General features: G+C 38.3%; 1 protein-coding gene across 1 annotated transcript; it reads left to right on the top strand.

Annotated features, from left to right (window-relative positions):
- The first annotated feature begins 37,811 nt into the window (after positions 1–37,811).
- Positions 37,812–211,357, top strand: SATB2 (SATB homeobox 2). Its single transcript, XM_045559955.1, has 11 exons — positions 37,812–37,881; positions 39,110–39,337; positions 61,103–61,279; positions 109,408–109,534; positions 110,724–110,847; positions 121,900–122,002; positions 139,509–139,981; positions 158,307–158,519; positions 162,565–162,720; positions 177,884–178,081; positions 210,636–211,357. The coding sequence occupies exons 2-11, from the start codon at positions 39,169–39,171 to the stop codon at positions 211,095–211,097; spliced, it is 2,202 nt and encodes a 733-aa protein (XP_045415911.1). The 5' UTR covers positions 37,812–37,881; positions 39,110–39,168; the 3' UTR covers positions 211,098–211,357.
- Positions 211,358–288,358: the final 77,001 nt, after the last annotated feature.

Genomic DNA, 288,358 nt, shown 5'->3' on the forward strand with positions numbered 1-288,358 from the left:
CTCTGGTCAGCATAACTGCTAAAAAGATAGTCACTTATTTTTCTAGACACTTTATTTAGAAATTTAAACCATGCCTTATTCCAAAAAGGGATTTGAAATTGCTTACATGCAAAAGTATAATGCAAGATAAAAAGCGTAAGTGAGGATCTTGTGGAAAAGAGAAAATTAGAGTAGCACAAATAAGATAAAACCACTGATAACATTATTACACAAAGGCATATAAAAACACCCATACAAGTTGTGAAATATGGGCTAGAATTTGACTGAGCTACCAAGCATCGAAAGCAAAGAGAATGAAACCTTTTCAAGAAATTTCATGAAAATTACAATCATTTCAGTTATAGAATTTTAAGAGAAATTTCTCCATTGAATAATCATAAAGAGAAGAATATACCATATAACATGGTTGACAAAACTCTCAGCAACATACATGCAGTGAAAATAAGCCCTCTGGGTAGGCAGCTAAAAGAAGTACCTGATATTTTTACACCCATTGGTTCTAATGCAAAAAGGACTGAAAATTTCTTCCTTTCTTGATTAGCAAATTCTATTAGATAAGGAAGGACAGATGTTCTGAATGTCCAGAACATGTAGTTCAAAATCCATGTGGTGATTTTTAGTTCCTTTGAATTCCTGTAGTCAAATGCCTGGTGTTTCAGGAGGGCTTAGAAAAGAATTTTGTGGCAAAAAGAGGACTTTCACATTTAACTCCATAAATCCTTGCTGGCTTTTTCTTCCTACCCAAAACAAACTGTTCTTTTTATATCTTCTCAGGGTACTTAATGAACAATATTTTATTGTAATGATGATTTGAACGTGTACTTAATGAACAGTATTTTATCATAATGATGATTTGAACAACATAGATGATTTGCTACCCACGTGCCTACTTTTCTCCTCTTCCTGTGAAGACTGGTTCTGTGAGTGTTTTCAAACAAATAGATTGAGCAATAAAGTAGCTTAGAGGGAAAGAGTTAATAGGAACAAAAGGGACAAGGCAGCACATGTTTTTACAGTTTCTTATTTGTGTCCTGGTACTCTTATAGACACAGAGTAGAGCAAACGCACACTTTATGGAACACAATCAGCCTGTGCAAAAGCTGTCGTGTACTGGAATTAGTTCTGAGGAGAGGTGTGTTTTTCATTATGCCACATTGGATTTTTGCATTCAAGAGTATAATTACCAAACCCAGCCCTGAAACCACTGCAAAAACATCACATGCTTCTTGTACACATTTTTTTCCCTTCGAACTGGCACTCAAGTGCCCACCAAGAGTCCCGGCCACAGTAGGGTTAGTTTAAAATTCTTTTCAAACACAGAAGTAATGTGGGTCTCATCCACAAAATAAGTATTATCAGCACTTAAATCATAGGATTATTCTTACATTACAGATAACTAGGTGCCTTTAATGTGTAATGACTATTAGATTAAAACCCTGAATCAGACTCTGCCTGTGTATAAAACACTCTCTAGGAGTCCCAGTGTCAGCAAGCTCCAGTATCTCTTTCAGGCCTAAAATGAACCAGTGTTACACATCTGAATTTCAGAAGGTCAATTCAGTTTAGAGTTCAGCTTCTGTTTAATTTAAAGTTTAGAAACAGGAGGGATCAGGCCAAGATGGTAAAGTAGATGCAGCCCACGCACACTGCTCTTAAGGAGAATATCAAAAGTTGCAAGTATATACCCACCTATGAATGGACCTTCTTGGAGAAAGCATTGTGAATCATCAGAGAAGCAATGGGAGACACCCAGAGTGAAGGAGACAGGGATGGGGTGATTGGGCAAGATCAGAAGGTACCTGGGGGAGGTGTCCACATGTGGGGAAGGACAAGAGGAGAGAATTCTAGGGCTCCACACTCCCCCCAAGGACATTGCTACTCAAGCAGCAGCAAGGGAGCCCCCACCATCATCACAGACCTCTGGACTGATTAGGGAGTTGCCTGGAGACTGTGCAGTGACATTGAACTAGAGATCAGGTACAGCAGGGACCCAGTGGCTTCTGTTCCCAGGTCACTATAACTCATGTCATTCTGAACTCTTGGGTCCAGAGTGCCCAGTCCACACAGGGGTCAGCTTTGCTGCAGCCACCTCCACATTGTCCCTGCCAGGCTGGCGAGGGAGCAGGGAGAGCAGATGCTTTCATGAGCCCTGTGACTGAGAGCCAAGTGCCCCTCCTTCCCATGGGGGATTCAAACAGAACAGGCACCACCACCACCACCTGAGAAACCCCATGGTGATTGCCTCAGCAGGACCTGCCACAGGGAGAGAGCCCCAGCAGCCCAGTAGCTCAGCCACACCCCCAAGGCTCCTGCGCCACCACTTGGCCCCATGGATACACCCCTAAGCCTCCCATCTGCTGCCTGGTGGGATCAGCCCTTGTGATCCAACATTATGCTATGGACCCACTAGCCACATACTGCCATTGCACCTGGACCCAGGTGGAGTGAACACCTGAAGCCGTGACACCCACAACCACCAACTACATAGCCTCACCCAACTGCCACTGCCACTGCTGTGGGGGACCCAGGCAGTGTGGTCTACCTCAATGCCAACTTCTGTGAAAAGGGACTTGCCCAGCCCCCCCAGCCCAAGCTTCCAACAGTGGCCTGGGGAACCACCCACCACTCTGCACAAAGATCATCCAGCTCCAGCTTAGATTGTGACAATCATAGGGGAGTGTAACAACACAGAAGAGCTGCATTACAGACTCTCAGTACATCTGTCCCTCTCTTGTTGGTCAATCTTACCAAGTAGGACACAAAAGTGCCAGGCATCTAGGGATCTCTCCTTCTTCTCACTAAGTAGGAGAGTTCCCAGCAAAGAAGAACAGGTGAATTGTAAAACTGTCTACACTGAGCTGAGAGAAGAGGTTTCAGATGAGAAGAAACAAGCAAAAGAATTCTGCCAACATGAAAAAACAAGCTAGTTTGACACCTCCAAAGGATAAGAATAGATCAAGAGCAATGGACCCCAACCAAAAGGAAATTGTCAAAATATCAGAAATAGAATTCAGAATATGATTCCTCTAACTGAATGACAAATGGGAGACAAGCTTTCAAAATCTATGGGATACAGAAAAAGCAGTGCTAAGGGGAAAATTCATACCTTTCAATGTCTACATCAAAAAGACAGAAAGATCTTTCCAACATAAAAGACAGAAACCACACACAAAAGAGAAAAAAAAAGAACTTGGAAAAAACGGGCAACAAGATAAGAAGATGAAAACAATCATGTAAATTATCATATTATTTTTAAAAAGAGAAGACATTGTGTTTGTGAGAAAAAAGTTCAAAGCTATTAAAAAGGAATAACACATGTGTAGATTCATATGTCTACTACCACATAAAGAAATAGAACAGTAACACCACACAGATCTTTTATGCTACCCTTTTATAGCCATAGCCATCTTTTTCACCTTGGCAATCACTTGTCTGTTATATATATTTATAATTTTGATATTTGAGAATGTTATATAAATGAAATCATATAATTTTGAGACTGACTTTTTTCACTTGGCATAATTTCCCTGAGAACAATTCAAGTTGTTGCACGTATCAACAGTGTATTCTTTTGTATTGCTGAGTAGTATTCTATGGTATGGATTTACCATAGTTTGTTTAACCAATCATGTGTTGAAGAACATTGGAATTTTGGAACATTCGTGTGTGAGTTTTTTGTGTGAATATAAGTTTTCACTTCTCTGAGATAAAATCTTAGCAGTGTGATTGCTGGTTTATATGATTAGAATATTTAAGTTTAAGAAAACACCATACTCTTTCCAGAGTGGGTGTACTATTTTACATTCACACCAGCAATATACAAGTGATCCAATTTCTCTATATTTTCACCAGCCCTTGGTGTTATTATCATTACTATTTTTTTATTTTAGCTAATCTGGTAAGTGTGTAGTGATATTATTGTGGTTTTAATTTGCATTTCCCTAATGGCTACTGATGTTGGATATCTTTTCATATGCTTATTTGCCACCTATATATCCATCCTTTCTTTTTTTAAGAAAGAAAAGGAATCAATCCAGGATCTCTAACCTCTTCTATTAGAAGTTCCACAAAGAGAGAACAGAAAAAACATTGAGGAGGAAATTTTTAAAAATATAATTGAAGAACATTTCCTAGAATTGAAAGATAGCTATGCACTTAAAAAAGAGCAATATAGAGTTTAGAACAATGAAAACCATGTGCATATCAACACACAACAATGTGAAATTTTAGAACACTTGGCATAAAGAGAGAAAATTTTGAGTTTCCAGAAAGAAAAAAAAGTCACATATAATGAATAGCGAATAAGAATGTTACCAGATTGGTTTAAATTTATTTTTCAATTTATATACACTAATATTCACTTTTTTTGGTGTACAGTTCAATGTGTCTTGAGAAATGCAGAGTCATGTAACCACCACTACCATCAAGATACAGAACAGTCATACCCACTGCAAGAAAAATAAATTCCCTTGTGCCGCCCCTTGTTGCAGTTATACCACTGAAAAGAATTTCCCGTGTTGCAGTCAAACCCTTCTTCAGTGATATCCTCTGAAAATCACTGGTCTGTACTCCATTACTGTAGCTTTGACTTTTCCAGAAGATCATGTAAATGGAATCATGCTGTATGTAGCCCTTTTGAGTCTGGCTTCTTTTACTTAACCTAAGGCATTTGAGATTCAGCCATGGTACTGCATGTATTAATACTGCATTCCTTTTAGTGGCTGAATAGTATTCCACTATGTAAATGTACCACAGTTTATTCATTTACCAGTTGAAGAACATCTAGGTTCTTTACAATTTTGACAATTATGAAGAAAGCTCACATATGGGCTTTTGTGAAAACATAAATTCTCGCTTCTCTTCAGTTAATACCTAGGAATGAGATTACTGGGTCATATGGTAAAGTAATTAATTGCTTATAAGAAACTGAAGAACTCTTTTCCTAAGCAGTATTGTGTGATATTCCCACTAGCAGTATAAGAGAGTTCCAGCTGTTTCTCATTATCTTCCATCACTTGGTGTTACCTCTTCATTTTTTTTTGTTAATTTAGTCATTTTAGTAGGTGTGTACTGGTATCTTGTGGTTTTAAGTTACATTTCCCTAATGACTAATGAGAATGGACATCTTTTCATGTGCTTATTTGCTGTCTATATGTCTTCTTTGATGAAGGTCTTTTCAAATATTTTATTTTATGTATTTTTTTATTTCAAAATATTATGGGGGTACAAATGTTTTTGGTTATGTGGATAGCTTTTGTAATGCTTGAGTCAGGGCTGTAAGTGTGCCCATCACCCAAATAGTGTTCATTGTACCTGTTGGGTAGGTTTTCACCCATCCCTTCCTCCCCGCTACCCCATGCCTGATTTCCACTGAGTTTTACTTCCCTCTGTGCACAGGTTAGCTCCAATTTCATAGTGAGTACACATGGTGTTTGTTTTTCCATTCTTTAGATACTTCACTTAGGATAATGGTCTACAGTTCCATTCAAACTGTTGCAAAAAGCATTAATTCATCCTTTCTTATGGCTGAGTAGTATTCCATGGTATACATATACCACATTTTGTTAATCCACTTTTGAATTGATGGGTATTTGGGTTGATATCACATCTTTACAATTGTGAATTGTGCTGTACTAAACATTCGAGTGCAGGTGTTTTTTTTGATAAAATGACTTCTTTTCCTCTGGGTAAGTACCCAGTAGTGGGATTGCTGGATCAAATGGTAGGTCTACTTGAGGAATCTCCACACTGTTTTCCATAGAAGTTGTACTGTTAATAATTTGCAGTCCCACCAACAGTGTATAAGTGTTCCTTTCCCTCTGCATCCACACCAGCGTCTATTGTTTTTGGACTTTTTAATAAAAGCCATTCTAACTGGGGTAAGATAATATCTCATTGTGGTTTTAATTTGCATTTCCCTAATGATTAGTGACATTGAGAATTTTTTCATATGTTTATTAGTCATTTGCCTATCTTCTTTTGAGCTTCTGTTCATGTCTTTTGCCCACTTTTTAATGAGGTTGTTTTTTTCTTGCTGATTTGCTTGAGTTCTTTGTAGATTCTGGTTATTAGCCCTTTGTCAGATGTATAGCTTGCAAGTATTTTCCCTCATCCTGTAGGCTGTCTATTTGCTCTGTTGATTATTTCCTTAGTTATACAGAAACTTTTTAATTTAATCAAGTTTGCCCATTTTTTTAACTGAGTTGTTTATTTATAGTTGAGTTTTAAGAGTCTTTTATATGCTCAGGGCACAATTTCTCCATCAGATGTGATTTGCAAATATGTTCTACAAGTCTAGGTGTTGTCTTTTCATTCTCTTGTTTATAATATGAAGTAAGAGTCCAAGTTTTTTTTGTTTTGTACGTGAATATTCAATAGTCTTCAGATTGTTTGCTACCAATATATAGAAATAGAGCAGATTTTTATGCTAATCTTACATGCAGTGACCTTGCTAATCTTGATTATTAGTTCCAATAGTTTTTTGTAGATTCCCTAGGATTTTCTACACAAAGTACCACATTGTAAACGAAGAAAAATTTACTTCTTTTTTTCCCTGTGTGCCTTTGACTTCTTTTTCTTACCTTATTAAACTGCCTAGAACCTCTAATACAATGTTGAACTGAAACTGTGATACTGGAAATTCCTGCCTTGTTCTTGCTATCATGGAAAGCAGTCAGCCTTTCACCATTAGATATAATGTTAACTGTAGGTTTTTCATAGATATCTTTTATCTGGTAGAGGAAGTTTTGTCCTATTCCTTTCCTTATTTGCCTATAATTAAGAGAGACCATCCTATCTGTGTGTGAGAACCCTTCACTCCCTCCTGGACCTCGCAGGATTTTTTCTTCCTGCTGTCATTTACCCAGCGACTCATGTTAATTTGACCTGAAATGCAGAATCCAAATAATCAGCGATGACATTCTTATTCTCTACACTGTGCACAATATAGGCTTCTAAATCAAGTACAATTTGTTCTTCTACAGCCTATGTTTCTTTAATAGCAATTAGTTCCTATTTTGTTGGTAACTGGGAAAGGAATGCTAATATAATGCAGAAGTTGTACTCACCTAAATATCATCTTTCCTAGCATTTTAACATTTTGTGTCAGCAAGTAACAGCAACTAAAAGTAAAGCACCTAAAACAGCTGAATGCCACAAGGCATGGGTGCAAATATAACCCCAGTTGCCCCACAGTCTTCTCCTTGGCTCAGTTTACCTAATTGGCTGCTGCTTCTCATCATTGTATATTTTGCATTTTTCCCCATAATTCAGCAACCTCCTTTCGGTTCCTCCTTTCAGCCCTGTTTCGTTTATCTATTGCTATATAACAAGCCACCCTGAAATTTAGTGGTTTAAAATATAAACATTTTATTTATTCATGTACTGGCAATTTTTGCAGGGACTGTTAGGGACATCTCTTTTCTGCTTCAAAGCGTCTGGGGCCTCAGCTAGGATGACTCCAGTGAATGAGGGCTGGGACCACTGGGGCTAGCTAGGTTTCTCTCTTTTCTCCTCTTTCTCTTCTCACTCCTCTTACCTCTCCCCTCCCTGCCATCCCTGAACCTCTATCTCTTTCTCTCTCCTCCCACCCCCATGTAGATAGCCCAGGCTTCCTCACAGCACGTTGATCTCAGTGTGGTTGAACTTCTTTTATATGGCAGCTGGCTTCTCCCAATGCCAGCATCCCCAGAGTCCATGGTGGAAGCTCTAAGCCTTCTTATGACCTGTTAGAAGTCCTAGAATATCACTATTGCTGCATTATATTCTAGGTCAAGGAAGTTATAAAGGCTAGCTGAGATTCAAAGAAAAGGGCACTAGAATCTACCTCTCAATGGGAGGAACAACAAAGGACTTGTAGCCATATTTTACCTACCTAAAGCCCCTTTCATCAAACTAATTTGAGTCTAAGTTTAAATACCATATTAATTATAGTACTTTTTATTTGTTAGGAATTTAGTTTAAATTGTGCCAGTATATTCAGTTTAAATTGTGCTAGCTGTTAGTAATTTAAGTAGTGCATTAATGATCAGTTTGATAGATCTTGAGTGGTTTGCCCAACTATATTTTCCCCATAAACCTTGTGGTTTTGAGTGTAAGATTTTATAGAACTCATTATTTTCAGGAATACATGTGTCATGTATATACCATTTCAGCTGCAATATCTGTAAATAGTATGTTTATAGTTCCAGCATTTTCGCTGACTGTTTCAGGCCTCTGCTTGGATCCAGAATTTCTTAGGAAGCCCCAATATCTTATTTTACTCCTTGGTCCCAATGCAGAAGTACATTGTTACATCAAACAGCACTCATTCATTAAACAGAAGCTGCCAGAAAGAGGCAGTAATAAAATCAATCTTCTGCGATGAAGATGGAGGTTCACTTCAAGGTGAATTTGAAAAAGTGATCTTTCAGATTATTGTTGTTCTTATTTTTTTAATTTGGCATATTGTTATACATGTGTCATCACAGAGAATTGCATGTAAGGTTGAGCTGGAGACATGTAAGGCATTTCAGCTGGCATCATGCCAGAGGTGTGTGTGTGTGTGTGTGTGTGTGTGTGTGTGTGTGTGGTGCTAATCTGTTATTCAGAGGCTCTGCTGAATTCTTTCCATGCTTTCTTGTGTCCTTCCCACCCCTTTGGTGAGCAGTTTTCAAAACACAGAAACACTGTAAAGAAACCAAATACCATGTGCATCTGAAGCTAAGACATTGACTTTTCTTCCAGTCATATTCTCTGTGGAAATAAAAACACATGCACACATGCACCCACACACAAACACAGCTTAACACTGAGAACTTGAGCCCCACCTCTGATGGATGGGTCCCAGTACCAGATTGCTGACTTAAAACTCCCTACAAGAGAAGAACATCCATAAAAATACTATCCAAGACTGGATAAATTAGTATCTCCATTGAGATGAAAGTTATGAAACCTTATAGTCACAGGCCAAATTTCAACAAAAATTTCTTGACAACATGCTCTGTACTAAGCACCATGTGAGGAGGATGTATGAAAAGAAATAAGACAATTCATTACCTAACACCTTGTTTCTTGGACCAAAAACCTAAATTGCCTTTTGGGTTCTCTCTCTTTCAGGCCCTAAGTCACTACTGTAGAATCTGCCATCCCAAAGAATGTCTGACCCAGACATTGTTCAGCACGTTGTTCAGCACCCACCTAGTCCAAATCACCACCATCTCTTTTACAGACCAGGGCAGGAGCCTCCTAATTATTCTTTCTTCTTCCACTCTTCACACTTCTACATCATACTGTCTATTTGCCACACGATGGCTGGGATGACCTTCTGAAAGTTACATTAGATTATTCCCCTCTGATAGCTTTCCATCAAGTTCCTTACTGTGCCTTCTGGCCCCTGCCTCTCTCTCCTACTTCGTCTTCTACTTTCTCCTCTCTGCTTACTGACTGAAGCCACACTGACCTGCTCACTGTACTTTGAACACACCTGGTTCATGCTCAGCTGAGGTCCTTTGCACTTGCTATTAGTCTGCTTGGATTCCTCCTTTTCTTTGCACCCCCACCCCCAATTCCTGCCTCCAGATATTTGCTAGATTTGGGTCTTTGTTCAAATGTTATTTCCTCAGAATGGCCCTTCCTGACCTAAAACATCATAGCTAAAATAGCAGAGATTCCCAACTCCTTCCTTTGTCCCCTCACCTTCTTCACAGCCCTTTTCAGTAACCAGAGTTGTGTTAAGTATTTATCTCTGTTTTCATTTTTCTTCCTCACTAAAAAGAAACTCTAAGAGGTGTATCTATCTTGTTAACTGTTATCATCTGAGCGCCTAGGACAGTGCCTGCCCCATAGTAAATACTTAATAAATATTTATTGAATCAATAAAAACCTATCCTGGAAGAGCTTATGATCTAAGTTGAGAGGCAAACTTGCAAACAATCATGGGCATACCATATGATTGTGTTGTGATAGATTATTGTTAAAGAGTTTAAGGAGCACAAGAGGGTAGAATCACTGGCAGAGTTTTTTCAGCTGGGTTTTGAAGGATGGGTAAGAGTTTACCAGATGGAGAAGTCTGCAGAGGACATTTCAAGCAGATGCAAAGGCCTAGATGTAAAAACATTAGGTCAGGGTAAAGCAAGTCATTTTGTTGTTCCTGGAGAGCAGGACATGCTCAGCTTAGGGCCAAAAGTGACTTTACAAGGAGTTTGAAAGAGCCATTGGATTTTAAGAAGGTAAAGTAATCTTCAATGTGTCAGAAAGATTTTGCTGGCAGCTGCATGGTGGATAGTTTGAGGCAGAAAGGTTTTGCTGTCCTCCTGGCCAGAAAGAAGTGGAAATGGAGAGAAAGTGATGGATGGGAGGTGCATTTTGAGAGCAGATTGAGAGGGCTTGGTGACCTATCTATGGGGGACAATGGAAAGGGAGGTAGAAGCCTGAAGATTTTTAGAATTGGGTGACTTAATGGCATTTATCCCAATAAGAATGGAGGGGAAAAAACCCATAAGTTTAGAAAGTAGAGAAAAGGAATAACGGTCCTCCTCATTTGCCCCATGTCCTTCTTCTCTGTGTCCCTGAGTATCCCTTTTCCTAAAAATCTCACAGGACTGGGCTCACACCTGCCCTTCCTTCCACCACTGAACCTTGGTTAGTGGCCACACATATGTGCTTGTGCCTCTCTTCCCTTGGGACAAAGCCTCTCCCAGGAAGCTCTCTGTTTGTCTCAAAAATAGATCCCTAGCAATTCTGCCCCACTAGACATGCTCAGACTCACCAGTCCCAGGGGAGACAAGAGTTAAGCTCAAGCCTAGACTTACTCCACCTACATGGATCATATGATCAGGTTTTTAGTCCTATTTGTAGGTAATTTTAAAATTATATAACTAATCTATAACTACTTTCTCATTACTTAAAAATATGCAAACAATATAGAAGTACATAAAGTAGACTTAAAAGGCTCTTTTCAAAATGCCTCTCCTTGAAAAATAAAAAATTCAACTTCTCCTGAGAGGAAGATGTATCTTTTTTCAGTCCTTTATTCTATACAGTTACAAATGTATGTAATATATTATAAAATATTATATATTATATGTTCATGTAGAAATTATATGTTTTTATCGATTATTATGTTTTAATTCAGAATATTTTGAAAACTTTTTTCACTTAAAAATACATCTTTAAAGATTTTTCACATCAGTAAATATAAATCTACTTCCTTTTCAAACTACTGAATAGTATTCTATGGCAGAGATGTATATTTGTCATTTAATCATTTCCCTTCTGGTGGATACTTGAGTTGCTTCCAAGTTTTCAAGATTATAAACAGTGAATACCCAGTTACACCTTTTTTGGTGTATGCTGCGAGTGTTTCTCTGGAACAGATCCCTGGAAGTAGAATTGGTGGGCAGGCCTAAAGGTATTCTGTTTTAGCTTTTCTGGAGGCTGCCAGTCTTCTATTCTCTCTTATTAGGTGCTTCTAGATGTTGGTTCTCAAACGCAAACATTTCCTGAAATTGTAAAGTCAGTTATTTCTTGATAGGATTCCTGCTAAGACTAATATGAATTCAAGAACAAGCCCAACAGTCCCTCTGATAATTTTACTGTATCCCAGAAAGCTAGGAATCCTTGGCCACAGGCACAATTCTTTATGCTTTCTATAGCTTTCTGGGGCCTGCTGAAAAGTTTGAGATCTGAAAAAATTGTTTACTTCAATAAATGAAAAGAAAACTGGAGAACACTGAAGTTCACACAGATTTATTAAATACCTATAAAATGTAGCATTGTGTCAACTTAATTAATACTAAATTTAGTGTTCATAAATGTTTTATTATGGCACAACCTCTGAATTCTCCTTAATTCCTTCCCTGACCTGCTCTGCTCCTTAGGTTGAGGGACCATCACCAACCCTTTTGGTTTCTCCTTCCCATATTCAGGGAAAAGATTCATCTAGGAAATAATTTAAGGGCTTTCATTTTCCCTTCCTGAGTTTGAGTGCCTTTCTAAGGGGGATTCCTTTCTGCGCCTCATTCAGGAAGGAGCCAAGTTTAACCAGGACAGCAGTTTGGGGACAGAGCTCCCTTCCCCAGGAGGGGGCAGTATTGGGGAGAGAACTGTATTTGTCCAATGGCAAACACTAGGGAGAAATTTTTCCTCAGTCTTCTGGGAGAGCCTAGAGAAGGCAGCAAGACCTGGAGCAGAACATACTCAAACCATCGGGGGATCAGTGGGGCAGGGTCTCTGGGCCACAGTCTCCCTGTTGTGGGGATGAGGTGGCAGGCAATGGATGGGCTCTGCCTCTCACTTCAGCTTTTATTCTGTGTGTCAAGCTCTTTTTCAATGTACTTGTTTTCCTCTAGTGTTTAATTCTTAGCAATGACATAGCATCTTACTATATTTCATCATGAAAGTATAATACTTCAGCAGCATGTTGAGTTAGGCAGCCCTTGCTGATTAGGCTGGGAGCCTAATCAACAACAGTGTTTCTATGGGAAAACGCATTCAAGGTTTCCAACAGTGGATTTGCAGATAAACCTTTGGAGCATAATCCCAGTCCTGATTGAGTACCCTCCACGTGGACCACATATGAGATGATCAGACCTTTGTGTTTTTCAGAGAAGTTTGTGATTCTCTGGGAAATGTCCCAGGCCATGGAATTTTTTGTTACAGGTTTCTCTGTAATATGTACTGTCTGGGATGCTTTATGGATTGGCCTGGCTAAATTATGTTGTTTTTCAATCTGGTGATTTTGTAGTTTACAAAGTGATACATGGGGTCTGGCAGCTTGCAAGTATTAAAAGCTTGAGATGCATTTCTAAGAGTACATATGTTCCCTTTGACCGCTCAGACCACAGAACTCTGCAGGTTTCCATGCACAGGGATTGTTAGAGATCTTCCTTTTCTCCACTCTGGAGCTCTGCCTGGGACCTTTAAAAATGAAGTGGACTAAACTGTTAAAATTCGATGAATTGCCTGACCATTTCCCACCCTTTTCCCTGTGAAAACTACCTAGCTGTAAAAATCTCTTTATAGACCTATTCAGGATTTGATAAGCTCAGTTTCCCCTTTTGTTAGACATCGGAGGTTTAGTTTTGTTCATCACCCTAGAGTTCTCCCACACATACACCCAGGGGAGCTCCAAGGTAGCACTAGAGGTTCAAGAGTGGATTTCAGTGTTTGAGAAAGTCTCTCACATATCATATGTTTACTTATCTGAAATAAAACTGCACAGAAAAATGAAAACATCAAATGTCTTTTGCTTTTGGCTGGAATTGTATAAACTCACCAGTTGAGACATTGGCCATACGGAGATAAGGAAGAGATGGTCCCTTTTTCCAGCGTTTTCACTGTCTAGCAGGATACTTGGTAAATACTCAACACATGCTTGTTGAATTAAATTCAGAGCCAAGAAACACTTGAGGTGATTACATTCACTAATTGTGTCATCCTTAAATGGCCAGAACCTTCAGTTATCCCTTGTCTTGGCCATTGCACTGGATAGGTCTTTCCCTACTCAGAAAGATGTAGGTAGCTGCCCACACTTTTTGTTTTGAGGAATCAGCTAGATTTTCCCATGTACCCAGCATATCTGCCACACTATCTCCCCACAACTTGATCTGAAATTCTCACCTCAATAACACTTTTTTTGAGTTAAGCCACTGTTCCTATTCAAATATAAGTTACTAGGAGGAGAGGGAGGAACCTGTGTGTTTCAAGTATGAGCGTATGGGGTGTGTTTGTGGTATTTGGTGGTTATTAAGGAGAAAAGAAGAGTAGAGAGGCTCAACACCTCTGATTCTCTCTTATTATCATGGAACCACGGTTTCTATCAGGTTGTCTCAATTCGTTGGAAGCCTTGGAAACTTGACTTTGAAGAGGTAGGAAACAAAGTGATACTGGGCTAAGATTCATGCACAGCAGTGACCCACTTTAATGCTACATTATTGAATCCAGCAGCCACCAGCCACATGTGGCTCTGGAGCCCTTGAAATTCAGCTAGTCCAAATTGAGATGTGCTGTAAATATAAAATACACACCAGTTTTCAAAGACTCAGTGTTGGGGGGAAGAACATGAAATATCTCAATAATTTTTTGTATTGATTACATGTTGGAAATATTTTGAATATATTGGAATAAATAAAATACATTATTAAAATTAATTCTACCTTTTTTATTTTTAAAAGATGGCTGCTAGAACATTTTACATCACGTACATGGCATTGTATTTAGATTGAACAGCACTGCTATAGTGGCCAGGAGGACAGACCCCACCCTAGAGGGCGCTGAAGTCCAGTGCATGGGCAGAGGCGCTGAGGAATGTCACTGATAAGGTAGAAAGAAATGTCACTAGGAGAAAAAGGTGGCCTCAGTGCAGAGGGAGTAATGAAAATTCCCCCCAGGTGTCTGGTTTGCAGCCTGGCTAAGCACACAGGGATTTCTGCCCTCTCTTCCCATCCCAAGCACTTCGGGTCAGTCGGATGGTTTCCTTCATGTGGACTACTGTCCCAGAGGAGTGGAGTGGGGATGAAGTTCAGATCCCGATGGCTGTATGTAGATTTGACTTGGGATTGGCTCCTGAGGTGACCGTTTCAGCTTGTGATCCCAGGTTTTACATGAGGAACCTACATTGTAGATTTCTGAAATGTTTGATATGAGCTCAACAGCCCAGGCAGTCTTGGAAAGGCTAATAATTCTTGTAGATTTAGTTGATATAAAAGTTTCAGATAATACATTTTCTGTATAAGAACTTCTTTTATTGGTTTCCTAAACTGACTTTGTGGATCAACGCATAGACATTGGTATCAAAGCAGGAATAACTGGATTTTGCATAGTAGTTTACAGTTTTCAATGTCCTTTTCAGCAAATTATCACTTTTTATTGTCACAACATCTTGTAAGGCAGGCAAGGCATGTATAGATTTTTATCCATATGTTATAGCTAAGAAACCAAAAAAAAAAAAAAGAGTTGCCTTGACCAGCCTTTGAAAGCTGTTAAGTGACAGAATTGGGGATGGATCATGCAAGATCTGATTGGTTAGCTGGGCTTCTGGTCTTTGGTGGCTTCTATGGGTGCATAGAGAGTCACTGAGGTGGGGCAGGAGGTGAGTGGTCCACAGCTACCTGAATTCAAGCAATTATGTTCCCTTAAAGATCAGGAAAGTAATTTATGGGGTTTTGATGTCAAGATTTGGAAAGCTGCCATGTGGGAATCTGGGGAAGGGGCCTAATTGGAACACTGCCTTCTACTCAGCAGGAATGTCTTTGGAGTCAGTGCCTGTTTAATTCCTTCAGCGACCTCCCTGGTAGCCCCCTGACAGGCCCAGCTGGTTCCTCCACAGGAAGAGGTTCTGAGATATAGGCCAGAGCCCAGCAGAGGGTGCTGGGAGCCAACTCCAGGATAGGACAGTGGTGAGAACTGCCTGTTTTGCAGAGATGAATCACTGGAAGAGGAGGAAACCTAAGGAAAGAATGGGTGTAAGAACTTTCCTATCAGTAGAGTGGTGCTGCTGCTGCCACTGATCACCATCACCACGACACTGATGACAGGAGACATAGGGGCCTGGATACACTGGTGGGTATGGTGTGATTTGGAAATGTTAGAGGGTCTAGAGCAAGTTTCCTTAGTTTCCACTATTCGTTTGAGTTGAGACAGTTAGTCCTGAGATGGCAGCCAAGGACAAGCAGGAAATGTGAGGCAGAGAAGTCAGGGAATCAGAAGGCCAGGGAAAATGGTGGCAATGATCTCTACATCAATGCCACAGATTGAGTTGGGGCCTTAGACACACTTTTGTGATGTCTTTAGACATTACTGTGATCACTGACATGCACATGTTGTAAAAATAGTTTCAGCTACTTGTCTAGATCCAAGGAAATCATTGCACAGCCAAACTTAGGACCACACGCATTCAACAGAGTCATAAAGGGGACCCAAGAGATGGTCCTGTCCATTTTATAAATAAGGAAAATGAGATCCAGAGATGAGAAAATACTTGCCAAAGCTCACATAGCTAGTAGTGACATAGGAGAAGAACTAGAGAGACTAAAGTGTCAACATCATGGTCAGGAATACAGGTTATGGAATCTGGCTTCAAATCTGGATTCTGACAATTATTTGTTCTGTGATTTTTGGACGAGTTATTTAATTTTTCTGATTTCAATTTCCTCATCTGTAAAATAGGGATTTAAAAAGTGTCTCCCTCAGTTTCCTCATCTGTAAAGTGGGGATTTAAAAAAGTTGTTGTATTAAGTGGGAAATAAGTGTGAAGTATTTACAAAATACCTACTTTATTTATTTATTTATTTATTTATTTATTTATTTAATTTATTATTTCAGTAGATTTAGGGGTACAAGTGGGTTTTGGTTACATGGATGCATTGTATAGTGGTGAAGTCTGGGCTTTTAGTGTCCCCATCACCTGAATAGTGTATGTTATACCCAAGAGATAATTTTGTACCCATTACACCTCTTCCAGCCTCCGCCTTCTGAGTCTCCAATGTCCATTATTCCACTCTGTATGACCCTGCGTACCAGTAGCTTAGCTCCCACTTGTAAGTGAGAACATACGGTGTTTGATTTTCTGTTCCTGAGTTACAAAGTACCTACTTTTAGTAAACATTCAATAAATGGTAACTGCTATTATTATTAGAACTCAGCTTTTCTGATTTCTAGGTCACATTTCAATTTTTAATCTGTGTGCCATCCCTCAGTCCTACTCAAATTTCTACATGCCTGTGCAGTTCCCTATTTATTAGTTCTGCTGTGATACCTTCATAGAAGATTATATGAATGATAGTAAGGAATTTGTTTAACTTCACAATTTCTCTCCATATAAAATATGGTAAAAACTAGTTGGCCTACAGAAAGACTCCTAAGAAGAGTGGCTTAAGCAGGATAAGAGCTTGTTTTTCTTTCATCTAATAGTCCAGAGGTAGGCAGTGCAGGGTTAGTAGGACAGTCTGCCATCCTCAACATTTGAGTCTCATCTCTAGGTTCAAAGTGGCTTCTTCAATCTTTATATTTTCTCAGGCAGATAAATGGGACCAGAGGGTGCATACCTGGTCCTTTTAAAATTAAGACCAGGAGTTGCACCCATCTCTTCTCACATTTGATTGGCCAAAACTTAGCCACATGAGCATGCCTCGCTGCAAGGGGAACTGGGAAATGTAGGCGTACCCTGGGAGGTCATATGACTGGATAAGGCAGTGAGAACAATATTACATGAGAACCTGAAGTCTGTCACAAGCTCCTTGCTGTTATAGTAATGAGAGTCACTGTTAATATAAGTGCTGATATTTCTGAAGATCTATCCACTCCACTTTCACAGAAAAGAAAAATAAAATTGCGTAGTATCTTCTTTTGAACCAGTTTGGTTCTTGGCTTGTGATTCAAAAGTAATTTAGAGTCAGGGAAGTTGCTGGTGGTTATGGGAAGAGTGATAAAGAATTACTACTGCAAAACAGAGCTGGAAAATGAGTGGGAGAACCATGAAGCAACTGAGGAAAGTGGTTTGCCAATGGAGAGGGAGAGAGAAAACATTGAAGTGCTGTGATGAATCATGAACTACAGGTGATGTTCTGACCATTTGGGGGTTAAATTCTCTTTCTTGAAGGAGATGCCCATTTGTCACACAGCTAACTCAGGAGCCCCTCTACACCTGCTTAGCTTGGAGAAGCTTCAGGAGGTCAGTCCAAGAGTCTGAATCTATGAAAATTGTTTTGAATAGCTGAAAAACAGTTTCCAGAATCTCCCTCACACAGACAGTAATTTCTAGAACTTTAGTGCCTTCTTGACATACTTTGGGGATATTTAACTGGGATCAGACCAGTTTCTGAGATACTAGGTAATTCAGGCTCTGGAAAAAAATGAGTGAAATAGGAAAATCCAGGTAAAGATTCTAGTAGCTCTGCCCAGGGGCTAGGACTCCAATAGGCTGGGAGGACTCTGCCATGCATTTATCAGAATGCCTGATGGTGACCTCCTCTGGAAGTTCTCTTACATCCAGCCTCTCCTCCCCACTCCTACTGCTCTGGGCCTGGCCTCAGGATTCTGTAACAGACTTATTGTCTTGCTACCCTGGTAACTTACCTTCTCACCTTTTGTTTCTCAAAGCTGTCCTGTGTATTGTTGCTGTAATAATTCTCCCAAATCCTTTTCATTATGAGCCTTCTGTACCTCAGAATGTACCAAGTGGAGTTATTAGGGTTGTTTGATACTTCCTTTTTCTTTTTCATTTTTAAAAGTGGATGTGAAATGTGGATGATAATAGTATCTATCTCATAGTATTGTTGTGGGGATTAAATGAGATAATGCATGTAAAGTGTCTAGTAGCATTCATAGCAATTATTTCTGTGGTTGTTTTCATTATTCCTTAAGGTAGAAGACAGTTGAGCAAGGACACAAATGAACCAATAGCTGCTCAGTATATTTGTTGAATGGAATTGGATCTGTGCCCCATGTTTTGAGGTCCCCAATGTCAGCAGAAGCCTGAAATTTTCCATCCACTCAGTTGAGAGGCTATTATCCAAAGCTATCCCTTTTTTCTTCTCTTTCCCCCTTCCCTGGGACTGAAAATATCCACAGAAGCAATAAAAAAAAAAAAAAAATGGCTGTTTTGCAGAAGGGGAGGGAAAGAGTGAGAAAGTTGCTGCCTTGGACTCCTTGGTTCCACTTTATAATAGCCAGTCAGCCCAAGTGGGACAAGGGTTCCCAGCGTGGCCTCTTCTCTTCAGCTGCCAAAGAGTATTGATTGCTAAAAAGCAATCAATTTGTGTTTGGTTTGTGGGAGTGAACACAGTCTGTAAGGTCATTGCAATTTTATTGTCTAAATGTTTCAAACATTTAATGTTTGAATGAGCAGAGCCCGCAAAGGACAAAACATTGAATAGAAGAGAAAACCAGACAGAGCCACCTTGAGTATTTCCCTTCTGATGTTCTCATCCTGTGCTTCACAACTCTTTGCATTTTAATAACCCACCTCTCAAGTCAAATGTAATGGTAGGCCAGGTGTATAAAGAGCCTGCTGACAGCTGACTCGGCTTAGTGTGTGGACTTTGAGAAATCCTTTGAAAAGAAACACACAGCCACAGCAAGCAATAGGTCTTTAGCTGTAACTCCTACAATCTGTTAAGCTTTTGCTAAAGGCTGGAGGAGAGCTCTTCGGAGGCTCCATGCAGAGCCCCCTGGTTTTGCATTTGGTCTTGCAGGTAAGTGGAATGAATAGCTCAGCACTGCTGCTCCTGGCCGGCTCTGCTTTCTCACTTCCCTCTCCTGGGGCTGCTCGTGCTGACCACAATGAGAACAGCATAGGAATTTATAAACTGGATGGAGAATATTGCTCAACCCAGCAAGATGTAACCATTTTCTTTCATAAAACCAGGTCATTGTACAGAGAAGAGAATGGCAATGTTTTGTTTCTTTGTCAACACCAAACTAAATAATACTGGCCACTGTGCAAGTTTAATTTAGAAGAGTGAGAGAGATGTTTCCCAGAATAAGCTTAGGATCCTCTCACCCATTTCGTATGACATCCTGTGCCCGTGTAGCCAGAATCAAACACCAGACGACACAGTCTCTGAGTCTCTTTTTCTCTACCCCGACCCCAATAATGTCATATTTCTGGGACTGTATGATGAAAAGTTCTACATGCCCAAGCATGACCTTCTTATGGAAGACTTTGAAATGGCTTCTCAGCATGTAGTGCTGGTAACCTTGGCCCACTTGGCCCAGCTGAAGAGCCTTTAGTGTAGGGGAAGACAGGGTGCAAAACAGTTGAGGAGAATTGTGCTAGCGAAATGCTTAATAAAGTTCAGAGAAAGTTCATTGCTGATGAAGTAATGGAGTTGTTTGAGTTATTTTGACTAAACAAAAATGGATCAAAGAGAACAGTGTGAGCCAATCTTCAACTCCTTGTTCAAATCCAGTAATTTGCAATATGAATTGAGAGAGTCAATTGGATCAGCAATTCCCACATCATAATAATATAGTGAACATCTTCTGACTTTTTACTATGTTCTGGGAACTGTTCTAAGCAAATCACATGTAGCATTTCATTTAATCCTCACAATTTTCTGAGATGGTTATTTGTATAATGCCCATTTGACAGATAAGAAAAATGAGGCTCAGAGAGGTAAGTTGACCTCCCCAAATTTATGCAGCTAGTAAGTGGGCAAAGATATAATTGCTTTACTCTGTAGGTTTAAAATCCTAAACCATAATTCTTCATTTACTTCAATATTTATAGAAATTTTAAGAATGTTTAATAATCATTGAAGGAAGATGGATACTATTGTTTAAATAAAGTTAATCTTTTAAAAAGAGAGTCATTTCCTGTACTAGCTCCAAACACACTGGCATAACCCCCTTAAAGGTGATCCCAGTTCTTCCCCTTCTGTCCCATTTCCCTACTCATCATCTTCTTCACCACCAGCCTTCCCTGGGTAGGTGGCGGGGAGGGGTGCAGGCAATGTTCCAGATTCTTGTTCCTGGGCATCCCCTATCCACTTTCTCCAGGAGAAAGAAGAACCTAGAATCTAGCCTCAAGAGGAGGCCCAACACTGGGGAAAAGTGAAGCACATGCTTTGGAAGCACACCCTTCACCTGGGGGGCAGGGGAGAGCCTCTCTTTACCACACCCTTCCCCCCTACTCCAGTGCACACAAGACAGAGAAGAGTGAAATGCCCTGGTGAGTAGGGATTTTCTGGACGATGGTGCTAAGCCTAGAGGATTGAGATACATGAATAGAAAACCTGGAAGGCAAAAATATTCAGTTCTTTTTGGAGTAGGGGAAAGGTGGGGGAACAAAGTAGCTGACAAACAGTTGTATTTAGGATGCATTATAGTAAATCTTCCCTGTTATTCAACACAGCTCACCCATTCAGAGTGCCAAGGGAGAGGAAGTTTGAGGTTTGTTTTTATTCATATATTTTGAGATTTCCTGTAGACACTGTTGTGTGTGGTAATTCCTAGGCAGATGTTACAATGTGGAGTCTCTCTGGGCGGTGTAGTTGGCATTTTTAACAGGACTCGAATTAAAAGTCTTTCTCCTCAAAAACCAGTCCAGTGATTGAGGCTGAAAGGAGCCTTGCTTTGAAATCCTCTCCTAAAAAACCAAGGACAATCAGAGCAGCGTTATTTTCTTTATTGGCACGAGTCTGCTGTGAACCATTACAGTTTAGGCCACAGGAAGCTCTCCAGACCCCCCAGGTGGAAAATCACACCAGCCCATGGACCATGGAGATCCCTTGTGAGATCTGCAGCAAGTGCCAGTCTTCAGGAATACTACCGAGCTTATAGGACTCTAGAGCAGGGTTTATGTTTGAAAGCAACAGTGTATATTCTGTTTCCTTCCCTGAGAGGCTCTTCTTTTCCTCCTATTTCCATCAGTATGCTAACTGAAAACTTGATGTTTTCTGATTTCTAAAAGGTTGAAATTGGAAGGGCAAATATTAATAAAATGATAGGGTGGAAGAAAGGCAGGTTGATCAGCTGATTGGCCTCAATATCATCCCATTATGAATTTCTGTAAGCAATACTTCTGAATCGTCAATTTTATCAGCCAAATGTAATTTTTTTTGTGTGTATGATAGAATAAGTATTGCACTTCTCAACCAACCTATGCTTTTCTTTCTTCTCCCCAATTCCCAAAGGACTTTGAAGAAGGGAAATCAATAAATCAATTGGTACTTTGTCCAATACCTGTTTCAATGACATCACAGCACCATTTGCTAAAGATTGGACATTAGCCACGGAAAGAGAAAGAGACATTATCATTTGATAATGTATCTCCTTGCCTTTGTGGACAAGAATACAAAAAGGAATAGTGAAGTGGTCTTGTAAATATTTTTGTGTTGACCTTACCAAAAAATAGAGGATAATTATAGAAAGGTCAATAAAATATCATTTATATCCCAGGGTTTATTGAAAAGCCAGTGGGTGGTGTTTTCTGGGTGTATCCTATAATATTTCATTCAAAAATTTCGCCTGTTATTGCTAAGTCAATTTTTTATAAATTTTTTTTTATTTTTATGAAATCTGATTTTAGAAATGCTTCATTCCTGTTGGTTCTTAAAAATGACACCAGAATTGAACACTTAAAAATCTATAAACAAACACTTAAGCATTAAGTTAGGTCTTATTTTTGGAGCAAAACTATACAACTTGGAAAAATTCCTTTATAATACAACAATCCCACTTTTTTGTTCTGTTTTGTTCATTCTCTCATTCCTATATTTTTATGTGTCCAATATTCTTAAATTGGGATAAAACAATGCAACTAATTTTGTTTAGTCTTTCCCCCAAATACTTCAATGTTATATATAACTTCATTTCTAAAATTTAGCCTCCCTTTGAATGTAATGTAATACTCTTTTGCTCTTAAAGATTTTCCAGATTTTGTTATTATTACAATAGTATCAAAGGAGTATGCCTTACCAAGAACCCTAAAATATGTAGAAACATAATAATAATCACAGGGTTAATGACTGCCCTGTGGTCAGACTGTAGTGGACTGAAGGTCGGAAGAGGAGAGTTCCAGTCTCAGCTCAGCACTCAGGGGCTTTCTCACCTGGAGTGTGATTCTTTGCCTCTACTCAGCTCTAGTTTCCCACCAGTAAACTACAACTGTTAGATTATATGGTCTTTAGGTTTCCTTCCAAGTCTGGAATTATTTGCTTTTAGTATTCTCTCTAAAGAGGCTTTGATGACTTGGCATTAGGAGCTAGTTCCTAATGAGTTGTGGGTTCCCAGCGAAAGGTGGATGTATGTGTAAGGAGAGCTTGCCGTCTTTTATCAGTGGGAGTATAGACCAGGAAGTCTCTGGTCCCTCAGCACAGGTGACTGCCACACTGGTACAGTGGACAGGTCTGTGGGTTCACAGTCCAGCTAACTGCTTTCTCCTTTTCCTTAGTTTAGTGTTTTTCTCTAAACATTGGTCATAACCTTAAAATGAAAGGCCTTAGTTAAGTCTGTGGTGCCAAAAAGAGAGAGAATCTGTTGCTGACATTATTGTAACAAAGCCAGCAGGTCTTATCTGAGCCCCTATTTTGTGCTAGGACCACCTAAAGCTCTTGGAAATAAATGACTTGGAAAATACAGTGAGAAGAGATTTGGTTACCTAAAATATTGAAAATAAGGCTCAAAACTTGCGGAACTAAAAGAAGTTCTCAACCACTGATATATACATATATATTCACATACATACACATATACATACACATAAATACATATATACACATATGGCATACTATATATGGGCATATATATATGGATATGGGCAAAGGAGGTGATCTCCTCACCTACAAATTTTCTGAACTATATTTGGACCTAAGAATATAATTAGCTTTCCCCTATCTTCTTTGCTGTGCAACAACCGAGAATTAGGAGCAGGCTTGATCCTGTGTTCCCTTCTCTGCTGGTGGCGCGCATCTGGAGGGCAGGTGAGGAGTCCGCTCGCGCCTGGTGTTCCGGGTTGACACCCTCAGCAGGGTCGGCCTGGACCCAAGCCGGCCTGGCGCCCGCGGCGGCTCCCCCTACCGGGAGTCCGGAGCAACGCCGGTGGCCGTGTCCAGGGTGACACAGCCGCCTCCCAGTTGCCAGCTCCTTCACGGCTTCGCGGGTGGGATCGGCGAGCTACCGCCGGCGGGGTCGGCCTGCGCAGGGCGGAAGCGCTCTGCCCGGGTAACTAGCATTTTCTAACATAAGCAATTAGTTGCAAATAAACATCTGAAGCGCTGGCTCTGTAAACCGAGGGCCAGCCACACGCTTCTAACGGGCGGGGCCGTGGTGGAGCGGTGGGAGGGGTGGGAAAGATGCTAGGCCGGGGAAGGAGCCGGAGGATGGGGGTGGGTGCAGGGAGGTGCCCCAACGCGCTCCCCGAGTTCAGAGGCTCTTCTTAAGTTACTAACAAAGTCAGAGCTGGTTTCAGTCCCGGTTACACCGAGTCCCTCTTCCCTGCCCGGCATCTGCGCGCGCCCTGAGTAGTCAGCACAACCCGCCCCAGCTCCGGATGCCCTCCGATACCTGCACCCGAGGAGCGAGCGCCTTTGGGCACAGACGCTTTGCACTCGCCGGTCCTGACACAACAGATAGTTATCTGGGGCCTTCGAAGTCAAGGACTGAGGTGAGCAGAGGAGTCCCCCAGCCCCTAGCCTTCACCTCCGGACTACTCTCCCGCATCTTGTGTCGGAGAAGCGCTCAAAGGCAAAGTCATTTGAGGTGAAAGACGCGGGTGCGAATTAGTTTCAAAGCGGGAGGATGCTTACACGTGCTCGGGGTCTCGAGCCCTTTTAGGGGTGCATGGTGTGGAAGCTCCCGCAAGGGTGCAATTTGGGAGCGCAGGTTAATGCAATATGCACTCCGCTGGGCCTGCGCATTCATCATTTCCGCCAAAGTGGGCGCTGCTCCCGGTACCCATGGGCGAAGTGGGTGAGTAGGAAGCAGAATACTGAAGAGCATCACCTGGGAAGCCGAAGTTGCAAAGTCTAGACCAATCCTCGGGGAATTTTCTGTAGAATAAGCGCCTGGAGTGTAGCAGTCTACACCTTACACAGATATGGGCATGAAAAAAAAAAGATAGAAAATAATGAGCTGAAGGTTTTGAGCCACCACGGTCAAACAGCAGGCCGAGGGCAGTTTGAATCCAGCGCAAGGCACAGTGCTGTCACCAGACCACTCCCCGGCTCTGCTGAGGTCGTGATGCCCCTAACCCAAGCAGAAACCCGCCAGCCTCAGCGCAGCCTGGGGCCTTTGTGCTCCACCTTGGCATCTACGCCAAGGCAGAGCCTAATGTGAGTGTCTGGGTGACTCAAACCGCAGACCATGCTCCCAGGAGTTGGGGGGTAAAGGAAGTCGGACGTTCTTGGCGTCTTCAGCTGCTTCCTGGGGATCCTCCGGCAGGGGCTGCGACCTGTGAGTGGAGGAGTCATCTCGGCCGCTTTTCCTGTGTGGGGCTCTCATGGGTCAAGGGCACCGTGGGTGACAGTAACGACCTTCTTGAGCCGCCCACACTTTCTTGCTCCACTGGGCTGAGTCTGAGTTCAGAGAGCTGGCGTTCTGCCAGTTGCACACTCTTGGTTCTTAGCCCCGTTGACCAGCCGGTCCTGGGAGTGCAGGGAGCCGGTAAGGGGAAGAGCGGGGAGGTATTCCTCTCCTGTCTGCTTCCGTCTTCTCTTGGCCTGAATTTGCGCCAGTGATTTGGCAGCTGGGCTGTTACAGAGACAGACTTTCTAAAACTACCCCCTCCCATTTTTCTTGAAGGTGTTTCATTCCCCGCCTCCTCCCACACCTTTCTCTCATCCTCTCCTCCTCCCACTTTCTCGGAAAATGTAATAGGTGTGAAAGGCTACTGAGCCCAGTGTCTGTAGCAGAGCCGCAAACTAAACGCATGGGGAAGGGGTTTCACTAGTTTTTAGTTTCTGAAGTTGCTGATTACCGGTTGCAAAGGACCTTGGCTTGTTGGCGAGTAATTCGCCGAGCCCGGGGCGCCCAGGCTGTGTGCACTTTGCGCGAACATGGTCTGGCCTCCGGGTCCCTCCGCTGTGGGCCCCTCGGCTCTGTTGGGGGCCAGGATCAAACTCCTGAAAAAACAGAAGAGTCAGACAAATGATCTCGCTCCATTATCCTCCGTGCCCCCACCATCACTTTTCTTTTTTTCTTTCGGTATATGGCCTATAAAGGCCAAATAGCCGGAAGCTGCAATGTTGGAGTGGTGAGCGATCCCGGGCTGACTCTCCTGGATTTAGAAACCGCCGGGGGGCGGAGGAGAGTCGAAGGGCATCCGATTCTTTTGAAGGAGGACGCGATTTACTTCCCGCAGACGGCGGGAGGGAAGAGCTCGGAGCTGAGGGCTCCCCGGGATGGCTCTTTGAGCAGGTAATTCTGCGGCGGGGTCGAGAGCTGGTGACTGACACTCTCGGTGATGGCGACCAGGCAAAAAGCGCCCTTTCCGGTTATCAAAATGATTAACCTCGGGCCTTGCCTGTAGTGGGATCTCGCCTCTTCTTTCAGCCTCCCTTTCTCCGGAATTAGGGGGTGCTCCTTTCAAAGAGAGACCCGAGGTTCTCGACCTGGACAAGACTTTCCTTGTCTCCGCGCGGTCTTTCCTCGGAGCGGGGCTGGGGGAACCAGGGGAGGCATGCAGACCTGTCCCTTCTAGACGCCCTCCTCGCAGAATCGAGTTCACCGGCCAGGTCCCCTGCGGTCCCCTGGGTCACCTCCCCCTTTCCCGCAACCACTTGTCTGAAACTTACCAGATTCCAACCTTAAGGCAGGAAAAAAAGTGTTTCATATACAAACCGATCAGGGTATTTGCAGATAATTGCGAATGTCAAATACTCGGGCGTGATGACAAAGTGCAGAGATTGCCAGGGCCGAGCTCGGCCTAAGGGGCGGGGGCTGCTGGCGGGGCTCCCGGGCCACCTCAAGCCTGCCCAGAGGCGGGCCTGCGGGGGAGGGAGAGCAGTCAGCCGCAGCTGCCCACAGCAGCCCATTTAACTAAGACAGCTATTTCTTCGACCCCTCTGCTGTGGAGCTCATTCAGGGATTCATTGACTGAGTCCAAGCTGGAATCCCGCTCAGGAAGGCGTGTGAGAACGGAGAGTGGATACTGCCCAGCTCTCTCTGCCCAGATGCACAAACACCCCAAGCATGATGCACACACAAGCGGGATTTATGGGCCTCAGTTGGACACTAAAGCCCAATGCAAAGGCCCTGCCAAGGTGCCCTCACAAAGCTAACCCCTTGTGGCCTGACACAGGCCACTTTGGGACTAATGGCTACACCCTCCTAATTGGTCCTCCACAGAAATAAAGATAGACATTTAAAAAAGAAAGAAAGAAGAAGAAACAAAACACTTGAGCCACCACACTTGACTCACCCATCGCAGTCCTCCTACCCTGGTTGTATGTAGGAGCCTGGGTGCACACAGCCCACCAGAGCCGTCCCTGCCAAGGTCTCAGCAACAGCAAAGGTGGCTGTTCTCAACAGGTTTCAGGACAACTCTTCTAAGACCCCAGTGGCATGCACGCTCAGAATATTTCAAGTGCCTCGAATTCTAAAAAAAAGAAAAGGGGAGAGTTACTCTTTTTTTGGGTTCCAGATCTACCGAAAACTGAGGGAATCAATTATAGGTGATACCATGAAGTTGGTGGCAGGTCTGCAGCTTCCCAGGGTCGGAATTAAGGGTGGTGATGATGGGGACGCCGGGACCAAGAGGAGCAGTCCAGGCGGGCACACCTCACACTGAGTTTTATAGCATGAACCACAGTCACCAAGGCCCTGGCCCCTGGGTTCTGGGTCCTAGACCAACGTGGTGGTGGTGTGGGGATGCGGGTCAGGGGAGGGATGCTGAGAGGCTGAGAGACCTTGACCGGACACCCCCTTTCCTTTCCTAGGGCCAAAGAATGTGGTGGGAATACTTCCGAACCCCGGGGGAAGGGAAGGGAAATACCGACAAGTGTTTGCACCAGTGCAGACTGGCTGCAGTAGGAGGAAAGTCCAACAGAGTCCCTCTCCCGCCCTCAGCCCTCTCCCCTTCCATTGAGTGCCTGAAGTCAGAGCATTCCTGGAAGCCCTTAAAGTTTTGCACTCCAATTTTCTGAGGTTTGCAATGATGACAAATTTGAAAAACACTTCAGCTGCACCCCAGCACCTAAGGCTGAGAATTGAGGGAAGGGGAGCCTGCTGGATACAAGCTGCTTGGAAAAAGAAGAGACTTGCCTCCCCCTTTTTGGTGGCCATTAAAGCTGCTGGATTGGGACAAGGGAGGGCGTGGGCTAAGGCCTTTCGGCTGGGGAGCGCTCCAGTAGCCAGAAAACCGGATCTGCAGAAGTCGGGCGCCTGGCTCCTTAGCCACTGGCCACCAGGAATGCTCTGGGCATCCAGACCTTCCTGCCCTCTTCAGAAAGACCTTGGTCAAGGTCTGACTTGAGGTCTCCCAGGTTGAGCAGGGTGGCCAGTTCTGCGGGCAACTCTCCTAGGTCCAGTGAGGACAGTGTAGAAGGACAAAACCATTGGTCCTCGGTGTGGGCAGCCAGCCGGGACCCCACATGTGTAAGATGTGATTCTATTTGACTTTCCAAATCAAAGTGCATTGATTGGGGCCCAGAGAGTTCACGGCATATAACTATCTTAATTAAACTTGCTATAAACAGACAAATCACTTCTTGCTCTTGTTGCACCTAGAGTTCAGGGAGATGGCACAGGGTCTGGCCAGAGCCAGACTTGGGGGACAAGCTTTAAAAATAAAAAAAAGAAGTGTGAACTAGGCAAAGACAAAAAAAAAAGAATAAATGGGGTTTCCACATCCTCAGAAAACAGCCGAACTGAAACCAAAATACAGGATAGCAGGGAAGTAATGGGGGGGACAATATCCTAGGTTTTCAGAACAGCTCTACTGGGGCTGACAGCCCAGGGTGGGACCTGTCTCAGAAAGGCAGGAAGAGACCCTAAGTTGTTTGGGGAGGTGAAGGTGCCCATTGCTAAGGCTCTGAGTTACTCTACTCAGCCCTGCATTTTCCTTCCCAACCTTTCCTTCTTTCCCTGCCACTGGTCTTGACTTCCTGGTACTCGGAGGACAGTGCTGGGAGGACAAGTCTTCCCTCAGCATGGCCAGCTTAGGGAACAAGGGGCAGCCAACAAGAGTGCCCTGAGCATGTGCACTGCACAGGCCACTAGGAGCCAGGAGATGGCCGTAACTGGGATCGATGGATGGTCATAGGAGCCTGGGCGGGAGCAGATGGGAAGGAAAGTTGTCTGTAACTCTCTGGGAAAGCAGAAAATGGGGGAGTACAAACCCACATCTCGAGATCCCCTTCCGCTGCAGCCAAGTGCCAACATGGGCTAGAGGTGATCTTGAGAAGGTTCAGGCACTCTAGTGCTCCCAGCCCCAGGTACAGAGGAGAGGTTAGGGGAGTGGTGGCGCTGAGAAGGATCGACCAGATGCCCTTTTCATCTTAACAATGTGCAAACCACAGGGTCTTTCTGAATAACACTAGGTCTCCGGAAGTTACCTGACAGAGACAACCGTCCACAGACGTTGGTTCTCACAGCTTAAAGCCAGATGAACTAAGGGGGCAGCTCATCAATTTCCTAGCTAAAAGCGGAAAGGAAAAGTTCCCCATATATGTAAACATGGGAGATATGAGTGCACAGGTTTGGGTGTGTTCTGGGTAACTTCAAGTGCTGACTTCTCCTCCCCTCCATCTTGGTCTGCAAACTTGAATTACCATTTCTTTTCATTGACTATTTAGTATCTGACCCCAACAATAATCTGATTCAGAAATACTCTTCATTTCGTTAGGCTGACATTTACAGACACCAATTTTGTTGTATTTGATAAGGAATTTGATTTCCGGTAAATTTTAGCACAACAATTTTCTAAAAAGTCCTTTTAAGTGTGTTTTTAACTTCCAACAACAAAAATAAAAAATTTATATTGCTATGGTTAGAGAGAAACATTCTTAGATTGCCTTTAGATTTCACAGATTTTGTATAGGTGCCAGCAACTCCGTAGACACTAACGAATGGGTTATTTGCAGTTATTGTTCATGAAAGGTCTTTTATATTTTTAAAGTGAGGCACAGTTCCCAGGTGGAAAAATTCCTTACAATTAAGAACTGCGTTCAAAAAGATTAGAAAATCGAAAAAAATTTAGAATGTATTATATAGTATAGAAGTCTTTACTGAAAAAATGGATATCGATATCATCCACGAGTTGAAGTAAGAATGTAGTGAAAGTTAATTAAAATGCAAACTATTAGGAAAACATTGCAGTTGTCTTTGTATTTCATCCAACGAGGACAATCTTTAGAAACTCCACCCTCCCTTATATTATACTTGTATAGTGACTTGAATTGTCAACATTTTTCTTTTCAGAAAAAACAACAGTTCACCTTTCAAAATTCTTTACTCACAGAGAGACAATGATGATTGTTCTTGAGACTAAGGACTTTTGAAACAAACAGCTTTCACTCATTCACGCTCACACTTGCACACCCCAAACGCACACGCAATTGCCGTTTTTTTAAAACGGTGCCTCTCAATGGGGAGGAGGGAGAGAGAGAGAGAGAGAGAGACTGAGAAACTCGAGCTTAGGTAACCAACAAACCCAATTACTAGGCTTTATTGATACTAAAAGGAAAAGTTCCCCTCATAAAATTTATCTGCGCTTATTAGTTATTTAAATCAGCCCCAGGGCTGGACTAGCGACGCCGCAGGCACCTTCTGTCAGCTCCGGAGGTGAGCAGCCGGCGTCCGCGCCCTGACCCGCCGCCCCTCGCTCGGTACCCGGCTCTGGGGGCGAAGGTGGGTGCAGCGAGCTGAGGTGAGCCATTTGGCAGGGGTGTCGGGCCTGGCACGTTTGGCGAAAGCTCCGCGTGGCCTAGGGTAGGACCCTGGGTATCAGAAATGAACAGGTCACAGCCAATAATGAGGGTGTAAGGGAGCAGGCCAAGCGGCCACTGAGCGCGGGAGCTCTGCCAGACGGTCACACGGCTCCACTTCGGGTGCCGTTGGTCACCCGCCCCTGCGACCCGGCCGGGAACGCGCATGTTGGGGCCGTGAGTCAGGCGTGGGACAGCTCGAGAGTGCAGGACTCGCTCCTGTTTTATGCGGGACTGGGAGCTTTACAATTGGGTGGCTGCCAGGTGAATTTACACTTTTCTGGGTCGTTGTCCCTTTGAATAATTGACAGTCCCACGGTGTGTGTGTGTGTGTGTGCGCGCGCGCGCGCGCTCGTGTGTGTGTGTGTGTGTGTGTGTGTGTGTGTGTGTGTATGTGTGTATGTGTATGCGCGCGCGGGTGGTTGGGGGTGGTGGAGAGCAGTTGAATTTATTTTAAATAAGCCCCAGCCTACCCAGAGAAGTCCTCTGAGCCCGGCATGGGGGCTCCCAAATCCTGAGGTGGCGCTGGGACAGCGGAGGTGAAGGGCCAGGAGGGAAGGCACCACAGGGAGGGGAAGAACTGGGCCCCAAGACAACGGGGTCTCAGCCACCTGGGCTTTAGCCCGGAGGTCAGGCCTTGACGGACTGAGACGGTGGGTGTCCAAGGGGCTTCTGTGAGACCGAGAGAACGGGGGAAGCGCCAGCTTGGGAAGCCCTCTAAGTTCCCCGCCACTCCGTTTGAGGTTGAACCATGGGATAAACTACCCACTTGTCCCCGGTCCCAGTGTCTGGGACCGTGGGTCCTGCAGTAGGCTTTCTCACCCTCTCCGGCATGGTTCCAGGACCTGCGCGGGCCCAGAGCGGCCAAGCGTTCGGGAAACAACTCTGGCTTGGGCCGCCTCGCCTCCGGCAGCCTAAGTTTGCCTGCCCCTGATAGCGGTGGGCTCACGCAGATTTCGCGACGCAGGCCGGCCTGTCTGAAGTGCGGGGTGTGGATGGGGTGTAGTGGCTTAGACAACCCAGGTGTCGTTTTCATTACAAGGGGTTGGGGCAAACTGCGGGCGCCGGCGTTTCGCATGCGCCAAAGCACTCTTATGTTGAGTGGTCCGGTGGTGCCCGGCTCTGGGAACCTGTCCATTTCCCGCTACATCCTTAACCCGTGGACCAGAGGCGAAGCGAAAAGAGCTGGCTTCGGGACGCCACGGGCAGAGCGGGTGCCGCAGGTTTCGGCCGCAGCCCACGCGGTGGCGCTGTAGGAAGAGGACGCCTGGGCTCGGGGCTGGGACCCGGGAAGTGACCCAGGCTCGAGGGTGGCAGGACCTTGACGACAAGGCGAGCCCGGGGTTTCTTCGCAGTCACCTTGGGCCCCAAGTTCCGCTGCCTCATTCAGTGTTTCCCGCAGGAAAACGCAGTGGGTCGCGAGCGCGACTCCTGGCTGCAACCCCCGCCCCGAGGTGAGGGGCGGAGAGGTAGCGGTGACTCCTTCAGTGTTTCCCTTTCTTTGCCCCTTTGCCTTGTTACCTCGGTCGTGTACAGTCGATTTCTATAAATAAAGTAGATTAGCAGGGCAGTCATTGCTTCGCAGCACTGCTGCAGGAGATTCACCTCTTGACTCATGAAAAAGAATGAAAGGACCTGGGAGCCCCGGAGGGCGTTGCCAGGTGTCGCTGGGGTAATGCTGGAGCCCGATGGCCCTCTGCCTTCCCGGGCTCTCCACCCGCGGCCCCGGAAAGGACATCCGGATCTTCCAACCAACCACTCTCCCTGACTCTCCCAGCTCTGAAACCTGTCTCCTTGCTGTCCTCCCCCCAGGGCAGGCAGTGCCCACACCAGACGCCCATCTCCTGCACCTGGGACCCCAGTGCGGAAAGTTCCCTGTCCTCGCCTGAGGGAGTTCTTGGGCCAACCTTCGCGCCTCCCTTTTCGCCCACTGGGCCTCTGCACTGTGGGTCCCGCTGGACCACCGACTCTGCAGCCTCTTGGGTGTTTGGCTCACCGCCTTACGCGGACCAGTTGCCCACCACCCTTCCCCAATCAGTTGTCTCCCTGGGACGCATCTCTCTGTCCAGGCCTCAGAGGCTCGTTCGTTTTCGGAAGGGAGGAGGCCCTCCACCGTCCCTACCTCTGGCGGCCAGACGGCTTCCTCACCACTCCGCCCCCGCCCAGGCCCCCTGAGCTGCTGGGGGAGCCAGGAGCAACTTATCTTTGCCTGGCGCGGGATGGGATTTTTGTCCGGCTCTGATGCCAACGAGGAAGGCGTGCGGATAACGAAGTAAGTGTCCCCCGCCCCTGCGCTTTGGTCAGTCCCCAGACGCCCCGGAGCAGTCTGGGGAAGGACTGGGGCCGACCCTGGTCGACCTGTCCTTCAAGGTTCGTCCCCCTCAGGGTATCCTGGCCCCTGTCCTCTCGGTGCATCGGATTTCTAGTCTAAGCCCCTAGCCGTTATACTGTCTGAGAAAATGTTTGTCGCCCAACTCTCCACGGACAGTCCACGGCGGAAATTGGCTTCAGAGCTGGCGTGGGCTTCATTTGAAAGAGATGATTCCTTCCCGCCCTCCTCCCACCCTTAGCAGGGCAAGCTCCAGGGGAAGAGACAGGCCAGTTTTGGTTTCTAGAAGCCGTCGAAGGCTTTTGATGCTGGCGGTTCCCATAGAGTTTTCTCCGTGTGTTCCGGGGTGGATGGAAAACGCGGCGCAACTTTTCTATACAAAGAGGCAGCATACTGCCAGGAGGGTCTCTTTGCCTGAGTGACCAACTTGAAAGCCAGGGAGCTGGGGGATGGATGCTGGGCCTTCAGAGACCGGGATGGCCCGGCCGGCCAAGAACCGAAGTCCTGTGCCCGGCACCCTGCACCTTACATCCGGACAGTCTGCCCAGGCCATCCGGCCCAGGCATCCAGGGAAGGATGGTTAACCAAGGTAGAAAGCACGCAGGACAAAAACTCGGTGTCCACAAAGAGAAATCAAGAAATGTCACTAAAAGTGCAGGCCATAAGAGAAAGGACAAGAAAGGCCTGACAAGAGAGAAAAGGAGAGAAGGGAATAAGTAAAACTATGCACATTTAAGACCAGAGTATAAAGAAAGATCCGTTGATTTTTAAAATAACAAATTTCAGTGTTTATGAAAGACAGGAGACCTTTTACTAAATGACATAATAAAAAATTGGGGGGTGGTAAAAGAAGGGGGGAAAGTCTGTGAGAAGTGTGTGAGTCTCATGACAAAAATGTCAGTGAGAAGCAAACTGAGAGATAAAAATGTCCCCCAAATGTGAACTTTGTTTTGAGCACTGAAGCAAACTATCTCCTAATGTGCAAAAATGGGGTTTGAATCAAAGTATTTAAAAAAAGACAAACACAATTAAAACAATTCCTTTCTTGAGTGTGATTTTGTTTCAAAAATATTTGGAAATAAAGCATTGGAGGACTACAAAACGAAACCAAACAAAAAACTCTGAATCATTATCAAATTTGTTTATTTACTGTTTTAAAAAGTAGAAAATCCTAGTGAAAAGTAAAAAAATTGTTTAAAATATCTCTTACTGTCGAAATTAAACATTCTGGAAATAATTGCTTACTTCAGTTGAAATAAGGTCAGTACAAAAATTGTGCAGTAAAAAGCATGTGTAATTTGAAACAGAAAAAGCCTTTATTAGGGCTAAAACCCAGGGGGGAAGAAACCCATACCAGGCATACATCCCAAAACTTCCTAGAATTCTCTTTTTTTAAATCGAAAGAAATTTGTAAGATGTGTTACTAAATATAAATCTACAAACATTCAAAATACATTTCTGGTAATAATTAATTGCATTTGACATTTTCCTCTATGTTTAATGCAATTTTAAACAATTTAGGGTTTTTGCCTAAAATGATAGATTTTTTTCACTATCAAAAATGGACAAGAGGAAACTCCAATAAAGAAAAAAAATCAATGAATTTAAAAGAGTAGAGAATCTGAAAGCAAACTAGCCACAATGTACATTTAATTGTATCTAATTGTATATTTTATTTAAATAACCCTTCTCAGGGGTTTAATAATTTAGAATCAATAGTTCCCTTCAAAACATAATAAAATATTTACACTTTATAAAATATTAACCGATTAACAATACGGCCGGCCGTGTTGTTTATAAGAGTGTAACTGAAGTCCTGTAATCATGCTGTTGACACAAGCCTGTGAGGTTAGCGAAGTGATCCTTAGCAAAGTGTAAATGAAGATCTTCAGACAGTGGTGTTTATAAAATAGCTCATTAATGACTTAGGATTGAATCGCTCCAACCATTCGCATCATCAGATATAATAATAGTGACGAATCAGACAGGAAAGATCCTGGCTAAACCATTTGCATTTTTTTCCAGAAGTACTGAAGTCCTAATATCACCAATTCTTCTAAGTTCCTGGACATTGATCCGGAGGAGGATTCCACAGTTCAACACCAAGGTAAGGAAGGAAACAGCATTATTATCGTTGTTAAGATATTAATAAGGAATACGTTTTCACTCATTTGGAAAACAGGCTAAGTTTGACAGTGGTAGTTGGTTTTTGCAACACCCTCTTCCCATTTCGAGGTGACAGTACAGATTTTTAAGTTTGTGGATCAGACTTACAGTTTGTTTCTTTGCAGCCAAAAACCTTTTAGCTACCACCACGGGTTGATTTACTCGTGCCATTTTGCTCTCACCAACTTCGAATTGTGCATTTTCTCCAACCCATTTGACTGGGGGTGGGGGTGGGGTGCGGGGTTGGGGGGAGGATGGGGTTTGGGTAAGAAAAACAGGGAAAGGAAAACACTGCCTAAAACTCCCAGGCTGGCTCCCCTAAGCTTTACTATCCAGCGTGCTTCCTTTCTCGACTAGGCTCCGACCGCCTCCCAGGTCGTCTGCCTCTCCTCGGAAACTTGTTGGGCGGTGCCTGGGTTCGGGGTTCATCGGGATCTGGGCGCCGAGACTTAGGCCGGGGGCAGGTTTCGTTTCTGGGACCCTTTCTCTTCCAGAGGCTCTCAAGCCTCCCAGGCCGTGCGCATGCCGCCCACCAAAGAGATGCGGCGAGTGGACCACGGCCTGGTCCCGGGCACAATCGGCAAACGCGGCTTTCTGCAGTCTCGGAACCGGCCGGGATTTCCAGGATTGCTCCCGAACGCGTTTCCCGAAACCGAACTTAGTTTGGCCCTCTGGCGCCGCCGTACAGTCAGCGCTTCTTAAGGGGGACCGGTGGCTGAGGCGGCGAGATGTGGGAGAGCCCTCGGGGTCCAGGGAATTAGGAGGGAGAGGCTAGGTGTGCGGGAGGGACAGGAGGCTCAGCCATTTGAGTGCGGTTCTCCAGCCTCAAGGCCAGCGGGGACGAGTCCACATTTTCTTGTCCAAGGTCCTAGGGGCTAATGTCCGCTGACGCCCCAGGCATCTTGCGGGGGCTGCGGCCCCTGCCCACGTGCTTTTCTTTAAGGAGGCCCCGCGCCCAAGTGGAATCTCTGGGACAAAAGCGCGGCCGGAGGCCGGCCTGTTCGGCTAGTGCCTGTGCCACCTTAAATCAGCACCGCGGCCGGAGTCAGGCTGCGGGCTGCCGCGGCCGCGGGAGTCGGCAAAAGTTTGTGGGTCGTTTACGCCTTCGCAGGACCTGCTGGGGACGCTCCTGCAGGGCCTCCCCCAAATCCGGGAAGCCGAGTCCTCACTGCACAGTTCTGCTCGCGCCCGCAGCCCAGCGCTCCAGCAGCTCGGGGTCCCCAGTAGCCCCAGTCCCGCAGCCCTGAGGACCGGCAGCTCCGCCGCTCTCGCTGCCACAGCGTCACGGCCTCCAGGCAGCCCGGGCTGCGCCGCTCGCGATGTCGCCGGCGCTGCGAGCGCTCCAGGGATGCCATCCAGAGATGCACCCCACCCTGCGCCCACCACGCAAGCCCCTCTCTGCCACCCACAGCCCGGCGGGCAATGGCCCTGCTGCTGCCATTCGGGACACCCGGGCTATTGTTCCGGACTCGCGGCCGTGCCATCTCTGAGCGAGAAGCGGCCTTCCCTGCGCGCGCGGCAGCTCGGAGCGCGGCGGGCCCGGACGCTCGGCTCCCCGCGGAGGGGGAGTTCGCAGGCACCGGGAAAAGTTGCTCCGAGGGGCGGAGGCGGTGGGCGGAGGCGGTGGGTGGGGGAGGCGATCGCCCTCCTATCTCCAAAGTCGAAAGTACTTCGCGTAGTTAACGGAGCCTGGAGCCGAGGCATCCGCCGCTGCCTGCTGCGCGTCGGTCTGCGCCTCCGCCGGCAGACGCGGCACCCAGCGCCTGCCTTGTCGCCGCCGCCTCCGCGCGGGGACGAGTGCGCCTAGGGGCTGGGCGAGGCGGCCGCGCCCTGGACCCAACACAAGGAGGAGGACCAGACCCCCGGCCCGGGTACCCGCCTGCGCCCAGACGCACCCACCCGCCGGCTGCGGCCACCGCCTCGCGCCGCGCTCGGTCCTCTGCCATCCGTCTTTCGCTGCCCCGTGCACGAGGTCCTCGCCACCCCACTCCGACCGCCGACTCTCCTCTTCCTCCTCCCTCCTCCCTGCCTCCCACTCCTCGCCTGTCCCTCTGCCTCCTCGGCAGCCCCGCCGCCGTTGGGTCGCCTAGCTCACGGCGATTGATTGATTGATGTTTAATTTCCTGCCAGGCGGGGCCCCCCTCCCCCCGCAACCTCCCCAGCCTTCCTCCCCGCCCCCCACTCCCCTCCTTCCTTGCGGTGGACCAGTCTGGCTTGGGTTTGGATCCGTCCCCCCCACCCCCATCCCGAAATAACCCAGAGACTTCCCCTACCCCCACCCCAAATTATTATTTTGAAGGCGCTAGATCTGGGGACGGAAAGGGGGAGGGGGAGAAATCGGAAACCGAGGACAACCCAAAAGGACTCACTTTGCCTGATGACTCAACGCAACTAATAATCATCTCCCTCTCAGTGTGTCTGTCTCTGCGGCTTGTCAGTGAGTCCGGCTCTGGCTGTTGGCAGAGGCGGCCGAGAGGGGAGAGGCTGGAGGTGACAGCTTGGGCGGCCTCCGCGTTTCCTCCCGCGCGCGGTCCCAGGTCCCTGCGCCTTCTCGGCTCTTGGTGGCACCGGCCCCGCCGCTCTGGCTGCGCCTCCTCGCGAGCTAGCGGCCCTGCGAACCGGCAGCCCCGGCCCGCCGCCGCCACCACCACCTCCCGGTTCTCAGCCCTTTCTCCAGAACGGGTCTCCTTCCCGAAGGTGTGAAAAGGCTCTTTCAGCCTCCCCTCTTTCCCCCTCCTCCGCCGTCCCCTCCCCCGCTCGCTCGGGTGTCCCTTTGGAGGAGTCCTTTCCCTCTCCTCCTCCTCCCCCTCCTCCCCCCCCATCATCATCATAACAACCATCTCCGCACCAGAAGAAGACACCCTGACCCAGGACCTTAAACGTTAGGACCTGGGGAAGAGGAAAGGGGAAGGAGTAAAGAGAAAGGAAGAAGACTAGGACAACACTGCAAAGCAAAACACCAGAAACTTTCCACCCTGGATTCTCTACTTTTGCTCCATGGACAGAGCCCCAGCCAGCCAAGTTTCAGACAGACCGTGAGCAGTAAGTACACACGGCGAGGGCTCCCGCGCCGCGCTCGGGAGTTCGGGGAAGCCCCGGGGCCGGCTAAGTTCCTTCCTTGCCGCTCTCGCCCTCTGGGCAAGCGAAGTCTGGGAATGCCGGCGAAACCCTCGCACGCAACCCTTCCGTTCCGTCCCTGCGTCTCTCGCATCCTTCCTTTCACCTCCGCTCTGACACCCCCACCTTGTCTCCTTGACCCGTGGCAACACGGCTTCTCCCGCAGCGAGAGCGCTCTGGAGGATTCCCAGCGCACTAAGTTGTGCCAGGGTCCTGCTTCTCGCGGGTGTCAGTAACAATGCGAGTGCCGTTTCATCAGGTGTTTCCTCTCCTTCCCCGCCCCCCAAAATCGAGGGGTGCGGAGACCCGCGGCTTCTGTAAGGAGCGCGCTGCTAACCAAGCCATCCAGAGGAAAACTTTCTGGAGCGATTTTAAAATTGGGGTTGATGAAGGCTGCATCTAGAGTTTAAATGCTTTTTGTTTTTGTGTTTTATGCTGAAGAGCTTTAAAAAAGCACTCAGGATCAGATGAAGATAGGAACGGTCCATAATAACGATTGTAGCACCAGCCCTTGTGATGGAGGTTATTCTAATAAATACCTCCAAGTGTTTTTGGATGCTTGTTAATGTGAAATTAGAATTGATTTTATGCAAAGTGTGTATGTGTCTCAGGACTTGCTCCGTAAAGGTAAAAAGTGGGGATGCAAGGGGTTCTTTTACCCGGCCTTTGGCTCCTGCCCGGCCATTCACAGCGAATTTATCAGGTGGTTAATTCGGTTATGGACTTGTGTACACTCCCAACTCCCTTCCCAAGTGTGTGGAACGTCTTTTTCTGAGTTCACGTCTTCTGTAACCCTGCCCCCCAGACGGCGAGGCTGTCGCACTGTGAACGTTTTATGCCAATCCTATCCCAATGAATGGGCCACTTCTAGTTGCCCCTGGGCGCCGACCTCGGCGGTGTCACCGAAGAAGGCTAACTTCTGGGGAGCAGCGACTGGGCAGAGTCGTAACACCTCAAGTTCTGGGCTTCCTTTGGGCCGCCCAGTGTAAGGTTGGGACCAGCGTCCCGGCTCGGGCCCCTCGGGCAGCGTGGGAGGAAGTTTGTGTGGCTGTGGTGCAGCGCTCTGCCACTGGCCTGAACGTCTATCACGTGTGTGAGCGGTTTTCCCTCTTTTTTTCCCTCCCCCTTCCTCCCCCCCCCGCCCCCTCCCTAGGTCCCTGCGCGTTTTATTGCGACCTGCCGGTGGGAACTTTGTCTCCGAGTCGGAGCAGCATGGAGCGGCGGAGCGAGAGCCCGTGTCTGCGGGACAGCCCCGACCGGCGGAGCGGCAGCCCAGACGTCAAGGGGCCTCCCCCGGTGAAGGTGGCCCGGCTGGAGCAGAACGGCAGCCCCATGGGAGCCCGCGGGAGGCCCAACGGCGCCGTGGCCAAGGCCGTGGGAGGTAACAGCCCCGAGCAGGGAGGCGCGCGCAGCCCCGCGGCCCAGTGATAATGGCCCGGGTGTCAGGGTTCAGGTTGATTAGGCGCTGTCGCGGTGTAGGATTACAGGAAGTGAATTCCAGGTTGCCAAATAATGCCTTGGTCGCCTCTCATCTGCAACTGGTAGCTTCATCTCGAGTTAAAACAAGAAAGTGGTTTACCCAGAGGGTGGCATTTTTTGGGCACTTTGCCACTGTGTGCTGAGGTGTTGGCAGGTTTATGTCACAGCCAGCTAACTGTTTCTAGATTTTCCTAGAGAGCTTTTTAGTGATTTAACTCTTTTGCCTTGCCTCAGAGTATCTGTTGTAGGGATGAAGTGTAGGTGCGTTTGCTTTTATGAAATAAAATAGTTGTTAGTGCTCAGGCTGTTACAAGAGTGTTGGTGTTACTTTGTAGTTAGGGCAGTGCTTCAAGACGAATGACGATTGGTAATATTTCCTGACACATTTCAGTTGGGAGATAAAGAATCACCACGAGTCTATTAGGCCCTTATAAACTTTAATGCTACTGTTGTCTATAAAGTTTTCATATGCATTTGTAACTTTGTTATGAATTATAGGACAACAGGTAAAAATACAACAGGTAAAAATAACAGAGTAGGCTTATTAGCTACATGCTGTTTCTCTGAAGAATTTAATTATATTTAAAGAAAAAAATTTGTAGTTTTTACCACTTCAACAACTACTTTCTTTTAAAATGATTATGAAAAGTAATCTTAGAAAATAAAAATGTGAGGGAAATTTAAACATTAAAATATTTTGAGTTTGTATGCCATTTGCTTAATTGTCTTTTACATATAAAGAGACAGTTCTACATGGCATGCAGGTTTCTTTGTGTTTGGAATAAACGACTGGTTTAATTTTTTTTATTTCTAAGATTTTTTTCCCCTAATATTTTCAACAGTAGCCCTTTTAATATAATTCTTTATGTTAGCCCACCTGAAATGATAGGCAACCCTGGCAAAACTTATGATAAGCTCCCACCCCCACGATCCAAGTGTTCATTGTGGGTATTTTGAAGTAAATACCCCTCTCTAAATGTCCGTCCGCTCTATTTTAAAGAATTAAACACATACATTTTATAAAATGGCTTTTTTTGTTTTTACTTATTTTGTTATTTCTGTTTGTTTGTGATAGACATTCAAGATGGGATTTGACTTAGTTCTTCATACTAATCATCTCCTTTGAAGTGTTCATCCTCTTAATATTTAAGTTTAAAAAAATGTTTGGCTGTAGATGTGGCTTGTGTATCTCCCTTTATAGGGACTTGAAAATATATTTTAATGAAGGAAAAGAATACTTGACAGTTCTGTGACCCACTTTTTAAACATGAGGATTATTAATGCTTTGTTTTGAGATTGGATCAGCAACTTCAGACCTTTCATATGATCATTTGGTATATGCATATAAGAAAGAAAAATATGTAGTGAATATGGTGGGACCAAACATAAGATGATTTGGAAATCTTTGGAGGCAATGTGTTCCAAAGTGGCTTAAGTATAAAGAAAAAACTTGGACTTAAAATTTCAGTCTTTTTCTGAAGACCTAATACAATTCACTAAATTGAAAGAAGTCTCTAAACATTTTAGAATGTAATTGTTAAGAATTCTACTTCCTAAAACAAAGTTTTTTTTTCTTCTATATCATACATATAGAACTATGAATGAAACTACCTAGTTTTGTTGACCAAGGATACCTTTAGTTTTAAGTAGTGGTTGCTTTCAAAGTTTCTAAGACTATAATTCCATTTGATAACTTATTATAAATTTGATACAAACTAAAATTATTGTTTTGGTGAAGAATAATACATTTGTTTCGACCAGCTGCCTTAGACACTTTCTCTCAGGTTTAGCTTAATTTAGTAATAGCAAAGGTCTTATTAGCTGCTTCCCAAACTGAAAATAAAGATGACATTATTTTGTCTTTATACATATCATTTATAATACTTAACAGTAAAGTGGTTAAAATAGGTTATGTTTGGTGGAATTTTAAAGTTTTTTTTCTTTTTAAAGAAAGCTTTTATTCTATTAGCATAATAGAGTGTTTGGAAAAGGATTAAGTTAGAGAACTTCAGAATATAACAATTTAGAATATAAAATTTTGATAGTATAAAGCTTTCTTACTGAACGTTAATCATTATTTTGTGAGTTTAAGTCTACATAGTTTTCAAATGTACATTCAGATGTTAATAATTTCGCTTCTTTGTAACTTTGAATCATGTATGTAGATTACAACAAAACCAAGCCTTTTAAAAAATGTACATTCTAAATTTAAAAAAAAATTTTTAAATTATAAATCTAGTTAGAGTTTTTTTTAATAATTGAAAGGATTTTTTGAACATAAGGTAAATATAAAATAGATTATATGTCTAGCACCTTGCATCCTTTTGTTTATATTTTCTTTATAAAGCAATATAATAAGCATAGATAACTATGAAAGTATAGCTCTGCATCATTTTTCAGATATATATTAGAGTCTTATCAATGTTATAAAGGTGGATATGATAACATTTGTTTTAAAGATAGAGATAAAAATTTGGGAGTACATATTTGCTAATCTTTAGTGTTCTTTCTTAAAAGCTCTCCCCCTAAAAAGAGGAGAAATCAAGTTAATTGGTTGCCCAATAAAATAGCAGTTTATCTTATTGTTTTTGATAAGCTGTGAGGTAAATAAATGTTTCTGAATGCATTGGTTGCAACAGTAAATTCTGTTCCTGTTACTGTACTTTTTTTAGAGAGAGGGAAATTGTTGTTTTTTGATGAGTAAGTATTCATGAAAGGGAGGCTTTATTTTAGTATCTGAATTTAACTAGTAGAGGTGATAGATACACTGTCACAGTGTTCAAGGTTGTGTATTAATAGGGGACTTAAAAGTTAGCGCATTGTTTACAATGTGCTTAGCTTTAGAAGACTCTATTAGAAATTAGATCAGTTTTGCTTTGTCTTTCCAACACTTTCTAGGATTTTTTTGCTCATATCTAAGCAGTGTGTTTTAAAGCATGTATGTAATAAAATATAAGTGCTCAGATATGTATGACAGTCAGCTTTTATAGAAGGTCCTTAGGGGAAAAAAAGGCTAATATCTCTTTAAAAAACATATGAAGGCTGGGAGAGAGTTTAGAGCAAGCAAGAGCACCATGGTGTTGACAGCTTTATATCCCTGCTGGGTAACATTCACTTACTAGAATTGGCGTCCCCTCTCAGCTAGTAATTCACTCCATAAGGATTTTGAAAAAGGATGATTAATGGTGGGAAAATTTATATTTGTGAAATTGTTGATTAAAACTTACAGATCTATTTGAAGATTTAGAAAAGGAAGAGGTTATTAAGAATAATGAAAATAAGAATCAGATGATCCTTTTCACCACTATTAGCATAAGTATCTAAAATGTTCTGCTGTATAGAATGCTTCAGCCACGCAACCTACAGCATAAAATGAAAGTGATGCCAGTCAAGTTTCCAGAGGAAGTAAGGCATTCTGCTTTACTCCTGGGCTGCTGAAAGGTGCTAGCCAGTTGTGCTTTAATAGCAATAAATTATTGTGCTTTATTCATTGTTAACACTAGCATCTTCATTTTTAATGTTTGGCTTAAAGAAGAACTTTCAGACAGCTTTATTTAAACTGAATGAACAGCACTTGAATATACCAGATGGTGTATTTGCTGATAGGAGGTATTAAACATCAGAATCTTTTTGATATTTTTTATTTTCCTATGAATTTTTATGGGTTTTTTGGTGTTAAGCGTTCTAGATTCTAGGGAAAAATGTTTAAACATTGGGAATATCTTTTAGGGTATTTGCTTTTTTAAAAAAAATTTGTTTATTTTTCAAAAACAATTTATGTTTTACAAATAACAATTTAATTTTGTTGAAGAACTGTCTGTTGAAGTTATCTTATAACCAGTCTACATGAAGTAGACCTATTCTTCTTGCTACCAGGCAGCCCTTTCAAGAACATAACTGTCTTATTGCAAGGGAAAAAATCATTATGCAGTACACACTGATGTATTCAAATAGGGAAGTAAATGTGATCAAGATTGTTAGTCAGGGCCTCATTTAGAGCTGAACATTGTCTACAACAACAGTTAGTTTAATTGTCTACATGTGGAACATTTCCTTTTAGATTAAGAGTAAAAGAAATGTAGTTTGGGTCAGGTGTAGTCACCATATTAGCAATAGTAGAGAGACATTTTACTTTTTGAAAAAAGTACAGATATGAAAGTATAGACATTTATATCTTGAGATGTATAAAATACTTATAAATTTAGAAGCATATTGTCAACATGGCCAAAATGGAGAAAACTCCATTTCTAGAGATGAACACCGTAATACATGTAGGAAGGACACATATTATTCTTTCAAAAGAGAAAAGATTGTATTTTCCCCTCCTGCCCACATTTTTTTTTAAAGGTTTTAAGATCTTTTAAATAGAATGAACTTGGGGATTGGGGTCATCCAGCAATCTAGCGTGTCCTCTGTAGTTTTGCTGAGGTAGAAAAATAGCCCTTCTCTAAAGTGTTTTTAGTCCTTGGCCTGTTATTAAAATAAAGATATACTTGGTTAAAAAATATATGCAATGGAACATACACATTAAACAGAACATAGGGTATCCGCCCCTCTAAGTCCTAAGCTTAATTTGATGTTTCAAGCAATTTTGGAAGCCTTATGTTCCATCAGCAGAAACCCACTGACCATTGTATATTCAAGATCATCTGCAGTGAAGTGTGTGTGTGTGTGTGTGTGTGTGTGTGTGTGTGTGTGTGTGAGAGAGAGAGAGAGAGAGAGAGAGAGAGAGAGAGAGAACTACATCGATGTCCCTTAAGGCATCTGGTTTTTAACCCTTGTAGGAGATCAGAAATATCATCCTTCCCCAGGGGGTTGTAACCAGCAGAATTGGTCTGTACATATTAGATATTCCATGTTAATTCTTTTTTCCTTTTTGAATTTTTTTTAAAAACAAATCTATCTCTGTAGAGAGGGAAAACAGACTAATTATCATTTATTAAATAGCTAAGAATATGAATTTGAGTCATTTTAAGAATATGGAAGTCAGTTTTATTCAGGGCAAGACTACAATAATTTGGTATATCTGGCAAGATGGTAAGCAGTGAAGTTTGGTGGTTCTGCTTTGATAATTTAAAAGTCTTGTTTTTCTTTTTTAAAAAAATTCAGTATAGAAATAGTTTATGTGCATATATTTAAAAAGACATGTTAAATTAACAGGGCTAGATGAATTCCAAATTGTATTATTTTCTTTAGTCATACTCATCTTTGGAAAGTTTTTAGATTTCTGTTGAGATAAAATTGACACAATTTCTCACTATTAAAAAAGTTTCTTGTAACTAATCCCACATTAGGTGTATAAAATAAGTACATAGTTTGTTTTATTTCAGGAAGCAAACTTTATCCTACTTAGCATGTAAATCAACAAAAAAATCCTTTATATTCTTTTATTTAATAAGTAGGCTTTTTTTTTTTAACCTACATAACGAATGTGTGGTAAAATAGTAATTTTTACTATCTTCCTTTCGTGAATGCTGAGATACAATGGCATTTTGGAACATATTTAAAGATGGAGCATTTGACAAAAGTTGTATGTGTAACAGTTTGTCAGTGAAAAGTGACAAGTGGGAAATGACAAATGAAATGTTGGCATCATCACTCTTTATTTTGATAAAAATGTCTCAATTTGCAGTGATATAATACTGTTTCATATTATTTCATGCGTTGTGTGAGAATGCATAAGGGGAATTTAGATTTTGTGAACGGAAAATTAGCAGCCCAAACTCTCTTTTCAGAAGCTTTGGCAGCAAGTTCCTCCTTCTCCCCCACTCCCCAAGAATAAGAACAGCAGTGAAATGTTGGATCTAACCCATACATTTTAACTCATTATTTTTTGGGAAAAAAAAAAAGAAATAAAATGGTTTCAAGTAGGAGACCTTTATGCTTAGCTCAAAAATGAAGAAGAGAGTTTGCCTTTTTGTTTTCATTCTTTTCTTTATAGCAATTTTAAAATGAGTGATTTCCCTCTGCTGACTTTGATGGTATGGGTCTTTTCTCATTTCCAATCACCACTGCTCTCCAGCATTAATTTAGGATGCCAGTAAGGAGAGCTGTGAATTCCTTTTGTTTTAAAGTGCAGTAGAGGTTTTGAAAATGCCTATGTGTTAAAAATGGATTTTTATATACAAAAGATTTGCCATCTTACTACTTAAGGGTAACGTGATAGATATTTCAAAGTCAAAGTAGGTGCTCTGAATGGAATTGAGCTATGAATTAAAACAAAAGCCAGTTGAGAACTTACAGATTTTTAAAAACAAACAAACAAAAAAATGCACAGATGTCACCGCTATGGTGTGCTTTTCCATTTTCTGAAGTCATATTACTCTTTATAGTTAGCGATCAGCTAGACATTTATTTTCTTCTTTTACATAGAAACAAGCCCATAAGCTACATGCTCTACAGTATTTTTGTAAAAATGTTCCATGGTGGAGTTTTCAAAATCATGGAACTCTATACTTTTTTTTTTCTATTAGTAGGATTGTTTTGCTGTTTAATAGCAAATGATTTAAAAATTGTGGTAAAATCAGTATAATTAAGTGGCAGTGAAAGGCTACATCAGAAATTGTCTTCTATAACTTGTATGTCTTTTGCTTCTCAATTACAGAGTTTTACTTAAGTTTAAAAAAAACTAGGTAAAAAGACATAATATGAAATAAATGTGTTTTAAGATATAATTATCACAATTGGGTTTATGTGTGTATGTTTTCCCTTTTTAATTGATGTCTATGCCTTTAAAACTTAAATGAGTGGATGTTATAGTTACTAGTTTGACAAATGACTGAAACTTAGAAAAAAGCATTAGTAGAAATTTCAAGAATTTGAACCTTGCAATAAAGTTATCAGCAAAGTATATCAGTCTTACAGTAAGCATATTCTGTATTTGTGGTTATGACACATCAGGATAGTAAAACCCTTTGGGGAAGTATATTTCAATTTTAGTTGCTCCTGGTACTGTTATGATTTGCTAGTGAATAAGACAAATTCAGTTCAGCCCTTATCTAGTTGCCTTGTCATTGGAGTGGAGTTCTATCTCAGAATAGTTGGTTATCGAACTGCAGCATAACATAACAACAAAAGATAAAAAAATTAAGGGGAAACACTGTAAGCTACTATTTTTGAAAAGGGATGCATTTCACACCAGGTTAACTATTTGATGCCCATTGATGGTTACACAGTTACTGAAATGTACACAGCAGTGCAGTGTCTTTCTTTGTTACCTTGAAGACTTATACATATATATATATTAATTATATATAATAATATATAATATAAAATTCATATATATCAAATATAAATATATATTTAGTATATATATTTTATGTATATATAAAAATAATAGAGACTCTACTTAGAGCAAATGTTTTCCAAAGCATTAAGATCTGACAGAGGTGATTTGCAGGCATTTGTCCAAGAAAGAACTTGAATTTCATCATGTTAACCATAGATATCTTTTTCTTTCTTTTAAAAATACTTCTTACTTGTTTTTGTATTTGGCTGCGAATCGAGTGTCTTAGTTCTTTTATAACTGATTATGATTGACTTTTTTTTAACACAAGAAAATATTTTCTTTACAAAGAGAGCAAATTTGTTTAAATGTCATGCCCAAGACTCCTGGGAAATGACCAAAGACATACAGTAAAATATTTTTAGATTTCCTGATTATGCCGTATATTAAAATTGAGTATTTGTATTGCATTTATTTCAATTATTTATAAATATAAGGAAAGGCAAAATTGATATATTTAATAACATATTGGGAAAATGCATTCATATCAAACTCTTCAAATAGCAGTGCTTTCGAAATATTATTTATTTTTTGGTTGGTAGAACAAGAACTTTCTTTTGTCATAATCCAAAGATGCTAACAGAGCAGCATGATAAATGTCTCTTTAAGTGCTGTAGTAAAAGAAAATGACTTGTCTTCTGAGGCAGTGGAGAGTTTATGTTGTTTTGGACCCATTTCCTAAGCAGTGATCGAAAACAGATTACAATAACAATTATACAGTCAGAAGATGCAATATCCATTTCTGCTTTAATTGAGTGAAAGAATAATAAAAACATCATTAAGAAAAATGAGGTGGACCTGTCACACAATGTACAAATTTTTAGTCTTGGAGAAGATGCAGAATAACTGAAGTGATTTTGCATACTTTGTCTTGTTTATTAGCTAAAGTCTGTTTTGGGGAGAGACTATTTGGCTTTCATTCTTCCCTGGGAAGTTCAGAGAGGAGCCCATGGGAAGTGGTTGCCTGGGAGACATTAAAAGTGCTCATTGACTTCATCTTCATATACAGTTTGACCAGCAAAATCATATTTTCTCAATTCTACCTGAGGTATAACTACCCTCTCCCCGTCTTTTTTTAACATTCGTAAATGGAAGTCAGAAGTAATGAATGTTCCTCTTGTTACAAAGCCCTGCCAAGTAAGGGCAGGTGTGGTTTCTAGGCCTGCTGTTCTTTCTCTTCTCAAAGCCCTAACCAGGCTAAACTGGAGAGAGAACTGAGGCTGAATAATGAGCACCCTTATTTCTTCTCAGGACACATAAGGTTGTGAGGGAACCCGAGTCTCCATGTGTACATGTCACTTGATTTTTACTCACCTGTCACCTGAGACACAGGCTCTGGCTTCAATCTGCAATCACTTGAACCATTCAATCAATAATCCTTAGCATTGCTGAGCCTCTGATTCTCATTCTTCAGAGTTGTGCTTTCAGCAACTCCAAGTGAACTTGCAGCTGCCAAGATCAGTGGCTAGTATTCCTTCACTCTGAGATGTATTTCTTTCTTTGTTCATAAAAACTGTGAGCTTCTGAGAACCTGGGTGGTGACGATGGAGTTATCCCAGGCACCCTGCTCACTGTGAGGATACTAGAACTGCAAATAATGCTGGCCATCAGAACAGTAGGAGCCCAAGGTTGGACTCGGTTGACAGACTTAAAGGGGAATATTTCTTTGATCTGTTGCTAAGATTTTTTTGGGTTCAATATTTAAAAACCCTTCTAAGGCAGCAAAACGAAAGGAATGAGATAGGCAATACATCCTCCGGTGGAGGTCTTATAATTCCAGAACTGTCCCAAGCATAAAATCATTTCCTTCAGAGTGGAATTTATATCAAACAGTCCAAAAAAGCTTTTTAAAAAATGTTATTCAGTCCAAAGAGTACAGTTAATAGTGCCTTCATTAAAATACTTTTGTCAGCAAAGGGTTTTTCAGTTTTAACATTTACATAACCTAACAGTGTTGATGAAGGCCACGAGCTTTAAGGGTCTATTAGTGGTTCTGTTTTTTTCTGGACTTTATAATTTAAACCTAAACATTAATTCTGGGTGGAACTTGGCATAATGTCTTTTTGCCTTGGAGGGAATTTTTGTTGTATAATAAAAAAAAGTGTTGTTTTTTTTTTTTTTATACAATCACCTTCTCCATGTTCCCCTTCCCCCAAGTAAATAGCAATTAAATAGTCAAGGTTTTAAAAGGACTTCTTTAATTTAAAAAAAGGAGTGATTATTTTAGGTGAATTTAACAATTTTCCATTAGTTCACATTGCAAACTATTGCTTTTGATATTAATAAGAAAAATCTGTGAGGCTGATAATGCAATGAAAGTATTTTTATCTGTCTGTCTGTCTGTGTCCTGCATGCAAGAAAGTCATGTGGTAACATTTTTTAATAAAATTATTTTTCATGACTTTTGAAACTTATAAATTAGTTACTTACCATCTTTATTAGAAGCTGAGAGACATACAAAATTTTTTTTATTTTCTGTCACCTGTAGTTATAATATCGAGTAGAAAGAAAGACATTGGAATCTCACTATGAAGTTATAAAGTGCCTGAATTTCTTAGTATTATTTTAGAAAATATACCTAAACAAAGATTCCTAAAATGATCTTTTCTGTATATTAATACTTTGTTGGCGTTGAATTATTGTAGGAATCTGATTACATGGTAAGTGGGACATTCAAAAACAAGCGAGGAAACCCCTCAATGATCTGAAAGCCGGAGATGTTGAGAATGTCAGTGAAGGTGTGTGCCAGGAGGGAAGCCTGCGTGGAGCAGAATGGGGCTAAGCCAGGGCGGTCCTGGAGCTTTGCCTAGCTTTCAGGTTACGAGGTTCCATTCAGACAAGAGTTTGTCCTTTCGATTCGGCAAATGTGGTATTAGAGCACCAAAAACCGTTTATTATTGAGGGAGTATAAGAAGAGCAAATTGTTCTCTGGATAGGAAGTTATTACACATTTAAGACCCAGGTAAAGCCACTTTACCAGGGTAAATAAGGTGATCCTGATTTTTTTCCCTTCTCAAATGAATCTCTAGGTAATATTCAGCAAAACTAACTCTATTTACAGGCTCATTCATATGGCAAGTTTGAGCCTTAAGCACATTTTTTATAGCTAACTTATAAACCCCCCAAAACTGGAGCTTAGCATTGAAAGTCTGCCAATCCTGTTATAAATGGTCATTAGTTCCCAAGGGACTTTGAGGAGAAAAAGAACTGTAGGAAAATGCCATGACTTTAGTAAGAACCATTTTGCTGCATGTATATTTTTTGCCACCATGGCAAAACTAGGGGCTGACATGTATGTTCAGGATTGATACTGAACACTCTCGTATGGAAATGTATAGAATTCCAATTAGCACAGGTTGGAGTATAAATGTACCTCTTTTCACACTGTTCTAAGTGGTTAGTGGAAAACAAGCTGAAAAGTAATTCCCTTGGCCCCCCAATAAAAGGATTTATAGCAAAATAATTCTCAGCCCTATAATGGGACTGTTGTAGGTTTGTGTTTGATATTTGTGAGACTGAAATACAGTCCATGTACCCAAACTAAGCATTTATTGTAAACAAGTTAACTGCCAAGAGCTTATATTCTGTCAAACATAATTATATTGAAGATTGATGTATAGCTTGAAAGCGAGTTTGAAGGAGACAGTCCTTTTTAACCAAGGAAGGCTTCTGAGATTCAGCTCTCCTCTTCCTTTGATATAATGACTTAGTAAAGCCGTCTTTCTTACAGCCATCCTTTCATAAATACATATACACATACACACATACATATAATAAACACAGACTTGTTCTTTGAAAACATATCTGTTTGTCAATTCTACTTTTGTTAACAAAATAAAGAAATGAATTTATATTCATGTAAACTGTTATGTTTCTTTTGTCATCTTTATCTAGATGTGGCAGTGATGGTGCTAAGATAAAATAGCAGCTCATACCTCTTGGGCCACACTGGAGTTCACTCACAAACCTAAACCTATGCCTTCAAGTTAACCCCAAATGAAATTCTTTTCTGCTTTAATGTGGGGTTTGAAAGAGAGTGTTTAACTTGTCTTTTGTTATTTTGTGTTGAGCTTGTGAGATTAGAACTGTTTTGAAACTGTGGCCTTTGAGGGAGAAGACAACACTAATCTGCTTCATTTTGTGGCTCAGAAACTGTTTTAGACTTAAGGAATTTATGAATCCAAGGAATCTCGGAGAAGTGAAATCTTTTTGAAATTGAGATGTTCATACCTGAGATTACCCCCAATTTAAAATGCTGCGGTGATCTCCCATAGTTTTTTGCTTTGAGGAAGGTAGAGTCTTACTTACATTTTATTTAGGGTAATGTTTTACTTTTTTGTTCAGGAGACAAATAACTTTAGGTTTTGGTGACTTCTCAAAGGCAGTAAGAGTTGGAATAACATTTCTCCTTTGGCTGGGTGATAGCCTTTGAATAAATACATTAAGGGTGAAAATAGGTTTTCTATGGATTTCTATGCAGTGACTTAAATGGTCTCTTTAGTTTTTTAATATTAAATTTATTATTTTAGAAATTATATAAACTATAAAAATTATAAACAGGATGTCTTAGAACCATAAAGTAAAAAAAAGTAATACTATATTAGTTTTCTGTGTCCTGTTTTTCTGATTTAAGTAATTGCTGTAAATTACACAGGTACATATATACTTAAAATATTTTTTCTGGGAAGTATTCCATCAGACCCTGGTTTCCCTGGTCTGTAGGCTGGTTTTTATTAACTTGATCCGAGTCACGATAATAATAACCTATGTATTGCAAACCAGATATCTCATTATTCCCTAAGGGAACTGGAGAATACGCACTATGATTTTGACTTTCTTGTTCTTTCTCTTCTCCTGTTCTTTTCTCTTTCTTCTCTCCATGTTAGCCCTGTCCAGGGGTTGGTTGCTGTTGCATCTGGATGGAGGCATTTGTTACATATAAGAATGAGAGTGGCTTTTAGTGGTTGGGAAAGAATGGTGCTGGCTGCCTGTCTGCTTAGGTGCGGGCTTTGTGACATCTGCATTCCTTTCACAGTGATAATTTCTACACATCTATCAAGTACCCATAAATGTCTCGCTATTTGAATCCTAAACATAGACAGTAGGATTTTCTTTTGGTGAGGGAGACAGCCTTTTATTTTTGCTGTGAAAACTTTACTTTTCAGTTTTTTATTTGATAGAAATCTCTCCACTCTAGTATGATTTCCTTTGAGGTTTTGCACCAGTGTTTGATCTCAATTTTTAATAATTTTTGTGAGTTAAATTCCCTAAAGAAAACATGGTTGTGCTATGAAATATTCCCACTAGAAATCTGGGTAGTCTTGTCTTATTGAGAGCTGAGCGCTTGATTCCTTTATTAATTCCTTGCTGGAGAACCTTAGTACAGTTAACCTTTCCTTAACACTACACTAGAGAAATTAACCAAGCTATTTTTTAAAAATTGTTTGAATTAGATAAAGTAACAATTAGGCAGAGCTCAAAACCTAAGGTGATGAAGCAAACGTTAGTGTAAGGACAGTTTTTATTGACTCCTTTTTTGACTCTTGTGGCTATGAGTTGCAAATAGCTTTTCCAAAGAGGATAATGAGAATGACGGAAGAGACAAATACGTCTTCACTTATATACTATTTTAAAAATTACCCTTTCAGAAACTCCCAGAATAAAATTTTACTTAATGAAAGACAGAAATCCTGATATTCATAAATTATGGTAGAGTCATTTTTAACATGCCATTGAGTCTCAAGACTTATTAATACATATATACATTTTTAACCTACTGTGAAAAGAACCTCAAGAATTTAGGTTTGAACTAAGGATACTTCAACAATATGCCATATGTCTGAACTTTCCTGGAATATCCAAACTTGTATATTTTACTTTTTTCGTTTTTTAAAAAATTTTTTATTCCAGAATCAGTAGACATTTTGTCTCTCTGTAGTTACTAAATTTTAAAAAACGACTCTGTAGTCCTTCAGTGCAAGGCATGGGTAGGACTGTCCACAAGACCAGCGAGGCCCCACCGTGTGTACGGCACTGGATACAGTGCAGCACGCCACTTTGAGTCACCCACCCATCCACTGTGATGCCTTCCTGGTGGTACACCAACGATTTCTGTCAACAGTGGTCGTGTGCAGCTCTGTGGTCTGGCCAGCTTCCCCAGGACAGCGTGGAGCGAGCTCCTGAATCCATGTGTGCAGATCATTTCCTAGAAAGCTTTCCTTGTCTGCTGATGCTGAATGCAGTGCAGTAGGGCCAAAGTGATGCCGACAAGTTTGACAGCTGGGGGATTATGGGAAAAAAACAGAATTGACGTTGCCTATTAATGGTGGTGATTAATGTCTAGCTGGAATTAGCATTTTGTTAGACTAAACCAACATTTATTTTGGGTCTACTATAGGTCAGGCTCAGGGTGGGAGGGGACATGGAGAGTGAAAAAAGCTTATCTGAGGCCAGCCCATGTTTGAGAAGGAACAATGTAGGCTTCTTATTCACGACAACTAGAGCCTTGGCATTCCTGACATCAGGAAATTTAGTTCCATGGGACACGCTTGCTGCGGCAGTTTCCTAGGTGTGGCTCAAACTTTTTTGTTTAGATAAGTTGCCACAACGTGCCTCTTGTATGCCTGTGAAATGTGAAATCCTGTTTTGTGAACTGTCAGGCCAGCTTGATCCTGCCATCAAATTTCTTTAACTAAAGGGTATTTAGAGACCTTGAGTTTATCATTTAGCCTTCAGACCGGACTTTAGGGTGAATTGTGATCTCTCAACTTGAGGGCAGGCCTGAAATCAGAGGTGTGGAAGGCCAGAACACATCTCCCCTCCCTACCACATTAGGCCCAATTTGAGCCTGTGGGGCGATCAGTGAGAGATGCCCCGAGTCAACCCTCCTATCCCCACCCTGGCCTGTTTTTCAATCTTACCTTCCAAAGTTAAGATTGGCCTCAGGGGCTGCAAAGTAGTGCTTGGTTTTACTAGAGAAAATTCTGAGAATAAAGTAATTCTTGATATAATTCCCCATTGAAAATAGTGGGAGAGCCATCAAAGAGTTTTATTGTTGAAACTGTAGTTGGAGGTCTAATCCTTAGTTGCAGACTACTGGGTCATGGATAAACATGAAATGGAATTTTTGCATATGTGGCTCAGTTAGTGCTTACAGTAATTATTAAGCAGATTTTGCCTTCCTCGTAATTGTAAAAGTGACCATGATCCTTTACCTGTGAATGACCCAGAACTTGCTGCTGTCCCACCTTTCTCAGCTCCTGTTTCCTCTACAATGAAAGTTAAGAAAAACCAACAACAAAAACAAGTGAATTAATCTTTCAGAGAATGTGTAGTTCACAAGCAAAGGATAGGGAGGAATGCTGGAAACTGGTGCAGTTTCGGGGAGCCTAGAGGAGCCCCAGTTGACCTGTGGACTTGTGGGTAACTCACTTTGCACCCAAATGATTTCTCTGCTCTTTCCTCTAAAATTGGTGAAAAATCTTTTCTACATTATTTTAGTTATACTACCTGAAATTCCTCCCATTAGAAGATTTATTTGGGATAAAGTGTATCTTTTACAATGAAGACATAGCTGAGGAGATAAGGGGACCACTAAACCATTCAGACAGAAATGTAGCATCTTTTTATCGATTAATCTCTTTGGAATTTTTGCGATCAGCCCCTGGGGGGAGTAGGAGGCTGGAGTGGAATGTGGAGCCTGTGGCTGTCTTAGCCCAGGAGGCTGCTTGCTGCATAGAAGACAGCAGGGCTGGGAAGAGCAGAGTAGGAAAGACACACTGGATCCACGATGAAGTTTTGCCTGGGACCCCAACAGGGAGGTGAGAGATACCCTATTCTTCCTTTCTGTTTCTGGTGGCAACTCTTGGCACTCACTTTCCTTTATTATTTTAGTGTGGGAAGAAGGGGGTAGAGGTTAATATTGGCAAGTTACTTCTATTCTAGTCTGTGATGCGGGATGTGTGTGCGACTGTGTGTGTGTGTGCTATGTGTATGTGTGAGGGAGAGAGAGAGAGAGAAAGGGAGAGAATATGAGGGTGTAGAACAAGTAAATTATCTTTCTAGTAAATTTGCAGTGAGAAAAAATAGTTCTTATCTCTCGCTCCTCTCTCTCACAGTCCTCTGAAAGACCCTGTATTATTCACTCATTTGTTTCAGTGTTTCAAGGGGCTTGTTCTGTGATTTATTTATTGTGGTCTTTGCCGTTTACTTCAGATTCAGTTTTCAGAGGCTCTGCCCTATCTGTAGCCTTTATCATCTTCAGTTAGCTCTGGGACCTTCTCAAGGGATAGAACCACATACGCTGCTGGCCCTAGGCGAGGGAGTGGGCCCTCTGGCTGCCCTCCTTCAAGAAACAGATGGGCTTTAGGAGAAGGGCTGCCTCCTTTCTTCTCAGAGTGGCTCCTGTCATTCAGGGAGCAGTTTGAGGAATGAGGGTGGACCTAGGAGACTGAAGACCATGCTCATTCACGCTAACATGTGACCCATCCATTTGAGCCTGCCTTCCCCTTCCTTTCCTTCCCTTTCCTTTCCTTTTCCTTCCCTTTCCCTTTCTCTTTCTTTCCTCTTTCTTCCTTTCTTCCTTTTCTTTATTTTTTTTTTTCTTCCTTTCATCTGTGACTGACGGGCAGGAACTGTCTTTGGTTCCTTCTCCATGCCTAGCCCAGTGCCTGATACCTGCTAGGCAATCAAAAGGTGATTCACTTACGAGCAACACAGGTCACCAGTTGCACATAGAAAGTGGTGAAAGGTCCTTTACTTAAAGGTCAAACCCGTAGATTTCTGAGAGTGTGGATTTTGGAGTATTGTTTTCAACCCCAAGACAGCAACATACTTGGCATTTAGAGTTGCAGAACTTGAACTGTCCTACTCTTGCCTCACTGTGTTTCTTGGGGCGTGTTACTTATGCTCCCATAGTTTCAGTTTCTTATTAAATGAAAATAATATTAACCCTCTTACAGGGTAAATGTGAGGAGAAAATAAAGGTATGCGTGTTAGGCTACATGGTGAACTAGGAAGTGCAATACAAAGGAGAGGTTTATTTTATGTCCCAAGTTTGGTGAAAGACAGTTGAATCTTGTCATCCAGACACCTGCTACGGGACCATCTCTTTCATCTTTTATTGTTGAATTACACATCCAGAGCATTAGAGAACACTTATTCTTCAGGTCACTTTCATAGCCAGTGTTGTGACATTTCCTGAAGTCTATAACTGTTCTTTAAAATGAAGGGAAGGGGGGAAAAGCATTTTCCTTATTAAAGAAGTTGGATTAATATAGTTAGTAATAAAACAGCACCTACAATTGCAGAGAAGGTATCACACTGGATTTTAGAATTTAACCAAAAATCTTCTGTTTTCAAGTCACCTAAGATCTGGATCACAGAGGAAAGACAACCAAAAAGCACCCAAGAAATGCTCACAACAATCACACAATTGTCCTAAAATCAGTTTGTGATGAATTTATGCTGTGTGAGAAAAAAACCATTGTGTATGTTGGTATTTGGCAGGTTGATCAGAGCAGTGCTATCTGATAGAATCATAAGCCACATGTGTAATTTTAAATTTTCCAGTAACTGCACTAATAGAACATTAAAGAAACAAGGTGAAGTTAATTGTGATAATATATTTTATTTAACTCAATATGTCCAAAATACTATTTCCACATGCAATTAATTTTTTAAAATTATTCATAATATGTTTATTTTTATTTCTTCTTTGGTATTAAATTATTAAAACCGAGTATGTATTTTACACTTACAGCACATATCAATTTGAGATGAGCCACATTTCAAGTCACCTAAGATCTGGATCACAGAGGAAAGACAACCAAAAAGCACCCAAGAAATGCTCACAACAATCACACAATTGTCCTAAAATCAGTTTGTGATGAATTTATGCTGTGTGAGAAAAAAACCATTGTGTATGTTGGTATTTGGCAGGTTGATCAGAGCAGTGCTATCTGATAGAATCATAAGCCACATGTGTAATTTTAAATTTTCCAGTAACTGCACTAATAGAACATTAAAGAAACAAGGTGAAGTTAATTGTGATAATATATTTTATTTAACTCAATATGTCCAAAATACTATTTCCACATGCAATTAATTTTTTAAAATTATTCATAATATGTTTATTTTTATTTCTTCTTTGGTATTAAATTATTAAAACCGAGTATGTATTTTACACTTACAGCACATATCAATTTGAGATGAGCCACATATCAATTTGAGATGTGCTCAATTACCACATGTGGTTAGTGGCTACTGTATTGAATAGGTGGTTTTAGAGTATAAAGTATGATGCTTTTAAACACTTTCACCTTTTTGCTGTGGGGTGTGTTGAACACTTTAAGCTGTTATCATTTGCATAATAGACCATTCAGTGATTATTAGTATCATTTTTATTCTGAAGAAATGCTTTTCAGTAAGTATCATGAGCATTGATTATAGACCCTGAAAAAAAAATGATTGATTTCTTTTTTTTTCTTTGTAAAATGGTAGTAATACTGATTTTGAAAAAAGGAAAACAGATTCCATTGTTTGAGAGCTATCTATCAGACAACTTAAATATATAATATTGTTTAATGCTCACAACAACTCTATGACATAGGTATTATTGTTAGCATTTTAGCTAGGAGGATATTGAGCCTCAGAGAGGTCATATAAATTACTCAGGGTCACTCACACAGGTAAGGAGGGACAGTGCCAGGTTTCCTGCCTCCAGACGGGTGCTATGCATCACGGCATTTAACCATCTCCCCACTGTCTCAGTTCACATGGCTGTAACAGTGAACAGAGGCAATAATAATGGTTAACTTTTTATAATTATATATAGTTTCTTCAGAAATAATTTCATAATGAAAATGACAATTTCAGCATCATTAACTAATGACAGTTGGAAAAATGCATTTTTAAACGGTCCCAGGCTTATTTTGCCTCTCTAACAACAGAATGCATCGCATATCCCAATTGCCAGAACAACTCTTAATTTTTAGCAAATGACTGTGGCTGCATGCCTATCCTGCTCACCTCCTGCAATTGTAAAAGGCTTAGCAAAGCTTATGATGAAAAGGTTCAAAGGTCTCTATTAGATCACCTGAAAATGGGTCTGTGGTACAATAAAAGAAAACTAATGCCATAAGCTTAAGATGTAGGGCTAGAACAAGAATTTTTCTTTTTTCTTCTTCTTGACCATTTCTAAATTTTGTTGCAAATGCATTTCAGTTTTACATTGCAGTCCTTTTATTGGAATTTACCTTTTAATTCTTCCTCTTCCCAATGTATTTTCCAAAGTGTTTTTCAAGCACACTCCCTTACTTTCTATCCATTGTCACTCCTTCCTTCCTTCCATCTTTCCTTGCTTTCTTTCTTCTCCTTTTGCCTGGAAAGAGTGGTGGATAAAATGGATAAATATCTCTTTTTAAATTTTTGGCATATATTTCTACTCATCCTTTTATAGTTTGCTTTTCTTAGGGATTTCCTGTTGTTAAAGGCTTTTAAATATATACCTTAATTTTCTTCTTCCCACACTTGACCTCAATTGTACTGTTTTACTATTTTTTATTTTTCTTCTCATTGTCACTAGTAATTGCATCTATTTTTCCTGTCTTCTTCTTTTGTAAAAATTACATTTCATTATAAAAACCATAATTGTTTAGATGGATCATATTCTAGTAAGAAGATAAATTTCTCTAGTGGTTAAATATAACCTATTTATGATGTTCTTCAGTATCTCATATATATGTAGTATATATATGTGCTTCAGAACAAGTCTTGAATAATTAGACATTCCTGATTAATATTGCTTTATTTTATAAATGATCTCAAAGTTCTTTTTTTTTTTAAAGCAAATGATGCCAGTGGGGGTTTGGTGCTTGCTTTTTGACTGTAACGAGTTGTTGCTGTGTGTCAGCTAACAATTGCTTGCTTTAATCACTATACTAAAATGTTCAGGAAATATTTAAGTAATTGACAGTTGCAAAACACAAGTCCCTCCATGCTATAAATCCATGTGCTTTCATGTTGTATTTCATATCTGACTGATTGAACAGTTAATATTATTTTAAAAAATCAATAGGGTCTTAAGTTTTTTCAGTTGACTATAGACTTGAGAAAGATTTGTGGTTCCTAAATAAAGGATACATGATGGCTTATGGAGCAACTGGATTCATTTAAAGGTCTTATCTGTGATTCCCAGATGTGTGACACTCAGATGTTGACATTAGGAACTGCACATGGATTTTCAGCATTGAAACTTAAGTACACACAGGTATTAGTGGTGAAGTAGCTTATGGCACCGCTGGCTACATGGCTGTATGTGTGCATATGCTTAAATCATTAAAAGTAGGAATCAACCTGCTTCCTTAGAGAAAGATTATACACCAGTATGCAAGAGTTAAAAGGTCTAAATGGGGGCTATTCCCTGCTGGTAAGGACTCTCATGAATGGGTCCTATAAAATGCCATTATGCTTACTTAGGAAGATTTTACAATGCCTTCAACTACATTGAGGGCAGGGTCCATATCAGACTTGTTGCTTGTATCCCTGGAGACACAGGTGATACCTGGTACATAGTAGGTGTTCAGTAAATAAATGCTGGATAAATTAATGAATGCAAAGGTAATTTGGAGGAAATTTAATTTATATTATTCATTATGTCTTAAGTATATTTAAGAATAGACTAAGTATAAATAAATAAGCATTTCATATACCAGTAATGGTCACAATTAAAAAAAAAAATCTTATAAGGCATTATGTGGCTAGGCTAAAACCTCCTTTTTGTCTGAAAAATTGATCCTTTCTACCCTTGTCTCATATTTTTTTATAAATCTACACCATAGCCAGTGCATTTGCTATAGAAAATAGTGCTGCTTTGTTGTTCTAAAGAGTGAACATTGACTCAGTCATTGTCCCAGGTATGATATGGTTTGACTTGCTAGACTGTTGTGCAGTCTTAATAATAATTACCACAATCTTTAATGATAACAATTCTTAATGAGTATTATTATTGTTAATAATGATTATATTTAATAATTACACCCAATACTTATTAACTTTAATAATAATAATTAGCACATGGGAACCAGTTGTACCATTGTATTATCTTTAGAACAAAAATCTAAATCTGTGGCCAAGTAGTTTGCAGAGTATCCGCTCCCACTCTGCTTTCTAGATCAGAGTGAGTCAGAAAGCTTCTAGGGTCCAGGGGACAGGGAGGGGCTTCTGGAAAAACTCCTATGCATTCTGTGTGTCAGAGACCATAGTCATTTTACCTAGAGGCCTTATTTTTGTTGCAAAGTGCCTTTACCTTCTGCCTCCCCCATGTCTGCCTGCCCACGCATCCTTCATAACTTTTGATTTTTCTTGCACAAAGAGAAGACCCAGAGCAGATCCTTATTCCATAACATACTAATTTGTGTGAATTACATAGGACAGGGTCCATGTTTATTAGTTGTATGTTGGTAAAACTTTGATCTTCTTCTGCCTTGGCTATGTTTAGATTTAAGTGCTTGTATGACTTTTTTTAAAAAATAAAAAACAGTTTAAAAAAATCTTTGGTGAATTAAACATTTTTTAGCTTTTCACACTTTGATACAAAGCAGAGAAATATTTCAGTGACAACAGATTTCAACAGATTTTCAACTAGACTAATTTGCTTTATTCTTTAGGGTAGTTTACTTCTTTTCTCTGAAAACACTAGAAAAGATACTCTCTTTTCAGTAGTGACTGATGTTAATGCATAAAATAATAATTTAAACACAAAAAGTTTTATATTTGGCTGTATATTTTAACATACATTAAATGTAAGTTAAAACTTTCATGATTGGGTTATTTTCAGACTAATTGATCTATTTACCGGGATTAAAACAAAACAAAACAAACAACATACAAGAGGGACTTCTTTTAAATTCCTATTACTTCTTGTACATATTCATGTAACAGCTCCTGAAATTAAACATGCCTCCCTACTAGGTATCTTACAACTGGAAGCGTTTAAATACCTTTTTAGACAAAAGCAAGTCTAATTTGATAATACTAGTGCTGAGTAATAGTTAATGATAAAACTATAGACATTAAAAATTTGAGGGTTTGTAAGGTCACTGTGACCTCACCTGTGTGCCAGGGCACCTCTGATTGGTACACTCCACTTTTTAATGACTGGAATCGGAGGGCTTCTGCCACCGCCCTGGGCAATTCTGTAATAATAAAGGGGGAAAAACTCACTGCTTTCCATTAGGCCCATATGACTAAGAGGCTCGTTTAATCTAAACCACTGTCGATCACAGATGAGTGACTTTTATAACTGTCTCTTCCCTTCCCATCGTGGTGACTGAGATTTGCTTTGTAATGTTTGTGTTTTGCTCTTGAATTTTGTCCCTTCAGGTTTGATGATTCCTGTCTTTTGTGTGGTGGAGCAGTTGGACGGCTCTCTTGAATATGACAACAGAGAAGAACATGCTGAGTTTGTCCTGGTGCGAAAAGATGTGCTTTTTAGCCAGCTGGTGGAGACAGCGCTTCTGGCCCTGGGGTATTCACACAGCTCTGCAGCTCAGGCCCAAGGTATTAATCCATCTCCCCTCTCCTCCCTGAGTCTCCTTTGTGTCATGATATGAGGAAGAGCATGTTTCCTGAAATAGTCCTCCAAACAAGGGTTGAAAGAGAATTGTCAGATTTAGTGTCTTTCCCAAACAGTGAGCAGTTTCTTGTGGAGAATCTTATTTTCTTATTGTTTGGGGAAGCATTTGACTAGCATCTCTAGAGCCACAAAATCAACTTGCATTTCAAAGTGATCACCGTAGGTTTTTTTGTATTTATAACTGTTATTTTTCCCTAAGTCAGCAAATTAGTGTTCTCAGTACCAGTGCTGAGATATTTGACACCTAACTTATCTAAACTTTAATACACAATTCATAAAGCATTCAGTTTTCTCCATGTATTTATTGCTTTGGGGCTATGGCTTCTGTACTTTGTGATGAGTTTTTAATTAAACAGAATGAAATGGATTCATCTTACTCTTTTGCATCTTTGAAAACTGGTTTATAGTTTTGATGTGATCTATTCAATTAAAAAATGTTACAATGTTTTTGTGATCAATTTCTTTTACCTATTAAATATTAAAATTGCATCATTATTTCAGTATATATTGTACAGCACTGGCGATCCCTTTGTGAGCTTTTGTTGTTTCATTCTGAAGCATAGCCCATTGTTCTTTCATGCCAAAGAATTGACAAAACAAATAACAAAAATACCCCCCAAACCTTGAATAATGGCAAAAAATTTTTTTGATACAATGGAATTATTATCTTTGTTTTTCAGCTGAAATGACTGAATTGTATAGTTTATGATTATGTTTATAACTAAAGTAGAGAAATATGTAACTTCTATATCTTATTTTACATATTAATTTCCTGTGTTACTTTCTTTAGTTAAATTTATGTATGTGCCAAGGATCTTCGCTATTTTTTTTGTGAGTGTCTCTTCATATCATTTGTAAGAACTATCAATCAGAGCTTCATTTTTCTGATAAGGACACTGTGAGAGATTAAGCATTTATACATAGTTAGAAATATGGTGACCAAGGATGTGGGATTTAAATTCCCAAGCTCTTGAATCTGATTCTGTAAGTACATCATTGTTTTTTAAAAAATATTTTAAGTATTTAAGTTATACCTTAGTTCTACCAAGAAAGCAACCCACTTGAAACCAGGCGTCATGAATTTTTTTTCTTAGACAGGTAGTAGCCTACGAGTTATTATGAGTCCGAGTGTAGTGTGAATCCCAGCACATGGCCAGGCTGAGTGCAGTGATGTAGCTGAATTGTAGAGTTCTGTGCTTTCAAAGCAGCATGATAAAGGATGGTTCATTTTCTTTCTCTGATGACTTTTCCTTCTTGTGTGAGGGATTTAGGATTTGATCCTGAGCAAATTGCATAGTGGGCACCATTGCTTTTATTTCATGCTATGTACCTAAATGAAATAAAAGAGTCCCCCTCCCTTCCCCCCATAAACTTTTCATGCCATTTTAGGGATATTTTTCTCTGAATGTAAAGGTCATTGTGTCCCACTGCTTGCATCCTGGTGTGCCAGCGTCCTGTTTGACAGGGCTATCCATCTCAGTTAGCACGGCTGCTCAATGCTTCGTGAGCTCACATGTGGAACACAGAGCACTAAGTGGCCAAGATTTGATTCTTGGCACATGCTGAGTGAAGGGGCTCTCAGGAAATTTGCACTAGGGAGCCACACTATGCCTTTCAGTGATGTGGACTGAGAGTTCTACTCACCAAGGTGAGATATATAGGCAATAAATATCATTTACAGTGGAGGGAGGATTAAACAAGGGACAAGTCAAAAATGATTATTTGCTTCTTCAACATTTTTGAAAATTAAGATTTAAAAATCTTAAATATTATACATTTTATAAATTGTATCATTATTCTGAAGGTACTCTAGATCACAGATGTACTTTATTTTATAGGTAAGCAAAGATTTTATCACTAGGTCCTGTACTGTAATCTCACAAAGGAAAGAAAAAAAAAAATCACAGTTTATTTTGTTTTAAATTAGGCTGATGATCTCTGTTTTGGGTAAATGGAAAATCTTAGAATTGTTTATTTTGAAATGAACTTACTAAATCTTTGTTGTCATTCAGACCATTAAAAGTGTGCCATTTACTGTATGTTTATTATAAACCAAACAGCATGCACGATAAGACAGTTCATTCACGTGCTGGACAAACAGCAGAGTGAGAAAAAGACAGAAAAGGAGGTAGAACAAAATAGGACTTTTTTTTTTTTTTTTTTTTTGAAACAGAGCGTTTCTCTGTTGCCTGGGCTAGAGTGCCATGGCATCAGTCTAGTTCACAGCAACTTCAAACTCCTGGGTGATCAAGTGATCCTCCTGCCTCAGCCTCCCATGTGGCTGGGACTACCAGCACATACCACCAAGCCCTGCTGATTTCTTCTATTTTTAGTAGAGATGGGATCTCACTGGTTTTGAACTCCTGAGCTCAAGCAATCCTCCTGCCTTGTCCTCCCAGAGTGCTAGGATTACAGGCGTGAGCCACCGTATCCGGACAAAATATGAGTTTTTGGTGATAAAAGGAGTGGGGTTTTATGTGTATAGTTTTCTTTTTTTTGTTTTTGTATTTGTTTGTTTAGTGTTTACATAATTCCTTCAAGATAGGGGAACCATTGGGGAACCCCCTAGGAAATCCATTTGCAGCAGAGAAACTACGGTGTTCTGGAATCTCTTTTTCCTATGCTGAAAAAGTTGGGTAGAGCTAAACTGTAAGAATAGTGGGTTATTTGAACCTATTTAAAAAAATTGAGGCTCAGAAACATGATTTTTTTTCCTTTTGATATGACCAGAAAAGAGTTTCAGTAATTGAATTTACTACCTGTAAAAGGGAAAATACATTAGCAATGTTAGTATTTTGGAATGGTGCTTAGGTCCCGATGACTGAGCAGGGAACCTGTGCTCTTGTGAACATGGCATAGTCAGGCTCTTTTTTTAAGAGGGCATTCCCTCCAGGTGAGCTGAAGAGATTTTATTAAGAAAAAATATTTGCTTCTAAATAATGATAGAAATCCTACTAAAATGGAGCTCAGAGATTTTTCTCCCGGTTTTAACAGTAACGTTTATATGAAGGCCAGATTTTGGGACCCAAGAGAGAGTAAGGATGCGACTTACTGTCATAAACCATGGGAACTGTGTTTCTAGATGGCCCATACCCTCCATTTCCCAACACACATATCACTGACTATGATTCTCAAGGATATGAGATACAGTATTCATCAAACCTGCTGTTTTGCATATGCAAAAAACCAAAAGCTGGCAGGTCCTTTGCTTCTCTCAAAAATAGGTAGACTAAGGTGTAATGAACCGTAAGCAAGTTTTACATTATATCATGGGCTGTGAGTTCATGTCTCTGCATCAAGTCTTCGAGTCTTTCAGAAGGGTGTTATCCCAGGGTATTGCTGCTACTCGAGGGGCATCAGAGTCCTCTGATCCCCCAGCTTAGACTCACCACTCCCTTTATTCTTCTTTCTTCTTTCCTTTTCATCCTTTCAGTTCTTCCCTGTAATGCTTTTGGTAATAGCTGTGGAGCTCTCCACACCATCCAGAATTCTGTAGCCCACTGGTTAAGAAGTGATTCATACTTGCCAACGTGGATAGTGGACTTGGGGAGGCAGCCGTGATGACACGGTGATGCCTCATTGTGCATATTTGACTTAACTAGTCAGTGGTCACTTTATCTCTCCCGTGGTTCCTGTAAATTTTGAAATACACTTTAAAATTTATTTTTGACCAATTTTATTTTAAAACAAACATGCTTAGCAAAAAATAAACAAATATCCTTTCTGCCTGGGTATTTTTAAGGTCAAAATTATGGGTTCAAGAAGAGGTATATTAATCATCATTATTTCTATTTTATATTGGAATATTTATATTTATGCAGTCATTTTAAATGATGTTTTTAAGAAGTGGCACAGAGGCCGGGTGCGGTGGCTCATGCCTGTAATCCTAGCACTCTGGGAGGCCGAAGAGGGTGGATCGCTCGAGGTAGGAGTTCGAGACCAGCCTGAGCAAGAGCAAGACCCCTGTCTCTACTAAAAATAGAAAGAAATTATCTGGCCAACTAAAATATATGTAGAAAAAATTAGCCGGGCATGGTGGCGCATGCCTATAGTCCCAGCTACTTGGGAGGCTGAGGCAGGAGGATTGCTTGAGCCCAGGAGTTTGAGGTTGCTGTGAGCTAGGCTGACGCCACAGCACTCTAGCCTGGGCAACAGAGTGAGACTCTGTCTCAAAAAAAAAAAAAAAAAAAGAAGTGGCACAGAAAAATGTATTTAATAAATGTTACATCAGTCAAAGCAGAGTGTCAAATACAATCTCAATTATGTAAAATTCTACATATATGCATAGAAGAAAGACAAAGGAAATATATTGACATGTCAACAGGCCAGGTGGTAGGGTGATGTGGGATTTTCTTCTTTTTCTAATCAGAAATAAAAAATATGTAGCTAGGAAATTCTATTTACTCTGTGAATTGTTCTCTGAATAAGTGGGAAGTTGTTATGTCTACCTTACTCCTCAATTTTGATAAGCAGTTTGCTATGTTCCTAATTTGTCCATCAGTGTAAAAACATGCATGATACAGATGCATTTTTATTTTTTCAGTGTAAGGTTAAAAAAAAAATCAGTAAGTCATTAATGAGCCCCTGTAATATATAAACCTAGGGATTTATTAGAGTTTTAATAGTGTTAGACAACAATTGAGCAATTACTATATTATGCTGGGCACTGTTCTAAGAGATTTACATGTACTGACCACTTTAATTCTCTCAGTAGCCTTCTGAAATAAGTTATCATGTTTCCCATTTCACAGAAGAGGAAACTGAGGCAGAGAAAGAAGAGGAGTAACTTTGCCAGGGGCACAGACTGGTGGGTGGAAGAGCTGGAATCTGAAGTCCATTGACCCATGTCCAGGGTCAGGGTCCTTAACCATAGGGCTGCCCTGTGATTGATCTGATCACTAGCAATTTAGAGTTAGGGTAGGAACTAATTCTTATTTACTACTTGCTCTTTACTTTTCACATAAGTCCAAAAGGGCAGGACATTGGGTGTTTACCAAATACATGATGATTATATTTATTTGATAGTGATATTTATATATTTCATTTGCATGATGAAATATATAGAGGTACTTTTCCAAGGTAACTGAGACAGACAGACTTCAAACTTAAAAGCAAAAAACCCAAACCTCACAGAATTGTTGTCTGTTGAAGCCAGCTTCTAAAATTAAATTACCTATAGAGGATGGGTAATAGGTTGAGTGATTCAAATATACAGTTCTTGCCTGTGTGGCCAAAATGAGTCCTGACATGAAAATAGAGCATATTCCTAAGCTACAAGTTTCTGAACAAAACTTTTAGAGATATTTTCACTGTTGGTCTGGACCTCATTTGTTTGAAGGCATTGTATGTAGGAAGAATAATTTCAGTCTCTGAACTAGAAACAATCACAAGAATAAATAGAAGAATAAGATTCAAAACCAAAATATTATACTAAGGATTTTTATTAAAAATGATCTATTTATTTTTTATTACCATTGTATATATTATTCATTTATTTATTACTATATGCTTACCAGTGTATTAGCTCTTTACAATATACTGTTGGGAAAATCTTTACATAGAAGGTACTTTTAAGGTAAATTTCATCATTAGAAGTGAATACCCTCTTAATTTAAATGATTCAGTGCTTGAAATGCTCTGCTCTTAAATTCTCTCAAATTTTTTTCTTATGGAAAGATGCAACATATACAAATTCAAGAGACTTGTGTATCAAATATTCATGAATTCTCCTCATCTAGGATCAACAATTAGAAATTCATGGCCGATCCTGTCTCATCTCTGTCCCTACCTATTTCTTGCTCCTCCCCCACTGAAATATTTCAAAGTATATCCTAGACTTCATATTTTATCCATAAATATTTTCCTAAATATCTTTAAAAGATAAAGAGTCTTTTAAAAACTAACCATAATGCCATTATCAGTCCTAAGAAATGGTAATTCCTTAATATCAGGAAATATTCTGTAGAGGTTCAAATTTTCCTAATTATTTTATAATTTTTTCTATTGGTTTATTCAAATCAGGAGGCATACAAATCTATAAATTACACTTGTTGATACGTCCTTTAAGTCTTTTTGAATCTCTGGGTCATCTTCTATCCTCTTAAATTTTACAAATTTATTTTCTAAAACTTATGTTTGCTGCTTTAATTCAAAATTATTTTTGTTTGCTAAAATTAGCAAAGATTCTAACCCTAAAAATTCCTTCAAATACTACAATTTCAAATAAATAATTAGAAAGCTCAATCATAACCTTGGAAAGAAATTCCGAAATTCACACTTTTTTTTGAGAGAGGATGGTGAAAAGGCATATGTTGTCTGGAGCGAAAAGGTTTTGTATGCTCTGAAAGTTTGACATTTTCCCTATTGAAAATGTTTAAAATGATCTCTTGTCTTGTGTTACTTTCTCTGTTTCTTTATTTGGCTCTCTCTCTTTTTTTTTTTTTTTTTTTTCACTTTTCCTTCTTTAATTAAACTCTCATGTTTGGGAGTCTTTCAGCAGTTTTTTCTTTATAAGGGCAATGTTGAAAAAAGGTGCATATTTAGAAATTTTAGGCCTTGGAGCGAACTTTTAACAAACAAGCTGCTTTTTAAAAAATTCTGCGGCTACCAAAAGAGAGCTGAAAAAGCTATCCCAAATTACTGTTAACCATGTCTCAGCTCTCGTTAGAGCTGGATGGGCCAAAATGTAAAACACTGGCTTGGAGGACACAGTTCTTTATGACAGACCCCCCATACTCTCACCGTCTCTGGTACATGAAACTTAATATTCATACATATGTCTGTATGCACATATGTGCATTCTCATGCACTCGGCAAAACCTGAAACACTTTTTTCTAACTACATGCCAAGGGAAAAAATAATGCTCATCTTATTTCCTTGTCCAGTACATAGTTAAGATTGAATATCTTATGTAAATGTTTATAGTTCTGTGTTCCTTATATTTGTTATGTGGGCATAAATATGTATTGTTTTAAATACATAGATAGGTAATTATGGCTCATATGAAGGTCAGCTGATGGAAATATTGTCTATATGTAGGCTTGTAGAGAGTGAAGACCCTATCCAACTTGATTTTCAGGGTGCCTAGCAGTTGAGTAGGTAGTGTTTGATAAAACCTGTGGAGGACAGTGAATGAATGTGTGATCCCACTTTACCTCTGATCTTACAATTTCTATTTGCCCATTTAAGAAAATTCTATCAGTGAAAATATTTCATTAAAAAATCTAGCTCATTATTCCCTCCACAATGAGGAAAGTATTTAGCAGTGTTTTTGGTTGTCTGTTTTGTTTGGGGCAATTGGCCATGGTAGCAGTTAGCTTTGGTGTATTTTTTTTTTTAAATTGCTTAAAGTCCTTCTTCTTAGTAAGCCCATTAATACCCATGACCTGGAGGGGACTGATCATCTGAGGCATTTATGTAAAATAATCCAGGTTAAACAGAGTGACTCACAGAGATACACATCCTTTACTTAATAACTCAGACGTGTCCCATTAAAATATATAGCTTTATGGAGTTATGAGTATAAAACCTACAGCCTAAAATTGATGATGTTTTGATATGATTCATATTGTGTTTAATTTTTTATATTATTCCCTTCTAAAGCATAACTGTCTTTTACTAAGGTATAGGTTTTAATTGCAAGGTAGAGTCATTTGCTGAAGACTTATGTCTGTTTGTGCTTTAAGAAGATACAGTACAGATTTCATTCAAGGAACTTAGTTGGTAAAGAGCACATTCATTAAAACACTTATAAATGCTTCAATAGTGCTATTACCTTTTGGGTAGATCCTTCCATTTAAAACTCTTTATTGATACACCTCTTAGTTTGGGCATCACATTTCAGCTCTAAAGTCTATTTTGATATTCATAATTGACAGTAAAAATGTCTTGGCCATAGGGCATTTTGTAATATTAGAATGCTTTTTAAAAACTCCCTGCTTCCTGTTTTTTTCTTTGGAAAAGATTTCTATCATTTAAGTATTATAATTTCAGCTAACTTTTTGCAAAATTGTGAAATTTCAGAATTGTAGGTCTTTCACTTCATATTTTAGCTTATATTTTACCTTTATACTTTGTCTAGATCTTGTCAGATACAATGTTATCGTGTTTTTATGTTCATGTGGGATCTAAATTCCATAATTCATTCATCCGCATAGTATCAGTAAGTAGTCAATTTATTTATTACTTATTTCAATAGTTTGGCACGTGAGTGGGTCCCTGAGCTGTTAGGGACTCCCTCTTCTATCTGCAGTGTGGCAGAAGGAAGTCTCAGAGCAGCAGGGTAAAAAGTGAGCATTCAGCTAGCTGGTCACACTTGGGCACCTTGGTTTGGTTTTCTAGGTGCCAGATAAATTTCACATGACTGTGATGAGCATTTAAAACCCAGTGCCTTGAAATATAATGCTTTTTTTGACTGCAGCTTTCAGAGCTCTAAAGGATCTTAAGTCAAGGCTTTAGAACAGGTGCCATTTGCTTCCTCAAAAGAGGTAATTGGCAAAATTATTTGTTTGTCAATGAGAGAAAGCACAAAGGTTTTCCTCCATCTGTCTCTTTTTGGTTTGAGGAAATATCGCTCAGGACAGAATGGCAAATCTGCGCTACTGTTTTACAAGCTCTTTAGTAAAGTTGGGAAAGATCGCTATGGGCTATATGCAAATGAAACAGCCAAGGTTCCCCCCTCAACTTCCAGCTCCTGCTCAGCAGAGATACTTCCAGCATATTCTTTCTGTCAATTTTATAAATCAAAGGATGGGATGCTGAAAAGCTCATAGCACATTTCAAACCTGTGCCCTCAATGATTTGGCTGCACAAGCCTAATAATCTCCCAGATATTAGTAAAAGCCTACCATCACAGGAGCTGAGTTAAGAGGGCAGTCTGTTCTTGATTGAAAGCTCTGACCAGTTTTACCAACTTCAAATGGTGGTTCTTCCTGAGAATATATGCTCCAGAGTCACGGTAATAACAATTCTAAATGTCGTGTCTTATTATGAATACAGTAATTCGTTAAAAGAGTGGGGAAACTTCTTTTAAAGAGGGTCTGTTTTAGATAATCTGCAATGGAAGATATATCAGAATTATTTGGAAAGAAATGACTTTATTATGATGTTTAGTATTTTGAGCACAACTGGAATATAGGTGGTTGAGTTTTACTATTCCCATTTTGTGAAGAGGAAAACTACAAAGAAACTTTTAAAGATTACACCTTGATTCTCTGGTTCTCTAGCATTGTATCGTTTTATCTATTCATTTAGCAAATATATTATTTATTGTCTTTTATGTGCCAGGCATTGTTCTAGATGTTAGGAACACAGTAAAGACCAAATGTATAATGCCCCTGCCCTCAGTATACTTACATTCTTGTATGTAGGGGAGATAGAAAATAAATAACTCAATATATAATAAAATGTTAGGTAAGACCAGACATTGTATCATGCTTACCCTGTTCTCTCCATTTTGCCTGGAACTAGGGTTTTGGCAAATTTAGGCTTCTGGAAAACAGCTGCATAACTAGAATAAGATGGAAGGTTTTGGATGAGTTTTGAGGGTTAGAAAATAAAATAATGTGGCACTTAGAAAGTTAAGTTTCAGTTTTCTGAAAAATTTACCTACATGGACTAACTCAAGTTTGGAATAGGATAAATGTAACATTGTTAGAATTAGCTTATATTAAGCTATGGTTTAGTTTTCATGAGGGAAACTGAAGCTTTTTCATAATATACATTTTATGAATATATTTCATAAAATTAGTTAATATTTATTCAGTGCTTCTTATGTACCAGACACTGTTCTAGGTGCTTAACATATATTAACTCAGTCAGTTTTTATAATAACCATATGAAACACATAGTATTTTTATTCACATTTTACCAGTGAAGAAACTGAGGCTTGGAGAGGCAAATAGTTTGACCAATGTCAAAAACTGGCTCCAGAGAATATGTACTTAACCAATATCCCATTCGGTGGCATTATATTTCTAGTCTGTCAAATTGAGTCTAGAATTCAAACTAATAGTAACTATACTTTATAGGCATAAACCAAAGGTTGACATTTCAGAATTGGTATCTTCATGAACACATATATTTTTAAATTTAATGTAGAGATTGTTTTGGGTTTAAATAACTAAATTGAACTTGCTATCTTGGCATGGCATTTTATGAGAACCAATTTTATTAGACCCCATTTTTGTATATTTGTATATCTAAGCTCCTTATAAACTTACAAAGTTTTAAAAAATCTTTTCCTGATGATAAAGTAATGCTTGTCAACTACAGAAAAATAAAAAATAAAAAAAGTAGAAAGACAAAAATCTCCCATAGACCAACTACCTAAATATAAGTATTGGTAACATTTGGGTTATTTCCCTTTGGTTACAGTTGTATGCATGCTTTTTATATAGTTGAAATCACAGGTATGGGGTGTTTTCACCTGTGGTTCTCAGTTAACATTATAAGGTGTAATTTCCATATTATTTATTATTAATTCTAATACTACATAACAGTTTGGGTTTTCAAATCAAATTAGGAACATTAGTTTTCTTTTGATTGTCTACACTCTAGAAGGATTTAGGAATGGTCAGTAAATTAGGATATGTTAAGTGCAGATATTATATCTAGTACATGCTGAGCAAGCAGAGTGATTTACTCCAATATTTATGTGCCTATAGAATTATTCTTTGAAAATAAATTCTTTTCATTGGTTCATGGCAGGTAAAAGACCAGTTATTAAAAACAACTTTTTTGGCATTGACCTGCTTTCTTTCTTACCTCTTCCTCGTGGTAAAGAGTTAAGTAATTTTTTTTTTAAATGTGGAAGAAGGGTAAAAAAGACATTATGTCATTCAGAAAACTTTAATTGATTTCATATTTGTTTTTGTAATAATCTTGTTCTTGCCCACATTTTGGTCTTTTTCTTCTTTAGAAAACACACAGCATTGTGTGGGTTAGTTACTGAGTACTTACTAGTTTCACAATGACAGTCCTCTGTTAAGATGTCCCTTTGCCCAGGAACTAATAACTGATGACAGTTTGTCTATTTCTTAGCCTCTGTTTATTTTTTAAATTTTTTATTCTTTTTTATTTCTTTTCCTTTATCTGGTTTTTTAAATTTAATTTTCTATTTCTGTTTCATTCAAACCAGAAGCCTCTGATTTTTGCTATGTGCGTAGAGATTTTATGAAAGAGTCATTGGGAGAAACTCTTGGGAAAGGTTTTTCCTGTGTTTGAATTGATTGAGGACAGCCCACTACTGGAGGTAGGGAATTTGTCAAACAAATCATGCAAACGCCCATGCTTGCAGGAGCAGTAGGTTGCAATCCCTTTTGGTGATTTGTTCATGCTGCAACCTCAGGTCCTGCTGGGTATGGAAAAGAGATGAGTGTCACTCCGTCTCCCTCTGCATTTTATAATTCTAAAATTGACTCAGCTTCTTTTCACAGTCTTCCCTGTAGCTTAGCAGGTGTGAGATGGGCCTAGCTAGAATTCAGACATATTTGGCCTCCTATCCTGAACCTTTTCCCAGTAGCATCATTGGTTCTGTTCTGGATAGTCTCCTTTCTGTGTGCTTTTGGGAATCATTTAGCTCACACTGAGGTCTGTCCTCAGAGGTAAGGATCATTCTTTTCCTATGTGAGTGAGTATGTTGGTGCTGTCCCCCACCCCCCCGAAATAAGTATTTCCTTTCAATAAATATCTAGGTGTGTTTTCATAATAGACATAGTGAGGATCGATTCGCATTTATATAGCTCAAATTGTCTATTAACATGTATTCATTTAACCGAAAGTATCAGTTTATATGAAAGAAGAATTTTAGTTACAATACTGATGTTTTATCATAAGTATACAAATCAGAGATATCTATGTAACATATAAAGTTGTACCTACTGTACTCCTTTTCTACTTTTAATCCCAAGTAGATATTAAAATGCACCAATTTGCAGTTTTAAACTAATGCAGTTAAGATTAACAATTGCTTTTCCATCTTATTTATTAGGGTGAATTTCCTGTTGCAACTAATATAAAACTATGACTTTGTCTGAATCATTTGACAGATATTAATTTAACCATGTAAATTAAAAGAAATAGGCCCAATTCTGCTTTAAATAAGGGGGATTAAAACACTTGTGGGGTGTAGTGGCATGTTCTCCCAGGAGACTGAGGTGTTACTTAGTATTTAATAAGGGATCCTGGCTGCATTATCTTGAAGTTCACTAAAATAACCAATTTATCATTCAAACAAGCATCCTCCAGCAAGGTATTTTTCTCTTATCTCCCATTGGAATGCCTTAGTAGTAGCCAGCAAGGCATAGTCATACTAGGTTTTCATGTCTGTTTAGTCCTTGAAAAAAGAATGCTGTGGGTATTGTTGCTAATTATAATGCTAGCAAATAAGCTTACTGTGTGTCAGTCACTATTCTAAATATGTTGCAAATGTTAACTCATTTAATGCTTACGAATCTTGTGTGGCATAGGTATCATTCTCTCCGTTTTACAGCTGAGGAAACAGAGGCACAGAGAGGTTAAGTGACTTACCCAGGGCACACAGCAAGTAAGTGTTGGAGACAGGATGTAAATGTTCAAACTTAGGTATTCTTGAGACAGTGGCTTAGCCATTACACCCCTCTGCCTCTGTCATGATTAAGGCATTGTTCAGATACAAGAATATGAATAAAAGCCCATATACAGCCTGACCTAATATAACTAGACTAACTCATTAAAATGCTAAATATTTCTCCCTCTTTTTCCTTTATTCTTTTTCTTCAGGGGGTAGGTTGGGAGGAAGGGAGAGAGGACGAGAACTTCCAAGACATTACAAATGCATTCTACTTAATCTGAAATATTTTGATGCTTCTGGAAAAGTGAGATGATTTAATTTCATATATAATTGCATGAGGAATTATAAATTATGTTTTCTAAAATACCTATGACACTAAACCACAAAATGAACAGATAAAACTGATTTGTTCTCTGACAAATCAAGATATATGACAGTGTTTTCATTACAAGTGCCGTTTGTGTGGATGGAGCAGCTGAGTACGCTGCGAGATGACATGAGCTGTTCCCAGGCGGCACTGCTTTCACATGGACATCCCGGGGTGATTTATAACCCGTGCTAAAATTTTTTTAAAACGTGCTGTCAAGCAAAGTCCAGGTTGAACTTATAAACTCATGGAATGCAGATATATCTTTCTAATTGACCTTCTTTAGCATAAACTTACTCCTCAGAAATAAGTTGTTTTATACTGTGGGGAGAACAGACCATTTTCAGGACACTGGAGATGCCATTTAGAAAATTATCTTAGTGTATTTAATGATTTCCTGGAAGATACGTGTTGACTTCTGGAGGGTAATGTATTCAGAGTAAGACTGAGTAAGAATTCTTTTTTCCTCTCACTGGCCTAAAAACAGTGTCTTCTAGGTCTCTGTGGTAGTGGAAGGTGAAAACTCAAAATTTGTATGTTTGAGTGGAGGCACTTCTCAAAGGACCTGTGTCCCCAAGCTGCCACAGTCATTTGTTTGTCTTGAATTTAAAAAGGGCTTTGAAATGTGTGGAACCAAATAGTTCTATTTGTAGTACTGGTGATTCTGGGAAAATGAAAGCACGGCCTGCTGAGAGGGTGGATTAGCAGTGGCACTGGATGATCATCTGGGTTTTGCTGTGCAGCGATGGATTTTTCACCGAGCCACTCAGAATCATTCACCTGGTCTCTTTTGTGATCCGTGACATCTGATTTGTGATGAGTGGGCAGGAATAGGAGTGGAATCCAGACCTTTGGGTCAAAGAGGATAAAAAGGAACCCCATACAGCAGACCATGGTCTATTTTGCATCAGATTCTAGCCTGATGAATTCAGATACACAGGGGACATTATTCTACAACTGGGACTTGTATTAGATGCTTTATGTAATATTTTCTTTTTAGGTACATTTTCTATTATGTGTAACAAAAGGGTGGTTGGAAAGTGGTTATCGATTTAAATGTTAAAATTTATTAAGCAAACTAAATCAAATAACAAATAGTGTTGTGCAAAATTCTGAGGTTGTAGAAGTAAACCAGGTTAAGATTTGAAAGTAAAGGTCACTGATAAAATTTCACATTTGTATGTTAGTTTTTTAAAAATAATTTTGAATATAATGAACATAAATGGTTAAAGGCAAATTATTTTACTAGTTTATTTTCCCTAAGGAACTATTAGGAGCTGTTCCTGATGAACAGTTGATCTCGGTGGCTTAGCTCATTTAACAGTCAGATCATCCTAGAGCTAATGCTGTGGAGCAGTCTTGGGCCTCCAGTTCTGTGTCTTCTATGATCTTGTTCTGATTGAGAATGTTGTAGTGTAGTGGGGTGGTTAGGTGTTGTGGACTCTGGAGTCTGACCGCTGGGCTTTTGATCTTGGTGCTGTTTCCCAGCTGTGAGACACTATGCCTTAGTTTCCTCATCTATAGAATTAGGATGATAATAGTGATTCCTCCATTGGAGGGTTATTAGGAAGATTAAATGAAACCATCCAAATAAAGTGCTTTACATTGCCCGTGACACAGGGTAAAGGCTATATAATGTTAGTTGCTATTATGATTCTTGTTGCTATTATTATTGCTTTACAATGCAGAAGCCAGATGTAATATGTTAACTTCCTTTGTTTTCTGTGGCTTCAATTCATATAGCCCCTCATTCTGAGATAACTGGATATGAGTTACCAATATTATTTCCTTAATCTTTTTGATTTTCATGAGGTATAGGAAGAATCGATCCTCTGATATTCCTGTTTTTTAATTGACAATATCCTATTCACTGGCCCTGTATCATCTTGGAAAAGAGTTGTTTTCTTTTTTGTGGATAAAGTGTTCTGTACTACCTTGCCTCGTTCCCTTTGTTTCCCCCAAAGCATTTAATATATTTATATAGGATGACAACGTAATAAAACGTCCCCTTCCAAATCAACTGGTTGAAGTTGTGTATTTTAAAAAGTTAAATAGCCTTAAACTAATGACAAATGAAAATTTAAATATTCACTGATGGTCTTGTAATTCATTGAGTTAATTTTTAAGTCAAGTGGCAAGTGTTTTGTGTCTGTTCATTCTTTCTTCTGTAGAGTTCTAAACACTGAATTACCTAAGCATAAATGCAACTTGATTGTAGTGAAGCCATCTTATTTAGCACAACTTTTTCCACAATTGTGTTGAGGAAACAAGCTATTTTCTCTTCCATTCCTCCTCTAAAGTAGTTGCTCATGTCTTTACTTTTCTTCTCAAGTGGTTCCACTTGAGGAACGGCCTCAAAGCAAATCTAGGGCTATATGCAGCAGAAGGGATGTAAATGATTTCCTCTGGGGACACACTGTCAGTAGGTATTTGTATCCTGGAAAATTTGAATGTAATGAGAACTGAACTTGTCACCCTTGAATCACAGCTCCTTCTTTTCATTCTCCTTCCTAGACCATTTCACAGGGGATAGCCTCATGCTGAATTCCATTATTTTGGTGCACTTTTTCCTGGCCTAAATGATCATGGCTTAAAAAAAATGGTGATATTTGTGTGACTAAAGAGCCCAATTAGGTAAAGACAGTAGATCACGTTATATTATATTCAGTTATGTTACGGCATCATCCAATTAACTTTTAAACAGGACAGTAAGACATGAAATGTCAGTGAATTCAAAAGTAGCAGTTTTAATTTAATTCCAATTTATTAACTTCTTTCCTGTCATCCCACTGATCTCTTTTCACTTTCACTATTTCTCTCCCTTAGTATTTAAAGTCTTCCTGTCTCTCCCTATTTTTTTAAGCAGTATTCGATTCTAAAAAAAAAAAAAAAATTAAACCTGAATTACCTGTGGTAAAACATAGCATTTGAAGAAGACCTCTCTCCTGCCAACTAGTAGATGTGTGGTCCCACTGTGTTTTTGGTGTATGTTTATTTTAATACTAGAATTACCAACTGAAAGCTAATAATACTCTAAGAAAAGTATAATTATGAAGGTAAATCTGTATCAAAAATTGCATGGTGTACCTCAAAGTCAAATATAATTATTAGTGGATAGTCTTCTATTTGATAATTATCCATTCATAGATTTGTACAGAAAGTAGTGTTTTTTAAATTGTGTAATTTTTTAATTCCATTCAGTTTCCCACAAAGTGTAATTCACTACATCATAGACAAAATAACACACTTTGGCATAATAGAACCACACCTGTATGGAAATAACTGAAATACTAAAATAGGAATATTAATATAAAAGCCCTTCTGCCAAATATTATAATATGATTTCTGCCAAGTTGTGGTACCCACCCCCTCCTGGGTCCAGTGGTTCTATTTTTACTTTTCTGAATATTCACCCATGCCCAGGCCTGTACATTTGACAGTCACATTTCTACCCTGTGGCCTCTCGCAGTGGCACTGAGGGCAATGTTGATGCTATAAGTTGGCACACAGGCTTGGTGGGGCTGAGGACAGCCCTACAGAGAAGGGCAGCTCTCAGGGAGTGGTGCTGGGCCTGGAAGCCACCCTCAGAGGTCTTGAAGAGCAGGAAGGAGCATCATGCCCAACAGGAGAAGGGCTGGACCAGAAGAGGCACACTGCAGGTGCCATAGGTCTAGCTTCTGATTATAAAGGTTTGCATAGCCACGAAAGACCTATAGAAGAAGGCATTAGCGAGGCGACGGGCCATGGGTCACCCAGCAAGCACAACCTCATTGGGGACTGAGGGATTCAGTCTGATGAATGCAGTATTCACCTTCTCATCAAATTAAATAACTCATCTATAGTATTCTATTATAATTCGGATATCCATATATATTATCTTAATGTGAACTGAGTTATTTTTTAACCAGTATGCATATTTGGTATTAAATACGTATTATAGCGACATGATTTTAAACATATTATGCATAGTAGCTAATAAGTTAAAACAATATTATATAGCATTTTAAATGAGTAATGATAGCATTAGTGCGGCTAATGATTAGCATCTTTTCTCAGAGATTTATAGTAATTTATGACTTAGTCTCCATTTCAATTAATTGTGCACAACAGTTACTTTGTTTTAGTTATTTTGAACAGTTATTTATTTGAGGCCATGGCCATTGGGCAGATGACAAACTTATAACTATTCTCTTACTGAAAATAACATTTTCCTTTGAGGCCTGTGGTCACACATAGGTAAGGTGTGTGTTACAACCCTGTACTGTGAAGAAGGAGAGCCTGTTTCTTCCTTCAGGCCCTATATTTCAGTATGTAAATTTTTATGGCTCTCATTCTTGTTTAAGTTATTTTGTTTTTTAGGTTTTATTCAAATTACACAGTCTCTGTTGTACTTATTCTATAAATTTTTCCTCGTTTTATTATCCCCGACTTTTTGCAATCTGAACTTACTGCTTCCTTGGTATTGCTTGTGATACATCCTTTCCCACATGGGAGGACTGCTGTCTTGCCCTCGTGCCTGGATCACTGTCACAGCAGTGCTGCTCATTCCCATTCTCTTGCACATGGGTCAGGGATCATTCATTCCCTAAGGGACAGGTGTGTGTGGATGGATCCAGTGAGACCTTGCCCCTGCTGCAGTCCTGTTTTGTTTGTGATCCTCCGGGAGAGGAGTGACCAGCTAGCTATGGGCTTTTCTTAAGCAGAAGCCACATGGTATTTCAAAAGGAAAGGCTTTTGCAGACTGGGGCTCATGACAAGCAGGAGAGGCTGGCGCAGGGAGTCTTGAGTGAGCGCTTTGACATACCGAGTCACAGCCCATTATCACTTGTGCTGGTGTCAAAACAATGCAGCAGTTTGAACTGCAGCTCGGCTCATTCCTGCTGTCACACACTCCCGTGTAAGTCATTAGAGTGTTGGCGTGGACTCTTTCCGGATCAGTCAGAGATGCATTAGAAGAGGGGAAGTGTTTATTAATTCAATTTGAGAAGTGACTATTAATCATCTGCTATGTATCAGGCATTGTGCTCGGGGGAGGAGGGTTCCCGTACCAGTATAACAAGGCCCCTGACCTCAGGGTGCCTCTTGCCTGGGAGGGCACACAAGTACAGTGGCTGTCATGAAGAGCAACATAGGAGAGGAGCAAACAAAATTGCCTTGAGAGTTCAAGAGAGGGAGAAATCTCATCAGGTTGTAGGGATCCGTTTAGACTGAGGAGGGAGGTGATGTGTGAGAGGGGTCTTGACAAGACTGCAAGATTTTGATGGGCAGAGAGGAGGTAAGACAGACAGTTGGCAGGGAGTTCTGTTTGGCTGGTGTGCAGGATATGTTTCGGAGGTATCAGGACTCAACAATCTATTGTAAAGAACCCTGGATGCCAAGCTAAAAAGTTAATGTTTTATTTAGTGGTCTCCTACTTGAGACCACCATTGAAAGGTTTTGAATCACTGGAGTGATATGTTAGAAATAAGTCAGTTCTTATTAAGATGGCTCTTAAGCAGTTAAGGTTGCAAGTGACTATGTGTAGCAGAAACTCAGGAGTTTTGTTTGTCTTATGTAGGTGACCAATGCAGAGGCTCTGCACAGTGCTGCCAGGGACCTGGGCTCTGTCTACCTTCCTGGCTTCTCTTCTTATGATTGCAAATGGCTGCTGGATCTCCAGACATCCAGTTCAGATTCCAGGCAGGAAGAAGGTGGAGAAAGAATGGCAAAAGGCCAAATGCTCCTCCTCGGGAAGCTTTGCCTTCCTTATTCTGGAAGGGACATCCTCCCCTGGGACTTTGTCGTTTATCTGAGTCTCAGGTCTAGAGAGCCTGGGAAATCAAGTTTTTCATTAGACATAATGCTGCTCAGAAAAAGAAAATTGGGATTCTCTAGCAAGAAAGAGGACAAAGTGAATATTGGGTAGGTAGGTAGCAGTGTTGGCCACAGCTGGTTTGTGAATCTATCGTGGGAAATCAGAGGGCAGAGAACAGAGGGGTAGAAATCTAATGGTGCCAGCAAGGAGTCCTGATTAGATTCAGAGAAAAAAAATCTGAGTACAGTTTCAATTTTAGGTTTGTTTAATGAAAAAATATGAGACAATAAGTTAGGAAAACTAGGCTTTACATCTGGCATCATTATCAAACGTGTTGAGAGAAGCCACTTCTCTGAACCTCAGTTTTCTTATCTATAAAATTGGGGACTTCAAAGTCTGTAAGCCAAAAATCTGTGATGCTAAGAAAAGATTGCATATGTGCTTTTGAATACTGTTTTCAGATTAAACACTGAGTAAGTTATAAAAATAAACATACAGATTATGAAAAGATATAAATTTTATTAAAAAATGTTTTCCTATTTTGAGGAACCAAAGACCTAGCAAAAATATTTCACATATTAATTTAAAATATATTATCTAAAAAAACACTTTGTAGTATCCCTTGGCACTGGTCTTTTCTATTATCAACTCTACAGTACTTACATTTATTTACTGTAAGGGAAGAAGGAGATAACAGATTCATTCTCTAGCCTGTGCTCTAACAGCATTATTTATAATGTGACGATTTATTACAGTCTTTTCCTGATAAATAGCTCAATTACATTCTCCATGTATTTTACAGTTCCATCTGGGGCAGCTTGTCCTATACAAAGTGAAGATACACAGTTTTTATTTCTCATCTGTGACTTGTTTCCATGGAGGGGGTGTTGTTGTTTTTGATCTATCTCTGATTTCCTCCTAAACTCACCATTATAAAGGATTGGCTCATATGTGTCACATTGTTTTAACATGGAGAGAGAAAACAAAAAAATATGAAATTGGCCTCTACCTTTGAGGGACTTGTAACTTGGGGAGAGAAGATAAAAACACATAGAGCAAATAGAGAATAGCACAAACGACTAAATAACAAGGTGCTGAAGCAGATGCTTTAGTCTTTGTGTGCTGTCCATGTGGTGGGGTGTGCAGCTATACGAGGGGTTCCTACTCCTGCCTCACAGTGTCTTCTGTCCTTGCTCACTGAATTGCTGACTCTTCTACCTTTTTTGGGATTTTGCTTCATAATTTTTCCCCAAAGTTCTTGTACTTTCTATTTCTCCTGCTCCATTGGCTTTTTCTCTTTGCACTGCAGAAATACTCAGTCAAGACTACTCCATACTAAGACAGAAATTCTCAATATTTGCTTCCTGGCTCAGGCTACTACCATATTTTATAACTTCCTTGTTAAATATTTTCAAAGTATGCATCACTCTATTCTAATAGTCTAGTTCTCTTCTATCTCATCTTTCTCATGCCCAGGTCAATAATGCTTTTCTGCTCACCAAATTTGGGGGCCCCACAGTCTGGTCCAAGTCTTCTCTTTTCGTCACCTTCCACCCATAAGACTCCTTGCATTTCCTGCCCTCCTTCAGAGGGGAATTTTCCATAGTTCCTCAGACGCACCATATTCTTCCTTGAGTTTCTGCCCTTATGCATTTTCTGAAATGCTTCCCCCTCTCCAGTTGATTTGGAAAACTTAAGACCCATTTACAATTGAGGTTATCATCCTAGGAGGATCATCTCCCCATCCCACTGTCTGTTTACCAAATAGCTTTAGTTACTTTCTTTTCTATGCTCTTATAACTCTTATTGTTGTAAGATTAGTTAACACAATGGATTATAGTTTATCTGATTACATGTCTCTTTTCTCTCTGGTCTGTGAGTTATTCTACTCTAGGAAGATGTCCTATCCATACCTACTGCCTGCCAACAGTCCACACTACACTATAACCACTATAGTCATTAAACTACTGGCTTTGGAATCACACTGCAGGAGATCATATATTGACTGTACCACTTGCTTGTTTTTTGACACTGGATAAGTTTGTTAACCTCCCCAAACCTCAGTTTATCTGTAAATAAAAATAATACCTACCCTCAAAATGTTGTGAGGGTAAAATGACATCCAAACAATATGCTTAGCTTCTTGCCTAGAACATAATAGGTATTCATATGAAAAGAATATTTGTGAAAAAATATAATAGAGCAATATTCATTTGATAGTAATACTTTCTCCCTCCTCTTTGACTTCTTAATTTGTAATATATAAGTACAAGCAAGGCAAATTAAAGGGGATTGTCATGCATACATATACTTGGTGAGTTTCTGAATGGTACATTCTACTTTATAAGGATGGAGTTAAGTTTTAAGTAAGAGTAGGATGACAAAGATGGGAAGTGAAAAAACAATTTTTTTCCAAGACATAAAGACTGATTGGAAAGAAGCCTTGTCAGAAGTAGCAAAGGAAGTTTTGTTACAGAATGAAAAGGGAATGTATGTGGCAGAGGAAAAGTAAACAATTTAATATGATTTGAATTTGATACATAGTAATATTGCCCAAATAAGATCTTTATCATAAGATTATGATTAAGATTAATAAATGCCCAAGATTAATAGATGCCATTTATTAGCAATTACTATTAGGGTATTTTTTAATTAGGAAAAAAGTTTCCAGGCACCTAAAATCACTCATGGAGCTTTAGAAGTAAGAGCAAAAAGGACTTTTATGGCTTTTTAAAAAACTCTTTATTTTTGTATCTACAAAGGTGAATGTAAATGTTTTACCAGACCATAAGTGTATGTTTTGATCTACTTTTATACTTATTAACTGCTTAGTTATGGTAGGAAAATTCATCATAGGTTTTAACACTTGCTTTTATGATAGCTTTATGATGTAATTCCTGTGTAGTACATTGCATTAAAAAATAGTGACCACCCTGAACAGACGGTTAAAATAATGGAGCATTCATTCTTCGTAAATTGTAGCCTAAAATATTCCATAAAGTTAGAGTAACATGCACTGGGAGAGCAACTTTTCCCAGGGAGTTGTAATCTCACCTGGAGATGGGAGATTGGTGAAGATGAATTCCCAGCATTCTTTGTCTAATTTTTTGGGAAGAAGCAAAGTTTGCAGATGATACTGGGAAATATGGAGTTCTGATAAATGAGGCATTAATAAAGTCTTATTCTAATTGTGAAGTTATCTGCACTGAGGAATAGGTGATTAGTAATAACAGTTTAACTTTAATACCAATTGAGACAAGACTACTCCCCATGCCCCTCAGGAACAGTGACTCGGTTTACAATGTGAGTACGGAATTCAGCATGGTTGATCTCAGCTGCCTCAAATATCATTAAACTAATCTCAGAGCGTAGGATTAGATTTGGCTGAACCAAGTGTCCTTTCAGGTCAGAGTTCAAGGAGTCCTGGTTAACTCTGGGAGCAGGAGCAGGGAGGAGAACCTGCTCACGATATTTTTTTAAGCAAAGGTTTTATTCTATCGTGCTTTTAAAATCCCTCAAATAGCCTTCACTGCTAAACTAACACAGATAGAAAAAGGCAGTTTGTAATCTCTATAATAGTCTGTTTGCACAGGTTATTAATGACTCTGGCCTATAGAGTGTGTACAAACCAAAAAAAAAAAAGTCAGTGAAGGTGGGGGCAGTGATGCAGTGAGGGGGAGCCAGGCTGAACTTCCTCCCTCTCGGAGTTCTCTGCAGATTTATAATTAAATCCAGACTTAGCAGCTGTATCATTACATTGCAAAGATGAGCTAGAAACTCTTTTGAAGTTAAATTTCTTAACATCACTCCCTGCAGTAGAAAGGGCATTCGCACTGTGACCAATCCTGAAAAAGAAAACAGTGCTAAATAGCGCATGCACATTCCAAGCAAAGATTCCTCCTTCATAAACACTTGACATTCGTTGTAGGTGGTGTTATAACACCGTGGTGTAGAAAAATCTTGTCTTGATTTTTAAAGTAAGGTATTGAAAATATAAAGTAGGCAGAGTTGGAGGGCACAGATTAATTTAGCTGTGATAAATGTGCTAATTCACCATCTTGTCCGTGGAAAAAGCTATTCCTTCAGGGAAGTGGTATTGACTATGCAATGTCTGGCAGCCACATATTGCTCTGGAAAATGTTGGGGGTTTGCACACGACCTAAATTCAGTTTTCTAACTATTATTTTCTTTGATTCCTGTTTTACATCAATAAATGTACCGTAAATGTCATTCCTTCCAGTGAAATGTAGATCACCATTAAAATAACAGAGCTGAGCATAGAACAGGCTGTGAAAAGAGAAAAACTGATGGGCTATTGGGATTATTGTTGAGTCATAAAACATAATTAAAGATCGTCTCTTCCCATCCCTCACCATATTCAGGAATCTCCTCCATGGCTTCCCTGGTGAGCTTTATCCAGCCTTCACTTGGCTACTTCCAAGGATGGAGCTGACTTACTTGTGAGGCTGTAGATGTCACCGTTTGCTCTTGTTTTATCATTCCTAGGGTTGTGAAGGAAATTGTCTTCAAAGTGTGCAGCAGATACTACTTCCTTTTCTACAGCTCAGATATTTGGAAAGTAAGATCATGCCCTCCCTAAGACTTCTTTCTTTTGGTAGGCTAAACAGCCACAGGGGTCTACATATACATTTGGTCTCCTTGCTCTCCTCTCATGCTCTGTATCACCCTTGCACCTGGTTGCTTTCTAGTTCATGGCCCTCTGATGAGACGGCCCCCAAGATGAGACGAACTCATCTTGTTACCTCACGTGTGATCTTGACTTTCTACCAATGCATTAATTCTTTTTAGCAGATGTTCACTATAGTGGCTCATATTAAGTGACCTCAATACAATAAAGTTTGTTTTTGTTTTTTGTTTGTTTCCCTTTTTCACATGAATTTATGCAAGGTCAAAAATTATATATTTATACATACGTATAATTAAAAAAATAATGTATTCTTGTTAAATTTTGTTTTATTTTATATAGTCAAGTGTTGCAGCCCATTGAGATCATTTTGAATCTGAATTATGTTATCAAGTATATTGGCCTTGTGAAATCTACAAATTCTATAAGTATCTTTATCTAAATCATTAGTAAAACGTGGAATGGGCAGAGGCCAAGGCAAAACTCTGGTGTAACCCTGATGACTGCCTTTCAGGCTGACTGTTAACTTTGAGACTATTCAGCAGGACACAAACTGCACTCTCAGGTCTACTAAGTTATTGTGAAAGGTTTCTTAAGTATTTCTGCCATTCCTTTAACCCCGGTGAAAAAGGGCATGACTGTAGGTTGGCATTATGCCTGTGAACTTTTTTACCTTTTAAATTTTGACCTTTGAGTAAAAATTTGAATTGTTTTGGAATTTTTTGTTTGTTCATGATTTTATTTATTAACTTTTTTACTGTCAGATATCACTTCTACACATTCTTCCAATACCCTGGGACATGAGTTCTCTGGGCCAGGAGGCTTACATTCATTTATCCCAGCCAGATGTTTTGGTTTTTTTTTTTTTTTGGTTTTATTTCCTATATTAGTTTTCAGGACTTTCTTAGCCATTGTTCTAGCATTTCCAGTTTGAAATTTCTTTGCTTTAGCAGGTAAAATGGAAATAGGTGGGTAATTGGGTCGTTTTGCCTCCAATTTCTTTGTTTTCAACATCATGTCATTTCCCATGAGCAGATGTTGGTCTTTCTCTAGGAGTTTTTTGACTTCACTTAAAAACGTTGTTGAAGTTAGTAGGCTGCACATGTCTCAGATCTTTCTGGGCTGTGACCTCTTTAATAAGATTCTTAGAGATTCCTGCTTATTCCTCTGCTGCACTTTCTATAATTCTTACTTAGTCTTAAAAATTCAAGCTCACCAGAAAACTTCCTGAGCAGCCAAACAGAAGGCTTTTTAAACTATCTCCCCCAAAACAACTCCCTTCATGGAATCACACCCATATTTTCTTTCAACTTTTTGATGTCTATTTTCCTAAGTTATAGAATACACATCTTCTCTAAGAATGCCATTGTTTAACTAGTGTAACCTTCAGGAGAAGTGGGCTTTTGTACCTTGGAGACTCCTGTGGCTTAGTATCTTTCAAAAGTCTATTCTTCTGATTTAAGCGCAGCTTAGTTCACCTTCATAAAGGTATTCATCATGCTTCCGCGGTGAGTACTATGAGCCAGATGACCAAAGGAGCAGCCTATGGCTTTCAGGATATGAAGCTCTTAGAAGGCTCTGTGGAAACCTCTGTTTTTCAGGGGGCTAGATTCTCAGCAGAAGATGTTGATATTTCCTTGGGTTTTCTCACAAAGGAAACTAAACATGTTATTAGCATATAGGACTTGTAATTTAATGGATTTAGGGAAAAATAAATGAAAATTGTAGAAACATAATCCTGAAAACATAGAGTTTTGCAGTGTTTACATTTTGACTTCCTACCTTGTTAGGTGTGTTATTGTATTAATAAAAACTCTGCCCACTGATATCTGGGGGATTGGTTACAGGACCAAGCCCCTGATACAAAATGGCATAGTATTTGCCTATAACCTATGAACATCCTCTCCTATACTTCAAATAATCATCTGTAGATTACTTGTAATACCTAATACAATGTAAATGCTATGTAAAGTGTTGTTATATTTTTAAATTTTTAAAATTGTATTTTTTTTATTTTTAATTTTTAGTTCAGGGTTGGTTGAATTTGAGGATTCAGAACCCTCAGCAGAGGGCTGGCTATACTTACCTTGAACCATGTAATATTCATACAATTAAGCATTCCTAAATTTTTGGAATTTCTAAATAAGAGAGTTTGGCCCTGAAAGCTTCCTTTTTTTAAAACTACATATATAAGCATGTGGAGTTTGATTTCTTTACCGTGAATAATTATACAAAAATATTTCTAGGACATGTTCTAAGTTTGCAGTTATATGTGTGAAGGTTCAGAGAACACTTTTGAGGAAACTGCTTTCCTTTTCCCTGAAAAAGTGATAGTGGTAGAGAACTCCCTCCACCTCCCCAAAAAATGCAGCTCCTTTTTTTCCCACCCATCATTTGCATTTTCCCTCCAGCCTTTCTACACTTCCCTCAGGGGAATACACCCTATTCTTGTATTTCCCTGAGTCAGGCTGCTTGGCTGTAGGGTGGTTATTTAAAGTGCAGTTTCCTGGGCCCATATAGACCTAGTGAATTTGGTCCCCTTGTGGCAGACCCCAGAATCTTCATTTTCACAAGTTCTTTATTAGGGGAGTCTCATGTCCCCAACTTTTGAGCCACAGCTCAAGTCCAATTGTCATTGGCTTCTATTATGTCTGATGAAACCAGTATTATGCAGAGCTCCTTTTGAAGTGCTTTGTTGCTGAAGAACAGGCTGCTGGTGGGCCAGAACAGATTGTCTCCATGTAAATGTGGAGTCAGGGGACATAATTTTATGGGCTCACACCTATCTCTTAGCCAAAGACATTTCAGGTTAGTTGTTTGCCTGTACTGGTAAAGGAATATAGTCTCATTTGAACTGGGACAACCCTAGTTCTGGGTACATTCTGTGGTATTATATTTGCCAACTCACATTCAGCCCATGCATTTATAATTACTCAACTGTTTCCATGCATTGAGTCATTGCAGAAAAGCCTCTTCTTTGTAGAACCTCATTAAGATTTCAGCTGCTAACAGATTTTATTTTACAGTTCCAGCTTTCATGATATTAAGATATGGAGATTTGGGCTTCTGGGAGGGGTTATTTACAAGTTTAAAGCTCTTAGCTACGGGAGCATCACAGTTTTTTTAAGGGCATAACCAGAAAGGAAAAAAAAAAAAAATGGGTAGTCTGACATGCTAATCTTTGTGATAGATTAGATTCTGTCTTTCCTGCTTTGGAGGCAAAAATAAAAAAATGCCAAATTACTTTTTAAAAAGTTATTATTTGGGATTTGTGTGATTTTATTTAAGGCGGCATTTAGTTTAAAGCAGTGTTTTTATAAATTTTATTTATTTGGGGCATCTAAAAAGACACATAGCATTAAAGCAATATTCACAGTGTTCATACTTTTTAAATGAATTTGCTTTCTTTGTGCTAAGTATATATGGTAAATGAATAATCTCTGATTTAACTAATACATTTTTTTGCATGTGTGGTTGCACCCAAAATTATACTGTACTATTTTATATCTTGTATTGCTCTTCCCTATGGTATTTAAAAACTTTCTTCTAAATAATATGTGCTGTTTTCATTATGGTAAGTAGCCATTTACTGATAATTATTGGTTATGTCAATTAGAGGTGCCACTTACATTTGATCTTCTATCTGTTAACATCATAATCATTTGTTAGGCAGTCAACAAAGGGAACTTGAGCTAACTTGGAGACAGTAGGTCTGCATCAGGAGTCCGGAGTGCTAGCCTTCAAGGTGGGTGTTTTGTGTGAGGGTCCTTTTCTGCCTCCTTGCCATGGTGTTAACATTGCCTTCAGTGAGGAGGCATCGGCTGGCTACCTGTTCTTTGGGGTAGTCATCACTGGTAGCTCAGAGGGTGGAGTCTTACTCATCTGGCACAGTGTCCCGATGCAGCAGTCACACTTGTTTCTGTTCTTCCTCTTGGATGTCTTCTTTTGGCATCTGCGTGTGGATCGTTTACTTGCTCATTTGTTCCTGGTGTCTTTGTATTACCTGCTCTTTCTCCAGCCAGGTGATAACAAACCCCTTATTGACAGAGATTGTCTTCTGATTCTGTGTCCCCCTTGTCATTTGGTCTCCTGCCCATTCCACAAGGCACTGTATAGATGTTTGCTGAGTAGATGGTTAACTAGGGGAGGACTTAATTTTTGCTAACCAATCAAATTGATTTAATTTGTTGGTGTTGCTATCTAGCCACTTTGACTGTCAAGCCTTTCTTGCTTAATAGCCTCTTAGGGACATCGTAACTGTTCATGTTTCTATATAAAGATTTCTAAATTGGAGGGTTTTTCATCTGAAAATAGTCGGGAATTTATAAAAGAACTGAGATTTCTGAATGCAGATAGTGTCCTTTTTGTGTGTAGGTTGCTTTGCTTTATTTGCAGGGAAAGCACAGTAATTTAAAAGTAATGAACACACCCATTGTAGAAAAGATGAAAAATACAAAATGGTGTGAAGGATAAAGTTCCCCCTTGGTGTCACCTGTGGTCCAAGATATTTCTTTTCTTTTTTTTTTTTTTTTGAGACAGAGTCTCGCTTTGTTGCCCGAGCTAGAGTGAGTGCCGTGGCGTCAGCCTAGCTCACAGCAACCTCAAACTCCTGGGCTTGAGCAATCCTACTGCCTCAGCCTCACGAGTAGCTGGGACTACAGGCATGCGCCACCATGCCTGGCTAATTTTTTTCTATATATATTTTAGTTGGCCAGATAATTTCTTTCTATTTTTAGTAGAGACGGGGTCTCGCTCTTGCTCAAGCTGAGCTCGAACTCCTGACCTCAAGCGATCCACCCACCTCGGCCTCCCAGAGGGCTAGGATTACAGGCGTGAGCCACCGCAAGGTATTTCTTATCTTAAAAGTTTTGCTAATAAAGTTAAAGTCCTCTTGACACCCCTCACAGTCTCTTTTTCATTCTTTCCTTGTAGTAAATCTGTATATCTTATTTTTCACATAATATGATAAACGTTTTCCATGGCATTAATTTTTAATCACTTTCTAATGGTTGATGGTGTGAGTATGCTATAATTTACTTAACTGTTCCATTTGTTTTAGAAATTTAGGTTGTTTAGAGTACTTTTTATTTTTGTGAACAACTCTTTAATAAACATCTTTGTATTTAGATGTCATTCTATGTTTTTGGTTAATTAATTGCATTAATGGACAGTAATTAAAAGTCTGGATTCTAGTCCCAGCTGACAAATTCATGAATGATTTTCACTGACATTTAAAGTGTTACATTGTCAAATTTCAGATTTTAAGTTTAACTTACAGTTTTCCATTATTCACAGTTAACCTGGTATTAGAAATTACCAGTTTTACCAGAATTTGAACTGGGGAAGAGCTTTATTGTCCTGATGTAAGAGTGAAACTGAGGAATTTTTAAAGCATGCCTGAAATTACAAGACTGTTACATCTGAGTACTCTAAGACATAAGTCATTTAAAATTCATAGCATTGATATCTTTAAGTATTTTATTATGAAATATGCCATGCATGCAAAAGAATATAAGTAATATATATGTTTAGTATTAGGGAATGAATGACAAAAGAAGAATTTTGTACCCACCATTCTGCTTAGGAAATAGAACATTTCCAGTACCTTTGGAACTCTTTCATGTTTCCTTCAATATAATAGATTTTTTTTCAATGCCAAGGAGCTCAGTAATAATGGATCAAATATTGAGGAAGATTTGGAAGTGTTTAATTTTTTCCATCTCCACTGCTTCCACCTGGTCCACACTTCCATCCTTTCTCACCTGACCCTTTGCAACAGCCTCCCAGCTGGCATCTCGGCCTTTCCCTCCCGATCCACTTCAGGTCAGATTCCTCAGTAGCCTGAGTAAAGACTTAAACACAAAAGCTAAATAACGCCATTCATCTGCCTAAAACCCTTCCCTGGTTTTCTGTTAAATTTAAAGTAATATCTAAATACTTGCCATGTTCTGCAAGACTCTTTCTAATCTGTTCTGGTCTCCATCCTCAACCACTTACTCCGCAAAGCCTGCTCCCAGCCAGGCCGGAGTTCCCTGAATCTCTCAGCCCAGCCCAGCCCAGACTTTCTTGTTTTTATGACCATCACACGTTCTTTTCTGTACTTCTGCCCAGCACCCTTTCTTTACTGCTCTTTGCAAAGCAGGTTCTTTTGCATCCCTTGGGCCATTTTCCCTGACTATCTGATTATTCTTTCTCATAGTATCCTATTATTTTCATTCCTAGCACTTCTTAAATTTTTAATTGTGTCTTTGCTTATTGGTTAGACGGTGTAGACCTAAATTTCATGAGTGTAGGCACCATGTCTATCTTGTTCGCCATCCTGTACTTCTAGTGCCTGGGTGAACACTCCATAAATGTTAAAAGAATGAATGAATTAAAAAAATATAGTGATACATCTGGAAAAGAATATTTATTAGTATAATGCAGCTTTTTATGTGCAAAAGATATGCATAATATTTTTGGGTCCAACAAAATATAACTGATTCAATTCATTGAATCAGGCCTACGTTCCTGGACCTCCTTTTGCCTGCCACATGTGTTATTTTTAATTCTTACTGACCCATTTATTAAATGTAACCAATGTAGGTTAAATAGTCAATTTGAGATTTATTTTATCTCAAGTGCTTATCTCAGTTATTTAAAATAGAAAGAGTTAGGCAACATAATATGGTAGAAGGGATCTTGATGTAGTGGAAAAAATGTGGGCTTTGGAGTCATAAAAACCTGAATTTAGATAGTAGTTATGGTGCTTGTCAGCTGTGTAATCTTGAGAATCTGCTTAGCGTTTTTGTCTCCTAGTATTCTCATCTACAAAATGAGATGATAACACCTACCTTGTTGATTTGTTGTGAAGACTAAGAGATAATGTATGTTAAATCCTAGCACTGTGCTTGGCACAAATAGGCACTTAATTCATGACATTGTTATTATTGTCATTATTACTCTTAGCAGCTATGTGTCTATAGCAAGTTGTTTAATCTTTTTCTGCTTCTGTTTCTTCATCTGTACGATGGGAATAATTCCTGCTTTATAGGAATAATTTGAAGATTAAATGGCATAATACATAAATGTATTAATGGCACCACACCTACAGTAACTTGCCTGGCTCATAGTTGACCCTTAATAAATGAATAAGGGTAGTTAATAAAAATAATAGTATGGAAAAATTGGGATCAAATTACTTGATGGCAATTTGGAGTCTTTAAGTTTCATTTATTCATTTGCCAGAATATTTATTGGCTGTCTCTCTCTTATGCCAGGTACTCAGTTCAGTGCTGGAGCTACAAGAAAGACTAAGATGAAGCTCCACTGAGTAGCATGCAGTTTAATGAAAAAAAGAGATTTCATATCCGTTGTATAGTTACTTACCTCATGAGTAAATACCAAATGCAGTGACATTAATTCTCTCAGAGGACTAGGAAACGTGTGTTCCCTCTGGAGGTATTGTTTGAGTTGGGTGCCGAAGACTAAGCAGATGTTCTCCACAGGGGAAGAGGTAACCTGTTGTGGGGGAAAAAATATGGGCTTTGGAATTAGGCAAACGTGGATTCCAGTGTCTGCCATTTAACATCCTTTTAACCTTAGGCAAGTTAACTATCCTAATCCAAAATCGGGACACTCGTATCTATATCATAGGATATTTTTGTGAAAATTAATATAATGACAAAGTATCTGACACATAGTATAGAACTTACAAATGCAGGGTCTTTGCAATCACCTGGAGTTTTATCCGCTTCTCTATATGCCAAAACATTGCAAAATGGTCTCCACTCCCAAGAATCCTTAGTTATATGTCTTTGCCTGGTCAAACATGAAATTTTCTCTTACTTTCTTAAATCTTACCTTTATCTTTCAAAGATTGATTGTTTATCACCACTTCAAATTCAATTTGTTTAAACATTTACTTGGCTCTTTAGGAGTTTCCCTCTTACCCACTGTCAGAGAAAATAATGCCCTTCTCCCTCTAAGATTCTAAACGAGCAATCAGTCATTTTAACTCTTTATTACTGTGTTTACTCTTTTTTTTTTCTTTTTTTTTTCTTTTATCATATCTCACCGTAACTTGGAATTTGTAGGCTGAAGTGATCCTCCTGCCTCAGCCTCCTGAGTAGGGACTACACATGTGCACCACCATGCCTGACTAATTTTTTTGTTTTTTGTGGAGATGAGATCTTGCTATGTAGCCCAGGATGGTCTCAAATCCTGGCCTCAAGCAATCCTCCTGCCTCGGCCTCCCAAAGTGCCAGGATTATAGGTGTTAGCTACTATGCCCAGCTTATGTTTACTCTTTATAAAAAGTCAACAGTAATAGCAGCAGCTTATGTTTGGTTAGCAGTTTAAAATTTACTGAGAACCTAAATTCATATTACCTCATTTAATGCCTTCAAGAATCCTTTGAGGTGGAGGCCATTGTGAATGACAAAAGACAGATTAACAAGAGAAAAACAAGCAGAAGCTTATTAATATGTGCATCTATATCTGCTTCTCAATTGTCTTCAGCTCAACATAATCAATGTGCAAAGTGGCATATTTTGGGGTGACATATTTTGCTACCTTTCAGTATCACACCTGCCTTTCTGTTTTGCCTATCTTCAGATTCCATTGTTTCTTTGAAGGTTGTTGACATTCATCCTCTTTTTTTTTTCCTACTGCAATAGTCTTTAAGTCTCTCTGTGGCCGAGGTTGTTCAGCAGTTTCCTATGACCCAGATTCCATGGCTCTAGAAAACATGTGCCTGTCCTTTTGTTGATATTGAAAGATTGGTATTTCTTAATCATTTCCTAATGCTCTGCACTAACTTCTCATTGCCCCATGAAGCAACTTCAAGATCCTTTTATCTTTTTCCTCAAAACCACCAGGCATTTCCTATTTCTTGATGTTAATTCTGCCATCCATCCTGTCAAGGTAGGGAATGTACTTAAAATATGGCTTCTCTAAGGTGGAACCTTTTTATTTATAGCATCCTTTTTGTTCCATGGCACCCTGCTAAGCACTTCTGTATGTCTTTCTAAAACAAGAATACCCCAAATCCTTTCATCATGGTATTCTCTTGGGACTTCCATGTCTACATTAACTCCATTAAAAAAAATTATCTGATACATGCTAACCCTTGTGGGTTTTTCTTTTTTTCCCAGATTTTGTGACTTGCATTAATCACTATTCATTATTGTTGTCTTATTTTTCAGATTTGCCCATGCTTGAACTGAATGGCTTTGATTATAAATTCCTACGCTATAAAGAGCGTAGTCACTTTAAATTATTCTATGAGCTGCAGAAGCCAATATTGAGATGATAATAGTGATACTTAATACAATGTTATTGTCTGTTAGAAGATCATGGGTGTACAAATAATTGTTAGTCATGGACTCTTTGCTAGCTGTGGCCTTTTCCCTAATTCAAGATATGTTTCCATTTAGCATGTCTTCACAAAATATAGAAACACTAATTTCAAATTAAAACTGATTTGAAATTGTGGAGAATTATGAAGCTCTATGAAAACATATGACTTTTTTTCTAACATTTGTGATCATTGCCTACTCCTTTTCCTAGTACCTTTTATTTTGTTATCTTTGTTTAGGTAAATAGCCATTCAGGAAAATGGTTTGTACAAAAAGAATAAAAATAAAGGCATGAAGCAAAATGTATGCACTACCATCTCCTGTCTCTCCCTCTGAGATTTTATGTATGCTTCATTTCAAAAACCAGTTTAAAAATAAAAAAGATGAGGGCGGTTGCAATCTGCTTCATTTTATGCAGATTAGGTATGGCCCTCGGGCACCTGCCAAATTGCTAATATGGCCTTCCGTTGGGCCTGATTAGTGTGAACCAGAATCTTTTCCATTAAAACAGAAATGTATTTGTTGGGAATAAGGTAACAAGGAAGGTGATATTTTCACTAGTAACCGTGGGTCAGGTTACATCAGAGGAGTTTCTCGTGTGTAGATGAGATAGACTACCCTCTGTGTTTATAATTTCTTCCATTTTCACTTGGCTTCTCCCTGAAGACATTGGGGTTTCCAGAGACCAGTTAGACTGTGACCTCCCTTTGTGCTGTGACTACTTTGAGAAGTCATTTTCTTCTACATTCCAAATGCAGAATGCTATTGTAATTTTTGAAAAATACATCTGTAGGCCTTACATTTGCAAAAGCAAAAATCTTAAATTATCCAGAATGAATGTTTATATAAGGATACCCACTCTGGTCAGTTGAATTTTTGGATTATTCCAACAGGTATTTTGAGTGCTCCCTGTGAAGCATTAATTATCTTCCAAAAAGATAATAGAGACAGCACATATGGAAATCTCAAGTATCTCTTATGACTCTATTAGAGCACATTTTAAGACAATATTTGGTACTAATAATTTTATTTTGTGGGAAAAGAATAAAAGGTTTACATAAACTGAGCAGGAATTGGAAGTTCAAAGAGACAAAATTGGGTCCCTATCTCCAGGTTTGGGTGCATAAGGAGTTATAGAAAGTAGAGTCCACTTTGTCAGTTGCCTAAATCTAGCCCATGTTGAAAATTGCTGGATATTTAACATGAGCAATAGCTCATGTGAAGTCATTGTGTAACTCAAATTATTTCTTGCCCATGGAGGGGCAAGAAACATATTTAATAGTTGACATATTCTACATCATCATGGATAGACCAGAGAGAGAAGTAGCAGTGCCCAAAATACCATATGAAAGTCCTTTACATGGGTTTGCTTCACATGGAATGGTTTATGAATGAATAAAAGATTTTTGTAGGACCTTATTCCGGTTTATTGTAAGCATTATTACATGCACCACCCCAACTTAATATTTTGTGTCATCATGTAATTTGGTAGCAAGAATTGCAAAACTTTTGTTTCTTATTTCTTTATTTTATTTGGCAAAGTACAAATTAAGTGTGAAAATTATATATAACATAAATGTGAATGGGAAGGAAATTTGCAATCATTTTTGGATTCATATAGTTCTTGGAACATAATCATATTTTGACATTATTATTTTTTCTTTCTTTCTTTTTCTTTTTATTTTTTTTAGTAGAGACAGGATCTTGCTCTTGCTGAGGCAGGTCTTGAATTCCTGAGCTCAAGCATTCCTCCCACCTCGGCCTCCCAGAGTGCTAGGATTATAGGTGTGAGCCACCACTCCCACCCGACAACATTATTATACAAGCAGTTTTTTTGAGCCTCTACTAAGTGTCAGATACCAGGTTAGGGTACTCAAATGAATGAGGTAGTCTTTGGTTGATTATGACTGGTTTTGAGATGTATCCAAGTGTGTAAGAACCATAAAATGATAACTAAATGTCCATAGGCATTTTAACTTATGTAGGTTTAACTTACTGTGAGTCATACTGAAAAGTGTTATATCAGAACTTAAAAACTAATGACTTGCTCTTTGTTTCTGGTACAAATTAATTTTAATGTGGTATTGGACAACTTGGTTAACTATTTGTTCTAGTGTAGCAACATAACAATACCACAATAAGCTTAAAATAATACCCAGTTTCTTGATGGATCATTAAAAAGTGATTATGGTAAAACATTTATTGAACACCTAAAAATGAGTAGAGGCAAATTTGAGCCTACTAATGTATCATCAGTATTCAAAAAATTAGACATCATGAAAATCAGTCTTCTTGTAGTGAATATTTTCTGTGCTGTCTGTCCTCCCATGTATTACAGAAGGTATACGTTAAAACAACAAAAGTAAAACAATATAAAATAGTAACACAAAGTGAGATTAAACAGATCGTCCCCCACGGTTTTTGCTCATTTAACTTTGACCTGAGTGATCTAATATGTTTTTGACATTTGTGACTTTCCTTCCTTTTAGAGATGGGAAGTTGATGATGGTTTGATATTAGAATCAAAATGAAACACCATTCAAGTTATTTTAAGGACAGTTGGATTAAACAAAAATCCACATGACACATAAGCTCCTGAGGGCCCCTTTGCATTTTTTTTTTTTTTTTTGCCTAATAGAGCACAATAGAAATCTACAATATTAGCTTTCATGTAACTCCTGTCATCTTCTCATCTTCTTTACCAGTTTTTATATTTTAAAGCCCTCAATAGAAGTACGTCTTATTGACATTTTGAGGGTCTTTGTATGTCAGTTATTCCTGGGGAATTTATTAGTATTTAAAATTAGATAATCTTGAGAGTTCTGTACCTTCCTTCTAATGTTTATTATCATACATCCTAAATGAATTAGGTTTATTTACATATATGGGTTATGCTAGGGACTTAGTTGGCCATGTACAGATACATCTATAAGGAGAGGAAATTACTTATTTTTGTGGAGACACATATAAACAATTTATTCTGTTTGGTGCAATGGAAATGCAAAATTGATCTGAAAGTGTCTTACTTGTCCTAATTATTGTGTTATTGCCTTTTATTAACATAAAAGGATCCTTGGGAAAGTTACTCTTAGCTAATAATTTTTATGTAAAGAACTAATGAACACAATTATATTTATTCAGGTAGAAGTCCATAAGTAGTCTGTAGGCAGCAGCTTTTGTTATTTTAGTAAGAAGTGCAGTTAGCAGAATGATAGTCAAGTAAAATAAACCTGATTGAGCCATGTTCCCTTTTTTGGTTGATATGAAACCCATTGTTTTGCTCACCAACTGGCAGACCTTCAATTATCCTGAATTTAGAAGTTGTTTACTATACTTTGAAAGTTTAAAAATGAGCCCTCCCTGAGAAACACAAAGCTGGGTGCTTGCCATTATTTTTTTTAGAAAAGTAGAATTTTAATGAAAGAAATATCAAGTCTACCAATTTAATGTTAAGTTTATTTTCACAGCTTTGAAGGCTTAATGTATTTTTAAAATGACCATAATCAAAGCCTCAATTATTGGGCCCAAAAGTATTTGGACATCATTTTAACACATTAACTGCCATGTGAGTTGTATTTAACTCATGGTAGTTTTGAGCCCAGGGCCTCATGATGAAGCATAGGTAACTCACACATCTCTTGACCTTGAGAGCTGCAAGAACTATTTTTTCAAGTTGCATATAGCTCACACAGAGAAAGCAATAAAAAATAACACATTTCTCATTAAATTAAGAAAGATCGTTTTGTTTCTGAAGTTTTTATTCTATTTTCATAATAAAATACCATGGCCTCAAAGATCTTTTTTTTTTTTTGTAGTGTGGCAGTCAATGTGTTAATCTAGAATGTCAGACCTGCAAGGGGCGGTGGAGATCATTAAGTCTCTGGGGGTAGAGTGAATTCCACAAGGAGATTTGCTTTGAGGGCTTCAGCAACTGGAGCTTTTCTCTGTGCCTTTATCAGTTGTCTAGAACATCTCTTGTGCTGGTCTTCCTGGATGTCCAGGCTGCCAAGAGTATGGGTGCTCAATTTGCTATTTGTTCAGGGTTGGCCGGATGCTGGGGCAGAGTCTGGGTAGGGAGCACAAGGCATATCTGTGAAGTAGGCTGGTGCTGCCTGTGGGCTATGGCAAAGTGAACCAACCTTCTCCCCCCTCTCCCTCCCTCCCTTCCTTCTTTCCTTCCTTCCTTCTTCCTTCCCTCTTTGAGCCTCTACCATATGCCAGGCACTGTGCTATGTGTGGAACTTACAGTCTAGTGAGGAATAGAGATGCCGGATGTTTACAAATGTAAAGGATCTCTGGGATCATTTGTAGTGGAGGACAGGTGGTGAAATGCAGCTCCTGATGCCTTCTCTAAGATTTCAGGCCCTCCTAAAGATGGCAAAAGGGAGTAAATGGCCCTAATCACCAAGATAGGACAAATTACCAAGCCCATTGTCTTTGGATTACATCAGATGACTTGCTGTGTAGCCAGTGACATTTTAAAAGATTCAAGTTTTTGCTTTTAAGTAAAGGTGACTTTTTCTTAAAAACATCCTAAAAAATGTAATGCTTCCCTCTTTTATGTTAACTTACAATTCATGCATGCCGACGTATGTTTATATAGCACTTTATAATTTTCAGTGCACTTTAACTCATGTTATTTAATTATAATTACCATCCTGTGATTCAGGCAGAGGAGTTTTTTCGTTGGTTTGTTTTATTTTGTTTTTGGTTTTAAATCTCCGTTTTATAGAGCAAAAAAATAGGGGCCCAGAGAAGTTAAGTGAGTTGCCCGCAGGTATAGAGCTACAGCCAACAGGGTGCAGATCCAAAATCAAAACCCGGATCTCTAAATTTTCAGCCTGCTGTTCTTCCAACAAAATGGCTTTCTTATACATGCCCATCATGTACCCCTCTCTGTATTTTAGGCATACTCATGCTGGTGGGGCTGTAGCTAGGGTTGTTAAAAGAAGTTATTTGTAATTTTCTCCCTCTGGGTATTGCTGGTTCAGCCCATGACAAATCCTTCATACTTAAAATGAAACATAACACAATTAAAATGCACCCCAACCCCATATTCCTTCTCACATGCCATAATGTTCCTCTTTCTCTTTGAGTATCCTACTTGACAGTAATGAGAATATTTGCTGGTGAGTTAAAAAAAAGGAATCTGGGAATTTTTCTGTTTCCTGCTCTTCTCTAGAGGAGGATCAGTGGATTGATCTCAGTGCTCCAGGTCTTCTTTGCCTTTTCCTCAGCACGTTGGATAGTGATTCCCAAAGCTGACTTACATCCGGTCAATGTCCTAGGATCTACCCCTGAAGCTTTGTTTCAGAGGCCAGGATGGTGCCCACGACTGCTCTAAGGATGACCTTGGAACCCATTCACTTCCTCTGACTACTAATCTGAAAATTGTTGGGAAAAAGGATCTGACCATCTCCTGTCTTCCCAATCATCTCTGTCTGGTCTACCTGCCACAGGATAACTAGATATTCCATCTGTAAGTCTGTTACACAGTTCAGTTGTCCATTGATTCTTGTGGCATTTTTCTGACATGGCTGAATAAAACTTTAGGGGGCTCAAATTGGCCATTGTCATTATTCATCACCATGTATGTTATGACTGTAAGTATATCTTTGATTCAATTCAAGAAGCATGAACTTATGTACCCCCATGATGAGCTGAAATAAAAAAAAAAATAAATAAATAAATAAATAAAAAAGAAGCATTTAGCTACTGAGAGAGCACCTTCTATGTATTGGACCCTTGGTTTCTCTTATAGCCATTAAAACAGTAATGGAATATTTTGAAGTTTGGTTTGTGACTTTTAAATATGACATTTCCAAAAAAATATAAATCAAGGAACTGTCAGAACATCTTTGAATGTAAAATACCTGAAACTTGGAAACTATATACATTATTAGGTTTATAACAAAGTATATATGAAAATGTACCTGATATATACATATATGAACATTGCCACTTTTACAAGTTACAGCCATATTGCTTCCACGTCTTGTAGTTTCTTAAGAAATTACTATGAAATCAGGTTAATTGGAACATGAATAGAAGTGTACAACATCAACCAGTATACTTTTGCCTTCATATTATATGACAGCATTTTCTTTGATAATCTACATGCTATCATAATATTGCCCTTAAGATTAGGTATTATGTAATCCTAAATTATAGGAAACAGAGTATGCCTGAAGGATAATTCTGGAATATATGATTGGGAGTATGCAATTGATAGGTTTCCAAAGGTGTTGAGCCAGTGATAGAGTACCTGGAAGGCCAGGTCTTCAGGTGAACCTGTTGTAACACTTTAGTTGCCATCTGAAAAGAATACATGTAATTAATTAGGATGAGAAATATGTGAGGCAACTGTATTTTTAGATCTTCAGTGGATACCTCTTACCCTAGAGGATGAAGAAACACTAGCTAAAGGTAAGTCATGAATAGCATCTGCTAGAATGTAGCGAAGTTTGTTTAAAAAAGTATACTTTTCTCTCTGTGTCTTTGATTATTGAAGATATTTCAGGGAGGCAAATGTTAGGGGGAAATCTCTTGGTGCAGATGTGTTTCTGAATAGAAGGGAAGGGAGAAAAAGAGAGAAGCTTGTTTGTGTTACCTGCCAAAATTAGTCCTTTAATTTAAAACTCTTTTAGATAATGATTAAACTTAGAATAATAAGAAAATATATACCAGATGAAATAGTTTTTAACCAGTGACAGAAGTTTAGAATTGATCTCAAGTAATTTCTTATAACACTTTTCTTTCTCATTTGTCCTATTTCTCCATGTAATAGTTTTAAATGACACTCTTATGAAATAAATAACTAAACACCAACATATTTTTTTCATATCCTGACCAATATTTTGGCTGTTTTTCAGAAGAATTGGAATTTTGAAAATTAAATAAAGGTTTCTAAAATACCAACTTCAGAAAGTTTTATTTAATTTGTGGAATAATTTTGTTCTCTCTCTCTTTCTCCCTGCTTTTTTTGTTTGTTTGTTTCAGTAAGGTCTTTATTAATTTAGTCTAGTTACTTAGTGCTTATATTAAATAATCTAATATAAGTCAGGGTTGTAACATAATGTTTCCCAAATGTGAAGCAGCATCTATTACATGAGACAAAATCTTTATGCCGCAAAATGTAAAAGCCATGTATAGAATTACAAGGCACCAAATGGTACTGTATATGTTTTTTATTTTATTTTATTTTATTTTATTTACTTATTTATTTATTTATTTTTTGGAACTGCGCCCCCCCCCCCGCCCCCCGTGCGTTCTGTATATATTTTTTAAATGAAACATTTCTGTAGTGTAAGGGGGTAGTCAACTCAAAAAAAGGGTGACAGGCAGCTGTATATCACTATAGTTTATTCAGAATGCACTCTAAAATTAATTTGAGTTTTTAAATACTAATAATCTTCTTGTTAATTTCCCCTGAAAGATACACATAGGATTTAAAAATAAAAGTTAGTGTTCTAAAAGAGTTAAAAACTACCTGTCTACGGCCGTACCACCCTGAACGTGCCCGAACTCGTCTGGTCTCGGAAAAACTACCTTGTTTGTGTTTATCAGTGATATCTTGATTGTTGCAAGTAGAGGAGCTATCTGTGGGGAAGGAACCAGTGTATTCAGTATGTGCGTGTACACACACACACACACACACACACACACACACACACACGTCTGTTGATTTTTAGATAAATTTATATAACAGTATAGCCTCAACATTTATTCTGAATCATTGAATTATTTATTTTTGTCTGGTGTTTCCTTTTGTATTGTTATGAATGCAAGATTAAGTACATTGTAGGCTCCCAGACAAGTATGTTGTGAGGTTTCATTAATTTGTGTGAGTATAAAGGCACTTGAATAATGTAAGATGCCCACAGAATGCTATTTCATTTTCCATTTACTTTTACCCCAATGCAAGCAAGCCATTTGAAATAGAGAGAGTCTTTAAAATCAAAGAAGAAGGTGTAGAAGTTTGTTTTATTTCAATAAGTTGTATTGGGGTACTGCTAAGCTGTGCATTAAAAAGGAAAATATGTATACTTCAAAAACCATTTCTGTTTTGTCTTTTTTCCTCTTACTGAAAAGTCATACCCATCACAGATTTAGCAATAATAACTACAATTTATGCCTTTTTTACTGCTGCAGTTTGATGATGTACCACAGTCAGGCCACAGGTTAGAAACACAGGCTGAGTTATTATATACTGCTGGGTAGTGATTTCCTGTGAACTGATTTATGGATAAATAATTCTATGTTATTATTATATAGGACAGACAGTTTTTAATTTCTTTAACGAAGCATAGCTGAACAACAGAAAATTATATGCTATAGCATAAGGACAAGACCACTCTGAGGAGGATAAACAGATGCAATCAATGTCATGAGTTCTCCTATTTTTACAAGAAGCCTCATCAGCAGTTGGTATATTGTGGAAATAATGCCGAGAACCAGAAGCCCCAAGGCTTAGTTATTCTGAGGCTGGGGTTTTTATTGACACTCTTTTGTTGAGCTCTTTTCCAGGGAGTTATGAGATATATAAACCCCAGCCTTTGGATATTAAAGCTAATGTCTCATTTTTTCCCAGGCTAAGATTTCACTTTGCTTTTAAAATTAATGTTAAAATGTACCTGGGATAAAAGAAAATTATCCATCAAGCTGCATTATAATAATACTACTAATACTTTGCTGGGTTGCATGTATCTGTTTCACAGATTGGTTAGTGTGCTTTATTCTGCAGTATACCCAATATATACCAGCTTATCAGCATCTATCTACATGCCACTGCAAACTGTGAGAACTGTTCTCATGTACTTTACAGGAGATCTTTTGTAGGCCTTTATGAAGTAAATATTTCTCATATTTGATGTACAGAGGGTAAGAGCTATCATCTTGGTTTATTTTAGGAGTGGTTTCACTTAGCTATGTGTTTAGCAGTAATAAGCTTCTCTGGTCAGTTGTGAGCTCCATAATTACAGGGACAGTGTGTATTAGATTATCTTTGCATCTTAGTGACTTATGCTGGAGACATATAAGAAAAATTCATTGAATGAATGAATGATTTGTGCTTAATATAAACTCTTCTAATGTTCCATTGATTATATTGTATTATCACCACATTTTATTTTATCCTCAGAAGTGATTGACTTTCTAAAAGTGTGAATCAAATATTGATCAATTATAATGTGTATTATCACCACTGTTTTGTTTTTACTTTCTTTCTTTCTTTCTTTTTTTTTGGAGAGAGAGAGTCTCACTCTGTTGCCAGGCTAGAGTGCTGTGGTGTCAGCCTAGCTCACAGCAGCCTCAAACTCCTGGGCTCAAGCAATCCTTCTGCCTCAGCCTCCTGAGTAGCTGGGACTATAGGCACATGCCACCACACATGGCTGATTTTTTCTATTTTTAGTTACCTGGCTAATTTTTTTCTATTTTTTGTAGAGATAGGGTCTCGCTTTTGCTCAGGCTGGTCTTGAACTCCTGACCTCAAGCGATCCTCCTGCCTTGGACTCCCTGTTTTTACATAATTAGAGGCAAATAACACTAACGACATAAATTATGCATTTACTGAGAAGAATATTTGTTTTTTTTGAGGTAGATTACAAACTGATAAAAATACAAAAAACATATGAACACAAATTATTGATATTTCTTTTTGTGAAATGTCAACTCTTTGACTCTGGCAGAATATTGCATTGAGAGAGAAAAAAACTGGTTTCCATTATTGCATCTTTTTAATTTTAGACAAAAATTGCTTCCATTCCAAACCTAATTTTATGTCACTAATGGGAAATTTACCTACAATTGCATTTTGTTATTTGGTCTGAACGCATTACATAATGAGTGAATTGGTACTCTATATTTTAGTGAACAGTTTTGTCTGGATATAAACAGTTTTATTTATATTGTGCTCAATTCAATCATGTTAACATTTGTATGAATTTCAACCCCAAAGTAAAGGCCCATAATTTGTGACTCAAAGACCTTGAAACTGCATCTGTAATAGTCTTCAACACCAGGCATTTTCTAAATGTTTGCAGATGATAAAGTCTTTGGAAATAATAAAGATGATTTGGGAAACAATGTTTACGTTTGAAATGGCACTCTTGTGGGAAACTACTTTTTCCAGAGAAATCCCAAATGTAGCTGGCTCTTCAGTCTTCTGGGCTTGTCACCTGTTTGCTCATTTGTTCCTTTGTTTAACATTAAATGTCAATTGCCTGCCTGATGTGTGACTATGGATGAGCTATGGCCCTGCTCTCCAGTGGCCCATTGTGTGGTAGAGCACTGGCACATGGGCACATCCTCAGGGCAGCATTAGCAGAGCTGAGTGGAAAGGATATTGGTCCAGTAATTCAAAAACTTGCAAAAGGAAGCTCAGGTTCTAGTCCTGGCTGTCATCCACTGATGTCCTTGAAAAGTCACAATCCTTTGATTTTCAGCTCGTAGCCAGGTAGGATGTTGACTCCCTGCTGTCTTCATAAGGATGAACTAATGGTTGTATAAAACACTTTGCGAACTGTAAGGTAACATACATACTATAAGGGATATTGTGTTAAGATCAGTTTCTTATAAGATACACAGGCATATTTATTGCACAGTGTTGTACAGAAAGAATTATTTTAGGTAGGTTGATCAGGGTTAGAATTATTCCCAGGGCAAAATTTGAGGAATGTATTAGATTTCTGGACGTGAATATTGGGGATCCATACACCAGGCAGAGTGAGAGTGTGATATGTGTTCAGAGAAGAAATGGGAATTGCTATGTACTGAGCATCTACTGTGTGCCTGGCTGGGCTCAGGGTGTGTGTGTATGTGTGTGTGTGTGTCTAATACTTTCTAATTTAATCATCATTAGTTTTTCTCATTTTTCAAATTGGGGCTACAAAACCTACTTATAGAGTATGAGTGTTAGAAATAACATCTGTATACTTAAGTCATGCCATTAGTACTGAGATTTCTCCAGTGCTGTGATATTATCCCCAAAGGGCATATGACCTGTTTTTTTCTCTTTGTCCTCCTTCACTGCACTATAGCATTTGGTGGGATCTGCATCCCTTCTTGAAAGCCAGCAAGTTGTAATTAGACACACCTGCCTGAATTATTTCAGCTCCTTTTTTTCTCTCCTTAGAATGTTTCCCTCTTTTAATCCACCTGCCTTCTCCAATACAGGTTGAACATCCCAAATATGAAAATCTAAAATCTGAGACTGTTTGAGTGCTGACTCAGTGGAAATACGGGAACATTTTAGATTTTGGATATAAGTATAATTCAACTATTTCAAAATCTGAAAAAATTTGAAAACTGAAACACTTCTAGTTCTTCAAGCATTTCAGATAAAGGATACTTAACCTGTATAGGTTAATCTCCTAAAGCTTTGTTTTGATGGTGTTAAGTCTAAATTTGGAGGGGTCTATTTTCCCCTAACTTTTACTGAGCACTTATTATGCAGCAATCCCAGTGCTAAAGTCTAATTCTCATTTAAGGCCTCATAACAACCCTAAGGGGTAGGAATTTTTATTATCCCCATTTTTCAGGTAGGGAAACTGACCCTAAGAGTGACTAAACAACTTTCCCAAAGCCTCACAGCTGACAAGCAGAGGAGGGTGGACATAAATTCATCTCTAACTCCAGACTTTACTCCTAACTTCAGACCCATACAGTGTGCGACTGAGTCAGGCATTCAAGGCCTTCCAAAACTTGTAACCAAGCTTCTTTCCACTCTTTTCTTCTGGTGTGCCACACACTTGAGCCAGTACGACTGACAGGATAACAAGAAGAGTGAGAGCATGGTCTTTGAAGTGAATCTCAACTCTGCTACTTGCTAGTGATGTTACCTTGGCTAGTCAAGGGAACCCAACCTTTCATTTCCTTACGGAAAAAGTTGAAACTAGATATCCATGGGTAGAAGACTGGTGGGGGAACTGGAGGTATGCTTATAGTAGGTATGGTGATGTGAAAAGTAAGAGACTGAGGAAACAGATTGTCATAGTGTTTTCGTTTGTTTTAAAGTAGAGGCGATCTGAGCCTACTAGTAGGTAAAAGTAAGGGAGCCACTGAGGAGTAAGGATGGAAGAGATGAACGAGGGGTATAGAAGATGGGCCATGTTGATGTACAGTCCTCGTTTGTGATTGAAAATAAATGAGGGCCTTTTACAGGCACATGACCGAAGATTGAAAAGCTAATGAGGTCATAAAAAATTCCTTGAGTCAATATTTTTTGAAATCAACTCTATCTTCCCTTTAAGAAGCATTTAAAAGGTCTTTAAATAATGACTAAACACTTGTGGAGATCAAATTATATCCAGGCTCTGTACTAAAGGTTTTACATTTAATCTGCACAATATTTTTTATAGATCAATACTCTTATTGTTCCAATTTACAGATGAGAGGATTGAGGTGTGGAGAAATTAAGTAACTTGCTAGGGTTATGTAATTAGTAGGTGGTGAAGCCAGAATGTGAACAGAGGCAATGTGACTTGGAGGCCTGGTGTTCTTAGTCACTGTCGTATACTGCTTCCCAATTTGATTTCCTCATTAACACTTGACTACTATTCCAAGTAATATTTTTGTCTATTTTATATCAGGGAAGGGGAGGACTATTCTAAGGAATGTTTCCAAAAGGGATTAATATAGTACATTAGACAGAGACCCTGTTTGGAGAAAAGGCCTGTTAAAAAGAGTTACTCCAAGTCCCTACCTGGCTGGGGGAGAGTAGCCTTCTGGACATAACTCTCCTAGCAGATCTTGCACCTGAAGACCCAGATAAATAATTGGGCAAAGAACATGACTTCTAGGACTGTGCAGGTTAGTCAATACGGTGCAAAAAAGTAAAAGCACGCACTACCTCCCATCACCGGAGAAAATATCATGCGTCAACAGCTCTCTTCCAAGATGTAGAAACCAACCTGTAGCAGCTGCTCTGTGTGGAGGTATTAAGTGTTGTGAAAACACCTGTGTGTGTCTAATTCTAGCCCAAACAAGTCTCCTTCCGGCTCATCAAGGTGGGGAGAGAATTTACCTAAATGGAGATGACTATTTCCAGTAGAGTGATTTGTCTATTACTTCCTGTAGAGACTCTTCCCCCTCTACTTTTTTTAAATTGAGATATAGTTTGCATACAATAAAATGTATGCATATTAAGTGTTCGGTGGGATGAATTTTGACAATTTTTATGCCCATGCAAACACCAGCCCAAACAAGAAAATCTCCTTATGTCCCTTTCTAGTCAGTGCCCCCTCTTGTCCCTCTGACTTCTGTGCCCATAAATTAGTCTTGCCTGTTCTTGTATTTTGTATAAATGAAATCATACAGATATATTCTGTTATGTTTGGCTGCATTGTGCTGTATTCTTATATTGGAACATTTCTCAACAGTAAAAGGAATGAACTACTGACGCAACATGAATGAATCTCCTGTAGAGTTGTGCATTAAAGTTTTTAGGGTTTATTTTCTTCATATGAACCTTCATATTCTTGGTAACCAAAATGACCCACAAAACCTGCTTCTGCTACTTGCTTACTGTAGTGCACAATTGCTGACTTCATTTTTCCTGCCCATTCTCTAATATTAATAGTGAGAAATCATGCCTTTAGAGCATAGTCAATTTATACTCAACTTATGGGTGATCATGATAATGACTTTTGAAAGGAATTTAAAATTGCAGAATGATTTTTAAAAAAGGAGATATGTTAGACATGTTACATGGTATCTTTTTAGTACTTGCAAATGTCAGGAGTAAAAGAAGCAGGGAAACAGACCCACCCTCTTGTGAGTGGCTGTCCAGTGGGCCCTGGATGTTCATTTCAGGACTACTACATGCTGCGTGCTGTGCACTTTTCATTGTCATGAGAGAGAATGTTAAGAAAACTATCCCCGCAAGAAAACAGCTTTTCTTGGCAAGTGAAATATGACTTAAGGAGCCAGAACTGGAGACATACGGTACTATGAATGAGAGCTGTGTTACTTTATTGGATCTGAGTCCAGGCACTATTTATACTGCAGCATATTCAGCACCAGATTGTTAAATCTTAATACTGAAACAGTGCATCATTTTAATATTTTTGTTCTGTTTATTCCCTGTTTTCAAGCATTATGTCAAGCATTGCGCATTCATTTATTTCATCTTGGACAGGACGTGCCCTGACCAAAGAGTTCATTTCCTATTGTTGGAATTTTGCCCCATACCTATGAAGCATGATTTTGTGAAGCTTTTAAAAGTTCACTTGTATATACAGATGTTTTCTGTCTTTGATGATAAGAAATATTTTTTTTTGTTAAAGAACAATGTAGTTGGACTCACCTGTACTGTCAAAAATAAAAATAAAAATGCTGTTTTTCTTTTATCACTAAGACGTAACTGCTTTTTATGAGTGACTATTTCTGACATCCTGGGGACCACTGGGTTTTTCATAGCTTACAAATAAAATTTTTGTTACCCTGTGTCATTTGAGAAATGTGTTTCTCTATTTTTCTTCATCAATGTTATGTGTGCCCTATGTACTAGATAAGATGGGCCTATTTTAGGAATGTTCGCATTTTCACCATATGGTGCTTAAGCCATCCCATGAATCTTCCTTTAACAAGAGTATTCCTAAAATCACTGCTCTGTGTAGCCCAAGTTTGACCAGGATTTTTATTCTTTTTCCATTGTCACGCATGTTTACCATACGCAGCCAGAAATCCACAGGGAAAGAGTGCTATTGTCACTCTAAAAAGAGCTGAGGAATGAAAAAAAGAAAGAAAGTTGAAGGCATCTTTGCTATTTCTGATGTGTGGTCAATCACAGTGCTGCTGTGTTTGGCCCAGGAAAACAACCCCTCTGCCTGGTGAGACGCGGATATGGAAGTGAACTCTAACTGCTTCATCAGCTCCAAATGCTATTCGCACTGGGAATCACACCACAGTCAGGATGTAACTGTGTGCTGAGCCCACACACAGGAATTTTCTTGTACAATTCAAAACCGAATCTTATATTTACTTAAGCCTTACTTTTTTTTTTTTTTTGTCTATGAAATCAGCAGTCCTGTATATTTAGCATCAGTCTTAAGTTAGAATGTGAAACAAGACTTTGGGGGAAGGAAGTATCCGTATGGTTTTCTAAGTAATTTAAGAAACAGGAAAACATAAAAGAACTGATTGTCTGTGATTAAACCTCATCCTTTCATTCCCATCTTCCTGTATAGTTAACTAACTCGATTGTCAGCCAGAAAGAAATAGCTTATTGCACTAGGTTGTAAAATATCTGTGTGGGCCTTGAATGTTGACGATTGAATGACCTTCTTAACATTGAACAAACAACAGGAAGGTTTAATAAATAGCAGATATGTGTTTATTGTGTTTTTCTTCCCTGTGCAGGAATAATCAAGCTGGGAAGGTGGAACCCTCTCCCCCTCAGTTATGTGACAGATGCCCCCGACGCAACAGTGGCCGACATGCTACAAGATGTCTATCACGTTGTGACGTTGAAAATCCAATTACAAAGGTGGGTGTTTCTGAACATCTGCCTTTCCTTACTCATGAAGCTGCTCCGTCAATCATAGATTCACTACAGGGATCAGCACGTCCTGTCTTCATTAATTTCTCCACACTGGACGAAATGAGAAAAAGGAGAGAGAGGAAGGAAGGAGGGCACTTCACCCGGCATCTTTATAGTCCACATTCCAACTGTTTTATGCTTTGTTTTCAGAAGCAGTGAAGTGGTAACCTAGGGGCAGTTTGATAAATCATTAAAAATCTGCAGCCCTTAAAGGGGAACTTTTCGCAGCCCCTTATTCAATGGGTTCTCTAGGCCCAGCTAAATGCAGAGTACATACTATTTGAAGAATAAACACCTCTGCTGTTTTCAGGCTTGTGTTGTGAGGGGTGAGTTTTGTTCTTGTAGCAGGTTTACCAAGAATGCACTGGCACTAGAGACCTTTTTCTTCCCTTTCCAGTGGCCACCTCAGACAAACGCACTCTGTGGCTGCAGAGATCCTGGGATGGTTTCTTTTTTCTTTTTTTTCTTCATATATGGCATCCAGAGCAAGATATGACTCCAAAGAATCCAGAGGTCCTTTGTAGTCTTTATTGTAAAGTTCCTGCTAGTTGTGATTTAAGGAATATTGTTCTTTAGTGTAAGAGTTTTGAATTTTCCTTTTTGGAGAATTTATACTTTAATAGGGACTCAACCTCCCCATCCTTGTCTAGGAATGCTTGGGTGTCTTATCTTAAAAGTTACTTTTTGGTTAGGAAAGTAAAATATCTGAATTGTCTATAAGGGTGAAGGGTGGGTCTTCAAACTGCAAACCTGGAGGAACGCTTGTTTACATTTAACCTTAGGAATGCCCACTAATTAAATTTGCATCAGGAAAGTTTATAAGCACACTGCCATGCTATTCATCAGCACATTGGAAAAATCATATTTTTTAAAAAAATAGCATTTCTTTATATCCAAAGTGACTATTTTTCTTAGACTAGTGTGATAAGAAACTTAAAGAGACCCCATTGGGTTCTATCAAGGTCCTGGAGAAACAGTTCTGCTCCCCTTCGCTCATTTAGGGCCCACTTAAGACCTGTTCTTCAGCAGTTCTAAAGTGGCACAGGACCCAGGAGTGACCTCTGCACTCATGTCCTCTGCTGTCAGGGGTCTTGACTGAAGTTTTCATGTCATTCATTCTTGCTCTGCTTTGCAGTTGTTCGAAGTTGGAAGACTTGCCTGCGGAGCAGTGGAACCATGCCACAGTCCGCAATGCCTTAAAGGAACTGCTCAAAGAGATGAACCAGAGCACATTAGCCAAAGAATGCCCTCTCTCCCAGGTCTGTATCTCCAGGTGGGGGTCAGGGAAACAGAGAAGGCCACTGGTGGGCTACATAGCAGAGGGCCACGCCTGCTTAGACAGCTGCCTCTTCTGTCTTTTATTTCTAGAGTCACACTACATTTGAGATGTAGAAAATATGGAGATGATGGTGCTTTGGGTTGTAGAGTAGAAGTATCCACTTATTGAGAACTTTGATATAAGGGGAGAATATTAAAACATTTTGTTTATACAATAATAATTAACTTCTCACATACGTCATTGGAGGTAGGGATAAGTGTCTTCATTTTATTGGTGAAGAAATCAGGGCTCAGAGAAGCCCTTAAATTCCCTCCCTAAGCTTACTAGCTGGTTAAGGGGCAGACCTTAACCCCTACTCCAGTCCTCACCTTCCAAAGCTGATGCAGACTGTTGCTTTATTTGGTCAATGGGATGAGTCAGCTGTGCTAAACCCATCTTTTCATGATTTATTGAGCCTTTTGCCTGTTTGGTGGAGAGAGATGATCCTTACATCATATACATTTGTAGAGGTTTTGTAGTGAGTTTGCCACATGAAAAATGCATCATGAGAAAAAGGGATACTCCATTTTTAGTGAACTGATCTTAAACTAAAACACACCATGAAAATAAGAGATTGAGAGGATCAAAGGAGGGAGCAATGGAGGAAAGTGCCGTCTCTTTATTTGTGTCCATAGGCTAAGGCTCCACCTTTTCTAATGATGAGATAATAATTTGCCTATGGTGGCCTAGAACTGCTGTGAAAATGAACTCAGGTTGACATTATCTCAAGCCTTGAATGGAAATCTATTTCCTGGTGTGAGCTGCTACATTTGATTTAAGGCAATGGGCTATTTACATGTCTGTTAAATTCAAGGAAAGATGATGAGAAATCTAGAAATTTGGTGTGCCATGAGCTGTGTTCCAGGTTAATAGAGTCTCTGCAGAATAAAAAGGTTAGTGGTTAAGAGCATATATTCTGGAATCAGATAGAACTGGATTCATGTCCTGGTTGATAAGCATCTATAACCCCACCTTTATGAGCTTGTTTTTTTGTGTGAATAAAACTGGAGTAATAATGGTTCTTAGTCATATAAAGAGGATTAAATGTGATAAACTACATAAAATGTTTGGCCTAGTGCCTGGCATGCAGTGATACTCCATAAACAGTAAACTGTTATTATTGAGACATGATATTGGTGATGTGGATTGAATATTGTGTGTGTGTGTCTTTGAGAGTGTTTTGGAATTTGGATCATCTGAAGCAAAACATGCTATTAATATTTTTGGTCCCCCCAAATCAAGAAGGCATACACCCAAATACTAGATAGCTAGATAGAAAGGGACACTATTCTAGTCTCATGTTTAGGGCTTTTCATTCAGGCCATTTTAATACCTACCTGTAGGTATGTATGTAGGTGCCAAAGCCTTATTGCTAGAATTTTGATTTATTTCAAAGAGTTTGCTTATGGAGTTATGAAAATAAATATTTTTATTATTCTTATGATACAGAGGAAGTAGATAAAGAACAAACTAGGGAAAAGCTTTCAATAATTTGTCCTGAATTTCACAACTATTCACAATTAATTATCTCTTAGATTCACATAGAAATCAAAGCAGGCTTTGCTTGGAAGTGGGCGAGCCTCCAACTTGATATCACTAATTCAGAATTTTATCCAGGGGTTTTGAGATATATTAAAATGTGGTCCAAACTGTTGAGTCATGACTATCTTGTTTGGTTTTAACTGTAAATGTGACTAGAGAGGCAGCATGAGGGGAAAGAATCCACACCAGTAGCTTAGAGCCCCGAGTTCTAATCTCAATTCTTTGAGCCAGATATGTGATCCTGGGCAAGTCCGTCCACTTTTCAGAGCCTTGTTAAACTCATCTGTAAACTGGACATGATTGTATCTGCTTATTTCACATAATTTGCAGAGTTGTCTTGAGGTTCAGATGAGATCATCTTTATTTACCACCATAAAAACCTTTTTCTCTGCCCATTTTATGTTCTCATTGTTTGCCCATCTGGTTGCTCAACCTAAAAAGTTTGTTCTTCTTTACTCTTCTGTGTTATCCTATGGATCCCACCACCTCTCTGTCTAAAATCTTTCTCCCTGTGCCACTGCCTTGTTCATACTTTCATCACCTCTCATCTAAAATTTTCCAGGTCTTCCTGCCTCACGACTTTTTTCCTGCCACCCGATTCTCCAGCACTAATACTGCACCATTTCCTCATCTGTAAGCTTCCAGTGACTCCTCCCCACCCAGCCTGTAGGAAGTACAGACTCTGAGGCATAGCTTGTAAGAACCATCAAGATGATACTGTTCAGCCTCATTTCCCACCAGAGACACCTTCCTCCCTCTTCCTGCACCCAACCTATGCTCCAAACACGTGAAATTAATTATTTTGGAACATTTGCCTTTGCTTAAACTTTATCAAAATATCTGAGAGTGGGAGATGAGAAATACCTAACTGGCATTGCATTACAAATCTAAGAAACAATTTCTTGTGTTATCTTAAAAATTCATGCAAAGTTTATATTCTGTTCCATATACCTGTGTTTTAAATATTTCGTAAATGCCATAAAAATCACTTTACCTTTTACATTATTAATCTCTTCCTGTCCACATGAGACTGGCTCTCCAGGGAGATTCACCTTGTTAATCTCTGACTTTGGAAGCCCAAGCCGCTGCACACAATGCTGGTGACCCTGGAGTCCTCCAGTCTGACGCTTGCTTTTGCATATGTGATTTCTTCTGGCTAGAATGCAATGCTCTCTTCTACTTGATGAAATCATCTTTCCAATTCCAGCTGGATAGTCCCTGCTAATGAAGTGCCCTCACATCCTGGTTGAAGTAGTTGCTTCTTGTGCTCTTAGTAGCCTATTGTGCACACCCCTGTCACAGCACTTATCTCCGCCTGTTGTCATTGTTATCTGCCAATTTCCATCACTTGATGGACTGTCCACAAAAACAGAGGCTATTTCTTATTTATCTCTGTATCCTCAGCATTCAGCACAATGTGTGCCTTGCATGTAGTTGTTGCTCTAATGTAGGAATTCTTAACCTTGGCCCTATTAACCTTTTGGCAGGATAATTTGTGGTGGGGAGCTGTTCTGTGCATTGTAGGATGTGTATGTAGCACCATCCCTATCCTTTACCCACTGGATGCCAGTAGCATGCCACCACCCCTCTACCCGCAGTTGTCACAATCAGAATGTCTCCAGACATTGCCAAGTGTATCACTTTTAGTTGAGAACCTCCTCTCTGATGTGTTTAATGAATTAAATGTAAAAATATTTTAGACAGTGTAAAGTTTTATTAATATGCAAAGTTAAAATTTTATTATTATTACAGTTTTCTTAGCAGCTCCAAAATGCTTTGAACTAGAAACAGTGAACAGAGTAATTTGGTGGTTGATGCTCAGCACATTTCAGTCAAATAGAGACTCAGTTCCATTGTTTAGATTTTGGGGAGATTGACCTAGGCTTCTTGTGTGCTGTGTAATTATGGAACATCTCACTGGAGTAGTCCTTCTCAGCCAGGATGGACATGTACTATGGGTTCTGGCAATAATCCTTAAACATTCCAGATGATTCACTTAAATTACATAGCTAGATTGTATTTCAGCATGAAAATAAGCTCACCCATTTTGTTGGTGGTTGTCACAGAACAGTTGCATACAGTTTTTCAAGTTTAACCTTATGGAATATGAAAAAGAATGCATTTTTGTTCTAAGCAAGGTGAAGCAATAATTCAACAGCATGATTCCACCAGCATTCCTGGAATCCTGATTCAGAGTCAGGCACCTCGTGATGGCCTTGTTGAGATGAGAGAGGGTAGAGATGAGAGAAAGACTAAAAACCTTTCAATACAGGAAGAAGAGTGTGGAGCATCCAGTATTATTCACCTAGATGAGAAAGGTAGGTTATTGGACATTTCAAAAATAGACTCAGCTCATGAGTAAAGATCCCTGCTTTGGAAATAATCCTTCCTTATTACTCCCTAAGCCAAACCATATTAGGTATTTTCTCATTCAAGTTTGGCAGTTGCCTAAAGGAATCAGTCAGCGGATAGTACATATTTTATTGAACATCCTAGTGATCTATAGTTCAAAAGAGCAGCCTTGAAGGCAGAAGAAAAGTTGGAGAAGTCCATAAAAGGGCAACAATTGTAGCTTCAGGTATATATATTTAAAGGAGAGGGAAGTCATGATTTAGCCATTCTCTGTCTGGCCAGATACTTGGAAAGTATAGGTTGTGTTTGAGTGGTTGTGTATTTATTTTTGATTTCACCTTTCAAAGTGTGTTTAAGTGCCAACAGCCTCTTCTTTTTCCTCTGATGTCTCTGTTAGTAACTGCTTCCAACCTCTTCTTTCAGCCACAGGCTGTCCCAAGCATCCTGATTTGCCAGGCTTTAGGCAAATTCAGGTCTTCCTTATTAAATGGTCTTCTCTATTCCAATTTGAAGAAATTATGAATACTTCTTTCTGTAGCTTATTTATTCTTACTTGAGGAAGAGTTAAAAGACGCATGGTCTATTTTTTGACTGCAAAACTCTGGGTCCTCATGGTTGTGATCCATTTAAATAAGTAGAGCTACCAGTTACCTGCCTTGTCCATCTCATAGATGGTCATGCTGACCAAATGGGATGGGTAAAGAGACAGTCTTAACTGAAAATTATAATGAAAGAGAAAGTAATTTGCAAATGCATGCACCTTCCAATGTGCTTCTGTCTCCCACACATGTTCTCTTTGACTCTAGGTATGTTTAAAAATTTTTTGTGTATAGTAAAATATAAGTTATATGAAGCTTACTGTTTTAACCACTTTTAAATTTACAAATGAATAGCATTAGTTACATTTGCAATGTTGTATAATCATCACCCCTATTTTCAAAACTTTTTCATCACTCTACACAGTAAGTCTATAACCTTTAAGCAATAATTCCCTATTCATCTCTCTCCGCATCCCCAGTAACTCTATTCTATATCCTGTCTCTGTGAATTTGCTTATTCTGGATACCTCTGTTCTTTTGTGCTGGTTTATTTCACTTAGCATATAGATATGTTTTTAAAGGAGCGCTGTCCCATGCTTCTAATTGAGATTTTGTTGCCAAATATTTGAGGAACAAAATGACTTACTAAAGTTACTGAACTCCAAAGATGTTACTAGATTTCCAGTGTGACAGTGGTAATAGTGTTTATACACTCTGCCTTTAAAAATAAACTGTAGGATAATTATTTCTGTCATCCTAAGTAAGCCTCACCCATTTAGGGATCATTAAGGGACCCAACTTCTACGTAATTGGACAGTGAAATCAAGCAGCCAATTGGATCAGTAGGAAAAAAATGAATCGAGCATGTGCTCATCTACAGACAAGGGGCCGGTCAACTGTGTGGACCAGTATTGTGTTAACTAGTTGCCCCCTGTCCATTTTATTTAAAGTTCATGTATGTGGTGGGGATGCATCCTATCTCATGTTAACCAGTTGCCAGCTGTCCATTTTAGTTATTTTCATGTGATATTGTTTCAGTTTGTGACTCGACCTCATGAACTCATGTTGAAGAAGGCTCACAAACCGACAGCTTGAAAATTATTCCTGAGCTGGGGATTGCAATGAACATAAATGGTTGCATGATGGGGAGAGAGATGACACTTGTTGACCCCACATCTTATGCTGGGCCTTTTATACAAAACATCTCTTGATGTTATTATGCCCTCTGATGGAGGTGTCAGTATCCCCAATCACAGATGAGGGTGCTGACATCAGCCAAGTGAGCCATTCAGCAGCAACTTAGGGGAAGAGCTCTCGAATATTGTGTTTTCATACCCCAAAAGCCCAGAGAAAGTGTTTCTTTCAGTTAGAATGGCAAAAGTTTTCAATTCTGATATTATAGCTCAGAAATGAAGATAGAGAGGGATAGTAGAAGGCCGCCAAATGACAGGAAATGAATTTTTCATGACAAAGTAATTTCTCCAAATCAGTTTTTCTCTTTACTATACTTAATTGAAGTGTGATTATAATCTTATGTTTAATATGTTATTTAGCATACCACAAAATAGCTTGAAAAGGCTGGAAATGGGCAAAGAATGCACATATCACTGATTGACTCTCTCATGCCTTCTCCCCCATGTAGACAAGGAAAAGGAGGCCAGGGCATCCCCCTCCCCCTCCCCCAGCCTCTAGGGAATTCTTACTGACAGGATGTGTAATCATTCACTTTTGTCTTAAAGTATTCTTTTTCATAGCAAGTATATTATGTATCCACAGCTTAGCTACTCTTAGTATCACATTAGTGTTCAAACAAATAAATCCCACCAAGCCAAGGGGAATGTGGATATCCAATTATTTCATCTTTCTTTTTGTTCTCTGTGGGAAAAGGCAATGCTCAGATCTCTATCTTTCCAAGTATATTGTACAAATCATCTTAACCTGTGTTTGTTGCTTTACTTTTTCCTATTAAATTTTAAATTGCCTTTAGGTCCCTTAGTTTTCCCTGATTCTAAACTAATTAACTTGTATAAAGGGCCTCAGGTCACAACGTTATGTTTTGTTGTTGTTATTACCTTGTTTCTTGTTTTGTCTAAAGAATTGGTTGTAGCATTAGCTGTTGAGCTTGTGCTAGCTGACGGAGGAGGTGGTGAATATGTCCTTCCTTTCGTTAATGAGTTTGCCTTCTTAAGACACTCGGGAAATACTGTAGCCCATTGGTAGAGTCTTCTTGTGATGCCTCTTCTGCTATTTGACTTTGGATAAGATGCATCTTCATTGGGAACTTCTGGGCCCTTAGTTTGAAAATGGAAATGGAACCATACTTATAATCACATGTGACATCTGTTCTCTGGGCTACTTAAAAAACAAATAAGTGAGTTTAAAATTTGTCCCTGGAACCTAAAAGAACTTTTATTTTTAGGTAAGGCAATCTAGCTATTATAAGTATTACTAACAATATTATAATATTCTCTTACAGTTTGACTCAGAGTAAATTCAAATCTGCTAGTAAAATTTGGAATAACTAAAGAAAACTGTGATATAGTTTGATCCCTCAAATGGCATATTTCTTTTTCTGTTTCTTAGTCTTGCTGGATTGTTTTTTTCTTTTCTCTTTTTTTTTATTTCAAAGTATTATGGGGATACAAATGTTTTTGGTTACATGGATCACTTTTGTAATGCTTGAGTCAGAGTTAAAAGTGTGCCCGTTACCCAGATAGTGTTCATTGTACCCGTTAGGTAGGTTTTCGCCCATCCCCTCCTACCCCCTCCCCCCTGCTTGATATCCATTGAGTGTTACTTCCCTCTGTGCCCATGCATAGAGAAAGGAGCACTTATGCACTGTTGTTGGGACTGCAAGTTCATACAACCTCTATGGAAAACAGTATGGAGATTCTTCAATACCTTATTTTTAAAAAAAAAAAACACTTTTAAATATAAGTGGCAAACCATATGTCAGATGGACTGCAAATAAGAACACTTAGGCTTCATCCCTCATTCAAAATCTTTATGTTTAAGGTTGGGCACGGTGACTCACACCCGTCCTCCTAGGCCGAGGTGGGAGGATTGCTTGAGCTCAGGAATTCTAGACCACCCTAAGCAAGAACAAGACCTTGTCTCTACTAAAAATAGAAAAATTAGCTGGGCATAGCGGCATGCACCTGTAGTCCCAGATACTCGGGAGGCTGAAGCAGGAGGATCACTTGAGCCTAGGAGTTTGAGGTTGCAGTGAGCTATAATGATGCCACTGCACTCTACACAGGGCAACAGAGTAAGACTTTGTCTAAAAAAACCCCAAAACTTTACATTTAAAATTTCACAATTGCAGAGAAGCCTGAAATTTTTCAAAAGTTTCTGTAGTTGGGAAGACATTTTAAACCTTTTTATTTATCTTAAAATGTAATATTATTCATAAAATAGCCTTGTCTACAATCACTTTTTATGTGGTGTTTGTGGCTGTGTCTCTGTACCTGAACGGACGCTGCCTCTGTTGCCCATCGTGAGTATGCCCTCATCCTTCCTTCTCACAACCCACCACCAGGCAAAGTGGTGTGTGCTTAGTAAATGCAAAGTCATTTTAAAATTAGCCTCAGTAAAACATAGTTCCTCTGTTTAAGTGTTAAAAATAGCAATACACCTATCTTCTGGGTTTTTTATTAGTCAGTATTGCTTTATATTAACATGGATACTCAAGAGTTGATGGTATTCTGGATTGAAAAAGTAGACTCAGATCTTGTTCCTTCTTGAAAAATGTGTGAGGATCCTAAAAGTTCAACTGGGTGGTTGCTCTAGAATAATTGGAAAACATAAAAGAACAATATAAACTGCAAAATAATATATCATATAATTATAAATTATATAATAAATAAATATAAATTATGCATTTTAAAAAGCAGTAAATGGAATTAGATCTCTTTTGGCAGGGTGGTAGGTGAGAAAGATTTTCATCATTACTCATCCCATTCTGCATCAAATGTATCTCACTGGGTTTAAGGTGTTGTTGATTGTAAGGTGCATCCCTATTTCAGTGACATTAAAGTATAAAAAATGGCCTTAGAATGGATGAAATATGGTAAATACGTATTCTCTGTGTCCCAGGACCTCTGGAGAAGATTGTTTCTGTGGAGTAAAAGTCAACATGGGCTGGGTCTGTGTTAGCCCCTTTCAACTTTGCATATTATTAAAAATAGTTTGGATTTTCTAAAAATTCAATTGACGCTAACATTAAGATGATCTTTCAGTATGTGTCTGGAGTATTTTAGTGAAGCCTAGTGATTCAGACTCAGACTATGAAATATAATGGTCTAATTAGGGTTACAGAATGTTCATGTTTGAAATTGGAATATTGTTCTGTGATCAGTACAGATAAAAACTCATTTAGGATAATCTGGGGAAGAAAACAAAGCTGATTAAGTGTGGGTAGCCAGTGTCGCCTTTTTAAATTAGTTGTATGAAATACAGGACCTTGTGATGGGGCTGGTAGGAGCCCAGATATTCATTTCCTTGTCACATAGGTTAACACCAGCCTTGTGCAAGGTTGATGAAGATGCAGCTGGAGCAAGGACAAAATAGAGAGACTAGAGAGGGAGAGAAATGTGGATTATCTGGGGCCAGAGTGATGTGGGCTGTAGCCTTGTATTGTGGGCCAGGAAGAGTTGAGGAACAGCTCCCGGCAGTACTTAGACACTTTCCATTTTAGTCTACTTTCTAGACCATTTTGCAATACAGGGTTTAACTCTAATGCCTGCCATGGGTATATATTCTATGACTTCAGAGGATAATATTCATATAAACAAGATAGAGAGATGACAAGTACATTTGTGATTATTCACATACACCAGGGAGTCTGATGCATCTATTATTAGGATGCTTTCATGTTAAAATTTTTATTATTATCACATTTCAGTTTGGCATTTTAAAATTTCATCTCTGCCCCTCTTCATGTGTTAAATTTCAGTGACTCAGATATCCCACATCGAAACTATGTGAGACACGAGGTAGAAAAAAAATGAAACAGACTCAGTCACTGTCCTCAAGGGTCTCACAGTCTAGGAACGGAGAGAAAAATCTCAGCCCAGAGAGGGAGCTAGTTCAGCTAGTCAGGAAACAGCTTTACTTGATTGTGAATAACACAAAGCAGAGTGCCGTCTCAGGGAGATTAGGATTCCAGTGGTCCCCTAAGGCAGCAGGTAAGGTCCCATAGTTTCTGTCATACACTCAGGTGACACTGGTTATTTGAGTTCCCAGTGCTATGTTCAGACCCTGGGATTAAAAGAGTTCTTACTATCTCCCCTTAGAGAAAAGAATTGTTATTTAGAGGTCAGCAACTGGGGGAGGCTAGCCATCTGCTACGTAGAAAGGGCCAAAGAGGTTTCTCCGAATTGAATTAAGAAGCCCCTCCTTCACCAGTCCTGCGCATAGTGATTAAAAAGAGAGGGAGTCTGATGTTTTAAAGGGAGTCTAAGAAGGTCTCTCCACTGGCGTTTGAACCTCCTGGTAAATAACTCAACATTGATTTGATTTATTGTTATCCTTTTTATCTCTACTACTTTGTAGAAATGTCATTAGAAGTTCTAAGATTTCTCTGAACTGCTCCATATCTGAGGATAACCTTTTTTGAGAAAGATGAGGTTGCAAGGCAAAATATAAAACCTTGCACAGGTCATTAGGATCTCTTGCTTTGTTAATATTCATTTGTTTTTAGACAACATTTGTAGGAACAAAATCGATATATATATAACATACACAGTCAATTCAGGTATAAGTTGACATCTGTCACAAATGGTTGGCCTAAACGTGCCTTATTAACTGCAAACATTTCTCTGTAGGAAATTAAATTCAAGGTGTGAAATAATAATTTTAACTTTTCAGGGCTAAGTCAGGTTATGTTCCCCTTCTCTTTCCCTTTAACCCCGATTACAAACAAATCAGCTGAGGGCTCGAGCTGAGGAGAGGAAGATGAGAGCAAGGAGGAATCGTGCACTTAAGCACTCAGAAACTTTTAGCTTTGATTCATTTTTGGTTGAAACACAGTACAAGTGTTATGTTTAGTTTCCCCTGCTCTAAAATAGCACTGTTAATTTTTTCATTTGGTGAATTTTCACACAAGTGCTAATCACACGTTTCTATAAATTATATTAATTTAACTTATTTCCCTAAATATTGTTCTGCAGTGTGTAGCACGGATGTTCTCAGATTTTTGGCTGTGTACGCTTGTTGCAGTTGGAAATGGAACAGAAACATCTGAAAGGCATTATTTGGATTATGGATGCTGGAGCATCTGATCCCACCTTTTGCTCTGGTTCCTACCTCACAACTGTTCTTCCCCTTTGCATTTAACCTGCATGTCCTGTCCTCTCCATTTTTGACATTGTCCCGGGCTTGGCTTTGTGGAGAAATTATTGTCAATAGTGCAAGTGTAAGTTAAAGGGATAGTAAATTCAGGTAATCATGTTTGATGTTAAAAAGTTTAGTTTGCAAGACAAAAGAGATTGGTATGGGCCCTTTTTTATCCCTGAAAAGTAGTCATAATTTTGAAAAATAACTTTTTTTTTCCTTTTCAGAGTATGATTTCATCCATTGTAAATAGCACATATTATGCCAATGTGTCAGCAACCAAGTGCCAGGAGTTTGGGAGATGGTATAAAAAGTACAAGAAGATTAAAGGTAAAGTGACTTTTTTGTTTTTTTTAAAGCCTATTTTCAGTTTCTTTAGGTCAATGAGTTGTTGGTTGTTTGGAATTTATGCTAATTTTAGATATAATGCACATAATTTTTTACAAAGGAAAGATTCTCAATATTTCTGTCATGAGATACAAATTGGCTCTCTTAGAACTAAGAAGGTATTAGAAGTAAAAGTAAAATTTTTAGCACAATATACGAAGTTTATGGTTTTCATAAGTGATACCTGTCAAGGCTAAAATTCTTTAGAATGGAAACTTAAAAGTAGTCATTCTAGGTTAAATCAGCACTTACTGTTTGAGTACTGATTAACAAATTGGAATGACACTTGTAGTATAGGGAACTCTTTGGTCAGAAATGGAGTTTTGATGTTGTGTTTATTTATAGACAATTCAAGAGCAGTAGTTAAATTACAGGCTCTGTAGTCAGGCAAGCTTGTGTTCAAATCTTTGCCTTCTGCTTGCTAGCTGTGTGAGCTTGAACAAATTATGTAACTTCACCAAGACTCAATCTCTTCATCTGATTATTGGAAATAATCAAAGTTCCTGGATCACTGGATAGCTGTGGGGACTAAATAAGACAAAACTGTCCCCACGTAACATCTTAATAAATAATAGCTATTTAATAGAGGACTATACTACTAATAATTAATAGTAGTAGTAGTCCTAGCAGTAATGTATTATATATGGAATTACGTTTTGTCCTGAAAATACAGTTCTGTCATGTAATAGATAGCATGCCATTTACACCACCCAGTCCTTTAAACGTATCAGTGATATTTTACCTTTGCAAATATGTCAATGTTGGAAAAATTCTGTTCTCCTCCAATTCAGATAAATGCCACCAGTGAGGCAAAAATTGGGGAATTTTTTGTAACGTTGACGTTTGAGAGTCCTTCAAGTCCAAATTTTGCATGATTTATGATATCATCATTCACACTTTATTATAGGTATTCGTAGTCTTGCTGACAGCTCACTGCCCTCATCTGAGGGCCAAATGACAATTTGGTTGGTGGGGAAGAGTAAAGGATGAACTTATTTGTTTTAATACCTGGAGGTTTTCTCAGGGGGTGCAGGGGTCAAAGTAATGCCGATTGGCTATTGAGTATTTGGGAACTTGTTTACAAGATTCCCTTTTGAGGAAATAAGCTTTACATGCATTGGTGGCACATTTCCTATCACAAAGGAATAAGAATATGTTACACTAAATATACAATTTATAAAGAAAGCCAAAATGTGAAGCTACCCAGGAGAAATTAAGTGCACTGAAAATTGAATTAAGATCCGTTTCTTTTCAACATATTCTCAAATTCTTAGAATCCTTTAGATTCTAGTTTGGGCAAATGCTTTAGAATATTAATATTCACCCTTGTATGGGATAAAATGAATAGCTCCTTCTTATAATAAGACATGATTGTATGGTTCAGAAGGGTTTCTCTTCTGTAAGTGTTGCCTCCAAGTTTTTCTTTTAAAATAGGATTGTTAAAGTGCTTGAACATATCTTTTTTGGCTAAAAAATCAAAGGAATCACTCAGCTTCAAGGTCATGTGTTAGATCCCATTTACTTACTGTTGTAAGAGAAAGGAAGAGAGTGTTCTCTTCTAATAGGCTAGAGTATAATTCCAGATTCAGAGACATTAGAAACTCTTCACTCTAGTGCTGTCAGAATTGCCACTACAGAATTTGTGTGTGTGTGTGTGTGTGTGTGTGTGCACACATTAACACTCATGTCTTCTACTGTTCTCCTTTCTTAGAGATTCAATTCTTCAAGCTCTATTTTTTTTTCAAAATAGTAAATGCACAGTTAAATCTTAAAGTGCTGTAAAAGCGACTGAGACCTTGATTTCATTCACTAGGTCAAGGATCCACACCTGAAGAGGCTGTCAGACACTGTGTACACATGCTATTCAAAGAGATGGAGCTAGTTAGTCATTGCTGTTGAAAAGTGTGTGTGTGTCTGTGTGTGTGTCAGTAGGAGGAGAAAAGGGAAGGTTAAGGTATGTGTGAAGTAAACACAAGCTGCTGTAAAACAGTTCAAGTGGTGTTGATTCATCAGCCAAGGGAGTGGGAGGAAAAACAAAGAATTCATGACAGGTATAATGGTGTACAGAAAATAAACACTCAGAGAAGTGCGTTTTATTAACTTTCGACCCTCGGAAAAAAGGAAGTGTTGGACCTAGACAGGCATATTTCATTCGGTAGAAGATTTTTGCTACGAATAGACGTCATTGTGGGAGTTCCTATCTAATAGGACCCATTTCTCATGGGAAAGTCATGAATTGGTTGGTAAAATTTCAGTTTGTGTTCATCCATATTAAAAATGAAAAAAAGGAGTAATGAATTTCAAATCTGGAAATCAGTAGCAGCAAAACCAGCCTACGTTAGGGCTCTTTCTGAGAACCCAGAAATCAGAGTTCCATATCCCTCCCTGCCTTCCCACCTTCCCTTTCCACCTCAAAGTTACCAACTTACAAGTACTGTGACTGATACTCAGTGTAGAAGAAGATCTAAGCTCACTTACTGATGTCCCAACCTAAATGCAGGCTACACTGTTAAATATGTTTCCTATTATCTGCTAATGTCTGTTTTAATAAAACAGTGGGAACTAAATGGTTGCTTCTTAATCAAAACCAGGATTTCCTAAACATAAGCTATGTGATTCTGTTACAAATTGCCACATATAGATCTCCTAGGTCAAAATTTTTTTCTCTTCTCACAGAAATAAATAAACAGTAAAATAATTATATACTCTGAAAGATCAAAGTAAATATGACTAAAACCTGGCAAAAATAAAAGTCTACTGGAAGGATTAAAAAAAAGATCAGATTGCAAATTCTGCAGTTAATGCTTAAATAAATATGGGAAAAATGAACAATCAATAATTTGATATCATTAAAAACAGATGTAAAAACTATATACAAATGGAATTGTCTAAATTTTGAAGTAAACATTTTAATGTGCATTTTTGGAATTTGTTGTTATTATAGCTAAACTATTTACACTTGTTCTTTAAAAAGTCCTAAATTGGTTGGTCTTAGCATGCTAACTTTATTTTCCCCAGTGATCACAGCAAAGCACATTCTTCTTACCTTTTTTCTTTAATTTCAAAAACAATCACAGCTGACACAGACATATTTGAGTTAACATTAGAGCTGCTTTAGAATAGATGGGGAGACAGAGTTCATACACTCTGGTTTCAAGGTCCAGGACCATGAACCTGTTTCCCAGGAGTTTTTGACATTGAAGACAATGGAGTGTGTGGGTGGGGTGGGAGGTTGGTTTAGACAGCAGTTTTCTTCTTGCTGCTCATCACATACTATAATTGCTCCTGGCCTAGATTTTTATAATATAAAGTTTGTAAGCTCCCAAGTGTAAGACAAAAACATACATTTTACCTAAAAGCAGGAAAAAAAGACTAATACTAATAGTTGTTTAATGTTAGTAGTTTTAGTGTTGGACACAAAAATAATCCACAGACATAATCCTAGAAACATTCATGCTATTAAAAAATTATTTTCAAGGTTTTAGGATTATGAGGGATTTACTCCATCACTTTTTCTTTCTGCATATTTTAATAAGAGACTATGTATTTTTTTTACCCAACTTTTCTTTTGTATGGACTCTGTTTGGATGTGAACTCGTCCCATAATATTTTATGAAACCAAGTGGCAATTATGTATGCATTACCACCATCAATTATACTGTTATGGCAATCTAGTTTTGCAGGGGATATAATAAAAATAAGAAAGTGCCTTAACAAAGAATGTCTCATATACTTTAAATGTATCCTATTAATAAATTAAAAGAAAATAATTTTTAATATGAAGCTCTTGTCATCTGGTACCATAAATGAATTAGCATCTTTGATGAGGTCAATCCCAATTATTTAATATGTCTCAACAATTGAGGGGGTCATTGAAAGTTCACACAAATACTTGGTGGTTATTAGAAAATTATTTGTGTCATAAAATAATACCACTAGAATCAATGGACCTAACCAAACCCTGTATTTTGGCCAGAGTGCAAAATTGTCCCCATCACTTTCCTTTTCTCAGTCATTGCTCAGAAACCTCCTGATTGCTAGTTGTCTTAATTTTATTTGTTTATTTGAGCGTATTTTGCAAAATATTAAAAAGCTGGGAGAAAAGAGGATTTTAAAAACCAGTGTTACTTCCCCAAGCCTGGTTTATTCTAGTAATCAGTATTTTATCTGACCCTGTCTGATCTAGTCTTGCAAGATCAAACGTCCAGGCCAGCGAGCAGACAGTAAACAAAGCTCATGAAGGGTTTCGGTAAACACAAAGATTAGATGTTGAATGAAAATTAAACTCCCTGAACTAGTCCTCTGTACTAAAGTGGTTAAGTGGGTTGTGATTAAAAGAAATAAGTAATTATGATCATTATAGCTGAAATGATATAATGTTACCACATTTAAAGCACCTCTTGTATCCGAAAATGATTGTGTCATTTACAAAGTGGTGCCTCAGAGTTGAATAGAGAAATCAATGTCCTCTGACCTGGTTCCATAAGGCAGCCCTTGCTTAGCCATGGTGGAATCGGTGGTCAGGACAATGCCTTTAATCAATTCCCGGTACTTCTGTCTCTGCTGTTGTTTAGCTCTGATGAGGTAAAAGTAACTTACTTTTGTCTACCTAATTCTTCTGAGTCATGAAAGAAATTTGCTTTCAGCTTCAGATCTAAATGAAGTGTTCTGCAAGGAAGTTGGTCTGCCCTCTGCCTACACCGTATCCTGCTAAAAGTAATGGCAACGTAAAATCCTTTGAATCTTGTATAAATATTTATTTATTTTATTATATATTGAAAAATTCTTGTATATATTTATGGGATACAAAATAATGTTGTGATTTTTTAATATAATGTGGAATGATTAAATCAGGCTAATTAACCTATCTATCACCTCAAATATTTGACATTTTTGTGATGATAATATTTGAGATTTATTCTCCTTATGGTAATGAAATTATAGTACTGAGTTGTTAGCTATATTCACCATGCTATGCAATCGATATAAAAAAATATCAGATTTATTCCTCCATCTAACAGAGATTTTTCTACCCTTTGGTAATCATCTCCCCATTACTCCCACCTCCCAGCCCCTGATAACCACCATTCTCTGCTTCTGTGAGTTCAATTGGTTTAGATGCCATATGTAAGTGTGCACATGTGGTATTTGTCTTTCTGTGTTTGGCTTATTTCACTTTGCATAATGTCCTCCAATTCCACCCATATTGTCACAAATATTGGACTAATGGAAATAGAAACATCACTTCCACAACCAACCACTCTTCATCCCACTAGTTCTCCAACATTTGGAAGAGCTTTGTACATTTTTGCTGAGACAATCACTGATATGTATTCATAGATCGCCTCAGCCTGCTTGGCCTTCTGGTTAGAAGAAGCTTATGGGTAGTGTCAGCAAGTGGAAAAAGTGTGGGAATGCTTTGCACACTCAGCTCAGATGTAGGGTAATTCCTTGCATGGATATTGAGAAGCTCATTCCAGCTGTACTGGTAGCTACTTTTTTGGTCGGAAGGTATTTATTTATAAATATATGAAGAAGTAAAAACAATTGTTAGTAATGTGGTTTGTGGATTAAAAGCAACAAACTTGCTATCTGTTCATATTTATACTATTTATAATGCCATTTTAAATACACGTTAAAAAAGGAAGGAAAAGGAAAAATGATCTGCTTTCCTCCCTCCCTATCTCCCACGCATCTACCCCTCTATCCATCCATCATGTATACTTCCTTTTTAAAAGATACATTAGACACAGTTCTTGGTTTCAAAAATCCTACAATCAGTGTGAAAACATTAATTAATAAAATAACACATATTTTGTCATTCAAAAATAAACTTGAGCATCTATTTTATGTATGTGATAGAATTCTAAGGACTGGGAACACAGTGCAGAGCATTACATTGTCTTTCCTTATAAGAAAATTATAGTCATAATTAAATAAATAATTTTAATTAAATGTTTAGTGAGTGTTTCTACTGCAGGCCACATTTAGTGTGGCGAGAAGCATCCAGAAACACATAAGATGTGGCTCCCACCTCTAGTTGTGTTGTCCTCCACCCGGCAGGGGAAACATCCCTACAAATATATCTGGCAAAGATATAGTAGTGGTATAAACTAGTGTGATGGTAGCACAGAGAAAGGCCCATAAATTTTGCCTACTAGGTTTGGTGGCAGAAGGGGTGGGGATGGTTATGGAGAAGTAACACATGAATTAGTCCTTAAGGACAAGTAGAATTTTGTAGCAAGGAGGAAAAGAGAAAGAAGAATGTTTTAGGCAACTGCATGTTCACGAGTACAGATGCAGAGGTGTGAAAGAGCACTGTATGTTTAGAAAATTACAGTGGTTGTCTAGTGTGTCTAGAATGGCACTTACCATGACACTGTACTGCAACAGATGCCCAGAATGGCTAGGATTTTGAAAAGGGAAAGATAGAGCTTAGGGGAGGGTGGTGGCACCAAATGTTGGTGAATGAACAGAAATGGTTGGGACCAGACTGTGGGGAGCATTTGTGTTATAACAATGGAAAATAAGTCTGGGAAGGTAGAGACCACACCTTAAGGGACTTGGAAAGCCCAGCTGAGGCATTCTGAAGATCACTGAAGGTTTTGCAGCAAGGGAATGGTATAATGAAAATGGTGGTTTTAGAAAAGATTCCTCTAGAAGCCAGAGTGTGTGTATGGCAGGAAAGGAGGTGGGTGGTGTGTACACCTGGAGAAGTAGGCAGAGTCAAATCTATTGCAGTAATTGATGGAAGTGAGGTGAGGGGAGGGGTGAGGGGAGAGAGGCCTTGGCTTTAGGTGGCGTGAGTGAGAAGGACAGAGAGCAACCAATGCCAGAGGTTCAAGCAGAGAAGAGCCAGTGAGGTTTGGAGAGAGTGAATGGGCATGTTGGAGAAAGAGAGCTGTAAGCAGAATCCAAGGTTTTGAGCTTAAGTGACTCTTGATGGTTGTGACAGAAACAGAACAATATGAATGGAAAGGATACTTGGGTGAGAATTGGCAACTCTTTTAGGCCATCAAGATGTGAAACCAGTCGACTAAAGGAAAGGATCAAAGAATAAATTTGGAGCCACATTTTTGGATGACACTTGAAGTAGTACCAAAGGAGCATCATTTAAAGTGGGGAGCAAGGACAAGAGAGGGCTGGAAGCTTTGAGAGGAAAAGGGCCCAGGGTTAAGAAGATGTGTTAGGGAGAGAGTGAGGTATTGCAGAAGCCAAGGGAAGTTGAGTTATCAGTGGGGAAGTGTTATCAAGGATGTTGGGGGCAAGGGGAGGGCATCGGAGGTTCTTGGTCTTGGCAAAAAGGAGACCGCAATGTCATCAGACATTGGAGAGAGCCATTTCCCTGCAGGGTGAGAACAGGAAAGTGTATGTGTGTAAGAAGGGAGAGAGTGGCAAGGAAACAAAGGCTGCAGATGCTCACTTTGGGAGCAAAGAATCTAAAGTGGCTAAATTTTAAAGTGCAGCATGAGGGTTAAGTATAACTAGGAGAAAAAGGATGGCCTGCTGCTCGCTTGGAAGAGGGGAATGATGAGTGAGAGTTTACACACTAGAAGGGGAAGGGATTTGAGGCACTGATGGTGCTTTGCCTTTGAAAGAAAGAGAAATAGCGGTATCATCTTCAGAACAGGGTGGGGTGGGGACAAGGAGATGCATAAGGAGGCAGGTTTTGGAGACTGAGTGGGTGGTGAGGATGAGCAGCTCATGCCGAGTTGGGGGTGGGGGTGGCAGTGAAGTGAAGGAGAGAATGTTTGGGAGAGGAGCACCTGAAATAGGTTCTGGACAGGCTGAGTCTGGGAAACAAGGAGCGAGTGTGCTTTGGATCTCTCATAGTTCCAGATTACCGTTTGTCCTGCCCAGAAACAAAATCAAAAACTCAAAACCAAAGATAGATGCGGTGGTGGCTGATGAAGAATGTACAGAGATGTGAAATGAGAGTTTTAGATGTAGACCAGGAAATTCATAGTTTATTTAAAATCTTGCATTTGAGGCCAGGAGGTCAAGACCAGCCTGGGTGACATATCAGTAGACTCCGTCTCTACAAAAAAATAGGAAAAATTAGCCAGGCATAGTGGTGGCACTGAGTAGTTGAGTAGTCCCAGCTACTCAGGAGGATGGCTTGAACCCGGAGTTTGAAGCTTGAGCCCAGGAATTCAAGGCTGCAATAGGCTATGATCCTGCTACTGCACCCCAGCTTGGGCAGCAGAGTGAGACCCTGTCTTTAAAAAAAAATAAAAATGGAAAAAGAAAAAAGTCTGGTATGGTTGTGGAGATATTCTCTTCTTTGGGGGGAAACCAGCAGGTTAAAATCAGAGAACTCTCTTGGTTCAATTAAATAAAGATTATTATCTTTTTTTCTTTAGATGATTTACACAGTAAAAAGCTGAAAAGCACTTAAGCTCATAAGGTGCTTGAAGCTCTTAACTGTAAGTGCTATGTAAGATGCTAGGACTGAAATCACATTGCCTAATGGATATAGTTATTTAACTAGCTATTTGCCTGAATGATGACGGGCCTTCATTCTTCCCCTTGAAAGAATTTTAGATTATCTGACCCCAGTTGGAGTCCTGAACTCCCAAAGGGATAGACATGAATCTAGAATCATCTGGAATACAAATCAGACTATGAGTCTGACATTGGGCCTTTCAAGCCATCACCTTTCTAAGCTCCATGTTACCATAGTAAGTTTGATTCTTGGCTACTCTTCCTTCTGGGCCAAAAGCTTCTTTGGAAGAACATCAGAGTGGGGACACAGGCACAGGAATGTATCTACTTTGTGCTCTCCTCAGAGTCCTGTGAGCATGGGCCCTTGAACATTGTGGGTACTTAGTAAACATTAATAGAATTAAATTTACTATAGTTGAACTTACTTGAACATATGCACTTAGAACAGTTTTATTTTTGCACATATTATATGATGACTAATCTTATTTGCCATCTGATCTCTCAGTTGAGAGAAAAAAAGAAAAAAGAAAAATTTTGCTTGTTTAATTCATATTGTAAACGTCCTTAGCAAATTAGTAATTGGTTAGAATCATTCTCTAATTTCAACTCAATTAGTTAGTTATGGAACAAAACATTTAACAACAGTCAGTTCCACTGAATTGGGACAGTAATACCTTTATAAAGTACAAATTAGGGACCATTTATGTAGCCTAAGAGAAACATCTCTTTGAGGTTTTTCCAGCTAATTTATCATTTTTCTTAAAATAATGGCCTAAAACGTTTAAGTTCTATAAAATCATAGAGATTAGTCAATGGAAAAGAATGAATCATGGATTGATGGTTTCCTTCATTAACTTTTCCTCAATAGGTTCAATGAAAGAATGAATACACATGGAATGCCAACTGGCAAAGGCAGAATGATGCTAAACAATGATGTTAAGTTTCTACAATGTGATTTTTTTTTGTATCATGCTGAATTCACCTTAGAAATTATATTTTAGGTTAAAAGAAAGAGTGAAAATAAAGATGTTATTAGATATAGTAGCATTAACCTGTACAGAAAGTTATAGGAAAACTTGAAATAATCAATGATATCAAGCTGTGATAGAGCATTGTTTGAAACCAAAAGGGACAATAGTGTTCTGATGCAGAGGGTTGAGAGTAGTAAAGGTGGATAATGCTCACTTTTTCCATGGAACATAATGGGTCCTATGAGCTTTTACTGCCAAAGAAATAGAGGTGTCTAGATTCGAGTTGTTTTATGGTAGATATATATGTTTCTGTGGAGTTTAATGTGATGGAAAAAGGAAGTTGATAATAAGGGGAAAATACACCTAAGAAAACCAATCATACGGTATTATCACAATGCCGGCTGGTACACTTTGCTTATGGGCTGTTTTATTGGGAGTTAACAAGTTGGCTCTGAATATCTTGCTCTAGGCAGAGACTTTGCAAGCAAGTTCTCAACCCAAAGACAAATTCTCTTGAACAAATTTAGAGCAAAAAAATCTTTAGGTATGGTAGTTTTAAAAGACTTAGCTTTTTTTCCCTTAAATCTTCAGCTCTTTCAGACTCCTAGTAATTTTTAAAAATTATAAGTAGTGAACTTTTCAGGTAATAGTTTTATTGTTTGTTTTAATGGTATGGGATTTATATCTGATAGATACAGTATATTAGCTTTAGTTCTTGTTAGTGATGTATGTCTATATTTGTGTTAACGGAAAATGGTTTTCATACAATAAATTGATTGTACTTCCAGCTATTGACTAAGAGAGAACAAATCAGAAGTATTTTCAGTGACTGTGCATATTGAATATTGGCAGATAGGATGCTGTTCTAATTTCAGGGGGAAGTTAGTGCTATGTTTACATTTTGAAAAGAATTTAATCCAGTGAAAGATTTGGGTAGACAATGAGCCTGGTTAGCATTAATATTTATCCCAGCTCAGAGAGGAGTCAAAATAAATATCAGGTTTTGAGCTATGTGGAATTGCCATTTTTTTAGGTCAAAATTGTTATATATTGCCGATTTCATATAGTTCAACCACCTATGAATTTATTGTGATTGCCCAAGATTCTCAAGCTATTGCTATATTATGTGAGTAGGCATACCCCGTTTTGTTTCTTGTTGGCTGCCTGTTTCAAAGAAACATTTTGTATTTACAAAATTTATAAAGAGTACTTGCAAAAGCTCTTCATTGTGTGATTCATGTCTTGCATGAGTCAGGTAGGAATTTATGCTGATGACACTCATTTTGAGACAAAGCTTCTTTTGGCTTCAAGAAAAATAAAATAATGGGGGGGATTCATAAAAGTAAATACAGCTACTATATCAATGTATTACAGATGACTAGAATGAATTGCTAATAAAGTGACAAATAGGAATTTAAAGGAGTGATCTTTTATCATCAAAGAGAAATGCATTTTAAATCATAGGCAAATGTTATAGGCCCATCTATATATACCAGTTAAATTGTCCAAAGCAAATATATTGATGGAGTTTTTTAAAGCTAGTGTTATTCAATACTGTATCTGTAGAGGCTGGCATTATTCCTGGCACATTATCATTGATTAATAAATATTTATTGTATGAATTAAAAAAATAAACAAATGTAAATAATCTTATTTTAGTGATTAGCTAATTCAGCTGTTGAGGAATCAGTGAGTCCATCACTTTCAGAATTGACCAACTTTTTCAGTGTATGTCAGAAAGGTTTACAAGGCATATACTGGAGGCTTCAGGTTGAGTCCTTAACTGTTTAGGTAACTCATCCATCTGTCATGCCACATATGCATGTGACATGCACTCATGCACACATGCATGCAAATGGAAAGTGGGACTTATCTGTAAGAAAGTTGATTGATTGGTCCTGACCCAAACCCTAAAACTATTCAATAACCAACATGCTCCAATTTGGCCATTTAACTTAAGCAGTGGAACATGGAGCTTAGGGTCCTAAAGACAAGATTTGAAGTCATAGTCTTCCTTGAATATGTTTGTCACATCAGTTTTTCTGAATTTCAGCTTCCTTAATAAAATGGGGATACTAATATTTATGTCCCATAATTTTTGTGGGAATTAAATGAGAATGACGTATAAAGGGTTCAGCTCAATGCTCCAGCTACTATACAAATGATAGGGTTACTTGAAATGCCAACACAGTTTGAAAGAGGCATATTAGCAATAAAGATATGAAAATGCCTGCATTTATAATAAAGCCTATTTTTGAAAAAGGAAATCCATTAAAAAGCCCTTGTGAAATATTCAGGCCCTAAAAACTTGACTTTGAGTTATACAAAGAAAGAGGGAAAAAAGCTATTTTTCATTGGCCACATGTTTGTTTGTTCTTATGAAGCTAGAAACAGCACCCCTAATCATTTTGAATATTCCTAAATATGTATCTGCATTTGACCTTGAACACCTTTTTAAATTTCTTGGGTATTAGACAAGATCATTGTCTCTAAAATTGGACTCTAAGGTTTTGGAGCTTAGGATATGGGAGCAGGTAATTTTGGGTAAAGGTTTGTAAATCCAAGCAATCATATGCTCAAGAATATCTTTTCTCTATGCTCAAAAGTTTGGGTACCAATTTGAAATTGATTTGATTGGCAGTTTTTCTACTAAGAGGGCCAAAAGCAAGTCTATGTCTTACGTCTTTTTGCCTTTGTAGAATCACTTCCAGAGTACTTTTTGAGGTTGAAGGAGTCACAGAGAAATTCTGCCACTTAAAAAAAAAAAATTATTTGGCTTGTATTTTTCTACCCAGGGTTTCCAGGAGAGGTTCTGGGGAATACTAGAGTGTTATCTTATTAAGGAATCCATTAGCACTCATTCATGCTAATCCATTTACATTTGCATAAGCATCTTAATGGCTTAAAGAAAAATCCATAGGCCAGAGATTCTGGAAATTTCTCAGTGCAAAGCCTTTTACTCAATTCATTGCTTTCCACTTATTATAACTATGGACAAACCCCAGGGACTATTTCACAAAAGCAACTGTGTAAAGGTTTGCATTAAAACACTAAAATCATAGCTCTGGAAATACTGTCTTTTTAGCAGTACTGATAAATTTGCAAGAACAAAACTATAACTACTATTGTTTTGCCACTATATAAACTACTATTATTCTTGAGATAGGGAGTTTCACAGAGATGTCTTAGGAAAGTCTTAAATTCTTGCTAAAGAGTCAAGAGCAGAAGCAAGTATTCTGAGAAAGAATTGTTTTAAAAATCCTACCGTATTCAATACTGCATTTAAAAAACAATACAGTAATACAGTAATACAGTATTCATCAAGATACTCTTAGATAAGTAACCTGGACAATTATTTTAAGACTAATTTACAGCTGACTTTCTCCGTTTTACAGGTAATCCCCAAATCACCCAGGTAGTTACAATGCAGGCCTTAGAAATCCCAGTTTGCTCTTTCCACCTTTCCTGTGCCATCTTGCTAGGACTGGCAGGCACTTGTGCCTGTCAGATGCTTCTCCTTTTGCTCATAAATCTTCCATAGAAACTATTCTTTGTGGGCACTTAGTCATTGCAACATAGTTTGAGCATTGAAATTTTATTACATTTACATAATTGCAATAAAGAAATTATAATAAAAAGAATTAAGTGCCAGAATATATATTTTATTTTTGAGTATTGAAAATGTTCTTGTAACAACCTAAAATATATATCAGGGATTTGCAATATTTAAAATAAATACTTGGCTTCCTGGATGTACTGTAAAATTGCCTTAAATAAAATAAGATTTTTGGGCCAAATATCTTTTAATTATAAAACAGATTAAATCCCTGGGGAGGACTGTAACTTTGTCTACGAACAACCAGCCGTAGCCAGCAATCCCAAGTATATGAACAACTAACTAATGGTCACAGGGTGCTCTTGGTTAGAACCTTATCACTGTGAACTTGATGAGGCTTTAGGAGTCCCTGAGATTCTCATATAGGGGAACAAAGGCCCTACCCACTTCAGAGTTAAACAGAATCCCAGAAGCTTAGAGGGTGGTGAGATAATGGTTGTCCATTCTCTGCAATTTTCACCCAGTCCCAGAAAGCTTGAAGGAATCTGCCAGATCCTTGTGGAGCTCTGGGTTTTTCAGAAACCTAAGCAGACTCCAGATCCGAACTGTTCACCTAGAAGGCCCTGGACTGGGACCTTTCCCCAAATGTTGGATTAGCTACCAAAAAAGCCTCACAGCTACTAGACATAGAAGTGTTTCCGTTCCCCTTGCCTCAACAGTTCCTCAAGCCGTGTCTTGTTTGGGGACTTGTATTTGAAGCTGAGGACATCATTCCTTCCCAGGAACTTCCCACTCCAACGTTCACCTTCAGTACTTCAGCCACACTAGTATCAAATTCACTGTGAATTAAATTGCAGCTCTGATTTAAAGCCCTGGAAACAGTTGTGTTTTTAGTATCTCTTTAATAAGTCAGGATGTTGACTTTATCTAGAATATTTTCTGTTGTGAATGTGAGCACTGCTTTTACCATCAGAGGCAGCACTGCCTTTTATGCTTCACTTTTACCGGGTTTACTGATGTACTGCTGAATACAGCAGGGATAATAAGGTGGCTCTCAGAATCAAGGTGTGGTCTTTGGTCTTGGTTTAATTTCAGACAGACTTTAACATGATGTTTTCCATCACAGAGTGAAAAAGCAAAAACACAAAATCAGGCACTGCTGTTAGGTCTGCATTTCAAACATTGTGATTACTTTCAAATTATTTTAAAAGAAAAAGAGAAAGAGAGAGGGAAGGAAAGAAAAGAGAGAAAGAGAGGAAAAAGGAAGGAAAGGAGGGAGAGGTGAAAGAAAGGAAAGAAAGAGAAAGAAAGAAAAGAAACAAAATTTCAGGCTCAGTTTTCAGATGGAGTTCACATTCTGATGCCTTTTTTTTTTTTTAAAGCATTTGTACTTCACTTGCTGTGACTGAAGAGTCTAAAGATATTATATTATTCTGCTATTTTTATGAGAGTGGCAGCTAGAAATCAATGAAAATGTTTTAAAATTAGGCAAAGTCTGTGCAAACCGTTTCTGAAATCTTACACTGCCTTGGTGAGTGGAGGTGCAGCCTGTTGATTAGTATTTGACCCTTAGGCATTCTTAAAGTTGGGATGATGATTTTTTTTTTCTTCCTTCATTCTTGGGAGTAAAGAACTTCGCTTTTATTGGTAGAGGCACTGGGGACTGAAAAACAAGAGATGTCTTTAGTCTCAGAAGCAAAATTTAAAAACTGTCAGCCCATGGGTAGGATCTGGTTTTCAGAAATGTTTTGTTTGGCTTTTATTGTATTTTGAAAATGGAATTAATTGCCAACATGTAATGACAATACAAGAAAGACACACACTGGCTGAGGTGAGGTAGTGGTTGCTCCTTTTGAACTAGACCGACTTTCACTCCACCTCTACATCACCTCTGCAGCTGGCTTTTCTGGCTGTTATCTACCTGGACAGGTAGGCATTTGCACTTACAATTCCTCATTAAGGGTTTATACTATGTAGTTAGTACTTCATGATTTTACTGCATGTTTCTAAGGATTCTTCCATAGTCACTGTCTTTAACTATGAATTTATAAGGATCTGGGAACTCATAGGAAGAATTATTGTATATAACCTTAAAGAATATGGACTGGCATTATTTAGATTTTTATTGCACCAATTCATATAGGTTTCATGGAGCTCATGTTTATGCTAATTGTGTGTATAATTATTACTAGATCTATGAATGGAGTGGGCTTTTTAAAATTAATAATGCGATTTAGATATATCTCAGGAAAGTAAACTCATCCAAACGGAATTAAATAGTTGAAAAATGAAAATATCAAAATTTTGGAAAATTTAGCTTTGGGTCAAAGACTGCATTCTGTAAGAGGATGGTTCTATGTTTTTTAAGTAGAAAGAGAAATGGATATGACATTTGCTTATTAAGTACCTGAAAATATAAAATAATTTAATATTTGCATTCATCTTTGTCTTCGCTGAATTAAAAAGCAAATAAATAAGCTAAAGTGAATTAAATGATTAACTGAGACCAAGTATTTCTGCCTATAAAGCATGATTTTACTTTGGAAACAGTTCATGGTCTCTTTACCTCTTTTTTGCAACAAGGAAATTATAATAGTAATTCCTGGTCTATGGAAAATGTTAGATTACGCCTCTGAAGGCTCTTACCCATTTTCTTTGGTTTTAAGACTATGTACTTTAAAGTTTAATTAATACAGTGATTGCAAAATGTTTGCCTTTAGAGTATAAGAGTAAAATAATTTGTTTACCTTGAACCTTATGAAGGAAAGGTGGCATATAAAGTAATTAATTACACCATAAGGATTAAATTAGAAATTGAACCCTAAAAAAGTTTAAGGTAAACTTTTGACTTATTTGGGAGTTCGTAGGAAAGTTAAGCAAGAATTCAGTTTTTTAAAAAAGCAGGAAAAAGTGCTGTATGTGTCTGAATATAAGGTGATCCCAAGATATAGATATTCACCTATTTCCCCAATGAGACCTTTTATATATATAAAACTTCTATACACGTAGATAGAATGGTCAAATATATACCTACATTTTTAATGTATTCATTTAGTTCCACATATATATTTTAAAATCACATACTATGTAAATTATATAAATACTACTTTTTCCCACCCTTATAGTTCATTGATTGATTTTATTCAAATTCTTCAGATCTGATCTGGCACCAGTATCTTTGTCATCACTAAATCTCCTGCTTTGAGGCATCTTACCCAATTTCCCAGCACATATCATTTCTCCCTAAATTTTTTCAGATTCGATATTTTTTTGATAAAAATATAATTCTATCACTGTAAATTGTATGCCAAACTATAAGCATCATTTGCATAATAGGGGGACAGTTATTTAAAAAAAAATTGACCTGTAGGTGTATATTTTTGATCTCTACCATGTAACCACTGAAAATAGTGCTTTTAAAAGTTACTTTTAATAGTCTTGCATAATCATATCTAGAATTTGCAATTGTAAGAAATAATTACTATGTGTGTATGGAATTTTTGCTTTCAGAAAGAAAATTTGTTAGATTACAGCTATAAGCATTTCCCACTAATAATGATGGCATTGTTTCAGCCTAATGTATTTTCTTCAAACAAAACTTTGTCTTGTATCACAAAGTAATGTAGAGACTTACATAAGGATTTGACTATGAGGAATGATCTTGGGGAAAGAAAAAAATTTGCCTTACTTTTGGACATACATAGTACTCACTTTCATTTTCTTCTCTCTTTCAAGGTTATTTTTTAAATATTCAGTAAAGTGCAATAAAATGTAATAAAACAGATAACCTGGATCAGGGAGACCCTTATGTAGTGGCAAGTCAAGGTGTTGCTTTTAATTTTGTGAAATTTTTTTCTTATCTGAGTGTATATTACAATCATTAAGATACACATTTCTTAAAGAAACATTTCTATAAAAATGATATCAAGTGAGTAGATAAATGTATATACATTATGTGGTAGACATTTTCTATGAATGTCTCCATAGTTGTATAATAGTATTTATGTGAAATTTTTATTAGAAGGTAGCACTTGATTTGGCAGGAGATGTTGTCCTTGTCATTTCCTGATCACCATGAACTACACCATCAACCACAAACTACAGAAGATAAGAACAGCTGGTGCGTTTATAACAAAGGGGGATAGGGGAGATGACAGAGCTTTGGAATATGAGAGGATTTAGAACTTCTAATGGTTAGTAGTTTCTGTCCTCAATCTTCAATAACATGCTTACTTTTAAGAATTTAAACACGTTGAAGTGACAAATATTTTTACTTTTATATCTTTCATGAAAAAATCTATTATGGTAACCTTTTAGAGAAAAGAATAACTGACTTCCCTCTGTAGCTTCTAGCTTTGTATGAAAAACTGTTTATGTCATTAATATACCAAAAACATGGTAATGCAGTACTGCATATATTAGCAGTAAAGTATACTAGTGAAAATAATGATGAATTATCATTTTTATGTCTTAACAGTTGAAAGAGTGGAACGAGAAAACCTTTCAGACTATTGTGTTCTGGGCCAGCGTCCAATGCATTTACCAAATATGAACCAGCTGGCATCCCTGGGGAAAACCAACGAACAGTCTCCTCACAGCCAAATCCACCACAGCACTCCAATCCGAAACCAAGTGCCCGCGTTACAGCCCATCATGAGCCCTGGTCTTCTTTCTCCCCAGCTCAGCCCACAACTTGTAAGGCAACAAATAGCCATGGCCCATCTGATAAACCAACAGATTGCCGTCAGCCGGCTCCTGGCTCACCAGCATCCCCAAGCCATCAACCAGCAGTTCCTGAACCATCCACCCATTCCCAGAGCAGTTAAGCCAGAGCCAACCAACTCTTCCGTGGAAGTCTCTCCGGATATTTACCAGCAAGTCAGAGATGAGCTGAAGAGGGCCAGTGTGTCCCAAGCTGTCTTTGCAAGAGTGGCATTTAACCGCACACAGGTACAATTAGCATTGAACACTATAATTGGTGGTTAAGAATTAAGGCTAGGGGAAAGCACTGTGATATATCTTTTTAATTATTTTTTTATCTCTTTTAAAAAGTTTTGTAGCTCTCAGAGCATATAAGAATTAGTTAATAATCCTTAGTTCATGAAACACTGTCAGCACTGATCCATGCATGACCCTAATTAATTAATTAATTTTAAAAATTTCAATAGATTTTGGGGATACAGGTGGTTTTTTGTTATATGGATGGATTGCATAGTGGTGAAGTGAGGGCTTTTAGTGTACCTGTCACCCGAATAGTGTACAGTGTACCCGATAGCTAATTTTTGATCCTTCATTTCAATAATGTAATGAATATATGTGAACCCACCACCCAACTCAGGACCCCAAATGTTACCAATGACTTGAGTCTATGTATGTATTCCTCCCTCATCCTCTCCATCTACTTTTCCCTGGATGTCACCCTGATCTTTAATTTTATAATTATCACTCCCCGTTGTTTTTTTAAAAACTATTTGTAAAACTATTTATGCATGCCCAAACTATTTACTGTTTACCTTGTTTTTGAACTTTATAAAAGGAGTATAATACGTCATAATTTTATAAGTTTTATAAACCCTTCAAAATGTACAATTGGATTTCAGATGTTGATAAAGGATAGTTTACTTATATTTTTGATGTTTTGAGAAAATTATATGCCAATATAATATTAAATGATAAAGAGGTAAACAGTCAATTTATGCATGTCTTATTTTATTGAGGGCTGCTTATATGTAAGACATTCTTTTCCATCAATGGTTCTTAAACTTGAGTGTGCATCAACATCAGCTGGAGGGCTGGTAAAATAGATTGCTGGGCCTCATCCTAAGGTTTCTGATATAGTAAGTCTGAGTTGGGACTCAGAAATCTACATTTCTAACCAGATCTCAGGCAATGCTGTTGTTACTAGTCAGGGGGCCACATTTTGAGAACCATTGAGCTAGCCCTTATATGAATAACAGAAAAGTAAAGGTGCCTAACCTTGGAGGGCTAATGATATACTAGTGAAACCAGATTACGATAGTGAAATGTGAAGTATGGTGAATACTGTAGGAGAGTGTAAGCAATAATTATAGTGGAGTCTCATGATGAGGTGGGGTGAGGATTACTTCCAGTGGAATAATTATGGTAAGTCTTCAGGAAGACAATAGGTTTAAATTTAGCCACCCTTCTAATGCAGGGCAGGAAGCTAAGTTCTGTGCAGATGCAAAGAGGAAAAAGATTATGGGCAAACACATATGCAAACAACTAGCTAGAGTATTAGGTTGCTGGGGAGTTAGGCCTTGAAGGATAAATAGAATTTAATAGGGCAAGATGAAGAAAAAGTTTATTCTAAGCTAAGAATATTCATGAGAAAAATGTTGCATCAAAAAATGATGTAATAGTTGATAATAAAGCTAGATAATAAAACTTGGAGGGGGGACACAGACCCAAAAACATCTTGAGGGCCATGCTAAGAACTTTGAACTTTAATAGGCACTGCAAAGCATTGAAGGTCTTTCTGTAGGAATATGCTATGATCTAATAATACAAATTAGATCTTAGGAAGATTTTTTTCTCTCTCATGATAGCTAGAGGATAGGAATATCATTTAGGAGATTGCCATAAGTATCCACATGAAGTATGTGAAGGATTGAACTAGGCTTGTGGCAATGGAGTGGAGAATACAGAGTCAAGAAACATTGTGGAGGCCGGGTGCAGTGGCTCACGCCTGTAATCCTAGCACTCTGGGAGGCCAAGGTGGGTGGATTGCTTGAGCTCAGGAGTTCGAGACCAGCCTGAGCAAGAGCGAGACCCCGTCTCTACTAAAAATAGAAAGAAATTATCTGGCCAACTAAAATATATATATAGAAAAAATTAGCTGGACATGGTGGCGCATGCCTGTAGTCCCAGCTACTTGGGAGGCTGAGGCAGTAGGATCGCTTAAGCCCAGGAGTTTGAGGTTGCTGTGAGCTAGGCTGACGCCACTGCACTCACTCTAGCCCGGGCAACAAAGTGAGACTCTGTCTCAAAGAAAGAAAGAAACATTGTGGAAATAAAATTGACTGAAGGTATGTGAATGGATAGAGGGAAGGAATAAAGATAACACCAAGGTTTGAGCCTGGTGACTGAGAATAAAGGTGTAATTATTAAGAGAATCAAGGAAGACGCTGAGTTGTGGAAAGAAGGTTAAAGTGATTATTTTAGATTGGGTTATTTTGACGTTGAAGTGCTGGAAGACCTCATAAGTGAAGATAGTGCAGCAGTCATTGAAAGTATGAGTTTGGTACTAAGAAGAATTGTCAGGGCCAGAGCAAGAGATTAGAAATTTTTTTAACTGAGTCTGGAATCTAGAGAGTCATAGATGGAAGGGAAGAAACCACCACTATCTCTGCATCCACTACCACCAGCAGCAGCATCAGGAACAGAGAGAGAAGAAGTGCCAGGAGAGATGAGGGTACGGCAGGTGGAGATGGAAGAACAGGGAGATAGTGAGATTATTGAGGACATGAGTGGAGAGTTTCCAGAAGGAGACTTGTCCACGTGTGGAAAGCTGAGAAGTCCAAGAGGGAGGGTCTTGAAACCGTGCCATGAATCTTGGTGGTTGGTTAGGAGAAGTCTTTGGAAAATTTCAGAGTATAATTTCATTAGAGTGGTGGGTACAGGAGCTGGAATTTTGCAGTTAAGGAGCTATTAACTGTTGAGGATACAAAGGCAGATTACTTTTTCCAAAATTTGGTGTTGAAAGGGAAGCCAGAAATGGGTGGACAGCTTGAATGTGATAGGGAGTCAATTTGAAATCTCAGGATTTGAGAGGTAGTTTGGGGCCTCACAATGTGAACTAGTGATGGTGCCAACCATTGTAGTAACAGTCATCAGCAGCACTGAAACTGCAGGAGTGGGAGCAGGGAAGAAACACAGTGGGATTGTTTAAGATTTGGTGCTGACATATTAGGTGTGGCAGGAGACCAAGAGAGGTGGAATCTCTTGCTCCCTTGACTTTTAGCTAGTTTCTGTGTTCTAATATTGACGACATTTACATCATTGAAAATGAGTTTGGAGGTTCAGAGAGACCTGCACATGTTGCAGACATCATTCTACCACTTTTCTCTTGTGACTCAGAGTACTAAGGCAGCATTTGTGTGTTCATAGTTATCTGGACTGGGGTTATGAAAGGATGTGGTCCTTTTGAGCAAGTCTGTTGCATGCTACTGCAAAATACAAATTGCAACGATGCATCTTTTGATTCTGTGTTATAGTTCTGTGTGTGTGTATGCATGTGTGCGAGTGTGTGTTCTTTCATCTATCATTCATGTGCATGAATAGGCATTTCATGGCTAGCCACCATTTTATTGCCTGGTTATGTATACAGCTCCTTTGGCTAAGGGTAAAATTGAAAGCATGGTTGTATTACTTTGGATTTTAGAAGCAAATATAGTATACATTTTACACAAATAGCATGAAGCATGAGAGAAGACTCACAATGAGGCAAGAGAAGAGACAGACCGTATTGGTGAGAGGGTATGCTCTGCCAAGACCCTAGACTCCCGGAGGTCTGTCTTTTCCCATACAATCCTTTTTCTGTCTATTTTTATAGATTAACGATTTTTCTTTGGCATTGCCATCTTTCAAGTGCCAAGTTATAAAAGGTCTAATTGAAGCATGGAACACATTTTATTATTTTCCTCCTGCCATTAAATTTGTAAGATGGCTACACCCAGAAAGAAACATTCACTTTCAATCAACATGAGCTTGAGTTCATGGGCCAGCCTTGAGGATATCAAATGGAAACTGCATAGGAATGTATGAGTATTTCCTTTTAAAATTCTGCTTTTAATTTGGGAAAGCTTTTCATCCCTCTGGGATCGTAACCTGTTGTATATAAAGCCCAACCTAATCAAGGTAGATGGTATTGACAGAATGACATAGTTTGAACTTAAGCAGGAGGTCAGCAGGCAGATTGTTTTGCTGTATGTACTGTAGTCACTAACAGCAAGCCTGGGCAGCTGGTTTTATCAGCAGCATTGTTCAATGGAAAATAGGGTATATTATACCCCATGAAACCAGCCTTAGATTTTCAAAATGTTGTGATTTTTTTTGAGTGGAGTCAGAGTCAGATATTTATTGATGATAAATAACTTTCTAGCTATAATAAATAAAAAAAAACCATGATAGCATATCCTCAATCTATTGAATATTTTCTAGAAATAGTTCATGATCTCTATATTCATATATTATCAAATTCAATAAAAAACAATTTAATACATTTTGTTACCCTATAGTTTGTGTTTCTGCATTTGTGCTTGATGATTGTACCAAGAACAAATCTAGCTTGTGTGTGTGTGTGTGTGTGTGTGTATGTGTGTGTGAGTGTATATAAAATAAAATAATATGCAAACATTCATAAATAAAGCTAGAGGTATAAAAAACATATCTGCCTAGTTTTTCCATGTCTAAGACTTCCATATGAAAAACTCAAATTCATAATAAATAGCATTTGAAATGTCAGTTCTCCAAAGAGTAACTATTAATTACCTTGTTACGGATGATCCATTGCCACTGTATCATTTGATGATGTGAAATAACATAATTAAGGGAATAGAAATTTTTTTTAAATGTGTTTTTATTTTAATAAATATGTCTTTTAAAGACATAAAATGCATTTGTTTGGTAAAATGATGTCTTACTCATGCTTCGTGACAAGGTCATGCCTTCTGCTGGAGTCAGAGATAGACAACCTTTTGCCAATCTGATTTTATTTTTTATTATTATTCATTATTTTTTTCCTTACATTTTTCTTTCGATTTGTTAACAAAAACAGACTGTCTAAACTAAGATAAAATTGAGTCACATGTTCTGAGCAAGGGATACTGCACATTTGATATCATGCAATGCCAGGCTATGGAATCTCCAGCATGGGCCTGAGACTAATGTATTCTAAATGCAGAGTGTAGCAGAGGGCTGCATCCTGTCTGTGCCATTAGGATGGGTATTATGACCTTATATAAAATGTGTTCTGCATATCACCACCTTTTTTTTTGTACTAATCTATTGAAAGAAAAGTTTAGCCCTACTTTTCATGTCTCTGAAGACTTTTATGGCAAATGGAACTTAATGAGAACAGTAAGGTGAAAGTGATAAGGGGTTTTCTGACCTGGCTATTAATATTCAGGCAATCTGTGATACATTTCTAAGCACTTGTACCTGTGGTCACAAAGTGAAATGGTATGGACATACACCAGAGGGGGCTGAGACAGCTAGCATCCCTGCTCTGTTTTTGGTCCTCCATCCCACCTTCCCTGGTTTTACTTCCAAATGCTCGTGTCTGCTGTTGGACTCTTTACTTAAAGAACTTTCTTTAGGCTGCTGATTTTTCTTTGCTTACCCTGGAAGAGAGCTGGAGTGCTCACCCACTGTCTGGCAGGTACAGGAGGGTGACAGCCCAGCTCTTTGCCTCCTGCAGTAGGACAACTCTGAAGTATAACTTCTGCTCCAGAGCTCTCTGCAGGACTCTGCTGAGGCTGGGACTTTGCTTGGGTTTCTTCCCTTCTCTGTCCTGCGTCTCTTACTCCCTCACCAGCTTCCCTTGGAATCGCTTCCCTAAGAAATCATGTGCATGGGAAACTTTACCTCAGAATCTGCATTTTTGTCCCAGATTATAGATCCATGCTGTTGCTTCTCTACTGATTTTTGGTCATGCCATGAGATAGTAGTTTGAATAAAACATATTTACAGTTTTATGACCACTCCCTTCACAAATAAAAAGCCATATATTATTGTGGGACTAATATAGAATTTTTTTACTCTACTTTCTTTTGAAAATATTATCACTATTGTTATTTTAAATCGGAGCCCCTTGTAAGCTCTACAACTCAATGTATTAATATTATCCAGACTGACTCATGGATCTTAAATGGAGAGAGGGAGAGAAAGAATACGAATGAGAATGAGACAAACAGACATTGGATTTGAGGCCTTATAAGATTTACCAAACTTGACTTAAATGAAAACCACCCTTACTGAGTGTGAATGGTGAATTATGTGATTATGTGAGTTTTAAAGTAGCTTCGCTCCTTGGCCCTACCCCATGTCCTATGTGCCATTAACAGGTGGGATCTGTGAGAATAGTAATTGCAGGATGCAATAGGACCAGTGCTCTATCAGGTTTCATTTTTTTTTCATATTCATTCTTCCATGCTTTATATCTTGAATTTATTTTAACACTGACATACTTACATGTACTAGGCCTATGGATGTAGAATAAGTTGCTTGACTATTTACTTTGTTTACATCTTAGCCTTTTGACAGTTTGATTATGAATCCTCACCAAAAGCAGCTCCTTGTTACTTTATGGACTTAAAAAAAATTAAGCAGAGGCTTATGCCAGTATGGAAGGGTTTGTGACAGTATTTTAGAAGACTTAATATTATCAAGGGATGGATGTGGAATGTCCACTGACCTGTAATAAGCATGGTTTCATAAAATATGTACAGTGAATCTTCCTTAATAGATAAACTATTCTCTAATTTATTTAAAAATCCAATGACCTACATATTCATATGTTCAGAAATCCCCCATTTACTAACATTGTTTCTCCTCTGAGACCTTCCATCTGAGCAAATCTGTTAAATGAAGTAGAGGAAGCTTTGATCCAAACTAGGCTAAATCCAGTGGAACGGATGCCCTGCCACATGTGAATGGGAGCATTAGAATGCCAGAAAAGGGAAATTAGGTGTGATCCTCATATAATCTCTGTATCACTGTCTCCTTACCTTGGTTGCAGAGTTCAGGAAACATCCCTGCTCAAGAAATCAGCAATAAGAAATTTGTATCATTTAAAAATGAGATGTTTGCCATATTCATTGTTTATGTAGTATAGTTATTTTTCTTTTTTTTCTCTAGCAGATCATGCCATAACTCAGAAAATTTCAGGTTCATTTTATGTCTCAGGTAGTTCTGCTGAGCCAATTCTTAGAAACTTGTTTTCATTGGAAGCACAGATGTGTTTTGCAAAATGTGCTATCTTTTGTAATAGTAGGTCTTTAATTTGGTCTTTCTCCTTCTTCAGTTCAGTGAAAAGTCAGAGTTAGACAGTTTGCAGTAACCTTTTATCAAAGGCCTTCCTTGAGAAATCTGTGCATCCTGGTTTTTACCTGATTGAGAGCAGGATTTTAAAAATCCTTTGGGAACACATTTAGTTGACCTGTCCTCATTTGACTATTTTTTAGTTTTTATGAGACTTCACACACACACAAAAAAATCTACAGCTTATTCATCAAAGCCACATCATTTGAAGAAACTTAAGACCAGGGTCATGAATACAATTTATGAAGTCACTCAGAAACTGGAGAATGTTTTCAATGGATTGGAAAATTAGATTGAATGGTGTATCAGGAAAGTTGGCAGTAAGGTCAGCTGCTAGAAATATAAATGTTTTTGTGTAAAATGACATAGATTTTGTTTTTATGCTTTATTGATATGGTGTTTATAGTATATGCATGCTCCAAATTATTAAGGTTAAATATGTCTGAGGACTTGCTAAATATTATATATTGAAGTGTTGCAGTTAGGGAGAAATGTGTAGCAACAAAATGAAAATCTTGACAACCAAAAAAATTTGGTAGTCTGAGCTTCAATGTGTTATCAGTTGGTTTTTAAGAGAAGAAACTTCTCTTTGAACTCCTTTGTTTGATTTATACATATTATTAGCCAAAAATAGACATAATTTAATTATACACACAGTTTATATTTCTAGAAAACTTGACCTTAAAGATATTTAGAATCCTTTGTCAGCCAACATCTGGTCTCAGTCATCATTATTTTTCAGTATCCAATAGAGGTACAGGTGCTTAGCAAGTCATAGAGTAATAGAACACAATGTAAATCCAGGGGTCTTGACTCCATGGTCCAGTGATCTGGTTATAAAATGACAAGGAAACCTGTGAGAAAAAGGAAGTCCACCCACCGAAAGATGGGCTGTAAATATGAAATGCCGCAGATCAGGCATGAAGCTGTTATTGAGTTTTGAAGTAAATAATATACCCTCTTTTGATTTCAGAACATTAAATTAATAAAGTAGGAAGAGATGGCCCTGCTTGCCTCATAAAATAAACAGTCTTTCATTTCAGAATCACTGGCTTGAATTCCTAGATTTAAAGATTATAATAATATTAATATCTCCCAGGATAGCAGTGTCTCAAAGTTATTAGATTGCTTAGGGTGGCCCTCTAAGCAGCAGTCTCACTTTAGTTCCTCCTGCACATATAAAGACTACGTATTGTTTGTTAGCACCGTTTTAGGCAATATCAGCCCCAAAACATGGATTGGTTAGGTCACAGGGCTAATCTAAACTCACTCAGGGAAGATGTTGGCTTTATGCTCTGGGTAAAGGGTAGGCTGATTCAGCAGCTGTCAAACAGATGCAGCTCTTCCCCCATTCCTAAATCTGCCTGAAATAGAAACTTGTATGTAAAAGATGACAGGAATATTCTTTTTCTCCCACCTTCATGAAACTCACACCAAAGAATCAGAGGAAGCAAACACAGTGGCATACTGTGTTATTTATTCCTTTTATCCATAACCAGTGTGCAAAGTCCTTAAAAATTAGTTACTTAGACTCATTATAGAAAATTCAGGTTTCTCCATTTTTATTAAAAAAAGAAGGTTTACTTTTGGTGAGAGTTTTATAAGATTTTTTTTTTAACCATTCTCTAACAAGGAATGATTGACTCAATTTCACACAGATACGGTTTTCTGTCCTTAGTAAAGACTTTTTACCTATAGTGAATATATCTCAGTAGAAAACTACTTTTCATTGAAAGTCTACTGTTGTGTTATTTAAGTAGTCTCCCCAAATCCTGGGTGATGTTTTATATTTAAAGTGTAATTTTTATGAAAGAAATGCAAGGAAAGAATAGCTTTAGATTCCATTATTTATATATTTTTCACCATTGGTTATTTAAAGCAAAAAAATACACAAGGAGTTTTTGTTTCATGGCCATTGAGTGAAATGATGACCATTTGGCAGATTAATTGCATGTTTGTTAAAATAAAGTGAATTAAGATTAAAGATCAGAAATGCAGTGAAAAAATATATAACTATTTGAAATCAATTTGAGATTACTTGGTTGTTTTAATTCTCCCTAAAAGTTTTGTGCCAATTGCCAATATAGACTACACAATTTACTTTCAAATTTCTCTGACTGCAGTACCCATAAGAAATGAGTATTTTTACATAATGAGCTGGTATACACTCATGCGTGCATGTGTGCACACATGTACACATGTATGATTGTCTGTCTCTAGCTCTATCTCCTTTCTACCTCTCTTTATCTGTATATTTCTAAAGCAAAGCCCTCATGAATGAAAAAAAAACCTTCATGAAACAATACTCATACCATATATAAAACACTGGTATTTTCCAAGCTCATTAATTCCAATTCATTATAAAAAGTTAGTTATGCTCTGCTAAATTAATTTTATGATATGTTGTAATTATGACCCATATTTAAACAATGATACACGTTAAAACTTATTTTAAATGATAGTAAAATTACTTGGAAAAGCCAAGTTGTCTTACTTTTCTGAAATATAAATTTTTTTTTATTTCAGCATATTATGGGGGTACAAATGTTTAGGTTACATATATTGCCTTTGCCCCACCCGAGTCAGAGCTTCAAGTGTGTCCATCCTCCAGACGGTGCGTACTGCACCCATTAGGTATATGAATATCCCCATCCCCATATAAAATGAATATCTTAATTTAGTGCTATCTGGAATATTCACTTTATATAATTCACTTTATATAATTTATTGTATTTTTCTTTATATTCTCCTCTATCCCAAATAATTTTAATTATCTCACTTCCTAAAAGTTATTCTTTATGTTTTCTTCCTTCTCTATGAGCAGACATTTAGCAAAATATTACGAGTGCCTTGAATATTTAAAGTTGCAAATTTAAAAAAAGAATTGTACTTTGATGTTTGTTATATATTTATTCATTTAACAAATTTATTATGTGTTCAGAGACTATGCTAGGCATTATTATGATGGCTAACATTGATGGTACTCTTAGTATGTATCATGTACTGCTGTAAGCTCTCTAGGGAACTCTATAAGGGAGGTAGAATTATCTCAGTTTTATAGGTGAGGAAAAAGTGTCATAGGGAGATTAATTGATCTTGTTCAATTAGAGCCCAATTTTTGCATCCACTGAGTCTGACTTTAGAAGTAACACTCATACCTACTTTATTCTCAGTCACTTCTGCTCTCAGAGAGTGGAAGATGAAAGACACAATCCCTTCTTCAAGGAGGTGCAATCAAACTGGTAATCCTTTTGTGGTATAATAAGTACAGTGATGTGTCCATGTGCTGTGTGAGAACAAATGCTTTTGACCCTGGGGGTGATTAAAGTTAATACAGAAGTATTTCAGCAGGAAGGAATAATGTTTTATAACTGTTTTAGGACAGTCAACTCTGTTCTGTTAAAAGACTGCTTTACTTATATCTGTAGGCATCTGAAACATTTGAGATATAAATATTCAATAAATGTATTTTTTGGGTTTGTTTTGTTTTGTTTTTGGGAAGTACTATTTTTGCCAATGTTTTGACAAAGTAGCCAAAGCTAGTAAATTTTTTGGGCAGGTTGCCAACAGTTGTTTCACAGAACACTCATGAAAACTAGAAATATAAGGGCCAGAACTTTGTGAATGAAATAGTCATGGTGCCAGGTACTTGAGGTGTGAGTAGAAACCATGTATGTGCCCAGAGCTGAGAAAACCACCGGTAAAAATGTTTCCAAAGGGAACCTGTTCAGTTGTGTTTGCTTTCACTTTTTAGTGTTAACGTGTTCAGAAAAATTTGACTTAGATTGTTCATAGGCTCCTGTTCCAGTACCTAAGACTTCCTATAGCTAGCAAGGAAGAAGGGATGATCACTGTATAGACAAGATAGGCAAAAAATAGTAAAGTTACCAGGAATCTGGTTTTGGCTAAGTTTCTCCATCGTACGTATTCAAGTGTGGCTTGGTCAAGGGTATTGCAGTTATGAGAGCACAAACTGTTTGGGCTTCAAGAATGTTCTGTTGTACCCACTTACTTTGTGTTGCCTGCTTAACTGTCTGTATATTCTGAGATGTCAGGTAGTACAAGTGAAGTTTTATTGTATGCATGAGAAAGAAAGCTGTCTGTGAGACAAGTGTTTCATTTAATAAATTGCAGATTTGGGGTACATAGAATATTTGTTCTAAAGTAGAGTTAGCATGACCCCAAATTTCAGTTTCAATTACCTTGTTTTTCAGTAGGCTGAATGAAAAGATCTTGAGTATAATGTGAGTCAGGCTTTCAATGTGTAGCCTGCCAGGGCCTGCTGCTAGCTGTTCAGCAAAGATAGGACTCCCACTCCCAGAAACTTAAAAAATATGCATTTGTTGCCTTCTTAGAGCCCTGTATTCCTGTGTTACCAACTAATCACTAAATGCAAAATATACAGATCCTACTCCCAAGGAGTTTATCATGGGAGGAAGGTTTTATAGTATACAATGTAAAGGATGGTAAGTGTCATAAATGGGAGATAGAACTAGTGCCATCTTGGTGCAAAGGAGGGAGAAAGTATATCCAACTACAGTGTATATACATATACACATATATATCTAGTCTTTTAGTGCTTTGCAGAATATATCTCTATAGTAACAGCATTTGTCTGCAAACGTTACTTTTGTATATGCATTTATATTTGCAGAGAACATTAATTCCCTATAGATGCTCAATTCTATCCACCCCATCCTACAAAAATGCCACATGCATAGGCTGTCTTTCCTAATAAAGAAATATTGTAATAAAAGAGAGGTTTTATTAAACTAATGCAATAACGACATTTTCTTTGAGGACTTAACACATCATTTTTAATAATAAAAATCAAATTGTCATTGTTGTGCCCTGTATACCTTTTATTCAAATCAGACTAAGTACTCTGGCTTCATGGCTAAGCAATGCTCAGAGGGGCGGGGGATGGGGCGAGTATCTTTGGCATTACACAAATGAATTTCAGCAGTCAGATTCCTAGTGGGTTTGTAGATTATGAATAGGGGACCCAGGGAAACCCTCGTAAGCAGAGGGGAAAATGCCTCTCTGGAGTACCTAGAAGGAAAGGAGATTGGAGATTAGGATAGAAACAGTTTTGTTAGGTGAGCTTTCCGGTTAGGAAGCCAATACTTTCTTCAGCGAGGCCAGTGATTTCACTGCTTCCACTAACTTTGAATTCACCACTGAAATGTAAGCGTTTGCTTTGTGTGATTAGGCTAGGAATTTGGTATTACCTGGCTTTCTTAAGAGGAGACCAGTTTTTGCTCTCCTGTCAGCTGGACACAGACCTTCCAGGATTGTGTGAAAATTAAAGCTAACAAATAAGCATGAGAAAAGGGTAGTGAAACATGAAGAATGAGGAGTACCTTTGGAGGGACATTTGACATTTCAAGGGAAGTATGTGACCTGCAAGTTACGTTTAGGAGCAGGGTGGAGGGTTGGTCTGCGTGAGTGCCAAGGCCCCTTCCACCGCTGACTCCTGTAATTTTATTTAATCTGTAAAATGGGAGTACGTGGGATATTTTTAACCTTGCTGATTGGTTATGACACCATGTGTTTAAAGCAGTGTATAGTTAGGAGCTAAAATATATTTTCAGACTCACTATTGTGTAATAAATGTTCTGAATCATATGTCTTTAAAGAGATGTAACTTGATTTCTGAAGATGACTGTCATTAAATACCTTATATAATTTGTTTGCACATCTCAGAATTAATAATGAAAATATGTTATCAGGGGATGGAGTTTATTTTCTTTAAAATATCCAGTCCAAATGTTTCTAAAGAAGTGCTCAGTATACGATTTTACTTTAAGCATAGCAATCAGAAGTACATATAAGCGGTTGGGAGTTTATATGACATTTTGAATATCTACCTTTGTTCAAATTAGACCTCAACACTTTCATACTATTTGCTTTATATGATAAATGAGTATCTTTTGGATTGTGTTACTTCAAAGGTATATGTTAGAGTAAATAGGTGAATGCTGCAAGTTACCCTTTCTACCTCCCACTTCAACTGCCACAAACAAAAACGTAATTTACAGAAATGAAAACAGTCTCTAGCTAGTTGCATGCTTTTTCCAAAGGGAAGCACAGGGGTTTGGCTGGGCCAGTTTCCTCAGTACACACCTGGTGTATATCACTTTAAAAAATAAATTATGCCTCATTAAATTACAATTAAATGGAATCGTGATCATTTGTTTTTCTGGAAGGAAGATGTTTTGCATATTGAAAGCCTAATTTGTTGCAGGTGACAAAAACACTGAACAGATTATCTAATATCACTTCATTTTGGGGGGTAATGTTTGCTAGTTAGCTTGTGTATACTCCAGTAGTTCAGAATTTTATTAATGTGGCCTGCATTATTTTCACTTCAAAACGTCTTTTACCACTTTATCAGGTTTATACTTTTTTCTTAATTTTAAGGAAACAAACTTCTCTTGGTATTCTGAAGTAGGCATGCTCTTTCTTTTTCTTCAAATGTTCTAATACTATCATAACTGCCCAACCCCCTCCCCTCCCCCTTTGCCTGATCTCACCATTGTCTCTATATCCATGTAGTATCTATACTTAAAGTCCCAGCTAAATTAAGTCTCACCTCTTCCAAAGAGTTTTCCCTGAATCCTGACATTTGACAATGCTTTCTCCCTCCTTTGAACCGAGGCAGCACTAGTTCTGTCTTGCATTTACGATGACACTTGGCATCTTTTACATTGTGCTACTATAAAATCTTCCTGCCATTGTATAGTAAAATCCTTGGGAGCAGAATCTGTCTCTTATTAAGTTTTCATCCCTCTCTGAGCTTTGTATCAAGTTGTAAATAAGAAAAGAGTTAATGGACCCATCTGTTGTTTTGAGACTAGGTCTGTTGAATTTGGGGGTTCCCTAGATAGTGGGAGATATTGTATTTAGGGCTCCCTAGATAATCTATGAGAGATATAGCTTAATCCTAGAGAGTTACCAACAGTCTGAGAGCCGTGAAGAAGGTGGATAGCTGTTAAAATCTAGTCGCTAATGACCTGAACTATTGCTGTCAGCCCTGGAGTAGTCTGGGGGTCTCCGAAAATCTGACCCATCATATGTGTTTTTTTATTGCTCTCTTACAGAGTTAAAGGCCCTCAAAGCTAATTTTTCATCCGTCCCAGACAAGGCATCAGGGCTAGTGCAAAAACTTGAAAGTAAATTTTATAAAGCCAACGATGGTAATGTTTCCCAAACTTTTGCATATCAGCATGTATCATGGGCACACTAACAATTTGGGACAAACTATGTAAATTGTTGAAGTAGTATAGAAATCAAAAGCTCATCAACAGAAAGTGCAGACTCAGAAACTGTAAGGTCATTTAATTTGTTACAAAGAATATTATTTTAAAATATTAGAAAATATAAGGACATCAATTTTTCATTTTAAAAATTGGCCCAAGTTCTTTATTTTATGTGTGGCAATAGCAAACAAGCTATATTAGCAAATAAGCTAGATGGCATTACATTATCTCTCATTTTGCACTTTAAATTATTTTGCTTTTAATGAATTTTCTACCAAACCTATATATTCTTTGCTGGTACTGGAAGTTATATGAAGCTTGCAAAATCCTCCATTAATAGGAAGATTAATAGGCTAGGGAGAAGGCCAATTTGAGGTTTTTTTTGCCTACTCCTTTCTTTTTCCAGTGACTTATAACCCAAGATTTATTTTGGAGGGTATCTCTCTACCTTGTGCAGATGTTCGTTCTCCTTCTCAGTCAACATGTTTCCTGGTCTTACATAACCTCAGCTTAACACCGTGGAGGAAATTGTTATAATGTCTCCCTGGAGAAGGCTCTGTTGCCTACAATGAGGAAAATACTTAATGATCACTTTACTCAATACTTGCAATATGTTTTAATATGATTACTGATATGAAAGTTTAATAAGCTATATCCTGGTTAATTTATTAATTTCTCTCCATTTGCACATTCTCAATATTCATGACCTTTCTATTCATAAAAGTACATCTTTTTTTCGGTGCCCAGGTGCCAGGCCACATTTTCTGTACCTCAGGCTGCATAATGGGAATGTCCAAATGACACCTCCTGCCTGGCTGGTTGATAATTAAAATGCCAGATGACATAGTGGCAAGGGCTTTAGAAATATTTATGTGAGATAAATTATTAATTTATGTTCTATTCAAGACAGTTTCAATATGATAAACATTTACTTATCTTGATAATTAGATGGGGTGATTTGTGGTATATGTAAGTTATGTTGTAGATTTTCTTCTGATTCTTTTCTCCTCTGATGATTTTTGACTAACTAAACTCACTTTACATTTATGAGCCTGCAGAATTTGGACTACATTTCTTTTAAAAATTCCAGTTCAAATAATTAAAAGCACATAAATAACCCAAATGAAAAAAGACTCAATAAAACAACTAAAACTTTTCTCGTGTCCACCCGTTAACCATTTGTTATTGAAAATGTCTGAGGTGAGATAGGAATACACTTTGGGACCAGAGCTACACAGCTGAGCGTTTAAGTAAACAATTTGGAGCAGTGTTCTAATTCTCTAGGGGTAATACATGGAGGTGGTGCTGGCCACCTTGTTGGTTTGAGACTTCATTTTCAATTAGGCAAATGAAACAGAGGCAGCAGTATATCTACCAGCCTCTTAGTATACAAATGTTGTGTCTCTTTCACTTCCAAAATGATGCAGAAGAGCATTCTCAAGGATGCTTTGTCTTCATTTTCCTTACAGATGGATTAATTTCCCTACAGGATTGTCTGACATGTAAAAATGTAGGGGAAGGAGCTATATAGTTTCAAAGTGGGAAAAAATGGTAAACCGAACAAGAAACAAATAAAAATACACTATAGTTTTGAATGACTTTTTTATTGATTAGGAATGAACAAACCTATAATTTTGAGCCATGATACATTAGAGCAATAGTTTCTGTCATGTCACTATTTCGTATGCAAGATTTTTGCTGTAATGTACTCCACAACTTGTAAAGATAATTTCATGAAGGAAAAGTAAGTTTACAAACTGCTTTTAGATCCCTTGAGTATGATCATAACAACTATCTTAAAGAATGTTTCCATGTTGACTTTAAAACACCTTCAAATTTTAGTAATTTGAGATTTATTAAAATACTTAAGTTATTTGTGGGGAAGGAGAAGAGGAAGAGGGGAAGGGTGGAGGGAGAAGGGAAGAACAACTTGTTTATATGCAGAGTTCATCACTAGGGAAAGCTCAGAAAATATGAATCTTAGTGTCTTACTGGTATTCGAAGTTGGTAGCGATTTTAAATCCACTTCTCTGTTGCCTTTCTGTGTATTAATCTGAATATTTTAATCTTAGAAACAATCCATTTCAGGTTGCTTAGTGCAAGTGGAAAGTAGGATAGCCTGAGGTAGAAGTGACTTTTAATTTCAGAAAGAGAATCAATACCTAGATTGTATAACATTTTTGGGGAGACAAGTGTCTCATTTGTTGCTTCTAAAAGTGTGACAATAAATCTAGATTTTCTTAGAATCATTTTACCTTTTCTTGGGCATGGATGTGTACACACATATGTGCACAAATGCATGCGCACACACACTGTTCTCTAGCAGTGTTTATATATGCATTTATTTATTTTTTTATTTTTTTTTCCTCTTTTCTTTATTTCCCTCCTCTACTCTGAAGGAATATGTATGTATTTCTATCAAGTGTTTCTTAGGATTCCTCTAACCAAAATAACATGTCATCCAAGTTGCAGAACTATCAGATGACATAGTACTTGTAGCTTCCTTATAGTAAAATTGTCTTATGTGATGTTTGAGTGGTGATTACTTCCTTGGAGTATTAACTATGTGATACACATTCCTATAAGTGGCATTTGCTTCAGTTTATTATAATGTATTATTTTATTTTAAAACATTGCGCCTGCTTTACCCTAAAAATTTCTGGTCAACCAGAGATGGTATATTCCCCTTGCATCCAGTGCCTTTTCATATTTAAGCCATATATTAGAAATCTGATAGTGTTTTCTTTGCATTAATTTTCATCTCAGTGGAAATGTCTTTGGCATCTGTACCACTTTACTACAGTTCATAGAAGTGACTTTTCATGATTTTGGGTCGCTCCATCTGTTCTAAGATACAGGATTAACATCTCAGCACTTCCTGAGGGATAATCCTAAACCCTGATCTTATACTGCCCTGAGAAGGGATATTAGCTAAGAATACAAAGTGATGCCTCTGTGTGATAATCCAACACGTGTGCAGAGTGGAAACAGATCTGCATCTGCCCCCAGTGCTACAATGTCCCATCTTAGATCTATAGCCCTTTTCATGAGTCCGTACTACTTTTCTCTAGACTTGGCAGTATTTGCCTTTTCTTTGTGAATTTTCTGTCACTAGAGTACATGAAAACACTAATTTCCTGTTTAAAGCTTTCTATTTGGATGAGTCACACACTCAGAAAGTATCCGAGCCTATCACAACATCCTATGCACATTATTGTCCCGGTGTGTTTGGCCCCTTATTGGATGTGACTACATTTTCATCGCTTTAATGGTGAGATTAGAGCTTCCCCCATGAGGGCGTCTCATAAAAAGGTTTGGGTCCCCTCTGCTACATATGCAAGGATAACTGTTGTGTGTGTAGATTGGGAAGTAATCAGAGGGTTAACACAAATTATAGCCATTTGCTTTGTGTCTTTTTTTTTTTTTTTTCCATAAGATACATCTATATTGAAAACAGTGGCCGGTCACACAGAAATTCAGCCAAACTTTTTTTTTTTTTTAAACGATGTAAATCTCCCATGCTGTTTAAATGTCGAAACTAAATTTACCAAACTTGGCAGATTTGTAAAGTTAAGCAGGACTGCCAAGTGTTCCCAGTTTCAAGCAGAGAGAGTTCTAACAGTTCCTGAAATACTTGTAGGAGGCACCTGGTGGTAATTGCAGTTTCACAATTCTTCCCGGGTGCCTACCTTGCTAGTTGGCATGTCTGCACACCGATGATTATTACAGTAATGATAATGTGTCAGAATAGAATGGTCCTAAAATAAGGCACTGCCCCCAGAAGACAAGCACATTCCCACAAAATCTTCATGCAGGAGAACCCTGAGGAATTAGCCTGAGGTTCTTGACATCACAGCCAGCTGGTTACACCAAGCAAATAAAGGGGGAGAGGGCAGAAGATGGAAACCACATACAGATGTGACTTGACCTTTTTTTTTTTTCTATTTAATCAGGGATTGTTGTCTGAGATTCTGCGTAAGGAAGAAGACCCTCGGACAGCCTCTCAGTCTCTTTTGGTAAACCTGAGGGCCATGCAGAATTTCCTCAATCTGCCGGAGGTGGAGCGGGATCGCATCTACCAGGACGAGAGGGAGCGGAGCATGAACCCCAACGTGAGCATGGTCTCCTCGGCCTCCAGCAGTCCCAGCTCCTCCCGAACCCCTCAGGTGAGACTTGCCCCGGTGACTCTCTGCTCTTTGCCTTGGAAATATCTTGCCTTCACTCATACTGTGTTTGTCCTCACAAACTAAGAGGCATAATTCAAGAATTTCTTAATCCACTGAAACATGCTGGTCAAAGGATGTGATCCTCTGACCATATAATAGTGTAATTCCTCTACTATCTCATATCCATTTCTGTCCCTTTAGGGAAGTCCCTTCTTCCATACGTGGCAGGTGAGGGATGAGTAGGCAGGAGTAAGTGCAGGGGTAGGCTCTAGAATGCCTACAAACAGCTGCTCAGTTACCAAAGAAGGGGTTGGGGTTTTGCGTTGAAGCTGAGTTTGCGTAGCAAGCACACTGCTCTTCCTGAAATTGTATGTTTATTTGGAAGGGATGGAGGGTGGTTGGGGGCAGGGGACAGGGAGTAGTCTAAGCTCTGCTTTATGCAACCTGAAAAAAACAAAATGAAGGGAAACCTGTATGTAGTAGAAGCATACACGTGCAGTGGCTAGATCAGAATGAGTGAGAGATATCCTCAGTGATCCCTTAGAAAACGATAGTGGAAAGCTAGGCCTTAATTATTGTCCTTTCTAGGATGATCTCCCCACAGGATTTGGTGACTTCCATCCTTCTTCTCTACACACTTTAAAATTATTGTGTTCTCGGGTTCTCCTGCAAATATATACATCTAGTAATGCTGTGTGCTTCCAAGCTCCAAACCGAAGGGCCAGGGTCTCGGACAGTCAGGGGTCATTTCCAGTTCAGATCTGAACCTACTCCCTATTTCCCCTAAACTTTTACTACTCAGTAGATTTATGATAAAACCATCTCATTCACTGTTGCTAGGACGGTTGCAAGTTCCATCCGAGTGGTAGTTCTCAAAACCAGTATTTAACAGGTATATATTTATGCAAATCTGAAAAGAGGGTACTTCAAAACCAAAGGCTGTTTTGCTTAGATACTATAGCTTTGGGTTGGTAAGTTTGTGTTCTGAAAAATTCCAAGGAACCGATTAAACATAGAAGCATAGTTTTATCCTAATAGGAATATTTAAGCTTTTCCAAGCACATCCTTTTTTTTTCACACATTTTAACTCTTTTTATATTTTTGCATTCTGCAATAAATTTTTAATTGAAGATCACTGTCTATCATGTACTGCCAAATTGTGTTACTTACACTTTAGTCTTTAGTGAATTATGAGTTTTAGTTACTGTTAAACCAAAAATAGGTCTCTTGACTGCTTACTTTGGATAAGTGTAACCAAGCCTTTTTATTTTTAAAAAAGTTTGGGGGCATACAAATTGAGCAAGTTGGGCAAGTTGTTAATTTGCACTAATATTTACTTCTATTAAATTCACCAGTATTTTTGCCACTTTTGAAGCCCATTAAACCATTATAAGAGAGTCCAGCCATGCTTCTTGGCTATTTAACCAGGCAGCTCTTCTCAGAAAGTCACTTCTACTTGTTAGAAAATAACACATGTCCGTGTGTTTTGTTTTCATTTCCTTTGTAGTATTTTTCTAACAAGATTATATCTTAAGCACCTTTTCAAAGATGTTACAGCTTTCAGAGTCAGACCAACTTATAAGGCCTTAGGATCAGTATTTTGCTTATTTTGAACAGAATCCCATCTAGAAAATTTATAGATAAAGGTGCCTTTTAAGGATAACAGGGAAAATGATCATTTATTTTGACAGTTTTGAGATTTTTGAAAATAAGTATGAAATATCTAAACCTGTTTTTTAAAATAGAGTCATGGCATTGCATTTTTAAATTCTCTGGAATTGTCATCTTTTTCTCTTGGGTAAAGATTGAGACAGGGGAAGTTATTAAAGTTTTTTAAACCATTTTATGATTACCCACTTACCTTTTAGCTGAAGTCAGCAATTTATTGCACCCAGGAAGTCTACATAAATGCAGGGGGATTATTTTCCAGACTCATTGGCATTTCAGCATTGGTGGTTGAGAAACAAATTGAAGAAGTTTCAAATTTGAAATTAAACCTCCAGAGTCTCGTCTCATAATACTTCAGTTGGCCAGTATTTCTTGGTGTGCTCAATGATAACAAAGCAACAATGCCAGGATAAGAATGATCCTTTGTTAAAGGCTTCACTATGTATTAGGTATTGTGAGCATTTTGCATGAATTCAGCCATCACCATTTTGTGGTATTATCTCTATTTTACAGTTGAGAAACTGAGGCTTAGATGGGTTAAATAACTTGTATTAAGTTAAAACTTATTTGACATGACTGAGGTAGAGCTAGGATTTGAACTCTAGTCACTCTTATTTCAGAACCTGGGCTCTCAACTATATATTGTAGCTCCTGGAGGAGTTTCACTTAGGCCTTCAGGGTTCTAGAGAAGGTTTGACCAGTCAGATAAGATGAGGTAGTCACGGAAGCTAATGAAAACTGAGTTGAAAAAGGCAGAAACGATATGCTAAAACATTTGCTTAACAGGGAAAGCACTGTTGGTTAGCTAGAAACTTTGAGAAGAAAAAGGAGTTTCTCAAAAAGAAGTACAGAGAATTGCATCATTATGGGAAGGTCCCAAGCTGGCAGAGAAGAGGATTCCTGTATAAACAGCACCCAGAGTAAAGTGGAGATTTTGGACATAGTGATGTGCAGAGGTCCTGAGTCCATGCTTTGGAGCCTAAAAGACTTGAGTTCAGATCATGGTGACTTCACTTGCTGCTGCATGTTCTTCCAGCAGGTTAAGATCCTCTTTTATTTCAGTTTCTTCATTTGTAAAACAAAAACAATAATGTCTAATTCACTGGATTCTTAAAAGAATTTAAAAAGTTAAAATGCTTTCTAGAGTGCCTGACCCATAAAGAGTACCCCATAAATTATACTTATTATTACTTTGCAGTAATTACAAAATAGTATGAGAGAGGGAGGTCAAGGGAGAATGGCAAAAGTCACTGAGCACTCTTAGGACCTTAGGTTTGGCCTTCAGACACCATTGATCCCACAATGTCCAAATTGCGTCTTATGCCTTTGTTCAGACCTGTGCATTGTTGGATCCAGTGGAGAACAGCTCAGGGAATCCACATGGGGAAATTTGTGATTTGGGGACTTCTTTGGTTTGAGATTCTCGGGTGGATGGGTATGAAAAGAAAAAATCCAGTTTCAGCCTGCAGCACCCAAGGATTGGAGCTGTCTTTTCCTGGAGCCCTGCAGCCCAGTTCTAAGAAAGAGGCTCAGCCTCCTCCCCTTAGACACCAGCAAAGCATTTTAGGGCCCAGACCAAGCAAATGTTCTGACCATCTTTTGGATCAAGTAGATTCAAACATTTTAGGGTTATCCTAACCCTAAGAAGTACAGACACCTTCTATATTGTCCTTCATTTGTCTCTGAAGCTGATGGGAAATCATTCAATTAAAACGAGCACGGCAGAATACATAAAACCACAATATGAGTTTAAGAAAATGAAAACGGCACATCAAAGGCATTCTGAAGCCTAGTTTTATGAAATGAAATTTTGTTTCATTTCCACTGATTTCCTAGGTGAAATTAGGTGACTGTCTGGATAGCATAATGATGATAATGATGGGAAACCATACATACTCAAATGACATACATACAGCTTTAATAAAGGATGAGAGAGACTCAGGGGAGTGCATTAAATTGAGTAATAATTTATTATTTAGAGACCTCTACCCATTTACTCATTTTTTCTGGAAGAATTGGTTCTTCCTCCAAGGTGTGCCATTTTTAGAAAGAAAAAGGTAACTGTGTATGTGTTCTGCATGTTTGTTTTGCAGTTAGATGATTGCTTATAGTTTGGTGTCCAGGGTAGCCATCCTACCTGTGAACCATCCAGGACACTGGGAGGGAACAGGGTTGACAGGATTCTGCGTGTCCTATAGGAATGCACTGCAATTATTTCCAATCACAATTAACCTGATTAGAATAATGGACAGGAAGTGTCCCTCTGTAGCTAATGCAGTTTGGCATCAGCTGACTGAAATCCTTTGATAATTTCTGCACAGATGGCTGGGCTGAATGCAGCACTTTTTAAATTATTATTTTCATGGTCTCTTGGTAGGCCAAAACCTCGACACCGACAACAGACCTCCCTATTAAGGTGGACGGCGCCAACGTCAACATCACAGCTGCCATTTATGACGAGATCCAACAGGAGATGAAAAGGGCCAAGGTGTCTCAAGCCCTGTTTGCCAAAGTGGCTGCAAATAAAAGTCAGGTGAGTGGTTTTTAAAAGAGCAAAATCGAGGGCTGGAATTAGACCCTTCTCCTCCTCCCACCAATAAAAATACATCTGTTCCTACAATAATAATAACAATAATATTCCCCAGGGAACCTGTCATGTTCTGCCTTTTGCTCTATGGTTTGCTTTTATTCCCCCTGGAGTTCAAAATAGAGACTAAGCCAAAACCCCGGCTTTTTTCTTTTAAAGAATTTTTTTCAAAAAAGAATCAGCCTTGAATGATTTCTCTCTTTATTCTAAACACTGCTATATACCTTTTGTTTGTCTTTCTATTTTATTGGTTTTTTTTGGTTTTTTTTGGGGGGGGGTATTTGAACAAAACTTAGAATGTACATTACTGCACCTTTCTGAGACCATGTTTTAGCCAGGTCTCATCACCTCTCCTATTCCTGCCAGGGGAATGGCTGACTTGGTTATAATAACCACTTTTCCCCAGCCCCAGAGACACCTTTCAATATCAGGTGTTTCTTTTATGTACAGAATACAGTTGTTTTTCCAGGAGAAAACACACGTGGGAGAGTGCAGAGTAAGTGCTAAAATCTTGTAACAGAAAAACATAGAAGCTTATCCAGTAAAATTTTTCAGAGTGCCGGGATTGTGGGGAATGTAATGCTCTAGGGAAAAGAGCCGACAGATGCTTAGGTTTTTTATTTCTGAAAGCAGCAACAGTTGATGGGATCTACTATCTGCTTCAGTTCGTTTAAAGGGACAATTTCTGCCCAATCCTAGAATCCTGGGTTAGTTTGAAGTGCTTACTTATTTATCTCTAGGATGAACAATTAATGTAGTATGGAAGAAATGCAAGTTAGTTAAAGCATAATTTTGAGAGTCCTTTGATTCTGAGTCTGATTTCCTCTGTGGCCTTGCATGACAAATGTTTTCATCCCTCCGTATGTAAATGGTAAAATGGTCGATCATCTCCCTAATAGATTTTCTGTTGTGTGCTATGAAGAAAGGAAGTTAATGAGTATTGTGTTTCTATTAAGCAAGGAGGTTTTCAGTAAAAATTGTTTTTAAAACTTAAAAAAATTTCAAATGTAAATTTAAATGTTATGTTTAGATTAATTATATGGTTTGGGGATGAGACTTTTTTACCTACAGTTTTGCAGTAACCTCACAGGTTATTTTCAGATGTTGATAAAGGGAGAAGAGTAGAATATCAAAGAACTTTAAAAAGGATTTAAATGTTTGTTTCCCTTTTCAATTTCACTGTGGTAATTTTTTCATATTACTCTGACTTTCTCTCATCAATGAAATCAGTGAATACAGTTTGCTAAGACATGATGTCCAACCATAGTATGAAATATATGAAAAGAAAATACCATAGAGCCTTCTTAAACTGTTAAATGCGTAAAATCCCATGTACCACATGGCAAAATATAATGAGAGTTGGAGCTGTTAAACGAATAAAGCTGTTAAATGCATAATGCCACTTGGCAAAACTACTGTGCATTTAATGGTTTTCCACTGTGTAATAAAGGACATATGTGGTAAATGTGCAGTGAGTATAAAAGCTGCACAATTGATTTTGCAAACCTGCCCCTTAGTCGTGACTTGACGTAAATATCAAAGTTTCACTTGGTCCTTCTTTTATAAGCAGATTTCAAGAAAAGCTGAAGACTGTGGTCTGAGAACTTGATTCAAAATGCCTATAATCTTTTTGTTGACTTGGCACTATGGCTTTTGGAAATAGTGATGCCTTCAGCCCCTGCCAGCCCCCCCAAATAATTCAGGTAGCTGATTGAAAGTTGTCTTTGCTAATTGGCAGAAGCTTAGCTCTCCAAATTTTTGATGTCTCCTGAAGAAATCAGCAGTCTTGATTTTGTAGAGTCTGGAAGAGAACATAGTTTTGGGAATTAATAAGCTGAAAGGTAAGATTGAGCCCAAGTGGGGATAAGATGATTGAGGTTTTGAAGTTTTCCTTTTTTCATGGGACAATGATCTCATTGTCATTCATGGATAAGGAACCTTATTGTAAATAGCTGACTGAATAGGTAATTCAGGCATTATTTGTTGTTGCTATTGTTATTTAACAATTAAAAAAAGGTTTTAATGGTAGAAAGGGGCACAGAGCTTTCAAACCCTCCCTGGGTGTGCCACCCTCCAGGAAACTCCACGTGTTCAACTATCCAGAAGCTCCAGGCATTATGGTTCTTAAAAATGGTACTGCCAAACACCATGAACTTCACTGATGGTTTCAAAGGCAATTTAGCTTAAGATATTCACGCCATTTTATAAATGCCAGCATTCACTTGATAAAACGCATATTTAGTGAAATCAGTTGTGTGATTTTGTACTTTGTACATGTATTTGGTGCATATCCATAAGGGGTGTGTGTGTGTGTGTGTGTGTGTGTGTGTGTGTGTGTGTAATGTGACTAATAGTGAGACTTAACCTCTCTTAGATGCAAGGGGGAGTGGCCACACTACTCTGCTGGATTGTGAGGACTGAGGGAACAAAGATTTTTCTCCTGCTCTCTTGATTCCCTTCCCTCCCTCTTTTATTTTTCTTTTATTTTTCAGAGGGATCAGAAACTCTTGGAGTGCCTGAGGAGGCAAATGCATAGGGAAGGTTTTCCATTGTCTTGAAGGCGAATTTTGGGAGGAACTCTTGCAAACTGGAATAGGTGGGATTCCCTGAAGGCCACTTCAGATATGCATAGCAGCCCTCCCTTTGCATTCAAATGGACCCTCCACAAACTTCTTTGACACCTTCGTGTGAATTGCTGTAATCACCTATTGAGAATAATACTCAATACTGCCCTGTGAGTTAGGAAGTTTTGAATGAGGAGTAGAAAAAAGGGTAGAAAATTTTAGAGCAATTAAGGGCCTGGGCCAGGATGGTCCTTGAGGGCTGCAACTGTTTAGGGAACAGGCAGGATGGGAGGGGAGGAGTTCATAATAGGAGTTGAAAGGGTGACAAACTAGTTGGGATTTCACCTGAGTTCCTGGGAAATCCGTTACTGGGAAGTGTGCCTATGCATTTCCTTAGTGCATGGGCTGTGTCAGGGTACATTTGTAGGGTCATGGACCACCTCCTAGGGCTCAACTCTGGTTCCTTGGTCGTGGGCAGGTCAGTCCATTGCCCAATTCCATTAGGTATCTTCTCTCTGGCCCTTGCCCCTTTCTTCATGGGAGAGGAGTAAAAGAAGAATAAAATAAGAGGAAAAAACATGCTTATGCACATTTCACCTTATGTTTTTCCTTCATTTTTGATTTAGGACTAGTTGTTTAAAATAATTTTGTGTGTATGAATTCTGAGGATTACCTTCCTTTTCTTTCTGCAGAATATTCAGATTATTGCTCTTCATGGTACAGGATGACACTGTGGCTAGTGACTGTCCTCTGTGAAACAGGAATGAGGGGTTCTTGGTAGGAGCCATCATGTAAAGGCGTATGGAACATTTTCTGTATAACTTCAGTCTGACCCTATTATGCAAAGGGCTCCCAGTGAGTGAAGGCCACAGCATGCAGTCTGAATGGCCACAGGAACTCCTTGTCCCTCAGTAGCTTCTGGTAATCTCCCCGTCCCTGTTACTCATACCCTGGAGGGCTGCTTTCCTCCTTCCTTCCCAGCTGCACCTAATCACCGGTGATCTGGGAAGCAGAAATCTGGAGAGGAGAAAACATAGTAACCCGTGGGCACTCCCACTGCAGTGCTCCAGGGATGGCCACGTACTTTGACAGCACCTTCGGCCACATTTCTTTCCCTTGACATCAATTACGCCTTTCCCCAGACGATAATTCATTGTTTCCCTCACCTCCTTCTCTCTTTTCTAGCCTACAGTAGTTCAGTTCCTAGAATGCTGAGGATCATCTGAAGTTAGTTTTTGTTTTCTTGAGAGAGGAGTGAATCTTTATTATTTGTATACCCAAAGACCCAACTCTACGTATGTGACTGTCTTTTTCTATTAGGTTTGGGCAGAGATGGAGTAGGGAGAGAAATGGATAGGGGCTTATTTTAATCCCTGTTTCCCCTGTCCTCCATTTAAAGATAAATATAAACCAATGAACAAAAACTTCAGAAGGGCACTGGGCTTGCTTTCTATATCAGGAAGGTAGAGAGACACATGTTCTGTTCCATAGGGACAAGGGGAAAGAGAGAGCCTGGTGGTAAACCCTAAAGGGCCAGCCCTGGAGGCTGCTGGGATAAAAGAAAGAGGATGACCTGGGAACAAACAGGGACTCACAGGGGTCTCTGGTGAGATGACATTGGTAGGACGCCCTTGTCTTCACCCAGGTTTAAAGATCCCTGCCAATTGCTGCAGGAGCTGCCACTGGAGTCAGTGATGGGAGAGTCCTTCTTCTAACTATTAATACAAAACCTAGAGTAGGAAACACAAATGTGATCCCATGGTAGCTAGAGGAGATGGATTTCTGGCCTTTAATACACAATTCTAAAATCATTTTCCCCATAGAAACTGTGATCTGCATGGTGATTAGGTTTCAGTATGTTCTATGCTTCATGTACATTAGGATTAAGTGGATTTTGTGTACTGACCTTTCTGCCTTATCATTATGTTTCTATCAAAAAAAAAAAAAAAGTATTCTGAGTCCTCAACTACTTAACAGATTGTCTTCCTAAATGGGAATCTACTTATGTGTTAGTGTAGTTTACAAACTCAGATTTTGTGATGAACATTCTTCTTTTTCTTAAGCTCTCTCCTTATGGATGATTTAATTGTCTTGACTGGCCAAATAATTTAAAGTACACAGGTTTCCATGGCAGGTCTTTTTTAAATAACAAAAATAAAGGAAGGAAAGACAACTCTACCTAAAGAAATGAATATATTATTTGGCTTGTTTCCTTCCTTTTATTGCTCTTTGCTATTAGAGTTTATATCACATTCAGTATAGGTACTAATATTTGCTTCATTCAGTCATGGGGTGCTATATTAATTTTTGTTTTTGCATTCTTTCTTAAAAATGTCCTAGGCACAATTTAGTTATATATATTTCTTTTTTAAAGAAATAACTTCTATTTTTATGATTACTTAAGTAACAATACCTAATGTTAGAAAATCCAGAAAGTGAAGAATAATATGAAGATAATAACATGAATCACCCATATTTCTATAACCCAGAGATAGTTACTATAAGCATTTTAGACTCTTTCCTTCCAACGTGTATGTGTGTGCATGGGAGTGTAATACACATTTCTATCCAAATTGAAATCATAATGTGCAACACATAGTTATAAGACAATTTAAAACTACAATTCTTTTTTTAAGGCAAACTCTTCACATAGGGGAGTAAACTTACAAAACATAAAATATTATCTTTAGTCTCATCACTTAGTTTCCCAGCTTTTAGAAAATGTTGGGCAAGGATCAAAGTTTTGCCATTTGTGCTTTGATGTTTATCTTAGGTTATTAAGTTCCCATCATGGGGATAGCTTTCTTGGGGCTAGGATAACTCAGGGCACTGGGAGTAGGTGTGTGGCTACCCTGATCTCTCTGGTATAAAGAGTGGCAGAAAGTACAGGCCATAGGATGCCCCATGTAAAATGAGTTGGTGGTCTCAGCCTCACCCCTGATGCTTTTACTTTTGTCCTTGGTATTTAGCATGTCAGGCAGGCTGAAATGAGTTGTGCAGCCTTACCTGAGTAGCTGCCCCTTTTTACTGGGCAGGTTTCTTTGAACACAACCATTCTAAAAGCCTATCAAGGAGCAGTTTCTACTCTTGTCAACTGGGGCAGATACACTATGATGTAGGGGCTGTCTGCCAAATTCAAATTTAAGAAATTAATATATTTACACTAGAATTACCACTTGAAAAAAAAAAGTATTATGCCTGGTGAAGAAATTTCTCAAGATTCCCAAATGCCAAACTAAGTGGGTGATAAACACAGTGATGGCCAAGCATCAGGTTGAACCCTTCAAACTCCCCTCCTCTTCCTCTCAGCATAAGCTCAAGAGATTAAATTCTAGTGAAGGATTATTAGCAGAAATTCTCATAAAATCTCAGTTTTAATATCAACCTCATAATCAAGAATTGGGTGGAAAACTTATGTACCCCCATGATGAGCTGAAATAAAAAAAATATATATATAAAAAAAAAAAAAAAAAAGAATTGGGTGGTTCTTACAACCCTCACAGTTAATTGTGTTACTGTTGCATGCCCTAAACCTAGCCTTTATGGGAGTCCTTAATTAGATATCAGTGAAGATTAATCACAGACTTCATATGAAGTTCTTAAAATGTCAAATACTTTGACAAAGCAAAAGCATTAGGGATGAGGCTGAGATCACTGACTCATTTTAGGGGCATCCTATGGCCTGTGCTTCCTGTCACTCTTTATACCAGAGATTTCAGGGTAGTCACACACCTACTTCCAGTGCCCTGAGTTATCCTAGCCCCGCAAAAGCCATCACTAAAGTTTTTGTACTGGTTTTAAGCTCATCTTTATCTCCTGCAGAAACCCTTGAGGTGCATTAATTTGCCTGTTCATGACAGGGTACATTTGGAAATTGCATGTGACTTTGAAGCAAATTAGGTTGCCGTATTCAAGTCACCCCTCTGAACTTTCCCCAGCCCTCTTGGGAAGAGGACATAGAGTTAAACCACGGTTCTTACAGTGGGAGAATGTTGGTGCTTATGAATGGTTGCGACCACTTTGCTATAGACACTATTTAATCATCTTCTTTTCATAGGGCCAAGATGAGGGTGAGGCAAGCTAGGTGACCAGGATGCAAAATGTAAGGAGGCACATGCTTACCAAGCCACACTCTATATTTCATGCCCTAGTCACTTGCTCACTTCACTCTAGGCCCTACTCTGATCTTTCAAAAAGTCTTACTCCTGGTTTTCTGCTCTAAGGGTCTGTTTTTTTCACCCCTGCTCTGATAAATTCTTGAGGAGTTTGCCCACTATACAGTGCTGCATCACAGGTATGCTGGGATTTGGACCTAGAGTGAGGGACTAGAATCATTTTGGTTGTTTTCTGCTTGATATTTTAGCCTAGTGCATTTTGCTGTTAACATCCTTCTAGTGTTTAAGTGGAGAAGTACACGATTCCAGATTCATTCTTCTTTTTGACAAACATGAATGGCTTTTTCAGATGCATGTACCCATGTATGCATGTATGCATACATATTTATGTGTGTAAAGGCATACCCAATCTCCATAGTATTATGTATTAATAACTATGTATATCCCATATATCTACGGTAAGGAGGGCAACACAATTTTATGTAATCCCCTCTTGACTTGAGCCTGCTGTATTAGAGTTTAAAGAATTGTTCTAAAGTAAAACATTTATTATTCTCAATGATGGACTCAATCTTTATGAACACATCCATAGAAATGTGAGAGACATGCATTAAGATAGCCCAGAGACAGCTAAAAATTGGTCCCCGTGAAAATACAGTTTATAACTTAGTATACAACTTGAAAAATCAAAAAAGAAGCGGATCATTTTTACTTATTACGTTCAAGGTATAAAATAATTAACCTTGAACCATAACCAAATGCTCAGCACAAATCTTGTTTTCAGGTTTAGATGACCTCCCCTTCAGGGATTCACTGAAGCCCTTGACAAGTCTCCCTTGTAGTTAGCCTTTTATCCATTTCAGTTTTCTTGATTAGGTTATCTTGAATCATTAGGGGGTTTATTTATTTTAATAGACACTTATTGGATTCATGAAAAGAGAATTCAGTGACTAAGAAACAAGAGCTGAATATTATCTGGCTCATTTCACACTTCAGAAGAGTCTCAACCAGCTGAAGAGAAATCCTTTTACAGTTACAAAAGTTTGTTTGGGGACTTTATGTGCTTCCATTTAGAAAGCGAACTGTCTGTGGTTAATAATATGAATTTCCTTTTGAGATACTCGGAAAACATTTCCTTTTGGTTACATATGCTGACATTTTCTGTATTGAAGATGTGGGTGAGTAAATGGCCTTTTACATTTCTGCTGCAAGAAGCCTTGAGTCATTCTCCTGAAGAACTGTTCATTTGCTGACTTATCCATTCATTAGAGTTCCTAGAGGGGCAAAGGAGTGGGGGCTACGTACTGTTCAGTAGATTGCATTCACTCATTATCTTGGCATTAGGCACACTGAGGGGAGCAGTAATCACTGTGACAAGGCCCTGCTTTCAAGAAACATACAACCTTACTCAACAGGGACAGAGTTATTAGTTCTCCCTCTTGTTGGAGAGCAGAGCAGGCTGTGAACTTCTGTTTAATGCTAAGCAAGTTCCAGTTTGTGTTTATTATGAGATATTGTAAAACTTAGAAAATTGGTCATAAACATAGAACTTTTCTTTTAAAGAAAAAAAAAACATGGGGACTGGAAGAAGTTGAGGTCATCATCAGTGTCGTGGGAAAGGGAAAGCAAGTAACTTCATACACAGTAGCATTTCAGTACCATGAACAGAGCCCCACTCTGCTCCTCTGAGGCCCCCTCCCCACCTACCCCCATATCACTTAAACCTAAGGTTTAAAGCTAGGATTCAAACTCATATCTGATAAGGCTCCAAGCTCAAACACTAGGCTGTATTATTGTTTTGTGAGAGACCTCCCTGGACATTTGAACATTTTTGGTCTTTGGTATGTGGTTTGGAGAATATATCACTCATTTATTGTCAACTTGAAAATTTGAAATCTTTAAAAAATTGTTAAGAACTAGATAATGCCATTCCTCATTCATTTTCAATCCAGGGGAGCTTTAAAAACTCTTACGTGAACAACAACATTAACAACAACAACACACACACACACACACACACACACACACACACACACACACACACACACACTGACCTCCCCCACACACACACATAGAGAAAAGAAAGTAAATGGTTAAAATGATGAGAACAGATTATTTAAATGATTGATACACTTTAGTTCTTTATGATACATGTCATGTCTTTTTAGAATGGAAACTTGTAGAGGATGAAGTTTATGAAGTACGTCCTTTGCTAGGACCAGGCCATTGTGGGGTCCAGTTAATAAAAAGCAACACAATTTTATTATGAAAAAGAAAAAGATATCCAGGCTAGGATAAGTGGTGTTCTTGACTTTATTATAGTCTTTTCCCCAAGGACTTCTTGTGAAAAAGGAAGAAAGTGGGAGTGGGTAGGGAGAAAGAAAAGTTAATTCTTTGTCATATCAGGTAAAAAGCCTTCAATGACTCATAGGACCCATAGGATTAAAATATAATTTCTTTGTATGACATTCTTTATAACCTGACCCCTGCCTTCATTTTTAGACTTGTGTCTTAGCCCCACAGAGTTGCTTCTGATTCCCTGGGTGTGATAATTTTACATGTCTTTGTATTTGCTGATAATGTTGTGAAATATGTTTCCAGTCCTCTCCCCACCTGGTGAGATCCTTCTTTATCTTCCAAGCTTCAACTTATGTGTCGTATTCTCAATGATGACACTTTTTCTGAGCTGCTTCATGGTCAGAATCACTCACTTTCTTGTTGGTGATCTCAGTCTTTTAAATAAAAAGTAATGATGACAATTAAATGATATATGTAATATACCAGTCCATTGCATGGTACACAGGAGTTGAGTGCTCAGTAGAAGATTGTTAACTGAATTAATGTTCTGAGAGAGCTCTGTGACTGTTTGCAATTTATATAATGGGGTATATTGGATCACTCCCATTTTCTTTATCATGTGCATGCATTAGAGATAGGGACACAAACCTCAGGACATTGACAAGAGTGCTTCTGAGAATCAGTGCTATACCCCAGCAATAACTCTTTGAATTTGAGGCTGTAAAACATTCCTCTAGGCTAATTTCTATGTAGTCTAATAATTTCAGTTCAACCTAATGAGCATTTATTGAGCATATACTGTGTGCAAGGAACCATAATCTGCTCTGAAAATGCTAAAATGAGTAAGCAACCAACCCTTGTCCCCCACTTCTCTCAAGAAGCCAGTGGTTCTGATGGGAATGCAGACATGCCCACACCTAACAATAATAATCATCAAATTGTGAAAGGGTGTAAAGAAAATGCTTTAGGGTCCTGCAGGAGTGAGAAACAAGTTCTCACAGGAGATCAAGTGAGACCATATCAGCTGAGCCTTGAAGTATAGCTTCTCATGGGGAACAGAAGTTTGGGTATGAGACATTCCAGCCAAGGGAGTAACATTGCAAAAGTATGGAGGTGAGAATGTACCAAGCATCTCTAGGGACTGTGAGTAATTCACAGTGGCTGGAGCACAAAGTCAATAGGGGAATTGATGGGAGATAAGATCATGAAAGAAAAACAGGAGAATATTGTGGTTCTTATTGTTTCCTCTTCTAATGCTCTTGAATTGTAAACTAGAGGTTATCTCCTTTATGTAACTGATCAGTGAAACCATCAATTTACCAAAGATAAGCTATTCACCTCCCAAGAAGAATTAATGGCACATTTCTTGAAAAAGTAAGAATTTCTAATATATTTACAATGGGATTTGCTTTGTAAATTTAGATTGACAAGCAACTTTTCAGGAACATGTGGATTGTAAACAAACTCTATCTTAACTTGTATGATTGTCACCTCACCTGCATAGTTGGAAAGGATAGTCAGGGTTGTTTTTTCTACTGAGGGAAATATATTTGTTTAAGAGGCTGATGAGATGGCTAAAATGAGATGTTCATAAATATTATTTGCTTATGCACTGAATGCTTGGGAACTTTTTAACCAGTGATTGCAAGGAAGCAATCTTTGAGCTTATATGCCTTCTCTAGGTTCAGATTTTGAAGGTAGAAGAAAGTTTTGATCATGAATTCCCTGGTTTCATTACACTTAGGCTCCCATATATATTTTTCTGTATAAGTTCCAGGTATTTTCTGTATTTTAAAAAACTTTTTATTTTGTACTAATTTTAACTCACAGAAATGTTGCAAAAATAATACAGAAGGGATAATTGTACTGTCCTGTATATCCCTCACCTATATTCCCCTAACACTAACACCTTATATCACCATAGTGCAGTTATCAAAACCAGAAAATTAACATTATTTAAATACTGTTAACTAAACTAAAACTTTATTCTAATCCATAGTTTTACCACAGGATTCACCATGTCATCCCAGGAACCACATTGCATTTAGTTGTTTTTTCTCATTAACCTTCTGTAGTCTGTGACAATTCCTAAGTCTTCCCTTTTCTTTTGTGACCTTGCCACTTTTGAAGAGAACTGATTGGTTTGTCAAATACCTCTCAGTTTGGGTTTGTTTGATGTTTTCTCACATTTTGACTGTAGTTATGCATTTTGGGTGTGACTACCTGAGATCTGATGTGTCCTTTGCCGTGCATCACATCACAGCATTCATAGTATCAATATATAGTCTCTAGTGATGTTGACCTGGATCGCTGGGTCACAGCAGTTTCTTCTTTGCATTTTTAATTCTGATAGCTAGTCACTACCTGCCATTTCTGAAAGATAACAAGGTAACCACAGATCATGGAATTTTGAAACTGGAAGGAAACATAGAGACCATCTTTTGTTACCCTCCCCTTTTATAGTTAAGCACCCAGAAGCTCCAACAGGATAACCACTTGCTTAAAGGTCACCCAATTATTAATATTTAAGGACAGAGCAGTAACTTAGCAGTTAGGTCTCAAGGATCCAAGCCTAATGCTCTCTGTACTTCCTAACTGTGCTTAGACACTTGTAATTTATTTAGTCCTAGTTTTACAAGACTGTAAAAGCTAAATGGACTGTATGAATAGCCAGCCAATTTGGTCAAAACTCACAACCAAACCAAAAAAGAAATTGCAGGGAGGTATATACACCACAGTTCTGGTGCCCACTCACAGACCTGGCCAAGGCTGGAAATCAGATGAACTTCTGTATCAGCATTTCTGAAATGAAAATAATTCTCCTGGAATGCTCCACATAACACATAGGGAACAACAACAAAAAACCTACTTGAGATTTTTAACAGAAAAAGGAGATTTGTTTATTAATAATTCATGAGTTCCCATTGAACATGCACGACAGAAACAGTGCTATTCAATAGAGAATACTGTCATCTGTCACTGTTTTATTTGACATTTACACTTTTTTTTTTTTTTGCCTGATACTGCAAAACTTTCTTGGATGGTATGCAAAAATTATATAAATGAAAAAAATCCCAATGTGGGGACCCTTTATCTCTTCTGTGGTGGGTTTGCTCACAATTACATACACGTGTGTTCATGCAACACAGTGGCACTTTCTCACACAGTCATTAGCCACCAAACAAGCTAATAAGAGACCCTATTGAGAAAACAGAGATAAGCCTCCCAAATGGGCAGGTGAAAGAATCATGTGAATAAAAAGATGGTGGATGAGATGGGGAGTGAGGTGGAAGAATAGATTTCCTGAAGATAAGCATAGAAATGCCTGGAGTGAGCAAGTGAGTCAGAGTGAGGGGAAAGCACATCATGGCTGCCGTGAAGAAAGCTGACAAAAAATGCCTCGCCGTTTCAGATACAAAATAAATATTTATAAATGGCACCACAGGAGCACCACTAGTAGGGGATACTGGCATTTAGTAGAAGAGCAAGTTAGAGTTAGGAGCATCTGACGATTGTGTGCCACTATAAGGCTCCTGATAATCTTTCTGCTCTGTAGGTTAGTTATTATTTATAAAAATCACAGAACCAGCTGATACATTCATAAGCTAATTATTGAAGCAGCTGGGTACACATGGTGCAATATGTCCAAGGCTGTGAAGTATCACAGATTTCTTGGGGCCTGCTGTGGTGGGGGTGTGCCGTTGAAGGCTCCATCCCTTAATCTGATCAGCCAAGCAAACACTTTGTGGGGAAACTAGATTAATAACCCTCTAAATACCATGAATGTGCTTCATCTTCAAAACCGGGTTCCCTTAAACATGCTGTTAGCTCAGCTCCATCAGGGATTTGAGGAAGTTCTCTGGTGCCCTAAGAACAGGGTCTTGTTGGCTACCTCCCTGTGCCAGAAATTAATTTGGTTTGCTTATGTCTGCACACATGATCACACTTGTGTCTAATCTGCTCCCTAATAGCTTCAAGGTCAAGACCTTGCATGTCAGTGGGCAAATTGAGCACTACACTTCTTAAAGACTGATGGCAGACAGCACACACTCCATAACGAGGCCCGCAGTGTTGTTCTAAGTGATTGTAATGAGTGCAGATTATAACAGCGCATATAAATCAAATGCGGCAATGAATGTTGTGCAAGACATTCCCAGTGTCATAAGTGGAGATACTACTCAGCTGTCACCTGTCTCCTTTCAAGCTGTGGCTTCCCACAATGCAATTCACTCCTCAAGCAGAACAGCAGGTGCTGTCTTCCTCCAGGTCTGGGTATCTCAGAACTTCATTTTTTAACAGATGTAGGTTTTTGTTTTTTATTTTCTGTTAAATGATTGGTATCCATGCTATCACCTCCCCTGGGAGATGTTAAACATACCTGTTTGAAACATTTGAAAGAGTTCAGTTGGAGACTTATTCAGAAATGTGAAAAGACAGAGGAATAGGAGCTTATTTTTTCCACAGATGGTTTACTTTCCGTTTCAAGAATTCTTTCCTTTGTGCAAAGAAACCCTTGAGGAGACACTTTGGGACTAGGAGATTTTTTAAAAATATAATTTATTTTCTGGTAGGGATAAAAAATTATCTTTATTTTTCATGTATATTGCACCTTGAAAATCAACCATTACCTGTCTCTCTATTGAGTTTTAAAAAAATCTGTGAAAATACTTGGAAAAACATTTCCAAGCAAATGATAAGGTATCTTGTTTTCATTCTTCCTAACCTTCTAACTCTCCCAAGCTTCCAGTTTATTGCAAGAAAAGATCAGGTCTGCGCAAATGTGGCCTCTCACTTGTAAAAACAAGGCAGTGTTGTGTTACAGATTAGTTTATAAATCCCCGGTGGCTTCACAGTTCAGTGCCTACAGCTGCTGCAGATGGGCCTGGGTTTTTGTCTCTTCGCGGTGCTGCAGCCGGCAGTTGAAGGAGAAAATGGAATGATCAGGTTATTAACATGGAGGCCGCGAGGAAGAGGCTGCACAATGAGAACAGCTGGTGTTGCTGTCTTGGCTGATGCAGCGGAGATAATCAAATCTTGCCTTTTTTTGGGTAAAGGCAGAAGACACAGTGGAGAGTTAGACAAACAACAGCTTATGATATTATATGGGGTTTTTATAATGCGTGTCAGGAACTTTCATTGGCTTACAAGTGATGATATAGAATTTGTTGAGGTTTGGGATTTATTTATCACAAAGTCATTTGTGTTTATTTATGCACCTTTTTAGAAAAATTTTTACTCTTTTACAAGAGGCATAATGTGGGACAGTTCTTGTTTTTAAAATTAGCGATGTAGCTTGGAAATGATGGGTTAGCAAGCTACTGGGTAAAATATTTTGACATGAGTCAGTGAGCGATGTTGACAGCATCCTCTGTATTATTTTCATATAATCCATCATTATTTGCATTACATTTTCTTTCTCGTGCAGTTGCAAGAGAGAGAACATCCGGATGCCAGAGTTTGGAGGCAGACATTTATTTGCAGGTGTGACCTGACCAACTGCCTACCTTCCTGCAGGTGTGGCTGTGCTGGGAAGGTGATGGTTAAGAGGCCTAGAGCCCAAGGCATTCAGAGATTAAGGAAATATACATTTTTTTTTTCTTGCATTCTACGTAAGGTTATTTTTTTTATTTTGTGGAGTTATTGATAATTGTTAAAAACATTTCCTCCCTAGAGAATTCAGTACTATTTACACTTAAACATTTTGCCTTTTTTAGAATTTGCCATCTCATAATCTGTATTAGTTTATCTTCATTTTTTTCTTAGAATGGAATACTAGCCAATTGGGTAATTTATAAAAATTGTTGTTGACCAATGCAAATTACTTTTTCTGACAATCAGATAACTATAATCTTGTTTGAGTATCTTTTACAAAGAAACTGCAATTGGGAATATTGTAGGCAGGGTAATATGATAGCTAACAAAAATAAAGATTCTTGGACATCGGTGTGACCACCTATGTGGTTATTTATTGGTTTTTAGAGTCAGATCGTTTCAGTATCTCCCTGCCCCAGGTTGGTGGGAACAATTTGACAGGAAAATATGCTAAACTGGAATATCACCTGACTGAAGTCAGGGTCGTCTCAGCAACTCTGCACGTCCCAGGTGAACTCAAGTGACCTCCTCTCTCTCTAGGGCTGGCTGTGCGAACTGCTTCGCTGGAAGGAGAACCCAAGTCCTGAAAACCGCACCCTGTGGGAAAACCTCTGTACCATACGCCGCTTCCTGAACCTTCCTCAGCATGAGAGGGATGTGATCTATGAGGAGGAATCCAGGCATCACCACAGTGAGCGCATGCAACATGTAGTCCAGCTTCCACCTGAGCCGGTGCAGGTGAGCCCCACCCCCGCTCCCCCTACCTGAGCAGGGCTTTCTGTGTCAGCAGTAGCTGCAGAGGATCTGGGAGCACAGCACACGAACTTCTGTTGGAGGATGTCTCATGCCATGTCCCCAAGGACAGAAGACCTTGCTGTGTGTGTAAGTGTATGTGCACATGCAAAGAAAAATGAGAAGTCAAATGCCAAAGACAACTACTTTTCCTGAGAGCATTTTACTTGTGGGGTTGTGAAGCCAGAGCACTTGCGAAGAATGAAATCTCTAGATTCAAAAACATAGTTTCCATCAGTTCATTTTCTAAAGAAAAACTCTGAAGTAGTTTTTGACCCAAAGTTCCTCAAGGAATGTTTGATTAGGCTAAGGAAAAGAAATAGCCACATGACCCAGAGAATACCATTGAACTCAGCTGGACCTTTAAGAGATAGATTGTGATAGATTCTTAGAATTTTAAGATGGGTTTTGCTGTCTTTGGTGTCCTCTCTTTTAGAAATCTGCCTTCATTTGGATTGCCTGTTTTGTTGGCTTAGTTTTTGCTCTCATTGAGAGAAATAATACAGCTTTCTGAAAGTAACTGAGTTTATCAACTCTTGTAATCTAAAATTAATTACTTTCAAGAAGAAATATTAACTAAGGTTTCCGAGGTTAGACCCTCTAGGGTTTTGCCTAGGATTTGTTTCGATAAGATTTGTTCTACTGCTCAATCCCAGCTGCCAACTGAGGAGGACCCTTTTATGGCTTCTCTCTGAATTTCCTTTTATGTAGCAGGAAGAGGACAGTCCAGGCAGGATTGTGTGTGCAGCACACATGTCCATGAAGAATGTAAGAGAAGATGAGGATAGAGGGAGGGTGTGGCATGGTTTCTTGATGAAGATGTAATCAGAGGGGATGGTGAAGGATGTGCTAAAACACTGTACCCTGAGGTTTCTATGTCTCCTTTCTCCTTGTTCCACACACTCATGCCTTGGGGAGAAGCCAGAAGATAACTGGTCCCTTAGGTCGCTTTCCATCCAAATATTGACGTCTCAGTCAATGCTTTCATACTATCATTAGTCAGTTTCCAGGGCCAAAATCACAGAATTACTTGCACTGTTAAGATTCCTGGATTCCTGGGGTCAGTCTCTTGCAATATCCCTAGCACGAGTGGGAGGGTGATAAGGGTACCAGCTAGTACCCGCCCTCCAAGACACACCCTCCCACTGTCCTCTCTTGGTCTTTTCCTGGCTAGGGCCTCATCCAAACACCAGGGTACCTCCCTATTGATAATCAGACCAATATACTGAGTCACATGGAGCAATGGTTTTTAGACTTTCAGATTTAATAGAAATTAAAATAAAATAAGGGCCCAATATAGGTTTTCCAACCTTTTATTTTAGAAAATAAATTCATTTGAAAAATTCAAGGGAAAGCTCCCATTTATTATCAATATGATTTCATAAAATACTCTTTAATGTCAAACAAATTAACGAAATGAAATCAATTCAGCCATATGGAAAACTCACTATTACCCTTTTTTCCCCCCTCATTTTGATGTGAACTGGTCCAAACTTCTGTCTTGAACCTGCCATGAGGCCAAGGACTAGCTTCAGGGAACCACTGACTTTGCGTGGACTTTTTATTCAGGGTCTATCTTAGTGCAATACAAGTGAAGTAGAAATAGAACAGGAGTGAAAAACTAATTTATTCTAGATATTAATAACAGCCCATTTTAATCATAAGATGGTAAGTTGGAAACTTAGTGAAATTTAAGGTAAAAATACTAAGACCCATTCTCTATTATAATTGAGGACCTCCCTTCCTTTGGATAATAGTTTTTACACCATACCTGTCTCTGCTTTTTGTCCAGAAATGATCCCTGTGAGTCCTGTGTTTAGGTAGCTAAAAGGACATTCAACATGGTATTTTGTCTGATAGATGATCAGTTTGAGTACAGTAAATCTTGCAAGCAGACAGTCAATTGATTTATGAGTTTTATTATCTTTTATGTTAGTCTGTCAGAACTAGAGTGTGCTAACAATATTTAATGGCTAAGCAAGAATCAGTCTGTAATTTTCCTTTTCAGTTTTAAGCACTTTGTGGCTATTAACATTAATTTCTGATATCACTAAGAGAAATTGACTTATTTTATAAAAGGTTATTCCTATTAGTAAGATCTTAGCTAAAGAGTTTACAAATAAGGTAATTTTCTCTACAGTGATTTTGCCTTAGTCGTTGACCTTGATACCATAACTACTTAGTGAAACTCTTCAGTACATCACCTTTTTTTTCCACATCATGCCCATCTCTGAGTGGCACTGCTTTGCAATGTTGAATTTATGTTTGTCAGCAAAATACAAAGATGAGGATTAATTATTTATTACAGTCATAATTGAAAAATAAAGAAAAATATCTGGCACCAGCCAGCAGAACTCTTGAAACTAGAGAACACAGTTGGCACAGTCTCTGGGACTTCGGAAGGACTGTATTTAAAAAGATACCAAGCTACTAAAAAAAAGTTGATGATTGTCCCAAAGTCAAGCCATTGGATTCAGGGTTGGAAATCACTTGTGCCCTTATATCAACTAAAATTTTAGCAAGATATAATTACATATTTTAGAAATCTTAAAATTCATAGGTAGGACAATATTAGTTTGGTGGTATAATTTGTCTAATTAGGTAGGAAATGTGCCATTATTAAATTGTTAAGTGTGGGTGAAACCGGTGATTATTAGAAGCCTCTGATATATGCAGCATATTAAAAAACACAGAAGTCCTCCCCAGTTGTGGTCATGGAAGAATGACATTTAAATTTCTTTAGGTAATTAGGGTGCACCATTCCCTAATTTTTCTTAAATGGCAAAGATATAAGGCAGTGATCCTTGTGCTTAATTACCCACCAGATTAATCTGTTGCATTAGGGTCCGGCAGATGTACTAGATAAAAGAGGGAGCTTTACATCATTCATCTCCATTTGGTGCCTCTGTGATGTTGAGAAGTCCTATAGGAACTTTTTCATGCTGTTTGCAAATAGAGATCACAAACAGACAGTCTTGTATTGCCTGCAAATGTGTTTCTTTTAAGCCCACATTTAAAAATCAGGAGATTTCGCAGAAAATCCAGAAAATCAGAAGAGCTGACCCACGGGACTCAGAGTTCCACATGGCTGGAGCTGATGCCCTTCCCGTAGGGCACACACTCACCATCCTGCCTCCAGGATCCCTGTCACCCACTCTTGGTGCACTTGTGCATATACTCAGCTGCCACATCAAAGTCACAAGTGTCTTTGCCCCATGGCTCTGATTTCCTTGATGGTAGCCAATTACGTATCATTTATTTATTTATTTATTTATTTATTTTTATTTTTTATTTTTTTTGAGACAGAGTCTCACTTTGTTGCCCGGGCTAGAGTGAGTGCCGTGGCGTCAGCCTAGCTCACAGCAACCTCAAACTCCTGGGCTTAAGTGATCCTACTGCCTCAGCCTCCCAAGTAGCTGGGACTACAGGCATGTGCCACAATGCCCGGCTAATTTTTTCTATATATATATTTTTAGTTGTCCACATAATTTATTTCTATTTTTAGTAGAGACGGGGTCTTGCTCAGGCTAGTCTCAAACTCCTGACCTCGAGCGATCCACTCGCCTCGGCCTCCCAGAGGGCTAGGATTACAGGCGTGAGCCACCACGCCCGGCCTCGTATCATTTATTTTTATAATCCTAACACAGTCCTTTGCATGCTTACCAATGAGTACATGTTCAGTGGAATTTCACTTCAGAGATGAAGCAAGGTTATAGTTGGGAGTAAGCTGGGCTTGGGCCACTGAGGGGTGTGTCATCCCTGGAGACCTGCTAGACCTGGTAGAATGAGATGGTTCTTCCTTGGGAATTCAGATCTCTCCAGGCAGTGTGTAGGTTTGACGTCATATTGAATTATCCGGTTTCTCCAGGTTTCTTTTTGGTATTCTAAGTTTCTTGAGAAACCCCCATTTAAGTCCCTGCCACTAGAAGCTGGCTTTCCAGGCTGTGAACACACTAGATCCATTGATATCATGGATCTACAGTGGGAACGATATTGCCCCAGCGGGGTGAAACTTGGTTCCTGGGGGGCATAAAAATCTTAAATTCACATTGGTCTGTGGCCCTACACAGGGACACGGTACATAAAGAGTTGTATATCTCTGGGGTTAATATTTTATGAAGAGAGGTAGTGGTTAAGAAAAAATGCCTAAAAAGCCTCTTTAGGGGGTCAGTAGTGAAAAAAGTTTGAGAAATACTAATCTACATAATGTTTCTAGTTTATGTATAGAGAGCACACAGAATTGAACAGAGGAGAGACATGGTAAGGCAAACCAAGTCAAACCAAACTATTTCATGAAAAAGATGAAATAAATTCCATTTTTCACCCCAAAAGGTTGAAGATAAAATTATTTCTTGTGGTGGTAGTGATTTTCCACCAGTGGTTATGATAACCCAAGGCCCTACAGTGAATGCATATCCTCAGCTGAGAATCAAAAACTAGTTAGGTGAAGGTATTCATTATTACCAACTGCATTTTACAATTGGGAAAACCAGAGCAGAGATGTCGAACCTTGCCTGAAGCCAGGGTCACCAGCTGAATGAAAACGCAGGCATTTTTGGCATCCAGTCTTTCCTCTGACCACACTTCCCTCTTAATGCGGTAGAGAAGAAAGGATACTGTTCATACTATGACCAGGCCACTGAGTGAGGTTGACTGGGGAGCATTTGCCAAATTGCCCATGTCTGTGTAGTTTGTGCTTTATTGCTTTATTGTATTTCCACCACAGTGTTTCCACGGGTTATTTTTTTAAGTTCAGGAATTCTGAGCTTGCTGCTATGTGGTTTCCTGACAAGTACTTGTTTTAAAATTCCATGCTGTACATCAAATAAGAATGTGAGACCTAGTTGGTAACAGCCAGACACCACCAGCATCGTACCTGTACTTGTCTGAATTGCTGCTCACTCAGAGGGTTTTCAGCATTTTCTAAGCCATAGACCCCTGTCATTGGTATCAATGAATAGTTCTCAACCAGGACTGATTTTGCCTTGTATGGGATATTTAGCAGTGTCTGGAGACATTTTTGGTTATTATATTCGGGGATGCTACTGGTATCTAGTGGGTGGAGGCCATGGATGCTGTCAAATTTCCCACAATGCACAGGACAGCTCCCCCCAAACAAAGATTTACCTGACCTACAATGTCAATAGTGTTGGGGTTGTGAAACCCTGGTATGGACATACCAGTAATTGCCTAACAGTGTAGGATAAAAATTCATGAGTGTCTCTGAGGCTGATTCTGAGTTTTTCCTATCGAAACTTAGTAGTAATGATACCAGTGACGTTTCTGTCTTCTCCTTCTCCTCCCCCACCCCTCACCTCCCTCTCTTCTCTCCCCCTCCTTTTTTCCTTCTTCTTCTCTGGCAGCAGCTAGTCTTTGTGAGAGCCAGGCTCTCAAAATGTGAGATTTTTACATGTCTTATCGTCTTCAATTATTGTGAAAAACCAAGGGGGTGGTTGATTTTTATCTACTTTCACAGATGAGAAAGTGAAGCTTAAAGAAGTTAAGTAACTTGCTCAAAGTGAGAACTTAAATTCACATCTGTCTGCCTCCAGAGTCTGACTTTTATCTGTGTGCTGGAAAGAACTGCTAACTTACAACAGCCAGCATTCCCTGCACACTTATTATTAGCTGTCTGGTATTATGCAGAACTGTTTTTGTCTATCTTCATTTTTAATCATTCTACTGACTAGATCTGCTTTTGTGGGCTTTCCTATTTACAGTACACCTAATGCAATGGAACCCCTAACTCATTGGTATGATGTCAAAGAACTGATGTCACTGAAATTTCTACTTTTGATCAGCTGTTTTGGCATTTTTGAGATAGCTTCAGAATATGACTCTCATTGCTAATGTTTAATGTTCAGATTTACCTTTCAACACTGAGAATTTGATTCTGCTTTCCTAGTCCAGCTGTAAAGATGGTATCTTTATTTGTAAATTTGTTACCAAAAGGACAACTTCCAAGAAAATAAATAAATAAACTGATTAATTAATCCATTAAGAGTGTGTGCAAATTCTCCAACAAGGTTACTATAATTTTTTCCACCTTGCGTTCTTTCTGAGCTCTTATTCAAAGCCTGCTGTTTGAATGTGACTCTAGAGTTTTGACACCCCACTCTAATCCTAAGGAAAGATGCAGATGAACACTTACCATTTTTAATGAAATATTGCAGCAGTTGGGAACAAGTTGGTCTTCATATGGGAAAACTTTGGTGAGTCCCTGGACATCAATTGGGGGGAACCACACTAGCTTTTATCATATTAATATTATGTTATCTTGCATGCATTTATTCAACTTGAAGAGCATCCTTGATTTCTATATTGCCAGTTAGTTTTTCAACATGTCTAAATTTTTTAATTTGCCATTCAGGAATATAAAGAGATTTGGAAGTCATTTGTAATCAGTTCTTTTTATTCTAGAAGATGGACATTTCCATCTTGGGTTCACCTTCTTCCAAAGTGTACTGAGTAGGTTTTCCTCTGTGACAACATCAGAAAGTTGAAGCAGCTCATTAGAGTCAGTAGTCAGTAGATTAGACATTAGCTGTTTTTTCTAAAGGTTTAGGCAAAGCAGGCCTATCTATTTTTTTAAATTTACAGTTTCTTAAAGTTTTTTTTTATAAGACAAAGAAATTCCAGCTTAAGTATTGGAGATATATTAAAAGAAATTGAAGGTGATAGAAAGAACTTCATGAAAATCCAGGTATAGGATTTTGAGTATGGTTAGGTTTCCCTGAACCCCGAACTGGGAATTCTGCAGCTGCCATTCATGGATTCTCCTCCTCCTTTGCCATCTTGAACATTACATACCTCTTTCTCATGTCAGCTTCTTTCCTCTACCAAACTTTTCTGCCCTTCTTCATCTGACTTACCATTTACTGTGTATTTTTGCCTACCATGTAACTTCTGCTTCCTACTCATGCCTCTGTGCTAAATTCTGCCTCCTCCACACCTTGGCCTGCTTATGATGCCTGCTCTGCCTCATGACCTTCATCCATACCTTTTTCAAACCCAGTTTTGTTGCCTACTCCCTACTTTAAATTCACCCAAGAGGGACATTGACTGTTCTACCTTATCCTTATGAAGGCAGACTTTCTTGACATTAGATTTCTAATCAGTAATCTGAATGCTTAATTTGGAAGGCATTGCATTTTAAAGAAAGGACTTTGTTGGACGAGATATTAGAGCAATCTCAAGAAGAAAGCCAACTTGCTGTAGACCACTTGTAGGTAACCTGTTAATGGGTTGTCCTTGGGCAGAAAAGCTAGGGCCCTTTCAGTAGAACATGGCTCCTAGCACCCTTCATTTATCAGGGTAGATAGTTGCACGTATGAGTAGCAAGTCTAGTATAAATGTCTCACATTAGGGGAGATTCATATGACTTTTTTAAAAAATATAAAACACTAATTTTAAGTTTCATGTGTGATTTTAAGTTCCATGTGTATCCAGAATATTATGCTTTTTTATTTGATTGCAATTTTTCTAACATTTATCATGAAGTTCCATGGGTTCAGTCCCTATCTGTAGTTACCGATAGAAATTAAACAAATTTTTATAGTAGTCTGTTCTGGGTCTGCTTATTTATTTCTTTAAAGTGGGTTAAACATTTTCCTAGGCTTATCATTTTAATAATTGGAGCTAGCTTTTTGCTGCTCATTCTTCATGGGGTGCTTCTAATGTTTTTGCCGAGCAGAACTCTTCCTATGGGTGGCTGAACTTCCGTAACATGCCGCCTTCTAATTTAAACATCCAGTGTTAACTGCTGGTTGGAAGTAAAATGTCAAACAGCTGGGTTCCACTTCTCCTAGTCTTTTCCTGCCCTGTGGGAACATAGAGAACCTTGGTTTCTTGCATAGCTGTTCTTCCATAATTACTCTGTTTCCTTAAATAATAGTCTAATTTTAATATTTTGCATTTTTGAAAGGCAGTGCAATCCTTACAGTTTACCCTTTTGGTTACTGATACACTCTCTGTTTTTTAGATACTGAAACTGAGTAGAAAGTGCTTTGTCCAACACTGCTCTATAGGTAAAGGAAGAATCAGGATTAGCTGTCATTTACATCAGTATAAATAGTTCTCTTGGATACAAGTTTCTGCACTGCCCAGTGCTCAGAAACCACTAAAATCACTAATATATATTGTCTTTCTGTCTTAATAGAAGATTGTCTATTTTTTAAAGTTTTGGGACAACAGGGTAATCCTTATACATGTTTTCATTTTCTTTTCCTTCTGGTGTTATTAAATCAAACCAGGTATAATATAAAACCTTTGGTGTCTGGACATTTTTTTTGACATTCTGATAGGAAAATAAGACTAAACATAGCACTTTTGAACATAAAGTTTAGTTGTCTTTTTAAAAAAATATAGCTATGGAATTTTTTAGGGGATATTCTTGCTATTATCTTATTGGTCAACTCAATGTTGCTATTCCTTCCTTCCTTCCTTCCTTCCTTCCTTCCTTCCTTCCTTCCTTCCTTCCTTCCTTCCTTCCTCTCTCCTTTCTTTTCAGTAATCTGAAACACTTTTTTTTAGACTAATGGCTAATATATTTTGTGAGGGAGAAAACTGATTAAATGTGAGCAACACGAAACAGTGAGAAAGAGAGAGGCAAAATAAACAGAGACTAAGATACAAAGTGCATGAGAACACATCCTCCCTTCTCTCCCCACCCATAAAAAGTAACAACAATAAACCTTAACTAAAATTAAGGCAACTGTAGGTGTTGATGTGTCATTATTCTAGTCAAGGGCCTTATCATATTTCATCTGTGAGAAGCAAAATACATTCCTTTATACATATATAGATACCTGGCAAAGTCTGTCTTTTGAAAAAGATGATTAAAATTGATTGATAAACCTGTTCTGGGGCTTCAAGCTATACAGACATGATTGAGAAGACTGGCCATTTTTGTTCTCACATTCTTTCTTATTCGTTCAACATATTTGTTAAAGCTCATTCAGTACACCAGCTACTATTCTAGGCACCACGTATATGACAGTGAATAAAACAGAATTTCACACGTATATTGAGCCGTTTTCTCCTATACTGAGAATGCATTTTTAAACAGACTTCCGTTTTCCCTCTGGCTATCTTGCATTATTCTAGAATTCAGACTAGAGTTTAGTGGAATCCATAGATTCTCTTTCTTCCTCTGATCCTGACATTGGGTGATCTTGCTTCAGTTTTTCTAGCTGTTTCCACAATAAAACAGGTAATATCTCTCTAAAACATGTTGAGTCTCTCAGAGGCAAGATTACTTTAAAAAAAAAAAAAAAAAAAAGGCTGTTTGAAGGCACCAAAGCAAACAGGCCTTCTGAGTCTATTCTAGAGAGTCCAAAGGGATATACATAGCTCTTTAGAGAATTCCATCTATTTATTAATGATTGAGGGGCATTTTAAAAAATAGTTTTGATGGAAAACATATGGATAATAAGTATGTCCACTCCATCTCCAATTACTCCCTGACCACGCAGATGGACCTTCTTTTTTTGTTCCAGTCATATTTATTTTCTCTACCCAGAGTGACTTCTGTAAGTAGTCACATTATTACTTGGCACTGGGGTATGGGCTAATTCATTGTTATATGTGAACTGAACCACCGGGCTGATTTGGCATGTACTGAATAAAGCTATGGCCCTTGGAAGGTTAGGTGTGTGAACTAGTCCCTCTTAATAGTGAACTGTTACCTCAGAAAAGCCTACCCTTTTCTAGGAGGACAGGCACCCAATTCACATTTTCTCCCACAGTGCTTCTCATTGATAGATAATTGTTGACTTGAAAGGTATGATTTGAAAGGTGTTCGTTGTTTTTGCAGAAGAAACAGAAATGCACATTTGCAGAGAAGGGCTTCCCACAGGGGTGAATGAAGTTCTCAACATTCCGCTCTGGTCGGTGTAGGGTGCTTATTTCACATACTCTGATTTGGGCCTAATGGCTGAAACAAGGTTGTAAATCTGGGAGGCGATTGCAGCTGAAATGGGGCTTGAGGGTAGCCTGGGAAGCTGAGTCCTAGGTGCCTTTCTGAGATGTATGAGGCTGCGTGCTGGGAGCCTGATGGTGCTGACAAATTTGGCCCACAAACACATGCGAGTACAGCCATCGTGAAGGCATTTCGAACTGCCTGATTTAAAAATGTTTCAATGGAAAGTAAAATGCCCAAATGAAAACTATATTTCTTTTAACCTCCCTTTATTCCTTTTTAAATATAAGTACTATAAATTACCAGAGAACTTATCCAAGTAGATTGAAACAGTAGCTCTGCCAGGAGCATAGCATGGTGAGGTGAGTGAATAAAGAGGACTTTAAGAAGACTTGGGTTTGAATTCTAGAGCCATCACTGGAATCGGAGCTCTACTGTTGCAGAAGCAGCTTAAAATTTCTGGAACCTAGTGATAATAGTCCCAAAGCTATAGATTATTGGAGGTTTAAATGAGATGGTGATTGCATGGAAGGCATCTGAAAAATGTTAGTATTAATCTTAAGGATAAAGGGGATAATTCCTACTCAGAAGAGTCCAGAGTTGAATCAAGGATGGTATCAGCATATAACTTTATAACAAGCAAGATGTGGGAGCATTCCTGGCTTCTATTGTTTGCCTGCTGTACAATTGTTTTGAAACAGATTGAGAGACTTAGAGCTGTCTGGTTTCATATGACCTTTCTACATTTTAGGCACTTTTAAAAGTCATTATAAGTTATTTAAAAGTGAGAATTTTTTTTCTCAACTCTGAATAAAATTCCTCTGTAAGGCATAATAAAATGTCATTGGGTATGACAAAAATTGGTTAGCCCTTTTTTTTTTTTTTTTTAATGTCTTTAAGCTTAAAACAGCAAAAAGGCCACTCAGCTTCTGGATAATCTCAAGGATATCTGTTGTCCTTGCCACACATTAGTCCACGAGGTTGTGAGGGTGCCATGCAGTAACTGTGTTGGAGTCTCTTTGCGAGAGTATTCAGTCAGCATCCTCTGTGCTGACCTCTGATGGACTCAAACAAGTGAAAAGAAATATTCTCTGGTCTTAAGTTGCTTAGAGGCTACCAGAAAACTGAGTCTAGACTTTTGCAAATTTGGATAAGTAGTGACAAGTAGAGTGAAGAGGCAGAATTTTCTAAGATCTTAGGGTACTCTTGAAGGGGTCCTGTGTGCTAATAATAATGATTTTCATATGAATGACTCCATTCCTGGCATCACCACCTGGAATTCCACTTCTTTCCCTCCCACGGACAAAGGTAAACAGGAGTGGACTTATGTATGATAGTGTCATTGTAGGAAGAGTGTAGAATCAGCTGTAACTTACCAAAACCAAACCAAAGCAAAAAAAAAAATAAAGCATTTGTAAATTTTGCTATTTTAGCAGTTGATAGTAACAAATTATTGAAAGTGAAGTTCAGAACAAATGTATAGAACAAATCATGGTTCCATGATTGAAAGCCACAGGGTTAAGGACCAGATAATAAATAAAACCATTTGATTTTAATTTTGAAAAATTGTTATATCTTGCTCATACACTGGTAGAAAATGTTTCTTTTGAAATCATGGCCTTCGATTATAAAATTTTAAATTGCATTTAAAATAGATGACTGAGATTTGCTTAAGTCTAAGTGTAGGTTGGCTTTCAAGTAAAAAGTTCTCAAATATTTAAAATTTTCCTGTGTGTTTGTTTCACCGTAAGGATTTCTATGCACTGTTTCAGGAATTAGATCATCTTATAAAGAATAAAAATTACTTTCTATCTTTATTTTCAATGAACCTTTGACCCAATAGGAGAAAAGGTGGTATGGAAAAGAAGAGGGCCCTGTAGGTGACATAGTATCCAGTCCCAGAGCTGAATGTGTGACCTTGCACGAGGCATGTCACTCTTTGAGTTTCCATCTACTGTTTTATAAACTGTTACAACACGAGTTAGGTGATCTCAGAGACCCTTTTTATCTGAAACAGTCATTCTGTGAGTTGGTTCATTCATTTCTGATTCCCATTTGAGTATTTTAATGAAAGTGTAAAAAAAACCAAAAACTAAAAACACATTGCTCCTGGGAGGTTCAAAAGCATGTTGGAAAAACAAATTAGCAACAACATAACAAATTATGAACACCTTATATTGAACTCAAAGAGATCCAGTTGATTTTCTTATGACTGATAGTTTTGACAATTGTAAGAGAAAGCCAGCCACTGAGTTTTAAACTGTTTTAACCAAACCTACCTACTGTGGCTTCTCAGCTGTTTCTGTTTAGTGTGGAAATCTAATGTAGCTGAAAACTACTGCTGATTTTTATTAAGTTGAAGTCTGGAACTTCCCCTTGTAATGATAGAAAAGCACACTTTCAATTAAAGGAGAACTGCCAAAATTCTGAAATTCATTTATTTTATTATTACTCGGTTTGACCCTAGAAATGAGAGATCAAGCAAACTAGATAGGTTTGACAGTTCTAAGGTCACAAGTTCAATTTCCTCACAAGTTGTTTCTAGATCTCATTCACTGTGAATCATATAACCCTTCACCTTTTGATACAGAATCTTTTATGGAATTATGTATCACTTGGGGTCGTTCTAATCACTTTGGGTCTGGGAAAATGACAGGTAAGCCAGGCCAGGCAAAGGAATTTCAGTTAGCAGGTCTAGGAAACCGTATGTGGCTTTCAGAGGAGGGAAATGGTATCACTTTCTATGGTAGAGTTGGGGTGTCCTGGAGTAAACTTACACCGGTTTGCAGAAATCCACTGTTAAATTTTCAGGAATTCTTAAATCTGGCTGTTACACCGTTGGTAGCATTAAACCAGCCATGGTGGGATTATTCACACTACAAAAATTGGTGAATGATCTGATTGGGGCTTTTTTCTCCAGAGAGCTAGTTGTTAAACATTTACCGGCATGACACTGAATAGATTCCAGTTAACTTTTTTTTTAAAGCTCTGTAGCCATCCATGCATTATTTTTCGTAAACAAAGCCATTCCTGAAAGAAAGGTCAGGTGTTTCCAGAACTGAATGGCTGATGGGTAATACAGCTAACTTGATCACCCAGATATGAAAAATAATTTATTTAAGTAACAATTGTTTCTACTTTTTCCCCTTCTCGTTTTTTTTTTTTTTTTAAAGTTTAAATTTATTTCTTCATGTTCAAGGAAGTTTGTATTTCTTTCTGTGTTCAGTGTACAAGGCTCACTTGAGTATCTGGTTGGATCCGTTTTGCAGAATCATGTAGCATAATGAATCCATAGTTTGTGATCTCCTAGTACCGAACACACCCAACAGATTTGAGATCTTTAGGTAGAAAAGAGAGGAACAAATTATTTTAACAGAATTACTTTTTTAGGTATGATAAACTGAACTCAAACAGTGCATCTCAAAATGAGGAGTCAATTATTTTTTGAAAAGTAAACTTAAGGAGCTAAAATTAATGATATGAACTCTTAAAGATAAATATAGGTGGATATGGAAAGGTCTTCCTGTTTCTATTAGGATCTAAATGAATAGAATGTGCTAAAACCAGCATACTGTATAAGTACAATTTTCACATGCAAATGGTCTTTTAAATATGTTTTTTCTCAATTCAATTTTTCAGCAATTTATGTCAACAGTGAACTCAAAAGGGTGGTAATAGAAGAGTGGCCAGGAATTGTAGTGAGCCAATGTCAAACATTTTCATGTAGGTGTAATTTAGGGGTATACTTTAGAGAGGAATCCTTATTTGAGTGCTTCACATGGAATAAATACCTCCTAAAGAAATAGGGGCTAAAGTAGTTCAACAGCATACATAGTAAGTTAATATAGTCATGAAAGGAGAGAAGCAAATTGATTGATTCTTTAGCTTATAAAACATAATCTGTATCAAATGCATTGGTATGTTATATCAGCTGACAATTCTTTGATATATCTTTATATTAGAACTACTGAGGCATCAGGAGAGAAGTTTTCTTGATACTTTATTTGCATGAAATCAACCAATTTGAGTTCCTAGAACAGATATACTAGAGCTGGCTTGATGTACTTTGATGATCTCTATATATTTGCATATGTGAAATAGAATAGTACATTATACCATATGAACATGTAATGTCATCTGTGTTCTATGTTGCCATTCCTCACATGTAGAATGTGTATGTAATCAGTTGCTATTTTATGTCATATTCATCTGCATTTGCAGCATTTCAAAGACTAGTCAGAAACATCTTGGCACAGATGGGAAAGCAGAATTACTTATAAGTTCCAGAACTACATAGATCAAACATATGATATTAATAAATAGCTTGGGCAGGAGGAGGATTAAAAATCAGAATATTTATTTAGAAAGTTGAAAGTCTCCATTTGTGATCATTTTTCTGTTCTTGAAAGGAAATAGGTGCTGGGTTTTGTGTTTTGTTTTGTTTTTTCTCCCATCCTCACGTTTCCCTTCTCCCCTTTCTCATGTTTTGAATTAAAACCCAAAGACAGTCTGAAGGGTGTGTATATAACTGCAAGAAGGATGTGGTAAATCATGGCAGTGGTTTGTGATCTCACAGACGTGGTGGTGTCAGACTGAAGACCAAAGGCAAATCCTTAGCTTCCAGTGGATTTACTTGAAATCCCTCACCCTTGTAGTATATCGTGGGTAATAGCATATCACAGATAATTACATTTTTACAAACGGTAGAGAAAATCATTTTGACACACATATAGTATTTTCCAGCCAGACCAGCTTTTCAATCTCTTACAGCTTTCTTGCATTAAGGCTCATATTTTCTTTGTTTATTTAAAAAATATTATCATTAATACTAGGTTTGTTCTGTGGTCAGCTTTTGAATAGAAAATACTGAGGAAGACCCCTTTTTTCCTATTGCCCTGAGTCAAACATTTGATACCTTTTCCTTTATAGAAGTTTAGGCTACTCATGTTTTTGATTAAGAAAGTTATGGCAACCAAATTTTCATGGAGATTTTTAAGAGCTTTGGTCATTTTTCAGCTTATTGGTATGTGTAATAGAATGAATTATGTTTAGTGGCAAATCACTGAAGAGAAAAAAAAAAAAAGAAGAAGGAAACCTCACAGGAGAAATACTGTCATTGATTTCTTTGCCACTACTGTTCAATAAAGTGAATGCTGACTGGATGAACCTGGAAAAGGTTGTTCCCACTAGCCACTCACCTGCAGCAAAATACCAGGGAACAGAAAAAAATTGGGGGAAATTATTCTCTTTTCTTAACCCTTTCTGATCAAATGTGGCATTTCATTTTGAGAATGAAATTAATTCCCTCAAGGCCTTTGAAACTGTAATAATACACAATAAATAAAATCATATCTAATAACTCAACAGTTTCATTTGGCACCATCATCTTCTAGATGTACTGCAACTGCGGGAACATAAATACTTGCAGGCTTCAAAAGCCCAGTTTCTATTTGCTAAATAAACTTGGCTGGCTTTAAATTCCTCTGTGTACAGTCGTTAATACAATCCACTTTGACAGCATTTAATTAAAGTGCTTTTCTCTTTTAAATTCATTAAAAGTTCTTCCCCCAGCCCCCAGTGTATAACTGCTTCCCAGATGCTGAGTGGCAGGAACCTATAAGTCCCACTTTAAAATAACTTCTCATTTCTCTTTGTAAAGTGTTTATTACATTCAATTTAGAAACTGTTAAATATGGCTTAGAAAGGAAGTCAGATTCCAGGACATGTTCTCCATCCCTTCAGCAATCTCTTAAAAACAAATGTTAGTTTAACTCATCTGAATAAGCATTTATTATCTGCATATTTTTCTTATACTCTGTCAACACTGCTAGGCATTTAAACTGGGAGGCAATAAAGATATGATTTCCATATTAGGGTTGGGGAATTTGCATTAGTTCTAAGAAGGTACTTGGCTTGAATACATTTGCCTGCAGATTCAGGCAGAGTGAGCATAACAGTCCAGTATTAATAGATTATTGACAGTTTAATGTCTTGGCACCTACTTAGCCCATGAAGTATAATAACCAGGAAGCTGTCTGATATGAAAACCGTCAATAGCATTTTCAATCAAAACCTTTCAGTTAATTGCTGGTTGACCTTAGAGATTTCCTTTAGGCAATACCATTCTTAGTTTAAACCAAAAGGACCATATTGATTTGTAGAGTTTATTCAGAGATGATTATTTAATAGCTATCGCTCCAGTGTATGTTGTAAATTTTGCCTTTTCTATGTCTGCCATATGAAGTAACTTTTTGGCGATGCTTTTCACAAATATTCCCTTTACCAGCTCTATCTCATTAAATATGTTCTCTCAGAAATAGAAAGTTGGGAATCTTGAGGGCACACATGATCAAGTGTTTTAATATGATAATGGAGTTTAGATAGAATTCTGTGCTCAGTCTGGTATTATAATTCCAACAGAGACCCCAACAAAGCTAAAACCTATACTTTTGGTAATGATATAACATAATACCTTAACAGCACTGTACCTTAAAACAAAAATGTTCTTTAATGCCAAAATGCTTTTTGATCTCTCTGAGTATAAATGAGATGGCTTATACTAGGTTTCTAGATTTTCTGTACTTAATTTGCATGATTTATTTAGTTTTAGTTGAATATTTTTAGAAAAAAATGTTGATGAAATCTAAATAACTACAAAGGCAAGCAAGAAACAGTAAAGACAGTTTGTGGCTCTAACTTTAAACCAGTTGCTTTGCTCATTTTGGAATGTGTGGTGTTGCAACTATAGAAGTTGAATCAAAGTGGGGGCAAAAAATATACTCTTTGAATTAATTTTGTTACTTTTCTTTCTTCCTTGGTTCTTCACATAGGTTTACTTCATTCATTCTGCTCCAGAGAAAATCATTTTGGCATTTAATATTTGTTTTGGACAAAACATCAGTGTTTTTCATAACATTTTGTAGATAGGTAACATTCTTTTGAATTTCAATCAGTTGAGAGCCTTTACCATCTCAGGATTTTATTGTGATACATGTATTCCATTTTTAAGCAACTACTTCTAGCTTTTATAAATTCTGTTTTTTTTTTTTTAAAGATTCCCTTTCTTTGTCTTATATAGATTCTCTCATTTTTATTTGTTGTTTTGCTGTTTTGCCTCCAGCAACTTTGCTTGTCATAGAAGCTGTCTGCTGCAGGCCTTTTAAATTCTGGTGATAGTAGAAATATTTCTGCAGATTGAGGAGGAAGAGAGAGAAGCAGACTGATGAATATGTCAGTTTTTATTCCTGAGAATAGGAACACCCTAAATGTATGTCTCTTGAGTGTCAGTAATTTTCAATCAGATAATTTGGGGCTAATTAAAGAACTGCGTGAGTCACCGTATGATATTATTAGCTGAAGCAAAGTGTATGTGTGCATGTAATAAATTACTATAAGCTATTATAATTCAGATCTTTCCAGTAATAACTGTATTTTTTAATGAGTACTTATGTGGACTTGCCACTTATTTTTGTTTGTTTTTTGCCTTAGAGCTGTTAGATGTGTTCTAAATTTTAAGAAGACTTTTGTTCTGTGTAATACAGCCGTTGCTAGTACAGAACTAAACTATTCATTCAAAGTGGTGCTTTGACACAGTGCTGAGTTTGGAGTATGTAGAGATAAATATAACATAGAATGTCTACCCTTAAGGAGTTCACGGATCGCTGGAGAGGCAGGTATGAGAGCAGATGACTATAATACAGCATGTAAGTACAGAGAAAGAAAAGCACAAATGGTGCACACACTCCCCAAACCTGATGGGTTGGAGGACCTAGAAGGCTTCCAGGGAGTAGTGCTGCTCACACAATTTACAGAACCCTCATCAGAGCTTTCCAGAAGAGGGTGAAAGAGCATGAGTGTGGGGGGCTGCAGCTTCAGAGTTGTGGGAGCACAGCCTGCAAGGCAAGGGCTAAGGAGCAAGTGAGGAGCAAGGCCAGGGCAGAGGCATAAGCTCCAGTCAGGTTATGAAGCCTTCTTGGACACACAGGAGGCCGTGACCCACCTGAGACCATGGAGTGCCTCTGGCAAGATGCTCTGTTGGCTGTGGCAGGGAGGCCTGTTGGGAGGAAGTCATAGTAATTCAGGCAAGAGATTAGAAGGGTCCGAATTACAGCAATGAGAGTACAAATGGAGAGGGGAAAATTAATCCAAGAACTGTTTAAAAGGCATAATCAGCAACATGTGGGATTGACTAGATGTGGAGTTCCAGAGGAGGGGAAGGAGTCAGTGAGAACTCTCAGATCTTGCCTCAAGCAACCTGGGAGGTTGGTCTTGGAGCGCCAATCTCGAAAGCGTTAATGATTAATTCCCTGCTAATGTCATTTGTAAGTATGTTTGTTTTGCACTGAGTTCTCAGCTATTAAATTAAATCCACCCCAAAGCATATTCACATTTGAAAGTATAGTAACTTGACAGTTCTTGTTTCTGAGGACGACCTATACAGGGTAAGCAAATAAGCTTAGAAAAGCCAAGCGGAGACACAATGGGACTTCTCGCATGAATCTGAGTGGTAAGAATGCTGAACTACTGGCCTCATGGGAATAGAATGATCATCTGAAGCTTGGACACTGAGATCTTTCCTGTGGCAAACGGAGTCACCAGTCTAGTTACTTTGCCCCGGCAACTTAGGAACTAAGATTTGTCTTCCCGGTGACCATCCTTGGTACCCTGGGAGAAGGAGACCCATTTTCTTGAGGAAGCCATGGTCTAAACAAGAGTGACTGGCCCTGCCAGCATTCCACCTCTAACCCAGTATACCTACCACAAAGTTTAAAACCAAAAGTCTCCCCATACCTGGTTTCAGTTAGAAAGATCATTAATGTGGAGAATGTAAAACCAATATCCCCATAATGAATGAAAAGTGGTTTAGAATTGAAAAGAATACTCTAGAATTAAGAGACGGTTAACCTTTGGGAAGTTTTACCTCACATCATTTAATTTTTCCATATTCTTTTTCTCTTGAAAGAAAATAATATCAAGGAAGCCAAGTAAACGAAGTTGAAAACTAAAGGCTGTGTTTGATAAGCTCTCCGTTGACACCTCTTGAGCGCTAAGCCACAAGGAATCTTTGCTGCCACTCCCTAGAGATCAGTGGCCTCTGCCTCATGGTCTGAGGCTAAAACCCTTCTTTGATCATTTGACTTTGTTTACCCAGTTTGGACTTTAGAGTATAATAAGCTGTAATATGTCAGTGGTGTGGTAATGCTAGATATTTTGTCTTTTACCAGAGTGGTTGATTATAATGCACTGCTTAAGCTTTGCTTTCTATAAAAGGAATATTTGTACTTTTATGTGTTTGATTCACACAGTGCAGTTTTCTCAAGTCCTGTTATTAAGTGGTTACATTCAGAAAGCAAAAAATATGCTGAGGTAGTATTTTATTGGTGAACATTTAATATTTTCACTAACCATAACTGTCAGATTGTTCTGACTTCTGAGTACCCCAACTGTAAAAATTACACTGAAAATGTGGCCTGTCCTGGGATCCTAAATAGCCTCATGTGAGTCCTCAAACACATGGACTACCTTCCTTCTCCTCTTTCTCCCAAGTGAAGAATCTAATCCAAACGCTCTTTCTCCTTAAATAATTCATACCCTCTTCTTTAAGAAGCTGGAAAACAACATAATTGTGATATCACTAGTGCCATCACAATTATGGGAATTTTAAATCTTAAACTGGTTTTTGGCTGAGTTTTGTTGGGAAGGGTCTCTCTTTTTGTGCTAGCAGATTTTGATGAAATTGGGTATCTGCTTTTTAAAAATGGTACACAAAAATAGAAAAGCAAAAATCCCTTTATAACCCACTAAAAATTGACATTCGGGGGAGAAACTTCCCCATAATCTATTCTAATTCTTCCTTCTTCATTGTCTTCACTTCTAACCCTAAACTTGAAATCATTGAATATTAGCCCCTATCATTTTTAGTGTCACTTTGAGATTTTAATTGGATGATATTTATTCACACTAAAATTTGTGCTCAAAACTTCAATTGAAAGAGAAGGTACTTTTGTATTTTTCTCCATTAAACAGTTAAACAGAAGTAAGGGTGTATGTATTACTTGTTAGACTCAGGGTAAAGAGCTTTGAAAATATCCTAATTATAAGATTTAAATAATTACAGAAATGTGACATATGAGCATGAAGTCACATTATATAATCTATGTGTAAATCAGCAATAGTAATGCTTTATTTCCATGAAGCTCACATAATTTATTGAGATCCTATGACTGAAAGTATACATAGATACTCTTTCTGCTTCATTTTATCCTTTTTTCTAAATCACTCTTTTCCAAATAGGTGTTTTCAAATTATATTTTTGTCATTGGATTTATAAATACTATAAAGTGATTTGGAAATGGTTTGATTTCTGACTCTTTGGTGCTTTACTTTACAAATTATTTAAGTCTTCATGGGCAATTCCTGGCTGACTATGTGATGTCTCTTCTTCCATTTTAAGATAAATGTTTTCACTTAGGAGGAATCAAAACTTTGCTCTGGTTAAACTTATTGGATGAAATTTATTTATCTGAAATAGTCTCTGTATTCTCTTCTTTTGAGCTTACCTTGAATCTGTTTTAAAAAATTAAATTTCAGAGTTCACAAATCATGTATCACTGGTGTTGATGAAATTGTTTTCATTTGGGTTATGTTTTTACTTCACTTGAGAATTATTTAACCAACTAGATTAACTGTTTAAGAATTCCAGTGGATCATTCTTAACCTGAACGCTTTGCACATCTTTCCTGACCTTTTGCTACTGGTGAGGTATTATGAATTTCCAAGTTGGTTCTTTTAACTCTCGGTACCCAAGTCATCCTAACCTTTCACTCTTTTCATGTAGTTACTCTGATTATTTTTAACTTAACCTAAGAGCTTCTTTTTTCATTCATGCTAGTGCAAAAACCACACTTTTCTCAATTATAGCAATGAAACAAGTTATACATTTATTTAAAAATCAGATATTTAAGGTAATTGTCAACCCTGATTATTTCCATGTTACTCTTTACTCATTATAAGATAAATATAAGACCTTTGAAGACAATGAAATATTACCTGTGCCTTGAATCTGTTCTTCAAAAGATAGGCCTTTTTTGTGAATTTTTAGGCTAAGCTTTGTGTTTTGAGAAAACATTAGAAAGGGTGCTGGAGGTGTGTGGGAACGGGGAGAAAATGAATGCTTCTGGATGTCAGGCGAGTGAGATTGGGGTGGTTGAGCTAGGGATAGTTTCTTCCAGGCATAAGGATGCCTGGTCATGGCCTGAAACATCCTAAATAGTCTGTTCTTCTTGAATCTTTTTATGGATTCTGTCTGTCATGTTTGTGGAATGGTTTTGGTTATGTTAGGCCCTAAATGATCAAATAAACCTCTTTATCGAATGATGCTGATGAAAGGAAAGGTATAATTGCCATTGGCTTCAGTATGTGTTTATGCTTTCCCTCTCTTACAGTCTAACTGGAGAGAGGATTGTTTTCTATGCTGTCTTGGTGTCTTTTGATTAAGATATAGTTACTCATCTTGACCCTGCTTAATTTACTATCTGTCTGCTCATCTGCTTGTATTGAGGAAGCAGCCCACTCAGTCACCTCTTCAGTGCTTGCAGATCCTGGCCATTCCCAATAATCAGATTAACGACTGCAGCACCTTTCCTCCCCAAACTATACCAAAATTGTTGGTATAGTTCTCATTTTATTACCAAAGAGGAAATGATATAAGCCAAAGGCTGTTTTAAGAATCATGCTTCCTCCGATACCAAAGTTTAACAGCTTATGGTGTCACAGTGTTTTTATGCTTTTATCTTTGACCAAAGTGTTTATTTTGAGAAACAATTATTAAACCGCATTAAAAACATACACAGTGTTCCAATAGTGTCTTGGTTACAATATTAAAAAAAAAAAACAGACTAAGGCTGGATGAAATTGAACACATATTTCCATGTCAGACTCCCTACCATTTTGCTTGTTTGTATTGATTTCTCTTGACATGGTCTTCTTTTATTGAGCACCACTCTTTTTTTTTTTTCTTATTCTCTCTCTCTCTCTTTTTTTAAATCCCCTTCCTATAGCTGTATGTGCTAAGAGCAATTGTAAAAAGGAACCAACTTATATTAAACCTGCCTGGAGTCAAAATGTAATCTAACACCTGTAGTCTGCAATTTGTCATCACTTCATGGATACTTTTTTTTTTAATAACAGATTTCCTGAGTTTTGACCTTAGGATACTGTATAATCCAAAAAAAGCAACAAAACTAAACCATAGTTTTTAATAAGTCTTATAATGTTAGGATGTGAAATTACAACTATAAGAGCCAACTCAAGTAATATCATTTGAAGTTAGAAATAGTGCTGAGTTGTATATCTTGGAGAATATGTTTTGCCTGTGAAAATGTGTTTGTGTGATAAAGTCAAGAGACAAATCATAACGCATGTGTAATTTCTCTTACACTCATTCTCTAAGGTCTTCCTAGGTGATTTGATACAAGTAGGATTTTTTTTAGCTGTAGGGTCCTTTTTGAATTTTATCACAGAGTGCCGGATTATTGAGGAAAGGCAGGGCCATGCGTTGAGTGTGATTCATGTAGTACAAAGTTTTCGAATTTTTTTGTCTTGGAACCCCTCTTCATTCTTACTATTGAGGACCCCAATAATGTGTTACATCTATCAATACTACCATATTAGAAATTAATTCTGAGGAATTTTTAAAATGCTTACTAATTTAAAAATAATTATGGATAATATATAGTTACCCCTTGGTATCCATGGGGTATTGATTCCAGGACTCCTCCCAAATACCAAAATTCATGGGTGCTCAAATTCCTTATATAAAATAGTGTTGTATTTGCATATGACCCACATCTATCCTCACATATACCTAAAATTATCTCTAGATTACTTATAATACCTGATACAATGTAAATACTATGTAAATAGTTGTTGTACTATATCATTTAGGGAATAGTGACAAGGAAAAAAAAAGCCTGGACATGTTCAGTACAGACACACCATCCTTTCCCTTCCCTCCCTACCCCCCAAATATTTTCTGTTGCAGTTTGTTGAATCCATGGACATGGAACCCACAGATATGGAGGGCTGACTGTATAGGCATGTATGTAAATGTTGTAATTTTTATGAAAATAATGATATTCTCAAAAGAAAAAATAATGGAATATTACCAATGGTTTATATATTTTTGTAAATATTTTAAAGTCTGACCATGAAAGACAACTGCATTCTCATAACTGCTTTGGCATTTAATCTAATACAATATGTGGTTTTGGTTGAAGTCAATGAAGAAAAGCCTCAGACAGACATGTAATTAGAAAACGAAGGAATATTTTAATATGCTTTCCAGATAATTGTGATATTCTTTGATACTATAGTTTCTTAAAGATTAGTTGCAAAGTGGAATTGAAGCTGAGACCATATTAATGAACTTTTCATACTTACATGCTTTGTTACCTTTTAATCCATTAGTCTGCCTTGTTCTTTTAATGGATCTTTTGCTTATTCATAACTTTGTAACATCATGCATTGGTCATTTGGAACATATTGGTTTACTGACTTATGCAGATCTTACAAATGTTGGCACATTTTATTAATATGTCTGACATATTTAAAAACAAAAACATTTGTTAAATCACCACCAATGTCATCAAAAAAGTCTTTAAGTATTGGGAAACTATTAAACTTGTGGTGGCCACTACAAGTTTCCCAAAATTCTAATTTTTGCTTGAAAGGTCAGATTTTATCAATGGCAACAAGTACTGTAAAATATTTTTCTTGAAGTGCCAGGCTCACTTTATTTTTAAAAAAATGTCTGCCAAATATCCAAATATGAATAACCATAGTTTGTTGTTTTTCAAGTAAAAATGACATTTCATGACAGAAGTGACTAGCTCAGCTTACAACTCATTCAGACAAGTGTTCTTTCTCAAGACAACCGTCTTATTTCAGTATGCTACAGAAGTACTTTATGCATACTTCCCATTTCCTCGTACAGAATATTAAAAAAAAGCTATACTTGGGTTAAGATTTAATATAATTAATAAAATTTACCACTGCATCAAAAATATTCTTAAATGCAAGTGGCATCATTTTTACTCTAAGTACAGTAAAGAATACAACTACTAGTACAGTTTGGTGCCACTGCTTTTTATGGCTAAAGGCCAGCGGTTATCCCAGCAGTGCTTTTGTACCATCAGTGCAAATTTCAGCATGGTCAAAATAGTAAATAATGTCTCAGTTTTACTATGGAAATAGTTTTGATGTCATGGGCTTCTTGCATGGGCCATACTTTGAGAACCACCGATAAAGAATGACTTCCTAAGAGGATGTCAGATGTGTGTATAGAAGGTACCACCTTGGACAGGACTGTAACTTTAAGGTTCAATTCCATGTGATAAATGCTTCAGAGGCAACTTCCATGTGCTAGATGCCATGTTAAGAACAGAGATATATGTAGTATTTGAGTGAAAGAAATAAGAAAAATTATTGGTAGACACGACCCTTTGTAGATTTGTAGATCTTTGGGGTAAAAAGGACAGATTTCTGAATTTGTTGCTTTTGTAATAAGCATGTTGTAGAAAACTATGAGGCATTATACTACTGGTTCTTAAATCCTCCTCCCATTTTGTAATGATAGCTACTACTTATTCAAACCTTACTTATGACAAGAACTCTGCGAAATACTTAGCATACCTTGCCAAACTTAATCCTCCTAACACTACAAGGAAGATTTTACAGATTAACAAACACTGTGGCTCAGAGAAAGTAACTTGCTCAGAGTCACAAGGCTAGTAAGCTGTTGTGGTTTTGGGTTAGGAACTAGATTTGAAACCAGAACTTTGTGACCCCAGAACTTCTGCTTACAACTTCTGTACAGTGTCATCTTATAGGTTATGTAACATTCTAGAATTTTTTTGAACATAGAAATGTTAACAAAAAAATTATATCCCTGCTCTCTGATACACACTAGATATAAATTCCTGTAATTAGTGACTGCTCCTTTATTTTTTAAACATAGTTTTGCTAAAAAGGAATTACAGCAAGAAAAATAATAACTAGTTGTGCTGAACAAGAATAACTGATCTGAAAGTAAAGAATCAAAAATATGGAATTAATTCAGTGCCACAGAACAAAGATATACTGTGCACTCACTGTATGGCAGGCATATGGTATGCCAATATGTAGCTCATAGTCCAAAAGGTGCGATTGATATAAGATAGTTATATTAATACTTACATTAGTTATTAATCTTTAATGCTGAGTTCTCCCCACTGAATTTTTGACCCAAAATTAATAGTCTTTAATACTGATTTTGAGAAAAAAGGAGTATTAAGGGGTGGAGGTAGGTTGTTGAAACTTCAGTTATGTGATATTTCATATACAATATATTTTTAAAATGACAGCATGTGTTCATTGATCTATTTAACAAATTCTAATGAGTTATAAAGACTCATTGTTCTTGTTGTTGTTAAATATATTTTTCTTGGAACTTGCAGTGGAAGAATGTTTTCCTTTTTTGAATCAACAATTATATATTCTGTTCTCATAGATGAGGTGAAATTAAACAAGTCAAAGTAATTCTGATACTAACCCAAAATTAATGTAGATAAAAGTCATCTTGTTTGTGTTTTCATCTCCTGAAGATGTGCCTTCCCCCTTAGGACCTGAAGCACTGGGTGAGGCTTGTCATCGAGAGGCAGATGTGGCCACCTGGGAAACCGTTTACCACACTGGATCAACCAACTTATACAGTCACCTCCTTAATAATTTCTCATTTTCTCTATAAAAAAGGACCACAAAGTCTTGGCTTATTATAAGTAATCCAGTTCACCCCATAATGATACAGTGAATTATATACTTTCCTAACCTTAATCATTCAAGATCTCGCTTCCTTCCCTGCAGGCAAGAACCATTATATTTTACACATGGCTCCCAGCTGGTTTTCATTGAAGCCTTCAAAATCTATTTTGAACACTGGGAGCTTTAAGAAGAGCTGCTTTATCTTTCTTAGTCAAGTTTTGTCATGGTACTATTAGGTCCTTTTGTTTTCAAAATTTTTGATTTTGAAGGCAGAGAAACAACATGTGTCCATATTATAGTTGTGCTTTGTTGACTGGGCAAGGAGCGTTTGGGTTTTATTTTGCAGTTGTTGTCTCATTGGAGCATACTTACTCCTCTTTCTTTATTGCCATTTTCATGTCCATTTATAGACATATATGTCATATATCAGCCCATAGAAATTTCAGCAAATAAATGAGAAGGAACTTATTAGGACTTTTAACTTTTTATGTGTTTACATTCCACCCATAACAGTCATCAAGCCTTGATCATTGGATAGAGGACTCCTTATTAAAAAGGTTTGTAAATCAGTAGGCCCAATTATTGTAGATACTTCATAAATATTTGACAAATTGATACACAGTTTTTACTCCTTTAACCCAAGGCAGATTGTTTTAAACATAATTCCTTTTATATATGATAAGCACCTTTGAAGAAGAAAGCAGCCATCAGTAGAATGTAACTTAACCATTCTTTTAGAGGATAGAAGTGCCAATATAGGCTTCTGGTGGTTTTATGATAATGTTGCTATTTGTGATACTCTGATGTAATATTGTTAGATATTTCAAGCTAAATTTTTCTTAGTATGTAAAAATAAAAATATTTTCCCTTCTCTCTAGTAATAGTAGCAGTTTCCAAGTCCTGCTATCTTTTTAGCTAGACCTCATTATGTGACTGCCGTGTGTCATGAGGGAATTGCATTACCCTGACCATAGAATGCAAAGGCCCTGAACGCTCTGGCCTGGCGCTCTCCGTTGTCATTGATCTCTAGTGTAGGGCTGTACAACAGTACTTGCTGTGATAAGGGAAATGCCCCATATCTGTGCTGTCCAATATATTATTGCACAAGGAATACAGTTGAGCACTTGAAATGTGGCTAATGTGACTGAGGAACTGAGTTGTTTCCTTTTTTTCTCTTGTTTTAATTAATTTCAATGTAAATATAAGTAGCCACATGTGGCTAGTGGCTACAGCTCTAATATGCTGACTTTCTTGCTGTTTTCCAAATGTATCAAGTATATTCTTGCCTTGAGGCCTTTTTGCTTGTAGTTGCCGTTGTCTGGAATGCTCTTCCTCGTAGCTGGGCCTCACTTCTTTCAGGCCTCAGCCCCAATGCTGCCTCCTTAGGGAGTCTTCCCTAAGTCACCTTACCTCAAATAATTTCCCCTTCCCCCAATGTTCCTTTTTATGCATCACTTTATTGTTGTTATAGTATTTATAACCACCTGATATTTTATGTACAGTCTGTCTCCTCTGCTCTAGAGACTTTATTCACTTTTCCTATATAATCTTGCTCATAGAAGGCAAGAGAACATATGTTTAAGGGCATGGGCCTTAAAATCAGATAAGCTTAAGGAGCCCAGTTTTGCTACTTACGAGCTATGCAGCTTAAACAAATTACCTACACCCTCGGAACTTGTTTTCCCATCATAAAATGGCATTAAAATACCTACCTCCAGGATTACTGTGAAAATTAAATAACATGAAATATATGTATAGCGTTTAGGTCACTATGTGGCTCACATAGTAAGCTTTACATGAATGCTAACACCTAGTATTACTATTATCATCGTTATTGTTTCTGTTGTTATTAAAGCTTCTTAAATATTTCACTACTATGATCCCTAATTGTCATCTTGAAAAATCAACAACAGAAGCTATGAAAGAGGCTTTTAAATAAACCTTTTATGACTCTCTTTATAGAAATTATCAGAAATGAATTTGTTGACTAGATCAAAGTTTAATTGTGATGGAGAAAATGTCAAACTAAAATAGAAGTAGGATGAACTGACATTCAGTGTGCAGAGGTCAAGAGTAGAAAGGAATGAACAGTTATAGGTCCAGAGTGATACATTCTATTATTTGGGAAAATCACATTAAAGAGAGGTGTTATCAGTTGCGAATAGATAAAAGTTGACTACTGGGCCCATTTAAAAGATTTTTATACTGAGATATGGTATAGTTTACATATAGTGAGATGTACAGATATTAATTATACAACTCAATAATCTTTTAGACATGTACATATTCTTTTAACCAATACCCAAGTCAATACAGAGAGTATTTTCAACATTCCATAAGGTACCTCCCACCCCCTTCCACGCAATAAACCTCAGAGGTAAGCATTATGCTGACACTGTCATTGCAGGTTTTTCCTATTCTTACATTTTTCTTAGTTTTTTCTATTCTTGACTTTCACATAAATGAAGTCATACAGTTTTTAGTCATTCATGTCTGACTTCTTTCACTTAACAATATATGTGTGATATTTATCCATGTTTGTGCATATAATAATAGTTTAGTTTTTCCCACTGCTCTGTTATGTAAGTATACCACAGTGTATTTAACCATTCTGTTATTGATAGACACTTGAATTGTTTCTAGTTTGGGGATTTTATAACTAAAACTGCTATGAACATGCCTTTTAAGGGCATGAGCACTCATTTCTGTTTTTATACAGTGTGTGCATGTTTGACTTTAGTAGATGCTACCAACAGTTTTTTCCCCCTCCACTGGGCCTGTTTTGAAAAAGCAAAAAAGATAAAGGTGAAAAGTCCATAGTCTTTCTAGTTTTGCATAAAAAGTTGGAAAAATGGCCAATAAACTTAACATGAAGAAAATTCCAGAAGACTATACTCTGAGTGTATGGCAAACTAGTTAGGAAAGAGAATTCTATTCATCTGGCAGGACATTCTCTGTCTTGGTTGAAATAATTGTGAAGTTTATGACTTAAAAATTTAATCAGCCAGAAGTATATGCCTGAACTGTCAAATGAGCCTTGGAGCAAAACTGCTTATAAATCCATCCATTAGCAATTAATGACAGGACCCTCAGGGCACTTGCTTGGGACAAAGACCAAACTTGATGCATTCTAGTTAACTAACAGGGTATTGAGAACATGCTATGAGAAATTCAGAGATTAAAAAAAAAAAAACTAAAATTTGGTTATGTGGGAGTTCAGAAACTTGTTCTGTGAAGAAGAGGCTAAAAAATTTGACATTATTTAGTCAAGATGTGAGAAAGTGAAGAAAAGATGACTTGATCTGCTCTTTAGATGGGAGAATTTTGTAAGAGGGTTTGGATTGATTTTCCTATCTAGGGAAGACAAGCTTATAAGCATTAGGCTACTCCTCTATTTTTGTTCAGAGTACTTACACCACTAAAAGAAAGCGCTACATGATATTAAGAATTTTTAGCAATTGGCTAGAGAGGAAATTATGCAGTTCTTTTGCTAGAGATTATCCAGAGACAATAACTCTCTGCTTAGAATAAATAGAACATTTTGGGAGTAATGAAGACAGGACAGATAACTTTGGGAATCTTTTAATCCCAGATATTATGTATATTGTAGTAGAAAGGGAGTTATAGCCAAAGACAAGTATCAGTGTGATGGAAAAAGCTCAGCCTTTTTGGTAACTTGGAAGACAGTTTCACTTTAGAGACGCTCCTGAGGGCATTCTGTATTTTGACACTTGCCTTGTCTGTTAGAAGATGCTAGAACGATATCACTTAACCTTCTTCATGTAGATATTGACGTGCTTCCCGAATCACTATATTTTCTGACCAGAAACTATATATTTCACTTCGTAGATAATTTCTCTTGCTATTACATCTCTTGAGAAACATTGCCTAGTCTATGATGGGCAATGACCTTGTCCACTGGAAACCTTTCTCAGATCAACAGCTCCCTGTGTTTATGATTTCCAATTTAAAGGATTCCCCTGAGATGCTACATGTTTCCAATTTGTTCTCTATCCAAGTAGCACCTTCCTGAGGAACTGTCAGGATTAAATTAGTTAATCCATGTAAAGTTCTTAGAACTGCCTGGCACAGAATAAGCAATCAGTGAGTGGTAGCTGTTATTACTGTTCTTTCTCTATTTCATGTTTGACTTCTCTGTGCATGAACTGCTCAGTTCTGAGTAAGGAGGGGGTGGGTGAAGCAGGCCAGTTGGTTGGACCTACAGAGAACAAACGCGATCATGCAGAAAAATTATAGTAACTTCAAAGTATAGTTTTGGAAAATCTCTTTAAATCTAACCAACACACAATGGAAAATCCCTAAAGAACCAATCTAATTATTCAATTAAATGGAACGGTTATGCTGACTTTTACTACAGAAGGCGAGTATAATTTAGAAAATGGGGCATTTTAATTCTCTTTTGTTTTCCAATTAGCACAATTGCTCTAATAGGGAGTACTCATGCTTGAGTATATGTTCTTCCTGTATGTCCTCTGCACATAATTTCAGTCTCTCTCTCATCAAAAGCAGAAATCCTCACCTGTTGGCACAGAGGTTTCTGTATTACAGTGCCCGTGCTGCCCAGGTTATGGTCTCAGAGCACACATCTTCCTGCCATGGAAGCTGGCGTGAGCAGCACCGGCAGCCATGCCAGCTCCGCTTTCCCTGCCGGGTATAATTAGGATGCTGAAGGAACAGAGCTCTCACTTTTTTGCTGATGCCAGCTTACCACAACAAACCGCATGAGTTTACTCTTAGTTGAAAGTGGTAAAGAAAATGCTAAGAACATTCATTTTAATTGGTCAACATTATAGGGACTTTAGTGCCACTGTTTTATAGTCCTGTGTTTTAGACTTTTTTTCCTGCCACCAGCCATCAGCTTATTATGACAGATATTCTTATTTGCTTCCAATTATTCTTTTGACTACTGATTCTTATTTGCAAAACCTAAACCTATTTATTATTTTATTTGTAGAACAGCTTCATCTGCCCCAATATTTATTAAATTCTCTTTATAGAAGACTGACACTTTCACATTGGTGAGAAAGTATTTGTTCATCATATGGATCCCGAGACTGGGATTAATGGCAGACATTTTTTTTTCCCCCTTAAATGCTTGCTTTGATGCTAATGTTTCTTAGCAAAAAAAAAAAAAGACCATATGGGTAGGATGTGGTGGTGGTGGGATTGGTGGTGGAGATGGTGGTAGGAAGGGTTCTTTAATGTAACTAGACATGTTTTCTTCTGCCTTGATTGGATTTATTCCCCCTGAACTCTGGAAAATGTTTAATTTGTTACTCTAACATGAAAAAGGTTACATAAAATGTGAGAGAATGGTAAAAGAAGAAACATGTGTTTTTAAAAAAGCAAACTTACTATTCTTAAAAGTTTTGGGAGGATCCAGGAAGTTAGACACTCCTGAGAGAGAGAGAGAGAGAGAGAGAGAGAGAGAGAGAGAGAGAAAGAGAGAACTTTCACTTTTGCTTTCAATAAAAGCTGCTTACTTAGGGGTAGGGGCTGGAAAGAAACTGTTATGTCTTTTTTTTTTTTTTTTTTTTTGAGATCTGGTCTGGCTCTGTCTCCCCAGCTAGTGTGCAGTGGTGTCATCATAGCTCACAGCAACCTCAAACTGCTGGGCTCAAGTGATCCTCCAGCCTCAGCCTCCCAAGTAGCTGGCACTATGGGCACGTGCCACAACAGCCAGCTAATTTTTTAATTTTTTTTTTTTTTTTTTTGTAGAGACAGAGTCTCACTATTGCTCAGGCTGGTCTGGAATGCCTATCCTCAAGCAATCCTCCTGCCTCCACCTGCCAAAGTGCTAGGATTATAGACGTGAGCCACCATTCCCAGTATTGTCTTTAAATTAATTTGGAAGTTGTTATGCTTTTAAAAAACATTGAAAATCAAAAGGACCAAAATCAGAACTAAAAGAAAATAAATAAAAGTTGTTTCTAATTTTATGAAGGCTTGATTTTCTGGCTCAGGTACCAATTATTCCTCTGTAACACTCTCAGAGTAATTATGAGGCCGAGGATAATAACTACTATTATTTATTGGACATTTGTTCTAAGCCAGAAACTATGACCCATTGGCCAAATCCAGTCTTATGGGAACACAGCCATGCTCATTTGCTTATGTTGAGTAGTTGCAGCAGAGACTGTATGGCCCTGCAGAGTCTCAAATATTTACTATCTGGCCCTTTACTGAAAAAGTTTGCCAATCCTGGATTTAAGACAAGCGCTGTTCTTTACAACAATTGTGTCATTTTATCCTTACCACATCCCTAGGTCAGTTCCTTATCCTTCTTTTATAGATGATGAAATTGAGGCTTAAAGTTATTAAGTGGGTTGCCCAAGGATACCCAACTAAGTAGAGGAGTCTAGACTGGAAGCCGTGCTGTCTGATTATAGGGACCATGTTTTCCCTCTGTGCCCAGTTTCTTTGGCATTAGCCTTCAGAGAGGAGGCACATCTTGGTGGTTAAAGGTATAGAGGACTCTGAGGCCAGGTTGCTTAAATTCAAATGACATTGAGCAACAAATGACTTAACTTCTTTGTGCCTCAGAATACAAATGTTAGCAAATATTACGCTTAGGAACCTCTTTTTTGGTAGATGAGATTCTAAATCTCCAGCAATGCTTTTAAGCTTTCCAAAGACCTGACTTGACAAATTCCTACAGCATAACTGCAGTGCGAGACAGATAGCCCATATTTCAGAGGGCTGATGGCTTTCAGAAGGCAAAATCACGAGTTGGATGTTCACTTTTTGTCTATTAATTCTCAGGTCCTTCACAGACAGCAGTCTCAGCCAGCCAAGGAGAGCTCCCCTCCCAGAGAAGAAGCGCCTCCCCCACCTCCTCCGACTGAAGACAGTTGTGCCAAAAAGCCCCGGTCTCGCACAAAGATCTCCTTGGAAGCCCTGGGGATCCTGCAAAGCTTTATTCATGACGTAGGCCTGTACCCCGACCAGGAAGCCATCCACACTCTCTCAGCCCAGCTGGATCTCCCCAAACACACCATCATCAAGTTCTTCCAGAACCAGCGGTACCACGTGAAGCACCACGGGAAGCTGAAGGAGCACCTGGGCTCCGCGGTGGACGTGGCGGAGTATAAGGACGAGGAGCTGCTGACCGAGTCAGAGGAGAATGACAGCGAGGAAGGCTCCGAGGAGATGTACAAAGTGGAGGCCGAGGAGGAGAGCGCTGACAAAAGCAAGGCTGCGCCTGCCGAAATCGACCAGAGATAATGTGAACTCCTACCAGGCAAAGCAATACATCGGTCCAAGGATTTCCTGTTTTAGTGTCTTTAAAAAAAATTTTTTTTTGCTTTATTTTTGTCTTTTTGTGTCTGTTTGTTTTGTTTTTCTTACCCTTTTTGATATTTCTTTATTGCACAGGATACACCTATGACTGAGTAAGTTCAGTATTTCCGCATCAGACATCGCCTTGGCAAAGACACTAAAGTGTTACACTTTTACATTTGACTGGATCATAGTAATTATAATCACAGCAGACTCTGCCTTCGTTATCCTTGCACTTACAGAAGTTACATCGGGCAAGTTCCAGGATGAAAAGACCTACGAAATAAATGAAGGAAGCTACAAGTGTGTGTGTATATGTATATGTATATATCTCTATATTTACATATATATATTAAAATTGCATGGGACAGAGAACTTTACAATCCGAAAGAATAGACTGTGAAATGAGTTCTTAAAGAAAAGACTTGTTTATGTATTAAAAAAAACCACTTCACAGTGAGTCGCTTTGGCTTTTTGATAAACTGCGGCCTGCTCTCAGGGTGGGGTGACTATTTTTGAATTCCTATTTATTTTTTGTGTTTGTCCCTGATTTTTTTTTTTTAATTCTATGGCTTCCTATCTGGCAGCTTAATGGGTAATTTTTGAGGTATGTATTTAACAAAATAAATCAACACTGCCAAAAAAAAAAAAAAGAAAAAAAAAAGAAAGAAAGAAAAAAAGTAAAGTGAGAAGAAATCAGGGCACGTTAAAATAATACAAGTCAAATTACTCTTAAAGACACAATGCACACTTAAAATGACTCAATAAAATGACTCGATACATTCCGTTATTCAATTTGTCATTACTGTAGTGAACAGATGCATTTCTGTTGAATTCCAAATAAGTAAAACTGAAATTCAGTGCAGAGAAAACTTGTCCATTAGTGCAAGTCTTGATAAAATAACATTTTGACATTGGACGTATGGATTTCATAGTATAAGCCACATTTTGTTGTGAAATTTATTTACCTGCTTGTGGCTTCAAATCTTAAAATTAATAAGCCTGCTCATTTAAAAGTTGTTTGTTGCTGTTTTTTTTTTTTTTTGAATAGAAAATAGTTCTTCAATGTAATGTTAAGTTAGAAAATAAATTGCTGCCCAGTTAAAGGGGCTCCCTTTCAAATAAATCTCCATCCTTCCCTCTCCCAAAAGAAGTTTCTTATTTCTGTTTCACTTTGGGCTTCCTCTTCTTTGTACACATTCCATCCACCTAACTAAATATTTTCAGTCCCTGATCTCTCTCATCCCTTTTCCTGATATGGCAGCCCTAACAAGAACCTGTTTTTGAATCATTGTGCAGCTCCGGGCAATAGACTTCATGAAGCGATTTCAGTAGAATCACCTACTTGTCCTAAAAGGAAACATTGTTCCAGTTACCTACATAGCAATTACCTTACGTAAAGCAGAACTAATGCTGACTGGCTGTTTAGTGGGATGAGCATTAAAGCTGCAATCTACTATAGTTCCCCAAATCTCCTTCGGCTTCGTATCAGAAACACCAGTAGCATTACTTTCCACTTCTACTTAGAGTAATTGCAAGAGGAGACCTCACCTTCAGGACTGGCCTAGTGAACCTAATCCATGCTTTAAAATGGCCATTAAACAGTCCCACATGGTTGGATTTATTTTGAGTTGTGCTTTCATGCAACCTTGTCAAAGACCTCATGCAATATCACTTTGAAAGTTATTTTCTGTTTACTACACAAACATTGTAATATAACTGTTAATACTATTTATATATTTGAAAGGTATAAAAGGTAGGAGTTAAAAAAAACCTCTATGTGTAGATATTAACTCAGAACTTACAATATACAGGGAGAAGACATGTTGCAATACAAGCTAATTCTAGCTGCTCAGTAACCTCTGGAGTTTTTAAAGGGACATTTTCCTGTACTTTTTCAAATAATGATGTTTAAAAATTATCTTGACACGAGCGTCATATACTTTTGCAAAAGGATGGTTGTTTGTGGGTAAGCCCTGGGCCCATCCTTCCTATTTCTGTAGTATGCTGCAGCTTTAATCAGAAAGTCCATGGTTGCTGCTTCCTGATCTCCGAGTTACTCTTTCCAAATTGTCTTCTTACACTGTTGCTGAAGGTCATTCTGTACACGCAATGGAAACTGATTTTGCCAAGCTCTTACAAGGTGGTTCATCTATCGATGGCATCCGCATTTGGTATCTTTTACACTTCAACCAAAAATTTATTAGGTATTTTTCAATGCTAAGTCTTGCCTTTTATTTTTTAATTTCACTGCCAAGTTTGCAGTGGTTCTAAGTGAATCTGTGGGCATTTTAGCCTGTGGTCTTGCCAGATCTTTGCGAATTACAATGCATATATGTCTATTTATTCAATATCTGTCATATAATATCTATTTGGAAGAAGAAACTTTCTCTTGTAGTGCCTCTTGACAAAGCACAATTTCCCGCCTTTTTTTTTTTTTTTTGTGAAATGAAAAAAAACAAATTGTGTTTTATTGCGGTATCAACAATGTGAATAAGGATTAACATATTGTAAATGTTCTTTTTTTCCATGTAAATCAACTATCTTTGTTATCACTAAGTGATAATTAATTTTTAACTTATGTGCATTGTTAGGCTGTTAGAATTTTTTGGTTGTTAAAATAAACGCATTCAATAAATATGACTTCGTTTGTCAAGTATTTTACTGGGCATTGCCTTCTTTCCCATTTAATTTTTCATGCAGAGGAGACCTGGTGACTCTAGGAGAAATCTGTACCGTTATTTTAGAAACAAGACAGTGGTACCCACAATTACAGATGTTTGAGTCCTGTACAATGCATGGCTTTAATTGCACATGTGAATGTGTGTGTGTCTCTGTGTGTATATAAACACATGCATGCTCTCACATCCTGGAGTTGGCAACTGGGAGAGTCATTTATCCAATCGTTTTGTTGTATACAAACAAAACTAAATGTATAAAGATATATTTAAGGGCTGCTTCTTTATTTTCCTAGTGAATATTTTCTGTTTATAATTAAAAAACCACAAATGACTGCATGTCAGGAAACTTTTGGAGCACATATGTCCATGGTTAATGGACATAATAAAAGTCTTTTATATTTAGAGCTAGGGTACCATAATGTGTGCATAGAGGAATGCTGGAAGGATTGATGTATCTGAGAAATGTGTGAAAATGATTTTTTAGAAAGTGCTTACAATGGAAAAAATTGTTCAAAAGACTAAAGTTAATAAGGAAAGAGCAAGTGCTTCACTTCTTCAACTGGCAAAAAGAGTCAATTAAAAAGTGATTTTGTTTTCTTTTGACATTATATTTTTTCTGTTTTTTTTTTCCTTTTTTCATTTTCCTGCATTTTGTTTACATACAGATGTAACTTTCTTCAGTTTCACTTGCCCTTTTATCCATAGTGGTTAAGAGCCCATGGGCCGTGTAGATATGTTTCAAGGACAGTTAGTGGAAACTGGATGTTTGCAGAATGGCAGACAGCTCCAAAGCAGAGTACTAAAAGTTTTTAAAGAGCAACTAGAGGTTCAACACAGGATGAAAATGTTACCTATGTAAATGAACTCTGTGTTTAGGATAAAAAACTCAGAAGGAAAGCATTTGTGAGATAATTTTACTTTTAGCACAAGTAGCTTCCACCTTCACGAGGTTATATTTTTAGGGGTCAAACTTCGTCAGAGATAACAAACTCAAAAGTGGGAGGCTCTACCCACAGGTGAATTGGCTTCTGTCTAGAATGTGGTTTCTGTGCTGGTGACTTCTGTTTTTAAGAAAGAAAAGTAAGAAATTTCTTGACTAAAGAGAGAGTCATGTTATGGCATCTCAGACCCATCACTTCATGGGATGAATTTTTTCTTTTCTTTTCCCTTGAGAGGACATATTTTCATTTTCACTAATATTTATTTCCCTTTATGAAGAACTTTAAATAAAGATTAAAAATTCCCCACATTTTTTTCAAAAGGGCAATCATGCCATAATCAGACAGTAGCCATTTATTAAACATGTTCTCTATATCAGACAATTTGCTAGGAATTGCAGTGACAAAGGAAAATGTATGAGTTAGTGCTCTCCCCTCAGGGAGCTTATAATTTGTTGGAAAGGCATGATCCAGGAAAAATGAAAGTGGCATAAAAAGGTTGTCTTCAGACAGAGATTGATTTGTTTAATGGGTGGTACAAACACATAATATAAGTTAAGAGAAGGAAATAATGTGAGCTAGAATGATCTTGGAAGGTGGACATTTATGATTAGGTTTAGCTGCATATAATTGGGGTGGAAAAGCACAAGGTTAATAATGTCCCAAACAAGGTAAACGTTTATGTTTCTTACATGGAAGAAATTGCTAAGATGGCTTTGTGAAGTTGCCAGAGACTCACACTCCTTCCAGCTCACAGCTCCATGCTTCCCTGTGTTCATTCCTGTTCCCTCCAGATAACTTGATATCTGATGTATACGCTATGTTAGTAATTGTTATACTGTATTGTTTAGGGAAGAATGACAAGGAAAAACGTCTGTACATGTTCAGTACATGTACATGAACCATCCTTTTAAACAAATATTTTCAACCTGTAGTTGGTTGAATGCAAGAGAGGCTGGCAAATGTAGCTGTTCCATTAATTCCAGAGACAGGGAGAGAGTGGGTAATTGGAAGGCAGCTAACAGCCTCTGCCACAGAAGGTATTGATAAGATGTTGAAAATAACAGATAAGAAGAGGATAAGTGAAGAGGCACGTTTGTCCTGCTGCTACTCCCTGTACCTTGCACCTCTTCCTTCTCACCCTGAGTTCATTCCTGGCTAACTTTAAGGATAAGTCCAAGCATCACTTCTTCCAGGAAGCCCTTCCTGACCTGCTCTGCCAGTGCGATACAAATCTCCCTAAGCGCATGTAGCTCCCAGCGCATTACACTGTGGCAGAGCTCGTGGCATATTGTGGTTACTGTGTTAAATGTCTAATCCCCCTGAGCCCTTGAGACCTGCAGCTGAATCCCAGTCACCAGGTTTCCTAGCACCTAGGACAGTGCCTAACATACTGTCTTAGTGCTAGTAACATACTGTCCTAGTGCTCCTTTTGAGCACTCAAAAATATGCTTTCTGATTGAATGTTTGTTGAATATGTGAAAAAGCCATGTATTCAAAGACATAGAGTCAGAGAAGCAGAAGGCGTACTGGGGCAGTGAGCAGGCAGGCTGTGCCTCCGGAGGGGCAGCAGGAAGGAATGTCACACTGATGGAGCCTCTCCTGGGTTCTTCATTCCTTTATGCCCTTGCAATCACTCCTCTCCAGTGTTGTCAGTTAGCAGGAGAGAGAGGAGGTTGCCTAACTCAAGATCTCGAGGTGGGTTTATGCCTCTTTTTCACATGCCTAGTCAATTATTCAGGACATGTGCTTTGGGTTCATTTAATCTTTTACGATGTCTAGATCATTACAAATAGTAAAAAGTGGAAAATTGATAAAAACCATGGAGTCAGGAAAACAAATTTTGGTAGAAGTTAAATTTTTTCCAAATTCTTAATATACTTGTAAAATAAAGTACAAAAAGCCAAACCTATTCCTAAAACGATCCACCTTTAAGACCATTATAGCTCACAGATAACTGTTACTTCCTCCTCCAAATTCATAGCACTTGTCTGTACCACTCATTGAACAAATAAAGCAGTGTTTGGAGACAGCCCTTGTGTAGCAATTTCACATCTCCTGAGTTTATGTTATGGACTTTGGTGACTTTACTTGGCAGATGATATTAATAAGAAAAAGCCCTAAACTTCTAAGTGAGTATAGAGCCAGAATATTTGAGTTCTGATGGTGGCGCCACCATTTCCTGGTTGTAATGTTGGGCAAATCACATCTTTGAGCCTAATGTTCCTCATCTAAAAACCAGGGATGATAAATACGTTCCCAGTGACTCTCGCAGGGTTATGGAGAATCCAATGGAAGAGGATGCTTTGGCATCAGAAATTGCCAAATAGTGATCTAACATTCATTTTAATTAATTTTATTTATTCACTTTCAGGAATCCTGATAAAGCAACATTTAAGCTTTTATAACGTTACTGCAGACATTTAATTAAGGTTTGTGGTGTGACAATAGGAATGCCATGATCAACTCAAATAATCTATTCAACAAATATATTTGTTGCTTACCAATTATGGCCTTGATTTTTAATGCAGACTCAAAACAGTTCTGAATACATTTAAGTTGATTAATATTTGAGATTTTTGTCATCTACAATCCCAGAGGATGCCAGTTCAAGGAACCCTGGGAGTGTCGCTAAATACATTGGTTTATGTCTGAAATGCTTACCATTACAAAGTGAGCAATATGGAGTGGGCACATTTTGCTTTACTTCTAGATTCTACTCATCTTTCCAAAATGAGTGGAGAAGGATAAACTCTAGCGTACTGCCTGAGAGCTAATTAAGAAAGATTTGGGCAACAGCTCAGCAGGGTTGGGGTTGGGGTGGGACTCTTTAAGGGCAATGGCAAGGCCTGAAGTCTTTGCATTGGGCCACGCAGAGGATAGGGGTGGGCAGGTGGAGGTGACACAGGAGCCTGTGGGGATAGGTGTGGCAGACAATGTGTCCTCTGGATGAGCATATCCAGGACTGGCATATTGAGTCAGAGACAGAAACAAACAAAGAAAGGTGCCATGAGGGACAGGTGATTTGGAATCCTGTGAATGCAATCTTGCTAGGAAATAATAGAGCCAAGATCTACGGCCAAGTCTGCAGGACTCCAAAGCTTTCATTTTTCTCCCCAGTAACCCACCACCTCTCTTTCTGTATCCTGGGATGTCCCAGGAAGACTGTATGATCTGAGCATCAATTTACTGGCCAGCATATTTTATACAAGGTGATTATTTGACCTCTCTTAACACACTTTTTCATAATCTTGTCCAAGTATAACATTTCTGATGGAGTTTTGTTCTGAAGAAAAAACATTTAAAAAAAAAAAAAGATGATGCTATGCTAGTATAACTGTCCCAGAAGAATCTAGAAGTAGTTTGTTTCGTGACATTTTAAAAGGTTTCAAGTGTTACCTTCACATATAAGAAATAATTACAAAAATATTCCATTAGCAATGTAATAAATAGTGCAGAGCAATGATTAATTAAAGAGGTAACTATAATTTATTCACAACCCATTAACAAGCATAATCCCATTAAACACAAAATAGCACACACTCAGGGAGTCCTGGGAAACTTCATAGCAACTTTAGATTGAGCAGTCCTAGGAACCTACCCTTAAGGAAAAGTTAATGAAAAAAATCTTTAAGACTTTTTGTGTTAAGTTGATTATGTGAGGAGGCAGTGAACTATTCTAGTACCTATTTATTACTAATTTTGCAGCTTAACTAAGCTACTTTTTTTCTTTCTTCCTTTCTTTTTTTTCTTTCTTTTTTTCTCTTTCTTTTCTTTTATTTTTTTATTTGTTTTATTTCAGCATATTATGGGGGTACAAATGTTTAGGTTACATATATTTCCTTTGCCCCACCTGAGTCAGAGCCTCAAGCATGTCCATCCCCCAGACGGTGTGTACTGCACGCATTAGGTGTGAATATACCCATCCCCTCGTCCCCCCTCCCATCTGGCCAACACCTGATGAATGTTATTACTATATGGCCACTTAAGTGTTGATCAGTTAATACCAGTTTGATAGTGAGTACATGTGGTGCTTGTTTTTCCATTCTTGTGATACTTCACTTAGTAGAATGGGCTCCAGCTCTGTCCAGGATAATACAAGAAGTGCTAGATCACCATAGTTTTCTGTGGCTGAGTAGAACTCCATGGTATACATATACCACATTTAATTAATCATTCATGTATTGATGGGCACTTGGGTTGTTTCCACATCTTTGCAATTGTGAATTGTGGAATCTATTTAACTAAGGAGGCAAAAGACCTCTACAGGGAGAACTATGAAACACCAAGGAAGGAAATAGCAGAGGACATAAACAGGTAGAAAACCATATCATGCTCATGGGTTAGCAGAGTCAATATTGTTAAAATGTCTATACTACCCAAAGTGATCTACAGATTCAATGCAATCCCTATTAAAATACCAACACAATTTTTCACAAATCTAGAAAAAAATAATTCTATGCTTCTTACGGAACCATACAAGACCCCATATAGAAAAATCAATCTTAAGCAAAAAGAACAAATTGAGAGGCATCAATTTACCAGACTTCAAGCTATACCACAAGGCTATAGTAACTAAAATAGCATGCTACTGGCACAAGAACAGAGACATAGACCAATGGAACAGAACTGAGAAGCCAGATATAAAACCCTCCTCATGTAGTCATCTAATCTTTGACAAAGCAGACAAAAACATACACTGAGGAAAAGAATCCTTATTCAATAAATGGTGCTGGGGAAAATTGGATAGCCACGTGTAGAAGACTGAAACAGGATCTGCACCTCTCACAAAAATCAACTCACGGTGGATAACAGACTTAAACCTAAGGATGAAACTATAAGAATTCTAGAAGAAAATGTTAGAAAAACTTACAGACATTGATCTAGGGAAAGAATTTATGAAGAAGACACAAAAGGCAATCACAGCAACAGCAAAAATGAATAAATGGGACCTGATCAAATTAAAAAGCTTCTGCACAGCCAAGGAAAGTATCACAAGAGCAAGCAGATAACCTACGGAATCGGAGAAAATATTCACAAATGCTACACATCTGATAAAGGGTTGATAACTAGAATCTATATAGAACTCAAAAGAATCAACAAGAAAAAAATCAAACAACCCTGTCAAAAAGTAGGCAAAGGACAGGAACAGAAATTTTTCAAAAGAATACAGAAGAATGGCCAACAAACATATGAAAAAAATGCTCAACATCTCTAATCATCAGGGAAATGCAAATCAAAACCACAATAAGATATCACTTAACTCCAGTGAGAATGGCCTTTATCAAAAAGTCCCATAACAACAAATGTTGGCATGGATGCGGAGAGACAGGAACACTTATACACTGCTGGTGGGACTGCAAACAAGTGCAACCTCTGTGGAAAGCAATATGGAGATACCTTAAAGAGATACAAGTAGACCTACCATTTGATCCAGCAATCCCATTATTGGGCACCTGCCCAAAAGAACAAAAGACATTCTATGACAAAGATACTTGCAACCGAATGTTTATAGCAGCACAATTCACAATTGCAAAGATGTGGAAACAACCCAAGTGCCCATCAATACATGAGTGGATTAATAAAATGTGGTATATGTATACCATGGAGTACTACTCAGCTGTAAGAAACAATGGTGATATAGCACCTCTTGTATATTCCTGGAAAGAGTTGGAACCCATTCTACTAAGTGAAGTATCCCAAGAATGGAAGAATAAGCACCATATGTACTCACCATCTAATTGGTTTCACTGATCATCACCTAAGAGCACATTTAGGAATAACATTGATCGGGTATTGGGCAGATGTGGGTGGGGGAGGGGATGGGTGGATACATACATAATGAGTGCGATGCGCACCGTCTATGGGGTGGACACATTTGAAGCTCTGACTCGGTCTGGTGGGGGGCAAGGGCAATATACGTAACCTAAACTTTTGTAACCCCACAATGTGCTGAAATAAGAATAAAAAATAAAATTAAATTAAAAAAAATCACCTTCTCCATGAAAACTACTCTGACTGCCCTATTTAAAATTGCAAACTGACCCTACTCCTGCCTTCTGAATCCCTTTTATCTTGTTCTACTGTTTTTTTTTTCCCCAAAGCTTCTAAAATACTCTGATTTACTCGTTTTTCATGTTTTTATTTATTGTTGGCTCCCTCACCCCAGTGATAACAGCAGGGTGCAACCCCTCCTGACTTTTTAACCAATAAATGTCTGATGAATGGAGTACATTTCAAAGCGATTTCCTTCTAGTTGGATTTTGAAATTTTACCAATTTCATTCGACATTAAGAGTTTAAATTGCCTTCTAGATATGAACTTCATCTGAATATTTTTCTAATGCATGATCGAGGTACTTGAGGTATAAGTCTCTTGGCCTCAAGAACCTCTGCGGCTGACATTTGTCAACCCCACTTTTGGGTAATTCATAGTCTGTGATTCTGTGTTGACCTGGAAGATAGAATCACTGAACCATGGATTTTGTTATCTTGTACATCCTTTTATTCAAAGCACAAATCCCTTTTCAGGCGTCCTTGGCTGGAGGCCATGTAGTCCTTGTTCCTCCATGACCAGGAACTTGTGAGTTTGGGACTCAGTCCATTCCACTTTTGGTAGATTCTACCTTCCCTTAACTATTATTGACGCCATCCAAAACTACATTGGCTCTTCTAGTAACCACCTCACATGTTTAGGCTTATGTTGAATTTTGACCACTAAATCCCATAAGTTCTTAGGTTCGTTTTATTAATCATGTGATATAGCTACTAAGAGTGCTTATGTCACTTCAGACTGCGTGAATAGAGATATACAGCTTAAATCAGGGGAGGTGATCATACTGTACTCTTCAGTACTAATCAGGCCACACTGCAGCATTGTTTTTAGTTCTTGATGACACGTTTTGGAAGGATATTGATAAATTGAGGTACATTGAAAAGCCAGAGGGTAACTAGGATGTTGAAGGGCATAGAAAGTTAATCTCCTATTAATTTTTTATACTTAATCATTTTATCATTTGTCAACCAACAAACCAAATTCACGAAATATCTATTGTATTGAAGTCAATGTGAAGGAAATAAATCTGTTGACAACAACAGAACCAAATATAACTGATTAATCCAAAAAAAATTTACTAAAAGTTATTAGAATTCTCAGAGAATTTTGGGAGAGTCAGAGAATCAAGTTTAGAGGTTAGGATCAATGTCCAAGATGACTTCAGGGGAGACTTCACTGTGGCACCAGGGGCCACAGGACTCAGAATGTGGTCCCCTGCTCTGGGGCACTGAATGCCACCTCCAGAACCTCCACCCCTGCTGCTTCTGAAGGCTGGATGGCTTTGCTATTGCCCTTAATAGAATGGAGCCCACGTGGTGCATGTTTCTTTATTCCATTCCCTTCCAAATTGAAGTCTCCTGCATGTGTAACTGATTGAACAGGTGTAAGTCATAGGCAAGGAAGGCTGGGAAAATGAATTTCTGTCTTCTGTCTTGTGAAAATATGGACTAATAGGTGGCAAATCTCTAAGTATAGAAACAATAGTCATAGGTGCTCAGGGCCCCAAAGCATGCCAAATGCACTAGACTGTGAACTCTTTGAGAAACGATACTATGTCTTATTAAAACAATATAGTATTTGTGTTGAAATCAGAAAGATTTGGTATTTATCTGGAAGTAGATCTACTCTACTTCCTAGATTTCTGTGATTTAGGGCCGTTATTTAGGTGGGATCTTAGTTGCCACATTTATAAAAAGGAGAAGCTAATACCTGCCTTGTAGTATTTGTGTGTGTGTGTGTGTGTGTGTGTGTGCGCGCATGCATGAAAGAGAGAATTATGTTTAAAGCACAGTGCCTGCCTATAAATGATGGTTTTCCTGCAATATCTTTATATTCTTATTACCAAAGATGATTTCTGGTACAAAGCATTCACTTCTTTTAAAATGTGGGAATGTTTGTTGAAATCATGGTATTTGCCTTTGAGAAAAATATGTCAGTGGGTAGGTAATATGGAAACAAAAAACACACCAAAATACAAGGTAGAATAACGTAGATCCATATTGGATGGGGAGATAAGTGTCCTCCAAAGTACTGATGCCTGCTTTTATTAGCAGAAATTACGGACGGACTCAAAACAAGACAACCCCAATATCTTATTCCTGTAAGAGTGACTCAGTGTGAACTTGATCAAGGGTAAATCACTTTCATCAATCATTCTTCTATATTCAGTTGGACACTACTAAATATTTCCAGATGGCAGACCAACTCATTAGATTATCTGGGAGAATACATTTTGTAGCTAATTCCACTGTGGGTAAGCTTCAAGTTGGGATGTTTAACATCAGAAGGATCATCAAAACATAAGAGAAACTTCTCTACATCAGAGACAGTTTACAGGTAACACTGCTTTGAAAACCTATGTACTTAGACAATGGATCAATGGGGTTTTAACTAATTATATCTGCAGGCTTGCACATATCCAAAGTTGCTTCCTGCAGATAGCCTTGGGGCCCAGTTATTATGACAATGAGGAGACCTACTGCATTGGGAAGATCGGGGAGGCTTTGTGATCTTCAGCACCATCATAGAACAAGATGCTTATGCCACGCCCCCATCAGCAAGTATGATTCTCACTATCTGCTACTTTGGGAAATGCTATTTTGTGAAGATAGTCCATAGCTGCCATTGCTAGCCATTGGGACTTAATGGGCCAGTAACAGACACACCTCAGACTTGGGGGCCAACAAAGAGTTATCAAATTCATATTGGCAAATAAAGACATTCAACAAGCAATACTAAATATAAAACTACCATCTTCTCTACTATCAGTACATTAAAGAAAGGACCTTGAACTCCTCCCAAAAGTGGAAAGACAATCTTAGAATAAAGCATGGTCCTATCCAAGTGAGGAAAGTTAACTACTGTGCCATGAAAATGTATATGTCTTACTCTTTTCTTATTCCTTTTTCTGGGGAGCAGTAAAAACTCTATCATCGCCCAGAAGTTGACTGCAGATGACATTTAGAAACAGCTAGTCTGAGGACTAGAGGCTGGGTATTTGCCTTTCAGGAGGTTCTGTCCTTTGATTAAGTCAGGCACCAGAAGATCCACATTAAAAAAAAAAAATTAGCTCAGCCTTCTCAGAATTAACTCAACTGGGCTTTGCTGTTATCAAGGTTTGTTACAGGAAACTGTTGCCATATGGACCTTGCCACTGCATTTACCTTAAACTATCGATGCAGCTATTGTCTGTAACATCTCTCAGGGGTTCTCAAGTGAAATTCCACATAAGAAATTTCTTTTAGAGTTGAAAATAAAAAAGATCATTGTCTCTGCAGTGGAATGGTTATGCTATTTTCTTTTTCTGATAATGAGAATAATTGAACTTCTTGAGTTGCTTTTTCTTGCCCTGGCTACTAGGAAGCTCAGAGTCAACTTTGATATGTACTCATGGCTACTGAATTAATCCTGCACTTCTAAATGGGAAAAAAGTGACAACTTGGAATTGCCCAGAAAGCCAAGTTTGAAGAGTACAGGGATTTGTGTAGCAAGTTGATAAAAAATTTAACCTAATAAAGTTTCTTCCAATGAACTTCCTCAGGGTCACTTCATATGATTGTATAGGTTGTTTACAGTGGAGATGTCCAGGTAGAGAGGCAAGTAGAGGCTCACCAAAGCATGTCCTCTGGAGTGGGGTCTATCTCTGTTCAGAGGAAGTGGCCCTTATTTTCTAATTAGTACGAGGTGCAGAATGGGCCAGGAGTGGCTCTGCCCACACTCATGCTGGCTCCATTTGCATGTATGTATCCCGTTTCAGCATTTTCTCCTCTGATGCCATGATGCCACACCTAAGGATCTCAGGATTTGTGAACATGGAGCTTTCCTGGGCTATTTTGAGCCTTGCATTGGGGTGGGGCTGAGCTACGTCTCTGCTTCAGTGGACTTTGGGCAAACAATGGGAACTTTGCTTGAGTAAAATTGCCAACTTCCCATCCCCCACCCCCATATAGGTTTTAATAGAGAGGCCAAGACAAGAAACAAGAGAACTACCAGAAGCAATGAAAAATGTTAGTCAGAACTTTTGACTGATTGGTGCCTCCAATTTCCCCCAACATGCCAGATGTACAGCTTTTTACTGTACATAGTTACATATGTGTCCTTTGCATAAAGTCTCTCTGGCTAAACCTCAATCCCTAACTATTATATATTCTGAATAAAAGTGAAACATCTCAGCATTTGCAAAAATTCAAGATTTATCAACATATTGAGCTTTTACTAAGTCATGAATTCTTGATTTGTATTCACAGTGCTTTTACATATTCATAGCCCTCTTTAGCCAAAGATCTTCAATATTCATTTACTATGGAGTGGTAAGTATATATTATTCAACTCCACTTACCAATGGGTAAACTGATGCCCAACTAAAGGCCTCATCAGAAAAGCCGAATAAAGAGCAAGATGCTCTTAGCCCCTTGGAGAGAGCTAGCTCCAGCTGTCTCCCTCCAGAAATAAAGGTCCATTGCCTGCTTGTGATTTTCACTTCTCAAGCATTAGGAGAATCAGGATTTTTCCTTCTGGATTTGTTGGAATGTCTTGGATAGAATTTCCTCTTAAAGTGCATGGGACAAAAGAATGGCCCAGGGAAATAAAAAATAGCCTTCTTCCAAATTGCTTCAAATCCACGGTGCCAAAGGTTAATTGACCAGATTAGTTGCTCCTAAACTTGGAGGAGAACAGGTAGAGAGAATCATTCGCTTGCTCCAATAACCAGTTAATGACATTGATTGGGCTGGAAGGGTCCTGTCTCTCCCACTTTTATTAGAGAACCAGAGGTCAATTTTCTTAATACCTTCCTTTAATACAATCTATTGCTTTAGCTTCTAAATAATTTACTGAGGATTCTAGCTACATATTTACCAGGTGCTGACTGAAGGGGAGTTTAAAACATAAGAAAAAATATTTCTGGCAAGACCTAGAAAATTAGAAAGGACAAAATCTGAATGATCCCATGAGAGTAACCAGCCTCTAACACACATCACAAAGGAATGTCAAGCTTTACGGTTATTTTTAAAACTGTAAAAATATGTATTAAGCAAATTCCTGTATGGAGATTGTATTTTACAATAAATTTTTTTTTAAAAAGAATGCCATTGTAGGGTATTAAAAGGAAGAATATCTCAAAGGGATAATTATTGGGAAAATGACTATTCAATTTTCTAAAATGTTAATTTAAAACATGGTGGTCAGAAACCTCAGTCTCTATTCATTTCACCCCCAAAATAAAGTAAGTTTTCAGGATTTTAACCACACAAATGTCTATTTTTGTCAAAATGTGTTGTTCCTTACATAGTGAAATGATGATGCATAGCATTATTGTTGGTTTTTATTAAGAGTAAGCACATAATGTACACTGATAATATAGAACATAGCTCTTCCATGGAATTTTCTGCAATTATGAAAATATTCTACATCTCTGTTGCCCAATATGGTAGCCATTCACACACGTGTATGGTTGCCAGATTTAGCAAAAACAAAATAAAATTTAAAAAAACGGGACACTTAGTTAAATTTCAGTTTAAATAAGCAACAAAAAATTTTCAGTGCATGTATGGCCCAGGCAATATTTGGCTCAATAAGTGTTAGCTATTATTATTGTTATTGAAAATTATTATTCATTTTATTTGTGTTTGACTGGAAAGGAATCTACAGATGTAAAGCAGAAAGGGCAACAAAGTAGAGTTTTTTGATGTGATAATGGAAAGTTCAATAAGCGTCCTACAACTTGGAATAAGATGGATCTTATTTTCTTCCGGACTCTGTCTGCTGTCAATATTTCATAGCCAAAATCATGGTTAGAGACCAAGAAGCATCTTTAATGCGTCTTTTCTTCCGCTTCAAACTACAATCTGCACTGTCAGGATACCTCAATTTATGCAACAGGTCACTGCCTGAAAAGTTGCTTTTTAAGTCAGTTTTACCTGAATCAAATAATTCCAGGACTTACTTTCTGTTTAAAGGAACATTGAGAGAGGAAAATATACGTATGTATGTACACAGACACACACACATATAAAAATGACAAGTTCCATATATAACAAATGATATATAACATTTAGAAAATTTTTGATATCTATATTTCATTTCTTTGAAGTATGATGTTTCAGTGAGTATCTTGGCAGGGAACAGATGGTACATGCCAAGTGCTTAACCAAAGTGAACTAACAAAGGGCCCGTGTGTGGAGACGGAGGCAGAGGGATGCTGGGCACGTGCTGCTACCATGGGTCTGACAGGGCCAGGGCGTGGGAGGGTAAGAGGGGCTGCAGGACAGGATCTGTGGCCCAGAATATTGACAGGGGTGTTAAACCATTGTTCCGTCTCTTCTGCATGTTCCAATCTCCTGTTAGCTCCTCTCCTTGGCCCAAATCAACCTGAAGCCAGAGGGCAAAGGGGCCCGAGGAAAGAAAACAATAGAGGAAAGCCTCCTCCTGGATGCACGGCACTGCAGTGGAGGTGAGAAATCAATTTGAGGGACAAACAGAAAATAACCAGCACACAGCGTCCATATACTTCACGTTTTTAAAAAAAAACCTCAAATCACATGTTCATGCACATTATGGAAATCGACAAACTGACTCCCTTTTCTCCTTGGGTATGGCTTTTCATCATTGAGTTAGTTTGGAAAATTTTATGCAAAATTAAGTCAGTCTTAGAATGTCTAGTCAGTTTTGTACATCTAAGGAGAGCTGAATGTTGGAGTCGAATTATTTATATGGAACACAGACAAGAATTTTGCCCTAAAGTTGTATTGTGTGTGATATGAGTATTAACCACACTAAAAGCAATTATTTTCACATGTTGCAATATATCAAGATAACAACAGTTCTCTGTCTTATGTCTCAGGCTCATGTGCATACACGCTCTCTATTCAGAAGGACCAGATGGTTAAAATGAAGATAATTCTCACAGTAATTGGTGGTTTCTTATAAGATTTTATTGGGGGGTAAGGGAATATCTAATTTGTTTATGGAAGTTTGTGTTACTGAATGCTGCCATCCATCTCATTGTATAGTAAGGAAATATTTTTTAAAGATTAACAAAGAATTCTTTCCTTTGTCAGGAACTACTATAGATATTAGGTAAAAAAGGAAGGAGCTATGAATTGTGCTCACAAACATTTTAAAATTTGAGCCACTAAAACCAATTTATCCTGAAAGCATGAGGAAATTTCTTTTGCTTACCTGCTCCTCGATACACACTTGTTGTTTTGTCAGGTTTTCCTTTAGAAATACTAACTCTAAGTAATCCTAAAAAATTTCCCCTCCATAATGGAAATGTTATGGTTTATTTACTTAGAGTACATGATTAAGAGCTCAGAGGCCAAGGTGTGAGCCCTTCAGCAATATATTTAACTTCTCTGTGTATTCCTTTACTCATCTTTGAAATGGGTATAATCATAGCATCAGCCTCACTGAGCTGTGAGGATTTATTAAGTTAAAGCATTTACTTTATATATGTGGTATATGCTCAATAAATGTTAGCTATCATTGTTATTGAAAATTATTATTAATTCACTTCATTTGTGTTTGAGCAGAAAGAAATCTGCATGTGCTCAGTGCAAAGGGCAACCAGCATGAGGTGGTAAAGGAAGATGGTGAAATTACAGAATCCCACAACTTGAAGAGGATGGATTTTAGGAGATTACCTACTCTAGCCATTAAAGCCAGAAAAAAAGCAGATCACCCACAGTCTCTTCGCTAAAACCCAAGGCCCTTCTTACTACGATGCTTATTCACTCCTCCGTCACGCTGCTCCACCCCACTCAGACCAGCTTGCTCGTTGTTAAATTTTTAGGAATGTTGTGAGCTAATTGCTAAATACAGCCATTATTAAAAATTAAATGATATAAACTGACAATTAAAATTTCAACTCCATGCTTGGTGATATAATGTTGGCAGCTTAAATCGGCCACGGTGGCAGTACTCACGCCACAGAAATTGGCAAATGCTACAAATCAGTCTCCCTCCGCTTTTTGGAGAGCCAGTTGTTAAACATCTACCAGTACAGCACTGGTTGGACATGGATTTTTTTTATTACTGTGAAAGGGAGATGTTAGGTATTAAGTTAAACCAAAGACTGTTAGAAAGCTATGCTGGACAGGTGATTTCAGAGCAGTAAAATGCATAGAACGGGAAATTGATTTCAGCTGCTAATGAATCCTAGTGAACAGCGATGCTAGAATACTGATCTCCTGATGTAAATTGATCCCTCATAAAGGGCTATTTAGATCAATGGGTGAGATGCTGATGAGAAATCAAGTTTTTTGTTTTTGCTTTTGGGCAGAACTCTTGCTGCAAACAGCAGGCACCAGGGAGAGGTGCCAAAGAAGTTTTGAGGTGACCACCAATGGAGTTCCCAACACTGTTCACTTCCCTGTGGCTCCCAAGAAAGACCAGTGCACAGAAGGCGCGTGCGGGTCACAAGGAGGTAGGCAAGGAAAGGTCGCCTTTGCGGAGGCCGACAGGCTGCGGCCCAGAGCGGCAGGTCTCAGGGGAGGCCGAGCGGTGTCTGGACCTCACTGGGTGCTTCTGCCTGGACACGGGTGCCTTCTCCTTCATCATGGAGAAGCCTGGAACACTGAGACCTTGATGCTACATCAAACTATTTACCCTGTTTGTCTGTATTCACTTTCTATCATTTCTGTTCCCACAAAAGCTGTGATCATTCCATTTGGCACGGCAGGATCTCTGAGAACCATTCATAGACTGTGATGTGAGAGTGTGTGTGTGTGTGTGTGTGTGTGTGTGCATGTGTGTGTGTGTGTGTGTGTGTGTGCATGTGTGTGTGTGTGTGTGTGTGTGTGCATGTGTGTGTGTGTGTGTGTGTGTGTGTGCATGTGTGTGTGTGTGTGTGTGTGTGTGTGAGTTTTCGTTAGCATTCATAGTTTGTTAATTCTCATCTTTTAAATGTATTTATTCAAATTTTCTGTCTATAATCCGAGTAAGGTCAGGATGGTAACTCTGGAATATCCATCAGGGCTGTGAGACCAACTAGGGAACAGATGAGCCAGATGAGTGGATCTAGAAAGACTAGTGACTCAGAATAATGGACTGGCTGCAGAGCCATCCACTCTGGCTGTACGGGATGCACAGAGTCAGAGAGATCTGGCTGTGGCAGCAGGATTTCAGCCAAGGGATAGGTGAAGAGGCAGGATCCCGCTCCCTGGGAGAAACGATCAGGACAAGGCAGGGTTTGGCGAAAGTGGAACGGGACTGGGGGGATTGATTACACCAGCCTGTGCCCTGAAGCTTGACTGTCAGGTTAGACTCCTCTATGAGGCATAAAGGCTTTCTGCACCTCAGTTTCCACATGTGTAAAATGGGAATAATATTTATTTTTGCCTACATTTTAGGGTTTTTGTGAGAATTGAGTTACTACATGTAAAGTATCTATGAAAGTGATTGGCTACTATAATAGTTATTACTTACTTTTCAGTTGGCTCTATGTAGGCATCTTACCCACATTATGACATCTAGTTTTCTCAACAATCTTATGAATTAAGAAATGTGTTCATCTCTGAAATACGAAGAGCTTGAAGGCCATCGGACCAATCTTTGGAGCAAGAAAAAAGCTAAACAAACTAAGATATCAATGACTTTTCTCAGATCCATCAGAAAATTGAGGTCACAGGCAAATTGTCACCCCCAAAAACTGGGAAGAGAGGAAAATACAGAGAATCAAAGGCCAGGTGAGCTCACCTGGAGCAGAAGCACTGGAGCCATCCACGGAGAAACACTTATGTGGTTTGACAAATTGCTGAAGGCTGAGTGTGGACCATTAACAACTCGAAAGTTGAAAACTCCTGGAGGCTCAGCCTTGAGAGAGTGGGAGGTTTGAGGGGTAGAGAGGGGACATGTTTTTGTGAATTTTACTGTTAAGAGCTCCACTAGGTTCTCATGGTGAGGATGGGAGAAAAATTCCCTCATACTTCCAGTGGAAAGAGAAGAAAAATAGCCATTTTGAAATATGCTCAAGGCATTCTCCATAACTAGGGCCAGCCCTTCAAGGGAAATTACTTTACTGGAGCCTTATCTGACCTGGAGAGGAGCAATTAGACAACTCCAGCCCATTCTAGCCTTTCTGTCTCCCATAATTGTGGGAAAAAAAACAAGCTAAGAAATGCTGTGATTATCACAGGTCAGGGACTCAGGCCCAACAAAATACCTGAGATTTAATCATAAAATTACAGAATATTTTTCCTCTCCACCAACTTGCCACCGTATCAACGGGGTACTCATGTAATACTAGTGGTTTACAACTGAGTGAGCTGCAAGACACAGACTCTATTTAAGAAAGCATTATTAGGGAAACCTAAGGGGCAGCAGGAGTGTGGGGGGCGGGGAACTAACAAAGAAATTAGAGGAAACCAAAGCCTCTGGCACAAACAGCTACAGACAACATTAAACACAGCCCAGCTGCTAGCCAGATTCACACAAAACCTCACATTAAAAGCCTGATTGCCTTGATTTCTATTATCAGATACATCATGTCCTGGTTTCAACAAAAAATTATAAGGCATACCAAAAGGCAAGAAAAAACAGTCTAAAGAGAAAAAAACAAACATCAGAACAAGACTCAGATGTGACACAGATTTTGGAATGATAGGATAGGAAATTTAAAATTTAGATAGAAGTCCTATGATTAATACATTAGGAGTTCTAGTGGGAAAAGTGGATAGCATGCAAAAGCAGATAGGTAATATAAACAGAGAGAATGAAACTCTAAGAAGGAATCAAAAGAAATCTAGACATTGAAGACACTGTAACAGAAATGAAGAATGCCTTTGCTTGGTTCGTCAGTAGACTATATACATGCTAGGGAAAAAATCAGCAAGCATAAAGATATGTCAATAGAAACTTTGCAAACTAAAATGCAAAGAGAAATAAAGAATGACAAAAAAGAGAACAGCATATCCAAGAACAGTGAGACAATTACAAAAAGTGTAATATATGCCTAATGGAAACTTCAGAAGGGAAAGAAAGAGGAAAAGGAAGAGAAAAAATACACGAAATAATAATGGCTGAGAATTTCCCAAAATTTTTGACAGAGACAAAACTATAGAAACAGAAAATCAGAGAACACCAAGCAGGATAAATGTCCAAAATTCTACCCCTAGGCATATAATATTCAAACTGCAGAAAACCAAAAACAAAGTCTTGAAAGAGCCAGAGAATTAAAAAAACAAACAAACACACACAAAACTTATCAATAGAGGAATGAAAAGAATTATATCATACTTATCATCAGAAACTATGCAAGCAAAACCAGAATGGAACAAAATACTACCGAATACTGTAGGCAGTTGCAAGGAAAAAAAAAGTTGAAAGGAAAAACAATACACACCAATCTAGAATTCTGTACCTACTGAAATTATCCTTCTAAAATGAAGGAGAAGTAAAGACTTTCTCAAACAAAAACTGGGGAAATTTGTCACCTGTAGACCCATCTTGCAAGAAATGCTCAAAGAAATTCTTCAGAGAGAAGAAAAATACTATAGAGCAGAAACTAAACTCATATTTACAAAAAGAAAGGAATAGTATCAGAAAAGGAGTAAATGAAGGTAAAATATTTTATTATTCTTAATCACTCTAGTAGGTATCTTTTCATTAAAAGTAGTAACAACAACAATGTATTGGGTTATTATAGCTTATAGATAAGGGAAATAAGTAAGTGATAGCAATGTCATAAGGAAGGTGGAATTCTACTGTATTATAATGTGCCTTACTAACTGTGAAGCCACATAGTGTTACTTGAGAGTAGACTTAGATTAGTTGTAAATTATATTGCAAACTCTAGGGTAGCCACTAGTTTTTTTTTCCTTAAGTATAATTGATATGTGAAGAGAAGAGAGAAATAAAAGTATAAAATGCTCAATTATGATGTAAACTAAGAAGACAGAAAAAAGGGAAGTTCTTAAAAAGAAACAGGGCAACAAACAGAAAAGAGTTATAAATGAGGTAGATTTTATAGTTCTGTTGCATCATTGAACAAAGGGGATACATTCTGAGAAATGCACCATTAGTTGATTTTGTCATTGTGCAAAAATCATAGAGGGTACTTACACAAACCTAGATGTTAAGCCTACTAACATCTAGGCTCTGTGGTGTGGCCTATTGCTCCTAGGCTATAAAACTGTATAGCATGTTACTTTACTGAATACTGTAGGCAGTTGCAACACAATAGTAAATATTTGTATACCTAAATATATCTAAACATAGAAAAGGTACAGTAAAAATATGAAATAAAAGGTAAAAAATGTTATACATATATAGGGTAACTCCATTATAATCTTAGGGAACCACCATGGTATATATGGTTCATCATTGACTGAAACTTTGTTATACAGTGTATAACTGTATATCAATAATCCCTTTAAACATGAATGGTCTAAACACACCAATTAAAAGACAAACTGTCAAAGATGATAGAAAAATAAGACCTACATATACGTTGTCTACAAGAAACCCATTTTAAATGTGAAGACATAGACAAATTCAAAGTAAAGGAATGGAGAAAGACATACCATGCTAGCAACAATCAAATGAAAGCTGAAGTAGCCATATTAATTTTAGATGGTATAGTCCTTAAAACAAAGAAAATTCAGGAATAAATGGGGGCATAATGATAAAAAAAAGGCAATGTCTTCTTTAGGAAGACATGACAATCCTTAACATATATGCAACAATAGACCAAGACTAGTTTTGAGGACAAAAATGGATAGAATAGCAAGAGGCATCAAAATACATGAGGCAAAAACGATAGCATAGCAAAATTCAATAGAAACTATTATATCTGGAAATTTCAACACCCCTTCATCAGTAAATGATAGATCCTGTAGGCAGAAAATCAGTAAGGACATCGTTGAACTCAACAACACTATAAATCAACAGATATAGTAGACACTTACAGATCACTTTATTCAACAGAATACACATTTTTCTCAAGCTTATGTGGAACATTCACCAAAATAAATCACATTCCTGGTCATAAAACACATCTTAATAAATTTAAAGAATAGAAACCATACAAAGTATGTTCTCACAACACAGTGGAATTAAAGTAGAAATCAATAACAGAAAGATAGCTGTAAACTCCCAGAATAGGTGGAGATTAAACAACACACTTCAAATAACAAATGGGTCAAAGAAGAAGCCTCAAGATAAATTTAAAAAGTTGAACTAAATGAAAATAAAAATACAACTTATCAAAATGTATGGAATGCAGAGAAAGCATCTATGAGGGCATATTTTAGAAAAAAAGAAAGATTGATAGTTAATGAGCTAAACTTCCTCTTTAGGAAACTAGAGAAAGAAGAAAAATATAAACCAAAAGCAAGTAGAATAAATGAAATAATAAAAATTAGAACATAAATCAATGAAATTGGAAATAGGAAATCAACAGAGAAAATCAACAAAATCAAAAGCCAATTGTTTAAAAAAATCAATAAAATTGATAAACCTCTAGCCAGCATAACCATGAAAAAAAGAGAGAAGATACAAATTACTCATATTGGGATAAAAGAGTGGTAATTACCAGTGATCTTAAGGACATTAAAGTTATAATAAAGCAATATTATACACAACTCTATGCCCATAAATTTGATAACTTAGATGAAATGGACCAATTTCTTAAAAGATACAAACTATCAAAACTTATACAGGAGAAATAGATAATCTGCATATGCCCATATCTATTAAAGAAATTGAGACAATAACCAAAATCCTTCCAATAAAGAAGGTACCAGGCCCAGATGGTTTTACCAAACATTTAAGAAAGAAATGATATCAATTCTCCACAATTTTTCCAGAAAATAAAAGCAGAGGCAACACTTTTGAACTCATTCTATGAGTCCAGCATTACCCTCATGCCAAAATCAGATATGGGCATTATAAGAAAGAAACACTAAGGACAAATGTCTCTCATGAACTTAGATGCAAAAATAAAATACTCAACAAAATATTGCTAAATTAAATCCAATAATGTATAAAAGAATTATATATCATGTCTGAGTGGGATTTATTCCAGTTATGCAAAGATGTTTCAACATTTGAAAATCAGTTAATGTAATCCATAATATCAACAGGCTAAGAAAGATCACATAATTATCTCAATAGATGCAGAAAAAGTATTTGTCAAAATTCAACACCCGTTCATGATAAAAACTCTCGGCAGTCTAGCAATAGAGAGGAACTTCCTCAACATAATAAAAAAAAATCTACAAAAAACCTACAGCTAACATATTTAATAGTGAGCAACTAGATGCTTTGCCCCTAACAGCTGGAGCAACACAAGAATGTCCCTTCTCACTACTCCTGTTCAAAGTCATATTACAATTCCTAGCAATAAGAAAAGAAAGAGTTTACAGATTGGGAAGGAAGAAATAAAATTCCCTTTGTTTGCAGAAGGCACAATTGTCTATGTAGAAAAATCCCAAAGAATTGGCCAATATACTCCTGGAACTACAAAGCCATTATAACAAGGTTGCAGGATACAAGGTTAATATTTAAAAGTCAATTGCTTTCCCATATACCAGCAATGAACAATTGGACTTGGAAATTAAAACACAATAGCATTCACATTTGCTCACCCCCAAATAAAATTCTTAAGTAAAAATCTAACAAAATATTTACAGAAGCTATATGAGGAAAACTATAAAAGAAATCAAAAATCTAAATAAATGGAGAGATATTTCATGTTTTTGGACAGGAAGACACAATATTGTTAAGATGTTAATTCTTCCCAACTTTACTTATAAATTCAATGAAGTCCAACCCCAAATCCCAGCAAGTTATTTTGTAGATATCACAAAACTGTTTCTAGAGTTTATGTAGAAGACCAAAGACCCAGAATAGCCAACATAATATTGAAGGAGGAGAACAAGCTGGAACACTGACGCAACTTAACTTCAATACTTACTATAAACCTACAGTCATCTAGGCAGTGTAAAAGTGGCAAAAGAATAGACAAATAATCAACTGAACAGAACAGGGAGCCTGGAAATAGTCTCACACAAATATAGTCAACTATCTTTGACTAAGGAGCGAAGTCAAGTCAATGGAGAAAGGATAGTGTTTTCAACAAATGGTGCTGGGAATAATTGGACACCACATGCAAAAATATCAATCTAAACATAGATCTTCCACAAAATTAACTGAAATGTATCACAGAACTAAATATAAAATACAAAACCACGAAACTCGCATATAACATATAACTAAAAAATAACGTAAGAGAGAATCTAGGTGACCTTGGGTTTGGTGAGTTTTTAGAAACAACAGCAAAAGCATGATCCATGAAAGAAAAAATTGATAAGCTTGACTTTACTAAAATTGAAATCTGCTCTGCTAAAGACATTGTTAAGAGAATAAAAAGACAAGTCACAGACTAGAAAAAATATTTGCAGAAAAATATTAATAAAGACTTACATTCAAAATATTAACATAATTCTTAAAACTTAACAATAGGAAAAGAAACAACCCAATTAGAAAATAGGCAAAAGAGCTGAATAGGCATCTCATCAAAGAAGATACACAGATGGCAATTAAGCACATGAAAAGATGCTCCATATCATATGTGATTAAGGAAATGCAAATTAAAACAAGACACCACTACACGCCTATTAGAATGGCCAAAATCTAAAATGCTGACAATACCAATCATTGGCGAGGATAAGTGGCAATTGGAACTCCCATTCATTGCTAGTTGGAGAGCAAAATGGTAGAGCCATTCTGGAAGATGGTTTGGCAATTTCTTACAAAGATAAACATAATCTTACCATACTACTGCTCGTAGGTATTTACCCAATTGAGTTGAAAACTTATTTCCACACAAAACCTACACAGAATGTTTATAGCAGCTTTATTCATAATTGCCCAAACTTGGAAGTAACCAAGATTCCTTCAATAGATGAATGGATAAACAAACTGTGGTACATCCACACGATGAAACCTTATTCAGTGAGAAAAAGAAATGAACTATCAGGCCACAAAAAGACATGGAAAAGCTTTAAATGTACATTGTTAAGTGAAAGAATCAGTCTGAAAGCCTACATCCTGTATAATTCCAGCTATGTGACATTCTGAAAAAGGCAAAACTATAAAGAGAATGAAAAGATCAGTAGTTGCCAGGGGTTCAGAGGAAGAGGGGTTAGAAAGAATAGATGAAGACAGGAGATTTTTAGCACAGTGAAACTCTTTCTTTTTTATACATTTAGGGGTACAAATGCAGTTATGTTACATGAATATATTGCATAGTGGTGAAGTCTGGGCTTTTTGTGTAACCACCATCTGAAGAGTGTACCCATTAGGTAATCGCTCATCCTACTGCCCTCTCCCACTCTCTCACCCTCCCACCCTTCTGAGTGTCCAATGTCCAATGTCTATTATTTCACTAAGTCCATGTGTACACATGATTTAGCTCCCACTTATAAGTGAGAACATGTGGTATTTGACTTTCTGTGTCTGAGTTATTTCCACAGTGAAACTGTATGACATTGTAGTAATGGAAACATGCATTATGCATTTTCCAAAACTGAACTGTACAATACAAAGAGTGAACCTTAATGTAAACTATGGACTTTAGTTTATAATATGTATTAATATTGGTCTATGAATTGTAACAAATGTACCACATTAATGCAAGATATTAATAATGGGGGAATCTAGGTGCAAGGGAGGGGTATATGTGAACATTGTGTTGTCTGCTTAATTTTTCCATAAATCTAAAACTATCCTAAGAAACAAATATTTTTTTAAAGAAATGTGACCATTTCATAGATGAGAAGTCTGAGGCTAGGGGCTTGAAAATGTTAAATAGCTTGATGAAAGCCACTCTGGGAACAATTGCAATGGAAGAAGATTATTGAGATGAGAGCTCAGGACAGAAGCTCAAAATAAGAACTAGTTTTTTTGATCTAAGTGCAGACTTAGGGCTTGAAGAAACTAGGCAGAAAGTCTTTTACTGAACAGGTGTATTTGGTTGAGGCATGAATGTGGGGTCCTGCAATCTGGTTTAACAAGCCCTTCAGGTGATTCTGACATGCGCTAATGCTGGAGAACCACTGTCCCGGGGTGCCGGTGGGAGGTCAAGAATAGGGCCAGAGCTGGAGTCACGCTGAGACTGGGAATGTTGGGGAACAAACTGGGGCTCTTTCTGGAATTCTGTCTGCTCCAAGAGACTTCTCCTGCATGTTATGTTAGAGAAGGTGAACTCGCCTGGGGTGGGGAGGATGCCTGCAGAAGGTATTCACAGAATCAAATGTGCTGCACCTGCAAAAACTTGTTTATGGAGTTTAGGAGAAAAACACTCATTTCAATCCTGTTTGTTTGCAACGAGGGAAGGTGAGAAGTAAATACATTGTGCTTTTCTTCATCTTCGTGATTGGATATTTGAAATAGGAATCCTTCATGCATTTAACAAATATTTGCTGAATGTGTACTATATGCCAGGCATAGGCTCCAGGGATACACCTTGAACAGGATACACTGGTTTCATGGAGCCTTCGTTCTCAAGGGGACAGACAACAAATGGATTTTTTAAAAGGTATGTAGTAAGTTCCTTATCTCTAATAAAGCTTGTATTTTGTATCTCTCTTGAAATGTTTGCTGTGAGGAGCATCACGGGAGACCCCCCTGCCTCAATTGTTCATGCAAATATGCTGCGTTGTTCTGTAGATCTGGGGTGAGCAGATGTCCAGCATCTCCTTCCATGCAGAGAAGAATTATGTGCTTGAGTTGTTGCTGAATTCATTCTCCATGTGAAGAATGTACATTTCACGTTGTTTTGAATATTGAATGACAAAAAGGAAAAGAAAATAAACCATTCAAAAATAACTGCATGACATTAGTGCTAAAGATTTTAACTCACCAAAACAAGGAAATTCCAAATTAAGGCCAAGTATTCAAGACCGCACTGCCTTTTCAGCAGCACTGATGTGAGCTCTTACCCACCAGGCTTCTTTCTTCACCTGGCGTTTCCTTGGCTTGTCATTTTGACACTCAGCAACTTAGTCCATACTCAGTGAGACATGATCCCCGTTCACTCGGGTTGTGCTTTCTGTTTCTATTACCGGGATTGGTATTTAGAAGAATATTTATTAAGCAACTTCAAAAAGAAGGTTTGTTTGTTTCAACTTTGAAAGTTGATCCTCTTTATTAAAAGTCATGGCATTGCAAAAGAAAGATCAGAATGGATTTTAATAATGTTTAAAAAATATCTTTACTCTAAATAAAGATCACAGAAATGCAAGGAATAAAACTCCAAAAGAAAGGAGGCTATTCGGGAATTTGTAGAGGGAGCATAAGCCCCTGGGCTTTTTAGCAATGTGGACTGGAGTGTATCAGGAATTCCCAATGACAAGTCTGTGCTCTTCCAAAGAGAAATCAAGGTATCTTCATCCCTACTATTATAATTTTCTCTCCTGACTTGCTAACTCTATTCAAATCTAGCTTTCCCAAAGCTCTAAATTAGTGGCTTTCCAACTTGACTGTATTTTAGAATCCAATGGGGAACTTAAAAAAAAAAAAAATCCAATGCCACACACCAGACCAATTATATCAGAGTTTCTGGGGTGGGGGGTGGGATTTGAGCATTAGAATTTTTAAAGCTCCTCAAGTAATGCCAATGGGCAACCAAGTTAGAGAACTAGTGCCTTCAATAACTAGTTAATGATAAGCCTCACACTAGGCAGCCATTTGCCAATACCAACATAATTTCTGTCAGAGAAAGGTGAGTGAATAAATAGAATTGATCTAGCTTTCCTTACCTTTCCATCTGACAAGGGGAAAAGTTAAAGAAGGCTCAGGAGAAATTTGACACTATCAATGAAAAACAGACAAGCTTAAACATACTTAGTAAATGTAAAGCCGAAAGTGAGCCAATTGGTTTTCCTTCTTGGTAAGAACATGGAAGAAATTGAGAGGCTTGTGGAGTTGGGGAGTTAAAATTCCACCCTGTAACATCATTTAGCAAGCCAAGGATGGCAGTGTTGAAACATACCAGGATCTATTGCAGGCTTGATTTGTCTCCTGGTAAACAAGGTGGTGTAGGGGGTAAGAGAAATGTATTGCTAGTGACTGGCTCTGGGCTGGCTGCTAAATTCAGGGTGAATGTCAAGGAAAAAAAAGTAACAAAAGAATTGCTGAGTTCTTCTAATGGAGGTATGAATGGAAGTAAACGAGAGAAATATCTGAGTAAATAGTACCTTTCCTAGTATTTGGTGGTGGACTACCAGGGAGTATGTTATAATTAAACCTTGAATTTGTGTAGCACTTGATACTCATGACAGGAATATACTGTTTTTGTGATATTGCCAATTGGCAAACTGAAGAACAGAACCATTTAGGGCCCTTTCCAGGGTGTCTTGGCCAGTAGGAGCATAACCGCGTCTGACTGAGTTCAGTGGTGCCCACAGAGTAACTGGTTAGCACTGACTATGTGATTATAGCTCCGAGGACCATATTGCAGTAAATGTCTGTTTGACTAATAAAAAAAGTATTAGTTTTGATGCCCCCTCTAAGACACGACCACCATAGGCTCCCTCAAACTGATATTTCTATTTCGTGCCTGGAGAAGATGATGAATGAGGAGAAATGAGTGATTTTCTGGTCTCTCTGAATAGTCTGGATTTGAAACCCATAGATTCTCCAGAAGCAGGATTATTTAATCGGAATTACAGGCATATTTGATATTAATAGTAACTTTTCTCTTCATTTTGTCTCCAGACAAAAATGTCTCCAGGCAGAGAAAATGATGTCAATTACTTGCCTGAGGCAGGACCCCACACTGTGCCCGAATCACTAGACTGCTCTTCTACCTGTCCCCCAGGTCAGCACCCTGACTGTGTGGCTAGAGAATCAGGGTAATGAAACAGCTAAGAGACTGTCCTCTGTTGGAATTCTAGTCTGCTTTCTACTGACTGTGAGGCCATCAGCCAGTTCTGATATCCTCTGACCATCAGTTTCTCCATCCGCAAAACAAGGAGTTCAGGAGTTTAGAATCAGTCTTGTATGGAGTGCCCAGCACTGGACCTGGCACATTAGTTGAGTAGGCTCTCAACCAATGGCAGGAGTTTCTGTTGTTGTTTTGTTGGATTGTTTGTTCCTATTTAAAGTATCTCCCGTAAAGTTGTATTGATAATGGATGTCATATTTCTGTGTGGCAAAGATTAACAGACCCAGATTTGGCCTGATGCCTTGAATCACCAGAGTACTTGGAAATGTAAGGTGCTCATTGTGCAACTGTGCATTTGTTGTAAATTTCATTGTGGGCCTTTTATCATGCGGGAAAATAGTAGTTTGATTAATACTGACAGCTGGCCTGAAGTCAAATTCTACTCTCTGGGTGCTTTTAAGTATATATAAATTATCAAATGATGTTGAAAATAACCCCTGACTGGCTCACTAAGAGTTTAAAAATGAAGTACTTCAAATCAATGGAAAGAATATAAATGCCACCAAATGACTATTGCAATTTCTGTTGATATTTATATGTGTGTGGGCTGACCAGTCCCAACATGGAGCTCAGGGTTGCCTGGTTGAGAATGAAAGCTGTCATTCTAAACAGGAGGCAGCCGGTATCTCTGTTGCAGGATTTAGCCTTATCCAAATTACGCCAAAGGTGGAAACATCTAGCAGAGGGGGAGTCGTGCAGTGCTTAAGAGAATAGGGCTTTGGGGTCACAAACTGGGGCTCAAGTCTGTCCACGCTACTTACCCTCTTATCTAGGGCAAGCTACTTATATCTTCTGATTTTATTTCCTTATCCACAAAAATAATAGTACCTATTTCAAAAGACCATCATGAGGCTTAAACGAAATGAAGCGTATCAAAGATTTGATGCAGTAGGTGGCATATGGCATATGTTACATATTAGTTATTATCATTGTTATCATCATCCTTGTTATTATCACATTCAGGGACTCTTTCCTGCCAGAGGAGGTTCAAGGGAAAAAGGAAGATATTAATTAATTTGACATAGGCTGTGATGTGGATGTGTGTCTTTGAACACCTTGACTATATTTCGCATGCGCCATTTTTTTTAAACTAAGAACTACTGTTACCTTAGAATATTATGTTGTTTCATAATCACAGAAAGATCAAAGACCTACTGAGTGACAATATGTGATTCTGTAACTAAAAAGAATGTATAACAGAAGATTGCTGCCTCCTTTCCTTGCCGTCCTTTTGGAACTTTATTTTATAATATACACAAAAATATATTCACTAAATATCTATTTCTCCTCATGTGCATGTGTGTCTAAAGAAGCCATGTCTGCAGACAAATCCCAGGCTGGCTGCTGAAGCCGGGCTTGGTTATTGACTGGAATTCTGACATGCTGCCTCACGTGTCTAAGGGAGGGATCCTGTGGTCAGTGATGAAGCAGGGGCAGGAGCTGTGATAGCCACCTGAAGGCCACCCATCACCAGGTGTACCAGTTTCTTAGGGCTGCCATAACTAAGTATCACAAACCGAGTGACTTAAGACAACAGAAATGTATTGTCTCACAGTTGTGGAGGCTAGAAGTCTGACATCAAGGTGTGAGCAGGGCCAAGGCCCCTCTAAAGTCACTAGGGGAGTCCTTCTTTCTCTTTCCTAGCTGCTAGTGGTTTGCCAGCAGTCTTTGGCCTGTCTTGGCTTGTCCATGCATCATTTCAATCTTCCATCTTCACATGGCCATTCTCCCTGTGTCTCTTCATGTTGTCTGCCCTCTGTATGTGGATCCCCGTCACACTGGATTAGGGCTCACACTGATGACTTTATTTCAATCTGATTACTTCTGGAAGGACCCTATTTCCAAATAAGGTCATATTCTCAGGTATTGAGGGCTAGGAACTTTGACATATCTTTTTTCTTGGGAGACACGATTCAACCCATAACACCAAGAGTCTTCATATTTAGTCTGGGTGGGTCTCTGATGCTCTATATACAGTTTTGGTGATTGAGGGAGGACAACAGGCATCAGAAAAAAAATTTAAATGGCTCATCCACAACAGGACTGCATATTTTAAGTTTGTAAAAGTAAATCTTGTCATATCGTGAATGGCATACTGCATTGTACTTTTTTGTGTGTTACAAATGTGAATTTGCAAAGGGTAAACATTCAGAATTCTCTGTAAGTTTGGTAATCCTGTTGGGGCATTTCTTTTTCCCCCTAATACATTAGGAACCTCAACAAATGAAATGCTTTGAGCATGAGTCAAGTTAATCTTCATGACTTAACATGATTTGAATTTTTTTTTGAGGATTTATCTTACCAAGGCAACTATCTTCCTTTAATGTTTGATTTCCATGAAGAAACATTCAAAGAACAGAAAAATATGTGACATATTCCGTTGTTAAGATCAATTTCAGCAAAAGGGAATAATGATTAATAATAATCACAGGTCCTTACAAGTGCCAGGAACTGTGCTGTTTCCTTGCATTACAGAGCCCCACACTGAGAGTCAGTAAATTTAATGGAATTTACCTTTAGTGATGAAAACCTTGTAACTCATAATTTTGTTGACCATTTAACTTTGAGAGTAAAAACAAAAGATCTCTCTTTTTAAATTCTTGGTTACTTAAAAACTTAATATTCTGATTTTATTTTCTCCTTGATGCTTTACTTGGTTGCTCTGTGTAATGTGTTGTTTGCATACTTTCTCTGCCTCTGTTCTAAGTATCTAGAGACAGAACTGAAGAGGAAGTCAGTTTCTGCCTTCCTGATACCTGACATGCATTAAATAATGGCCAACTGGCCTTGTTTAAACAATGAATACATTATTTGTGTGTTTTATTGAAGCATATACATGTTTAAAAACTGTGTGAAAATGTCTTAATGTATCATATTTTTGCATTTACTTTGAAACTTCCTATTCCTTGAGGTATTTTTATGGTCAGGCACATATGCGTGCAATGACTGTATGACCACCCTTGGATTACGTATTGCATTTAATGAAATTAGCTTTTTTGCTCACCCCTGGGCAACCCTTGGAAAGAAGACAATAGTCTCAGTTGTTTGTTTCCTGGAAAAATGTTAATAATTAACTTGAAAAAGGAAGAATTTCTTTTACCCCATTGCCTAATTTTTCATAATTCCATAGAATTACTATATACCTTATCTTGCTTTAATATATCCCATGCAAGATATTAACATCTGTAACACTGGTATACATATATTTTTGGCTAAGGAGAAAGCACTACTATACTTAAAGACTTTAGTTCTTTCCAGTTGAGGTGATTTTTTTTTTTAATACTAAGCCTTGTCCACAGCCAGAAAATGTTGAACTCAGGCTTTGCTTTAATGGTTGTTAGATAAAGCATCAATCTGATTTATTTGGATGCTAACTACTTTTTGCCTGAATCCACATAGCAACTAATATTTTCCACATGTGCTCAGCTTATCTTTATTGGTGTACTCCAGCACAAAGTGAAATACTAAAGAAATGTGAATTACTATAACTGGGCTAAGAGGAACGTTCTTTAGGACATGCTTAGGTGGGCAATTCAATGTGAAATTTGAGGGATGAAGCATTTGGCCATCAGCCATGGTTGTCTGCAGGGTATTTGACGGGGAGCAATTTGGGTTCTGTGCTGGCTTAGGAGAGTGTGTCTGGGCTAACCCAGGGCTCCTCTCTAGCAGGTTGGGCTGAAGAGAGAAGCCAGTTTGGTTGCCTGATGGCCTGATGTCTGAGAATCTGGATTGGGCACAAGGTTAGAGGCACAACATTAAATCCTTTATCCATCTTGCCTCTTATAGTTTGCCCAACAGCACTATTTTTATTTAAGTCACTTTATTGAGGTATGATTGACATACAAAAAGCTGTACATATTTAATGTATACAAATTAATGAGTGTAAAGATAAGTATACGCCCGTGAAACCATCACCACAATCTATGCCATAAACCTATTGCCTCTAAAAGTTTCTTCTTGCTGTCTTATTTATTATGATTATTATGAATATTATTATTTTGTGATGAGAATACTTAACATAAAATCTACCCTCTTAGTAATTTTTTATGTATATAATACAGTATTGTTAACTATAATACTATGCTTTACTATTACAGTATTTAGTATTACAATATTTAGATCTCTAGGACTTATTCATCCTGTATAACTGAAACTTTGTACCCTTTGACTCATCCTGCCCCATTTCTCCTCCCTCTAGCCCCTGGCAGCTACAGTTTCACTCTCTGCTTCTATGAGTTTCGCTATTTCAGATTTATCAGGTAAGTGATATCATGTAGTATTTGTTATTCTGTATCTGGCTTATTGTAGTTAGTGTAATGTCCTTCAGGTTCTTCCATGTTGTTGCAAATGGTAGGATTTTTTCTTTTTGGGGCTGAATAGTAGTCCATTGCACATACATACAGCATTTTCTTTATGCCTTCATCCACTGATGAACATGTAGGTTGTTTCCATGTCTTGGCTAATGCTCAATAACGCTGACATGAATATGGGAGCACAAATATCTCTTTGAGGTTCTGAATTTAATTCCTTTGGGTATATACCTAGAAGTAGGATTGCTGAAACATATGGTAGTTCTATTTTTAGTTTTTTGAGGACCTTCCATATTGGTTTCCACAGAGGCTGCAGCAATTAATATTCCCACCAATGATTTACAAGGGCTCTCTTTTTTTCATGCCCTCACCACCAACATTTGTTATCTTTATTTTTTTTTAGTAATAGTCATCCTGATAGGTGTGAGATGATATCTCACTGTGGTTTTGACTTGCATTTCCCTGATGATTAATAATGTTGAACACCTTTTAATATAACTGTTGGCCACTTGTATGTCTTCTTTGGAGAAATGTCTACTCAGTTACTTTGTCTATTTTTTAAGTAGGCTGTTTGGTTTTTGTTATTGAGTTGTAAGAGTTTCTTATATATTTTAGATATTAACTGCTTGTCAGATATATGGTTTGAAAATACTTTCTCTCCTTGTGTAGGTTGCCTTCTATTTTGTTGATTTTTTTCCTTTGCTGTGCAGAGCTTTTTAGTTTGATGTAATCCCATTTGTCTATTTTTGCTTTTATTGTCTGTGCTTTTGGTGTCATAGCCAAAATATTGAAGAGATAAAAAAAATTTGACAAATTCTTAATTAGATTAAGAAAAAAAAAGAAAGAAAGCTCAAATAAAGAAAATCAGAAATGAAAGAGGAGACAATACAATTGATGTCACAGAAATGAAAAAGATGATAAGGAACTATTATAAACAAATCTATGCCAATAAATTGGCAACTTAGAAAAAAATGGATAAATTTCTGAAAACATACAATCTACCAAGACTAAATCAAGAAGAGATAGAGAGACAGAAAGTCTAAACAGACCAATAGCCAATAAGGAGATTGAATAAGTAATAAAAAACTCACCAAAAAAGAAAAGCCTAGAACCAGATGGCTTCAAAGGTAAATTCTGCCAGACAGAGATACCATAAGAAAAGAAACCTACAGGCCCTGATGAGCATGGATGCAAAAATCCTCAACAAAATATTAGCAAGCCAAATTCAACAGCACAGTAAAACGATCATATGCCATCACCAAGCAGGATTTATCCCTAGGATGCAAGGATGGTTCAACATATGCCAATCAATCAATGTGATACACCACATTAGCAGAATGAAGGATAAAAATCACATGATCCTCTCAATAGATGCAGAAAAAGCAGTTGACAAAATTTAGCATCCATTCATAACAAAACCTCTCAACAAAGTTGGTATAGAAGAAACTTAACACAATAAAGGCCATACATGAAAAGCCTACAGCTAATATCATATTCAGTGATGAAAAACTGAAAGCTTTTCCTCTAAGACTTGGAACACGGCAAGGATGTCTACTCTCACCACTTCTATTCAACATAGTATTGGAAGTCCTAGCTAGAGCAACTAGGCAAGAAAAAGAAATAAAGGGCATCCAAATAAGAAAGGAAGAAGTTAAATTGTCTATGTTTACAGATGACATGACCTTATATGTAGAAAACCTGAAAGACTCCACAAAAAGGAAAACAAACCCTGGTAGAATTGAATAAATAATTCAGTAAAGTTGCCGGACAAAAAAAAAATCAACATACAAAAATCAATTGTGTTTCTTTACACTGACAATGAACCTATTCAAAAGGAAGTTAAGAAAGCAATCCTACTTACAATAGCATCAAAAAGAAGAAAGTACTTAGGGATAAACTTAACCACAGAGGTGAAAGACTTATATACTGAAAACTATAAAACAGTGATGAAGGAATTAAACCAGATACAAATGAATGGAAAGATATGTCATGTTAATGAATAGAAAGAATTAATATTGTTAAAATGTCGATATCACCCAAAGCTATATATAGATTCAATGCAATCTTTATCATACTCCCAATGTCATTTTTTATAGAAATAAAAAAAATCTTAAAATTCATATGGAACCAAAACAAATGCTGAATAGTCAAAGCAATTTTGAACAAGAAGAACAAAGTTAAAGGCATCACATTTCCTGATTTCAAAATATATTACAAAGCTATGGTAATCAAGCAGTATGGTAGTGGCATAAAAACAGATATAGAGACAAATGAAATAGAATAGAAAGCCCAGAGATAAACCCATGCATAAATGATCAATGGATCTTCAATAAGGGTGTTAAGAATACACAATGGGGAAAGGACAGTCTCTTCAATGAATGCTTTTGGGAAAACTGAATATCCGCATACAGGAGAATGAAACTGGACCTTTATCTTAAACCATACATCAAAAAACTCAACCCAAAAGCACTATTAGGTGGGTGCTATTATTTTCTCCCATTTTATTATTATGAGGAAGCTCAAAGACAGAGAAGCTAAATGCCTTTTCCTTGTCCACAGAGATAGCAAATCATGGAGCAGGCATTTGAATCCTGGCAGCTGACTCCAGATAGCCCTTTGTTTGGGGTTAGGTCTGCAGCATTGCCTAGGGAGGCTACATGATATAATGCAAAGGGCATGGGCTTTATGTATAGACATCCCTGGGTTTAAATCCCGGTTCCATACTTAATGGATGCATGTTTTTGAGTCCATTATTTAACCTTTCTAGGCTTCAGTTTCCTCATGTGTAAAATGAAGCTGTTGTGAGGATTAAATGAGATAATCCACATTAATAGCCAGGCAACTAATAAGTATTCAAAAATGTTAATTCATTTCCCTTAGAACTCCTTATTTCCCTTCCACCACCTTAAATGAGTCTCCCAATGTGTCCCTTACTTGTGCTGGGAATGGAATCATCACCATTGTGCTACTAAGCCACCATCACTCCAATAGATTCTTCTCAGAAATGGGGCGTTGGTCAAAGTTCCAGGAGTTTTGTTTCCCTTCAAGCAGAGGTAAATCCATCTAGACATCCTCCTTTTAAGTAGCGAGGGCTGCATCTGTTTTAGACCAAAAATAATACCTTGTGATTGGAAATGTTTCAGTAACATTATTTGTGTGTTTTATTGAAGCAGAGGTTACAATTATTAGCGACACCAGGAATTTCAGACATTTAAACCCAGTCTTGACTTCTGCAGTGCAAACCACATCCCTGTGCAATTATTAGTTTATCTAAATACCTTCCATCCAAGCCCTAAACTGGAGCCAGCCTTTGTAGGAGGTGGTCCCTTTGAGGACAGACTCTCCACCGTGCTGTCAGCGGCAGGCAGACAAACCTGGAGCTCTGTTGGGGGCTGCAATAAAGGTGATTTGGGTCTATTTAGCAAGTAATTTGCCACTTGGCTTGGGTCACTTCCTAGTCACTGCCAATTTGGCTAAGTTATCCCAACTCCCTGTTTGAAGCTGACCTTAAGGATTTCAAAATATTAAAAACAGGGTTTCCTTCCCTTAGAGTGCCTTCTTTTTGTCACATGATCTCTTTAAAGCATCCATTTCAGCCAATCTCTCACAACCCAACATCTGTGCAAGAGAAGGAAACACAAACCAAAAACCAGGCTATCCTTCCAAGTTTCAAAATCTTAACGCCAGCTATGGGTTCAGCATTATTTTTTGGTTGTTATTATTTTTGTTCGTTTTACTTTAACAATAGTTTTAAATAAAAAGAAACCATAATGCTTTTGAAATTTGAAGTAGGCACTCAGAATGGGTGGCCATATAGAGTTACCAGAGAAAGTGAGTTAGGTCTTTTTACAAATAGGCATATGCACAACTTGATCCTCACAATTACTGGGACGTAGGCATTATGATCTCCACTTATAGATGAGGAATCAAGACCCACAGAGAGTAAGTCATTTGCACAGGATCATGCACAGGTGGTAGAACCAGAAGTTCAACCAAAGTCTACATCATCCACAACCTACAGTGTTCCAGCTACTTCTTGCTTAAATTTGGAAGAGGCAAAGAAGCAAAGCTTTCAACTTGAACCACATTCTCAAACATGCGTCATCAGAATGACAGACTCTGACAGGCTGATGTTTGTTGTTATTTTAAATCTATTCTCACTTAAAAAAATGAATATTTAGTTGGGCCAATCTACAAGTTGCTAATATAATTACACTTAACAGGAAGTTGTGGAGTGTGCCATACACCACACTGGGAGATATGGAAAACATTTTCGGAAGCTGAGTGGAAGATTGAGAACTGCTGAAGACTTTTAAACAGGGCCATGATATAAGCCTATTTGATTTATTTGGGAAGATGATTGACAGCAGTATGAAGAGGACCGAAGGAAAGACAGTTTTGGAAGGCATTTTGCTGGCCAGGCAAGGAATCATGAGGCTCTGATCAATATGTTCTCAGGCCAAAATTAAAGGAAAATGCCTTAAACTAACCCCGTTCTGTAAGTTACTGTACTGGGTGGGGTTTTTTAGCAAGCAGCCCTAATATTGGCCAAGCTTCTCTTTTTTGCTCCCTCTTCCACTCTGGCTCCATGGGGAAAGGAATAGTTAAGCTTTGGAGGGCTGCCTTCCTTTTTCAGAGCCTAACCCTTCTGGGGATGAGCGCAGAAGTTGCATGTTGGGTCACTTGGAGATATGTCTGTGAGAGCTGAGGCTGGAAGAAACAACATGACTCACTAGGAATCTGTGCAGCTCAAATGGTTGAAGCAGAGGAAGAAAAAGAAGAGGCTTGCTGAGAGGCAGGACAATGTCTAGATCCCCAAGGCTCTTGGAGGCCACACCACAGAGGCTTAGGCCATGCTACGTGAGACAGTAGGGAACCACAAAGAGGTGGAAGCCCCGCTGAGTGGAGAGGTGGGGTTTACACGTACACGTTCTCATTTTATAAAGATCACACAGGCAGCACTGGAGGCAGGGCAGGTAGTGAGAGATCATTGCAATAATCCTGTGAGAGTCATGAAGGCGTAAACTAAGTTAGTGTTTGTAGCAAGGGAGAGGAGAGTACAGAAGTGAGAATTAGGAAGGCCTTAGGATCCACTGGGCTTGATGGTGGGTTGGCGTGGAAGGTGCAGTCTGAGAGGAGTGCTGGGATGTCTCCAGGTTTCCAGGTTGAGTGGTGACGAGTATATGGCGCCTTCACTGAGGTGGGGGACACTGCTGGAGGAGCTGGTGTGGGAGGTTGAGCAGGAGCTGGTGTTGGACTGCTGTGTTTGAGAGTCTGCGGGGCGCCCAAGTGGAGTGGGAGGTCTCGGAGGCAGTTGGAAGCAGCTCAATCTCTTGGAAGAACCTCAGAGTGGAGAGCATCTGAGCACGGGTTTCAGCAAAAAAGGAATGGATGCTGAGGTTGGCAGGAAGAAAGCGAAGAAGAAGAATCCTGTGATTAACAACCGGTTTTAGAGGGAAGGATGTAAATTCTCTCGTGCCTGCCTCTTAAAAACCACTCCTTTGGTGGGTGGGGCGTGCACAGTGAATCTCGTGTTCAAATAGCAGGAAATTCCGTTCAGCCATCAGGTGCCTGGTTCATTCACTTTTTATCATTGCAACTTTTTTTTAAAAAAAAATTCTAAATCTTTAACTAAAATGTACCAAAACTAATTTAAAATAAAAAAAACTTTATTTCTCTTGTCATCAACTTCACTCAACCCCTTCTATCACAAGCCCTGCACAGAGTTTAGAAACCACGTCACCAAAGATGTCCAGTGTTTTACTCCAAATGCCATTTATTCATTCCCTCCTTTTTGCATTTATCTGTCCGATTTTCCTACTAAATATCTATTGAGCACAGTGAAAGGGACAAGACTCCTAACCTCATGGAATTTCCATGATAGTGCAGGGAGATAGAAAATATGGAAACAAATAAGGAAGAAAATTTCAGCATATCCACTGAAATCTTATCATACACTTACAGTGTTGCATGAACATAAATTAAAAGAAACAAATCTATTAGAATTTTGACATACACACAAGTAATAATGAATTTCTAGGCCATTTAAAGTGTACTTCCATTGTTAAATTTTCTGGAATCTGTTGACAGCTCCCCACTCAGGTGCCCTTCATTTTTTGGTTATGGCTTTTGAACAAACTGTCCCCACCTCCTCCCCTATTAACTTTCTGCCTCTGGATCTGGAAAGTGAGGAAACAAGGTATCACATTGCAGAACTGCTCAGACACTTCCTCCATTGTCCGGAGAGAAGTTCCTGGCATATCGATGGAATCCACATGTGTGTGCAAGTGCGTCTGCTCCCTGGGAATGCCCTCCTTGGAGCAGTGAGAGTCCAGAAGGCAGAAGGGACCCGATTTGCTCATCCAGCGATTTCTTCCTTAGTGATAACCACATGAAGTCCTGTGCAAACAAAGCTCTCCGAATTAGAGTCAGGTGATCGTGCATTGAGGCAGTTGGGCCAGTCAAAACTGCACTTGATGAATGAATAATTCTAGGTTTCTTTATAAAAGTGACGGGTTTTTAAATGGCCACCATATGGGGGCAAGCAGGTGGCTGGCAAAGGTTTCTGTCCTGCTTTTGCTAGACAGGCTGCCCTCCAGTGTGCTGTCAATGAAGGGCACCGATACAAGTGATTCCTGAAGCCTCGTGCCAGGCTGTGTCTTGACAGAGGACACTCCTGCCCGAGCAGGCGGCAGGTGCTGGACCGGGCTGAGCCCTGAGCTCGCCTGCAGTTATGCTGTCAGCCTCTCATGGCTCTAATGCTTCATGACAACTGCCTACCTGGAGTGTGATAATGGCAGAAAACCTCTGCAAAATTGATGGGGGATTTCACACAGAAGAGTGGCTTCTCGTGTTATGTGAGGCAGAACACCCTGTTTCTCTCTGCCAGTGGGAGACAGAAGGTTAGGGTCAGGACCCGAGCAATGATGCAGATTTGAAAATCCAAATTTGCAGTTGACTCCACCTCCTCCCTGGCTCTGCGTGTCACATACATTTGTTTTCTCTCGAATGCGTGAGCTTCAGCTGCTCTTAAAAAATGTTACCAAAAGATTATCTTTGAACTGGTTTCTACATGGCATTAAGCAACATAGAAAGTTGACAAGAAATGTAATGAGTCAATGCTTCCACTGAGGATCAAATAGGATAAAATCCCACATTGTCTTTGGTTGCCTGGATCAAGCTGTATGTTTGGCGTAAATTATACAGCTGATTGAAGCTCATTCGGAGGTTCGTAGCCAACCACTTAACGCTGTGCTGCTTGACATCCTTCCTCGGCACAGATCAAAAACACGTTTTTATCCTAAACCTCCGTCATTGTCATTCAGCTCATCGAAATTGTTAAAATTAAATTCAATTTGCTTAGTTCTATTTCCCAAACTTTAGGAATGAGAAAGATACAGCTAACCTAAGAGATCAGGAAGAGCTAAGTGGTAATCAGGAAAGTAAAATATTAAACCCTATCTACCAGAAAATCAAATGAAATAATGCATATAACATTCTTATCAATACATTTGAGCTTTCATACTTTTTATGCTAAAATTATTTAATTGCTAGGACTTTCGGCATTTCTGTCATTGTTCAGATGCTGATGATATCTTTTCTTCCTTTCGTCTTTGTGACTGGAGAGTTAGGAAAGAGACAGCAAAATGGTTCGTTTGTGTGTGGGTCTGTTAGACTCTAACGGAGCAACCATGCGAATGCGTGGGGGGTGCTTAAAAACGGGTCCACTTAGGGACAGGCCACTGCTGTGTCCTGTGAGTATACTGTTCTTGGAAACATGGGAAACTTCAGGTAATTTTCAATATCTAACTGATAGAAACACTTTGTTATTCTACCATAAAGTTGAAAATAGATTTTCATTATAATATGAAGACATATGCCTTGAGTAAACATTTTAAAGTAAAAATTCCCACTTCTTTCCTCATCTTTCCTCTTACTGGAAATTCCTGGCGTTTCAGAACTGTCTATGCCACAGTCGTTGCTGTGGCGTCTGCTACGGAATCATTTTCAAATAGGCAGCGGTGAGCCCATTTTGATGGTAGAGATATTTTAAAAAGATAAAAAAAAATTAATTTCTTTAGATACTGGTTTTGTACTCATTTTATCTTATTTTACTTTGTTTTATTTAAGAAACACTTTTGCAGTATTTTTTTGTAAGCCAGGTACTATTGTAAGCACTGTTCAGATTTTGACCCGTTTAATCTTCACAAAGCTGTATGAGGTAGGCACTGCTCTTAATTACTGTCTTACAGATGAGGAAACTGAGGCAATGAAAGAATAAGTAGCACATTCTGGAGTCTGTGTTCTTAATCACCCACTGCCTGTATATTCAGTGTGTCAAGACCAGCCATGATATATTTCAAAGGGCACATTAAGCTTTGAGGCTAATTTTTCCCATATGAGTCTGGGTGTCTTACAGGGTGTCTTACTAAACTTCAGAGAAGTTTTAATTTTGTAGTTTTTTCTTAAAAATTGGAAATTGCTCCTGAGTGGTTGTTTTAACTTTGAGCATTTCAATTTTTTTGAATGCAAAAAATTTTTCTCTTTAATATAAAAGGATTTGTTGTATTCCTTGTCTACCTTCACCCACTCAGATAATTTCAAAATAAAAATATGGGAAACAGCATTCTGAATACATGCCCATGGCTGCCTGCTGCCTCTGGGTACCCTGCAGGATATATTCAGGTCATATGGAACTCAACCTCCCAGGTCTGGGATCCTTAAAAAGAAGCGCAGGACCTGGGGGCGGGGGCGGGGGGCTGCAGGTGCAGAGGGCCAGTGTTTCCAGTGCCACAGGTGCTGAGGAGATGTGACATGATGCTAGCGGCTGGGATTCTGCAGTGGCTGGCCGAGGCCCCGGCTCTCAGGGCAGAGGTCCTAGCTGGCTGCTGGCACTGCATGACTGGCCTGCTAGAGAAGAAACTCCAACCTTCTCTCACAGCTGGTCCGTCTAGCACTGCCCAAGCCCTAGCAGCCTGAGCTGCATGGTACTAAGGGACCCACCTCATGACATGAACTGACAGGAGCAAGCAAAGGGATCTCAATTACTGGAAGAAGACAGACTGAGCTGCCATGTATGGAGGAAGATTTAAAGAAAGAAGTAGAAGAGAATTTGAAAAACAAACAAAAACCAAGAAAGAATTGAGAATGCTTTAGGAAATGATAACAATAAAAGGACAATTTCCAAATTAAAATGGTTTACTAGGGGAAGGAGAAAAAGAGAACCCATACCACTGAAAACAAAATAGGGATTTATAAAAGCTAATGGGGGAACAATTGCAAGCACATAGCAAAGAAATGAAGTGAAAGGAATGAAAATCATGAGTGAGAAGATGGGATAAGAGACAAAGAAGACAAGTTCAGGAGCCCTAATAGGCAAACTACAGCCATTGCTGAAGGAGAAAAAGGAAGAAATAGAAATGAAGCAACAAATGGACATGTGTGCACATATGTACGCATGCAAGTGTGCATGTATGTGCCTGTACATGTGTGTGAATAAATTCCTGAGCCGAAGGAACATTTGAATTTTCAGATTGAAAGGGCTCACCAAATCTCAGGGAGGGTTAAAATGAAAAATGTTCCCAAGCAAACATATAATTCTCTTCTACCTCCCCTGCATTTTTATCTATTTTAGATGGGTACACTCAAGGAGGAAGATTTTTTTTCTGTTTTCCAAAGAAAAAATACAGTTAGTTCCAGGGCAAAGCACTTTTTCACGAGGTGGGATTGCAATGGTGAAGAAGACAGATCCAGTCTCTGCCTCAGAACTTAGAGTCCAGAGGGAGAGACCAATGTGTATTAAAATGGCACATTATATGCACAATGCTAGAAGAAACCCAGGGAGCTGTGGACACACGGGTGAAGATCCCCTAACACAGACAGGAGGGAGTACCGTCTGCACTGAGACCTGGAGAAGGAGTGTGAGTTAGCTAGGAGAAGAGAAGAAAATGTTCCAGGAGTGGCAAGGGAGAGCATGTTAGAAGAATTGGAAGAAATTTTGCTGGCAAGATTCAGCGAAAGGAGTTGGGAGTGGGAAGGCAGAGAGAGATGAAGCAGAGAGTTAAGCTGGGGCCAGAACAAGGATTGAGGGCATTCTATGTTTTGCACACCTTTCTAGGTGCTTTCATCCTCACGATGATCATATGATGTAGGCACATCCCCATTTTTCAGATGAGGACATTGAGGCAAAGAGAAGTTAACTAACCTTCCCAAGGTCACCCAGTTAAAGGGTGGTGCCAGGCAGTCTGGCTCCAGAGCCCACACCCTAAGAATGTTGACAAAAGAAGGATTTTATTTTTTATTACTGCTTGACCTTAGGAACCGTTATCTAGTGGTTTCAGACATAAGAGGATAGTCTTGGCTGAGCCACCCTCACGCAGCCCCGCTGCAGTAGCTGACACACATGCCCGCCTGTCGCATCTGTGGGCTTATCTGAGTGCTCTTAAACCATGGGTAAATGATCCCCAGGCTGTCTTTAGGATAATTAGAAACAAATGGAAAATAGTTCTCCTATATTATCAACAGCATATCAGCAAAACTTGTGTCTTAAAATGTGCATTCAATTTTGAATATTAAAAAACATAGTTAAAGCCATATGTTGGATATTATCACGCATCTTTGTGAAATTAGTAGGGGACCCATTTGAATAACCATTTTGTTTAGATCAAACTTACTGGAGGTTTCTTTTCTTTTTCTTTTCTTTCTTTTTACTTTATTGTTTTAAAGTTTTTCCTCCTCTTTTCCTCTGACCCCTCTGCAAATCCAGTATGAAAGAAAAACTGTGTGTATTTGTGTGTGTATAAATGTGTATGTTTGTATGTGTGTGTTCATGCATAAGTGGGTGCCTGCAATGGTATGAACTGTCAAAAACCAGTCTTAGAGCTGGAAGATGATTATTTAGAGAGATGGATATATGGTGGGAAAATCAGCAATTGTTCAAGAAGACTATAAGTTGCTGGTAATTAATATATTGTGGACCAAAAAAAAAATTCTTCCTTTTCCTTTCTTTTCTTTTTTTTTTTTTTTCTTTCCTTTTTTGGTCTACAACTTTCTGGGCAATTGGGAGGCAGAGCTATTCTGCTTTGTCTAATCTTCTAGTTATTCCTTTAAATGCCTAATGACCATATCATATAGCTCTAGGAGAAAGCCTTTTAAAAACTCTACCCAATCAATGCTTGGAAAACTTTAATCATTGTTGTTTTGCTAATTTTCCCATTTAAGGTCATCATATGTAAGTAAACATTGAGAAGACTGCATTTTATGAAATGAGCAGCCCTTGAAAGATATGCCTTCAGTACTTCATTCTATTCCTAGAGAATGAGAACCATGAAAGGAGTTGCATTAATACATTTAGGAATATGAAATGTCAAAACCATCATTTTGCACCAACCAGTGAGCCATCCACATGTTGCATAGACACACATTTGCAGTGGTCCTATTGAATGCTGGGAAGAAAATACATCGATAGCATCAACCGGAAGCTTAGATGGCAAGAGTCCTGTGGATTCTTGAAAATTAAAAAAAAAAATCATATTTTGTAACAAATTAGTTGAATTTCCATAGAAGACTATAAGTAAGAAGTAGATGGCTTAAAAAAAAAAGATAAAAGCATATTTCTGATCATTGAAACTGAAAGGGCCTTGTAAATCATAGAGTTTAGCCAAGGTAAGAAAAACAACAATCAGGAATAAACATGAAATCAGTTGATTTAGTCTGTCTTAAGTAAAATTGAACAACAATAAAATCTCTTGATTGTAGGAGCTGAATCAGCAAATAGAAGAAAAATCCCCCAAAGAGTCAACCCTATATTTACAACCCACTTGAGGTTTTTCACTCTGACAGACTAGTCACTAAGTATAGATGGTCCTCCCACTGTTGGTTTGTACAACTTTAAATTTGTCTCTTTCTTTGGTCTGGGCCCCAGGATATATTCTAGGTTCAGACTGTGTCACTTTGTGCTTTTTAATTGATGCTTCATCTATAACAAAGAGACTAAAATTTTCCATGAGAAGTTTTCCCATGCAAAAACCTGGTGGACAACTCACCTCTTTCCTTAATAGGAGCAAAATTATAAAAGGCCATTGGGATTAAATGCCACTCAGTTTGGTAAATACATTTAGGGTATCTACTCTGTACAAGACATTCAGTTTGGTGCATCAAGATAAACAAGAAGTAGCCCTCACCTTCAGGGCTGCGTAGATTCTAGTGAGAAGGTAAGATAGGTAAATATCCCAGTTTAAGACAAGCAGAGTTAGAAAAGGAATAGGGCTAAAAAGATAAAAGAAAACATCATTTGTATTCAAAGGAGGGAACAAGAGCATTTCCAGATGAGGGAATCAGGCAAGTGGCATTTCCTTTAGACTCTGAGGGATGGAGCCTGGAAGTTTTCAAAGGAGAGCACAGATAAGACACATGGGGAGAAGGAGGCTATTGGTGGTGCACTGTCACGGGTGGGAGAGGGTGGCCAAGAAGTGGTGGGGTGGAGCCCTTGGTTCAGAGCCTCTAATGCCAAGCAGAGGTAGTTTTAGAAGGCAATTGAGAGCTGAGCTGTAGAGAATGCACTGCTAGAAAAGACTATATTCCCCTTGGTGCAGGGATGGCAGCTCTGTCCAAGAAGCACAGTTACAACAGTCAGAATGAAATTTTACAAAGAGTGCCATACTTTGCTTGTCTTCCAAAGGGAACTTAAAAGGATCTGATTCATAATCCCAGCCACTGTTATCCTACCTTGGGTTTTCTTCTCAATTTCCTCATCCTCAATCTTTCAGCACCTCCCATCACCACTTCTCCTCATCTCCCACCCGAGTTGATGTGGATATTATTCTCTTTCCTCTCCGTTCCCTCTCAGACCTAGATCTTCTCATGTAGGCTACAGTAATCTCTCTCTTGTGTCTCTTCCCTGCTCCTCTGGCCCCTCTGTCCTGTCAATCTTTGCTCATTTTGGGGTGGACACTGGATCCAGTGGTGGTTCTCTTATGCTCCGTTATGCTCTCGAGTCCAGGGAGCCTGAATGAGGGTGGAGACAATGACAGTGGAGAAAAAGGGATAAAATGAGAGACCTACAGTGGCAGAACAAACAGGATTTAGCAGCAGGTAATATGTGAAAAGGAGGAGGAGGAGTCAAAGACAGTGTTAGGGTTTCAAGATTAGGTGAATGATTGGCAGGTGGATGGAGAACTCTGAGGGGGAGTCTGAGAGAAGAGGATGATGTCAGTCTCCGTGGTTGATATATTGAGCCTGAGATCAATTTGGATGAAGATTACAAAGCATAGACTTTCGTCTTAGTCTGTTTTCTGTTGCGTATAACAAAATACCTGAAACTGGGCAATTTATAAGGAAAAGGAATTTATTTTTTGCAGTTATGGAGGCTGAGGAGTCCAAAGTTAAGGGATCACATCAGTGAGGGCCTTCTTGCTGGGGAGACTCTCTGCAGAGTCCTGAGGTGGTACAGGGCATCACGTGGCGAGGAGGCTGAGTGTGCTGGCTCAGGTCTCTCTTCCTTTTCTTTTAAGCCACCAGACCCGTCCTTCATGATAACCCTTTAATCTATCAAGCCACTAATCCATTAACCTGAGAATGAACTAACCCACTTATAAGGGCAGAGCCCTCATGATCCAATCACCTCTCAAAGGCCCCACCTCTCAATACTGCCACATTGGAGATTAAATTTCAACATGAGGATGAGGGGGGCAAGGGCAACATACATGACTAAACTTTTGTACCCCCATAATATGCTGAAATTAAAAAAAATAAATAAAAGAAAAGAAAAATAAATAAAAATCAGAACAGTGGCTGCCAATGGGGAATGTTTATATTATAGAATGGAACTGAGTACATGGGGATTTTCTTGGTCAATGAAAATGTTCTGAATCTGGATTAGGATACTGGTTACAAAGGTATTAAAATCTTCCAAACTCATCATATTTTAAAGAGTTAATGTAATAATTTTATTTCTCTATTGAGATATAAATCATGATATGTTATACTTAAGATCTGTGTATATATTTCACATTATAAAATTTTTTCTTATAAAATATGATGAATTTAAAATAAATAAATAAATTTCAACATGAGTTTTGGATGGGACAAATATTCATTCACACCATAGTGACTTTCAAGGAGAGAGAACATTTTTATAAGTAAAATGTTCCAATAAAAGTTGGACAGATAAGTTTTCAAAAAGAGACTAAGAATTTAGGGTGAGCAAGATTTTAACAGGTGGCATGATGAGTAAAGATACTGTGAAATGTCAGACTAAGGCATTTGGACTTTATTCTAGAGGCAATGAGAAGTCATAGAAAGATTTTGAGCTAAGAAGTGACTAACAGACAGATTTGTTTTAGATGAGATTTTAAAAATATAGGTTGGAAGCAGGAGAGACTGGAGTTAATGAGAAATACAAGGAGATGTTTTGTGATAATAAAAGGGTGACGAATTATAAAACCCAGGTCAGTAGCAGTGGGAATCGAAAGGAAGAAATAGTTATGAGAGGTATTTTAAAGGAGGCAGTGTGCCAGTTAAAAGTGTGGTGAGGATGGAGGGAGATCTGGTTCGAGTCCCTGCTCTGATAGCTCATCACTGTGTGATCTTGGGCAAATGTAGTAATTTGGTACCTCTCTGAGCCTCACTTTTTTTTATTTGTAAAATGAATATAAGTAGCATACTTATTGCACTGTTAGAAGGGTTAAAAAACATCAACTACGTTAAGTTCTGAGCACAATGTCATAAAACTAGTTAAGAATGTTTTTTGTTACTAAAGTACAATCTTTAGCAATATTAATATCTATAAAGAATGGAAGAATCAATAGGAGCAGGTGTCTAATATAATATGAATGAAAGGAAAGGAGTTGCTGAGGACAAGTTTTGAACTTGGTTACTGGAGGTGAGACCATGGAAGCAGGGAATTCAGGAGGTGGCACCAAGAATGACAGTGAGGTTCCATACTAAGTGAAGGAGGTGGCCCCACTCTCTGGGCCTGTCCCCTCTGTGCCTGTGGTGGCCATGGCAGCTCCACCAGCCTCTGAACTGCCTTCGGGGACTTTCTTCCCTTTTCTTAGAGGTTAACCCATTTGCAGCCAAATAGCTCTATTGGACTGTTTCCTGACTGCAGGACTCCAGAAGTCTGACGGCCTTCTTTTATTTTGTCCATCTCTACACCCTTCAGTCCAAGCTGACACTGTTTCTGCTGAGATGGTTGATTGGATCCAGAAGTTGCATGCCTAATCTCTTTAGCGAAGAGTTATTCAGCCATAACCTTGGAGTTTTCTTCAGAGTATGCTTTCACGTTTTGCAATATGGATAGGCTGAGTATTTTCCAAATCTTCAAGTTCTGGTTCCTTTTGCTTTTTCAATTTATCTCTCTCCTCTTGTATTATACTATCAGCAGAAAGGAGAAACCAGGCTGCATCTTTTTTTTAACACTTTGCTTAGAAATCTCTTCAACTAAATATCCAAGTTCAGTGCTTATAAGCTTTACTTTTCATTCATTGGAACACAATTCAGCCAAGTCCTCTATCATTTTATGACAACGATCACATTTCCTTCAGTTTCCAGTAACGTGTTCGTCATTTCTGTCTGAGGTCTCACCAAGTATACCTTTAACATTTGTATTTCTAGCAACTTATCTTCAAGACAACATAGGCTTTTTCTATCCTATATCTCAAAACTCTTCCAGCTTCTACCCATTGCCCAATTCCAAAGCCATTTGTGCCTTTTTCAGTATTTGTTAAAGTAATACCCCACTTCCTGATACCAAAATCTGTGTTAATTTTCTAGAGCTGTTGTAACAAAGTACCACAAACTGGGTGGCTTAAACAACAGAAATGTATTGTCCCACAGTTCTGGAGGCTGGAAGTCTGAAATCAAGATGGTGGCAGGGCGTTTCCATCCTAGGGCTGTGAGGGAAGGATCTGTTCCAGGTCTCTCTTCTTCGTTTGTAGATGGCCATGTCCTCCCTGCGTTGTTTTTTTTTCATAAGACACTTTCTCTATTATGTATGCCTCTCTCTGAGTCCAAATTTCCCTTTTTATAAGGACAACAGTCATATGGGATTAGGGCCTACCCTAATGACCTCATTTTAACTTGATTACCTCTGTAAAAGCCCAATCTCCAAATAAGTTCACATTCTGAAGTGCTGGGGATTAGGACTCCAATATCTTTTTTTGAGGGGCACAATTCAACACATAATAGTGTTCAGGGGATTTTACAACCAAATTGTTCACATGTGAATTTTATAAATCAGTCTTAGGCTTTCAGATGATTACAGTTTTTGACATTTCTTGTCTGTTTTGATGAGAGCTTTCAAGTCCAGGAGGGAGCAGGCAAAGAGATAACATTATGTCTTTTGTTGATGATAGTAGCTTAACTTGGTGATGGGGCCAATGAAATAGTAAAACTGATTCATTTTCCAGCCTCACCATATATGGGTCTTTTGGCTCCCAACAAAATGAGCTTCCTTTGATGAACTGCTTTTTCATTTTAGTCTTTTCTCTGCCAGAGTAGAAGCCTTTCCTGTATGAAGCTCTTAATAAGGACACATAGAATTTATATGTCTTAATAGAATTTAATCACGAGATTGTCTAGTGATCTGCTTCAGGTTCTTTCATATGCAAAAATCATCTTTTCCATGGCTATTTTAGAATTTATGTTGGATGTGACCTTATGGAAATTGCAAAATATGCTCCTTATGATGGAGCAGCAACTGAGTGCTGCATGATTTTTAAGAAGGCTCTAACCTACAGCAAACTCCTTTGTGAAATTCCCATGTATTTGCACCCTGGTAATATTAATAATATTAGATACATTAACTTCTAAGGCACTTTGCCTTCATGCCACCGTATTATATACTCTATGGACTCAAAATACTCAAGTTTTCTGCACCATCTATTTAGTTGTTTGTTTTTCCTTTATTATACCCACCTTCTTGCTCCCTTTCATTTTCTGTTTTACCATGATGTATTTCCTGTTCTGTGCAAAAACGAGGCACTTGATAAGAAATATTCAAATCTATGTGCATGCACACAGGAAAGAGACTGCTTATTATCTACGAAATCTGGATCAGATGCTTCCTGATTGTCTGCAACATTTTGTCAGACTCTCTGTGAGTCCTGTCATCTGGCACAGAGCCCTTCCCTCACGGAAGGCCTCCCCAAGCCCGTGTCTGGTTTGTCAGCTCCTATCTCCTGACTGACAGAGCCGGCTCACTCTGCGTTGATCGTCACCCCCTTCACCATGCCAAGGAAACAGATGGAATGAAAGAAATAGGAATCAATAAGATGAAAAAAGTTTAATTTCCTTGGTCTTCCCACAGTATGTCACCTTCATTCCAAAGCCAGAGTTTTCAGAGGGATGAAATACAGCTCCTTTAAAGAAAACTAGAGGTTTATAAGCCTCTTGGTTGCTTTGGAGTTTGCTTTGCCACAGCTTGACTGTTTTCTCCTTTTTCCTTTTTATTTCTTTTATAATTACAATATTTATTCCGAGTATAATTTCCCCCTGCATTCACTTTGTTTTGACTGCATGTTAGTTACCCAGGATGAGAAATCTGAGAGAGCCAAAAATCTATGCGTGATGATGCCTAGGTTGCAAAGTGTAGTAGAAAGAACACAGACTTTGAAGTCAAACAGTCGACAACGGTTCAAATCTTGGCCCCACTGTTTACATGCTCTGTGATCTTTGGCAATTTGGTTAACCCCTCTGAGCCTCAGTTTTCCCACCTTGAAGAGTATCAATTATATTGTATTATTGTTAAGGTTTGAAGGGAAGCACATGGAGCATCTTATGTGGAGCCTGACACTCTGTCGGTCCCCTTTGATGGTCACCATTATTACCTCTTCCCTGTGGATTCCTGAAACACAGAGGCAGATGCAGAAGACAATGACCATTTATGAAAAGGTGGTCATGAGATTTGATACCTTTTCAATTGGAACAGATAATATAATTTTTGGCACAGACTAAGAGACTGATAGTAAAGTTTTAGGCACATGCTAAAAGATTTAATAGCTTTCAATGGACTGTGGGATCTTATGCTTGGAAATAGTTGTCTAACATGGTATTCAAATTATAATCACATAAACCTAGTGCTTCCAGTGAGATGTAAAAAAAAAAATTCAGAATTCACATAAAATACCAGTTGATTGGTATCATTGTCATTAAATTCTCTGCAGAAACATCACTAGTTTTGTTAGAATGTTTGGTTCACCAATATTATCTGAAATGATAGAGAGGACAAGAATGAGTTTCTGTCAAAAATAAACCAAAGCTGGACACAAAAGTGGTAAGGACAGATTTTAGTCAGTAATATACCATTGCATTAGGGAAGACGGTCTGCAGGAACTGAACTCAACTTGGATTTGTGCAGAGGTGACTGGGCGTTTTAAAGGGAGAATGAGGGAGTGGGGGCTCATTAGAGTCAGGGAGAGGAAAACTTGCAAAGGGCTGGGGGTATAAAGGCTGGTGAGACCAGCTGTGTCTGTTAGCTGGCACTTATGGAAGTTAGATTCCATCCTCCTTCAGAGCTTGAGAAACAGAAGCCAGGTCCTCCTTGATGATCACATTCTAAATAAAGAAGTGGCATTTACGTCCTGGAGAAAGACAGTCCTGAATCCTAGGAAATAAATACAGAGGAGAGATTTACAGAGGAGAGATTTACAATTATAGGCGCTCTGGAGTAAATGCTTTAGGAAAGGGTACCGTAGCCAGGTGTTGATCTAGAACAAGCAGGAAATTGTTTTGGCAACTTTGAGTTTTCTCAGGCAGGTACTTTGAGGGGAGTGAGGGTCATCCTAGGGACGTGGCCTTGAGCCCTCAGAAACCACACCAGTGTTTGTTTAAATCTCTTAATGTTTTAATGTTGGGGGAGAAGAATAAATGAAATCATTTGTATTGAGAGTGTGTAGTTTGTATAGGTCCAAGGTTAAGGCCTATGCCTAGTTGAGAAGAGGGCTCAGAGGAACCTGGCTGGAGTTTAGTCAAGGACAGAATCTTTGTCATTTCAAGTCAAGCAAACATGTTAATACACAAAAGCTGATGCAAATAAAAATATAATCACTTATTCATCCGATGAATAATTTTGACTACCAATTATGCACCAGGACCTGAGCCAGCCTCTGAGAGGCATGGTGCTTGCTTTCACAGAGCTGGTAGTCTAGAGGGTAAGACAGATCAATCTAACAAAACCAAGAAACACCACACCATAAATTAGCTGTAAATGCAACTTATTCTTTACATTGGAGAGCATTTTTAAAAGATATGCCAAAGAGAGATAGAATCTACTTTTTCTTTCCTTTTTGTTCCATTTTTTTTTTAGCAGAAATTTTAAAAACTGATAAGATTGAGGAGATTATCAAATTGAATATTCTCATAGCCTATTGATGGAAGCACACATTGGTATCAATATTTCTTGGCCAGTATTTTGGTGATAAATGAGAAGAGATTTAAATGTATTCATATCTTTTCACCCCCATTTTCACTTCTAGAAATTACTCTTTAAGAAATATATATATGTGTGTGTGCGTATATATATATATATAAATGTTTCTTCTAGTATCACTTAAAATAGTGAAAACCTAGAAAGAGTCTAAATGCTCAATATAATGGATTATCAAGTAATCAAAGTATGTATGTGTATATGTATACATATTTGATTATTAAGTAATAAAAGTATATATATTTGATTAAGGGTTAAAAGTATATATTATATATGCATATATATACACAATTATGCATTATTTAATGATGGGGATATGTTCTGAGAAATGCATCATTTATAATTTTGTCATTGTGTAAACATCATAGAGTGTACTTACACAAACCTAGGCAGCATAGCTTAATATAAGCTTAGGCTATTGCTCGTAGGCTACAAACCTGTGCAGCATGTTACTGTACTGAATGATGTAGGCAATTGTAACATAATGGTAAATATTTGTGTATCTAAACATAGAAAATGTACAGTAAAAATATGGCATTATAATCTTATGGGACCACTGTCAGATATGTAGTCTGTTGTTGACCAAAATGTCTTATGTGGTACATGACTCTCTCTCTCCCTCCTCTCTCTCTTTTTCTCTCTCTCTGTGTATGTATGTATATATGTATACACACACAAACACACACATATAGTTTGTGTGTGTGTATACATACATACACACACATATAGTTTGTATTGATTTATATATATTGAGGGGACCTTAAGAAACAGCTTTTTGAAAGTAATTGTCAAATTATCATAAGACTGGTGTAGATGTTATTCACTGTCATTTTTATAAAGACTCTCTGAAAAAATATAACGAATATAGGGAAGACATATACTTTGCTTGAGAAATTTGTTTGTTTGTCCTCCCTCCATGGCCTCCTAAGTAAATTGTGTAATTGAGTGATCCTACTGTTGGGTATTAGTTGCTAGAATTGCTAAAACCATGACAGGCAAGTGGCAGTTATTAACTTTGTCATCATCTGCTTTTTGATTTTTAAAAACTTTAGTTTCACTTCAGTCTCCTTTTATGTCCTTGTTTTTTTTTTTTTTTCCTATTCTCAACAGTTTTTATTTATCTTGTTATAACTGTATTTCATTATAAACCACTTTAAATCCTTTCTGGAACAAGGCAGGGTATAAATAAATTATATAAGATATGTCTGCAGGGAAATTTAGCAAAATTTTATTATCAGTTTCTTGTATGTGTGTGTGTGTGTGTGTGTGTGTGTGTGTGTGTGTGTGTATGTGTGAGAGATGGGGATGTTACAGTGCTTTTAATTATATTTTTAAAATGGTTATGAGTTATTTCTTCTAAGAAACCTGTTTTTATAATCAGACATAATCATTTTTGTGAAATTTCTTCAAATATTGTTTTATAAAAGAAACTCACTGTTCAAAGTGTTTTATAAATTGTAGCATGTAATAAAAAATAAAAGAGATCCTATTGTCACCAGAAATATCAGAATATTAGTTATGTATTTAGTGGATTGTATGTAAAGTCATAAAAATTTAGGTCTACATTTGCCTTACACTCAGGTTTTGTCTTGGTGTGTACATTTTTGGAAGGAAGAGTGCAATTCTAATAGTGTTATCATTAAACAACTACTCTGCATTCCTCAGATATACAATACTGCATGGAATTTAACATAGAAGCAGACTAGTTGTGGTAAAATACATCCTACGTACACTTAAACTGTATCTGAGTGAATTCAGACAGTTAGAAAGTCAGACTGATAAACTGTCAGGATTTTCTTTCTTTTTTTTCTTCTTTTGTTTTTTAAAAGTTGCGTCTCTCGTTGGATACTCCAAGGTTTTCAGAATGTTTCAGGGATGTATCAGAATATTACCTGCTCTTTGTGATTTTCCCAGCATCACAAATTGTGCATGCTGAGACCCCTAATTGAAGGAAGCCGTCTTCTGTGGATGTGAACAGGGTCACTTGTCTCAATCCCTTGTAAAAGTGCCGTCTCAAAGTTTCCTTTTCTCTCAAGAGCCTCTCAGCCTCGCTCCAACATTCTGCTCTTTGAGTCTACATTCTTTTGATGCCCTTTGGTCTTCGTGTTGTATCTTGTGGCTATACCATGAATAGCTATTCTTTGAACCTTTTCCTTAGCTGCTGATGGCTCAGCTGTGCACAACTTAGGGTTGTGCAGGATATTAAAGGCTGGACAGCATCTTTAGAATGGTTCGCAGACCTCGTCATAAAGAACAATAAGCATGTGAGGAGGGAGCTGGGAGTCGGGTACCACAGGAATCTTCACTGGGTGGCAGGTGTTAAGAGGCCTGAGGAGGTAGATGAGGATTTTTATTATTATCTTACTAGGCTTTATGTTGGGTGGTTGAGCTTCCATAGAAATGCTCACAATGCTCTTATTGCTTGAATCAAGGTTAAATAGACAAATGCATAGTAATGTCCCTGGCCCCTTAGTTAAAGCTCTCCTAGGTCTTTTCTAACAACCAGCCTCATAGAACAATATGATTTCCCTGGGTTTATAATGGTCAATAGCTATTGAATTCATGTAAGAATTTCAATTGGGATGTGGTCTGCCAAATATTTACAATATATGCTGAAAAGAAGGATTTACACATTGCTTCTGATCCTCAAATATATATGTAAGTAAAATATATGGTAAAAATCAAAACAATATCCTCTGTACTAAAATAGAACAGTAGAAGAACACCAATAAAAAGCCCCAGAAGACTTGTCTTGTACACAAAAAGGAAGAAAAAAGTTTTAAAAAATCATTAGACTTTGCAAAGTTGTGAAGACTAAAGTTGTCAATAGATTATGTAAAAGAGGGAGATCAAACTAACAATTATAATGGGGAATAATGTGGTGAAATTGCAGACTTTTCTATTAAAAAACAAAACAGTCTAAAGAGGAAGATGCAATAATTAGTAGGCTTCAATAGGCTTGTCATATTAAAAGCATCCAGGACATATGTAAATCCTCTCATTTTTAATAAATTTGTTTGCTACTACTGTTTGCTAGGCACCACATGAGGTATGTGAGAATGCAAAGATGTATCATACTTATCACCTATCTTAAGAAAGCTGTCGGCCTATTTTATTAAAAGTATTTAAAAATTGTATATGAAGAATGTGAGTTATACAGTAAAAGGGCCACATATCGCAGTGAGAGTGTAGTTCAGCAGAGGCAGCCATGGCGGATGTCAGAGCACAGTGGAATGAGTGGGTGGGTGCTGTGGCAAGGAGGCCTGGGTTTGGATTTAGCTTGTCACCTGGGCAATTGACTTAAGTTTTCCATACCTTAGTTGCTTTTATCAGATGAGATAATAATAGTTTTTATCTAAGGTTGCTATGATGATTAAAAGTTAATATGTGTGTGAGGATAAGGACAGCACCCTACATAAGGTGGAATAACAAGCTGGAGTGAGCCGGACCCCTGCATGACCTGGTGGAGCAAGGCTGCCATGCTAGCTCCGGACTATCTCCCTCCAGACTGTTAGGTGAGAAATATATTTCTATCTTATTTAAGCCACATACCTCCCAAAAAGTTAATATATGCTAAACACTTACAGTACCCTATGATTAGTGAGAGCTCAATATGTGTTAGCCAAAATTGTGATTTTGCTAATGGCTTCATAGTCAATATGACATTTGATAGTCAAAATAGACTCTGGGAAGTGTAGTCTTTCTTTGGGTAGCCATGTACATGACAAAAGTGTTGGTTTTTTTACTGAAGAAGAGGGGAATGGATATTGGAGGCAGCTAGTAGTCTATACCACTCACAAAGCATCCTTGTTCATTCAGCCATTCTAAATGGTCTTCCAGGACATACACCTGATTGTTTATATTTCTCCTCAAAATTGATACCCATATCTTAGCATAAGAGGCCCATGTGCTCTGCTAGGCACAGAATGGCATTGGGTTATTGCCTTTCTATCCGGGCACAATATATCCAATTACAAGGCCTATTTGTTTCTCTGGCATTTAGTTCAGGGACCATAGAGTAAGAGATAGTAAATGCAGGTTAAATAATTTAATGAATTCTTGAAGCCTAAGATTTTACCTTGTTCACTTTGCAAATTCTAAATATGCTTAGAAAGTCATCCAGAATACAAGAAAAAGAGGGTGCTCTGAAACTCATGGCTAAATTGAGGTTGTGAGCTCTTTTAACCTGTGTTAGTTGAGAGTTCAAGTAGCATGGTCATCTAAGAGTTGGCAGCATTAGAGGCTACAATGGAATGGACATTTTCTGAGTTAGCAATCCTAGGGCAGGAGAATTTGGGTGGTGTCATGGGCTGAATTGTGTGCTCCCAAAATGCACATGCTGAAGTCCTAATCCCCGGTACTTCAGAATGTGACTGTTCGGAGACAGGGCCTTTAAAGAGGTAATGAGATTGAAATGAGGTCATTAGGTTGGGCCTTAATATGACTGGTATTCTTATAAGAAGAGGACATTAGGACACACTTAGATGCACAGAGGGAGGATTATGTTAAGACAGGGAGAAGACAGTTATCTATAAGCCAAGGAGAGAGGTCTGAAAAGAAACCAACTTTGCCAACACCTTGATCGCAGATTTCTAGTTTTCAGAGTTGTGAGAAAATAAATTTCTGTTTTTTAAGCCACCCAGTCTGTGGTACTTTGTTATGGTGGCCCTAGAAAACTAACGTGGGGCTTTCTTAAAGTAGGATGGTAAAGCAGGGACCAGTTTGAAGATCATCCCATGAGGCTGTAGAGCACTAAGAGGCTATTTTATAAATGGCTCTGCTACTATCCCCCTAGTTGTGCTTGAGCAATTGCAATTGCTTCCTGTTTCCATTCTTTTTATCTTTTCTTTTCTTTTCTTTTTTTTTTTAACATCGAGATGAAATTCACCTACCATACAGTTTATCCACTTAAAGTATATAATTAATAGTTTTTGGTATATTCTTAGAGTTGGCAAGAATCACTGCAATCAATTTTAGAACATTCTCATCAACCACCCCCCTCAAATTCCATACCCGTTAGTAGTCATTCCCCCTTTCCTCCCAACCCTCTTACTCCCCCTCCTCCCATCCTAGGCAACCACTAATCTACTTTGTCTCTATAGATATGCCTATTCGAGACAGTTCATATTAACGGAATGATCCAATGTGTTGTCTTTTGTGATTGGCCTACTTCTGCTCTTAACACCCTAACATCCATACTATCCACAGCACACAACGTGATTATTTTTAGGACCTCCTTGCTTAAAACCCTTTAATGTCTTCCCATGGGACATCCATAGAATTCTCACAAAGGACCATAGCCTAAAAGGCTGTCAGCAATCTCTGTCCACATCTCTGATCCCATTACTCATTATGTTCTGCCATACAGAGCTTCTGTTTGTTCTCCCCTCACATCAAGAACATCCTGGACTTAAGGCCTTTTGCATTAGCCATTCTATCTCTCTGGGATGCTTTCACTCCAGATCTCTACATGATTTTCTCTGGCAAAGTTCTCAGCTCAAATTTTACCTCTCCAGAGATGTCTTACCTGATTGCTCATCTAAAATAATTTAGCCTCCACTACCTGTACGTCCATCTCCAATCACAGTCTCCCCACCTCTTTTTATATTCAGATTATGTTTAGATCTGTGAAGAAAATACCGTACTTACTCATTAGTCTTTTTTCCCTCCCCTGTGCCATTCAGACATGAGCTTCATGAGAATGGGAACATTGTCAGTTTTGGCCAGGGCTCTGTATCTAGTGTCTGAAAAGCAATGGTAGATGTTCAGTCTATACAATAAAATCCCTATGCTATCATGCCCTACAAAAATGTGAGTTTGGATGAAGCATAACTGGAAACTAATTCCCTCCTAACTCCTGTTCTCAAATAGAAGTGGTTCCCCGATAGATTCCTGTCCAATTTTCTTGGATTGGGCTGAGGAAACTGGTACTAACTGAAATATCCTTGGAATCACTGTCACTGTCTTGGAAGGCTCATTAAAAAAAAAAAGGACCTAGAATAGTCCTCAACAATATTTAAACCACAGCAGTAATGCCAAACTGTCATCAGGTCTAGAACATTTGAATTGAGCAGCTAGACTTTGGGCCTTGTAGTTGTGTAGATTCACTGGGGTCATTTTATTAATATTTACCTGATAATAGCTTCATTTTATGTGATTATCATGTCATGGTGGAATTTTGCTGTAGTTGTTGAAGGAAAGGATGAATGAATGAATCAGGATGGAGAGGATCAAAACATTTCTAAGTCACCATCCTCTCTAGCTGAGATACCACAAGGAAGAATGCAATGCTTGAGAATTCTCTAGCAGGCAACCTTAAGACACAAAAGGAGGCAAAAATGAATAGAAAGCCAAATAAAATAAAAATAAAAAAGAGTGACAAGAGAAAGAAAAGTAGGAAGTATATGACTGGAGATGGGAAAGAGTATTTTAGCTTGTGAGCACTACCTCACCTAACACAAGGTTTTGTGGTCTGATTGTTTTAAGCCTAAAAAAGTTATAGTTTCAGTAAGGTTTCCTGTTTTCTAGATTTCTCAGATATTTCAAAACATCGTACTGTAAGTAACCACAGAACATTAACCATAGAATTCATTGTTCCAAGATTGTTGCAGTATTTGGCTTTCAATCACCTTTAAGTGTAGAGTACATTTAAAATTAAATAATACATGAAGTCATCTAGAAAATAAGAAAACATGTCATTACCATGCATTTATCAGTGAGCCACAGAGTCCTTGCTATTTCAGGCCAGTATGACTGCATGAAAAAAAAAGCTTTTTGTAATAATTCAGCTGTAATAACATGCCTCATTTAGAATGTATTAGGAATATACTTCTCTTACTGCTGGTTTAAAAAAGAAAGAATATATTAGGAAATTATCTCTTCAATTGAGTTTATTAGAAAATTGTGTATCAATTATACTCAATTGCAATTAAATTTCCCCAATTTATCATGCTATACCTTGCATGAGTAATCAAAGAGGACATGGTATAAGACATATATAATACAAGGATAGTTTGAGTAATATGGTGGAATTCTTGTATAACAAGATTGGAAACACCCTGGGATCAGAGTCAAATTCTAATGATTTGTGCAGATATGGGACCTTGTGGTGTAATACATAGTATAATTTCCGCTTGTCCTGCATTATGTGTTAAAAATTCTTTGTGAAAGAATTCTTCAGTTTTGTAACTTTTTTTATTTAGGTTCTGCACAGAGCATCTATACTGTATGATTGTTCACTTTGTTTATCTTGTGCAGCTGTTTGCTAGAGAAACATAAGGAAGGGTTTTGAAAACAATTAATTTTTAAAAGAGTTTGGGGGTTAGGGATGCTTTGGAGATGTTCATTAATCTTCTCATTTGAATTTAAAGTAGCTCTGAACAGCCAGTTCATTGTTAGGTGTTGTGATTATGAATGGGACACCTCTGTGTGAAACTACCAAGTTCCTCTTACAAGACCTTCCAAGCAGAAAATAATCTTTTCGCTTCCTGTCCTTTACCTCCCAGATGGGGGCGGAGGTGGGGGAAGGGATTTGCAAATAAATCCAGCTTCATGAAAACCCAGGAATATATGGTTTAATTGGTCCTTTGGATTGGCCACTTCTAACTACAGGAAGAGTGATCTCTTGGCCAAATCATCTAGAGTTCAGACTGCTTTTCTAGAAATCTAACTGATCTACTCACATCCTTTTGTTATATTCTTCCTACAGTATTTAATATGGAAAACATAAAATATAAACAAATGATACAACGTAAATATAGAACAAATCTAAACAAATGATAACATTGACGGAAAGATTATAAATGCCATTGTTTAATTGATTCTCTCATCTTATTCTTTTTTGAATATAGCTTCATCATTTAGTTCTATTAAAATTTTTCCTTAGAGGTACTTTCTTTATAATGATGTTGCTTCTGACTCTTACTGCTTATATTAGATTGCAGTTTACATTCCATTATCTATTAACTTTCTGTGTGATTGAAACATAGGGGGAAAGGCCTGAATAAGTATAGTAAATTCTAATTTTTTTGGTAAACTTGATAGAGTTGGCAAAAGTTACCAGAACTTATAAAAATAGCTAAAATGGTTCATTTAGTGGTCACTCTAAGAGACATTAGATTTTTACTCTTTTAGTGAAGTATAACTTATATACTATAAAATACATAGATATTAATTATAAAATTCAAGGACTTGGACAAATGTGTACCAATATAACAACCAACTCAATTAAGATTTAGGACCTTTCCATCACCCCAGTAAGTTCCCTGGTGACCCTTTCCCATCTTTCTCCATCCTCACTTCCAACCACCCCACACAACCACTACTCTGATTTTTATCACCAGATTTTTGTTTTGCCTCATCTAGAACTTTAGATAAATGGACTCATATTTTGTCTCTGGCTTCTTTCTTTCAGCTTGATTTTTAGATTCATCCGTGTTGTTGCCTGTATCAGTGATTTGTTTCTATTTATTGCTGAGTAGTATTCCATCGAATGAACATACCAAATTTTTTATTAACTATTCACTTGTTCATTGACACTTGGATTATTTCCAATTTGGGGCTATTATAAATAGTAGCCTGTGAACATTCCTGTACAATCTTCTATAGAAATAAGTTTTTATTTCTTTTGGGTAAATACCTTGAAGTGAAATTCCTAGGTCATTAGGTTATATGTTTACCTTTATAAGAAATTACCAAAGAATATTTTTAAGTAACTATCATTTTTATACTTCTACCTGCAACACATATCAGTTGCTCCACATTGTAACTAACACTTAGTAATATAACCTTTTAATTTTAGCCATGTTGGCAGGTGAGTAGGAGTATCTTATTGTAGTTTTAATTTGCATTTTCCTGATAACTGTAATGTTGAACACTTTTTATGGGCATATTGGTCATTTTTATATATTCTTTTATAAAATGTCTTTTCCCTATTATTTTTATTTGGTTGTCCACTTTATCATCGAATTATAGAAGTTCTATAAATGTTCTGAATATGATCCTTCAAAGATATATGTAGTATGAATTTTTTTTACCCAGTCTGCAGCTGGCTTATTCATTTTACTAGTGGTGTCTTCTGATGAGCACTTTTGAGTTTTGATGAAATCTTTTAAAAAATATTTTTTCTTTTATGGTTCATTCTGTCTGAGTCTTATGTAAAAATTTTTTCTACCTTAAGTTTGTGAAAATATATAGCAATTTCATTTCTAAAGCCTTCATAGTTTTATCTTTTATATTAGGTCAGTGGTTCATCTCAAATCAATTTGTACGTAGAGTTTGAAGTAGGAGTCAAGGTTTAATTTTCTTTCCATATGGATACCTGCACTGTTGCTGAAAAGACTTTGTTTGCCCAATGAATTGTTTTGTGACACATTTGTAAAAATCAGCTCACCATATGATGGTGGGTCTCTTTCTGGACTCTGTTTTCTGTTCTGTTATGTATTTGTCTTTTCTTACCTCATTGCCACACTTATTTGATATTATAGCTTTATAGTTCAGTCTTGAAATTAATGTAAGTCCTCAACTTTGTTCTACTTTGTCAATGCTGTTTTGGCTATCCTAGTTCTTTTCATTTTCACACAACTTTTAAAAATTAACTTGTTAGTTTCTACAAAAAACCTGTTAGGATTTTGATTGGGATATCATAATTCCAAGATCAATTTGGTGAGAAGTTACCCCTTAACAATGGTGTTTATCTCAAATTTGTCCATTTCATCTAATTTGTCAAATTTATGGCCATAAAATTTTTTATGAAATTCCTTTATAATCCTTTTACTGACTTCAGGATCTGCAGAGGTGTTCTCTCTTTCATTTCTAGTATTGTGTCTTTTCTCTTTTTTCTTGGACAGTCTAGTTAAAGACTTATCCATTTTGTTAATCTTCCCAAAAAATGAGCTTTTAGATTAATTGAACCAGGTTGTATTTAAAGGAAAGGTTGGAAAAGGAAGATTACTCTGAAGAGGTTACAGTGAAGCTGAGACATGAAAGAGGCAATGAAGTATAAGTGTCCTAAAGTGAATGAGATGGATGAATTTTAGAAACAAAAATTTTTAAAAAAGAAAATAAACAGTGTGTGTGGAGTGTGGAACATGGAAAGGAGATTGTCGATGAGGCCTGATAGGAAGAGGATTTACATGGTGATTCATACCAAAAGCAAATGGAAGCCACTGGAGGGTACATAACAAAGTGACATGATCCATTTGTTTTGAAAAACTCAGTCTGGCTGTAGTATGGTGAATGAATTGGAATAGAAGGATAGACATGGAAAGAAGAATTAGATGGCTATTGTAGCAGCTCAGGTGGGAGTGGGGACTTAGACTGGGAGGTGGCAAAGAAACAGAAGAATTCATTGATGATAAATCATGTTTGATTTAGAATTGATCAGTTGATAAATTGATTTTTGATTGATGGTAATAAATAGGACATTTATTTAGCACTTACTGTGTACCAGGAACTAGTCTAAAATTTTGTGTTTGGAAGCAAAAACATCTTTATGAAGGAAATCTTACTTGCGAACCCAGTACTTAAACAAGAAAAAGCAGAGTGTTCTAGTTACAGCTTGGGTGGAGGGTTCTGGTGGGCAAGGGGTGGGTACACAGGAAGCTGGGCGCTCAGAAGCCTGTTGAGTCCTTGGTTAAACTCCAGGGTCTCTGCCCTGGACCTTAAGGCAGCTTGGGAGAATCAGGGGCTCCATGGATTGCAGCTGGAATACTTTTGCTCCAGGAAATTATTCTGAAAAAAATGGTGGTGCGGGGGGTGCATGGGTATATGATACATCCCTGTTGACCCAACAGTGAATTCAGGAAGCTTTCTCTGCATTAATCAAAACGAGGGCAGTCACCATTCTCAGGCATATTTCTGTCTTGGCTTTTTAATACATAAAATGTTTATTTAAAAGTCAACAGAGAAGACCCTGTCCCTCTTGCCAACTCTTGTTTTATATCTCCTTGGTCAGAAGCACTTAAGAGACAAATGCATAAAATGATCATCGAGACTAATTTCCTATTCTGAATTCCAAACAAAGCAAATACCTTGTGAAATGATGTTGTTTTGGGGCAGTAATATACATATTGTAGCATTCCATTAAATCCTTTTCATTTATGTGCTTCACTCTGTGCAGTTTACTGACAGTTGATTTAAAATATGTATTACTTTAGCTGGTGAGAGTACATAAAATCACTAAATCAAATTTGCTGTGAACATCAACTCAGAAAAATTAAACATGTGGACGGTCACCAAGGACAAAAGGCCAACACACTCCCATATATTTTCTCTTCTTGAGTTTATGCTAAGTGACTAATTCTTCTTGCTTCAAGTATAATTGTGAAGTTTCTATTGGAATCATCTCTTAGTTTTAGTGGCTACATCTTTGTGCCTCATAGGGATCAGAGTGAGTTTTATAGAAAAAGAAGTGTTGAAAACCTCTCTTTTTAAAAGGTACAGGGAAATCAAAAGTATATTTTACAACGAAAATAATCAATGGGCTTCTTGTGTTTTTTTTTTTTGTGTGTATCTTGCCTGAGCTAGCACATTTTATTTCTCACAAGAGTCCTTGGCAGGACTTTGTTCTGTCAAAAAAGGGGTGCCAATATTCACATATTGACAAATTGTGAAATGTCCTTTTCATCCTTACTTTCTTCCTATGCCACTGCCTCTCTTTTTACCTTTGTAATGTCTGAAATTTCCTTTGCACAGAATGCCAGGTTAGGTGAATAAATGTGTTTGCAAAAATTGACAAAACAAGAAAAGATGATTACTCCTCTCTGCTCCTTAGCTATCATTTGTGGTAGCCCATGTATCGATAAAGTTCCAAGTACATCAGGTCTTATGAACCTGTCCTTAGCAAATGAGCCAGTTAAGATGAGAATATTAATTTAATCTGAGTAGCTGTGGATCAACATCACTTTGTTAAAGAGGTGCTGACACACTTATTTTTCACCGAAGTGCAAGCTTAACCACTCCAGGATGCATATCAGGGCCCCAGGAAAAGGTTTGTTTAGTGACCCTGTCCATATAAGCACTTTGATTTAAAAACATATTATAAAACCATGCACCCATATGAAGTATATTGATTTACTGATGAAGATTTAGAATACTGGGTAGAGAAGTACTTAGGTATTCATTTTTTTGTTCCGTCAGTGCACTTGAGGATTCTTCTTAGTGGCCAGATGCCATAACATCATGTTCTTTATTGTCAAATGTGCCATTTTTGGCTAATTTGATGTTCCCACTATGATTACTCACAATGCCATGCCTCTGAGGGATCTGTGTTAAAAAAAAGTATGGATCTTTTGACCTTTTCAGTTTCCTAACATCAATTACTTAATGCTGGTTACAGCTGTTCTCGTGATGCTGTGTCAACTATCAGACCACTTGTGGATACTGACTTGCCAAAGGTTGTAATTAATGCTATGATTCACTGATGATGGCCACAAATTCAAGTTTTACCCACAGTTTGTAGGAAAATGTGAATAACTCATTTCCTGATCATGTGAAATTTATTGTTCAGAATTTCATAGCATAAACATAGAACACATCATCTTCCAAACATATCTTCTCTTTTGGCTACAATCGCTGCATTTTTAGAATATGTTCTCTTTTTGGTATAGCTTACACCTATGCCTTCTATACATTGCCACTAGTGGGGAAAAGAGGAGTGAGAGCCCATTCGCGGAGTGAGAAGAGTAATCCTGTTGGCACAAGGAATGTCCATTCCTCATGTTCCTCATTCAGCATGACTAAGAGGACTCCAAAGGCCGTGATGTCTATGCATTGATCAGAGGCAAGGGAAGGATCTATTTACTTTGCAAAGTGATGAAAGCCCTCAGAGGAGATAGGTCCAGCCACTCTTAGAGAACTATTTGACACATAGTATGAAGATTTGGAGGTGGAATGACCTCCTTGGGTCCAACAGTGTGGTAGGAAGGCACATAGAATAAAGGATTCCTGCTGCCACCTCCAACACCCCCAGGCACTACTTACCAGAGGCAGCACTATGGTTAGAACACAGGTGAGTAAGAGCAGAAGCCAGGAATCTACACAGAGGGGCTCAAGCACAGGGGTTGGTGATGGACTATCAGAATCTCAGAGACCTGAACTTGTCCTAGGTCCTGTATAAGTGGGGGTCACCCAGAATCAGCACGTCAGCAAGATCTGGCTCCTAAATCTCATGCTATTTCCTGAAATAAATATTGCAGTGGTCAATAAGAGCAATTTGTCCACTAGTCCACCCTCCTGCAACCAGAGCCCAGCCCTGAGGCCCCCCAGAGCTCCTCAGGGCATGTGATCAATCCTACCTATGGAACAGTGGATGAGAAGGTATCCTGATGAAAAATAGTGGGGACCAGGGCCCACACACATCCAAGTCCAGGCTCAAGACATCACACCCAAAGGGTGTTGCTCACCCTAGCTCATTTCACGTGCTGGAAGGTGATTTGGAAAATTTCAAGGAAGGCAGTCAGTCCTATTCTTACAAAGTGCACATCCCCCTGAAGCACAGGGCCTGGATGTAACCATGCATGTCTAAATCTAAGTGTCATGCTTATTGATACAAAGGCAAAGAAATAGCCATCCAATCATCCTGGAGGAAAATGAGACCAGGTAGGCTTCCCGAAGAGGTCCTGTTTTAGTTGTGTCTTGAAGGATGATGTTGATTAGGTAGCTAAAGAAGGGAGGAAGAGCAATGCAAGCAGAGAGGACAGTGGGTGTGAAGCATAGAGACTGTGAAGCCATGAGTTATATTTGGGAAGCTGTAAGTAAATCATCATAGTTGGAGTGAAGATGACAGGCAGGGCCTTATGCAAGTGCAGTCTGCAGTCTCCTACCAGTAGCATCAGTATCCTTTGGGAGCTTGTTGGAATCCAGAATTTCAGGTCCCACTCTAGGCTTACTGAATCAGAATCTGCATTTGTACAAGATCTCTCTCTCTTTCATTTTTATGAAACCTGATGCTTGAGAAGCTTCAGAGTTCCCTAAAGTAAGACTGCCATAGTGGGCTGGAGCCAGATGCTAGAGTTTGGATTTTACCCTGTAGGTGAGGAGAACTCATTGTATTTCAAGCAAAGGATTAAAATGCTCATATTCAACTTTTAGAAGAGTTAGATATCAGCAGAGTGAAGAGAACTGCAGAAGGGGAGGCTTGGGAGTGAGATGATTGAGAAGACCACTGTCACGGTCTAGGTAGGACAAGAGGAGAGGCTTAAATATGGCTGTGGTATAGAGAATGGGAATGCTGTTCACAAATAGAATTGCAAATAATGCTGGTTTGAGAGTGAAGCAGATTGAAGAGACTAGGATGATATGAAGGAATCTGTCTGAGTAACTGGGCAGATAACTGTAAGAAAGGGGATGTAGGATGAAGAGATTTTGTGGAATAAGATGGTGAGTTTGAGATGTGTGAAGGATAACCAAGGAGAAATGTCCAAAAGATGTTAATTATATGGGGCCAGAGCTCAAAGAAGAGTGTAGCCTGAAGGTTTAGATTTGGGAGTCGTTAGCACACAGGTAGTAATTAATATCAAGGGTCAGGATGAGATCACTGGGAAGAAGAGAATGGTGGTTTAGAACACAGCATTGGGCATTGTCAACATTTAGTGGTAGACAAAGAAAAATCTGCAAGGAAGAGTTCAGCTAAGTAGGAGGAAAACTAAGAAAGGTTGGGCACAGGAACTAGGAGAAAGTTTTCAAAGAGGTTTCAATATGGTCAAATGCTGCAAAGAGCTCGGTGGGGGAAGAACTGAAAAGGGGTCTTGAAATTGGTTCATGGAGACCTTGGAGAGACTGTTCCAGTCGTGTACTAGGAATAGAAAGTGGTATTTATGCATTGAGAGAAATGCAAAGGCTGAGAGAGCCAGTGTAGATTAACCTGAAAATGGCGGCTTTCAAAATGTGGTTCTCTAACCAACTGCGTTATCAGCATCATCTTCCAGGAAATGCAAATGCAAGAATAGTAAAGAAAAAGTCTTTAGAATTTCAAAAGCTTTTTATTTTTTAAAAATAAACATTTTTATTTGCAGAAGCCTGGATTTCTTTTTGTACATAATTTTATTGAATTATACACATATTAATATGAAAATGTATAAATCAAAAGTTTACAGCTAAATGAATTTTCATGAAGGAAACACTCCACTGTGGATAGCACCCACATTAAACAGCAGAACATTATTAGCATCTCCAGAAGCTATCTTCATTTTCCCCATTCTCAAGGATAACCAGTATGATGACTTCTAATACCATGGCTTAGCTTTGCCTGTTAGTTTATGTGAGTGGAAACATAAACTCCTTTGTAACTAGCTCAATATTATATTTGTTAGAATTGTCCATGTTGTATTTGGTTTTAATTTGCTCATTTTCTTTGCCATATAGCATTACTATGAATGGATGTTTGAGCGGTTTCCTGTTTGGGGCTGTCAGAAGTAGTGCTGCTGTTAACATTCCGGCACATGCCTATTGGTAAACATATGCCCATATTCTGGGAGGACACATACATGGAATTCTGGGTCACAGGGTAATGCATGTGGGTTCAGCTTAGTAGGCAGAATCAATTTTCAAAATAGTTGTACCAATTTACATACACTACTACCAACAGAATATAGGAGTTCTTGTTTCTATATATCCTCATTAACACTTAGAACTGTTTACTTTTCTCAAATGGTTGTGCTGGTTAGTGTGCAGTGGTATTGCATTTCCCTGATAATTTGTGAAGTTGATCACCTTTTCTTATTTTTACTGACCATTTGAATATCTTCTTTGAAGTTTCTGTTCAAAGTCTTTGCCCCACTATTCTATTGGATTGTCTGCCTTTTTTCTTACAGAGCCTGGGCTTTTGAATTTCTAAAAGCTTGGCTCTCCATGATTTAGGGCATGTACTTTATAACTAAACAAAATACGTCAAAAATAGCAGAGGAGAGAAACAAACTGGCTGAGGTCTAGTCCCCTGAAGAAAAGGCTAACTGGTAATCTCAAATAACAACAGCAGAAATAACAACAGTAATAGTGCTAATAAACAGTGGAAGCTACAGTTTAATATGTACCTGCACTATATGAAATGCTGTGCTGTTTTCTGAGAAAAACATCCTAACGTGATGAATAGATGTAGGGGAAAAGTTGATGGTTGGAAGAGATGAAAACAATCACATTTATTCCCAGAAACACTGAAAGACACATATGGACATACACAGAAAGAGAACATAGGATTATTTAAATCTCAATGTCAATTTTAAAAATGCCACTGTTATAGGAAAACAGATAAAGAGCATTATTTAAGTTTTCAAGTAATGAATGAACCCATGTTGTCCCCAATTTACTAATTATCTTCTTGCATCATAGCTTAATTGTTCCCTAATGACTGCCTTGCCATTTTCAAATATTGATTAATTACATTAAAAAATTCATAATCTTCTGACTTCTTTGTGTAGATTGGTTTAGATATACAGACTCCAGTTACACATTCTGGGTGGAGCACCCCAAAAATCTAATAAGGACATTGTTAATAAAACTATTACACAACCCATGCTAATTCTGGGAAAAGATGCAGGAAAGAATTACAAACCCAGTGAATAAAAAACAAATCCCCTACATTTACATGTTTACTCTTATATTTTCTAGGTTTAAGGCTAACAACAACAACAACAAAAAAAAACAAAGCCAAAAACTATTTCCAATTCCCTGAATGCTTGATACGTCTAGCTCATTGCACTGGGGAGTCATCAACTGCTGAAGGACCACACTACTTTGTATTTGCAGCTATATTTCCTCCTAGTTGTATGAAAGCATTTTTAAAAAATACATAAAACATTTCATTTTAGCAACCTGGATTCCTGTCCTCCAAACTGTCTGAGTTGTCTAGGTCTATTTTGTATGGGACCCACTTACACTTGTTTGTCCTTAAGCCATTAGTGGGTGCCATGTTTCTCCAATTAGATTACCACACCCTGGAGGGTAAGGGCCATGTAACCCAAATTCTTCACGATTTCGAAATGGACAGCACATTCTGACCTTGGCCTGGACCTCATTAGCACATGGTCCAAATCACTGAATTCCCATTAATGACTGACTAATTGATTGATGACTGATTCATCTAGGATTTCTCTCTTCCCTGGTCTCAGGTTGGAATTTGTTAGCTCTCTGGAGAAAAAAAAAATAATTCTTGAAACTGGATTCTTTCATTCTCTCTTTTTGACCTCATCATCTATCCTTCCCAGAGAGCACTTCTCAGTACCACTTTTGAGTTTAGCAGACACTGGTTTGAATCCTCCCTCTGCCATACACTTAGCAGCAGTGTGACAGGTCATTCAAAGACACTGAGCCTCAAGAAGACGCTGAATAAAATTGTAAATGAATGAATATGTACAGAACACTTGGTGCAGTGTCATGTGTAAACACTGGTGGTAGATAGCAATATTGTAATTACAATTCTGCTCATAATAATATTGGCCCTTTAAAGATGGAAGAGAACAGAAAGATCCTGTGAAGGCAGAATTTGAGGTCTAGAGACACAGTTTGTGAATAGCAGAACTGAGACTGGAACCAAAATTTTCTGATTCCTAGACCAAAGCCTTTCCCATCTCAGCAGATGACTTTCCTACGTAACATGACTGAAGTCTTCCATAGTTAGAAACCACACCAAAGTTCATGCTAGTAAACAAAGGAGATACATCAGACAAGATTGCATTTATTTAACACAGCATTTGTGTTAACACACAGACTCCTGCAAAGACAGGGCTAGATTACATGAAAGGCCAAAGAGCTGCCTGTCCTGTGGGGCCTTCAACACAAGGGAGCCCAATAATAGAGACTGGGTGATTTAAATAGCTGCTTGTGGAGGTAATTAATTAATTTCATGAGAATGTCCATATCGCTGCCAATGGCCACCATCTGATCACAACTATCTTCTATGAAATGTAGATATTCTTTCTGCTGTGGGTTTTTTGTTTGTTTTTTATTTTATTTTTTGTTTTTTTGAGACAGAGTCTCACTCTGTCACCTGGGCTAGAGTGCCATGGCGTCAGTCTAGCTCACAGCAACCTCAAACTCCTGGAAAGCAATTCTCCTGCCTCAGCCTCCCGAGTAGCTGGGACTACAGGTGTGATCCACTATGTGCGGCTAATTTTTCTATTTTTAGTAGAGACGGGGTCTTGCTCTTGCCCAAGCTGGTTTTGAACTCCTAACCTCAGGTGATCCTCCTGCTTTGGCATCCCAGAGTGCTAGGGTTACAGGCGTGAGCCACTGTGTCCAGCCTGTTTGTTTTTTAAAATTTTGCTGAAGACATGCTCCTCGTTTCTACACTGGTTTGTTCTCTGGGAGCAACTGAGTTGTATCCCCAATCCCTGGTAAAACAAAGTTGACATTTTTCTTCCAGTGTCTAATTTTCCTGCACAATAGTATATACAGATGTATACATTTAGCCTGGGATTAGACCTTAAGAAACTCTAGCACTTTAATTTAGGAAATTGTCTTTTACAAATACTGAATGGCAAAAGGACAGAGTATGAGACTGTGGATGAGTTTATTGTTTAATAGAAATGTGAAGCACAGTTAATACTTGACCGGTATTTTAAGAAATCTAAGAATCGAAGATCTAAGGATCACCAATATAAACATTTTAGACAATTAATATCTATGGAAATATGTACATACTGGGTATACTAAGATAGGCAATTTATTTCCATGAATTATCCCATATTATTGGCACACATATTCTTTAACATCTGGAATATCTATTAAAATATAAATTAAACCCTGTTTTTTTTTCTTTCCTCAATAGATTCCAAATTAATGCAAGTGTTCCTTGTCCCCTTCTACTCTCATAAGCTGGTGGTCTAATCAATTTCCAATTATGTACATTGGGGCTAAAATAATAACAACACGGGCTATTTATTTTACTCCTATATCAATAAGACATCCTATGTACTTAACAAACATAAACTCACGTAGTCCTCATCACGACTTTACCACACAAGTTCCACCATCATGCCCATTGTACCAATAAGGAGTCAGAGGTGCAGAGAGGGTAAATGACTTGCCAATATCACACAGCTCATAGTGGGAGGAGCGGTATTCAAATTGAGCCCCTTTTGCTCCAGAGTCTCTGCTTTTAAAGATGGGGAAACTGTAAGAGAAGGAAAAGTTTATACAAGTAAGGCGGAAGTCCAGAATAAGAACCAGCATTTCATTCTAGTGCCAATACAGCTGACCACCCCAAACTCTTTCTCCACCTAATCACTGTGCTCTCACAATAGGATTCCACTAACCTAAGAGACAAGTTACGTTCCTTATTCAACCAATATTTATTTGTTGCCTCATTCATCTCAGGGGCTGTGTAGGCTGTGGGAGTTGAGGGATGAATAAGACTGGGCCCTGCCTCCTGAGGGTTCCCAGTCTACAGAGGAGAAAGGAAAAAATAAGTTTAACACAAGACATGACAGGTAAATGCCATAAAAGCAGCAAAATAAAGAGGCAGGGATAATTTTGATTGGAAGGGGAAAGGGAAGGAGGGGTCAGAGATGGTGATATCTCTGACTGTAAAGGATGGACGAGTAATATTTGTACAATCTTAACTGCTGATTCTTCTTGGTATTTCCTCATTCCCCACCCTTACTCTAGGTCAATCGATGCTTATGTCTCAAGGAAAGGATGCATTCACAGAAAGAAAAGGAAAAAAGGAATCTCCTCCTGGTTTCTGATTTTCAGAATCTTCACTCTTACAAAGATTTGGGAGAAAACTCCAAGGATGAGTGGGCTCCTACATTACCTCCTGTCCCTAACACTAATGCTCCTCTGCTACCCCAAACATATTTACCACAAAAGTTTCATGGACCTTGTTGAGGGACGAGTGGAGAGAAAGAAAGAGGGAAAGCCCAGGGGTCATGGGGGAGGGAGGCGGGGAGAGAGAGAGGGGGATGGGGAGAGAGAGAGAGACGTGCCCTATTCCTGGCCTAAGCCCTGGGAAAATCAAACAATTCTGCAGAATCTCAGAGCAGAAGAATCACCTTCTGTTTCCTTGTTCAAATTCTTTGGTGATAAAAGGTTCAAGGACAGTATGTCTGTTGGGTGTGTGACAGGTAGGGCCTGACACAACTTCAAGAGAACATTCTGCCCTCAGTGTAGCACAGGAAAGTACTGCCGTTCTTCACTCTCAAGAAAGGCCCAGGGGTAGTGGAGGATCCCACCAGAGGAGAGGAATATGGGATGAAGATGAGAACATTGTGGAATAGACACTGAGCACAAGGACCAGGTGGAATGAAGAATATCTCAGCAAATGCTGTGTAGACAGGTGGCACCAAGCACTACCTGCCTGTCCCCTTTCTCATTAATGCATTGGCATTATTTTAGTGCCTTTGAACTTAGCATGACCTCAGGAAGAGGTAAGAACCCCAAAATAAAATGACATTCAGTTTCCAAAGACCTAGTGGATGGTAGGGGGTAGGGTTTGAAACAAAAATTATTATAAGATGTACAGACAGATAAAGACAGTTACATTTCTTCCACAGCCAAGTTCATGAACTAACATTCATACTTGCTATAGAAAGATATTTTTTTCTCTTTATTCCTGTTAGATTATTTATTCAGTTATTGATCGGTGGCTTAAGAAGGGCCTCTGGATGTCAGACTCTGGCATGAGATGGATGTGAGCACACGATCTTGGATATAAGACATTCCTGAGAGTCAGATTTTAGTACAGACACTACAAAGAAAAATACACCTATTATAGGAAAAGAACACCATTACCTTGATGTTCAGCTTCTCATACTTTAAAAGTAAACCTTGACATTTTTGAGCCTTCTGGGAGAAAATCAAAAGTTAATAGGACTTGTTAAAAGAAAGCAAAGTTTTCTTCCTTGTACCACTTCACTGTTATTTATTAATCTATTCTTATTAAGTGTTAACTTGCAAAATTAACAATCCAGTATATTAATGGTAGAAAGAACAGAAAAGCTGAAAACTGAGCATTTAAACTGTGGAAATATTTTTTATAGGACTCATTAACTGGACTGAAATTAAAACTGATACTGTACTAACCACCTTAAAACAATTTACTCTGACACGTTTTTGTTGTGGGCTTATTTTGGCAAACCCTCTGATTTGGGCTAAATTTAGATCCTGTTAATTCTTAAGAATATTTATTCGGGCTTCCTCTTCATGTACTCCAATTTCTGTACCTAGAGAGAGAATCAGTCTCGCCTGCCACCCACTATGTTACCGCTCTGAAACTTTATTCATCTCGAAGCACAGAAACGGCTTCCTGGGCTCCATCTACACATGCGTGCTGTTCCAGCCACAGAACCGAGGCTCAGGAAGGTAATGTCTCAAGTTGGGTTCCTCACAAGAAGACTTTGAGATGAAGGCTTGTGCAGGGGTGATTTAGTGAAAAGTGTTCCCAGGAAAACCTGGTAGGGGAGTGGAGATGTGGGGCCAGGAAGGGAAGAAAGGAGGACATGACATCCTGTAGAGTCCTTCAGAGAATAATTCTGGCTCAATTACTCAGAGGAGTCTGGAGACAGCATCAGTCACATCTCTGACGACCTTTTCACCAATTTCAAGAGATAATTAAGCCCTGTTTCCCAAAGGCACTCACTGTATGTAATAAATTAATTTATCTCCTATGAGCAAGAATTTCTCTTGTTTTCTTTCTTTCTCCTCTCTCTTTCTCTATTTTCTTTTTCTTTCCTTTCCTTTCTTTCTTTCCTGGTGCCTTTACCAGGGCATTAAATCCTAAGTGGCGAAAGAGTGTCCTCGTAGCAACAAGGCTCTATGCTCAACCCACCGCCCCCTATTTGGCTGGTGCCCTCAACATCTCCCTGAGCCATGTTCTCTTAATTGCTCAGTGCGTATTAGCTAGGCACGGCAGCAATTTTGTTGAATAAATTATTTTCTTCTGCCAAGCTGCTGTAACAAAATCCTGTAGGTAGGGTAGCTTATAAACAATAGAAATTTATTTCTCACAGTTCTGGAGGCTGGGAAGACCAAAATCAAGGTGCTGGCAGATCCAGTGTCTGGTGAGGGCCCATTACCTGGCTCATAGATGGCGCCTTCTCTGTGTCCTCACATGGCGGGAGGGCAAGGCAGCTCTGCGGGGCCTCTTTTATAGGGGTGCTAATCCCATTTCCTCTCAGGAGGGGATCACCTCACAAAGGCCCCACCTCCTACCATCGTCACATTGGTGATTACATTTAGTGGGTGGGGACACAAATATCCAGACCATAATACTTCCTGTTCTTTTCAGCCAAGACTTGGCCCTAGTCACGAGTTTAGTGGCCAGCAGGGAGATGGGAGTAGATCTTCAGGGGACCAAACAGTCAGTCCCAATTCACAGAAGTTCTTGTCAATTGTCACACTATAGCATGCTAAGGGTTATTGTCACCTGATTTACCTCCAACAGTGGGATTCCTCTTGCCATCTGGTCAGCTGATCCAGCTGCAGAACCCTGTCCTGAGAGTCCACTTCCTACGATCACATCTAATACTCGCTGTCTTACATTGGATTTTCCAGAAGCAGAACCTGAGGCAGAGCTGCACAGAAGTGATTTATTAGGAAATGCTTCTAGGAAAAACTGGTAAGGGATTGGGGACATGTGACCATCAAGGGAGAGAGCCCAACTGAGGGTGCCATATCAAGTAAAGTTTTAAAGAGGGTACCCAGCTCTGCCTCCCAGGGGACCGCAGAAAACAGCACAGAAAGTGTCCTGATTAGGAGCAAGGGAGTTGGTGTATCATCCTGCCACAATCAGTCAGTGTTTAAGAACCGCGCCTGAGGTGACATGGATCCTGGCACTTATGGCTCTCTGTGCATACAGACAAAGGGGATTCTGGCAGCCAGGACAGCCCTCCGACAAGGAAGTGCAGGTTTGGCTGCAAGCAGTGAAAGCACACTGGGCGCTGCCGTGCGGGAGCGTGTTGAAGCAATCAGAGAGGCCAGGAGTGGCTCACCGACAGGATCTGCTGTGACCACCACGATTCAGCTGGCGGTCCCAGCTAGCAGTCCTCTGGAAGGAGTATATTTATCAACTTCTCATGTATTTTCTCCACACCGTTTATATTCTGGCTATCTTAACAGTAACCTTAGGTACATTTTGGCTTTTTTCTTAATGGTCAAATTCTGTTTCAATGAGTAGGCCACATGAAATGGTAGTCCTGGTCTGATAGACGGATTAAGAAAAGAACTGACCCTCATCCATCTCCTGGTGAATTGCTGAGTAAAAACAATGCTCCGATAGGGCTAGAAGGAAAGGGTCATGCCCACGTCTTTAAGTCACTTCTCTTGTCTAGACCGTTGGGTCTTTGGTGAAGAGTTTGACAGTAGAGGTCTGGCATTTCTACTGGAGAGGATAAATTGTTACGTTGTAAGTACAGCATTCAGATTATTTCTTTTGTTATGTGGAAACCATGTTTGTAATATGAGAAAAAATTCCTTATATTTTAAGACAGTTTTAATTTAAATAGCGTGTTTCCTTAAAAGAGAGGCACACCAATATTCATCTAAAAATGTGAAAGAGATTTCAGCCTATTAGTTTGAATGAGACTTTGGGTGTGAATGAGTCATTATAGGTGATGAGAAATGTGCTTACACCACACATTGTTGTTTCTCTGGATTATATATATCTGACCATCTCATTGTTTCTGGCCTGGAGTAAGCACAAATAAATGGACCATGGTTGGGAGGTTGATGATTGAATGTCACTTTGCACCAATCTGCCTCTCTCCTTCTATTTTGATATTTAAATATGCACTGGGGCAGGAATTCCAAGTATCATAACTTCATGCTGGATAAAGGAGGTTTTCATTCTGAGCTGGCTCAGTGAGTGGTCTCTTGGGTTGAAGCAGAACCATCTGCTACTTCTGTTTTGATTTTCAC

The sequence above is a fragment of the Lemur catta genome, chromosome 8, assembly GCF_020740605.2.
Source record: "Lemur catta isolate mLemCat1 chromosome 8, mLemCat1.pri, whole genome shotgun sequence".
Lineage (NCBI taxonomy): Eukaryota > Metazoa > Chordata > Mammalia > Primates > Lemuridae > Lemur > Lemur catta.

Excerpts from the sequence above, each read along its gene's own strand:
- SATB2 (XM_045559955.1), top strand. The coding sequence starts at position 39,169 with ATGGAGCGGCGGAGCGAGAGCCCGTGTCTGCGGGACAGCCCCGACCGG. Across the intron at positions 122,003-139,508 it reads AAAGTACAAGAAGATTAAAG|TTGAAAGAGTGGAACGAGAA; the intron begins GTAAAGTGACTT and ends ATGTCTTAACAG. Across the intron at positions 178,082-210,635 it reads TTCCACCTGAGCCGGTGCAG|GTCCTTCACAGACAGCAGTC; the intron begins GTGAGCCCCACC and ends ATTAATTCTCAG.